The following is a 288358-nucleotide window of genomic DNA, read 5'->3' as shown; positions in this document are numbered from 1 at the left end:
TCTGTTCCCATGGCGACCTGGCACCCCTTTCCTAGCACTAACCCTACACTATTATAGCTGCCTCTTCATTTGCATGGTGGGAGAAAAACATTTTCCCTTTAAACAAGAACAAAAGAAAGCCACTGGGGAAATCAAACAATTCCTATCAGCCACGGTAGGACTTTGTTTAGGGCATAACTAACATCTCCTTGAACATACAAGGTGAGGCACTACAGAGCCTAAAGAGAGAGCAAGACTCTCCTACCTCCAGTCCTAACCCTGGCCTGCTTTTCCCAAGCCCCTACGGCGGCCCCTCCCCCCAGGCTGGAGAAACTGGAGACAGAAGAGCAGCTTGTAGGCTGCATCCCAGAGCCCTCCTCCAGGTGGCTCAGGGATTCGGAGCTTCCTGCTCCTGGAACAAGTGCTGCCCTGGGTGGGAAAGGGGGCCTCTAAATATGGGTGCTGCATGCTTGTCACAGCCTGTCATTTTCCAAAATTGTTACAGGGATCCTTATCCCCTTATTCTAAAGTCAAATTAGTAAGAATCTCCTATTTCTGCTTAATAAAAATCCCCTTTTCTATGGAAAGTGAGCAACACATTCCCCAGGTATATAACTGAATTGAATATGTGCTAGAATGCTGATTGCTATACTGTGAGCTGTAAAATGTAAGCTGGTCACAAAGAATGTGTCCAAAACGTTGCATTAAAGTGTCACTCCGTGAGCTCAAATAGACTTCTGATTACTGAATTTTGTTCTTGGTAAAGAAAAATTAAAAAGAAAAAAAAGACAACTGTGAAATCAAACAGTGGCTGACCCCTCCTATGGGGTGTGATGCCCTTCAGTTCAGCAAACACTGAGCTCTGTCCAGTGCCAGGCCCACGCCAGGCCCACGCCAGGCCCAAACCAGGCACAAGACAGGCATAGGACAGTCAAGTTCTCCATTCATTGAAGGAGCTCACGTTGTACTGAGTTACTAGTACACCATCCCAGAGGAATGTTAAAGAAATAGAATCCCCCCACCCCACCCCACCCCCCCCCCCCCCCCCCCGCCCCACAGTTCATATGTGGAAATAGCTAAGGGCCATTTAAGAGATAAGTGCAATCTCCCTCTCCTGGAAAATCTTAACGAAATATTTAGGACCATTAAGCCATCACGGTTCTGGCTCTGACTTCAAATAAACAGGATAAATAAACCCTCCCTTCTCTGCATTTTTAATTTAGCAAAGCCTTTATACACCCTCTCAGAGCAAGTGAATCTCACATTTGCATCTTATTTGAAATGTGCTGGCATTTTGCTTGATTTTTTAACTGCAGTTTGGCAGCCCTGAACCGTCTATTTGGAGATGGAAGCAGTATCTGCTCTGAGTTTCTAATTCCAGGCCCATATACACATGCATATGTATGCACACATGTAAAGTACCTCTGATGAATATATTATTGCTGGGATTAGTCAACGGTAGGGGCCCGAGACAACGGCAGGTCAGTATTCAGTAACATCACTAGGTCTCATTTACTGAGTGCTGTGTTTTAGACACTTGCATTTATTTTATTTTTTAAAATTAAATCTTTATTGTTCATATTATTACATTTGTTCCTCTTTTTTCCCCCCACAGCTTCCCTCCACCCAGTTCCCACCCTACCCTCTGCCCTTACCCGCCCCCCACTGTCTTCATCCATAGGTGCACGATTTTTGTCCAGTCTCTTCCCGCATCCCCACACCCCTTTCCCCCCCAAGAATAGTCAGTCCATTCCCTTTCTATGTCCCTGATTCTATTATAATCACCAGTTCATACTGTTCATCAGATTATTTATTCACTTGAATTTTAGATTCACTTGTTGATAGATGTGTATTTGTTGTTCATAATTTGTATCTTTACCTTTTTCTTCTTCTTCCTCTTCTTAAAGGATACCTTTCAGCATTTCATATAATACTGGTTTGGTGGTGATGAACTCCTTTAGCTTTTTCTTTTCTGTGAAGCTCTTTATCTGACCTTCAATTCTGAATGATAGCTTTGCTGGGTAAGGTAATCTAGGTTGTAGGTTCTTGCTATTCATCACTGAATATTTCTTGCCACTCCCTTCTGGCCTGCATAGTTTCTGTTGAGAAATCAGCTGACAGTTGTATGGGTACTCCCTTGTAGGTAACTGACTGTTTTTCTCTTGCTGCTTTTAAGATTCTCTCTTTGTCTTTTGCTCTTGGCATTTTAATTATGATGTGTCTTGGTGTGGTCCTCTTTGGATTCCTTTTGTTTGGGGTTCTCTGCACTTCCTGGACTTGGAAGTCTATTTCTTTCACCAGGTAGGGGAAGTTTTCTGTCATTATTTCTTCAAATAGGTTTTCAATATCTTGCTCTCTCTCTTCTTCTGGCACCCCTATAATTCGGATGTTGGTACACTTGAAGTTGTCCCAGAGGCTCCTTACACTATCTTCATATTTTTGGATTCTTTTTTCTTTTTGTTTTTCCAGTTGGGTGATTTTTGTTTCTTCGTATTTCAAATCTTTGACTTGATTCTTGCGATCCTCTAGTCTGCTGTTGGAACTCTGTATAATATTCTTTATTTCAGTCAGTGTATACTTAATTTCTAGTTGGTCCTTACTCATATCCTCAAGGGTCTCACTAGATTACTTGAGGGTCTCACTAAATTTATCGGCAGTTTCTAGAAAATTCTTGAAAAACCTTGTAAGTTTGGTTTTGAACTCTATATCCAGTAGTTTGCTTTCCTCCATTTCTGCATTTGTGACATGTTTCTTTGTCTCCGCATTTTTTATGCTTCCCTGTGTTGATAGAGTGGCTTTCTGTGCTAGGTGTCCTATAGGCCCAGTGGCTCAGCCTCCCCAATTACCTGAGGTGGACACTCTTGGTGCACCCCTTTGTGGGCTTTGTACACAGTCTTGTTGTAGTTAAGCCTTGATTGTTGTAGGTATCACTGGGAGGAATTGACCTCCAGGCCAATTGGCTGGGAGAATCAGCTGTGTCTGCAGTGGGAGAACTTCTGTGCTGGAGACACCCTTCTGGGGCAAGACTTGCTTCAGTGGGGCTTTGGTGCTCACTGAGTCTGCCCCCTGAGTGTGTCCCTTATGGATCTGAGGAGTTGTAATCTAGATGGCCCCACTCTGACCACTGAGTACACTGGCTCTTGGATCTCTAAGGAGGTGCTAATTTAGCCTCTGCCTGAGGCTACCCAGCAAGAGCTATGGAGAGATCTGCAGATTCCTCTTTGTTTGGGATTTGGAGGTGCCTAGATGAGTCCCAGCTGTGAAGCAATGCAAGCTGCTGTGGGGCCTTGGGCCTTCTTTTGGAAGTTCTGGGTCTCTCTGACTCAGCTGCAGTTTGTTAGGTAATTTTCAGATTGCAAAGGTCCAGGCCTTTCATATGCAAAAGCCTCTGCGCACAGCTTGGGTGGGGCGGGGTCTCAGGGAATCAACAGGGTGGAGCAAACAGCTATGGCAGATCCTCAGTCCTACCCTAAGAGACCCCGGGTCTCAGTGTCCCATGGTAATCACTGCAAGCACCTCTGAGAGAAAGCCGCCCTCGAGTTCCGACCAATGCCAGACAGTCCAGTTTTTCCCCGTATGAATCTGGGTCCCCAGAGACTCACCCGGAACTGGAGTTCAGAGCAGTCGGGAGCTTGAGACTCCCTCCCGATTGTGAAAGACAACCGTGTCCTCAGTTGCCAGCCCTTTCCACGTGTGCCTCTGTACCTCTGCACTTTACTTCCGTACCTCCTCTGAGTCTCAGTATGCTTTTCTCTTTCCTTCTAGTTGTAGAATTTCCACTCAGCCAGCCTTCCTGTGGTTCTGGATGATGTCCGTTTTGTCTTTTAGTTGTATTTTTGAAGTGGTTGTGCGAGGCAGCAATTTCCAGTGTTTACCTATGCCGCCATCTTGGTTTCTCGGAAAACACATATTTTTCTAGACACTTGCATTTATAGCATATTTAATTATCAGAGCACTAGTAACAATTGCTAACATCTACTTGGCACTTTCCCTGTGCCTGGCTTTATTTTCAGAATTGTTATACTGCATATTTCAAGTCATTTATACTCTCATAGCTTTTACGCTGTGGCAGCTCTGAAATTCATACCCAGGTAGTTGGGCACCAAAGTCTAGGCTTGTAACTGATACACTTAACTGCCCTTCTAAGAAGTGTGACTGTTACCCCAGGCACAGATGAGAACTAGGGGACTTGGAGAGACTGGCTAGCTGGCCCAAGTTCACACAGTGCACAATTGGCCAAGGTGGGCACAGACCCAGGTCATGTGGCTCCAGCTCCCAAACCTTTATGTCTCGTGGTATAATGGCCACTCTAGATGTATCTCCATGGCATATGTGAGAAAGGAAAGCTTGGTCTTAGAGAAGCGGAGGTGGAGAAAAGTGGGAAATGTTCAAAGTATGAGAATCATATTATCAAAGTCCTTACAGATTGACTGACCGGATAAGTTACTGCCCAAATTTTTCAAAGTGCAATGGGTGCTGTTAATACTAATGCCAAGATAACAGGAACAAAACAGAAGGTGTGATCACCCAACAGGGCTCTGAGAGAATCGTGCCTGTATTTCCATGAATCAACTTACTAGCTGAAATGAGCATAAAGACATATAAGGAAAAAATACCCACATGCCACATTCTATAAGTTAAGTGATTGATCCTTACAAGTAAGCAAAGTATATTATCTTGATAAGCAAACTATAGATCTTCCAAAATCTATTTCAAAATCATATCACAGAATAAGACTACATGACATTTTATTAAGGGAACTGAAATTATTGCCTGAAACCAATGTTATTTACATTGTATATTTATCCAAAATAATTGAAAAAAATTAGATACCTATCTATGTTCCAAGATCCTACCAAGATTTATTAATTAGCATATAATGATGCCTCTTAATAGATTAGGGAAATTTAAAGCAACTTGATTCTGGTCTTTGCTCCTCTTCTTCTATTTCCTCACATTATTGTTTATGTCACCTTAATTTCTTTGCTTCTGTTTATAAACCCTATAAGCCCAAGTACCTCCCATTGTAAGAAGTTTATAGAGACAGGTTTAAACTTAAAGAGTGGAAAGAGTAGACCCATAATTTACTTTGGAAAATACAAAGCTTCAAACTTTGAAAGTTTCCAGGTAGTAGAACTTCCTTCAGGGAAATGAAGCCTCAGGGTCCAGCTGTATTTGTTACTATAAAGTCAGAGGTAAAACAGAGGTGGGGGTAAGTTCTAGGAACTTAAAGAACAAAATAAGTAATTGCTCTGGTGCATGGGGAGGGGCAAACTATGTCAGGTAGTGGAAGGAAGGGCCAGAAGAGGAAAAGTTCTACCGAGTTTATAAAATGCTACCATAGAAAAAGTACTAACTGTACATTAAATTCAGTGGCCTGCAGATGTACCGCTGTTGGTATAGAAATATATTCATTATGACATGAGTGCCAACCATCTCCTAACTCAATTTATTTTATAAAATTTTAGATGTATTACACTGCACGATATTTTCCCAGAACAGCGTATCTTTAAGAGTTATTAAAAAATATTGTTAGCAAGAATTTGAGTTGCTGCATGAGCTGCAAAACACAGTGGTGAAAAAGACAGGAGCCTTACTTTTCTGAGGCTCACAGTCTAGCATGGAAGACAAGCATTAAACAAGTAAATGTACAAATAGATAAATACTCTAAAACTCCACGACTAAATCTAGTACAAGAATAACATTCATTTTTTATCAGCATTAACTTTACAATCTGCTTTGCAGGAAAGCAGTTATTCTCAAAGTTTACAATAACATATAAAGTGTAGGTGAAAAGCCATGGAATGTGTTAACAAAATTTATGTACTAATAATTGTTTATTAGTTCCCATCCTTTTGGATTTTTTTTCTTACAACCTATAAGGGAAAGGAAAAGACAAGGAGCAAGAAAAATGGCAGAATGCTTATGTATTTCTTCATTTTGGTTTTTATTTCGTTAGTTTTGTTGCTGTAGGTTTTTTTGTATACTCCCTGTATATTTATCTTATTTACCTACTTATGTTATTATAATATAAATTATAAAAGCTAATACTATATATTATATATATTAGTGGCCCAGTGCACAAAATTCATGCATGGAGGGGAAAGGTTCCCTCAGTGCAGCCTGCACCCACTCCAATTGGGGAACCCACAGGGATCAGGCCTAAACTGGCGGTAAGACACTCCTCTCACAATTTGGGACGGCTGGCTCCTAACCACTCACCTGCCTTCCTGCCTGATTGCCCCTAATCCCTCTGCCTGCCTGCTTGATCACCCCTAACCTGTCTGCCTGCCTGCCTGATTGCCCCTAACTGCCCTTCCCTGCCATCCTGATCTCACCCCTAACTGCTCTCCCCTGCTGGCCTGATCTCGCTCCCAACTGCCCTCCCCTGCAGGCCTGATCTGGCCCCCAACTGCCCTCCTCTGCCTGACAATTTGGTTCTGATTGGTCAATTGCTATGCCAGTCAGCACCAAAAGCTCCACCTCCTAGGCAGCCATTGGCTCCTCACAGTTGACCCAGATTTGGTTCTGATTGGTCTGTTTCTATGCCAGTCAGCGTCTCTGGGCCTATCAACGGGGCCTGATCAGAAAGGCAGGACTGATCAGCAGCCCAGGTGGAGGCCTGGAGAGAAATGGAGGCGTGGCTGTTGGCCAGGCTGGGAGAGAGAGGCAAGTTCTGATCAACGGCTGCCACAGAGGCTACGAATCAGACCCTGCCTCTCTCTCTACAGGCCTCTCTCCAGGCCTGATCTGCAGCCTTCTAGACAGTCAGTGCTGGGTCAGGGATCTTGAAGAGGCCCCTGTCAGTGCTGGGTCACCATGGCAACCCAGCACTGACTTCCGGTCTGGTGGAGACTTCGGTGGTTAGGACCCTGGCTCTTTATTATATAGATATATATTATTGATTTCAGAGAGGAAGGGAGAGGGAGAGATAGAAACATCAATGATGAGAGAGGTTCATTGATTGGTTGCCTCCAGCATGCCCCCTACTAGGGATCAGGCCCCTGTCATGTGCCCTGACCAGGAATGGAACCATGACCTCCTGGTTCATAGGTCGATGCTCAACCACTGAGCCACAGGCCAGGCTAATAGCTAATACTTTAGCCATCATTATTATCAGAGTATGGAGGAAATTACTTTTTAGAAATCAGGCAGAAATATTTAGCATCTCCATTCCTCAATCTCTCTGTAAACAGTCACAGAACTATTTAACATCACCATTAACAAAGGTATTTCTTCTCTAGTTGGTTTCCCTTGCGAAAGGCATGAGAATTTTTATTAAATATTTATGTACAGGGAAATTTCATAAGATTTGATCATTTCAAATGTATGTCCACAAGAGTTTTCCTCCACTCTTTTACGATAAGTAAAATATTTTTGTTTCCAAAGCTTTCCAAATACACACATGCTGACAAGTTGGTTTGTGATGAGATGAGACTAGGCAGTTTGCCCGTAATTGAAGACAGTTTGCCAACAAGTCAGAGGCTGCCAGAAGAAGCGGTGACAGTGCTCTGAGTATGAGCGCATAATCCCTATGTAAATATCGCTGCTTTCTGCCCTTTCCAAGGCGTGATGCAAGCCCACATGACTGGCAGATACCTTAATTAATCCTGGCGCCCCGCGATGGCCGTCCTTAAGGACCACTGCGATCTCAGCTCTGAGCTAATCTCTTCCCACCAGGTTCTCTGAGGTGACCCATTTCTTTTTGTCATGAACACATTGTTCAGAATTGAGACGGCAAGAAAATTTGATTTAAATTACCTTTCTTTTCATAGACCTTTGACAGGATTTATTTTAACACTGAATTGTTACCTTTTCATTAGCTGTTTTTAGCATCCATGGTGTGAACATATATTTGTATATGTTCAAACTGAGATAGCATTAGGATTTAAGAAAATCAAAGTTCTTAAGGGAAACAGAAGAAAAATAAACAAATTGGTCTACATCAAACTAAAAAGTTGTTACACAGCAAAGGGAACCATCAACAAAATAAAAGACAACCCACTGAACAGGAGAACATATTAGCCAATGATACATCTGATAAAGGGTTAATCCCCAAGATTTATAAATAACTTACACAACTCAACAACAAAAAAGCAAACAATCCAATTAAAAAATGGGCAAAGGACCTGAGTGACACTTCTCCAAAGAGGACATACAGACAGACAATAGACATATAAAAAGATGTTCATTGTCACTAATCATCAGAGAAATGCAAATTAAAGCCAAAATGAGATATCACATCACACCTGTCAGAATGGCTGTCATCAGTTAATCAACAAATATCTGTTGGAGAGAATGTGGAGAAAAGGGAAACTTCCTGTACTGCTGGTACAGCCGATTGGTGCAGCCACTATGGAAAACAGTCTGGAGGCTCCTCAAAAAAATTTTAAAAAGGAACTGCTGTTATAACCCAGCAATTCCACTTGTGGGAATATATCCTAAAAATCCTGAAACACTAATTCGAATGAATATATGCATCCCTATGTTCACTGAAGCATTATTTAGCCCAAATGTGGAAGCAGCCCAAGTACCCATCAGTAGATGAGCGAATAAAAACGCTGTGGTACATTTACACAATGGACTACTACTTGGCCATAAAAAAGAAGGATCTCTTACCTTTTGGGACAACATGGATGGACCTGGAGAGTATTATGCTAAGTGAAATAAGCCAGTCAGAGAAAGACAAGTATCACATGATCTCACTCATATGTGGAATCTAATGAACAAAATAAACTGATGAACAAAATAGATCCAGAGACATAAAAGCATAGAACAGACTGGAATCTCAGAGGGAAGGCAGTGAAGGGAGGTGGGTGAGAAGTGATCAACCAAAGAACTTGTATGCATATATGCATAACCCATGGACACAGACAATAGGGTGGTGAAGGCATGTGGCGAGGGGCAGGGGCAGGGGCAGGCCAGAAGGTGTCAATGGGGGAAAGAGGGAGACATATGCAATACTTTGAACAATAAAGATTTTTTTAAAAAGATAACACACAAGTTACATTTTGCTAGGCCCTAACACGGCTAATCTAATTAGATGTCTGAAACACTCCAAAGGAAAATATGTGTCCTCATTTACTTATTCCAAGAAGGTATATTGCACTAACATACTATGTATATAATTGTAATGCAGGTAGTAATTCATCAGTGATAAGATTCTGTGTAGAATCAGGGGAACAAATGCCAGACAAAGATATTCTCACATTGCCTGGCACAGTCCTCATTAGCCAGCAATAAGCCTCATTGCCCAGCAATAAGGAGAAGGAGTGTGGGCCAGGAACTGGCCAGGGCAGGGCCTGTGAGGCTGGGTCAGGCCCCTGGAAAAGCAGGTGGAGGAGAAGGGCTCAGGCAGCTTCTGTCTAGGTGACCACTGTCTAAGACTAGTGCATCTTTGGATAAGAAACATGAGCTGTGAAGAGTTAAAGAAGCAGTGGATCAAATTACATAGTTTAAAGAATTCCTTTATCAATATAATATAACTTAAAGACAAAGAACGGTTCTTGGATAAACAAAAGGACTTACTCAGCAATGTCTGAATGATGCCTATGAATCCTCCATAAAAGTGTGCTGAAACACCTCAGGGGTTTGGGGTGGGTTGTGTCTCAGTAATCATGGAAGTAATACATGCTCAGTACTAACATGCATTAATAAAAGAAAAATAATAAAAATGCCTATAATCAAACCAAAAAGAATTTCCCTACATGAATACACTATATATATTTGCACTAACATTATTTACTCCTTGAAGTATTTTAGAATATTTTGAAGATTTTTTTTTAACTTTGGAAAATTATTGAACATAAAAGAGGCTTATTTTTCATTTGTCAAAAAAAATCAACTAGTCTTTTTTCTAATAAATTTCTTTCTGGTAAATTGCCAATGTTCTGTGGGTTTTTTTAAATTCCACTTTCTTACATAATTATCAGGTAGCTCATGCTAGAGCAATGGAATCCTTCCATAAATTTCTCCTGCTCTTCATTTTACCACTCTGCGGTGCAGAATGGCAATAGGTTATGAACTATTTTATGAACAGGTTTTTATTTCAGTATAGAGCTGATGGTTCCTGCATAAAAATGACCTGTGACCTTCAGGACCTATCTTCCAAGTCATTATGCATATGATTTAATGTGCTGGCCCAGGCATATTAGACTCAGCTAAATACATGCACTGTGTGTGTCAGCTCTTTCTCATAAATACTAATGTTGGACTTTCTCTTTCAATACAATTGGCCCACAATGACAACTGATTGTAGGAAAAACAAAGAGGGGTTTCTTGTGATGGATCCTTAATAGGTTTTAAATAATAAAAATCAGAATGGGAGAAGCGCAAAAGCATAGCAATTACATTTCCCTTGTTTAGAACGTAATCCGAATTCTCACATTAATTCCATGCTCTGTGTTTAAATTTTAGTTCATTGAGCCTTACTGATTAAGACCAGAGACGTGTTGTAGTATTTCTTTCAATATCTAGCTAACTATGGCATTGGATGTGGAAACTATTCCTTTCAGAGCCCTGTTGAGGCATCTGGAGAAACAGCTGCTCGACTTCACGTTGGAGAAATATTCATGTAATGAAATGTTTATGTTTAAAACTAGATATCAATTTTATACATCCTGTTTTTATTTAATGAATGGGTATGTTACTTTAAGAAATCATTAAGTATTTTAATGTTTACTCATATTTTCATTTTGCATAACAAGATTTTCTCTGAGGCGGGTACCACCCAGATCCCAGCGCACCCCATACGCCTGCAGCAACTGGGTTTTCTAGCACCTGCCACAGTAGCAGTGCAGCTGCGCACACCGCTGCCCAGGCAGCCGGCACCAGGACCCGTTTCACACAAACAGGTGCTGCTGACACTGGGCCCCTGGACGAAGCGCTGATCCAATCCAAAGCCTCACTCCCAGCTTAGGGCTCTGCACCTTAGACATTCGAGGGTGCACATTCATAGAGTTTTAAAAATTAAAACCATACACTTGCAATACCAACTGCAGCGAGGAGAAGCCAGAGCAGTCACTGTGCTCACTCCTGCTTTTAGTTTAGTCCAGGGGGATACCTATGGCCCCTCTTCTTTTTATTTATTATTTTTTAAATATATTTTTATTGATTTCAGAGATGAAGGGAGAGGGAGAGAGAGATAGAAACATCAATGATGAGAGAGAATCATTGATCGGCTATCTCTTACACGTCCACACTGGGGATCAAGCCTGCAACCCAGGCATGTGCCCTGACTGGGAATTGAACTGTGACCTCCTGGTTCCTAAGTTGATGCTCAACCACTGAGCCACACCAGCCAGGCCCCTCTTCTTTGTAGAGCATCGCAGCTGCTTGCTGCTGAGAAGTCCTGGGGAGGACAGAGGACCAGGCACTTTCCTAAAGCCCTATACCACCTTCAGAAACACAGCTGATTGCGCTTGTGATGATTTTGTGGGCACATTTATATGCGCTCAGTGCTTATATAATGGTCACTTTAGAATCTTAGACATAAAACTAATTTTGGCCAACCCAGCACTCAGACAGGACCTCTCTCAACTGCCACCTACTGAGTCTATTCACTTAGCTGCGACCACACGGCTCCTTTCCTTAAACTAAAAGTCATCTTTCATTCTGCCTAAGGTTGATGTCTCTCCCTCCACCTGTTCTTGGACTCCATCTACCCCCCCTCCCCCTTTTTAGAAGCCCCCTCTCTGGACAATCTATCTATCTGCTCATTCCCTCTCCCACATCGTATCTTCAACCATTCTCTATGACCCCTCTACTTGATCCAACCCTAACCTGCCTTCAAAAGAAAACAAGACACCCCGCCCCTGCAAACTTCTCCACTCATCTCTCACCCTCTCAAGTGATAGCTAACCCAGTTCCCCCATCCTCACAGCCAATCATCTTTTAAGAAGTTGACTACTCTTGGCTGCCCTGGTTCCTCACTTCCCACTCTTCCTTCAAAGCCATGCTACTTGTTCTCACTGAAGTTTTCCTTTGGATATTAGCTCCAAATTTTCTGAAAGTATTTTAAACTACAGAGTGTGGGCCATAACCTATGTATACAGGGTATGGCAAAGGTAGGTTTACAGTTTGGAGTATGTGAAACACAGAGTTTATTCTTATATTCTTATTTATTAATTATTGTATTATTTTCCAGATGAACAACTGTAAACTTACTTTTGCCCGACCCTGTATTTATCATTCTCCATGTCTACTATAACCAACTTTACCATCAAGCAGGAAATTAGGCTTAAGCTTTTTCTATAAATAGATAATGCCTTAGAATTACTTTTGAATCATGCAAAGAATGAACTCATCCTTACAAAGGACATACTTATTCTCATATAGTGTCTTATAACTAATGTGATTTAAAAGCTCCTCAGTGTCTCCAAGGTGAGCAGAGAGGAGCATTACTCAGAGCAGGTTACCCTCCTAACTTAAGGGCACTCTTCTTTGGGGAGGTGGGAATGAAAAGAGCATCATACTTTAGTTGCTCCTTATCATTTACTATTTATGAAGCCAAGTAAATTATATATAAACTAGAGGCTTGGTGCACGAAATTCATGCACTTGGGCGGGGGGGGGGGGGGGGGTGTCCCTCAGCCTGACCTGCGCACTCTCACAGTCTGGGAGCCCTCAGGAGATGTCCTACTGCCAGCTTAGGAGCGGGCCAAAGCTAGCAGTCAGACATCCTTAGTGCTGCCGTGGAGGCGAGAGAGGCTTCCACCACTATCGCTGCGCTCACCAGCCGTGAGCACAGCTTCTGGCTGAGCGGCACTCCCCTTGTGGTCAGTGCACATCATAGTGACTGGTCATTCAGCTGTTCAGTCTATTTGCATATTAGCCTTTTATTATATAGGACTTGAGGCCTGGTACACGAATTTGTGCATGGGTGGGGTCCCTAGGCCTGGCTGGCGATCAGGCCAGGCTGATTGGGGCCTGCCAGCCAGGGGGAGGGATTGGAGGAGGGACTGCGGGCCTATTGGGGCCTGCCGGCTGGGGGGAGGAACAAGGCGTGGGAAGTTGGCTCCCGGCCCCCCGGCCCCTCTGGGAAAGGGGCCATGTCTGCCACCACCCACCCTTGGTTCCCTGTCCCAGCCCAGGGCACGAAGGCCCCGGGAGAGGAGGCAATGGCCAATGGGCCGGGTGTGGAAGGAACAGGCACCGGATGTAGACCCTGCAGGCCGACCGTGGGATGTTGGCTGTGGGAGCGCACTGACCATCAGAGGGCAACTCCTGCATTGAGTGTCTGCCCCCTGGTGGTCAGTGCGCATCATAGTGACTGGTCAACCAATCGTCTGGTCATTTAAGTCGTTCAGCCATAACAATTGCTTAGGCTTTTATATATATGTACTAGAGGCCTGGTGCACAAAAATTTGTGCGCTCGGGGAGGTCCCTCAGCCTGGCCTGTGCCCTCTCGCAGTCTGGGACCCCTCGGGGGATGACCACCTGCTGGCTTAGGCCCACTCCCCAGGGGATTGGGCCTAAGCTGGCAGTCAGACATCCTTAGCGCTGCTGAGGAGGCAGGAGAGGCTCCTACCACCACCACTGTACTGGCAGCCGTCAGCCTGGCTTGTAGCTGAGCAGAACTCCCCCTGTGGGAGTGCACTGACCACCAGGGGGCAGCTCCTGCATTGAGCATCTGGCCCCTGGTGGTCAGTGTGTGGCATAGTGACCAGTCATTCCCAGTCTTTCTGCTGTTAGGGTCAGTTTGCATATTACCCTTTTATTATATAGGATAGAGGCCTGGTGCATGGGTGGGGGCTGGCTGGTTTGCCCTGAAGGGTGTCTTGGATCAGGGCGGGTGTCCTGCTGGGGTGCCTGGCCAGCCTGGGTGAGAGGCTGATGGCTGTTTGCAGGCTGGTCAAGCACCCCCCAGTGGGGACCCTCACCCCATGGAGGTTTGGCCAGCCTGGGTGAGGGGCTGAGGGCTGTTTTCAGGCTGGCCAAGCCCCCCTAGCGACAGAAGCTCCCAACCTCTCCTTTTTTTCTTTTCTTTTTTTATTCTGGGATTTATTTACCTTCTATAATTGAAACTTTGTAGCTTTGAGAGAAGCTCAGAGCCAGCCAGGGCGGGTGGAGGGAAGCTTGGCTTCCTCCATCGCAAGGGGCAACCCAAGCCTCCCGCTCGCTCCAGCTCTGTGGCCACGGCCGGTTGAAAGCAGGTACGTGGGGTTTATTTATCTTCTATAATTGAAACTTTGTTGCTTTGAGTGGAGCTCAGAGCTGGCCGTGGCAGGCTGGAAGCTTGGCTTCCTCCATCATTGGGGCAACCAAGCCTCCTGCTTGCTCCAGCTCCGTGGCTGCCGGCCGCCAATTTGGTTGGGTTAATTTGCATATAGTCGCTCTGATTGGCTGGTGGGCGTGGCTTAAGGCGTAGGGAAGGTCAATTTGCATGTTTGTCTTTTATTAGTCTAGATAGATAAAACCATAACATCCTACTAATACCACATCTAAGCAGCAGAGTAACAAAATAATTAAACCTTAAGTAACTGTTATTAGAGTCAAAAGATCCAAAGGTAAGATTCAAAAATTTATAAAACAGCCTGGCTGTGTGGCTCAATGGTTGAACGTCGACCCAGGAACCAAGAGGTCATGGTTGGATTCCCAGTCAGGCCACACACCAGGATTGTGGGCACGATCCCCAGTAGGGGGCATGCAGGAAGCAGCCAATCAATGATTCTCATCATTGATATTTCTATCTCTCTATCCTCCTCCCTTCCTCTCTCTCTAAAAATCAATTTTAAAAAATTTATAAAGCAGAGGAGCAACAAACTTCTTCTTATGTGCAATAAACTAAGTGCACAGCACTCTCCTGTCCTTCCTTATTCTCTCAGCTGTACACGACTCCATGAAACAGGCTTTGTCAATGTCTTCCAACTGCTCTCCGTAGTATGACACAGTAGGAGGCATTGCCTTACATTGCATTTAACAGAGCTATTATTCTGCTAGATTGGACTTCTGCCATAGTGTATGTGATGCCAGAATAGAACCCTCATCCATTTATTCTTTCCCTATTATTGGTTAAGATTACACTATGGCTCTTGCTATAAAAATATTAAGTACTAGATACTAGATTTACATATATATTCAGTTACTACATGCTTTTTAAAAAATAATTCATCAAGATCAAATACAACCTTCCTATTTTCCTTACTGAAAATGACTACTGTGACTCATATTAATGATGTCTCTGGAGATTTCAAATGTAAATATAGACTTAATTTTTCAGTCAAAATCACTTTTTTGTCAACCCTTTACTTATACCTCCAAAATCCAGGAAATGTGCCAAGATTTTCATAACACATATTTACTTATTCTTCAAATGTACTTGGAAGAAGATTAAAGCCTAGAAAAATAAAAGCAGATGAGTAGGACTTGTGGGCTAAAAGAGATATATATTCAATTCATTTTGTTGTCAGTTCCAAGAAAGGGAGAGAGAAAAAGAAAGGGAGGGATGCAGGAGGGAGGGAAGAAGAGAGGAAGGGAAAGATAGAAGATCAATAATTTGAGGCAATGATTTTAATGTTTCTCAAAACTATGCCATAATCAATTATATCTGTCAAATTATTGAATGACCTTCTCTTAGCATGTATATAAACACTACCTTGTTTTGCATTTGGTAGGGACAATGAAATAATTTTCTACAGGGAATATTTCTAATAAAGACATTGGGATTTTATCAAGATAAGAACTATTGAAAATTATAGTTCGTTATGTATCTGACTTTGGTTATTGATTCATTAAATGTATACATGACACTAGGTTGTCTCACCCAAATGTCCATTATAAAAGATACTTTGTCCCTGAATTCCCCAACTTAGGTGTTATGGAGAATATTCATAGTCAATAGGAAGCCCTGGACATGAATATGATGCTGCCTACTGGATTTTCTAATTTTAAAAATTTTAAGTTCATCAATAACTTAAGACAAAATGAGTCATAATTTGTGCAATAGAAAATTATTTTTATTGGGTTCAAAATCTCAAAATGTTAATTTTTCTCTCAGAATCTATAAGGTAATTTCAAATGACAATTTAATACTCTTTATAGAACAAAAGCAATTAAAATCAGTGTAATAAAATGTTTGCAGTTAAGCACCTAATATCTGCAGTGTGCTTAAATGTGGTACTGCTAAGACTCACAACAAATCAACATTTTATAAATCTAAGGACACCCAGGATAATAGAGGTGAAGTGAATGTCTAAGGTACTTAAATTCCCTGAGCCTTGCTTTCCTTGCCTATGAAATGGATCAGCAACAGCAATTACTTTATTGGGTTATGATAAGGATGAAATGGAATTTGCATATAATGTGCTCCCACCCTTGGTATTTTTTTTTTTACCAAGCCCATCTAGTAATGAGGAGTTTGGGGTTCCCTTCTCCCTAGCCCCAAGGTCACCCTCTTTCTGATATACCACACATACTTGGATCACAAGAAATAGAAGCCTTAAAGCCCCCAAAGACATTTAGAAACTTCAAATACTGTAACAGAGTTCTAATATTTAAAGGCCAATTAGAAAATTTTGAACTGACACTTGGAATTCTAATTACAATATGTAATATTTCTTATGCTGAAGCGTCAGTGAGAACAAACACTTGCTTCCAAGACTAGGCAGATGTATTGGTACTTTTTAATTGGAAAAATTATTAAAAATTAAAATACCCAGCCCTGTCTGATGTGGCTCAGTTAGTTGAGCATCGTCCAGTGGACCAAGAGGTTGCTAGTTCAATTCCAGGTCAAGGCACATGCCTGGGTTTCGGGCTTGATTCCCAGTAGGCAGCTGATGTTTCTCTCTCCCTCTCCTTTCCTCTCTCTCTCTAAAATCAATAAAAAACATATATTTAAAAGTTCAAATACCCAAGTAAATTATTATCATTCCATGAGGGAAAGTGTTAAGTAATATTTAAATCATTTCAATAGTATTTTATAGAATTAATTCAGTCTTCATGAGTCAGAAATCTCCTTGAAACAGAAAACAGTAAGCCAAACATAAGCAATTTGTATTATATGTCTATGGGGAAAATTATGTCAGAGACTACTCTCCAGTGGAGAATGATGATGTCACAGACTTAACTAGAAGGAGAATCAAAAGGAACTGAGTCCAAGGCAGCTACAGGTAAAATTACTAATACATAATTATCAACAAAATAGAGGACAGAAGATGAAGTGAGATGGGCTGTTGAAACTTCCTTGTAATTTCATAGACAAGCATATTTCATGGAATCAAATGCACGCATTTTCATATTCAATCATGTGTGAAATCAGGGTGGAGGACCACAGATGGAGAACTATAGTCAATTCTGATTGGCAGCTAGTGGTGCCATTGCCACCGTGTGCAAATGCGTTAGTGTGGTGCTCATTCCTGGTGGCACACCTGCAGAGTGTAAGCCCAGGACATTTCAGCTAACAAACCACTTAAGAAGCCTTCAAAGAAAAAATGAGCCACCTTCTGCAGACAACCTCAGGTAAGATCAAGAAAACCTTCTGCAGACAACGGCAAGTAAGATCAGAAAAATACCAGCATCTAAATGTGTAGAACAGTTTGGGTGAAACCCAGAGATGAGCAAGGTACTCTCAGGTGTGCTACTTTTTAATGGTGAGGATGATGGGCACTGGAGGATCCAAGTTGAGAATTAATTCAGAAAAGTCTGCCTAGACAACTACAGTAGAGAGAAGGGGTGTTGGGGATTTTGGGGGTGTTGAGCAAAAAAAGGGAAAAAGAGAGAGAGAACTCATGGACATGGACAACAGCGTGGTGATTGCTGGGGTTGGGGGTGGGGTGGAGGTGGAAGAAGGCATAGAGGGAATGTGATGGGTAAAGTAAAATAATAAAATAAAATAAAAATGTCTGCCTAAAAAAAGTTGAAGGGTTACCTCATGTTTACTTAGTTTTAGTTTTATTTTTATGTGTAAAAATAAATCATGAATATCTATGTATAAAAAGTCTAAGATAGCTGTCAATAAGTTGAAAATAAACATCTTCGTTAAAAAGCAGTGTTGTGCAATAGTCGCACTGGACACATACTGGTGTCTTGCCCAAGGGTATCTTAGACTGATGGAAAGCCATATGCTTAATACCTTTTTTGCCTAGTCTCCTGACCCCTCAAGTATCCCCTCTTTTATTATAAACCCCACTCTCATTAACCTACTTCTCTCATTTCTTAAGTTATGCCCATTTTATTTGGTCCTGTGTTAAACTTGCCCCCATAAAATATAAAGGTTAAAAGGACTGTTAAAAGACATACTGTTGAGATTCAAATTCCAGCTTTTCTGGTTACTAGTTGTGTGGCTTGGGGTAAATTACCAAAAATCTGTCTTTACCTCAGTGTCCTCATCTGTAGAATGGGCACAATGATCACATCTACCTCACAGGGTTGTTGTGAAGATTAAATACACGTAATGTGCTTTCAACAGTACTGGGCACGTATTGCTATACTTTTTAGTGTTGTTCTATAATCAATTCAAGGATGTAAGCTTTTTTCTTAACATATCTTGAAAACAATTTTAGTTCATGAGTCACAAATCTCTCTTCACGTCCCATCCCTACCTACCAATACTGCCTAACTGATATGCAGTAAGAACTCATGTTCCTCCAACACAAGACCCTCCTCTAGGGTTATCATACATGTTATTTTGTTCAATTCCCACAAGACCTCTGGAAGGGGGTATTACTCACCTGAATTTTCAGGTGGCAAAACAAACAAAGAATTTTTTAACCAGCCTAGAGTCATTCAGCCAGGTGTGGGGAGCTGAGATTTGCATCTAGGTTTTTGTTACTCCTAAATTTAAATGTTCTTCTCTCCTATTAACATAATTCACACATATCAGGGGATAAAAATCATATAAATCAAATAATCACTGTACAGTTGCAAGTTTCCTCTTAGGTCAAGCAATTATAATTCTCAGCAGCTCTGTGGGATTCAAATCTGGGTCTGAACAACCCTGGACTGAAACTTTTTAACTACTCTCCTTTTTTTTTTTTTTTGCCTTCCTATTGCTAGAAGGTAGAAATAAACTTCAGGGAAGAAGTAATTATTTCCAGGGACAAAATCATGGGCCACATATTTATTTTAATATATCTAAAAGGAATTGTGTGTAAAATACAATCTAAGAGGAAAATTAATGTTTGTGTAGGGCAGATTATCAAAATATCTTTGAATTTCATCTAGCAGCACCCTATATGCTAGCATCTAGTGTGATAAATACTTTAATCACAATTTGATTAGTTTTAATTGCAGAAATAGATCGATCTTTTCTTAACTTTATCACAGGAATAGATGATATGCCTCTTACAATTCAGATTAAGAAAATGTGACCAAAATAAAATCGCAATTCAAATAGCGTGTCATTTGAGTATTTTCATGTGCCTTCACAAATTACAATGTTCAATACATTTATGCCAAAGAAAACCTAAAGGAATATGTAAATTTATTTTATAAATTATTTACATTTCTGGTTTTATACAAAAGAAAACAGCAGAGGACCTAAATAACAAAGAAAACCGCACTCCAAGGTTAACTTCTGATAAAGAAAAGCTTGGTTTCCCGGGTCCTGGGGTGAAAGGCCTGCTCTCTCCTTCAAACACAAGGTCACACGGTCCTGCAAGTCCCCTGAAACCAGAAAATAACCTGGTAGAACCAACTCTTACGCTGAGCCTTCAGCGTGTAGTTTCCTTCGGAGTGTGAGAACGTCTATCCAGTCCTTCAAGCAACAACACAAGGGGAGGCAAAGGTAGGTTTACAGTTGTTCATATGGAAAATAACACAATAAATAATAATATAAGAAAAATAGTGTTTTGCATACTCACAACTGTAAATCTACTTTTGCCTCACCCTGTACTATTGAGCACCCACAAAGTGTCAGAAAATACACAAGGAACCATAGAAGACATCGTGGGGACCAATACCAGTGGGGGGAGGGGGGGACGGCAAACCAGGTGGATTCATAGTTTCTGCAGCTCACAGTAAAAAAAAACTAGACCATGCCACTGACTTTCTTCTAAACAACATGAGGTTATCCAAATACTGCCTGTTTCCCAGGGTGTGTTCGGTCATGTTTATAGAGGAGAGAGTAAAGGTGTAAAACAGGAGTGGCTTAGCTACTCACCAGGAAAGCCAAGGCTGGATTCAGGGCTTCTGATTGAGAGGTCAGGATTTAGAAAAAGTCAAATGCATATTCTTCACTCAAAATGGCTATTTTTGCAAATGCTGTTATGTAGATTAATTTCTAAAATAAAGTTAAATTGCGCACAATGGATGTAAAAAAAAAAGCACACTGAATATATACAATTCACAATCGGCACTCATTATTCAAACAAGAAACAGATGAGATTCCACAGACATCCTGTTAAAGATACATGGATATATTTTAAAGTAGAGGAGGTTGGCCAAAAAAGTGTCCATAATTACATGAATGCACTCTGTCCTCAGGGTAACTCTAGGAGAGGAAAGAGTAATTTTTTTCATTTAAACTTGTTCAAGATTCCTCTTTTAAATTAAAAAAATCCTCAGTGGGAAAGCATATGGCCTGGAATGAGACTAGAAGGTATTCATTTTCCAGGTTCAGATGAAAGACTTTTCAAAAGCTGCCTTATGTGATTTTACTAATGATATTTTATCATCCTATTCTTTATCAAACTAACACTCCTTAGTTGGAATCTCTACTACATCCATTGTATTTCACCATTTTAAAAAATACATTTCAGCCCTGGCCAGGTGGCTCAGCTGATTGGAGCATCATCCCGTATACCAAAAGGGTTCGATCCCCAGTAGAGGTGCATATGGGAGGCAACAAATCTATGTTTCTCTCTCTCCCCGCCCTTCCTCTCTCTAAAATCAATAAAAACATATCCTCCAGTGAGGATTAAAAAAAAAATGTTAGTGCTACTCATCAATCACTGACTTTTCTAAATATGCTTGACAGATCAAGGAAGACTTTAAAATGTTTTTATTCAGTATAGTTGGTATACAATATTATATTAGTTTCAGCTGTACAATATAATGATTTGACATTTATATACCATACAATGTGATCATCACACTAAGTCTATTAATCATCTGTCACCATGCAAACTTCTAACAATGTTATTTCCTATATTCACCTTTAGCACCCATCCTCCAACCCCTTTCCTCTGGGAACCATGAGTTTAATCTGTTTCTATGAGTCTGTTTTTATTTTGTTTGTTCATTAGTTTCTTCTTTTAGATTCCACATATAAATTAAACCATACAGTATTTGTCTTCCTGTCTTATTTCATTTAGCATAATACCATTTAGATCCATCCATGTTGTTGCAAAGTAATATTCCATTGTATATATGCACCACATCTTCTTCATCCATCTATTGATGGACACGAGTTGCTTCCATATCTCGGCTATTGTAAATAATGGTGAAATGAACATAGGAACACATAGTCTTTTCAAATTAGTGTTTTTCATTCTCTTTGGATATATGCCCAGGAGTGGAATTGCTGGATGGTATGGCAGTTCTATTTTTAGTTCTTTTAGGAATCTCCATTGTTTTCCATAGTAGCAGTCCCACCAGTGGAGCATAAGGGTTCCCTTTTCTCCACATCCTGATCAACACTTAGTTCTTGTCTTTTTTGTAACAGCCGTTCTGACTGGTATGAGGTGGTATCTCATCTTAGTTTTGATTTGCATTTCTCTGATGATTAGTAATGGGGAACATCTTTTCATTTGTCTATTGACCATTTGTATGACTTCTTTGGAGAAATGTCTCTTCATGTCCTCGGCCCATTTTTTGCAGATCAAGGAAGACTTGAAGCCTAAGATTTTAGAGCTGAAAGATTGGGTTTTCAGCTCCTTCAGAGCCCTGCTGTTGCTGGGGGCTTTAGTTTATGACAAAGTGTTCTAACACTCCATCGAGAAAAATCATGGAGCTAAGGTGAAATTAAGGCCAGTCTAGAAGATATGTGTTTTTTGAAGATGCCACAGATACCTTTAGGTATACTTCTAGGATCTGATATCAGACAAAAATCTCAATTGTCTACCACCAAACCCGTGTTATCGTGAGCATGTCACAAACTCTTGGCTCCTTGGTGCCTTACCTACATAATTTCTGAATCAGATTTGCTTATTCTAAGGTCCCTTTTCATGTCTAAAATTCAAATTTTTGCATATTTCTTTCTAATATTTACCCGACATCTCCTTGCTTTAAATTTACTTTCCTCTCATATTCAGTGGGAATAAAATCAGCCATTCATAATCACTGAAACATATCACAATGCCATTTTTACATCACCCAAAACACTACTATAAAACTTCTTTAGCCGAAACCGGTTTGGCTCAGTGGATAGAGCGTTGGCCTGCGGACTGAAAGGTCCCAGGTTCGATTCTGGTCAAGGGCATGTACCTGGGTTGCGGGCACATCCCCAGTGGGAGATGTGCAGGAGGCAGCTGACCGATGTTTCTCTCTCATCGATGTTTCTAACTCTCTATCTCTCTCCCTTCCTCTCTGTAAAAAATCAATAAAATATTTTTTTAAAAAAACTTCTTTAAAGTAATGTTTTTGGGCTGCTTATCATGTGCTAATTATTTTGCTAAGCACTTACAATAATTATTCCATTTGCTGAAGGTCCTGAAGCAAGAAAGTGGTAAGGCTGGGACTGACTCTAGTAGACCCTGGATCTAATGACCCCTGAGATGGAGAATCGGGGGCTGGAGAACCACAGCAGGACTGCATGTGGAGAAACTCCGCATATGACCCTGCCTTCCACCTAATACTAGTAAATCCCACGCCCTCCCTCCCACTGTGGTGGGCTACGATTAATGGTTCAGAATCTCAAACTAACACCCTCAAATACTGTTTTAGTCGGAAGTGGGGTGGAGGGAATAGGGAGAAAGCCACAACATATACATATGTAACAATCACATAAAAGCATCTAAGTACACGTCATAATGATTTATTTGAATTGTGCAGGCAGTGTGGGAAGCCTTGTTTTTTCCTTTCTTTTGAATTAGAACTCTAATTTCCCAGGCTAACCATAATGCTACAGTGCTGTAAAAATTTATATATCATCAATTTAAACAACGCACAGGCTGTATTCCATTCATCCAACGTAAATGATCACAAAAGAGGCCAAGGCGGAACCGCTGTGAACGCCGTAACATTTATTGAAGAATGAACATATGTCTGCAAATCACAGGGCTGCATGGGCATACATTCCATGGTTCATAATGCTGTTCCAATTAGGCTTTTCATAGTGCCTGCTCATACAATCCCTTCTCAAAACAATAACCGACAGGGGGGAGAGTGTCAATTGTAGTGGCATTTACAAAACCAAACCTGCAGTTTTCACTAGGAATGACTCTGTGCTTGGCTACTTGGATGTACACGTGTTGATTATACAGGGCCATCCACACATTTCTGTATAAGCAGAAATGTTCAATGAGTAATGGCTTTACAAACCCAAAAAGGATCTGAAAATACTGTCAAGCTTGGGGAACAGGGTGACAACTGCAATGAACAATAGAATTTCTAACATTTGCCCCAATCAAATACTACCTTTCCCATAACACATGCAACACAGCATTTCATTTTTGGAATAATAAGGGAAAATTTGTCTGACAAAGGGCATGTTACAGAATACATCTAGAAAAGACATTTGTCATCTTAAGTAACACTTAAAAAGTGCCTTCTTTTTGTTCCAATGAAAGAAATGTTGGTCAAGTTGTGAAAAACATACCACCCAGCTCATACTGTGCAATTTAACCCCCCATTTTCCTCTGAAAGTTATCTTTTAACAACGACAAATAAAACTTTATTTTTAGGAATTTAAAAATCTTAAAAGAAACATCTATTTTGATAAGTAAAAATGTTACGTTGTTCATGTTTCTAAACTACTTTTTTTTTGCCTTTTAAGGAAATATCTACTATAGTGATCATGGAGTAGAAAGTTATTTTATTAGTTAATAGAAGTTAATATAAAGCTGAACAGAATTTTTTAATCAAAGAATCTGAACAGTGTAAAATATCTATGTAGGAATGTCTAATTGATGATCATCAAGGCTGCATAGAGTAAAATTAGAAATTCTAAAAGAGAAAGAAAGCCTAGTTGATTTGCTCTGCTCTGCATAATCTATTGTGTGTAATTTAATACAGCAACTCTATGGCTCTATTCTAAGCACAAGGTGTCAGCTAATCTCTTCTAAGAGTTCCCTGTTACTTGGCCCTTGGCCTGAATGGATAACTGGCGATGTAAGGTCAGGCTCTAGCTCATTGCTTGTGTATATCTCTGGATATTATATTCAACTCTTTATTCCTTATTTATTTCAAAATTCAGAACTCTTCCACTGACATGGTGTTTTGACACCTAATTAAGTATTACTTGTACAAAGTTACATAAACCAAATATTCTGTCCAAAAGTTTAATTTTCTTGAGTCTTTTTGTTATTCCTTAGCACCCAGGCAAGGGATGTGCTTCCAGCACTGAGACTCTTATGAGAACCATCTCGGTTTCTGGCAGGTGCTTCCCAGACCTTGGCACATCTGGTTTCTCTTCACATAGAAGGGTTTGCTGTTTACCGTCATCTGCTTCATATCTTGACGGAATTTAGCCCAGAAGCAGCCATTGGGGACTTGCTCCTTTGCACCCCTAATTTGTAAGTCAAGTCACAAGATTACAGGAAAATGCACATATACTACTCACTAATTTGCACACCAAACTTATAAGTCTAAAGCTGTTTTAAAAGGAGGAAAATCAGCGAGATACTTTCGTATGTGTCTATATGACTATTTCCCAGACTTGACAAGTGCTGGCTTCATGAATTTGTTCATTCTTTTATTCAATCAGTAAACATTTACACAACTCCTACTGCGAGGGGCCACTGTAACTTTTTCTTTTATCCTTCCTAAAAGAAAGCAAAGGGGCCTTATTCAGTGGGTTCAAGGCAGCAAGAAGAACAGGTCAATTTATGTTTGAGTTTTCTGGTCAGTTTTAAGGTAATCTCTTTCATAGAAGAGGAAATAAAGACGGTAACTGATAGCAAAGAAGGAAAGAGAGCGAGGCACTCAGCACCTACTATGTGCCACAAACTGATGCAAGGACTGTGTGGGTGTAGGCTGCAGGACTCTTAAGCCTCTTAAGCACTACAGGAGGTATTTATTTTTCCCATTTTATGGACAAGCATAAAAGTCTGTGATGAATTTAATAATTGTTCAAGATCATTCCCCATGCTATCTACAGTTTATGTTCTTAGATCCACCACAGACAAAAAAAAAAAAAAAAAGCTATGAATGTGATCTTGATTTTGAACTAAGACCTGAGGAACTCCAAAGTAAAAACCCAATTCTTATTGTTCTTGTTGCTTTCACAACACCAAGGTGCTGTGAATGTCTCTGGACTGAGAAACTGCTTGAGTGCATCTATTCTGCATTGCTGAAAAGTCCTTTGGTAATTATGCATTCCCTAGGCCAAGAAAAAAAATTTTTTGAATAAAATCTTTCTCCCCCCACCCCACAAACTTTGTTTTAAAATGAACTTGAAGTAAACTTTGCCATAATCCTCCAAATTCTTCAATATTATGAAGTAAATGTCAGTAATTAATCTCTCTTGATGTTCTAGGAAAAACAAATTAGGATAATCCTCTAGTTTTGATAACACTTGTCCCTCAGCTACTTCTTTTGCATAACAAAAATTTAAGGACATCACAAATGTTAGATTCAAAAGAAAAACACTGGGGAGAAAATGACTCCTTGTAAGAGCAATTATCACCAGATACAGTTCATGGCAAGGTGACTACCTTTCTCTTACATTCTAACTCTTAACTCATCTAGATTTAATGCAAAGGAATTAATGAAATACTTCTCTGCTTCTTTTAAAGTCTTAGGTAAAAAACTAGGTAAAAACTTAGGTAAAGTTTTAGGTAACAAATCTTTAAAATCCATCAGCTATTTCACCGTTCTAGGTTGTGACTCTTCAATTAGGTAGAGGACTGTTATTTTCAAACCCTAATAGCCAACCCACAGAGAAGACTTAAATTTGGCAAATTAACTGACGTTGGACATCACACAAATAGAAAAAAACCTAGAAATGACCAGAAAGTCCCATTTTTGGTGGCATTACATTGTACCATAACGCCCACCGTGAAAACAATAGGTTTTTCAGAAATCAGGTCCCTCTCTAGCAGCAGTTCAGCAAATGCATGTAAATGTCTGTCTGTGAAATAATCCGCCACAGGTGCTGCACCTGGAAATGAGGTCTCCAACAGGAAGCCATTTATTATCATAATAAATTATATCTGTGACCTACAGAGATCCCCTGACACACTCCTTTGAAAAGTATAGCTTGTTGCCCTGCCTGGTGCGGGTAGTCCCAGGGACCAAAAGGTCGCCAGTTCAAATCCTGATCAGGGCATACACCCAGTTGCAGGTTTGATCCCAGGTCGGGGTGTGTGTGGGAAGCAAATGATTGATGTTCCTCTCTCATATTGATATTTCTCTTTCCCTCTCTCTCTCCCCCTCTCCTTTCTTCTCTCTCTAAAAATCAATTTTAAAAATATATATAGCTTGTTAATTTTAAAGACTCTAGTTCACTTCAAGAACCATGATTGAAGTTTGGAGTATAATTCTTATAAAACTGCAAGCTATGTATGTTTAAAAGAAAACTTGTACAAACATTTAGAGCTTAATTTCCTAGAATTTATAGTGAAGAATGAGACTGAATTTATCTAGTATCTAAGTTAATCTCTAGAAGTAGCTAAACCATGTAAACCTTAGATTTTTTAAAGCAGTATTGTGATAAAATCACCCTTCCCTGCCTAGCCATCCCTGGGGACCAGGTGTGTACCAAGAAGAAATGAATATAGGTTTCTTTCCCTTTGAGTGTTTCCAACTCTGGAGCATCACAACGCTGCTGTAAACCGGCATCTCTTACTTCTCAGTAGCACAGGGAAGATTCTGCCCAGCTCCTCTCAGGAGCTGCCTGACTCGAGAGCTTGTTGCATTTCTATATCTCTTTTGATTCTATATCTCTTTTGATGACCTCCTGTTAACTAAATTTTTGGTCCTATCAACATGTTTGCATTTTCTCAGCAGAAAATAAAACTGCCAATATCCAAAGGCAAGAACAACAGGAATCAGAAAAACTCCAGAGCCATCCTAATTTCCTCCTCCCACCTCATTCTGTTCTCCATCTTGGCTGCGGTTAGACCGGGTTCTGAACTCCCACCTCCCTGCCCCCACAGACCTGAGGTCAGGCACCTGAGGAGCAGGGTGGGGTGGGGTGAGGCGAGGCCCCGGTCGTGGCAGTGTCCACCGAATGAAGAAAACCAGCCACCAAGGCCCAGAGCTGGCTCTTGCTCAGTGTGTGTCAGAACAGGACAGTCTATGGGCCCTAACACTGAACTTCAGCCAGATTAATTTTTTTAAAAAAAGTTAGAAAAAATCGGCTTCCTTTGGTGATGTGCCTTAATTAATCAGCTTTATAAATGTACCTATATATATGAAATGAACATAGAAAGCACCTTAAAATAAGAATTCCCTCACCAAACTAGCCTATATAGAATTATATAAACATCCCAACCTATGAAAACATGGTGCCATATAAAGAGAGAAAAAAAGAGTATGTTAAAATACAAAATTAAAGCTACTATTCTCAAGTTACAGGTTAATTTCAAAATGATGTAATTACTAGCAAATGCCAGAAACCTGCTTCTTGTCTAGTGTTACACTTAAAATTAATTCCAAAAACCTTAGCCAAACTAATTTATTTTCATCAAGAGCTCATAGAATAGAGGGAAGAATCCCAAAATATGCATAAGACTGTATCTCGCAATGATGTGTCCTTTAAAAATGAACTCAGTACTTCTTAATGTGTGATCTTTCACTGCCTCATTTCTAGCTATGTGTAGGTTAGTTACCCAGTGTACTGATTATTCCAGAATTTTTCCAAGCAAAATTTAAGCTGATGAGTATTTCCAGGGTCACCATCCATTTCCCTTTTTGAAAGAAGGTGTCCTAAATATGCCCTTTTCCAGTCTTCAGGCACCTCATCAGTCCTCCACGAGTTCTCAAAAATGATATCTAGCGGTTCTGTGATGACTTCGGCCAATTCATTAAGTACTCTAGGATGCCAGCCAATGGGACCTGTGGATTTGAACATAGGGGGGTTATTGAAGTTCTCCTTTTCCCATTCTTCCCCTAGTTCAGCATGGATTCCTGCTCCTATTTTTAAGTCATATTTATCCCTTTCTGGTTACCACTTGGACTTTTGAAAAACAGCTTTAAAGTCTGCTTTTTATCTATGCATTTTCTCTTTGAAGCTAATCAACAAAAATATATTTTCTTTTTCTCAAGCCTATTTTTCTCAAGTTTTGTTTTCAAGAGGTCTGTTTCTTTTTCCTTTTATGTTGCTTGTCAGACAAGATAGTAACACAAAATTACATAAACTTGTAATTTGCCTTCCTAAACCACCACTCAATACTATACCTCAGCATCCTTACTAATAGAGTAACAGTCAACACACTGTGAAACCTTCTAAAGGCTACATGCCTCAGGCTCAGAGGGTGCATATCAATTAACCTGTATCTGCAAGTGCTAATTCAAAATGCACCTTCCAAAATGAAACTGATTCACAATCATCTTTTATCATAATCACACACATTATGCAGAAACAGTAACTTTTTCACATATGCATTTAAAAAATGCATGGTTCCACAAGTGCTGGGAAGAGATTGATAAGGATTTCTTCCGAAGCAGGATTTAGTAGAATCCATCGTTGTGTGGTCATCTGTGTCAGTGTTCTGGGATTGAGATTACACTAATTATCGGCAAACTCTGATAGGTGACCATTTTAACCCCTTCACTGTCACAGTGATTCCTCTGCAATCGAAAGACAGCAACAGATTACAGCTCCCTGCCCATCTGTCACAGACATGCCCCGTGCCAAGACTCCCCTGACAGCTCTGAAATGGACAAAGGAGAGGAAGGAAGGAGAGTACGAAGGAAGAGAGGACACCTGAGCCTTTCCCAAGATTCTGACAGGACAGGCAAATTGTGCTGGTAGATTCAACTGTTTGCTTGTTGGGTTTTTGTTTTTGTTTTTAATTGGAAAAGCTTTTGGGAAAGGTGGAACCAATTTTACTTTCTTTTGTTTTGTTTTTCTAGTCTGCATCTCTCCTACTTTGCCCCCATTTTTGTGCTTTACAAAAATAACTCATATTCCAGGCATCATCACAAAGATTCTTTTAAAAAACAATTGTATACATTTCTCGAGGGTACAACAATTTGCTTGAGCACATGCCATTTTCACCTCTGTTCAGAAAGCCACCTGCTGATGGCAATATGTTAACTAATATGTCATCATTAATTAGTTTGGATAACATTATCCAGCAATTGCATCTATATGGCAAGTATTACTAACCATGCACAGAAAGTTTCTTTCTCCAGAGAATCAAGCTATTTTCAGGTGTGTGTTTTTTCCTGTAATACTAAGTAATAATTTATTATTAACTAATATATTCAAGTAGTCACTCAAAGAAACCACAGCTAAGCCAATACATCTATTAAAATTACCTCTTTGTTACACACTTTGAAAAAGTGATGTTCAATCTTTCTTGACAAAACTAAGCGGGTTTTTTTTGGTGGGGAGTGAGGGCAAGTTCAGCTTACTATAAAGAAAGCAAAACTGTCTGGTTTTGAATGCTCTAATAATGAATAAATGAAAAGATATTACCAAACTCTATAGTTACTCTAGAGTGCAAGATAACTCGCTATTTCTATCAGAAAAAAAAAAAAAACAGCAACAGAAAGAGCCACTGTTTCCAACATCAGCAGTTACTAAGTGCAAGAACAGGATCACCAAGGGAGGAGGCAGAATCTTAAGGACATTCTTATTAACATAAAAGATGCTCAGATGTCACCATGCTAGATATAGCTCTGCCTGAAGCCAGGAAGATGGCCTCGCCTACCACTAAAGGTCACTTTATTCTAGGAACCTATAAAAATAAAGAAAAATGCCTTTGGACCGGTTATCAGCCAGCAAGTGTAGACACACCCTCCACACTGAACTTATCTGAAGATGAGGACCATGGAGTCCTTCACAAATCTAGCATCAAGTTTACAGCCGCAGAAACCTCACATCTTTGGCTCAACAAAAAAAAACTGCATTCATTAAACAAGCCCAGCCTTGCAAGTTGCTGTTTTTCATTCTTGGGGGAGAGGGTGGGAGGCAGACAAACAGGATTTCCACAGTTGGGCCATGGAGAGTTTCGAGAGGCGAGAGCAGTCACAGAGAACAGTAATTAGCCGGGCACATGTTGCTTCATGACCATAGAAACGCTGGTAATTTCCCTGTTACACACGGTCCCCCTTGCTCTGGCGGCTCACATGCACTGGGACAGCCCTGCTCCTACTAGGTCCCATTCCTGTCGAGTGGGATAGGAATGAGCAGATGCTTAAAATTCTGACCAACTTGAAGGAGATAACTGATGAAAATAAGTCTTCTGGGCACACAGGCACAGGTAGTCCAGCCTCGCTTCCCACAGCCGCTCCCCTCAGCACACATCATTCATATTTCAATCCCCCCTAAATTATCTGGCATACTCCCAGAAAAAAGTTCTCCCACAAAGAAAAAAGTTCTTTCTTCATGCCACAAACAGCAATAATAAGTCTATTTTTATGTGTGCATAGTCTTCTCTGGATGTAGTAGGAGGTTGACATAAAAATCATGAGAGCAATGGCCTCAAATCTGGTCCTTTCTCAAACTTCATGAAAGCCGACCTCTGGAACAATAAACAGCAAGTTCTACTTTTGGCTCTGTTAATGCTCCTGAAGTTTTGCTATTTTTATAGCCAGAGTTTGTAAATGAATGCCAGCAGTTTGTAATGTTATCTCCCTATTCTAGGAAACATTACTGAACGGTCTATACTCCAGCTGACCTAATTCTCCCCTTACCTGCCTTGGAGACTTCTCTCAATCACAGAGTTCTTGTGTTAGGGCCACACAAATCTAATACTTGAGCTGAACTGTGTGACTTTCTCAGTCTAAATTGTTTTGGGCTATTATGGGGGATGGGAAGGGTGGGAGGAAAGCTCTCATTTCATAGATATTTGGCAATTCTCCTAATCCATGTTACAGTTCCAAACAGAGAAACAGGACGGGGCAGGCAACGTTATTTAATGAATAAAGAAACTGCAATTCTATAGCTAAAAATTGAGATTTCTGAGGTTATATTTTTCTATCCATTTATTATTTTGATTTTTAACTGGTTTCAAATATGTAACTCTTTTTAGCTTGTGATTTGCCCCTAATTAAAGGCAATCAGAATTATATGTGGGCTAACCCATTTAGAAGTTATTTCTCTATTGTGATATTATTCTAAGGATGTAGCTCCATTGCAGATACAGAACCAACAAACCTAAATTCTCCACATTTGGTTGCTGGGATCAAAAATAAAACTGGTGCTTGGCAGGCCTGGCTCAGCTGTTGAGCGTCCACCTCTGAACCAGGACGTAACAGTTTGATTCCCGGTCAGGGCACGTGCCTGGGTTTAGAGCTCCATCCCCAGTGTGGGGCGTGCAGGAGGCAGTCTATCTATGATTCTCTCTCATCATTGATGTTTCTATCTCTCTCCTTCTCCCTTCCTCTCTGAAATCAATAAAAATATATTTTTTAAAAAGTAAAAAATAAATAAAACTGGTGACTATACAGTGACAGTCCATGCAATTTCTTTACAATTGGGGGCAAATGTCTTGTAGGAAAAAAATTAATTAGGAATGACAGCACAAATGTTCCCTCCTCACCTCCTAGATGGCAAAAAAAAGGGGCACTAAGCTGAACCTCTGGGTGCGTGGTGACAGGATATGTTTCCTCCTCATGACTTTCTCAAGTTGAGTTGACCAACATTCAGCACAAGGCCTGTCGTTATGGGACCAAGGAAGGTTGGGAATCTGCTTAGAGAGAGGGAGCTTCAATACAGCCTCATTTTAATTGTAAACTCCTCCAAGGGCAGAAACCACATTTTATACTTCTTTATGTCTCCCTCGGGGACATTATAGATAACGTCACACACTACTATTGCTGGTTGATTGATTTGTCCGCACTACAATTTTTACATAGAATTTCTCAGGAATCTAAGATCCTATTGGGACATTTAAGACAAGCAAGTCAGATAGACATATAAGTTCTTTTGCCTATACAACAGAGAAAAAGTTATCAATATATGTACACTAAACCCATATGTATCTTAATGGCCATCTTTCAATTCCATAAAGGCCTCTGAGGGCTTATGTATTACTTGGCCCAAGTAAAAACCCTCAGAGGGTTTTTTCTCAGCTGCTGTATTGGGGAGGTCCTGGCTGCCTCCCAGACCCCAACAGACTGGAGGATGCCTTATGTTAGACAGCTAGCTGGATGCAGGTCCTTTTTTCTGCTAGAGGAGTCTTAAGGGTAGATTTCTTAGGGACTCTATAGACTAGAAAAATGTTTAACTTCCTCCAGAATAATCTACATATATACCTTTATTTTTATCCTCACCCAAGGATATTTTTTTCCCATTGATATTTAGAGAGTGGAAGGGAAGAGGGAAGAGGAGAGCAAAAGGAAACAGAGAAATATCTATATGAAAGAGACACATCCATCGATTGGTTGCCTCTTGCATGAACTGACCAGGGACAGGGAATAAACCCAAAACCCAGGTACCTGCCCTGACCAGGCATCAAATCCAAGACCCTTCAGTGCTTGGGCTGATGTTCTAACCAGTTAGCAACCCAGGCCAGGGCTACATATATCCTTTTTTTTTTTTTTTTTTTTACTTTACACATGAATACCCAAATGCTATGCACATATTATGGACCAACATCCTGTCTTCATCTATGGTGTGTCCTTGGCAAATACTGACTTACTACCTACTTCCTGGAACAAAGTAAGTGGGTTTTAATAAAGGCACAGCTTCTCCCTATCTCCTTGCAACCCACATGGTTCTAATCTTCACTCAGGACTTATCCACAGGTTTTCAGCAAATGCAAAGTTTACCGGAGAAGCTGGAAATTTTCCTACCTGTTTATCATTCAGAAAATTCTCAGGAACAAATTCAGGGGTTCCAAGATAAAAGCACCTTTGCTTATGCTATCCTCAGGGCATTAACTGATTTTATAATTCTTCCCAACTAAACAGCTATGTAAATCCGCTTTCTTAAAAGCATTTTGTTATAATCATCACTGAGTACGCTGAACCTGCTAAATTCCCACACAGGGGTTGTGGCCTGCACGTAGTGGCAAGCTCTGGGAGACCGGGCTCTCAGAGGCCAGGACCTCCTCACTGCCGTGCAGGGACAGCCGTGTCTTATCTCTACCAGGAAGATTAACTGTTGGGATTTCTAGACTGTGCTTTCAATAATTTTTTAATAATTAACAGCTTGTTACAACATGAAGCTGGGGCTAGGTCACTACTCTTTCCAGAAGTTTAAAGTACAATTAAGGAGACAAAATGGTAGCTGGCGGGGCCAGTGATTGCGGGAACAAAGAGGGAATGTATAGAGGGAGCGGAAGGACTCTATGAAGAGAGACTAAGTGCAAGACAATAAAGGGATAATTATGAACATAATTATTACTTGGGCCAAGAGTAAATACGACGGGAGGGATTAGTAATTCCTCATCTGAAATAGAGGCAAAGAAGAACAGATGGGCGAAGATGCCAACACATTTTGAGATGAAGGAGAGAGGGAGGGAGGAAGGGGGGGAGCTCATTACAGGGGATTTCTGGTTCTCAGTAATGACAGAGCCAAGGCTATTTGAAGAAGAGTTGTTGAGAGGCGCAGGTTGGGAGTGGTGGACGGAGTCTGAAATAGCCACTAAGAGAAGTTGCATGGAGTCACTTTGACAGCTGCAAGAGGGCAGATTCAGCTGGATTGGACTGCATGGAATTACAGTGATATGGATTTTAGAATTCCCCTGTATTATGCTTCAGTGTCTCTAAATACCACCCAAATAGTGATTAAGACAGACATAGGCCTATAAAAGTGTAGCACAAATCCAGATCCAAGATAATGATAAATGCTAGAGCATTCTGAACACCAGGGTTCTGTACTCCATTGCAACTCTTTAGTAAAATATATTTTGATAAGTCTTTTGACGAAAAAGTCCTATTGATGACTGCTTGGGGTGCTATAACAGAATACCACAGACTGGGTGAAATATAAACAACAGAAACTCATTTCTCATATTTCTGGAGGCTGGAGAGTCCAAGATCAAAGTGTCCACAGATTCAGTGTCTGGGGAGGGCCTCTTCCTGGTTCATGAATACCATCTCTTTGAGGTGTCTTCACATGGCAGAAGGAAGCTCTCTGGGGCCTCTTTTCTAAGGGCACTAATCCCATTCATGAGGGCTCCACCCTCATGACCTAATCAATTCCCAAAGGCCCCACCTCCAAATACCATCACAATGAGGATTAGGTTTCACCCTAGGAATTTGGGGAGGACACAAACATTTAGTCTATAGCAATGTCTGTCTCTAAACATGGCTCATTGGCTGCTCACTTAAAGTTCTCATCTCTCTGTCCTTCCCTGTATCCCTCTGTCTCTCTCTCATCCCCCTACTCACAGTAAAACCATCCATTATTAGGTACTAGTGGACTTTGAAATCACCATTAACACTAACTCTTATTACAATTATCATCAATGAACTTGCCATTAACTGTATATTTATAGTGCGTATTGTGATTGTCATTACCTGCCTAACCTGGCAAGAGTAAAAACTACTAATATTTATTGAGTGATATTCCTCTGCATCAGGCACTGTGCTGAGAACATTGTATATTTTTATACATAATCCCCTTACTTCTCACAAGCCAATATAATGTCTATCATGAAACCCAGTTTTATAGATGAGAAATCTGAGACTTTCAAGTGCAGATAACCTGACAGAGTGCTTGTGTCCAACAGCAAAGTCCAACCTTATAAAAGTGTGTCTGCACTCCCAATCATTTTTGACTGGGAACATAGTACTTTTGTTATAGCAGCCCTCAGAAACTGATACAGATCTCTTTCATATAAATACATCATTTCTCAAATGCTCTTAGGAATATTTTTAATCACCTCATTTTGTTTTTATTCAGAATGTTAAATGTGCAAAATGATTACTTAGATATACTATGATATTTAATGTAATTCATAATGTATAAGAAAAATTTTGACTATCACCTATTAAATTAATGGTGCAAACTGTTTAATTATGTAAGAAAAATAGAACTTAAAAAATACATTAAAAACTATTCACTGTGTTTATACATGGACTCCATGTATATTAAAATGCAGATTGACATTTAACTATGTACCACAACATCAAAAATAGAAATCCTGTGAAAGGATTGTTTTTCTTTTGCTTAATATCCACTTTATTATTTATTATTTACTTAAGTATTTATAATTTGTTTTAAATTGCAAGACAAGAGAGGTTTCAGTGACTATTTACAAGCATTTTTCTACAAATAACACACTAGACATGTGGATATTTTTATTTCCAATAAATTAGGGATAAATATAACTGCCAGTATTTTCCTGTTTTGATATCAGTTACTGAAGAATGAGGAAGAGTTTAATATGCAGTGTAGGTGTATTTGAGCTCTGTGAGGGTTTTATTTTAAAGAACAAAATATTTAAATATTTTTTATTGAGTTATTTAAAGATATATAATTAAACAGTCACTATTCCCAACCTGGACAACTTTTTATTTTTTAATTTTTAGAAAAGAACATTTCTTTTTTTTTTTAATATATTTTATTGATTTTTTACAGAGAGGAAGGGAGTGGGATAGAGAGTTAGAAACATCGATGAGAGAGAAACATCGATCAGCTGCCTCCTGCACACTCCCTACTGGGGATGTGCCCACAACCAAGGGAATCGAACCTGGGACCCTTGAGTCTGCAGGCTGACACTCTATCCACTGAGCCAAACCGGTTAGGGCCCTGGACAACTTTTATAACTCCTCTGACAGCTCAGAAACCTCCAGCTGCAAACACTTCACTATTCTATTTTAGTGTTCTCAAACTTTCAGTTCCAGGAGCCATTTGCATTTTCTAAAAGCTTTAAGGATCCCAAAGAGCTTCTGTTTATGTGGGTTATAGCTATTGATATTTACTATATTTGAAATTACAACTACGAAAGGTTTAAAATATTAAATTCATTTAAAATATAAAATAGTAAATGCCTTATATGTTAACATAAATAACATATCTTTATGTAAAATAAATATATTCCCCTCCTAAAGAATTAATAAGAAGGATGGCATTGTTTTGCATTTTTGCATATCTCTTTACTTGATAGACAACTGGATTTTCACATCATTCACATTTGTTCTATGGCAATATGTTTTTTTAGATGAAATATATGAAAGAAATCTGTCCTCCATAGAGGTATCACTTTAAAAAAGAAAATATTTTAATAGCTTTTTTAAAGAGGTAATTGTAGATATGCTTTTTGATACCATGACAAAACTTGGCAACAGATAGTGTCTTGAAAGTCAGTTGCAATGTGAAATCTGAAACCATACCAATGAGCTTTTTATTCTCTGTCTACTACATAAAAACCATTGGTCCATCTTCCATTCTTAATGGATCTCTTCCCATCATGATTTGGTAACATCATGCATTGGTCATTTGAAAAATATCAGGTTCCTGAGTTATGTAGACCTTCCCAATGTTAATCCATTATTCAATGTAAAAAAGAATGTTTATTAATATCACCATCCCTCTGCTCAAAGAAAGCCTTCAAGTCTATTACTGAGTAACTGTCAAGCTCACTGTGGCAGATACAAATTTTCCAAAAATATAATTTTTACTTGAATATTTAAATTTTATTTTAACAAACATTGTCAATTGTTTTTCTTGAAATATTAGGTCCACTTTACTCATCTTTGAGAAATTATCTGCCAAATGCCCAAGTCAACTATGGCTTGTTCTTCAGTTGTTCTTTCAAGTGAAAATGATGTTCCATAAATAAAGCTGCTAATTCAGCTAGCAACTCAAACAATAGCAGAGGTGGTTTGCAAGGAGACAAGGTGCACACACACTTCCATTTGCAACAGAAGTCTTTATGAGTACAGTGGGGCCTTGACTTACGAGTTTAATTCGTTCGGAGACCTCATTAAGGAGCTCATTAACTCAAATTATTCTGTCAACTCAATGCAAAAAATCAGCCAAGAGACAGCTGGTATCTCAAAAAACTTGTTAGTCGGGACACTCGTAAGTCAAGGCCCCACTGTAGTTCCATTTTATGGCACAGAATATTTTTTTAAAAAACCTACGCAAAGGTTGAACTTTAATAAACTTACTAATTTCCACTACTTCATCAAGGATATTTTTAGGAAAGTGGCTCTTGTTGGCATGTGTACAGATGAAGACTACAATAGGTGCTAATATGGTTTGGTGCCACTGCCTTGATTGGCACTCATGTGCCAGCACTTTCAACCACTGTTGCTTTTGTGCTCCCAGTGCAAGTGCCCACAAGGTGAAAAGGACAAATAATGTCACAGCATTGCTATGAAACAATTATTACCACGCAGACCCCCTAAAAGGATCTCTGAGACCCCCAGTGATGTGAGGACCACACTTTGAGAACCCTTGCTCTACGTCACTTCTAGATGGAGAGTCAAGGTAGAGGTCTCAAAATCAGCACCAGCAAGCCTCAGATCAACTCATTAGTCTGCAATATAAGTATATGCTTTGAAATGAGAGCTCTTCCTAACAATTACTCTGTATTCACCCTCCTGCCCCCCTCCCATCTGGCTCTGCCCCATGCAAACTCTGGAGGCTTCCCGCCATGAAGGTGAGTTGATTTTCTTCACCTGTCTGGTGAGAGGGGTTGCAAAGACAGCTGAGCTGGCCAGGAAAAAATACTTCTCTAAGGGATTCTACTTGCCAACCTTGACAATAACAACAGCTTTTGAAATGACTCGGGCAATTCTGAGAACAGCCAGCCTGCAGCATCAATATAATCCTTGGTCCAGTCCCAGCTTCTCGATCACTGGAGCAGGGCCTCCACTGGGCCTTGACTTCACCTGCCAAATTAGAATGGGCAGGGAAGCAAAACTATGACCATATCCTCTTCAGCAATTCCTTGGAAAGCCCATTTGCATGTTTATTGGCAGCCAGAGTGAAGGACTATCTAGAGTGTCTATGTTGTTTTCTATCATTCCACTTCTTCTCTGGTTTTGGCAGGGGAAGGAGGGGCACTTTCAAATGTCTCAGGAAAGTATGTAACATGCTCTGACACCATCATTCTGGGATTCAAGGACCCATAGCTAATTCCTTTAAAGGCACAGTACCTATAAAGTCATCAGAATAATCCTCAAGATGCTGGCCTTGTCCAAATGAACTCTGAGGACATGTAAATTGATTACCTGAAGCAGAAAAATAGGCAAATAGGACTGAGACCCATTATACACTGGAGGTCTTTACCACACATACTTGCTACTATGAAGTGACAGTTCTACAAGGTTTGGGAGCAAAGCCAAGATCAAAGGGCACTGCAGTTACACCAGGGTAGCCTAATGTCACAGTGTCCAGAGTAAGCTCAGGGTAATGTGTGTGTGTGTGTGTGTGTGTGTGTGTGTGATGTTAGGGCAGGGTGGGGAGTGGAGGACATGTGGGGTATATACTATCTCAATCCAAACCAGCCTATCCTCCAGGTATTCCTCAGCAGTCACTGAATCCCTTCCTGCCAAGAGAGAAACAAAGTCCCCTGCACAAGCAGTACAGAGATCCCTGCTCAGACTGGAATGAAACCCAGGTTCCTTCTTCTTGGATGGGTAGCCTTGAGCACATTACTTAACCTAATGGCTCTATACTTCAGTTTCCCATCTAAAAAATGGAACCAGCAATTGTACCTACATCTCTCACAGGGTTGTTTTGAGGATTAAACCAGTTAATAGTCATAAAACTGTTTAGGACAGTATCTGGCACAGTGTACATCTATATATATAAGTATCCAAATGTTTGTTCTAAGCTCTTCCTCATAAAAGGCATGGAATTCTATTGCCTGGTTAAGTCACTGAGTGACATAAACCCACCGTGTAAGAGGCATGGATATGTAGTCGCATCTCCAGGACAAAACATAACAAATGTGTGGCAGCATTAGGTTAGTTTTCCACAAAAGTTATTAGAATAAATCATGAATGTGTATGCTTTAAGCACTGTCTAGCCATTAACTTTTAAAAACTTCATTTAGCTTTGTGAAGCATATCCTATAGAACATTACCACCCTAGTAGCAGTTCTCAGTTTGTTCAAGCATGAAAACCTCTTTAATTCTTTAAAAACATAGACCCTCCCCACATGTGCATGTGTGTGCATGCACACACATGTTAAAGAAAATGTAACTTTACTATTCTATTTTTCTTACTTTCCTGCTACCCTTGGATCGAGAAAAAGTATTGCTTTAAAAGTGACCAAGAACTTAAGAACACCTTCAAGTAAATGTAGACAAAACATTATCTATTAGATATCCACTCACAGTGGTTGGTACCAAATAGTTTCCAGGACCCTCCTATTAATTCCTTGAGGGTCCATGCCCCTCGAATTAGGAGCCACTTTTCCAGAGGAAGAGAATCATCAGAAGCTAAAATCGCATTCTTGAAGAAATTCAAAAACATTCAAATAAAGACTGGCTCACCAAGTGAAAAATCAGACCTCAGCGTCCCGACTTCAACAGAATACTGAGTGGTCATAGCTACATGCTTGCACTGGTTAGTGTATGCCAGCCAAGAAGACCTCAGAGCAGTACTTCAAGAAGCTAAAGGCTCACATTTTTTTTCTGTCTTCAATCAGAATAGCCGTCTTTCCTCTCCACACAATCTTCCAGTTGGGCCTTACAATGTGTCATTGTTTTCTCCTTCAGGAACCGACCCACTACAGCAATGATGTCAAACAGGGAAACTGATAATCCCATGCAGTTTCTGCGGGAACCACGCCTGGTTCCAGAGATACGAAGGACCCCAATTTCCTGGAACTAACACAGATCCATGGAAACATCCACAAGCAAAAACACAGAAGCTCAATGGATTGGATATTTTTCAGAAATTCAAAACCAGCATAACAAGGGATTTTAACCCCCCTTCCGTTGACAGGAGTGTCTCCTGTATGACATAGCAATTCCAATAGCTGACTTTTGTCTCTCAGATAAAATAGAATTTAAAATGGTACATACATCTGCTGAAATCACATTTAGAAACAAGTTCCTCAATTCTTTGCTTCTGTTTTTCTCATTCCCTTTGAGAACAAATGTAAAATAACCTTCCACATTATTGCATTTTACTATCACTTTAAAGGAGAAGTTGTTTTTATTTCAGGACATACGGTAATGTGCAAAGTCATGCTATTTAACACTACATTATATTCACAGATTATGCAAGTTAAATAAAGACACCTTGCTGATTTCTTAATATAGATTCAGCTAAGATTAGTTATGCATCTGCCACCTTAACATTCAGATTGGGGGTGGGGTGCGGGAAAAAGCCTTAGTTAAAAATCACACTTGCATTGTGAGTGCTTAGAATTTTGTGGCTTGTTTAAGAGCATCACAATCAAGAATATAATTATGTTAAAAAAAAACAAAACAAACACAATATCTTCTTATAAATTTCATCCCTTTCAATTTCTTTCCCAACCCGCCCCCCTGCCCCGCCCAAGTGGATCATTTTCCTTAACATCTGTGTACTTTTCTGACCTATGAAACAGGAGTTTGGTTAGATGATCTTAAGACACCCTCCAGTTCTATCATGCTGTGATTTTAAGATTTCTAGGGAATAGACTGACAAGGAGGCAGAGAAGAAACAGAGCCAAGATGCTATGGGAACTGAACCAATTCAGTTCCTAAACAAGGCATCTCCCATGATGCCTGACAAACGTCCCACATGGCACTGTCAGTGGACTGGCAGCTCAGAGCTCAAGGGCAACAAGGTGCCATAGAACTACAGGTCTACCACAACCTCAGTTGTGCTGTAACAAGGAACATTTGCTGAACAACATGCTCTCCAACACATCACTAAATCTTGAAAACATGAGCTCCTCCCAACCAACAACTGTGGACCAAAACTAATGACAGATTAATCTGTGTGCGTGGGAGGGGGGAGGCCTTATTTTTGGATCAGCAAATCTAACAATAACTTCCAGGCTGAGTGGCAAAGTGTTTATGCTTGCAAGTTTCTATAAATGCACAGTGTAATTCTTTTCGCTGCCGAATTATGTAAATAATTCATTCTGGTGGTGGATAATGCTCCGATTGGATCATTTAAATGAGGTTCCAACTGGTGACAGTCATGTTCCCCCACCAAGCAGAGCCTGAGACAAGGATTTATGTACAGGCGGATTATGTAGGGGTTGGGGAGAGTAAAATAAACCAGGGAAAGCCAACACGCGGATGTTTATGGAGTTTGCCACTTGGTGATATGCTGTTCAATTTTGCAAGACTTTCGTTGGAGCCTTAAGAAATTCATCTCAGAACTGCATGTAAGAGAAGAAAGAGGGAAACATTTATACCTCAGCATCTATTACCCATTTGTCAAGATATGCCTCCTGGGTGTCAATCTCCCTGCACTTCCTATTTACACATGTGTGAGTGTCTAGTCAGCTCCCACAGCAGTGCATGACAAAATCAGAGGTGTATTTGGACATAAAGCAAAAGGCAGGGGCTTCAGTCAATGAGCTGTCAGGCTATGAGTTGAAGCCTGTGCAGAATTGCTTGCTTATCAGTGGCTGGAATAGTTTAAGGCCAAGATGATTTAAACCGGTGCACACAAGTATCAGGCATGTGTATTAGTCAGGATGGGCCAGTTACACTGCAGTAACAAATGACCCCACCATTTCAATGCCTTACAACAACAAAGGTTTTATTTTTCTCTCGTGCTATAAATCCAATGTGGGTCTACTATAGTTCTGTGCCAGTTTATTCACTCCAGGACCAAAGGGGACAAAATAGTCTCAGTCAAGAACATTGCCAGTCATTGTGACTTCAGGGAAAGGATTAAATTTGTGAACCACTCACAATTTTGTAAAGCTTCTGCTTGGAAGATATCTACATCACCGTTTTCACCTTTCATTGACCAAAGCATGCCATGTGTCTACTAGTTCAAAGGGCAGGGACATAGAACCCCACAGGGAGGCGCCATGAGGACGAGTGATTTAGAGCCCATTAATCCAATCTATCATACCATGCCTTCATTTTCATGGGAGAAAAACCAAGGGTTACTGTATATTACAAAGCCTTTGAAAGAAAATTCATCCTCTCTCCTCACCAATCCCAGCCACCCTCTCTTCCCCTACCCATAACTAATTGTTGTTGTACAAAGAAATCTTTCCTTTCAAATGTGTATTTGGGCAAAATTACAGGTTCCACTAAACAAAATCTTCCTTTCTAACTTATCCTGAGCAGAAACACATACAGGAGGCAGAATTCTAAGAATGAGCCCAACCCCTTCTCTTTTGAGCATAGATGGAACCTGTTAATAATATGTGATGAGATGGCATTCTTGTGACTAGGTTAAATTATTTGACAAAAAAACAGATTCTTTGGGTTGGTCTAATCTAATTTAATCCTTTAAAAGCATAGTGTTTCTCGGGCTAGAAGACAGGTCAGTGAGATTGGGAGCATGAGAAGGACTTGACCCACATGTTCCTGGTTAGGAGATTGAAGGGCTACAGGAGAAGGAATTCAGTCAGCTTCGAGATGCAGGCAGTGGCCCACAGCTAACAGCCAACAAAGAAATGGGGGCCTCAGATCTACAGCTCTCAGGACCTGGATTCTCCCAAAGCTTATATGAGCTTTGAAGCAGATTCTTCCCCAAATCCTCCAGATCTGAAACCAGGCTGACTTTGGCCTTATAAGACCTTGAACAGAAAACCCAGTCCAGCTTGCCTACAATATTGACCTACTGAACTATGAGATAATAAATGGGTGTTATTTTTTGCCATTACATTCACGGTAATTTGTCATGCAGCAACAGAAAACGAATCCAACACGTAACCAGACTTATCAGCTGAAGTGTTCTGTTAAACAGCTAAATAATGACTCTTTCCAACCTTCAGAATGTGTGACATTAATTCTAATGAAAGGAAAGGACTTCCCAGGAGGAATAAGGGAGGAGGGTCAGTGATGGATAAGCAGGACCCAAGGTGGGACAGACTGACAGGAAACACTGTGGCGTTACCTGCCCAGTGGCTGTGTGATGCCTGCGTGTGGCCGCCAACCTCACTAAAGGAAAGAAAGAGGCAAAGTGACTAGGATAAACTAAGAGTTGCCAAGTCACAAGTGAGAGGAATTTGGGCACAACCAACTGATTTTCTTTCCAATTCTTGGTCTATAGGTTGGAACAGAGAGGGGAGATTATAAAATTGTTTAAAAGATGTCATGCCTCTTTGGCATTTTCCCAATTATAAATTCACATGATTACATGCAGAGTTCAGAAGCATTTATGTACTGCAGTAGAGGAAACACTGGGTGTTCACTAATTCCCTTTTATTTCCTTTTCCTTGATACCAAGGAAGACTGTAGTTCTCAAGCTCCCCTAGAAACTGGTTGGGGAGATTTGATGAAGTTCTGGCCAATGGAATGCAAGTAGAAATAACAGAAGTCATTTGCAGGCCACACTCTTAAAAAACGTCCTGAGCCGATCTGTGGTTCTCTTGTTCCGGAAGAGGCCATGTGATCAGGTGACAGGACCCTAGATGGAGGGAGCCTCGATCTCTGAGTCACTGGATGGAAGAAAGCCTCTACCGACATACACTGGACTTTGCAGGAGCCAGAAATAAGTATTTGTTTATTGAGGTTGTGAGATCAGAGTGGGGGGAGGGAGGTGTGTGTCGGGGGGGGGAGCAAGGGGGGTTGGTATATTCTTATTACAGCATAGCTTAATAATATTATCTTATCCTGAATAATGTACATATATTTTCTCATTTGATTTGATTTGACAGGTTTAGGCAGAATTTCTGTATCTGTGACTTTTTTGAATTTAGTATAACATTCAAGCATCACATAAGAACATTAACACAGCCCTGACTGGTTTGGCTCAGTGGACAGAGCATTGGCCTGCGGACTCAAGGGTCCCAGGTTCGATTCCGGTCAAGGGCATGTACCTTGGTTTCGGGCGCATCCCCAGTAGGGGGTGTGCGGGAGGCAGCTGATCGATGTTTCTCTCTCATCGATGTTTCTGGCTCTCTATCCCTCTCCCTTCCTCTCTGTAAAAAATCAATAAAATATATTTTTTAAAAAAAGAACATTAAACAGTAATTAAATTTGAATATCAAATTTAATTACTGTTACAGGAATTCACATTCTTACACATCTGATATTTACAGTGGATTTCTGTCTTACATAAAACAACGAGGAGCATATAAATCTTAAAATACACACATACACACCTATATCTATATAAATTTACACATACGTATATATTAATAATAGGAATAATGACAAACTAAAGTTACTGCAATGCCATTTTAAAGTGTACTTATCTTTAACTCCATCCCTGTCCCCCATCACCCTGACTTTCAAATCACAAAAAGGGTCTAACTCCCTGATCTTTTGAGCTTAATTTAAGCAATGTCAACCTGGAACAAGGACACATTTAAAATGAAAACTAGCATTTGTTTAACACAGAGAAGGACTCACAAAGAGAAGTAAAATTATTTTCCTGAATATTCAGAAAAGATGTTAACTATTTATAAACCAGGCTGTCTAACCCAATCACCCATTTTTCCATTTATCTGAAATGAATTTCCAAAGCCCTAAGAAGAGACAAAGGCTAATATGTATCTTTAATGTACAAGATTATAATTAACCTAATGTCTGTTTCAAATTTACTATTATCTATTAAAGAATAAATTATTTTACAGCCTTCTAATGTAGCTCTTAAGCTTTAAATCACTGACCATAACTAATAAGCAGCTTAATAGCAAGAATACCCTAAATAGAGCCACAGATCGCAATTTCCACTAAGCGTGAATCATCATCATTTTTAGCGCAAAGGCAATAGTGGATCTCTGTAATTATTGGCTGCATTTGGAATCACTTTTATTATTCCTGCACTGGCCCCATTTTAAAAAATCCAAAACAATGAACTGCATATAAAACTGGGCTTAGGATACCCTACAAAGTCTAATTGAAATCCATAAATTTTCTACTAGTATTCAGAATTATCTTGTTGCCAAAGAATTTCAGCTATTCAGAATTACCTTTGAAAGCACTTGCTTTGTCGAGAGCAATAAAGAGCATTTTACACTGCCAACTTTGGGGAGTGGATTCTGGAGCAAAATTATGTGGCTGGTTTCCTATTCATTCAGGATGTTACATCTCTACAGTAAACTGTTAATATGCAAAAAATAAATACAATGGAAAAGTCAAATTGAATATACCACCCATGAAGACTATTAAAATAGTACATATCTTTCCAAATCTCTCCCACACCCACCTGCACCCAGTGGATGTAATTCGGACCACAGCAGACCCTGCAACATCAGTATTAAATCTCCTTACTAAAAATGACAAAGGTGTGTCACCCAATTTACAAAAAAAGGAACCATGAAAACTTTCTTACTTGTGTCTATGAGAACTGAACACAGGATGAGCCCTCCAAGCCATTCTAAGGAATGGCAATGCTATGAGCATAACTTCCTGTGTACATTTAATAGTGAATGATTTAATAACTGCCTCTTAAAAATATTCTGTAATCACTGGAGTTCACATGAGCGTATCTATGTAAAGTATGTATTACATCACATGGCTGAGCATGCAGTGTAATCATCCTATTAAAATCAAAGTTTCTATATACTTACTATGACTAATTTGCCTGATGTCCACAACGGAGGCTACAACTGTGAAACCAACAATCTATAATAATAAAAGGGTAATATGCTAATTAGACCAGACAAAGCCGGGGCCAGAGGTAAGCTGGTGCCGGCAGCCAGGGGAAGGAAGGCCTACTCTTGCACAAATTTTCATACATCGGGCCTCTATTTTTCTTATAATAAGACTGTGCCACTATAAGAAGTCTTTTTATAAGTTAAATGCATTATAAATTTCTAGTCACTGTAAAATGGCACCTTAAGGGCATTAGTGTCCTGTGACTATCTTTATAATTTTAAATATATCTTTTCTACTATCTTTAAAAAGAGTGCCCTGCTCTCCTTGGAACTTGCTTTCCTACTCTACACGTCTGCTTGTGTTTTACAGTCTCCTGGAATGCCTCCACTTCTCCCAACCCAGATCCAGACCGGACTCAAATGCCATTCTTTAGGCTATAAATTCCCAGATCACCCCATCCTGAAGAAATCATTCTCCTTATTTTAAACTCTTGGTTCATTTAAAATCTATCGTGATTTTCCATCTTTGCTGCCTTAGTTGTCACTTACCTTATACATTTAATATTTCACAAATTTCTGTCTTTTCTTATCAACCACTAGAAGTTCATCAAGAGAGACCATAGATATGTATTGGAAGTATTAAAAAAAAAATTGACCATAATTCTAAATACTTAACATTTGCGTAATTTTAGAACTCAAGTTATTTAGACCTAAATATTGTATATTTTGATCATTATATCCAATGTGGCTCCAAGCAATTTAAGCACACAAACACCAACACAAAGACTCCATACATTCTTTAAAAATTAAATTTTTGTACGCCTGTAGAAGTTCAGTTAAATTATAGAATTCTGACTTTGTTACCATTAGAATTTTCCCCAGCAGCGGAGTCATATCTGCCATGGTGCTCTCATGTGGAATTGTCAAAACGTACATGCGTTTAAGCAAATCAATACTGGCAAAGGCCAAGTGGCACATCTTTCAACAGAGAAAAAGAATTTTGCAGCTAGAAGGAATGTGACTTCAAATCATGCTGTTGTCATTTTATGATCTTAGGACTTTGTGTTAGCGGTTTAAAAAACCAGAATGAGGAAGTAGGGTTAGAATGACACTGGATCAGTGATTCTCAATCCATGATCCTCAGAGTTACCCAGGCTTTGAGGGTGGGGGTTAGGGGGACTCCTGTTCCTTGCCCCAAGAACTCATACACACAAGCTACTTTTGACGATCTTTTTGGCTTTGGGATTTCTTATGAGATTTTGCCTCAAAAAGGGTTCTACAAGAAAAAACACACAAAACATTGCAAATCCCAGTCCTTTCACCTCTGATATGGCACATTTCTACAAATGCTCTCATTTCATAAAGCAGAAAACTCAGGCTGGAAAGGTGAAGGGCTTGCCTCCCTCAGAGCCCAAATCTAAAGTAGCCAATGGCAGAACAGGGATCTGATCACCCTATTCACTTACCACCATTCTCCCCAATCCTAGGTGCCGCAGGCCATCTCCACACTGTGGCCAGTGGAGATCTGCCCTCCTAGCCCACGTGCCTGTGCAGGCCAAGGACCTGCCCTGGGGAGTGTGATGGTTCATTTCATGTGTCTACTTGGCTTGGCTATGGTGCCTGGTCTAGATGCTGCTGCCAGGTATCTTTTAGATGTGATTAACATTTAAATCAGCAGACTTTGAATAAAGTGGATTACCCTGCATAATTATATGGGTGGGCCTCTTCCAACCTGTCAAAGACCCTAAGAGAAAAGACTAAAGCCTCCCCCTCCCACCCCCACCCCCAATAAGGAATCTGGCTCTGGGTCTCCAGCCTGCCCTGCAGATTTCAGACTCACCAGCCCCTACTATTGTGTGAGTCAATTTCTTAAAACCTCTCTCTCTCTCTCTCTCTCAATCTCTCTCACACACACACACACACACACACACACACACACACACACCCTTTTGTTCTGTTTCTCTCAGATAGGGCTCTTCCTGGTAGACCTGGAGTGACTCTGTCTTCTGCCACCCCTTCTGTTCTTGGGAATCCTGTAGTCTCCCTTCCCAATCTCAGCCTGAAAGCCTGCATTTGATCTCTTAAATGTTCCCTTTGCTTGATCAAAGGCAGGTCTACCATGAAGTTGAAGCCTCAGGGCTACTTACATGAGTTTTCTCAGGCCTTTTACCTAATTGTATATTCTGTTCCTTAAAAAAAGGTCCTCCTCAATTTTAAAAGCTTCATGCCTCATAAAACCTTACTCCACCCTTGGGCTCAGTGGATTCGCCTGGGCCCTGCATTGGAGTCTGAACTCTAAATGTGCTCACCTTGCCAATGACAGCGCTTCCAGACTCCTTCCCTACTCAATGCCTGACCATTCCTGGGCCATGCTGCACCGCACAGCTGTATACCATGGGAAGCCAAATATAACTGTTCTTCCACTCTCGGCCCAAGAGAACGTCAGTTAACCTTTACTACCCAAAATCATAGACGTTATCATAATAGGAAGGCCTCAGTGTGATGCTGCTAAACATTTAATAGCTGGCTCTCCAGGGGTCATGGGTTGGAAATATATGTAAACATACAAATTCATATATTCATTATAAATTTTACTGCCATGAAGAATATGTAGCATACCATTTACAAAAGGATAATAAACTCTATAATATGCCTTATTGTAAATTCCACTTTCCAATTGCCTCCCACAGAATGCTTCTGCTGACATGGACTAAATTCTTCTATATTATAATAATGAGTATAGTTCTGACATGAATGGTGGTTGATACGTATATGTATATGACTCACTAATGATATACATTAGTGAATAAGATGCAAATGGAGGCAAGTGTCCTTTTAGTGAGCATTCCATTCAGGGCAATATTGGCTGGGTGCGGGGCCTTGGGGCTAAAGAGCTGAGTATCACATGGGCCTGCCTTCACATCTTATGGCACTAAGCAGATAAAGCAGCAATTATCGTGCTAATAACATGAAATTATAATTAAATACTGCAATTTCAGGCAGAATATTTTAAATGCTTTGCCAAATTCACTCCTACAAGGTACATAATCATAACTGGCTATTATGACTTTAATGTAGATTTCCCATGTGGACTGGACTTTACTCACATAAACAAGATTGAAGTATTTTTCCAAAATATTAGGACAAAAATTAATTGAGCATTTTAGAGCCCAAAGAACCTCTCTAATCCCTAAATTTTTTAACACAGAAAAAAACTATTCTTTTTAAATCTTTGAAAGTTTAAATTTCCTGGGATAATTGCAATATATATTCTGGTTTTGTTATATAGACTTCTCAAGCCAGAAAGGATCCACAGTAGGAAAAAAAAAAAGGCAGACGTTTTATAAACAGAACACTCTTTAACAGGGCTGTAGTCAAAGATGGTAGTTTACAATTTTAAATAAGGCTAATTGTAAAGGAAAGTAGGTCAAGTTCAGACAGGGGTTAACTTGGAGATGTGTACTATGATTTTGTGGTTCTCAGAATAACACATCAAGACATTAAACAGCAGAAATTGCAAAGAAGTCTGATTATGCAAAACACTCAGAGCTCAGAACTCAGAGCATGGCTCTCCTTCCAGGATTTGGGAAGCACTGGCCGGGCTTCACATCTCACTAACTCTTCAACTCCAGCCCAAGCCACTTTCCACGCCCACTCTCTTCCTTTCAGTTGGGGATGCTTAGCATTTACAACAAATCCTTTGTCTGCAAGGTCTGCATCTCACAGGTTGCCCTGCTTATTAAATCAGTTACACAATCCTCAACACTAACCACAAAGATTTAAAAACCAAACGAAACAAAAACAAAACCACAAGCCAGTTGTGGCTAAGGAGGCAGGGGTTGAGGCTGCCTGGCATGTCTCCAAGATGCCAACTAAAGGAAGGAGTTGGATGGCTCCAGAGGGCACTGCGGGCTGCTTCACTTCGTACTTCTCTACAGAAAGGAAATGAGAACTGACATGTCTATCACTTAGGAAAAGCTGTCTGCACCTGCCTCCTGCACACTGCACACTGCACACAGGCCCTGCTCCAAGGTAAATGCCAACAAGTACAATGTACGTGTGTGCGCTCATATTAATGCGATTCCTGCCCAAGTCACCTCTCTGTGTGGTTAAAAATAGGAAAGCAATTATTACTAAAGTGAAATCTCAAACATAGACAACAATTTCCCTTCCTGTGGCAAAGACTCTTAATATGTTTGTTGGATGGTTCTGTTTGTCATTTTTTCTAAAGCAGAACCTAAATGTCAGAAAAATATCTTTCTGTATATGGTAAAGACTAACCCACTTTAAAGAAAAGACTGCCATAAGAAAAAATTCTGAAGAATCCCAACTGTATATAGTATTTTTACTTTTATTGATTTTTTTAGAGAGAGGAAGGGGGGGAGAGAGAGAGAAACATCAATCTGTTGCCTCCTGCATGCGCCCTGACTGGGAATCAAACCTGCCATCTCTTGGTATATAGACCAACAAACTGAGCCACCCGGCCAGGGCTGATATTTTTAAATGTCCTCTCAACCCATCTCTAAAACTAATAAACCTTTTTTACTAATGTTATTCTTTTAAACACGCAATATAAATCATAAGTATCTCTGTTACCATTTTCATTGTATAAACTGGAAAAACCCTGAAAGAATTATTTCATGATAATATTCAAAACAGCTTTACATTACAAAGCATTTATAAGTTCCCAACTTGTTTTTGTTGGATATTTTTAAATGTTCTAAGATGAGCAAAGTACCAGCAAAATAAGTGAAATGAAAAGCATTAATATACACTTTTACTCTGATGTGGAGACAAAGTAGGCAGGAAGTACAAAAGGTCCAATAAAGCCATGACTAATGAGTATATCCAGCATTTTTTGAGTACTACCTTTGCTTTACGCAAAACTCCTGGAACCTTCCCATGATGTTATCTACAATGAAGCAATAATGACATTCAATGTTTCTGTGTATCTTAACATCACACAGAAATAACTTGTTTGTGTGCATACGTCATAACTAAGACACTTAGAGTTTATACTACTAGCAGAATCAAATGTCCAATTCCAGAAGCTAAATCTACCTAAGTTAGATATAAATTGGTAGTCATCAAATTATTGGAATAAAGTCAAGAAAAGCTAGTCTTCAATAATAGTATAAAACAAGAATAAGTAGTCCACTTTATGTGATAAGGTTATAAAAATAATACTCATGATAGTTTTAAAACATATGAAACATATGACTGCCAACTAAAAAAACTGATTTATTCAATTTGCATAAACATGGCTGTAAAAACTAATATTTTGCTAACAATTCTATTGCTAACATGCCTGTGAATAGATCTATCATTTTCATCTTTAATAATCGCTAACATTGAATACATATTTGATTAACTTATTGAGTGCTTACTACATACATATCAAGGACTATGCTAAGTGCTTGATGTAAATTTTTCTCATTTAATCCTCAGAACAATCTTATGAGGAATGAAACATTATCTTCCCTTTAGAGATAAGGAAAGAGTGGCTGACAAAGGTTAAGCCATCTGCCTGAGGTCGTACAGATCAAAAGGGAGGGAGCCTCATGCATCTGACTTGAGAGCCTGGGATCCCATTAACTGAACGGTTTAGCACTTGTTTAGTTTGTTATTCTCTAGTAAATGCCATACAATGGTGCTATGGATTTATGGTCATGGTTTCCAAACTTACTTAAAATGACTAATATGGACTGCTCCTAGATTTGCTAGAAAGTGAACTCTTCACTAGGGATCACTGTCACTAGGCAACAATCTAGTTCCATCAGCTTCTGAGCAATTAGCCACCTCAAGTCTTAGACTGAAGCTCAGTTTCCAACCACACGTGATCCGGACTGACTTAAGCCCCAACCACACGACTTCATGTCAGGTGGTACAGCATGGATAAAGCTCCTTAGGTCAGTGTTATGGGCTGAATTCTGTCCCCCCCAAAATTACTATGTTGAAATCCTACCCTCCAGTGCCTTGGAAGGTGACTGTATTAAAGACAGGGTGTTTAGCTCAGACAGTGTGGCTCAGTGGTTGAGCACTGACCCATGAATCAGGAGGACAGGGTTGGATTCCAGATCAGGCACATGCCTGGGTTGCAGGCTCGATTCCCAGTTGGGGGCATGCAAGAGGCAGCTGCTCAATGATTCTCTCTCATCGTTGATGTTTCTATACCTCTTTCCATACTGTTTTTCACAGTGGCTGCACCAGTCTGCATTCCCACCAATATACACTAGGGTTCCCTTTCCTCCACATCCTCGCCAACACTTGTTGTTTGTTGACTTATTGATAGTGGCCTTTCTGACAGGTGTGAGGTGATAGCTCATGTACTTTTTATTTGTATCTCTCTGATGATTAGTGACATTGAACATTTTTTCATATGTGTATTGGCCATCTGTATGTCCTCTTTGAAGAAGTGTCTATTCAGGTCCTCTGCCCATTTTTTAATTGGATTGTGTGTCTTCCTGGTGTTGAGTCATATAACTTCTTTATATTTTTTGGAAATTAACCCCTTATTGTATGTATCACTGGTGAATATGCTCTCCCATTCAGTGCATTCTTTTTTTTCCAATTCTGGGAATATATCCTAAGAATCCCTAAACACCAATCAGAAAGAATATCTGCATCCCTATGTTTCTACTAGCACTAGAGGCCCGGTGCATGAAATTCGTGCACAGGTGCGTCCCTAGCCTGGCCAACGACCAAAGCGTGAGTGTTTGACATGAAAGGGCAGGTCCCAGCTGACCTCTGGGCCCTGGGCAGCACCTGAGCCCCCAGGCCCTAATGCACCCCCCTCCGCCTGAGTCATGACAGTGTGGCTCAGTGGTTGCAATCAGCAAAGTCCCCATGCGGAGGTGCGGTGAGCTCAGCCGGACACCATGGGCTGAGATGCAGTGTGGGCCTCTGGGCCGCTCAGTGGTGCCACATGGAAGCCAGGCAGGCATCGCACTCTCTCCTGGCCAGCCTCGCAGACCAGCTCCTGTGCGAACCCATGGGGAGCCCGACCAGCCCCTGCAGTCCCAGTGGAGAGGTTGCACAGGTGTTGTCCTGGGGGAGTGTAGCAGGGGGAGTGAGAGTAAGCTTGGCAGACACCCCGCATTCTCACCACACCTCCATCCCCATCACCCCCTCCCCCAGGTAGCCGGCGAGAGGTTGTAGTGCATCGCCGACGCCTGCCATGTTCAGCACCGCCCCCTAGTGGTCAGCACACGTCATAGTGAGCGGTTGAACTCCCACTTCAACTCCTGGTTGAGGGGACAATTTGCATATTAGGCTTTTATTATATAGGATTATTTACAAAAGCCAGGATCTGGAAACAACCCAAGTGATGTTTTTACCTCTATCTCTGTCTCTAGTGTTTTCTCTGTCTCCATATCCTGAGCATGTGTGTGTGCACACACACAAATACATCCACAGATTCATTTAAAATCTCTAGGAACTCACCCACTCCCTCCCCACAGCTATTTTTCATAACTGGAGGACAGACAAATCCCTTTACATAATGTTTTCAGGCAGAATTGCATCTGATGGGCTCCATGGGCTCTGGGGTCAGTACACCTGGATTCTAAAGGAGATCTGCTAACTGTGTGGCTTTGGACAAGCTACGTAAGCTCTTTGAGCTTCATTTTCCTACTTTATTCAACCAGGATGGCAAAAATAGCATCTCCCTCCGGGGCTGTTATGAGAATTGAGTGAAATAATGTGGTAAAGCAGTCAACAAATAATATAAACTATTGCCACTATTATTATTCTACATATTTCAAAGCCATTTTCTTAGGTTATATGTGAAGAGGCCTCCAACAGCAGGAAGCAAGTCTAACTAAAAATAAGTAAATCTGGGTGGGAATGGAAAATAATATTTTAGCTTTCAAAACTCTACAGGGAGAGCAAGGGAGATGGCGCAAGCAGGAAGAGAAGTCCCCTCCAGCTGTGAAGAGGAATATCAAACATTCCTAAGTAATTAGCATCTGGTTGAATTAAGAATAAGTGTAATTTTCACCATTAATGAAATCAAAGCACAACAAAAGGTTTTCAGAAAACAGGCTGAGCTCACTGTTCTAGGAGCCCTTGCTTTTTCAATCTGCCTGCTTTCAAAGGAACACCATCACTCTCCCCTTTTCCCCACAAATCACTTTTAAAATACATATTATTTAGCATGTGAATCTCAAAACAGTGATGTTGGGGGGGGGGGGGGTGGAGACAAAGATATCACACTTCCTGTGACAGAACAGGACTAATATGGTTCAGCAGTTCAAGCATGTTACTGTCAGTGTTTTAATAAACAACCAAGGGAAGATCAGAAGATTCCGTCCAACACTGTTTTCAAGGTAAGTATATCAACAGAAGGGATCAGATTAATACACTGGCTCAAGCTGCGATGCCAAGAAGTGGCAGTAAAATCTCTGATTTAAAATGACACAGCAATAAAACTCAAAGTGAATGGCACCAACCTAACTCCAGCTCTCCATCACCTCTCTGTAATGAAGTAGATCTCAAAAGAGTAATTACTTTGCATACCCTCTGGCTCAACTCTAATCTATAATGGATACAATATGCATATCCTGAGTTTTTTCCTACTGTACAAGCCTAAACAAGCCAGAGGTAGAGTGAGTTTGTGTGAGCCCCAAGAGCAACTAATTCCATCCTTTCTTTAGATGCCTTATAAACGACAGTGACTAGAGCACAGACCTTGGATGCAATGAACAACTCACCAAATTAATGACTTTTTCTCTCACATTTAGGCAGAGTGACTTTTCACCTTAACCAGACCCTGTAGAAAGCGAGTCCCAGAATGCTCGCTGGTTTTTTAACGTAAAATATATTTTCTCTTCATAAAGATTAACCACGGTTTTATTAAATCCTGGCTATGAAAATATTGCTGCTACTTAATGCAGTACGGACTTTTGTCAATCAGGAGTTTCCCAGAGGAGCGCTTCATAACCCAGCAATGCTCCGTTCCCGTTGATACATGGTTCCTTTAAAGTGGCTACATCTTTACTGCATGATTGATGGCTAGCTTGGGGAACTTGGGATGCCTCCATTTCTGCAAACTCAGCTGAATTCGGCACCTGCTGTGGGTATGTTCTCCAGCCATGTACCATTCCTGTACCCCATCTTTAATCCTTGCTTCAGTGACCTTTAAAAAAAACCGTTCCATTTGACCTATTAACAAATGTGTAAATGGAAAACAAAGATTTGTTATAATTATATTTCAACAGAGGCTTTCAGTTTTATGTGTGTTACACATTGGGCTGTTGTTTCTATGCAAAGCCAAACCTTCAAATTAAGATGAATGCCACTTCCATTTCTTTTATACGGGTTTTGAACTCAGCATGGCATCTGGCCCCATCTGTATTTTCCACTGAAAGGCCTGGGAAGGGGCAGGGGCGGGAGGGAGCAGAGGAGCTGATGGGGAGTGGGGGGCAGAGGGCAGTGTGTGGAAGAGTGGGAGGACGCTGTGAAAACAGTAAGATCAATAGGGACTCAAACTAACCCCTCACCCCCTTCAGAGTCTCTGCCCTCTGGTTCAAAACCAAAATGTCTGCACGAACCAGAAAACCAAACTGTGACCCACAACTATGTGACTGTTGCCTTTTGAGCAGCAAGGGTGTGATGCTAGTCCCCACATACCACAGCGGCCACTGCCTCTGTGCTTATAGTGACAGAGTGCAACTTCCAAAAAGCTGTCCACAGGGAGTCAACTGTAATACACAGGGGTGGGCAAAAGTAGGTAAATTAGCAGCCATCATTGCCTAAAAGATAAATCATACTGAAGAATACAAAATAATAAGGAGATAAATAATATAGGTAAAAATACAATCATTAATAAACAAATAACATAAGAAGAAACTGTTTTGCGTAGTCGCAACTGTAAACCTACTTTTGCCATGTGTCATGGCAATTGTCAAAGTGGTTATCAAACATAATGCCAAACATTATTCATGAAAGAAAGAACATGGAATGTAAAAGAATGTCAGGATGATCTGGGAGCAAGATTACGAAATTCCTCCTTTCACTTCTCAAGACATCATTTCATTGTTTACTTCACCTCAGCTATGTAAGGATGGTTTACTAGTAGAAAATCTCTTAATGTAAAACGTAACAATGCAATGCCCAGTAAGAAGAAGACTCAATTATTTTTAGTTGCTAAAAAGACATTTAGTAGCATCAACTATTCCCAATAAAAATGCCTAAAAATTAGGAAATCAAAGATGCCATTTTAACATCATGAATATCTTAAGATGGCAGCCAATAGCAGAATAACAACAAACCACCTGAGCATTGCCATTAGAATTTGGAATAAAACAAGGCTATGTCATTACTATTATTATTTAACACTGCTATATAAAATTCCAGCCAAAGCAATAAGACTAGAACACAGAAATAAAAGCTACAATTCCTGTAAAGTAGGTGATAAAATTATGTTGTCCATATGATTCTGTATATCATCAGAGCTTTCCCTTCTATCATGTGCCAAAATAAATTTGAAATGGATTAGAGTTAAAATAAAAAAATAATAGGAGATATAAGTAAGTAGTAACTGATTTTGGACTAGAGAAAGGATTTAAAAGGATAAAAGTAATCACAAAAATATAGGTTGATTACCTCTGTTTCTCTACTAAGAACAAAAAAGAAAAACATAGGATGCAAATGACAAACTCAGCAAAATATTTTCTTTTCTTTTTTTAAAATATTTTTATTGATTTTTTATAGAGAGGAAGGGAGAAGGATAGAGAGTTAGAAACATCAATGAGAGAGAAACATCGATCAGCTGCCTCTTACCTACCCCCTACTGGGGATGTGCCTGCAACCAAGGTACATGCCCTTGACTGGAATCGAACCTGGGACCCTTCAGTCCACAGGCCGACACTCTATCCACTGAGCCAAACCAGTTAGGGCAGCAAAATATTTTCAATGGTTATACCAGGAAAAAAATTATATGTTGTTATTTAAAGAGCTTTTTGAAATTATGAAAAAATAATATCAACAGAATGGCAAGGACATGAACTAACAATTTAAGACGATGTGTTTGCATTGTGAATAACTTCACAATCATTAGTTATATATAATGCTACAAGTATTAGCAAGAAGTTTTGAGTGACTACTTTGTGTCAGATAGTCTATGCATCCCTTTACATACACTGCCTCACTGATTCATCACAATAGCCTTCAGAAGTAGATAATGTTATACCCATTTAATAGATGAGGCAACTCTGATTTAGTAAGATTAAATAACCTGTCCAAGTAATTGATAAAAAGGAATTCATGCTCAATTCTATCTGAGACTGTACCTTCTATATTCCTTCAGTTTGGAGGAAATAACTAAGATTATTGATAAGGTGGAATATGTAAGAGTGTTTAAATTTTGGACATCCTCCCTCCCCCCTAAAATCTCACAAAACTCTTAAGGTATACCCACATTCCCTGGAAAAAACATCTCTACAACCTCTGTGCGATAAAGATTATTTTCCTTAACATGTAAAGAACTCTTGCTAAGCAACTGAAAGAAGCCTGACACCAATAGAAAAAACACAGGCAAGCAGCATGAACAGACAATACATAAATATAAAAAGCCACTAATATGAAATTATCTCAACTGGTACTCTAAGAAAACTAATTTGAAGAATGATGAAATACTATTTCTCAAACACATTTTCAAATATAAAGTATAATCTATATATATAAAAGGCTAATATGCAAACTGTCCCCTCGGGAGTTTGACCAGGAGACCGGGAGTTCGATCGCTTGCTATGACATGTGCTGACCACCAGAGGGCAGCATGGAATGAAGGAAGGCACCAGCCAGTAGCCGGCAGCCAGAGAAGGAAGGCCCCAGACAGCAGCCTGAAGGCCCAGATCAGCCTTGATCACCAGCCAGGCCTAGGGACCCTACCCGTGCATGAATTTCGTGCACTGGGCCTCTAGTAATCAATAATAGCATGGGTAAGGTTTCAACCCAATAAAATAATTAAATTAATTATGGCACTAAACTAAGAATATGTCTTAGTATTAAAATCATTTTAAGTGATATCTGCCAATCTGCCAGCATAGGAATAACCTTCCCTTATCCACTTACAATGTAATACCAGATCTGTGTAAATGTACAAGACAGATATTTGTACATATAAGTGATTTTAAAGAAATACAGTGTAGTGTTAGAAATTATGATACAGACTTTTAAAATTCCTAATTGATCTGCTTCATTGTTCTCCAAATTTTCTCAACTAAGTGTTACTTTTCAATCAGAAATATTTTCAATTTTTTATTACAAACATAATGATTTGCTCATTCAATAAGAACACCTTAAATCAAAATTCTTTTAGAATTTACAAAGCAACTTCATAAACATTATTCCATTTAATTCATACTATAACACTTTGAGATAGATACTGGCACCATTTCACAGAAGAAATAACTTCTCTTAAACTAATATGATCACACTTCTTAAGTCTTCCAAAGACAAGACAAAGGAAAGAGTTCACAGATAGGAAAGGGGTCCTTACATCTAAAATAAAACTTTAAGTCATAAGCATGGCTGACAGACAACTCTAAACAATGTCAGTAATAAAATACTCCTCCCTGAAAACAATCTTTCGCTGGCTTAAATTCTCATTGCCACAGTTACAGTTGAGTTTTGATGGTATGTGTGTGTATTTGCATCAAATTAGCATCTTTTTATAGCCTGTCCTTGAGTAAACACTGAGATCTACAGGGGAATTAATTCAGGAAACTCCTAAGTTATACACTTGGATCAACCCATAGACTTGGTGACAACAGTCCTTTTCAAGAACAAGTTTGTAAAAGTGGTCATGTCTCCCCCACGGTTCTACATATTCCTAAATTTAACTACAGACGTGAAGTAAACAATACCAGCACCATGATTTAACAAAGCAACGAAACAAAACTCCAGTTACTTAAATTCTATTATTCTTATGCGACCACTTGGAGTTTTATTTGTGTTGAAAATTCAAGACAGTGAAATAATACAAAGTGAAAGGTGTACTGCTTTACTTTGATTAAATGCAAAGTCTATTTCATAGATGAAATATTTTTACTTAATTTAAATGCTTTAAACTTGAAATATATTCTTTATTTTAATTGTTCATTGCTTTAAAACTAAAGAAGATATCAAGAAAATAATTACTGTGTATTATTCCTTGACTATTATTTAAAATAATTTTGTCAAGTAGAGGTGAATGTTATTAAAGGATACACTTTTGGTGTGAGATACAGTAGATACACTTCTAAACTTATTATAAAGTTATCCTATGTGGAACTGGAGAGCATTATGCTAAGTGAAATAAGCCAGTCAATGAAGGAAAAATACCACATGATCTCACTCATTCATGGATAATAAAGACCATGACAAACTTTTGAACAATAATAGACACAGAGGCAGAGCTGCCTCAAACTGATTGTCAAACTGCAGTGGGAAGGCCAGAGAGGGTTGGGGGGCAGAAGGGAGGGAAGTAAGAGATCAACCGAAGGACTTGTATGCATGCATATAAGCATAACTAATGGACGTAAGACACTGGGGGGTAAGGGAGGGCAGGGGCTTGTTAAGGGCGGGCTGGGGGGGGGGGGGGTGGTAAGTGAAAGGGCCGGCGGGGCACATGGCCCCGCAGGCATCCGGCAGGGAGGATGACGGGCAGCCATGGCCGAGGCAGTGCCTGACCAGATAGGCGCAGGCCCGCGGACGCCCAAGAGGACCCGGGCCGCCCTCCTCGGCCTCCGAGTCACTTTCGGGCCGAGCAGCGGGCGACCCAAGGGCCAGGCGGGGTGGTGGGCGGCCCGCCTCCCGGTGATGCCCACGGCGGCAGGCCTTGCATGGGAGCCGAGTGGCTGGCTTCCCATCCATTAAGGGACCTCCATTTTGTATGGAACCATGTGCTCAGCGAAGGCTCCTTCCCCCTCGGAAGGAGCCTCTGCTAGCCACACCCACCATTTCTCTGGACTAACCAATGGTAATCAAGGGAAGTGCACGCCATCGCTATGACCACATCCTGTGTAATGGATCACCAGCTCGCACCTGGCCAATCGGCGGGGGGCACAGCCCCCTCTCCCGCCCCTACTCCAACCCTCTATGAAACCCCTGGTTCGAGCAGACTGCTCTCTCTTTGCCACCTGCTGCTGTGTCAGTAAGGAAGGTAGAAGAGCTAAGCCCGGGCTTAAAATAAAAGACTCTTTGCTTTTGCATCGGATTGGATGGCTCCCTGGTGGCTTCTTGGGAATCTTGAAATCTGGGCATAACAGTAAGGACACATATGTAATACCCTTTGTAATACTTATTATAATTTTTTTTTAAAAAAGAATAAAAAATAAATAAATAAAAAATAAAGTTATCCTATGTTCTAAGGAAAACACCTTATAACTTGAAAAATCTGCTCATATGATTTCGGTAAACAAAGACTATATATAAATTATTTTCATTATCTTTTTGACATGTTCCAAATGAAATGTATCTATTTTTTATATTTATAACTTTACAGAAACAAAACAGTAAGGTTATTAGAACTCATTAGACCATTTATTTCAATTAGAAGCAGTAATGAAAACTCTTTAAACTATTAGATGTCACTTAGTCTCAATATAAGAGAGATTGTATGTGAAATTCCTCTTGGCATGATCCACAGTTATTTGCCCTTAATCATTTTTATATTGATTGAAAACAAGGATTCCCTTCCTCCACTTCCCAGGCCTCTCCAAGTCCAAATTAGTGGTTGATCTGAAATAGCATTTTTTTTTCCATAGCACTTAGAAAATAGCTGTTAAAAGCCTTTCAACAAAAGTGCTAAGAGTAGTAATAATAAGCCTCAGTTATACCCAATGACTTGATGGTGTTTCTGCAAACGTCATGACCTTGAGAAGCTATGACGATCATGGTTCCCGGTGAACTTCCCCTCACCACAAGCAATGTTCTTCCACATATCTTAGGATACTCCTTATTTATGTCAAGGACCAGCCCTGGCTGAGTCCATGTCATCTGAGTCACCTTACTTCAAGAAAATTCATTTCAGAACGTATTTCTGGCCAACCAGGATCTGAGCACTTACATCATCTAAAAAAATTTTTTTACAAAAATCGCCGGCTAGCGTGGCCCAATGCTTGAGCATCAACCTATAACCAGGAGGTCAGGGATTGATTCCCAGTCGGGGCTCATGCCCGGGTTGCAGTTTCGAGCTTGATCCCCAATAGGGGGCATGCAGGAGGCAGCCAATCAATGATTCTCTCTCATCATTGATATTTCTCCCTCTCTCTCCCTCTCTCTTCCTCTTTGAAATCAATAAAAGTATATTTTAAACAATGTTATCTCTTATTTTTCATGGTATACTTTAGACAGCTACCTAAGAGCTGACAAGGGTAATGAGGGCATCCTTAATACTGCTACCTCTGTTTTTAGAATTTTTTTTCTCACTCAAAAGTAAGGATGAAAGAATGAGCACAACTATGACTTCATTAAGACCTGAGATGGAAATGTAGGAAATAGAGCTTTCAAAGCTCAGGGCAAGCCAATGAAAAGCCAAAGAACACCATGAGACTCCCCAAATCAGATTAACCCATCAAGTGCTGCAGCTTACTAATAGCTGGGCACAATTTACCTAATTCATCTCCTTTAGGGCCACAGTCACCTTTACACTAATAATCTATTCGGAGAGTCCAAGATTAGTGCCTTGCTCTTTACAAATACATAAGGAATTGCCTTTTTTGTTTTGAAAAGCCTGTTGAGGAATTCCATATTAGCAACATGGATACACACCAAGAGCATATTTTTAAGGGTTCATAAGTATGAAAAGGATTAAAAATATCATAAAATCTAAAACCAGTTTGTCAAACCAGAAAAAAATACTCATTTTATTGTCAGATTCTGTTTTCCATTTCACATATTATTGAATGTCATTACTCTTAATTGTCTGATTTGATTCCAAATTACTTAAGCTGTTTACCCCAAACAGGATCCACCTTAGAAGAAGGAAGGCTTGCCACTAATCAAGATGCTCTAAAGAGTGTCCTGCAGGTGTCAGTTTCAGAAATGTTTTGAGTAACTGAAACACTATCATTGACCCAGTGAGCTAATTTTGAATATCTAGATTCTGAAATTTTTATATATTTTTTAATTTAATCTTCACCCAATGATATATTTTTATTGATTTTTTAGAAAGAGAGGAAGGGAGATAGAAACATTGTTCAGTTGCCTCCCAGACATGCCCCGACATATTCCAGTTTCTCTTATCCTTAAAAAAAAAAAAAAAAAAATACAAATCCACAAAACTCTTCCCTCCTTTCTCCAGCTGTAGCCTCAGTTCTACCTTCTCAGCCCAATTTTGTTTAAAAAATTGTCTGATGCATACAGCAAATGGAATATTATTCAATGCTCAAAAAAATGAGTTTTTCAACTGTAATTGAAAAAAATAAAATGAGTTATCAAGCTATGGAAATACATGGAGGAAACTTAAGTGCATATTACTAAGAAAATTAGCCAATCTGAAAAGGCTACATACTGTGTGATTCCAACTATATATCATTCTGGAAAAGGTAAAACTATGGAGAGAATAAATAAATAATTTGTGGGGAGGGGGAGGGCAGAGCAAAGAGGATTTTAGGGTGAAAATACTGTGTGATGACATAACGGTAGAAACATGTCATTATACATTTTTCCAAATCCACAGAATGCACAATCCCAAGAGTGAGCCCTAATGTAAGCTATGGACTTTATAGATGATTATCATCCGATAATGTAGGTTTGATGGGGGAACTCAAGAAATTAAAAATGTTTAGCTGGGGTATATAGTTAAATGTGCCCTCTTAAGCTGGCAGTCAGACATTCCTCTGGCAGCCTGGGAGCCCTCGGGGGATGTCCACCTGCCAGCTTAAGCCTGCTCCCCAGGAGATCGGGCCTAAGCTGGCAGTCAAACATCCCTCTGACAGCCCAGGAGCCCTAAGATGCAGTCGGTCATCCTTAGCGCTGTCGAGAAGGCAGGAGAGGCTCTCGCCACCACCGTTGTCAGCCCGGCTTGTGGCTGAGCAGAGCTCCCTCTGTGGGAGTGCACTGAACACCAGGGGGCAGCTCTTGTGTTGAGCGTCTGCCCCCTGGTGGTCAGTGTGCATTAGGGTCAATTGGCATATTACCCTTTTATTGTATAGGATAGGCTTGGCAATTAATGCAGGTAGAAAGGTATTGTTTCAGGAACTGGAATGTATGTGACTGGACCTGCCCTGACTTCAGGAGACACGATGCAATTCAACTTTTGTGCCCCAGGAGGACTGTAAGCAACCATGACAGTATCTGAGTCATTTTGCTCCAAAGAGAGGACATCCACCACCCAGGATGCATAGAAAGAACCCAAGTTCCTTGAGGGCAAGGCTTCACCGTCAGCAAGTGAATGGGGTGCTCAGAAATTCATAGGACTGCAGCTTTTATCTGATTAACCTTTTCCCTGAAATCCAAATCTCTTACCTACTTTTTGCTGAATTCCATACCCTTTACCTACACTTTTCTTCTCCTTATAAGGAGTTGGCTTGAGATAAGATGTAAGATGGTTTTTTTAAGGGTATGTAACGTGCTGTCCTCTCAGATTGCCGGCCATCTGAATGAAGTGCCCATAAAGATTCAATCCTTATCTCTACTTATTGGTTCTGGTAGTGACAGCACGAAAACTGGCTTTTCTGGTTTCAGGCTGATCCATTGTCATAAATGTACCACTCTGATGGGGGATGCTGATAATGGGGGAGACTATGCATGTGTGGGGCAGACCGTATATAGTAACTCTCTGTACCTTCCTCTCAATTTGCTGTGAACCTAAAACTGCTCTAAAAAAAAAAAAGTCTTACAAGCACCAAAAGAGATTGTGTTCCCTGTTCATCACCTAAACCTGCTCTTTCAGAGGTCCCCAATAGTTTGCTACTTCCTATGAGTGCACTTTAGTTCTTGTCCTACTGGACCACTAGGTGCCCTCCTGACCAGTCCCTTCTCCTTATAGCCTCACTGTTTGCACCGGCTCCCAGAACACCACTTTTACCTACCTCTACCCTACCTCTCCACTCCCTTTTGCGCCCCACTGGGTTCTTCTTCATCAGCTTCATCTCCTAAATCCTGGTGTTCCCCAGCATCCTGTCCTGGTCCTTTCTCTCTTCTCCCTCAACAGCCCATTCATATTCATGGTTGCAATGTGCTGATGTCTCCCAAATCTAGACCTTCTGCCCCAAAATCTCTCCTCTGCTCCACTGCCAAATTTCCAACTGCCACCTACACAACTATGTTCCTCTATTCCACGGGCAGAGAGTATATGTTTAAAACTAAAAGCAACATCTTTCTTCTATCTGTTCTTCTCCTGGTCCCCTACCTCAGGGAATGGCATTGCAATCCTAAACCAGAAATCTGCAAGTCATCCTCACCTCTCTCCCCTCTGACCTCTGTCATCTAAACAATCATCAGGTTCTGTCCATTCTGTCATTCAATCACCTCCATTGTTCCTCTCCCATTGTTACCACACAGTCCAGGCTGTGGGCAAATTTCTCCTGACACTTCAGTGATTTCCTAATTGTTTACCCTGCCTCTGGCCAGGATCCATCAATAGCTCCCCTTCTTGGATACACTCCAAACTCCTAACTAGGACAGGGCCATCCAAGATCAGCCACTGTCTTTCTATCCATCTCTTGCCACTTCCTCCCAGCATTCTGTGCTCCAGCCAGGCTAAATTTCTTTAAATTCCTGTTGCATGCTAAACTCCCTCCCTCTCTGGCTTTTGCACACACTGTCCCTTCCGTCTAGATAGAACATCTGTCTTCTAGGACCCTCTTCTTCTTCAGGCTAAACCCACACAACCTTCAGTTCTCAGATGAAGTACCAGTTCTGGAAAGTCTGCCTTGACCTCACCTTCCTGCAAATTAGGCTGGATGCACGTGTCCATGGTAGCATGTTCCCCATCAAAGCAGTCATCACACAATCATTATCGTTCATTCCCTTTAGGTCTTTCCTGCTAGAACCCAAGTCCCTCGAGGGCAAGGTATCTGCATCCCGCCAACCACAGTAAGCTGGAGCCTAGCAGAAGGCTTTGGCAAAGAGAAGCTTGGTAAAGTAATTCAATGATGTATGGAAAGCTTTGCCTAATCCCTGCACTAGGAAAACACTTTATCCTCATCTCACTAAGGTAGCAATCACAAGAGGGAGAGCAGCTAAATACAGAGCAGGAGAGGGAAGAGAGTCCAGGTGCTATTTCCCAGCTTCTGGTTTTCAGACTTCCTTTGTGTAACAAAGCGAAACTTACTTTTAATTTACATTTTAACTCACCCCAGGAGGGGGAAGTGGCAATTGATGATAAGATTTAAGAAACATACCACTGTAGCACAGGAATGTCACCGTAGCAAATCCTAAATCCTACAGTCTTGGGAAAATCTCTCAACTTCCTTTCCTCTGAGAGATTCCCTATTCCTGCCTTGATTGCCCTTTGTATAACCCACTTTCAAGCCATCTAATATTCTCATCAAAGTGCAAAAAATCACAGGGACCAAGATGCAAATGCCCATAAAGGAAAGAAAGGAAAGGTGAGGCCTCTCTAACAAGTAGAATTCCAAATGCGTATAATGAACTCTACACATTCAGATCATGACAGAGCCAAGGAACCTGGAGAAATTAAAACATAGATCACATTTTAAAGAAGAAGTTCTAGCATTGTTTGAAAAAACATAAGCTGCATCAGAAAACAAATTCTGAAAGAATTAAAAATGCAAAATTTATTAAGCCAACTCAGAATGACCAATACGATCTGATACTATACACGTGTGTGCTCAGTTTGGGTACATTAATCATATTTTAGTTTCAATTTCAGTGTTTGTTTTTCTTGTAACAAATATGTAAACATGCACTAACAGAATATTCTTACAATAAAATTTGTCAGCTCCATTTTTTTTTTTTTGGCCCCCATTACATATGCACAGAACGTGAATGGGAGTCTATCTTTATTTTTCAAACATTATTGTTAGGGGATTTATATAGACGCTGACTGAAACAATTATTTACATGGAAAATAAATGGCATCACAATGCGAGGTGAAGTTTTCTTCTATAAATTGCACTCACTCAAATGCATGGCCATATTATGCATTGATCTGGGCAGGAATCCACAGTCCACAGCCTATGCCCAGATATTTCATGTCCTCGGAATCAACCTTCTTCCACTGAGGAATCTTCTTCAGTTTCTATGTTTGATATCTAGGCTTGTCTTTTTAAGTATCATTATCCAAATTTGTTATTTCCAATACACCACTCTCACTTCCAACACTACCGCCCCCAGACTTTGCCTTCCCAGTCCCATTACATATTTCTTTTCCTGAAGAATAAGCAAGTCCTAATGACACCCCTTGTTCTCTGCCTCCCTTTCTGGCCAGGATTTGAACTTACCATGAGCCCAGGCACTCACATTCTCTCAACCTAAGCCTACCTCACATCCTGGGCTCGAAGTCAAAATAGTCTGACCTTGAACTCCTTTGACCTGCTGACTCCAGAAATGAGCTGTTACACTGATGGTCAAGTCCCTCTATCCACATTTAGACGTAACTCTAACTCTACCAGTCTGGAAAGTTATGCTCTCCTCTCCATTCCCCTGCTTTGCGCACACATCAGTAACACAGTCAGAGTGGGTAACTGGAACATGTGTCTAATTTGAGGCAAACTGTCCTCCAAACCTGTCTTCTATATAGTTTTTATAAAACAAATTTAGACACAAGCAGGTTATGTGAATTGCCTATCCGTTTTGCAAAATAACACATGGATAATGTTAAACCCTTTATTCTAGTCCACTCTAGATACTGTTACCTACTTTTTACTTGAACTTCCTTAAATCCCAGACATTATGACCTGTACTCATGACTATAAAAAAGCAATGTGTGTGCCCAGGATGAGCACACATTTGGATGATTGGCATTTCCCTGGGAGGGTGCTGTGTAAGAGCCCTCCAGAGGGGGGAGGGGGGCTCTCTCTGCCTTGATTTTCCAGCTGAGGTGCCCTTATCCTGGGTAACACCTGGCATGCTGGATCACCTGTGCTGCCTCCTCTGCTCTACCTTTTAAGTCAGGACCCTCTACCTAGAGGGCTGGAGAAACCTAAATGGAACAGATTCCGCTGGAGGCAGAACTCTGGTGTGAAATAAGACCTTCTGTTACTTAACTATTCAATACCCAAATCCACATTTCTGCCTTCCGCACAGAGCAGCTGCCAATACTTCTGGCTCCTTCCCTGAGGCTCCCTGCCCAGGGAATTCCTCACTGGGTCCTGAAAATCACACCTCCTTGTGCTGTGTCCTTCTCTCGCAAACGCAAGGCCACTCAGACTTTCTACAAGTGGCAGTCGGACCTTCTTCACCTTTTCAGGATTGCTGCTACACCAAACTGGTGATTCAGCACAGTTGTCACAGCACAGCCTCGTGGCCCCATGCCACCCAGTCTTCAGCACCTAGTACCTCCCTACGCTTAAACTGAAGAAATGTATCCCAAGTGGACTCACATGTGTTCTGCTAACTTTTCCACCAGAATATCCAGGTCCCTGTTCACTTTTCAAATGTGCAGCAGTGCTGGGGTTTGGTTTTACGGGATTGAGGACAACAGAGCATGAATTCTCACTCTTCCAAGAAAAGAGTGCGCCAATTTGCCTTGGGAGTGTCTCCAAAAGGTAAGGAAAAGAAAGAGGAAACGGAAGGCGGGAAATAATGTAGTCGTCAACCATTCTCCGGTACCCTTCAGACGCCAACTCTACGACAGGGTATCAGGATTGCCTGTGTTTTTGGAGAAGCACCATGAGTCCAGTTCCTGACAGGTGAGCACGGGAGACCGCACGGAGACTTGGCCCTCGTTTAGAATTAACACCTGGGTCCAAGATCTAGTTAAACCGCTAGACACCAGGAAGGAAGGAATAAAGAGTGAATATAGAAAGAACGTAGAAGAGAACCTCAGATACCCAAAGCATCCCTGCCTCCCCATAGTCACCTGGAGTGGGCTGACAAGCCTGGGCTGAAGCGGCTGGGCCGCGCCCCCTCCCGCTGCGCGCCCAGAGCCACCCGGGCGGCGCCTCCTTACCTTGCGGGAGTAGGGAGGCTTGCTCAGGTGGATGCTGTCACGGACCAGCTTATCCCTGATCATGATCTTCAGCTTCAGCTTGGGGTAGCTCACCAGCTCCCTGCCGAGGGGGGCGGTCGTCTGGCTGCGCGGGTCCCCGCGGGTGCCCTGGGCCGGGCCGCCGTACGGCTCCCCCCGGCGGCCGGTGGAGAAGGCAGCCGCGGGCGGCCCGGGCGGCGCGGGCTGAGGCTGCGGCTGCGGCTCCAACGTGAAGTAGAGGCCGGCGGCGGCGGCGTCCTGCTCCCGCAGCCGGCGCACGGCCTCCAGGATGCGGCGGCGGTGCGCGGGCGCCAGCACCCCGATGGCGTCCAGGTCCGGGTCCCCGATCTGCTTGCACACCTCCAGGTCATCGTAGCCGTTATCCACGAAGGACTCCGCGTACTGCGGGAGCTGCAGCGCTTTCAGCCACTCGTAAACTATGTTGGTGCACATGATGGGACGAGACCCCCGCCGGCACACACCGTCCCGGCGCCCGCGCGGCACGGGCGGACCAGTTCTTGGAACTTTTAATCCTCTCCTCCAAGGGGAGAGGGAGATGGCAGTAAAGTTTTCCTTTTAAAACGAAGAACCGGGCCGGAGACAGAAAGCCATCAGAAGAATCCTGAGGACCCAGAAGCGTACACGCGGCAAAGTGAATTCCCCAAGCAGCCTGAAACGCGCAGGCACCGGCGGTCGGCAAGCCGCTCCGCGCCGCCCCAGCAAGCGCCGCTGCCGCCACCGCCGCCGCGGGGAGGGGCGCGCGGCGGACGCGGGAGTGGGCGGAGGCGGGCGGGGCCGCGGCACACCCCTCGGACCCGCGCGGGGTCAGCAGTCCGCGGTGCCGCCCTGGAGTTTCCCCAGCAGGGGCCGTCCCGGGGCTGCGCGGCGCATCTCTGTTTCTGGCCGTTGCTGTCGGCGTCTGAACGCACGCCCCAGGCTGGGGAGGAGGCTCCTCCGCGCAGACCCACGGCCGCCCAGGCGCGCTTCGTCTTCGCGAGTGCGTGTCACTGTCGTCCTCCTGGTGGGGAGGGGTGTCTTCTAAACTGCTGGGCTCCCGCGGCTGCTTGCATTGCTTTTCATATTTCTTTTTAATCCGATGTCTCCAGCCGGTGGAGATCTCTGCGCTCACTTCCTCCGGAGCCTCCCTGACTCCAGCCCGCGCGCCCTCCGGCTGCCCAAGGGCACGTCCTGTCCGCCCCACCTGGCTGGGCGCGGCTGTGAGGTCAAGTTCCCTTCTCCTTTCCCAGTCCGCGTCGGATCCCCCTTCCTCGCAGCCTGCGTGCAGATTGGAGCCCCGAGATCTGGCTGCTCCCGTGGATGGCGCTCAGTGCCCTTTGGCGGCCCTTTGGCCCCGCGGGTGGGAGCGAAGCGGGGACCGCAGGCGTCCAGCCGGCGCTGCGTGCGGCCCCTCCTCGCTGCTGCTGGACGCGCGGGGCTGCGGGTGTGGCAGGTGCTTCTGCCTGGCTCTCCCTTCCTAGGTCCCCGGGTCTGTGAAAGTTTGGGATGGGTGGTACTGTCCTCTCCGTTGACATTACGCACGGCTCTCCACCAGCCTTTCTGCCGGGTCCTCTTACCCTCGTCTCCGCGGTGCTTCATCTCCAGTCCCCCCACCCTGCATTCTGTCCGAGCGCCCCGGGTGGCTCTGCCCCCAGGGCACTTTCAGGCGTTCAGTCCTGCAGCCCGGGCGCAGATGTCTCTCTTCCTGCCCCGGAGGTGTGTGAACATGGATACCCCACCGCCCAGCTTGCGTTACCGGGGCGCTCAGCCGCCCCCGCCCGCTGCACTTTTCCTCTCTAGAGAATAACAAAATCATCGAGTGCAATGCCTGAGCAAGCGCCTGGGGGTGGGGACAGGAGCTGCAGATGGAACAGACCCAGTAGCTCCTATAAATTTCCCCGAACATCTGACCTCTTTGGGGGGCAAAGAGAATTTTGGTCTAGGTACTCGGTTGGGCAGGTTCACTGTCTCCTCCCTTTTCGCAGAAGGGCTGTTCAACTTCTCACCTGAGCTATCCCAGGACCTGAAATGGACTTTTCTGGAAGGAGTCTGCGTGGGATGTGCCAGCAGCCAGCTAGCCGTGACCTTGAGCATTTTCTAGGCCTGAGCATTTGGCCCTTGGCAGGGAGGTCCCTCTTTCCCTAAATCTGTGCCTTTGGGCACAGATACCCTAAAGATCAGATGACAGCTTCTTTTCCTTTTACCCGGGACCACACCAGATATAAACGCACCAAAAATATTCCCTACAGTTCCGGTGGCATGGAGTGGGCAGGGGGTAGGGGAGGGGGGAGGCTGTCTGGGTTCCCAAATCCGGGACTCACGGATCCCAAATTAAGAACAGCTGGCAGAAGGAGCCTGGTGATGAGGGGGGGCGGGGGGGATGAGGGCAAAAAGGTGTGGGGCTACCATGGCCTTCCCTCTCTCCTCTCCCCCAGTCACCCAGACCACCCTTTGGGAACCCGAGCTAGGGTCGCTGCCCCCGCAGGCAGGTGGGCAGGTAAGTGCTCGGAGGCTGGAAGCACACAGCCACCTCCTCCCTCGCAGCTCCCAATCTCTGACTGGCCAAAGCAGACTCACAGTGCCCCCTGGCGGTCGATCGTGCGAGCACATTTTAAAAGGCGGTGCCCAAGTACCACGGACTCTACTCAGCCCCAGGAAGTGAGCTTCAAGACATCACATTAATTTACCCCCGGCCTTTCTTCTTCTTTAGTGTTTTTATGGAATTCATTGGGGTGACATTGATTTTCAAAACCATGAGGTTTCAAGTGTACAACTCCATTAAATTTCATCTGCACCCTGTATGTATAGTACATATAATATATATGGCATGGACTATTATTATCCAGTATCTTGCAGAATAAGAAATTAAGGCACCAAAACACTAATTTGCCCCCAAGTATCACTGTACAAGGTGAAGCCAGGGTTAGAACTCGAGGAATAAATGCAGTGCCTGTCTTGCAGCTCCTAACCTCCCAGTCTCCATCGTGTGCTGTGGAGCAAATGCCAGAGAAATTGGGCTGGTTGTAAGAAGGTGCTCTTTTTTTTTTTTTTTTTTTTTTAAGACTAGGAAACCTAAAGCTCCAGGTTTTATTATTGTGTTGTTTTCTTTCCCAAGTTGTACGAAAAGTCCAACAGTGCTACTTCACAGTTCCTAGCTTGCTTTTGTACAAGCTTTTCCCCTTCGGGAGCTTACACATTCACCTTGTCTCATTAATCCTCAGTCAAGGCAGCAAGTATTTTTATTTCCATTTTATAATTAGGGGAACTGGTTTGGGGGAAGATGAATGACTTGCCCAAGGTCATTCAGTAAATCAAGACAGAGAGGAGAACTAGCCTGCCATATCCAAGTGTCGCCCCACCAGGCAGCACTGATTCTACTTTATTTATGTGCAATGTCACTGTCCAATTAGGAAATAAAGCATCCTGGTGCTCTCTTCGGAAGCCTTTTATAAATTCATCAGTTGTTAATCAGTCATAAATAAAACTTAGTCTCTGCAACATCCTGCTATCCAGAGGCTTCCCTAGTGTGAACTCTGGAAACACTGTCTACCAGCTATCCCTCTGCTTCTCTCTCTCCTACACTTGTGCAAACCCTCAGGCTTCTGTCTCTCCACTGCTTGCCTTTGTATATTGAACCTTTTAATAGGTTTAGTTCTAGAGGCTACACCATGCAATCATTTGAGAATGTAGAAGTTTTATAGCCTAAATGTGTCTCTCTCCATGGCTCAAATCCAAAGTAAAACTGGCAAGGACACTTGGCTAATTTTAAGCTTCAGAGCTAGAGTCTCAGAGCCAGAAGGCCATTCGAGATCATCTCAAGCATCCGTCTTACGTGGAAGATGTCAAGGCTCAGAAAGGTGGGTATTTACCTGAGGTCACACGGCCAGTTCATGGCAGAACTGGGACAGAACCAGGTCTGCTTCCTCATAGGCTCTTCACAATGCACTGCACTGCCTCATTTTTGCTATAAGTGCCCGGCTGCTGTCAAAATCATTCATTTACTCATCAAATGTTTATTAAGTAGGCACTTCAGTGCCAGGCACTGAAGCAAAAAGAGTTTTTCTGCATTAATTGGAACTGGAAAAATCTCAGCATGTTAAATAAGTAGAGAATAAACTGATGGCTTTATATATTAGTTCATGAAGTAGAAAGGTTACAAAGGTGATATTTTCTTCTATCTTTAATTAGTTATCCAAATTTTGTGAACCATAACATTAGGCAAAATTTATAATGAGACTATATTTTACATCCAGACAAAGTGTACTTTAAGAAACCAAGTTGCTATTATACTCCTAGGCACAGCCTTAAAACACAAATTAATTTACTCAACACACATTGTCAAGTACCTATACTATTACAAGTATGTTTTAGTTGTATTGCTTTATTAGAGTTGTTTCTTTTTATACAAATATTCAGAACATGTATCCTGCTGATTATTATTTAATATGTTTGGGGCCAGATATTTTTTCTGAGAGAGGACTTCCTGCCTATTGAAAATTAATGAGAATGTGGATTGTGGAGAAAGACTTTTTTCAGGCATCATTTTAGAACTATTTCATAGTGGTACTAACTCTGGCAAAATGCCTGTTGATACTTTCAGTGTAATACATTAATGATAAGTACGTTCAGGTTTTAAAATCTAAATATCAAAAAAACAGCTTTTCTACTTTGCTCAAATTCTGTAACTTGATTTAAGGATATAAAGTGGAAAATAATTTGTTTTGAAATTTTCTTGGTGCCATTTTATTCATAACATAAATGTTCGCACATAGGGTGTATAAAAATTAAGTTCCATTAACATCTATTAAACATCAGTTTCCAGAGTGCCTAGTTTTGTAAAAATCAAAGATATACAATATTAATCCTAAAGTGCAGAATATGTCTTGCTTCTGTTTACCATGAGCTACAAAAAGCATTGAGAAGGAACATATGCCACAGGGAGAAGTGAGAATAATGGACTTGAGTGATGGAACAGGCATTCTGTTCTCCAGTGACTGGGCAGGAGGCATTGGGTTGGGTTGGCAACGTGATTGGGAGCAGGCTGGGTGGGGGTGTCTGTTAATATGTCTGAGCTGTATACATTATACTTGTGTGTGAAACACGAATATGAAAGGAGAGAAAAGGAACAGTAGGGAGTAGCCGCAGGATGCCAATAGATTATTCATTGCTATTATAATAGGCCAGTTCTTTAAGGAAGAAAAGAAAAAAAAATGTTCAAAAAGTCAGAGACCTGAAGGTCACTAAAAGAAAGAGAGCGAAGCCCTGGCTGGGTAGCTCCTTTGGTTGGCATGTTATCCTGTACACCAGGAGGTTGCAGGGTTGATTCCCTGTCAAGGCACACACTGGGTTTGATCCCCATATATGAGAGGCAACCGATAGTTGTTTCTCTATATCTATCTATCTCCCTTTCTCTCTCTAAAAACCACTAATAAAAAAATATCCTCGAGTGAGGAATAAAAACAGAATCTGAGAGGGAGAGAGAGAGAGCGAGCGCTAAGCAAGAGCCTAATAGTGACAGAAAATAAAATTCTTATCCTCTTATCTCTGGTAACCCCCAAACATTCTATATTCTAAAATGCACTCATAAAGAGGAGTTAAGGATTAGTTCAGTGCTTCCTAAGATAAAAATAATAGATGGAGGGCTTATTTTTGTTTGTTTGTTTTTTCTTTTAAATATTCACCTAAGGATACTTTTCCATTGATATTTAGAGAGGTGGAAGGGAGGGGGAGAGACAGAGAGAGAGAAACATCGATGTGAGAGAGACACATTGATTGCTTGCCTCCTGCATGCGCCCCTCCTGCAGGGCCAGGGATTGAGCCTACAATTGAGGTATGTGCTCTAGACTATAATCAAACCTTCAGTCTGCAGGCCGATGTTCTATCCAGTAAGCCAAACTGGGCTAGGGCAGGTGGAGTATTTTGTTAAATAATAATAAGTAGTTCTTAGAAGTATCACGTGTGTGTGTGTGTGTGTGTGTAGAGAGAGAGAGAGAGAGAGGAAGAGAGAGAGAACCTGAAGGACAGATTATGTAACCTCATACAAGTAAAGTGATATTGACAAAAGCTATTTCAGGCAAGTGCAAGTTATTTGCATAATCACAACCATGAAATCATTCAATTTATGACCAAGTATCCAAATTGAATAATAAATGTTCATTGTTCCCATCTAACAGTTTGTCTCCATTTTGGTGTTAGGATAAATTATTCCTGAGATCTATTTGGCTTTTGATGGCCAAGAGGTTGAAGGTTGTTACTTTTGAATTAAGGCAATCTTATGTGTTTATTAAAATGTTTTCATTCCTTCTTATTTGGGTTAAATTTGCTATTGAAATATTTACTCTATAACTCTTCAACCCTTAACTGATAAGAAACCTGAGTGCCATTAGAGGTCTTATGAAAGCCCAAGGTCTTGTCCCCTTTCCAGCTTTGGAGAGAGGCAAATGAAGTGTATCACAGTTTTGCAAATTCCTGTGACCTTTGAGTTTACTTTTGATATATGTATGAAATCTCAGACCTTTATAGATGTCAACCCAAGACCTGAGTAGAGCATCAGATCTTTAGACCAACAAACTCCCATTCCCAGAAGTATGGTTGATAAACCCAGGAATAGTCTATGTTTTTTGTTTTTTCTTTTTTTAAAATATATTTTCATATATTTCAGAGAGAGAGATAGAAACATCAATGATGGGAGGGAATCATTGATGGGCTGCCTCCTGCTCAGCCTCCACTGGGGATCAGCCCACAACTAGAGCATGTACTCTGGCCTGGTATCGAACTGTGAGAGCCTGGTTCATAGGTCGATGCTCCACCACGACGGCTGGGCAAGTGGTAAATGTTTTGAATAAATCTTTAAAACTTCTCATAAGTTTCACCCAAGACAATATCTCCTTGAAAACAACTGTGTGTTGAGTTGCATGCTAAACTAGCCATTCTTCATGGAACACAGTTTTCACTTTAGGGAATGACTGACAGAAAAATTATGGTTGTTCTGAGTTGGGTATTTGGCAAGTATTTTCTTTAAAACGAATGAAGTAAACCTGAAACTTCAAGTAAACACCTGACAGTATCTGTTGCCAGTGGTAAGATTCAAATTTTCAAACAAAAATTTGAATTTTTGAATATTTGAACTTGCCATCATGAGCTAGACAGTTTCCCAATACTTGAAGGCTTTTAAAAAATAGTATAAATAGTTATTAATGAACTAGAGGCCCGGTGCACAAAAATTTGTGCACTCGGGCCGGGGCGGGGGGCCCTCAGCCCGGCCTGTGCCCTCTCGCAGTCTGGGACCCCTCAGGGGATGACCACCGGCTGGCTTAGGCCCACTCCCCGGGGGATTGGACCTAAGCTGGCAGTCAGACATCCCTCTGGCAGCCTGGGAGCCCTCGGGGGATGTCCACTTGTCAGTGGGGAGCAGGCCTAAGCTGCAGTTGGACATCCTTAGCACTGCTGAGGAGCCAGGAGAGGCTCCCACCACCACAGCTGTACTGGCAGCCATCAGCCTTGCTTGTGGCTCAGCTGAGCTCCCCCTGTGGGAGCGCACTGACCACCAGGGGGCAGCTCCTGCATTGAGCGTCTGCCCCCTGGTGGTCAGTGTGTGTCATAGTTACCAGTCATTCCCAGTCTTTCTGCTGTTAGGGTCAGTTTGCATATTACCCTTTTATTATATAGGATAGAGTCCTGGTGCACGGGTGGGGGCCGGTTTGTTTGCCCTAAAGGGTGTCCTGGATGAGGGTGGGGGTTCTGCTGGGGTGCCTGGCCAGCCTGGGTGAGGGGCTGATGGCTGTTTGCATCTGGTCACACCCCCTTTAGGGTGGGGGTCCCTACTGGGGTGTCTGGCCAGCCTGGCTGGTCAAGCCCCCCCCCAGTGGGGACCCTCACCCCATGGAGGTTTGGCCAGCCTGGGTGAGGGGCTGATGGCTGTTTTCAGGCTGGCCACACACCCTTTAGGGTGGGGGGGTCCCCACTGGGGTGCCTGGCCAGTCTGGGTGAGGGGCTGAGGGCCATATTCAGGCTGGCCAAGCCCCCCGGCGACAGAAGCTCCCAGCCTCTCCCTTTTTTCTTTCTTTTTTTTAATTCTGGGATTTATTTACCTTCTATAATTGAAACTTTGTTGCTTTGAGTGGAGCTTGGCTTCCTCCATCATTGGGGCAACCAAGCCTCCTGCTTGCTCCAGCTCCGTGGCTGCTGACTGCCATTGTGGTTGGGTTAATTTGCATATAGTTGCTCTGATTGGCTGGTGGGCATGGCTTAAGGCATAGTGAAGGTACAGTCAATTTGCATGTTTGTCTTTTATTAGTGTAGATGTGTTTTTTTAAGTTGAATAATGAAATTGTCCACATGTGAAAGATCTACATATATCAGTAACCCAATATTTTCCAAATAATATCACAAATTCATACATAGATAAGAGATCTATTAGAACAGTAAGATAAGCCAATGGAATTTAATGTAGCATAATAGAAAAAGTTCATTAACATGGTTTTAGATTTCACACTGCAACTAACTTTTAAGAAACTATCATATGTCAAGTTTTGATATAGTATCAAATAAGTTTATCTACAATTATCTTAAAAGGGTATTAAAATAATCCTTCTACACCCTGACTGGTTTTGCTCAGTGGATAGAGCATTGGCCCATGGACTGAAGGGTCCTGGGTTTGATTCCAGTCAAGGACACTTACCTCAGTTGCAGGCTCGATCCCTGGCCCTGGTCAGGGCCTGTGTGGGAGGCAACCAATTAATGTGTCTCTCTCACATCGATGTTTCTCTCTCTCTCTGTCTCCCCCCTTCCTTCCACTATCTCTAAAATAAAATTAATGGAAAAATATCCTCAGGTGAGTAGTAACAAAATAATAATAATAATAATAATAATAATAATAATAATAAAAGAAATAATCCTTCCACCTCCAATTAACATCTTTGCGATATTGGATTTCTTGATGCACTTCAGCTAAAGCAACTGATTTAATACAGAAGCAGAAAGAAGAATCTAGCTGTCTTATAGTCGATTAAACCAGACATTAAAGAGATTTGTAAAACAATGCTTCTATTCTTTTTTTTTAAATATATATTTTTTATTGTTTAAGATATTACATATGTGTCCTTATACCCACGTTACCCCCTATCCCCCCTGCTCATGCCCCCACCCCCCTGTTGTCCGTGTCCATTGGTTAAGCCTATATGCCCAGTGCCTCTATTCTTATGAATTTTTATTTTGAAAATATAGTTATTTCATAAAATATGTTATTTTTGTCAACATGTAAAATTTTGTTATTGTTATTTTGAAAAAATATTTTAAAATTGTCACAGTTTTAATATTTAATATAATAAATATCAATAGAGAAATTGCACACAACAAATGCTCTGCAGGATCCTCAATAATTTTTCAGAGTATAATATCTTTGTAAGACAAAAAGCTTGATAACTGCTGATCTCATTAATATCAATGAGTGACAATATCATAAAAATGAGCAACATTCAGACATTATTACCTCCTGTTGAAACTAGGCACTACCTATGAAGCAGTTTTGGCAAAAATTATATTGAGCCTCATAATGAATCTGGTCAAAGCTCCACATCTTACTACTAATTTATAAGAAATACAACAATAAACATGTGGGAGATGCAATCAGCAAAATCTAGACTGAGGAATATTATGCAGAAAAAAATGACCTGTTTCTTTTTTTAAAAAAATATATTTTATTGATTTTTTACAGAGAGGAAGGGAGAGGGATAGAGAGTTAGAAACATCGATGAGAGAGAAACATTGATCAGCTGCCTCCTGCACACCTCCTACTGGGGATGTGCCCGCAACCCAGGTACATGCCCTTGACCGGAATCGAACCTGGGACCTTTCAGTCCGCAGGCCGATGCTCTATCCACTGAGCCAAACCTGTCAGGGCAATGACCTGTTTCTTGAACAAAAATGGTGAAGGTTGGGAAGAAAAAGAGAGAGAGAGAGAACTTTGACAAAAGACATAAAGGTCAGAGCAACCAATTTTAAAATATAGATCTTATCTGAAACCTGATTCAAGCAAACACTGTTAAAAACTGTTATAAGAAAATTAGAAAATATGAATAATGAGAAGAAATGTTAGGTGTTGATATTATAAAATTATCAATAATTTTAGGTGTGGTATTGTAGTTATGAGTGTTTTTCTTTTTTAATGTTAATATTTGGTTCATAGGTCAACGCTCAACCACTGGAGCCACGCTAGCTGGGCTATATTCTATATTTTAGAGATGAAATTTTTACAGATGAAATAATATCATGGCCAGAAATTTGCTTCACAATAATCTGTGAAAGTAAGAAGTGGGAATGAGTGAAACAAGACTAGCCGGGTGTTAAATGTTAAAGCTGAGTGATATTAAATTGGGTTTATTATACTATTCTCTTTACTATTTTATGTTTGCAAATTTCCATCTTAACAAGTTAAACAAATATATAGGTGATACAAACACCACATTGTTCTGTAGATGGACACAGGATGGCCCATTGTAATTAAAACAGAATGCTTATGTCTCCGGGAATGAGCTTGACAATGGCATAGATTAGAGATAATATGTAGAGGTCACAGAGGGCTGCTAGAACTAGAACTGTGAATGGAGCTCTAGATCAAAATATCAAAGAACATGATCACTGTCCAGTGCACAGTAGGATGAAACTAGAATCAAGTAATTGGGAAATGCTTTATATCATTGATTTTGTTTTGTTTTGTTTTTGTCATTCAATATCTATTGAGTGTGGTTATGTTTCAGGCCCTGTTCAAAGAATGGAGATGCAACAGTGCCCCAGAGAGACAAAGTTTCTGTCCTCATGGAGCTTAAATAAATAATTATTTTATGAGATGATAAAAAAATATATGAAGAAAAAGAAAGTAATGAAAAATGTCATGAAATACCTGGGAGAAGGAGTGAGAAAAGAGAACAGCAAGTGCAAAGGTTCTGAGGCAGCACCTAGTGTGGCATGTTTGGGGAGAAGCAAGAAGGCCTGTGTGCTAGAGCCAAGTGAGAGTCAGCAAAGTGGTAGCAATTAGAATTAGGGAGAGAGGCTGGGCCAAATTGCCATAGGAACACTGGAGCTTGTTCCTCATGTGACAGAAAGCCATTGAAGGGTTCTGAGCAGGGAACATGAGCGGATTCATAATTTAACAGGACTATGCTGGCTGCTTCATGGAGTGGAGACCAAGGACCAAGAGTAGAACCAGTGAGACCACTTAGGAAGCTACTTCAATAGGCCTTGCACTTGGACTTGGACACTATATTTGCCAAAGTGGTGAGAAGAATTCAGAATGTATGATGTACTAGCAATACTTGCTGGATGAGGACTGAGAGGAAGGGAGAAACCAACTCTTAAATTCTTGGCATGAGCAATTGAGTGAACAAGTTGCCACATTCTCAAATGAAGAAGAAAGGAGAAGAGTAAGTTTGGCCATGGTACTGGGGAGAAAGCAGGAGCCTTCATTTGGACATACCAAGTTCCAGGTGCCTAACAGTTATCTACGTGGGTTGTCGAGACGAGTCTGTAACTAGGGGAGAGCAGTACGGCAGAAATATGAACTTGGGCCATTTCTGCATATAGTTGGTATTGAAAGTTATAGGATAAAATCTGAGATTAAAGAAGGCCAAGAATGAAAACGCAGGGCACCCCAATGTGGAGAACCTGGAAGGGACTCTGAGCAGCCATAGGAGGAAATGAGGAGCAGCAGCCAGTGAGTAGGGATCCGGGAGCTGAGGATAAGCTGTTTTAGGAAGGGAATGAGCATCGCTGCTGAGGGGTCCAGAGAGATGAGGACTGAAACTCACTTTGGACTGGGCAGCAGGGAGGTCAGTTTCTGGCTCTTCAGGAGCAGTGTGAGCTGTGGTGGGCTCAGGAGAGAATGAGGGGAGAAATTGGAGGTGACAATTCAAGCAATTGCTTTAAGGAGTGTAACTCTAAGGAATGAGAAAAATGGGGCATGGGCTAGAGATGGATAAGTGGTAAAAGGAAGGGTGTTTTTTAATGATGGGAGAAATTACTGTATGTGGGGCTATAGAGGAGAATGATCCAGGAAGAGTGAGCAACAGGTGTTAAGGAGCAGAGTCCTTGGGTGGCCTGAAGGGGATGGAATCCAGGTATGAGTAAAGGGTCTGGTCTTTGTTAGAAGCCCAGTGGGGTTAATTTCATTTGTAAGTGGTGAGTCTGTGGGTAGATTTGTGGATGTGGTGATGGGAGGATGTGGAAGTTCTATTCTGATTGATAACCAAAGGGGGGGGTCATCAATCAGAAAGAGGAGGAGAGAGCAAGGGAGCTATGAGATGGTGCAGAAACAATCACCCTAGAGAGTGGGAGACTGAATTGACTAGAGAAATAGATCAGGGATGCCAGGAATCCCGGGGTCACATTGGAGGCTTATGGCCATAAATTTAATAAGATGTCAGCAGGATTGTTCTCCGTCAGTAGCAATGAGATGCTCAGGTACAGGTGCAGAGTTGGCTAAGGGTTTTACTTTAACTAAATTTTGACTTAGAAAAAAAGCCAGAGTAAGATGCAAGAGAGGATTGACATATAAGAAATGAGAAACTGAAACAATCAAACAAACTTAGAAGTTTGACAGCCTTTCTGTTATCCACAGAAAGAATTGACCTAGTTAATCAAATAATCTAATAAAAACTTCTTTTTATAGGATTACACATTTTTAAAGGATTATTATAAATAAAATACCTACTAAAACCATACTGGCAATCTTCTTGATTCAGAAGACAATGTGGTAGCTTGGGGTTATAATTATGAGCCTCAATGACTGCACTAGTGAAAGAAGTACCAGGCTTGATAATAGGGAGATGAAGAAAGGACGACTGTATTTGATAGAATTCCAGATAACCCAATTTATATTCTAATTGAAATTGCCTTACTATAACCTGCCACCTTGAAAATGCTGCAGGAAAAGAAATCACAGGACTCCAAAATCTTTTTCCACGGTCTGAGACCAGTGGTGGAGATAGGGAAGTGTGATTTACAAGTCAGCGAGAGCACAGGGGGATATAAATTTCAAGTTCAAAGGAAATAAAATAAATGAGTACAAAAGCTACATGGAAGGAAGAGTTTCTTTGAATTTTATAGCATTAATTCTATACCTAGAAATAATGGAAAATAGTTTATGGCAATTTTTTTTTCTTTTCAGAAAATTCTGAAATACTGTGCTTTGGATTGGTAGAAGGAAGGCAGATATAACTTAGAAAGATCACCATGAAATATTTATAAAATAGAAAAGCTATAAAGTAGACTGTTTCTAAAAGGTCTAAATTTAAGATCTTTGAAAAGACTATGTTTTCCACAAAATTCTATCAGATTAATGGTGAACATGTTTAAATTTTTTGACAAAAAAATCTTAAGGTGTCCATTAAAATGGAAACTCTCTGAAGAAAATACTAGATGATAAATAAGACTGCAATGATAAATTCTGTGACCTTACAAAACTTATGTCCATACATCTTTAGTTCCTTTTGAAATTTCTAGGTAAGGGTGTATTTCTCAGACACAAATCATATCAATGTTAGTATGTGGTAGTAACGTTGCACCTTTCTTTAAAATACAGAGCTCCAACACGTTCAAATGCACTTTTATGTGATATCATGAACCAAGGGAATTCCCTAATGGTTAAAAACTAAAGTGCCTTACACAGTCCAGAGTAATCTATAAGCAAAATATTTTAACATTACTTCTTTTAATAAAATTCAATATTTTCCTGTAATAATATATTACATTGCGAATTTCCCTTTCATGGAGATATTTCAAGTGTCCTACAATCAAGACAAAAAGAATTTAAAAATATTCTCTATAGATATATAGGGAAAAAAGGCCATTTATTTCTTAATATTAACACAAATTATTGGGTTCTATCAAAGACCATCTCTATTAATAAAAGGTCCGTGGCCTTGATGCCATAACTCCGTCACGACCAAATGAGCAGTGGCTCTTATGGCGGGCCAAACTAGACTTTTATAGCTTTTGCATACATAGCACAAGCCAAATTCACTTAATATCAATTGATGAAGTTGAAACTTATTTGTGTATATAGGATTTATGCTTATTTTTTTATCACAATGTAGTTCCAGTGTAGGAACTAATGAGGCCTTAAGAATAAGTTAAACAACAGGCCACATGCTTTCTACTAAAGTCATTTTTTTTTATATACCACTGGAGGCCTGGTGCATGAATCCGTGCACGGGTGGGGTCCCTGGGCCTGGCCGGCAACTGAGGCCTATCAGGGGGCTGGCCGGCCATGGGGAGGGGAGGCAGGAGGTTGGCTGTGGGAGTGAACTGACCACCAGGGGGCAGCTCCTGTATTAAGCATCTGCCCCCTGGTGGTCAGTGCACATCATAGCGACTGGTTGACTGGTCGTTCTAGTCATTTGGTCATAACAATCTCTTAGGCTTTTATATATATAGATGTGATTCCATTGCTTTGTTCCAAAATACTTCCATTCTTAGACTTTCTTACAATGGTTATAACCTCATTATTTCTTGAGTCACTAACTACTGATAATTTACTTTTAAATTAATCCATGTAATTTATAATGCCATATTAACTACCGATGTTTAATACATTTTGGCATAAATAATTCTCTCTGTGTGAACATGGGCAACTGAGACAGGGAACACCGAACTTTTGCTGTGAAGGGCCAGATGGGAAATGTTTTAATCTTTGTGTTCTGGATAAATATCTGAAAATACTCTGCTTGATGATTCCACAAAACAGAGTCTAAACTAGATTTCTGCCCATTAATCTGCACACACTGGTATTATATGCTTCACACAAATGTTTCTACTGTCAATGAAGTGAAAATACAGGGCAGGGCAAAGGTAGGTTTACAGTTGTTCCTATGGAAAATAATACAATAATTAATAAATAATAATACAAGACTAAATTCTGTGTTTCCTGTACTCACAACTGTAAACCTAACTTTGCCCCACCCTGTATGTGAACCTGATCCAAAGCCAGCCTTCTTTCCACAAGCCATAAGAGGATTGTTCTGAGGACTACCTTGAGAACTAAGGCCAGTCAAGGTCCTTGCACATCTGTTTTTATTTGCAAAGCCCAAGGCCATGATCATCACCTTTGCCTTAGGACAGAGCTGACTTTGTTTCATCATTGACTATGTGGGTTGATAATCACTAACAGGATGCAGCAAAATAGATATGATAGGAAGAATAGGTGACAGGTAGCATTTGACAGAGAATTCTTTTTCCTATTTGCCCCTGAGTGTTGGCAATGAAAAATAATTTGAATGATAGAAGTGAGGCATTTGAAAAGGTGCGAGTTATAGGAATAAAGAAAACCCACTCTGTCTTTAAAAGCATCATTGTCAACCCTCCTCAATATTTTTTAAACATAAAAAAGGTGTGCTTGTCCCTTTGAATTTGACAAGTTCTTTAAGCACCTGAAAGATGAAGTGGTAAAAGAACATGGATTTCCAAATGTACATTGTATTCTTTGTAGAGCCAGGTAGAGCTGTTTGGTCCTTTGGCGATTCTTAGCTGTACTGAAGGGATTGAAAGGGAAAGGTCAAGTTTGAATTCAAACAGTTTCTTGACAGCAAGATGAATAACACTTCCCTAACACAAAAAAAATATATAGATTTGCAAACTTCATAAAAGTATAGCAGTTTCAGTTCTGCCATGTTTAAAAAAACTTCACTGCACCAGAGATGATAAGTAAAACTGAATAGAAGTGTTAATTTTTCTATACAAAAAGCTGGAAAATAACAAGTATATCAAGATTTCATTGAGAAAAAGGTAAATGTACTGAAGAATACAGTAGAAAAAAATCCTGTTATTATTTTGATAATTTGTTTTTTCTAATTATCAAACAAACCTAGACAGGAAGGAACTGTACAAAAATGTTAACCAAGGTTATCTTTGGATGGTGAGGTTATGAATAAATTTTAATTTCTGTTTTATAGTTTTCTGTATATTTTTAATTTGGGGCATCCTATCTAATAATAGACAAACATGGTAATTGGCCATACCTTTGCTACACCTCCCATTGGCTAATCAGTGAGATATGCAAATTAACCACCAACAAAGGTGGCGGTTAATTTGCATACGTAGGCACGAAGCAGCGGAGCGAAAACTGAAGGTGGCTCCAGCCAGGGCAGCGAAGGCTTGAAGGTGGCTCCGGCCGAAACGAAGGCCTGGGTCCCGGGTGCCGGAGGAAAACCGGTGCCGGCAGCCAGGCCTACTGCACGAATCTTTTCGTGCAACAGGCCTCTAGAATATATATATATATATATATATATATATATATATATATATATATAGTTTTATTTATTTCAGAGAGGAAAAGAAAGGGAGAGAGATAGAAACATCAATGATGAGAGAGAATCATTGATCGGCTGCCTCCTGCATGCCCCCTACTGGGAATTGAGCCAGCAACCTGGGCATATGCTCTGATCAGGAATTGAACCATGACCTCCTGATTCATAGGTCAGTGTCAACCACTGAACCACACAGGCCAGGTTAGCACTTATATTTATGGCAAACACAGACAATAAATAAGAAATGAATAAATAAATATTCCTTTCTTAATATTCATATTATCTCAGGCATTACCTTTGGCTCTAAAACTCAGTTGGGAACTATAATAGAGAGTCAGTCTCCAGGTTTGATGTTTTATTGTCCACAGCTTTTAAGCCTCACCCCTCCTTTCCTTGTGCACCACATCCCGGCAAGTTGATAAAAAAGAGCAGGTGCTCCTTCCTTTGGATCTAACGGGGGATTCAAACCACAGCAGCCCCTTCCCACTGGCAAGAATTCTCCCAAAAGGACCATCCGGTTGGGTTCCCTCCCTGCAACGAGGAGTTTCGTGGCAATAAAACTTTACTTTCCACTCAAAAAAAAAAAAAAAAAAGGAATCCTCCCATGGCCCCACCCCTCAACCACAATGAAAACCTGAGCCAGACTCCTCTCCTTGTTCTCTCAAGTTATTCTCCAAGAGACCTTAATTTTGGAAGTAAGAAACTTTTTCAAATACTATTGGGGTATGTGTGTGATGGAGGATATTATCAGTCTTGATATATAAACAAAAATTCGGGACAGGAGTCCCTCCTGCTTTTTTGAGTAGCCACAACACGAGCCCTTCTTATTTTGAATTCCCGTAATACCCTACCTTTTCATTTCCTTCACACTGTTTTGGGGAGGACATAAATTATTAAATTTTGTCCCATTTATCTATTTGTTCTTTTAGAGTTCATACTGTTTGTATCTTTTTAAGACTTTTTGCAAGATTCAGTCACTAAGGTTTTCTCCTGTGTTTTCTTCTAGAAGTTTTGTGGCTGTTGCTTTTATACTTACATCTATGGTTCATTTTAAAGTCATTGTATATAGTAAAGTAAAGGTCAAAGTTTATATGTAATTATTCTTATGTTTTTGTCCACCACCCAAAGGCAAATAATCTTCCACAACATTTATATTTGTACATATGTATATTCAATTTTTCCAATACCATTTATTGAAAATATTGTATTTTCCCCATTGAATTGCCATGACATCTTTGTTGGAAATCAATTGGTCATGTATGTGTGGGTCTACTTCTAAACTACCTTTTCTATTCCATTGATTGATATGTCTATATCTAGACCAATTGCAAACTGTCTTGATTACTATTGCTTTAATAATCAATCTTGATGTCAGATAGTATAAACCTCACAATTTTGTTCTTTTTCAAAGTTGATATGGGTATTCTAGATCTTCTACAATTCCATTTAAATGTTAGAATAAGCTTGTTAGTTCCTTCAAAATAATAATAGTAATAATAATAAAGCTTGCTGAATTGCATTGAATCTATAGATTAAAACTGGGGAAAGTTGACATTTTAACAATTTTGACCATTTTAACAATTCATGATCAGGATATTTATTTATATTTTCTTTAATCTTCATTATCAATGTTTGTGTAATTTTCAATGGGCAGGTCTTACAAATTTTTGTAAAAATTTGTTCCTAAGTATTCCATATTTTGTGTTGCTATTGTAAATGCTGTTTTTAAAATTCTAATTTCTAATCATTCACTGACATTATAAAGAAATACAATTGATTTGTTTTTACACAGACTTTATATCCTGTAACCTTGCTAAACTCATTAGTTCTAATAGACTTTTTCTGTATGTTCTCAAGGATCTTTACATAAATGACCACTTTATTTCTGAATAAGCAAAGCTTTCCTTTTCCTTTTCCAAACCATGTCTTTTGTTTCTTTTTTCTGATGTTGCTACTCTGGGTAGGGCATGCAGTACAATGTTGAACACATGTGCTGAGAAGAGATATCCCTGCCTTGCTGCCTCACGAGGATGTAACAACCTCTTAGCATTCTCCCTGCTTTAGAAGTCTACAGAGACACAGATCACCTAGACCCTGAAACTATCTTTTTTGTTTGTTTGATTATTTGTTTACAGGTTTCTCTTTCTCTTTCAACCTTACAAAGATAGGCATTTCTGAATGTATGTTTACGCTCCTTTCTGTGGACCATTTCTTTTGATCATGATGATCATACCTTAAGCACAGTTTTTCACACTCTAAAGTGATCTCAGAATCACGACCATCTTTCCATCATCTCTCGCCAGGTTGACTGCAGTAGCCTCTTAGGGGGTCCCTTTGCTTCTGTCCTTGATCCCTTCCCATCTGCTCCCACACAGCAGCCAGAGGGATCCCGTTAAGATGTAAGCCAGGCCATGCCACTCCTCTGCTCAGTGCCCTCCATTTCTGCTCCGAGGAGAAGCCAGGGCCTTAGTCTGTAAGCCTACAGGATACTACCATACCTGCAGCTCCACAACCTTCCCACTTCCTCACTTCAGTCCAGGGACACTGGTCTCCTTGCTGATCCTCTGGTGTGACAGGTGCACACACTCTCCCCTCAGAACCTGCACACTTGCTGCTCCCTCTGCCTGGAATGCTCTTCCCTACGGTATCTGTAGGCCTGCTCCTCACCACCTCATTCGTGTCTTTTCTCAGATGAGCTTTCTCTGGACACACTAATTACAGCACCAAACCAGGTGTGCTCTCCTTTCAGGGAGCATGCTCATGCCATGCCACTTCCTCCCGCTCTTCCTCCTCCACTGGAAAGTATCCCCTAGCCTCTAAGGGACCCCATGAGACTTGCAGCCAGGGGGGCAATGGGCAGCAGCTAACCCCCTGCACCTGCCTCCTAGGCCCCCTTTTCTCTGACTTCCCAGTGAGCCAAAGCAGCCCAGCCTATGTTTTCCTGTTACGTCTTCTATGCCTTTTCTTATTTCACTAAAGTCAATAAATTCTTGCTTGCTTTTACACACACAAAAAGTACCAAACAAACAAGCCAATAAAAAAATAAAAATAAAAAAACTCTTCCTCCTGCACACAGCTTGCTCCATTCCCTGATTGTATTTTTCTTCCTTGAACTTACTATGATCTCACATAGTATTTAATGTAGGTTCAATGAGAGCAGACATTTGGGGACAGGGGTAGTGGCTGTTGTGTGTACTGCTCATACCCATTGCTTGGAATGCTGCTTGGCATATGGTAGGCGTTTAATGAATATTTTGGAATGAATGAAAACATGATAAACAGTGGTAGATATTCTTGAAAAGATCAGTAAAGACATCCTTGGAAGAAAAATCCACAGGGCACTTTTAGACCTAGCAAGCTTGTTTTAAAGAGTTTGCCTAATTTCTACAAAGTATTGGGAAGGATAATAGTATCGTTATGTACATTAATTGGAGTAAACATATATTATTGGAGTAATGTACATGATTTGAAAACAGACACATAGTAGAATTCAAAGACACTTATTAGGAGTTTTAATGGCATCTAAGTTATCTGGCTCTCTTGGCCTGTTCCTCTGAACTATTTTATTTCGTAACTCAGTGTCTATTGTGTTTATAGATGTATAGCAGAATGATTATAGCAGCCTCAAAGAACTTCCAATAAAATGAAAGTCAGTCTCCTTCTTACTAGCTCTTCCTGACATTTTTCTAATTTATCTCTGTCATTCCATTGTTAGAGTTGAGTGCTACACTGCATGCTCCCCTGCCTAGCACCATGCCTGCGCCCTGTAGATAAACTGGGAAAGAATAAGGGACTGATGTGTGGGCTCCCGAGCATGGTGGCACTCAGTTTTAGCATAAACTTAGAATATTAACAAAGTGAAAATAGCAGATTCAATTATAGATGTGGAAAACCTCAGGGACACTAGGAGGAGGGGAAGACCAAGTCAGGAACATTCCCGTTTAAAATAATAGTGTTAGTATTTCACTGTACAAAGCACCTCTGAGAACTTTATCTTTTGTGCACCTCATTCACTATAGGCCTTGTAATAAGTATTTTTATCATTCTAAGATGTGGAGACCAGAGCTCAGAGAGGGTGTGGGTCATTTACAGTCACATGCCTATTAAATGAATGACAAAGGATTATTGACCCCATATCCCACAGCTCTAAAATTATATGTTCTTTTCACTGCATTAGGTTAACATACTATTTGATCCCTGATCACAAATTACCAAAGCCCCTGAAATAAACTGATTTTTCAAAGCATTCCAAAGGCATGGGTGTTAAATAGATTCAATATTTTACATTCACCATTTTAAGGAAATAATATTTAGTCCAATACCTAGTATATAATTTTAAAGATTGAAAAATAACATTTGCAGGTCATACTTATTTTTGTAAAAATTAAAATGTAACTGCTTACCTTAGTACTAGACCTACAAGCATGACATATAAATATATAATCCAATCAAATGGATTTATGTATATTTACATTAGGTGTATAAATTATAATAAGATCAAACGCCTCATGGTAATTTAACTGTGTAAACCAAATGTTTAAGAAACACTTTTCCTTTTTAAATATATTTTTATTAAGTTTTAGAGAGGAGGGAAGAAAGGAGAGAGAGAGAGAGAGATCAATGATAAGAGAGAATCATTGATTGGTACCTCCTGCACGCTCCACACTGGGGATCGAACGACAACCCAAGCATGTACCCTGATTGGGAATTGAACCATGACCTCCTGGTTCATAAGTCTATGCTCAACCCCTGAGCTACACTGACCAGGCAAGAAATACTTTTCTTAATATCTGAAATGTAATAGTTCTACCATATGCAGGCTGTCCAGCTTAAAACTCATAATTAGAATCTAGTCAAGTAGATGACAAAATAGATGGGTAGAATACAAATGTGTAATTTATCCTTGTATATAATTAATTTATGATATAGTCTGTTTTGAAAAATTTAAAATAAGCCCAGAACATCTAAAAGACTTATTTCTATTATAAATGGTTTCACAAACAACACAAAAATTTAATTTATTTTTCATTATTATTTTCTAGAATAACTGTTTTTTCCTTGAAATATTAAAGAAGGAAAATGTCATATTGGGTACATAACTTACTACAACAACAGGATCTGTTACTTTATTTCCTCATAAGATATTTATTCTCTTGCACTTCAAAAGATTCACAAGGCATTCATTAATGGAATTTTTTTTATATCTTCAAAGCAGGAGCTGTATTTTTAAAATTCTAGTTATGTCCAAATTTATAACATGTGTTTATTATTTTTCTGAGCATTGATTTCCAGTGTGGTAGCCAAAAACCAAGCAAATATCTTTATAATGTCAGAGAGAAATCTAAAATATTTCATAAGACTTCTATAAAAAAAATAGTACAATAGATTGTGACATTATTAAGACTGCTTGCCCAGCCCACATCAGTGGTTGAGTGTTGACCTATGAACCAGGAGGTCATGGTTTGAGTCCTGGTCAGGGCACATGCCTGGGTTGTGGGCTTGATCCCCAGCAGGGGGAGTGCAGGAGGCAGCTGATCAATGATTCTCATCATTGATGTTTCTATCTCTTTCACCCTCTCCCTTCCTCTCTGAAATTAATAAAAATGTATTTAAAATATATTTTTTTAAAAAGACTGCTTAACAACCAAACACATTGAGGGTCTCATTGAACTTGAAGCTCCTTCTTATGCATTTGATAGTAATTATAATCACTTTTTGAGTGTTCAGAGGATTCTTTAGTCCAATAGAACTTCCTGTTCACAGTGGCTCCACAGAAATACTGACAGTACACACAGAGGCCATTTATCTCCACTAATACTCTGTTTTTTGTGTGTGATTTCTCTAGTTTTTACTCTATTTTGATATTTCTTTTGATTTTGGCACTGGCCATTAGTTTACTTTCTGCATCTCAACCTCCTTCTTTAATTAAAATAATTATGGAGACACTCTTTGCAAGGTTTTATGCCTTTTCTTCCTTATGATTTTATCTCAAATTCATTTCTTTGTTCCCCTCAATCATTTGCATATAGAAATGAGTTATTTGCCATCATAGTAACCATATTACTTAATATTTTTAATTCTCCCAGTTCAATATTGTCTCACTCCACCCTTTTTAAGTAGAAGTTTATTTTTCTGTTATAAACATCAAGTACCAACAATAAGGTACGTGTCTTCTTTGTTTCCCTTAATTCCTGGTGAAAATATACAATTAGCTGACAAATCCCATACAATAAAATTTATAACCCTGCCTGTTTGCCCTTCAATTTCAGTAGAAGTTTTCATGTCCAGAGCTCCACCCACCTCTTCCCCAGAGCAATGGAGTCCTTCTTGAGACAGGCAGTAAGCCAGGACAAGTGGAATAGGGAAACTGAGACAGATAGTTAAATGGCTAAGCAGTTTACACCATCTAGTAAATCGAAAAATCCTATCTTCTGTAACTAAGGACATTGATGAATCTCAGAGGGAAAGGGGTGGGGGGGGGGGGGGCGGGGAGAGGGGGGCCGGGGAGGGCAGGAAGAGATTAACCAAAGAATTTATATGCATACTAGTGTCCCAGTACACAGATTCATGCACATTGAAAGGAAATTAATTAGAAGAAATATTTAATATTGCTATTCGCATCTTGCTAATGAAAAGAAAATAGGATTCTACCGAGTCTCCTATCTACCTACTCCAGAACTTCCGTGAGGATCAAATGAGATGAGGCATGGGAAAATGCTTCACAGACATTTGGTTAAACTGTAAAATATTTGCACCTGGCTATAAAGCAAGTCGGGTTCCTGGGCTGAAGAAACTCCAAGGAGGCTAGTCATTAGGGAGAGGAAGCCGGGTATTGCTATGTGACATCATTACCTGGTGCTCACAGCCACCGTTTCTGGGCTGGGCTGGGCTGGGCTGGGCTGGGCTGTGGGCTGCATTTTGCGCCATGGGGTCTTGGCAGTGTTGGCTGCGATTTGGTGGGGCGTTGCTCTAGGGTGGTGGCAGGGCCTGTGTCCCACTTGGGGGAAGCCAAGTGTTGGTTTGTCAGCTCCAGGTCCATGGTGCCATTTATTTTTAAATGGCCAGTGTGCATCATGGCAGCTCCTGCGTTGAGTGTCTGCTCCCTGGTGATCAGTGCGTGTCATAGCTACCAGTTGGGCGGATGGACATTTAGCCTTATATATATATAGATATGCATAACAGACAATAATGCAGTGAAGGCGTGGGGGGGGGGGCGGGCAGAAATGGGATAGAAGGGATCGATGGGGGAGAGAAAGAGTGACTCCTATAATATTTTCAACAATAAAAATATTTTTTTTAAAAGAGAGAGTAAATGGTTCACACTTCTCCTCAACTAGAGGGTAGATAGCTTAAATGACCCCACTCAGAGCTAGATAGTAGAAATCTAATTAGTGCCATTTCCCAATCACACCCCAAAACAGATGAAGTTAAGGGAATAAATCTCATTTTGTCACATCAGCATAAAACTGATGACTATTCTATTAAGATCCTTCCCTGGGTCCTAGTCTTTAAACTCCCAGCCTTAAAAACCTTTCAGCCTTGACCGGTTTGGCTCAGTGGATAGAGCGTCGGCCTGCGGACTCAAGGGTCCCGGGTTCGATTCCGGTCAAGGGCGTGTACCTTGGTTGCGGGCACATACCCAGTGGGGAGTGTGCAGGAGGCAGCTGATCAATGTTTCTTTCTCATCGATGTTTCTGACTCTCTATCCCTATCCCTTCCTCTCTGTAAAAATATATATATAACCTTCCAAAGGAAAGTCTGGAGCATTCTCAAGCCTTTCCCTTCCTCTTCTCTCCCTCTTCTTCCCCCACAGGCACATCTCCTATGACACTTGTAACCAGGCAGCAATGGGCAGTGGCAGCTTACGAAGTTAATCCCCTAAATCTGTCCCCAAGGCCCCCTTTCCTCTGATTTCTTAGTGAACCAAAGCAGTCCAGCCTAGGCTCATTTCCCCTTGCCTAATCTCTCTGCTGTTGCTCCTTCTATCCTAGGCCCTTCCTTAAACATCTTCTAAAAATGATCTGGACTCCTATTGTGAAATCTTTCCTGCATGAAGTCAGAAAGCTACACACTACCGGCCAGCCCCACGCAGACCCGCTCTGGACCAGGTCCCCTTTCCGGTAACACCTCTCCTCCACTTTCTTCATGACTCTGCTCCTCCAATCCCCACTGTGTCAGTTTCTCCATCTCCACTGGATTATTCTCATCTGCACACAAACTTCTCTGGGATTTCTCTTCTTAAGAACCCCTATGACCCTCTCTAGGTACATTACCAATTATCTTTATCCACAGTCTCTGTTTCCTCATTTCTCCTTAGTCCCTCCCAGTCAAACCTCTTTCCTCTCTACCCTCTTGAAAGGTCACTGATAACTTTCAGATTTCAAATCCCAAGGCTCGTCTGTTCTTTGGTATCACTCAATGCAGTGAAACACTCCCTTCTCTGGAAATACTTCCTTTCCTGGTTTCTGAATCACTAAAGCATCCTGGGAAACACATAGCAGGACCTATATCCTTTTCCTAAACCTGGGCAAAGAGGGATGGCATTTAGGAAATGCCCACGGGTTTCCCCCAAGCTACCATGTGTTGTAGGAACAAGAACACATCAACATTCTGAAAGTCAGAGCCACCTGTATCTCATTCTCACACTTTGAAGGTTGGGCCAGCTCTTGAGTAGCTCAGTGAGCTGGGGTATGGGGTCCTCAGTGCCTGGAGTGCTGGGTGTGGGCATGTTGCAGGCATGGGAGGAGAAGATAAATCACTTTCCTTCCAGAGTCCCTCACATCTGTTTAGAATAACCACCGTGGAGAAAAGAACTTTCAAACTTTTACTTTTGTCAAGGAGACATTACCACACTGAACATGGCAAAGTGGGCCCTTTAAGGCTTTATAATGGGTGACAATCTTACAAACGTACGACAGAGTCAGAGACTTGGTCCAGGATGTCCTTTAGGCATTGACCATAACTGAACCCACATACTCTTAGACCGTCATGTTAGACTGTTTACATTAGACGCTTTTATCCTAATAGTATATCCTAAAAGCACACTAATTAAGTGGCTTTTGATTTCAGCAACGTGAGAATAGTTAAGGAGAACAGTTTCCAATTTGCTTTTAAAGTTGATGGAGTCATAGGCTTGTGGGAAGCAGAAGTGTGGAAGGGAAGGCTATGTGGACAGAGCAAAGCCTCCCATCCTCCAGCCCTTCCCCCCAAATTAGGTTCCTTCCATTGTGACAGAGGAACACTTGTCAATTATGAAATACTCATACATCTGCCTCAACTTAAGTGCCCAAGAGCTGAGGACAATGGAACAAAAGACAAATTAAATCACATTCAGTAGCAAGGAACTGAATAATGTATTTTTTGTACTGTCTCCTTGCATTTAATTACTCCAAGGCCACAGATTCACTCCTGCAACTTTTTTTTTCTTTTTTTGTTAATCCTCACCCAAGGATAGTTTTCCATTGATTTTTAGAGCAAGTGGAAGGGATGGGGAAGGACAGGGAGAGTGAGAAACATCCATGAGAGACACATCTATTGGCTGCCTCCCACTATCGCCTGCAACCGAGGTACATGACCTTGACCAGAATCGAACCCAGGACCCTTCAGTCCAGAGGGCCACCACTCTATCCATTGAGCCAAACTGGCTAGGGTACTCCTGCAACTTTAAATCGCAGAAGGAAAACACACTTTAGGGGTATGTTGTTCCCTATGATTCATGGTTCTCAGCAGTGAACAGAGCATTTGCTTCAAGAGGATTTTTTTCTTTGCAAAGCCAGCTGCCGATTTATGGTTTGTTTTTTGAAGGGCTTTAGAAGTGTTGAACCTGCTAAAAATATAGTTATCTCTGAATGTCATCAGAAATTTTAGGAGAATTTTTATGACCAAAAGAAATCCAAACTCATGGACAGCAGTGTGGTGATGACAGGGGAGAGGTGGAGATGGAAGAGAGCTTGGAGGTGATAAATGGTGTGGGGAAAAATAATATTAAATTAAATTAAAACAAAAATAAAAGAAATCCAAACTATATCTTAAAACAAAAAAGACATTAGTAGTAGTTATGGAATATCTTTCAAGGATGCAACATTGTTATTTTACTTTGGGGGGATGCTATTAAAATCTATGTGAAGAAAGAACTTTTACTTTGGGATATTTTGTGTTACTCTTATAGCATTTTGAAGTGGAATAATAATAGCCATCAATCAGGTATACAGGTTACAAAATAAGAAGAACTCCCACTATCTGAGAGAAAATAAATGAGCCACTTCAGTCAGAGGAAAGCTATACTTTTCAGTAGAAATATCTCAACCTGACAATATAAAACAACTCCCTGAATGTGATTAATAACCATCAAAGTTCCTGCTCAGTTAGGAATTATTGCATCTAAGAGTCATGAACATTTACAGCTGAAAGGGTCCATAAAGATAATTTAGTCCAATCTCCTCATTTTTCACAGATGGAGTTACTAGGCACAGAGAGAGAATCAAAGACTTGCCAAAGGTCGTGCTGCTAGAACCAGAATCAAATTCCACACCTTCTAACTTCAATTGGAGTGAAATTAAAAAGACATTAATTAGGTTCCACTGCAGGCAACATTTTAGATTACATGTTCGAGAGAAAGGAAAAATGCAGTATAATTTTGTCTTAAGTACTTTATAATGCATGGTTGAGGTGGCAGACAAGTACAAATTATAAAGGCAAAAATGATAATAAAGTACAAATATAGAGTAGCACATAAGTGCTGTAGTGGTGTTTGTCTATGGTATTTGCCAATCCCGGGAGGCCACAAATTTTGGATTTAAAGAGTTACATACAAAATCTGACACTTGAGCAGAGTGGGGATTTGAAGAGTTGAACCCCACATAAAGCTGGAACTTACAAAGGATGATAAATTCAGCCATAGGGTGATATAGAAAACTAGAGGCCCAGTGCATGAAATTTGTGCATGGGTAGGGTCCCTAGGCCAGGCCAGTGATCAGGGCCAATTAGGTTCTCCACCTCCCCGCCTCCCCTCCTCCTCCTTCCCTTGTCCCTCAGCACCCCACCACCACCGCTGGTCACCTGCCATGTTCTGTGCTTCCCCCTGGTGGTCAGTGCACATCATAGCGAGCGGTTGAACTCCCGGTCTCATGGTCGAACTCCCGAGGGGACACTTTGCATATTAGCCTTTTATATATATAGACTAGAGGCCCAGTGCACCAAAAATTTGTGCACTCGGGGGGAAGGGGGGGTCCCTCAGCCCGTCCTGTGCCCTCTCGCAGTCTGGGATCCCTCAGGAGATAATGACCTGCTGGCTTAGGCCCGCTCCCGGGTGGCAGAGGGCAGGCCCAATCCCTAGGTGCAGCCCCTGGTCGGGCTCAGAGCAGGGCCCATCAGGGGGGTTGGGGTTCCGTACCCTGTCACACACAAAGCAGGGCCGATCAGGGGGTAGGGGAGCTCCCCCCTGTCACGCACAGAGCAGGGCCGATCAGGGGGTTGAGGAGCTCCCCCCTGTCACTCACAGAGTAGGGCCAATAGGGGAGTTGGGGCACTGCCCCCTGCCACACACAGAGCAGGGCAGATCAGGGGGTTGGGGCGCTGCCCCCTGTCATGCACAGAGCAGGGCCCATCAGGGGGGTTGGGGCTCTGTACCCTGTCACACACAGAGCAGGGCCCATCAGGGGGTTGGGGAGCTCCCCCCTGTCACGCACAGAGTAGGGCCCATCAGGGGGTTGAGGAGCTCCCCCCTGTCACTCACAGAGTAGGGCCAATAGGGGAGTTGGGGCACCGCCCCCTGTCACACACAGAGCAGGGCAGATCAGGGGGTTGGGGCGCCGCCCTCTATCACCCACAGAGCAGGGCCGATCAGGGGGTTGGGGCACCGCCACTGTCACACTCAGGGCAAAGCCGATGGGGAGGTTATGGCTCTACCCCATCACACACAGAGCAGGGCCCGTGGGGGAGGGGGGGGGGGGTTGGGGCGCCACCCTCTATCACCCACAGAGCAGGGCCGATCAGGGGGTTGGGGCGCTGCACCCTGTCACACACAGAGCCGCAGGGCGATTAGGGAGTTGGGGAGCTCCCCCCTATCAGGCACAGAGCAGGGCTGATCAGGGGGTTGGGGCACCTTCCCCTGTCACGAACAGAGCAGGGCGGATAGGGAGGTTGTGGCCCTGCCCCCTGTCATACACAGAGCCGCAGGGCGATCAGGGGGTTTGGGCGCTGCCCCCTGTCACGCTGATCCCGGTGCCGGGAGGCCTCGCGGCTCCACTATCCCGGGGCTGGGAGGCATATTACCCTTTTACTATATAGAATAGAGGCCTGGTGCATGGGTGGGGGCCGGCTGGTTTGCCCTGAAGGGTGTCCTGAATCAGGGTGGGGGTCCCCACTGGGGTGCCTGGCCAGTCTGGGTGAGGGGCTGAGGGCCGTTTTCAGGCTGGCGGGTGACTGAAGCTCCCAACCGCTCCTTTTTTTGTTTTCTTTTTTTTTTATTCTGGGCCAGCTTTAGCTCTGAGGCCTCGGCTGCTGAAAGCAGGTTTCTGGCCTTTGTTTACCTTCTGTATTTGATACAATGTTGCGGTCCGGCTGGCTGAAGCCCGGCTGACTAAAGCAGGTTTCTGGGGTTTTGTTTAGCTTCTATATTTGCAACATAGTTGCTTAGAGTTGCATCTGAGAGGCCGGCAAGTCAGGCGGGGAACGTTGGAGTCCACCATCACTGGAGCAAGCAAGCCTCCTGTTCGCTTTAAGCTGCCTGGCTGCCGGCCGCCATCTTGGCTGGCAGTTAATTTGCATATCGCCCTGATTAGCCAATGGGAAGGGTAGCGGCCGTATGGCTAATTACCATGTTTCTCTTTTATTAGATAGGATTAGTGCCACCCCAAGAGAGTTAGCGAACATCTCAAATTTGGCTCTGAGTGGTAAAAGAAATACAGGTTTCCCAGAAGATTCCTAACACTCAGGTATTTTAGGAACATAAATACATACCTCCTGTGTGGTGAAACTCCACCTGAGAATTTAGTTCCAAGGGATCATGGGTTGGCAGTCTCTGCAAGGATCTGGCAGAAGCAAACCCACATGCCTTCTGATCACCTTCAAACTAAGCCTTATGTCCTTTCTACAATTCCAAGGAAGCAAGCAAAGGAGGAAAGACATCTCCACAAGAGAGGCATGGAAGGGAACAAGTGAGAAAAACATACCTTTGGAGACTTTGGATATTGAAATAATAATAGAAAAAATAAGTTCTGTATCTGATGGTTCTGGATCAGATTTTTTTTTTATGTTAAAAGAATATTAAAGCATGAATGACTAGTTCAATATGAAAAAAGATACAAACAGGACTTCCAGGAAATAAAAATATAGTGTTTAACATTAAAATTCAACGGATTCAATGAACAATGCAGAAAGGTTCCATTTCTAATAGCATAAAAAATAAAATACTTTGTAATAAATTTAATGAAAGAAGTGTAAAACATATACACTGAAGAGTATAGAACATTGGTAAAAGTAATTAAAGAATATCTAAATAAGTGGTTCAGAAGACTTAATGTTGGTAAGACAGCAATATTTCCCAAATTGATCTACAGATTCAACACAATCAAAATTATGGCTCCCGTCTTTGAATGAATTAATAAGATGACCCTATAATTCATACATAAATTCAGGGAGCCTAGAATAGAACAAAAATATATTTTAAAAAATTGGAGAACTCTCATTTTCTGATTCCAAAAGTTATTACAAACTCCAATAGTAAAGACAGGGCGGTACTGGGATAAAGGTAAATATGCAATAGAATTGAGAGTCCAGAAATAAACCCTCACACTAAAGGTTAACTGATCTCTGACAAGGATGCAAAGACCATCAAAGGAAAAAGAAAGTCTTTTCAACAAATAGTACCAGAACAACTGGATATCCGATGCAAAGGAATGAAACAGTCTCCTATTTTATACCATATACAGAAATTAATTCAAAATGGTCAAATACCTCAATATAAGAGCTACAGAATGACTTGTATAGAATGACTATATAAGTCTTAGAATGACTTTTATATAGTTACAGTGCTTCATGGCCTTCATTTAGGTAATGGTTTCTTAGATATGATATTAAAAGTATAAGCAACCAAAGGGGGGGAAAATAGATAAGTTAAAGAAGTTAAAAAAAATAGATAAGTTCATCAAAATTTAAAAAATTTTTGTTTCAAAGGCCACTACAAAAATGAAAAGACAACCTGCAGAATTTGGGAAAAAATGCTAATCACTTATCTAATAACGGACTTGTATCAAGAATATATAAAGAACACTTACAGCTCAATAACAAAAAGACAAGTGACAATGGGCTAACGATTTGAATAGACCTTTCTTCAAAGAAGGCTTATGATAGCCAACAGCACATGAAAATATTCTTAACAAAAATCATTAGTCACTATAGATTTTGGAAAATGGAAATCAAAACAGTAATGATATACAACTTCATACTCAATATGATGGCTATTTTTAATATATTTTTATTGATTTCAGAGAGGAAGGGAGGAGAGATAGAAACATCAATGATGAGAGAGAATCATTGATTGGCTGTTTCCAGCACAGTCCCTTACTGGGGATTGAGCCCACAACCCAGGCATGTGCCCTTGACTGGAATCAAACCCGGGACCCTTCAGTCCGCAGTCTGATGCTCTATCCACTGAGCCAAACCAGCTATGGCTCTCCCAGACATTTTGATCTTGAAAGTCTTGAGTTAAACCCATGAATTGCACTTGATGCAAACATGCCAACTAATTTTTAGTAGAAAATTGTTTTGAAATATGCTAAGCTATCAAGGTTAATAATACCACGAATTTACTGTATTAATGTATATTGCTGAAGAGCCATGTATCACTGCATCCTGCCCTTTGTTTTGGAAACAAACAATCAAAACAAACATTTATGCAAGAATCTTTGTGTATGTTAAGTTCCATTACAAAAGGAGTTTCAAAGGAAGGAGTTGGATAAAGAAAAGGCTTTTCTGTCAAAATAGATTTTTCTGAACTTGTTTAATTTTCTATGAGGGCTTCTCAAACTAGATGTGCATCCCAGGCTGAAATTTCCTAAATTAAGCCTACTACTCTATTTGATGAGATGCTTTTACTGCTATGGAGATGAGATGAAAAGCAGAAGTAGTCACGAAAATGCCAGAGAAAATAACATGATTCAAAAGAAAGAAGAAACAGAAAGAATTAGGGAGAAGATAATGGGTTTGAGCCTAATTCAGAGGTTAGAAACAGTTCCCATTCTGTGAGTCAAAGTGGATCGGCCTTATTCAGAATGCAGGCTTTGTCATTTATTTTGAGATGAAGCATTCGGGGGCAATGGTGACGTCATGAGAAGAGGACTGAACACAAATCCCTGGGTGCCAGTCTCGCTCTGACATTTCCAGACTAATCTGGGGCAAAGTGCTCAACCTGTCTGAGCTTCCTTTTTCTCAGCCTTAAAATGGCAGAAAGTGAAAAAACACATGTAAAAATCCACTGTAATATTTGAGGCTTATCAAAATCAGGGAATCATTACCTTTATGAAGTAATTCGAATCTTACCCCAGATAAAATAATTAGATTACGTCTCCTTATAAGTATGGCACAAAGAGCACTGGAACGTGAAATTAGAAGCTCTGGAACGTATGGGGCTTTGCTCCCCAGAAACCTGAGCTTTTAGGCAGCTAACAATAGAGGAGATAAAATGAGAACTTCTTAGGAAATGAGCTTTTGTTGTTTGGGAAAAAGAACTGAAAAATTCTTTGGGAAGCAATATCGAAGGCATGCCAAAGCCAAGTCCCACTTATTCTATAACTAAATAAGTGCCAAGAGTTTCTGAAAAGCAATCAAACAAAGCCATGCCTTCCGAGTCCACTGAGCCAAAGGAGATTGGGTCAATTTAATGAGTTTCTGAGTTGGTCCAACATTCCAGTCACCTTTCTCAGCCCGAATCCCAGGGCAGAGATGTCCACGCGCTTATTCCAGAGAACACAATGTCTATTTGACCTCAGAATGTCTTCATGTTACGCGGCCTATTCTCTGAGCAGCATTTTTATTATTAAGAGAAAGGCTTTTGGTTTCACTACATCTCATACCACGTTTCCTTGGGGAAAGCTGACTTCATCCACTGGGATGGACCCAATTGGTCTAAGAACAATCCATCCCCCATGATAAACTTTAGCTTGGGAACAGGCATGACTTAATGAGATGTGATGAGGTGTTTGCTGAGAATAAGGACCTCATTCCCTCTTCTTGAGAGGGCCTCCTGAAGCCCCTGTGAATAGATACGAGCCCGGGAAATGCTGAGGTCATCTGGCTCCCAGCTGGATGACCAAATACATGGACTTGGAGAAAGCCAAGGAAATTATGAGACATGGAGCTGGAACCACTTGGTTAAGTCAACATCTGTAGTATACTCCAACCCTGGGCGTCTAATTATGTGAATCAATTAATTTGCTTCTCCATCAAGACAGCGAGTCAATCCTAGGTCGTCTCAGAATCTGGCCTGCGCGCAATGGGCTTGTCACTCTCTTGGTCCTACGGCAGGTGCTCTTCTGTCTGTCTATTGGTTGCAAGGACATGAGCCATACTGATGTCTCTATGGAGGCACAGCCATGAGTATGCAGCACATATGAGGAGCTCACTGCTGTGGTTCCAAACCAGGCTCTGTGCGTCAGCCCGTGTCATTCCTCTTATAAAGATACCATGTATCTGTGTAGGACATCCTCCACAATTCATTGTGATTTACACTTACGTGTGGGAAAAGTTGTAATAGGTTTTTAAAAAATTAACACACAACAATCTAATTTAAACATGAGCTTTGAAGGAGCTAATTTGTCAGCTTTAGAAAGTGAGGCTTTTAAATTTTTTTTCCTTACTTTTTGAATGCTTGTTTGGGGTTGACAAATTCTATCAGATGGTTTGATTTTTATTAAAGCCAAATGGTAAATAGAGATCACACCAGGGGGAAATAAGCTAGTTTTAATTAACAATTTTCATTTCTACTAATTATAGGTCCATCAGTGTCATTCTAATTTAAACCAGCAATCCCTCCTCACTAATGATTGTCTAATGATCCTGAAACCATGAGGCTGTGTCAGGGCTTTAGAGTTGCTTCTGGATGCAAGAGGGTGGGGGGGTGCAGGGGTACACGAGATGGCATGGTGAGCCTAGAAACTGCCAAAGGGTGGGAGTCTGAAAACAGTTCAGAATGTGGTCAGGTTTTGGATTTTATTTAGTCGTGTTTTGTTGTTGTTTTGAAGAACCTATACAAACCCTATTTCTAGACACCTATTGTCTTTTTTGTTTTAATGGCAAGTTGACTGTGTGTAATATTATTGGATCACCCTTTTCTTTCTCTTAGAACCTTTCATTTTCCAGGAATGCTATGGAGAAGTCAGGCTCACCATCTGACACCCACCATAACAAAAAATGGATCTGGGTTAAAGCATCAGTGGATGTTCAACATGGTGGGTGAAAGTTTGATGAGGAACAGAACATGCCCATAGAGAAGAAAAATATTAGAGTTCCAGTTTCTTCCAAATTCCCCAACAACTTTCCCGGAGACGCGAACCAGAAAGGTCTAAATGGGGCTGCGGCAGAGGCAGAGGCGGCAGAGGCCCCTGGCCACCATGGCAGCAGGGGTCGAGGCCCTTGCACGGATTTTGTGCATCAGGCCTCTAGTATATATATATATATATATATATATATATATATATATATTTAGTATATATTTATTATATATATATATATATATATATCTAGTATATATTTATATATATATATATAAATTTTTTTTACCTTTTGGTCTGGTTCATCCAGTTCTATATGAAATGTGTTCTCCTTATGACTGCTGTTAGTAGCACCAGATCCTGCACCTTTATTTTTAGTCTGATTAAAGATTAATTTTCTAGTTCCAAAAGTGGAACTAAGTACAGATCTTTTTAAAAAATCAGACATAATGGGACTTTCAGTGAGAAGGTTGACTCACAGGCGTGCACAAAACCAAGGAGACCTGGAAGGCCACATCCCACTCTCCCCAGGCTTGGTGGGGTGGAGGGAAGTAAAGCTTCATTTCTCGGCTCTCAGGTGGGCCTGACGCTTACGGGCAATGGTGACAGGAGTACTGCCAGGAGCCTGCAGGGCCTAACCTTGGGCATCGAACAGGTGATGGTACAAGTAGTTGAGTTTCTCTGTCTGGTCTAGGAGGCCCAGGAATCCCTCCGCTGCTTCCAGGAGCAGCCACAGTGTAGACCAGGGCCCATCTGCTCCCTCAGGCTGCCCCAGGAAGGAGGTGGGAGGGGATGGCCACAGGCTCTCCCTCTTTTGAAACTACTTAGGTATTCTCACTGAGAGCAGCCCCAAACCAGATTAAACAACCTCTCCCTGCAAATATCCATCCAGCCTGGTAACCGCTATTCCCCAGAGCAGTTATCAGTAACTTTAAGCTACTTAAGTTAGGGTACAGATTGCTTGGCATTATCTCATATCTAGACTTACATGTATATTATTTTATGTATAAACATTTTTTATGTTATTCATTTTTCACTATATTTGTCTTACTTTTATTTTCCCTTTTAAAAATTTATCTTAGTTTTAAATTCCTTATCTTTTTTAAAAAATATGTTTTTATGGATTTGAGAAAGAAGGAGAGAGAAACATCAGTGAGAACTACTGGGGATCAAGCCGGCAACCCTGGGCATCGAACAGGTGATGATGCATGGGACGAAGCATAACCAACCAACTAAACTACACTGGCCAGGGCTAAATCCCTTATTAAATGGCAAGTTGGTGTAAATGAAACAATCTCCAAATACAGTCTATGTGTCCTTTCCCAGTCCCCCTCAGCTCCACCTACACCCTTTCCAGATCCCAAAAGAAATTACACAACCCTGCCCTGAATTATTCTGTTGACCTTAAAGTAGTCTCTATGGGAGAGTCCCAGCCTCTAACCCAGTGGTTCTCAACCTTCCTAATGCCGTGATCCTTCAATACAGTTCCTCATGTTGTGGTGACCCCCAACCATAAAATTATTTTCATTGCTACTTCATAACTGTAATTTTGCTACTGTTATGAATCGTAATGTAAACATCTGATATGCAGGATGTATTTTCATTGTTACACATTGAACATAATTAAAGCATAGTGATTAATCACAAAAACAATATCCTATCTAATAATAGACAAACATGGTAATTAACTGTACCTTCGCTATGCCTCCCATTGGCTAATCAGTGTGATATGCTAATTAACCACCAACAAAGATGGCGGCTAATTTGTATACTGCAGGCAGGGTGGGACAGCACCATCCCGCCTGCCCCGCCACCATCCGGGCCTGCTATTTGCGACCTGGGGTGGTGGGCCTCTGTGTGTGACCCGACCCGGGGCGGCTGGGCGGTGCAGCCGCGATCAGCCAGCCCATCTGGCCTCCATCCGGGCATCCCATGTGCAACCCGACCCGGGGCGGCCAGGCGTGGCAGCAGCGATTGGCCGGCCTGCCTGGGCATCCTGTGTGCGACCCGACCAGGGGTGGCGCCCCAACCCCCGCATCGGCCCTGCCGTGTGCACGACCTAGGGAGGCGGGGCAGGCACCGAGGGATTGGGCCTGCCATCTGCCACCCGGGGAGCGGGCCTAAGCCAGCAGGTGGTTATCTCCCGAGGGGTCCCAGACTGTGAGAGGGCACAAGTGGGGCTGAGGGACACCCCCACCACCCTCCCCTGCCCTGCCAGTGCACAAATTTTTGTGCACCAGGCCTCTAGTGTAATTATATATTCAATATGTGTTTTCCGATGGTCTTAGGTGACCCCTGTGAAATGGTCATTCGACCCCAAAAGGGGTCGTGACCCACAGGTTGAGAACTGCTGCTCTGACCCATCAGTTTTCCTGAAAACCTTCGGTATAGCAGCAAGCCCATCCCTAGAGCCTGAACTTTATTGATTTGTGGGAGGGCTGGAGAGGAGGGCTGTGAGAATGAGCACCAGCCCAGGACGACATGCAGACTCTGCTCTACGCTACTATTCCATGGAACAGAATGCCCTCCACAAACTGGGACCCAGAGGTATGGAAGGCCTGCCTCTTGCCAGGGAATTCCTTGTGTGAGTGTGTGCTAGTATTTACCCCTTGTTGAGGGGATGGGGTTACAGGGAAGAGTGTGGGCTGGAGTAACAGGGATCTTGTTCTGAATTCCTGAGATGAGGTGGAGCTTTTCCAACCCCACTTGCTCTGCCTTGGGACACATCTTTTTGATCATTTTCACTGAAAATGTGTGGCTGTTATTAGCAAGAGTACATGTTTTCCCTTAGGTGTGTTGGAATATGAAACCTATTGAAAATCTTTGCTGTGGAGATTGAGAATTTGGTTTTTGAGATGATTTTAAGGAAGGACTAGCCTACATAGAAGATGCTAGATCACTTTGGATATTAAATACAGGATGGCTAGAGATAACAAGATATTAGAAAGCTGTCATTATAAGCCAGGTGGGGTGTCTGAAGCAAGCCAGACGCATTGGGAAAGGAGATGAAAGGATGAATTCTAAGGATATTTAAGAAGTAACCAATAAAACAGAACCCAAAGAAACAGTGCAATGAAAATTCCTAAGACTCAGAGAAACTGTTTTGCTTATAAGCCAATGGGTAGATTGAAGTTCCAGCCTAATTGATAGTTATTAGAGGAACAGTTTCTGAAAGATAAACCTTTGATTTTGGAAGGGGGATTAGAAGGACTGAGAGGTTTGATCCAGCTAAATTGGCCTATTATAAATAATTTTTACAACACATGACTCATTGTATTTGAAGAGATTAAATCCCTGGTGCCCTTTAAGCCACTAACTCAGATAATTGTTTTGAAATAATAGGTAATGTGGAGGGGGCATACCTTCTTGAGAAAAAAATAAAAAACACATCTTTTGGGGAAAATTTTTTGCTTTTGGGCAGTGACTATTTTTTCTGGGAGAAAGTTATCTAAGAGGTGGTGAATTTGCTGAGTATGCACATTTAGTCCTAATCCCCAAAGCCACACTTCCACACCTGAGGTTCTTTCTTAAAGATTCTTTTTTTGGGTGGTGTAATAATTTGGCTAAATTTCACTTCATCCAACATTTTTGAGGTCTTGAAATAGACAACAGAAACATATACAATAGAAAACATTGACTCCATCCTCCTCTTTCCATTTATTTAGAGTTTCATTTTAAATAAAGACTAATCATTACTTGGTTTGAGTAAAATCCCCATGTCTGGTTTCATAAAAATATACACGAGCACACTAACAGTCTAAATTTTGCTGTGAACAGCATGAGTTCGAACATGGCCATCTTTCGTTAGTTACTGATAAATTAGGCAGGATGGCAAAAATGTGAATTTCACGGTAAGATGGATGTTAAGAACCCATTGCCGAAGCAGTTCCAAGCCTGTCCTCCAGGGGTCCTCTAGCCCGGCCAGACATCAGGAGATTTACTTAAAAATCAGATGCAGTGGGTTTGGGGTGGGACTCAGATATCTGAATTTCTCAAAGGTGATTCTGTTCATCGTTAGAGGTTGGAAACTGCTGTTGTAGCAAATAAATTTGCTAGTTAAGTTCTGTCTTGCTGAAGAGATAAGCCCATGTATAGTTTCTAGTATCTATCAGAGAAAACACGTGGCATTTATCACAAACCCTACATGATTTGACAAGTGTGTCATGGACCAGAGAAAAAGCTTAAATAATTTCCCTGGGGTTATAAATATGTGGACAGCAAAGCTATAGCCAGAGTTCACAGTCTCTGAATTTCTAGCCAGTTTTATGAGTTGAGATTGCTGTCATCCTTCATCCCATCTCTGATACAGTCAAGTGAAGTTAGGGTGAAGAAAAACAAAGAACCTCTTGGATGTGCATGTTTTAAGACTTTAAGACTTCCTTGGTCAGTTTCAGGGTACAAGTTCAGAATCCTGAGCATGATGGTGCTTTTTAAATTTTGAGTCATATTGCAAATAATGGAACTGTGAATTAAAAATAATTACAAAACACAGAGGTCTAAAATCTGAAGACACCCAAGTTTGATGATAAAGCAGGAAAGACAATAAAGAATACATGACTTAAGTCTCATGACTGGATGCAATTACTGGCCCTCAAAGCAAATAGTTCTGTCAAGAAGGATGAAGTAAAGGAAAGAAGTTCACAAGTGAAGAAAATCCAATTCAATTAAAAAAATATGACCATATTCTATCTACTGCTAATATGGATAGCCAATGCACTGAACTCTTGACTGTTGGCTATACATATACATTGACATCTCTTCATATGTTGTATGTATACAAACACAGACTCTGCATTGAACTGTGTTGGTGAGATTAGAGCAAAACGATGTTAAAAGTAAAAATCTCTCTCTCTATATATATATATAAAAGCCTAAGCGACCAGCCGGCTGGCCAGTAGCTATGATGTGCACTGACCACCAAGGGGCAGATGCTCAACACAGGAGCAGAAACCACAGGCATGGAAACATGGAACAGACTGATGAATCCCTGAGGGCAGGGGGAATGGGGGAGGGCGTGAAGAGATTAACCAAAGATCTTATATGCACACTAGAAGTCCAGTGCATGAATTTGTGCACTGGTGGGGTCCCTCAGCCTGACCTGTGGGATTGAGCCAAAACCCGCTCTCTGACATTCCCTGAGGGGTCCCAGATTGGGGTCCCGGATTGCGAGAGGGCACGGGCCAGGCGGAGGGACCCCACCAGTGCATAAATCCATAAACCAGGTCTCTAGTTAAAGTTATAAAAGTCTTTGAACTTGGTGGCGAGGGGCACAAGCGGACAGAGCTGACTCTTGGCTTGGGGATTTGGGGGTTCTGACCCAACAGAAATGAATGCCCCAGTAGTTATGGGCCCAAAAAGGGGTCTGAAGGGTGTATGGATGGCAAAACATCTATCTGGTTCAGAGTGAAGGCTCTGCCTCCAGAGGCTGGAAACTGTCAAGGGGAGCCCAGGAGAGTGCCTGAGGCAGTAGTGACGTGAGAGAGGGAGAATCTCCCCAACTTCCTCCAAGTCTCTGTGTTTCAGGCTTAGTCCACAGACATGGGGTGCAGGGGTAGATAGGGGAGAAGGGGAGGGGCTGCCCCTAGGCCAGGGACCAGCCCAGCTCAGCCTCTGTTGGGTGAGGAGGGAGGGGCATAGGAACTGGTCTGGATCAATGGGCTCCCAGCAGGGAGTAGGGGGTGATGGGGGCAGGGTTAGGGTGGGTAAAAACCAGGTGCTAGAAGAGCCCCTAAACTCCCCTCTGGTGGTTCCTGATGGGAAGAAAGAGAAACTTACAACCAAGGAGCTGAAATCTACTGGGGGTGGGCTGGGGATGGGGGAGACAGGTGCTTAAAGAGGAGGAGTGGAACAGTACAAAGTGTATTTTTGAGGGGGAGGGGCCTGGATGGAAGGTATTGGGGGAGGTTGCTGGTGATAAGTTGGGGATGTGTGCTGAGGTCATCACATGTATTTTAACACAGCTCTAGGCATTGTGGGCTAAATGTAAGCAGCGAAAAGTTTATCCTATAAGGAATAATCCTTGACTTTAAGAAGTTTTCCTTTTACAATACTATTAAGTATTACATGTGCGGGTTCAGTCCCACTGTGAGCTTAATTAAGCTGCACTCCTCTCAGCTTCAAACACAGCTGGGAATTTGGAGGACGAGGAGGGTGTTTCTGACAGGGGTTCTGCAGGCAGGAGGACCAAGGAGCCTGCAAGAATAAACTCCTGCTGAATGAAGAAGCAGTCACAGCCTAAAAACTCGGGGCTGAGGGTCACAGGGCTCAAGTTCTACCCACTCACCGGACCAGCAGAAGCCTCACCTGGGAACTTGTTAGGAATGCAGACTATTGGATCCTCCCCCAAATCTACTGAATTAGAAACACTGCGGTGGGGGCCAGCAGCCTCAGCCTGCCCTCCAGGTACTTCTGGTGGACGCTAATGTTTGAGCTTCACTGGCTCACCAGAAGGCCCTTAGTCCCAAATACCCACCTGGGCTTTGACCCACTAGAATCACCTGGACACTTTAAAAGGCAGATTCCTCAACCACACCATGGAGCACCTATAGCTCAGAAGGTTACAACTGAGCAATTTAGATTTTTTTTAAATTGCTAGGTGATTCTGTTATGCATTAAAGTTTAACAATGATCATCTTTCTAAGACAACAGGCCAAAATGAATGGAAAGATGTGGCCTCCTTGTAGAAAGGTTCCTTTAACAAGTTGTGGAGATAGCGTACACCCACCTAAGAATGTGGATTTCAGAGTCAGACTGACTTGGGCTGAATCCCCAGAATTATCGTGAATCTAAGTATCCTTATCGTAAAACGAAAATAAAAAGAGTCCTACCTTCAGACATTGTTATAAAGATTGAGGTGATGCATATAAAGCGCTTAGCACAGTGCTTGACATGCTGTCATTATGGTAATATAGTAGCCTTCTGAAATGAGACTGGAGGTTAAGGTGGGGTCAAATTAAGAAAAACATTGAAAGCTAGATCTTTTGGGTTGTATTAGTCAGGGTACTCCAGAGAAACAGAACCAATAAGATATATCTTTAAATAAATAAGAAATACATATATATTACTATATATTATAAGGAATTGGCTCACGTAATTATGGAGGCTGAGACGTCCCAAGATCTGAGGTTGGCTAGCTGGAGACCCAAGAGGGCTGATGGTTTAAACTCCAGTCTGAGGACAACTCAGCTCACACAGCCAGGCAGGCAAAGTTTCCTCTTACTCAGCCTTTCTGTTCTACTCACGTCTTCAATTGACCAAATGAGGCCCACCCACATTAGGGAGGGCGCTCTGCTTCCCTCAGCTGACCAACTTAAATGTTAACCTCAACCAGAACATCCTCACACACACCGAGAATAATGTTTGACCATATACCCGGACACCCCATGGACCCATGAAGTTGACACATAGAATTTACCATCACAGAGGTCTGTGATCTGAGCCATTGGATATTTTGGGCTGATGAATGATAAATAGAAACCTGTGTCAAGAAAGATGTTGAGATGGATAAACACAAAACAAAAAACTCAAACGTTAGCTAGAATGCAAGTATATTTTACTTATATTCATTTAAAAACACACTATTAATTGTAAATATCATGCATTTCTGTGAGTAGAGGCAGAAGTGCAATAGAGTATTTGACAAGAATTCTGTTGGGCCTTAATCATAATAGGGGCAAAGGACTATTCGTGCATTTTGTTCTGTGGGCGGCTCCATTAGAAAGAGGCCCATCCATCAGCAGGAGGAGTGCAGGAAGCCAGCAGAAGCGTCTCGGCTGAGAGATTCGAAGGCTTGACAGTGTATAATAGATGTAAGAATCGTCAAGAGGCACCGTCAGACACTAAAATGCATCTAATAAAGGAAATATTTTTAAAGGAACAGATGTCACCCCTGAAGATAAATGAAGATTGTGTACTTTTATGAAAGAGGTTTTGTCTTCATTCGTTATCTGGACCTTGTAAAATACATTTCATTATCATTTAGTACAAAAGAAATAGTCTTGGTGCCTTAATGTGCAGGAAACACATTCAGTTAAAATGATACTTAGATTTGCGGGGATAGCTAGAGAATTTAGGAATTCTTCTCTTCACCTGAAGAAATATATACATATAAATTTGTAAAAAAAAAAAAAAATCTAAACTTGTAAATTTGAGAATTGGATTTTTTTATAAATATTAAAAATAAAGCACTAGAAAAGATCATCAGATCTTATCATCAGCTTATTTGCTGGCTGGGGAAATTCAGTCCACGGGCAGTGACCTGGAGTGGTCACAGTCGCCCAGCTAGACAGTGACAGAAGAAACCCTTGGTTTCTGATGCTCCCTCCTTTTCTCCTTCCACAGTATCTTCCACAAGACCCTTAGAATCTAGCAAGTACACTCATGTGGCAGACATAGGCTAGATGTGTCCACACACATTTTCTCATTTAGTCATTGAAATAGGTGTGGTTAGGATTTTGGATCCTCTTTTATAAATGAGCAAAACTGAGCCTCAGAGAGAGAAATGATTTGTTCATGGGCACACATAGCTAGAAAGACATTCAAGTCAAATTCAGTCAGTTCTCTTGACTCTCGTTCTAGTCTTTTGGTTACCTCCCAAGAGTGAAAGAAAAATATTAAGTTGCACTTGGGGACAGATTTAGTTTTCTTTACCTTTTCTTAATGGTAACATGCATTTATTTTTTTCAAGGTTAAGCTATGAATAAAGCCTTTAATTTTTTTGCATAATCAATGGTGGATTTTAAAAAATACTTGAACTAAGAAATTATGGTGACAAGAATGTTGACAATAGACTGGGACACTCAAAACATGTGGTCTGCCTGGCTGACCCAGAGATGGAAATGATAGTAATAATGGTTATTGACAAGGATACTTGAAATATAAATGAAAGTACCAAATTTATTTTTAACTACATGGCATAGTTTTTCCCCTCAATTTTGTCCATTTTAATTTTATTGATTTTTAAAAATATCACAATATAAAAATGCTTTCCACAAATGGAACAATTATCTATATATATAAAAGCCTAATATGCAAATTGTCCCTGGGGGAGTTTGACTGGGAGACTGATCGCTCGCTATGACATGCACTGACTACCAGGGGTGGCACATAATGAAGGAAGGCCCAGGTCAGCAGCCAGACGGCTCCGATCAGCCCTGATCGCCAGCCAGGCCTAGGGACCTTACCCAGGCACTAATTTTGTGCACTGGGCCTCTAGTATAAAGAATAAACACATCCAATCTGGAGTCTCCACAACCTTCTCCAGGCCCATACCTGTAGGCACACATGCAGGTGTTTTGTTTTTGCTCAGATAGAATCATGCAATGCCAGTTACTCTATCATTTGCTTTTTGTTATTGACAGTTTTCCATGGGCATTTCCACAAGTTAATCTTAGATATAGATATCTTTTTCTGTCTAGTTGCTTTGTAAACACACATTTTATATAAATGGAATATTACCATGTGGGTGTTTTTAAAGTTAAGCCTTTTTTATTTTCTCCCTCCTCCTTTTGTTACCCTTTACTCCAAACACAAAGACTCCAGGCCGTGTTCCCAAACTAGGGTCTCTTTCTATTGTATTCAGTCTATGTACTTCCTACACACACTGTATCACATCGGATTTGAAATGCACCCTTTTTTCACAACTTAACATCTCTGAAACTGCGAAGTGTCTTATGGTCTTATATTTAATAAAACATATACATGGGGCCTTTTTCCTCATTCTTTACAAAAAAACAAGATTATCTTTTACATTTTCTTTTTCTATATTTTTTTCCTCTTTTACTTTGTGGAAATCCCTCTAAGAAACTCTAATACTTTTAAAACATGAATTATTATACATTCAGTATCTCTCTACTGATGGTTATCTGTCTTTTTTATAACATTAAAAAAAATTCGACAACAAAAATACTGGAATAAGCATTCTTGCTCATATATTCCATGTACCTGTGCTTTTATTCCCCCCAGGATAGATTCCAAGGAGTGGTATTTCTAGCTTAAAAGGTGATAGATTTTTACTTGAGTAGTGTTATCAGATTCCTTTACATAATGGTAGTAGCAATTTACTGCTGTTCTGGATCCTCACTCCTGCACAACCACCAGCCCAAATCTTAGTGGCTAAAGACAACACCAATCTATTACTTTACTCACGAGTCTGCAGTTGGAGTGGAATTCAGTGAGGGGATAATTTGGCTTTTGGATCTACATGTATATGAGACCACAGCTAAGGTCTGGGGGGCTAAACAGCTGAGGGCTAGCCAGACAGCTCTCTCTTTCTCCATATATCCTCAGGGCTCCCCATATCATCTCCAAAATTGAGGCCTCTCCCACAGGGCCATCTCAGGGCTCAGGCGGAACTGCAAGGCTCTTTACAGCCCAGCACCGAGAATCCCTTACAGTCACCCGCTCCGTATTCTATTTGTCAAGCAACTCACTGAGCCCAGTCAAGAGGAGGAGGAAATCATTCATACATCTTCGGGGCAGGAAACAGGTAACTTGTTTCTGAATCTTTCTCAGCTTAGATCTTTTCATTCTTTAAAAGTTCTGTCAATTTGACAAGTAAAAACTGGCAAGTCATTCTTACTTTTATATTGTCCTTGAGGATAGGTGAAGATAGACATCTTATGTGGCTGTTGGCCACCTGAGTCACCTCTTCTAGGAAATGCCTATTCATAGATTTTTTTTATCTTCTTAATAATTACTAGGAATCTATTGTATATTAAAAATGTCACTTTTCATCTTGTCATACATGTTACAAATATATACATATATATGTAATTTTGACTTTGTTTTATGGTGTCTTTGCTGTATAATAAAATTTTGTGTGCGTAATACAATTTTGTCTGTCTATTCTTTCATGGCCTTAATTTTCTTTGTTGATTAGGAAAATATTAATAACCCTGTAATTGTACACTTTTTAAATCTTCTTCTAATATATTTATTTATCTTTATCTGTTTATTATTTTAGATTTAACTCAAATCTACCTCGAAATTAAGTTTTGTGTTAGTAGGGTATACAGCTTTGTTATCTTATAGTCCCTGCAAGACTGTGAAGCCATTGTGAAAAAGCAAAGCCAGAAAGAACTGTGGACTTTATTCAGTTATTTAACACATTAATTTAGTAACCACTGTGTGTCTGGGACTTTTTAGTTACTGAGATGCAGGGTTACGCAAAACCAGTAAGTCCTGCTTCCAGTTTACTGCTATGGTTTGAAGGTTTGTATTCCCCCAAAATCCATATGCTGAAATGCTAATGCCCAATATAATGGTATTAGGTGGTGGGTCCTTTGGGAGGTGACTAGGTATTGAAGATGGAGCCACTATGAGCGGGGTTAATGTTCTTCTAAATGAGACTCCACATTGCTCCCTAGCCCCTTCCACCATGTGAAGACACAGCGAGGAGTAGACAGTGTACCTACTCACCCAGAAGAGGGCCATGCTGGTGTCTTGATGTTGGATTTCCCAGCCTCCAGAAGTGTAAGAAACAAATATCTGTTGCTTATAAGCCACTCTGTCTGTGCTATTTTTGTTATAGCAGCCCAAACAGACTAATACACTTACTTACCTTCTACCAGGAGAAAGACAAACCAGTTGACAATGAAGCAGAATGAACTTGGCATTTTCAAGAAAAAGAAGAGAGAGAATCTGGTGCACAAGTGGGAGGTGGCCCAGTGAGAGCCTGTGGCTTCTATTGTGAGCCAGGGGACAACAGGGAACATGAGTGAGATGCAGGTCAGTTTGTGGAGGAACAAAGAGGGAGTTCTGATCTACTAGTTTCTTATTTTCAAGGAAGTAAGGAGAGCCAGCAGGATGCCCACTCCATTTGGAGGCTCTCGGGTACTTGAAATAATGAGGGGGAAAAGTAGCTTCTACTTAAGAGGGTTTCAGTGAGAAATGTCATCAGGGCACAGTTAGGGCCACAAAATGGACATGAACCCATTGGAGAGCAGTGGCATTTGCTAATAATTGTGAGATTTAGGGACACTGAGGAAGGGGTTGGGAAGGTGAGTGTGTGTTGGGGAGGGGGGCGGAGTGTATATGGGAGAAGTGGGGGAGGAACTGTGGAAATAAAGTCCTGGTGATATGGTGCTCTGACTCTGTCATCATGTGGCCACAGAGGGAGGAGAGGAAGGCTGGAGCGATGGATTCACCTGAGAGTCTCAGGAAGACAGGCCACCGGCCCAGCTCCACTCCAAGTATGGGGCTACTGGACCGAATTCTCCCTCCAGAGCTGCGGCCTGCCTGGTGCTCACAGACCACAGAATCATTCTCATTCTCAGGATGCCTGGCTGCCATTCAGTCCCCTGGGGATTCCCAGTGTCTCACAAATAAAGAGATGGAATGCTCTCTCCATTCCTTCCCACTTCTACACTTTTGGACTCTAAGCAATTGGTTGCTAAGGGGTCACCTGTGTGCAGTTTGAAAAACTGCACAAGTGGTGTAGAGGACTACCAATAGCATTTAAACACAGCCACATCTTGAAATACTTTCACTTAAAATTCAATTTGTTAATATAAAAATATTATTTATATGGAGGCAGGGTTGTATGATGGAAAGACCACAGGAGTTGTGGAATCATATAAATTCTGTGCTTAAATCTAAATTCTGTCCCGTACTAGCTAGGCAACCCTGGACACTTTAATAAATCTCTTTCCTTCAACCTCAAGGCTCCTCATCCATTCAATATTTTTCTGTCTTGCAAGAGAGTGAAGAGTATTAGACGAGGACATTGGAAAGCATCTGGCACATAATAAAGGGGAGCTGGCTTCTCGTCTCTGTTCTGAACATGAAAGTTTCAGGAAACACTTACTACAAACAGGAAAGAAAGAATGGGTCCTACAGAAGGAATAACGTTAGAAAAAGCCACTGAATGCTCTGAGATGAGTTTGAAAGGGGGACAGTGGAGCTCTCAGGGCCTCTGGCAGGACAGGGGTGGGAGGATGAGTGATAGGCCCAGGGAAGCATGAAAGAAGAGGCATGGGAGAGGTAATTGTGCAGAGGAAGCTAAACATACACCTCTATTTCAAACCAGGGCAATTCATTTGGGAAAGTGAAATTGAAGCAGCACCCACACCAGATATTAAGGCTGGAGTGACCCATGCGAGAAGGGGAAGGCTGATCAGGGCAAAGTCAGAGTGACCACTGTGAGGGGGGAGGGTTAGGAGGGTGGCTGGGCACAGAGCTCCCAGAAGTGTCTGAAGATACATGTGGCTCCTCAGTCAGAGGAGAGAAAGGCCAGGGGGCTTCAGGTGGGTTCCAAGGGCACTGCTACAATGAACTGAATGGATGGTGTTGTCGAAGCCTAATTAAATATATTGGTAATTGATCTGAATATTAGGATTGGGGAATGATTTCTAGTTTATCTTTTAAAAATGAGAGATAAACCTGATCACTATTGCTCTTGGATTTCCCCAGTCATAGCTGCATGATCGGCTGTCGGTCATAGTGTGGGAATTCAAAAGAGGAGCACACATGGAGCAGAGACTTCACTCCCATCCTGAAGAAGGACCTTCATCCTGGTCCCGAGGACTGTACCGGAACCTGCCTTCAGGACTGCACAAAGAAAAGGAAGGAGCCATTGTTACCGCAAACTCTGTGTCTTTGGGGCACAAGCGCATTTGGCCCCCTTTTGAGTATTAGTACCAATGGGAGCAGCAAAAGCAGCAGCGCCTCCTCTGCACAGAGATCACTGCACAGCTCCCACGTCAGGAGGAGGCCTGCAGGCAGTTTTTGAATGGTTTCTCGTGTCATCAAATTGACCCAAGTTGGAAGGAAAGAAAACAAAAGGGCAGGTGTATTAAGGAGGCAATGTGACCTGCTTTTATTTCCTTCTTGTTAATCTCTTTTTCTTTTCTTTTCTCTTCTTTTTTCTTTTCTTTTCTTTTTTCTTCTTCCTTCCTTCCTTAAATTCTTTATTGTTAAAAAATATTACATATGTCTCCTGCTTTTGAGAAAGCCCTGGTCAGGGTGTGATGTCTTCTTGGAGAATTAACTTCTTGATTATGGAATACCCCTCTTGAACCTTGATTATCTTTGCTCCAGGTCTTTAAACCAGCACACAATACCCATTTCCTATTAGTTTACTCAATTGCAATTTCCACCTTTCTCTCGACAAGAGTTTCAAGTACGGATTTCAAGTCTTAACATGTGAAACTATTTCACAGACTAATGAGGAAATAAGACAAGAAACATAAGACTAAAATGATCACCTGTGGATTATAATACTCCAGTTTTTCATCTAAAAAGCTGAATTTAAATGTTCTCCTCTGAGTAATTAATTGGTGATCATGAACTAGAATGAGAATCTGATGACTTATTTCAAACTATCATTGTACTTGACCTCCTTCCATTGGCCCGATCCTTCCCTCTGACTCACACATATGACTGTGTCTTGTTTACCACTCAGGCAATCTTATTTAAATTAAACAGAGTATTAAATGTAGATACACAGTACAGAGTGTAAAGTCTTACACAGTTAATAATAAGCTTTCAGAAACCAGTCAAGTTTTCAGTACTGTCAGAAATATAAAAGGACAAATAAAATATTAGTCCCTTTAAAATAAAAAAAGAATTTTATATTTTATATTTATGGAGAAATTTCAAAAGAAATATCAGCAACTACTGAATAGGTATGACAGAAATATAGAGATATTAAAATTTAGACAAAATATGAAATATATAAAAATATATGTATGTGCATGTGGGTATATATGAAAGCCTATGCACATGTATAAACACATGATATATTTCATATTATACTCCTAACTGGTCTCACAAATATTAATTAGCATCTCCTACTTGACAGGTATTATGCCAGACACTGGAATTACAAAGATGGATAAGACAATCTCTTTTCTCAAAGAGCTCTTCGTCTGGAGAGGAAATGGATGCTGGACCACATTGTGCTGAAGATGCAACTAGGGGCATGAGGAAATGATTGTTGTAGCAGAGAGGAGGAAGCAATGAATTATTCCTGAGGGCAAGGAAGGCCTCCAAGAGAAACATGGCATTTCAGCTTGGCCATAAAGCTTCCGTGGGATTTTTCTCGGCTAAGAGCGCAATGAAGGGCACTCCAAACAGGAACAAGAGCAGGGAGAATCGACAGCAGGCATTGTTAGGGCAAGGAGGGACGTGAGGGGAATGGGTTTGGAATGGTTCATGGTGCCAGAATAAAGGAATGTGGAAGGTGGATGGTTAAGGAGCCATATTCAAGTTAACACACTGAACTTTAGTATAGGTTATTGGGGGAGCCTTTGAAAAGTTTAAAGAGCAGCTTATTTGGAGCTGGAATAAAATATATTGGGGAGGGAGGCAACTGAAAATGGGAGGCAATTAGGAGTGTTATCAGTAATAAGGCACCGAAGCAGAGGCAGTCCCTGAGCAGGGAGAAGGAAAGGATTCATTTGAGAATCAGCCCTGGCCGGGTGGCCCAGTGGGTTGGAGCATTGTCCCGTACACCAAACAGTTGTGGGTTCGATCCCAGTCAGGGGGCTACTGTTCGATGTTTCTCACATTGATGTTCCCATTCTCTCTCTAGAATCAATACACATATCTCAGGTGAGGATTCAAACACACTTGAGTATCATTTGTGAGGTAAAAAGGATGCATTGGTGACGTATGAGATGTGACGCTGAGGAAGAAGGCGCTTCATAAATGCCCAAGGTGGGGAAATGGTTTGATGTGGTCAATGGAATATTTCCTCTCCCCACATACATCACGTTTCCTGCTCGGGTAGCAAAGGCGCATCACTGACCCTCCTTGTCCTTACATCAGTGTTGTTACTGAAGAAACAAAGAAAACGTCACTGCTGCTGGGTGTGACGCCAGGGCAGGGGCATGGCCATGCTCACTTTTCTATCCCCAATATTCAGAATGCAATCAGACACATCCTGGTGTCCAATAAAGACCTGCTGAATGAAAAACAAGCTGACATTGAATTTCAAAGCGGAATTTTGGAGCGCATGGCATAGATCAGGTGTCCTCAAACTACGGCCCCTGGGCCACATGCAAATACAAATATTGTATTTGTTCCCGTTTTGTTTTTTTACTTCAAAATAAGATATGTGCAGTGTGTATAGGAATTTGTTCATAGTTTTTTTAAACTATAGTCCGGCCCTCCAATGGTCTGAGGGACAGTGAACTGGCCCCCTGTTTAAAAAGTTTGAGGACCTCTGGCATAGATGACAGCTTTGAGGCCAAAAAGGGTTTCTGATTAAATGGCAGCTTAGGTTGCATCATCAAGAGATGCAGCAGTTCAGGCCTAAACAGAAAGCATATAGAATGATCTCCTCTCTGCACACAGCAGATGAAACTCTTACAGGCTGGGGTGGAGAAAGATGACCGGGCTCTGAGCCTGACACCTGCAGGGATTAGCTCCAAGGAGGGTGGTGGACTGATGGAGCTCACTGAAGTGTGGCGGCCGAGAGGGGGGAGAAGTGAGGCTCCCCTTTCCTTCGGCGTTCAGAGGAGTTTCCCACACGGTGATGGCGTGACAGCAGAGATGCCCGGATGGCCTGGCCTGTCAGGGGCCTGAGAGAGCTCCTCAAGTGTCCAGCAACCCAGTGACACAGGACAGCATCTTACCTGAGACTCAGGAATGAGAGAGCTTAGGTCATTCCTTCTTACTGCCTATCTGGGAACCAGTGCCTAAGGGAAGAGAGGGGAGAGAGCATACTGAAGGTTTGGGCATCTTCAAGTCTTCAGAGACTATGCAGTGATTAAAAATTCAAAAGCAAAAGATCTATGAGAAGTGTTTGGGGTTATGAGTTTGATTCCTAAGTTCAGACAATTTTTATATTTATTTATAGAGATATTTTATAAATGATTCATGAAAAATATGTTAACTACACTATGACTGAACAGCAGAAAGTATTTACTCTCTTCACCAGAGAGAAAACATTAACATTTATAAATTTGAATGTATTTACTTAAAAATAATTGGCAGGCACTGGGATTCTGGTTGTTCTATTTTGAAAGGTAACTACATATTCATTTTAATAAGATCTTATATCTTGATGATAGTTGGCAATAAATGCATCCTGAGTTAGCTCCCTGGAGTAATACATCAGAGATAAAATTCACTTGAAACCAAAGATGCTCGTTACATTCAAACACATTTAAGTTCATTGATCTCCATTAATTACTTTACTAAAGACAATATACCAATTTTTTAAATCCTGATTACAGCAGTTTTAAAACTCCCGGATTTGCTGATCCTGATACACGATCTGTTACTTGTTCTTCCCTATTCTATTTCTGACCCGGTCTCTAAGGGACCAACATTTTTAAGGTCATAAAGCCTTGTGTTTGTGTGCTAATTTTGTTTTCTAATGATTTTCAGAGGTTATTTTATTATAACCCTACTAGTACTGTGAGGTAGGTAAGGCCAATATTTAGATCCTAGTTTTAAACATAAGCTAATAGGCAAACAGAAGTGAGTGCCTTGGGAAGGTCACCAGCATGGCTACCACTAAAAGACAGAATACTGGCCTTGCAACTCAGGCCAATGTGCTTGGCATTTAAAAGGAGCTACAGATGATGCCTACTTACAATAAAATTAGAAAAGGCAAATACAATTGCCTAACAATTAACCAATAGTCCCTCACTGAGTTTTGGTTATCAGAGGGAGTAAACTTTCCAATATACTAACCTCTGTCTGCTTCTTATCTAAGGCTTTATCCATCACGAAAATGAACCTTTGCAAGACCTTAAGTTTTCCCTTCTTACAGCGCGCTCAGACAATGTGGTGAGACGTGACTGCCACCATGTGGGCAGAACTAGTATATAGACTTCCATAATTACCATATTCTTTATTCTGAAATGCAATGAAAACAATGATTAAAAAATGAAAATCTGCTTTAAGTTTTATTATTTTAGATCCAGTAACATGATGTTCATTTTTGGTACAAGTTGTTGGACACTGATACATATTAACTAGCAAAAGCCTTGCTACTCCAAGTACCAGTATGTCCCACAGACCAGCAGAATCTGTATTATCTGGGAGCTTACTAGGGATGCAGAGCCAGACCCCACCCTGCATGCCCTGAATCCGAATCGGCATCCCCGAAGATGCCCAGGGGTTACCTGTACACACCACTGGCCGGTAAGTGTCATCTACAGCTGGCGTCTGCCCCCTTGACACTCATCCCCTATTGTGTCCCCACCCAATGTAGGGGCAGGTGACTTATTAAAAAGTTCAGATAGTTAAGAAAAATGCAGCTCGTCTTACTTGAATTACTTTATTAACTTGATGTTCCCTTTGCTTAGGTCAAATTAATGGATTAACTCCACAATTCAGAGAAAAAAAATTAAAACAAATTTTCCAGAAAAAAAGGGCTTATTTAGTTTCAGGAGAGATGAGAGTATTTTATTTTGCCCAATCAGAGCCCTTCAGCATAAAGAGACATTCATATACATATATATGAACATTTTCCAGAAACAGTAATTTATAATACATTTTTAAAATACCAGTTTAATGGTATTTATTTACAAAAATATCCCATTACCTAATTTTAAACCTTTTGCTGTGATGACAGTTTGTAAAGTACAGGAATGCAAAATAACTACAAAGTTTACCACACTTTTAGTGTTTGCAATAGTGCTTTTTTTGACTTTTTCAAATGAAATAGTACACAGAGATGGGTTGTTTTTTAATCGTATTTCAAATGCATATTCCAGCAATCACCTCTGAGATAGTTACTGGACTGAGCAAGATATAAAAAAAAGAAAAAGAAAGTGCAGCAACTGAACACTACCTGCATGTACAGTTTACGGTCGACACAAGCTAGAGCTCCACACAAGCATGCTGGCCCCTGAATGAGAGAAAAACTTCATCTTGCTCTTATAATAATTTTTGGTGATGCATTCATTTACAATGAACCAACAGTTTAACTAGAAAGCAAAATATTTTTCTGGTTCTAACTACCATGTAAAGCAGAGGTCACACCTAAAGTATCACGGTACTGTTTATTTACAAAAAAAAGTAATTAAAAAAACACGATTACCCTCTTTGCATTGCTTCCTATTAATATCAGTCTGCTGTCAACTCCTTACATTGTTTTAAGTTGAAGCAAAGTTTAAACAACACAAAATACATAGCAAAAATATTAAAAAAAAAAAAACTCGCAAATAGGATTCCATTGCCATTAGCCTATATCCATTTTAAATGCCTGAGCAAAATAACCTACAATAAATACTGATTTATTTACATCTCACACTATAAAATTTTAGTTTAAACTATGAGCCTCATTGCGAAATACTGGCAAAACTGATAATCATGATTTTTCTGATGTAAAGAGTGTAATAAAAAGAGCAATTAAATGTAGCCCTAAACTATTGTACTCAATGTGTAAATGAATTGTGCTCAATAATTTAAGACTATTAATAACCAAAGAAAGCAACGTGATAACCCTGATAATTGGGGAGTTATTAAAACCCATTTAATTCAGCTGAGAAAGGTAAGCTAAGGTTTCCCCTTTAATTTTTGTTGTTGTCACAACTATTTTTGCCCACAGAACCTTTCAAACTTGTTACAGTCATAAGATCATTAATATTCACAGGAAAAATAATCCCCATGGTACTTTATAAGAAATTGATCAGAGTGATGAAACTGTAATTACAGTATAATTAACAAAAGCTATAAACAGTATCTTCACATTCATTTTTAAATGAGAAAAAAAGATGGGCATAAATATCAATCCAAGAGACCAGAGACTTTAAAAGGGAAAAGGAAAAAACAGAGGACACTTAAGATAGAGGAGTGCTCTTTTTCAAACTAAATACAGATTAAAAATTCTAGGAATATTGATCAACAAATTCTATAAACTACAAAATAAAAACCTTCATTGACAAAAATACATAAACTCTGTTTTTATTTTTTGGAAATTTATTTTTAAAAAAGGTAGAAGAAAATACCTGGAAAACTATTTTAAATATATATATATTTTAAAACAATAGTTAAGGTAGGCATCCAACTTAGCAAGCTGCAGCTATTGAGAAAGATCTTGCAAAGATTGTTGTGGGCATTTTCTCCAAAATAAAGTTAATATTTGAAAATGCTCAATAGAGGGTTTTACATAGAAATAATCTCTTTCCTGTCATGTGTGAAGACTTTTGAATGATGTATGATTCTTTAAAATTAATTGTATCTCGATATGAGATACCAGTATTTCTTATTATAAGCGTGAAACATAACTTTTTTGTATGGAAAATATACATACTTTTTAAGTACTTTGACTTAAACTTAACAAGTTCACCATTTTTAAAATTAAAGAGTACATTTATAAAAATTCCATTTTAAAACTAAAAGTATATTCTCTAGCAGTATGTATAAATATAGCATGTTACTGGATGATCTTAAAACAAATCTGAAAGTGTTGCAGTAATTTTAAACCTAGAACACTGAAACGCACAGCAAATAATTTTACTTTTTATTCTTGAAAACTCTATTAAAGGTTTTAAAACTATGATCAGTTTAATTGTTTAAGATGCAGCTAGCAGCATACTCATGATTTTGGTATGTTTTTATACATATGTATCACTTGATTTGAACTGAGAAATGTGGATTAAATGATAAAAATTTTCATTACCTAAAAAAGTGCAGAAAAATTCAAGTTTAAAGTTCAGTGCTCTTTATTTTGAAAGAAAAAATAAACAAAATCCCAAAAGTTAAAACGTAAAATAAATCTTTGACACAAAAAAGTTACCTTTGGATATAGCTTTTCTAATGTCACATGAGAAAATGCCTTAAGCAAAATGTATATGGAATATAAAACTCAGGGTGAACTTTAAACTCCGTGGTGTCTTCCACATATTTTTCCTTTCCTCAGCTGTCTTCCCACCGCCCCCTATAACCCAAAAGTATGTAACACTTTCAGACTTGTTTGAAACACTTATCTACATGAAATAACTTCAGAGGTACCTACAATTAAGTTCTAAGCAAAAGAAACACTTTTCTTTAAAGTACTGTACTTAATTAAACTGTAATATACTACAGAGAACATAGACAAGTAGCAGCATTTTTTCACATCCATATAAAAATCAAATTAAGTTAGCAATAGTTCGGTTTTATATCTATAACCATTTTTGGAAACACTCTGTACAATTGAAATGCAAACCGAAGGGATTAAGATGATGCAAAACTTTAAATGGCTATAATACACAGAATTTGTCAGAATATAAGATTTCGAGTAACTTTCTAAGCAAATGTATTTGGATTTTAGTCTGAAGAGTGAAATGAACTAGATATATGGTACATACAGGGAAACCACTTCCTATTCACAGACTGCTAATCAATGAATACTTCAACGCTTTAGAGCCAAGGACAAATGCAACAAAGAATAATGTTTGAGGATATGAAGGAAGCACACGTAATCTTTCATTTTTCTAACATTTTCTACTTTGACTTTATTTTTTTTTGGTTTGTTTTCCTGAATTCTTGGCTTGCTGGTGACTATTTCTGCATTTAAAAAGAAAAAAATAGAGATGTTATCTCTCAAATTACAATAAATTCCCTGGGTTAGTTATTCCTGCAGACTGTCTCTTATCTACAGACTGAGTCAAGTATAACTTCGAGAAGCTTATTTCCTATTTTCAAAAATACTTCAAGCTTTCTAATCCTAAGTTTCTAGTGTGCTGTGCATAATTTGTAAATTTAAAAATGAAATAAAGTAACCCAAAATATTGGTTTAAAATTTTCTTATAAAATCCATCTCAGGTAAACGTATCTACTTCTCTATTTGAAAATAATTACAAGATTGGTTCATTTTATATACAACAGTAAAAATGAAGTGGATATACAATTAACACAATACAGCAAATTAGAGTTAATATGCCCTTCCACATGAATGGGTAATCGACCATTATATTACTTATTTAGTGCTTCTCAACTTCAAAATCTGTAACTATACCTTTAAAAAAGGGCCTAATACTTCCTGTGACATATGGAACAATGGGTTTATTAGATAATGTACAAAAATTAAACAATTTGTAAACGGCTGAATGTTCATCATACAGCTGACATTAACAAAACAGAAATATGTTATCAATAGATACTTTCTACAAATTCAAAAACTTTTGAAAAGTATTGTATCTTTAAAACATTTCTTTTGGCTTGATCAATTATCTCTATCACATATATTTAGTCCCTCTCCAATGATATTTAAAGTAAATTTTAATGTAAACTTTTGTATCCTGTAGTGCACATTATAAAAATGTAAACAAAAGGCATTATTAATGAAAAGAGTAAGAGGAAATGATGCATAACAGACTGCATGAAATTAGGGTGTTCTACATTACCTTTAATGATCACATGGAATAGAAAAACAACCATCATGTTTGCTATCAATTTGTGCTCTGATTATCTCAATGAAAAAAAGAAACTGGTTTTTAAACAAATTTTTATAGAAAAAAATATTTAAATTTCATTAAGTGTAATGCTTCTATTTTGCTTTTCCTTGATTGCTTTAGTAACAATCAATAATAATCTCAGATGCCGGCGTATGAGCTTACTTACTTCCAAGGTCTACTGAGTTGTCTCCTTTTTGTCTGCAATGCATTTTAGGAACCAATCTTTTACTGTCCACTGATGGTCTCATTGGCATTACATTCCAATACAGATATAATTTAGTTATAAAAAATGCACATATTTTCCTTTCCTTGGGCTTTTTAAAACCTTGAAAGGACATGTACAGATGTATAGTATACGTCTACAGAAAATATTTCGTAGGTCATCAGACTAGACTCTTATATAGATAATTATTGACAACAGATGCTTGTAGTTTTCCATGCGACAGCATGTGCACTAAGATTTAATTGGCTCATCACCTGAGTGTACTGGAACTATTAGCAAATCAGGGGCATTTAAAAAAGGGAGCTGAGCACTTTATTGAAATAATGAAACGTTTTTTTTTAAGCAATTTTAATTAAATAATGCAAAGGTACATTTGGTTAAACATTTTATAAAAATTCAAGCAAAATTAAAAACTTAGCCAATTTCAACGTTTCTACAAATTTAACCAGTAACTCTTTTGGTCAAATCCACCTTTAGCTGAATTAATGAGAATGAGGACAAAGGACACTGAAGTATTCTCCTCACCACAATGGAGGTTTTTCTCACTTTCCGCTCTGCGTAGCCACTACATGGAAACTCCCAGGATGATGAGCAGTCAGTCATGCTCTACACTTTTCTTTTCAACGAAAAGTGATGTATCACCTTGTTTTGCTTTTGACAAAATATGGACTAAACACAAGTATACAATGACAAGAATCCAAGAGTGGCCCATACACAAGTCAACCATGTGTATGTCTTTATTATTTAAAGCCCGCCATTCAGCTTATCTGCCTAAAGTTATGGTAACACACATTTTGTTTCTTTTTCACTAATGATACCGAGGACCAGTCTGTTTAAGGGAGGGAAAGTCCCAGATAGCTGTTTATAATTCAGTCAGTGAGACCAAACATAACCATTTCTGCTTCAGAGCTTTAACTTATTGCCTCTCCCTCAGAGGTGAAACACTGATGGCAGATGCAACAGCACAAATCTTTTGGCATATGACAGTTTAATACAGGAATGATCCAGGAATAGCCACGGCTCCTCAACATCCCCCTTGGTTTCTTCCTTTGTAATGTGCGACCTGCTTAGTTCCCAAATGGTCATCTCACAGTTGGCACAGACCATACACTCCACACTGAGTATGTGGACACTCCTCAGTAAAGCCACATGACTGAGGTAAAACAGTGCATAATTGTGCTAGGAAAGAACAGTATCCAGTGATGAACATCCTTTAATGTTAACTTTCCTAAAGTAAAATCAATGAAATGAAAAAGGAAAATTCTTTTTCCTTTTGGCTGAAGTTGAACTTAGTTGGATTTCTGGTGGTCAGAACTGGTACCACTTCTTATCTTTGTATTTCAACATCATCTAAAGGGGAGAAAACATAAAAAACATGTTTAAAAAATGCCAGAACAACAATATTTGTAAGTTATAACTGATTACTGTATTTTGCCAAAACTTACCATTCTGAAACATTCTCTAGTGTCACTGTATTATTTACTTCAAATTAACTTATAATGAAAGCAATAAGTAAGAACTGTTTCACTTAGAGAAAAAAGTCCATAACTATTAAGAACCAGACTAGAAGACCTTCACATTTCTTAGACACATGACATAATAAAATTTTGGCTCAGTGTTCTCTTTGGTGACCTAAGATAATACAAATAAGTTAATTTTCAGTTCTCTAATTTTAACTAGAAATAATGCTTAACCTGGAATGGCCCGGCTGGCGTGGCTCAGTGGTTGAGCGTTGACCTATGAACTAGGAGGTCATGGTTTGATTCCTAATCAGTGCACATGCCCGAGTTGCAGACTTGATCCCCAGTGTGGGGCACACAGGAGGCGGCTGATCAATGTTTCTCTCTCATTATTGATATTTCTAGCTTTCTCTCCCTCTCCCTTCCTCTCTGAAATCAGTAAGAATATATTAAAAACAAACAAACCTGGGAACAAAAGGTTAGAAATTCTACCATTACTGTCATCTAAAATTTCCTGAGCCAGCACTGCATGACACATTTTCCTTATATGATTTCATCTGGTTCTCAAAATAACTCCATGCATTAAGCATTATTATTCTCCCACTTTATAAATGAAGAAACTGAAGCTTAAAGGGATTACCCAAACAACACAATGGTGAAACTGGGGTTCGAGCCCACATAGTCTGATTCAAGAATCTATGATCTTAGCCACCTCAATGTATTTTCTTCCTTAGACTCTAAAATATGACTCAAGAATATTTGGCAGGAGGAAAAAGCTACCAGCTTGAGCTCTTTGCTAAATATTTAGTGTAGATATATTCTGAAATTGACTGAAATGTTATATGCTTTAGAGATCACAGTCAGGTGCAGGGTTATGTCAACAAAATTCTTGCCCTAGATCAAAGGCTGCTAGACTATCTCTGAGGTGTGTGGGCCTAGTACAAGGACTGACAAAGGACCTCTGATTCTCTTTGAAGCCCCGAAAAAATCTTTTCCAGGTCAAGTTACCTCTTTTATATATTCTAGGTGACAACATTCTTGAGCAAAAAAGAGATGATTTTTGATTGAAAAATTTATAGATCTCTTGCCGGCAGATTGGGTATTCAAACATAAAACCTTAATATGGATTTTTCAGACAACAAACTGAAAATGTCCTCAAGGTATAGGCAAGGAAGTGAATGTGTGAAGTAACCCAGTGTACAGCATCAAGGAACGGCAGACTTGTGTGTCAAGATGAAAAAAGTGTATTGTACCTAAAGGCCTACATTCAGTTTTTAAAGTGTACTGTGCTGGCCAATAAAGCCTATTTCTAAGAGGACCAGCTAGGAAGCGTACTTTATAGATTCCCTTTCTAAGCTCCACCATGACATCCTAGCTCTTCAAGATGAATTCACTGCAAAAATGCTTCTTACTACTCCTCCTGTCTGAATTGGTCTACAGACAGATTTAGTATTGTCTATTGAATAAAAGTGCTTGCCAGTACAAGTCATTTAAATTTACCTAAAGAATTAAGAGAGGAAAATTATTTCCTTCTCTAGGAGAAACTGGTAGTAGAATCTGAGGCATTTAGGAAAGTTAGCTATGTTACTGCATTCCGTAAGAAATAGTTGCAAAGAAAAGGTCTGCAGGTCCCTCAGATTTATAAACTTCAGTAAAAGACCAAAAGCTACTGAGACATATTCTTATAATAGTTCCCTCTAGTGGCAAAAATCAGGGATTTGCCATTGTACAGAGGATACACAAAAATTCATGTGCAGATATAAAATAGCTATAAAAATACAGTAATTTTCATACTTGTTTTACTGAGGTGTTTTGGGTTTTTTTTGTTTAAATATTTGCTAGACATACCTCATGAGCATGTTTAGAAAATGAATCTGCACTGGACAACATAGCTGTGGTTCTTTCTTCCAGGTCACCCAGTTTCTGCCCTCTTTCATCCAGTGCCAACCTGGCTCGTGCTAATTCACCAACGACTCCAGATGCTGCTCCTTTCACACCTTCAATGCCACCAGGACCAGGGATATGTTGTGCAAGACTTCTCGAAGCCTTTCCTGAGGACGATTCTCCAACTGAACAAATTGGTAAATGAAAGAGTAACTCAAAAAATGAAAATTTTACTAATGTAAAATCCTAACCCTAGCAGTTTGGCTCAGTGGATAGAGCATCAGCCTGTGGACTGAAGGGTCCTGGGTTCGATTCTAGTCAAGGGCACATGCCCAAGTTGTGGTCAAGGGCACATGCCCAAGGGGGCATGCAGGAGGCAGCCTATCAATAATTCTCTCTCATCATTGATGTTTCTATCTCTCTCTCTCTCTCTCTCCCTTCCTCTCTGAAATCAATAAAAACATATTTAAAAATGTTCTGAAAAAGTCCTACTACCTGATAGCACTAAAATAATTTTTAGATTGAATGACAATATAATTGCAATATTTATATATTTCACTTCATAGTTAATAGATGTTTTCCTTTTATTATGATGGTTTTAATTTTTAGATATTTTTTGAAACATGCAAAAAACAAATGTACATTTAAATACTGTACTCTATACATAACAGGATTTGTGCAAAGAAGGGACTGGCAAATTTTTGTTGAAATGAATAATGGGTATGCTGACACCAATTTATATAATAGTAAAAATTACCCTTAAGTGTGAAAAAAACTGAATATAAATTAATTTAAAGATATCTAAATTCAAATACATGGTTTTATTTATTTCATTTATTTATTTTAAATATACTTTATTGAATTTTTACAGAGAGGAAGGGAGAGAGATAGAGAGTTAGAAACATCGATGAGAGAGAAACATCGATCAGCTGCCTCCTGCACATCTCCCACTGGGGATGTGCCCGCAACCCAGGTACATGCCCTTGACCGGAATCGAACCTGGGACCTTTCAGTCCGCAGGCCGACGCTCTATCCCAGCTGTGGGCAAACTACGGCCTGCGGGCCAGATTCGGCCCGTTTGAAATGAATAAAACTAAAAAAAAAAAGAAAGACCGTACCCTTTTATGTAATGATGTTTACTTTGAATTTATATTAGTTCACACAAACACTCCATCCATGCTTTTGTTCTGGCCCTCCGGTCCAGTTTAAGAATCCATTGTGGCCCTCGAGTCAAAAAGTTTGCCCACCCCTGCTCTATCCACTGAGCCAAACCAGTTTCGGCTCAAATACATGGTTTTAAATATACAGATTTAATTTAGTTTATTTACTCCATGCTTTGTCTTAAAATACTATGCTTAAGGGCTTAGAAGTAAAGAAAAATAAAGAATTTATTCAGTATTCTATTTTAGGCTTCAAAAGTTATAGATATGTTACATCCCTTTCTTCCTCTCCACTTATATTGTCATTTACCAAATAGATCAAATTTTTCCTTCAAAAGATCTCAGGCATTCATTGTTTTGTTTCCCTTCCTTAGCCAGACCCTAACTACCTAGATTATTGAAAGTCTTAAATTCTGTTAAAATCTGCTATCATAGTCCCTATTCCCTCAGCATACATTTCTTTCTTTAGCAATATAATTCACATCCCATAAAAATCACCCCTTTTAGTTAATTCAAAAGGCTTTGCAAACATCATCACTATCTATTCCTGAGCATTTTCATCACTACAAAAAAAAAAACCATAACAAAACCAAAAAAAACCCACCCCAACTTTATCAGCAACCAATTTCCACTTTCCTCTCTTCTCAGCCCTTGATAATCAATTCTCTACATATTTTCATATTCTGAATACTTCATATGAATGGATTCATACAATATGTAGTCTGTTAGATCTGGCTTCTTTCACTAAAAAAAAAATGTTGTCAAGGTTCAAACATGCTATGGCATGTATCAGTACTTCATCCTTTTAAATGATTGAATAATATTCTACTGTATGGATTGATGACATTTTGGTTATCTACTCATCAGTTGATGGGCATTTTGAGTAGTTTCAGCTATTCTAAATAATGCTGATATGAACATTCCCACAAGATTTTGTGTGAACATGTGTTTTCAATTCTCTTGGGTATATATCTAGGAGCGTAATTTTGGGTCACATGATAACTAACTTTTTGGGGAACTACCAGAATTTTTCAGAGTTTATAGCATTTTACATTTTCACTGGCAATGTATGAGGGTTTCAACTTTTCTGCATTCTTAAGAACATTTATTATTGTATGTCTTTTTGGTTAAAGCTACCCTAGTAAGTGTGAAGTGGCAGTTCATTGTGGCTTTGATTTGCATTTCCCTAATGACAAGTGAAGTTCAGCATCTTTTCATGTGTATAATGGCCATCTCTATATTTTCTTTGGAAAAAATATCTATTCAAACCCTTTGTACACTTAAAATGAGCTACATATTTGTCTTTTTATTGTTGAGTTGTAAGAGTTCCTTATATATTCTGTATAGTAGATTCTTATCACATATATCAGATATATGATTTGCAAATATTTTATCACATTCTGTGGGTTGTCTTTTTACTTTCTTGATAGTGTTCTTAGGCTTTTAATTTTGATGAAATCCAATTTATCTATTTTTTCTTCAGTTGCTGTGATTAAGGTGTTATATCTGAGAAACCATCACCTAATCTAAGAAAAATATTTATACTTATGTTTTCATAAGTATAAATCTTATGAAAGATTTATACTTACGTTTTCTTCTAAGAGTTTTATAGTTTTAACTCTTTACATTGAGGTCTTTGATCCATTTTGAGTTAATTTTTGTGTATGATATGAGGTTGGGGTCCAACTTTGTTATTTTATTTTTTATATATATACTAGAGGCCTGGTGCACATAATTCGTGCACGGGTGGGGTCCCTAGGCCTGGCGGGAGATCAGGCTGATCAGGGCCCAAAGGCCCCAGCAGGGTCAGGAGAGGAGGTGATGGTGGCTGAGCCAGGTGCGGAAGGAACAGACACCAGACGCCAACACTGCCCTCAGCGCCCTGCCACTCCACGGTTCCCCGCCTCCCCCCACCCTTCCCTCAGTGCCCTGCCGCCACCGCAGGCCAGCTGGCCGGGGGAGTGATGGGGAGAGGGGCCAGGGGAGGTTTCGATCCCCAGTTTGGAACCTGCAGGAGGCAGCCAATCAATGGTTCTCTATCATTATTGATGTTTCTATCTCTATTTCCCTCTCCGAAATCAATCAAATATATATTTTTAAAATGCAAGGTAGGGCAAGTGAGCTACTGACGGGGGCGTGGGGGGGGGGGGGGGGCGGCATTTGAGATCTTGCTCACATTTCAGATAGGATAACATAAGGTGGTCCTCAGGGGGTGACAGGTGAGGAGTGAAAGTGGGTGGAGCAGGGCACTGCGGGGTGAGGAACAGGCTGTAATGACTGGGCATATCTGTGACAGTGACGCCAAGCATGTGTTGGGGCTATCGCTGACATCATTCATCCCCAAGAGGTTTTGATTCCGGATGGGAGGAGAAACACGAAGATCAGCAGGCCTCTCTTAGCCTAGAAGGTGACACGGATGGCTAGAAGGTGACGCGGATGGCTAGAAGGTGACGCAGGCGGCAGGAGCAGGCTGCCCTGCTTCCCTACAAATGTAAACATGCAGTATAACTGCACATGGACGTCAGTCACATGACCAAATCAATGCCCAACCAGCGCTGGTGGCTATGTCCTGCCACTCTCTGGCTGTGCTGCGGCGCTATTTGCTGGGGGGTCTGAAGCCATGCCCCTAAGCACAGGTAGTATGCAAAGGGGCAGGCAGGAAGCCAGAAGCTGGAAGCCAGAGCTGACCTGGTGCTATTGGCCAGGGAGGCCATGCCCCTAAGCACAGGTAGTATGCAAAGGGGCAGGCAGGAAGCCAGAAGCTGGAAGCCAGAGCTGACCTGGCGCTATTGGCCAGGGAGGCCGATGCCACACCCCCAAGCACATGTAGTGTAGGAAGGGGTGGGCAGAAAGCCAGAAGCTGTAAGTCCGAGCTGAGGCTGTCGAACAGCGCTACTTCTGCCATGGAGCTGTATGGAGAGCAGCTGTCAGTGCGACCGGCTTTGGAGTCAGAGGGGTTGCACTTCCTGCATGTCACTGGTGAGTCCCTATGAGCCCGCAGTGTGCCAGCCAGGCCATGTGGGGCCTGGGGAGGCCTTTCCCTCCTGGAGATGTTCTTCCTAGGGTTGCAGCATCAGCCGCTTTTTCCCCCAATTTATTTATTTTTATTGGAAAGCAAGCTCTGGGCTTGCGGTTCCTGGGATCCCTGGGCCATAGCATGCACCTCCAGGCCTCACTGCACCCACATCCCCCTCCTCCTTCGTTGAAGGCCAGGGCCCCTGGTGGTCAGTGCGCATCATAGTGACTGGTCTACCGGTTGTTCTGGTCGTTATACCATTATGGTCGCTGGGCTTTTATTATATAGGACTAGAGGCCTGGTGCACAAAAATTTGTGCACTGGGGGGGGGGGGGGGTCCCTCAGCCCAACCTGTGCCCTCTCGCAGTCTGGGACCCCTCGGGGGATGACCACCTGCTGGCTTAGACCTGATCCCCGGGGTATCGGGCCTAAGCTGGCAGTCAGACATCTCTCTGGCAGCCCTCGGGAGATGTCCACTTGCCAGCAGGGAGCAGACCGAAGCTGCAGTCGGACATCCTTAGCGCTGCTGAGGAGGCAGGAGAGGCTCCCACCACCATCGCTGTGCTGGCAGCCATCAGCCTGGCTTGTGGCTGAGCAGAGCTCCCCCATGTGGGAGTGCACTGACCACCAGAGGGCAGCTTCTGTATTGAGCGTCTGCCCCCTGGTGGTCAGTGTGTGTCATAGTGACCAGTCATTCCCAGCCTTTCTGCTGTTAGGGTCAGTTTGCATATTACCCTTTTACTATATACGATAGAGGCCTGGTGCATGGGTGGGGGCCAGCTGGTTTGCCCTGAAGGGTGTCCCGGATCAGGGTGGGGGTCCTGCTGGGGTGCCTGGCCAGCCTGGGTGAGGGGCTGATGGCTGTTTGCATCTGGTCACACCCCCTTCAGGGTGGGGGTCCCCACTGGAGTGCCTGGCCAGCCTGGATGAGGGGCTGATGGCTGTCTGCAGCTGGTCACACCCGCTTTAGGGTGGGGGTCCCCATTGGGGTGCCTGGCCAGTCTGGGTGAGGGGCTGAGGGCCATTTTCAGGCTGGCCAGCCACTGAAGCTCCCAGCCTCTCCTTTTTTTCTTTTATTTTATTCTGGGATTTATTTACCTTCTATAATTGAAACTTTGTTGCTGTCACTGCTCTGAGGCCACGGCCTGCTGAAAGCAGGTATCTGGGGTTTGTTTAGCTTCTATAATTGAAACTTAGTTGCTTTCAGAGCTCAGAGCCGGGCCGCGACAGGTGGGGAACCTTGGTTTCCTCCATCACTGGAGCAAGCAAACCTCCTGCTCACTTCAGCTGTGTGGCTGCCGGCTGCCATCTTGGTTGGCAGTTAATCTGCATATCGCCCTGATTAGCCAATGGGAAGCGTAGCGGAGGAATGGTTAATTACCCTTTTTGTCTTTTATTAAATAGGATTTTTATTGATTTCAGAGAGGAAGAAAGAGGAAGAGAGAGATAGAAACATCAATGATGAGAGAGAATTACTGATCACTGTCTCCTGCACACCCCCTACTGGGGATTGAGCCTGCAACATGGGCATATGCCCTGACTGGGAATCAAATTGGCAACTTTTCAGTGCATGGGATTATGCCCAACCAACTGAGCCATAGCAGCCAGGGCTGTTTCATACTTCTTGTGCTAAATTATTCCTAAGTATTTTACCTTTTGATGCTATTAAAAATAAAATTGTCTTCTTAATTTAATTTTTGGTTTGTTACTGCTAGCATATACAAATGCAATTTATTATGTTGATCTGTATCCTGCAATCTTGCTAAACTTGTATATTAGGTATAATTTTTTTGTGCATGTATCCCTGAAGATTTTCTATATGCAAGAACATGTCATTTGTGAATAGAGATAGTTATACTTCTTGCACTCAAATCTTCATACCTTTTATTTCCTTTTCTTGCCTAATGCTCTGGTTAAAGTCTCTAGTACAATGTTAAATAGAAGTAGTGAGACCCTTTGAATTCCTATGTAAAATTTAGAATAATTTACAAAATTTTACTTGGGCGGGGGGGGAGTGTGCATATATGTATATATACACATACATATATATGCATGTATATATGTATGCATGCATATATGTATGTATATATACATACATCAGTTTTGGGAGAACTGATGTCGTATAGTGAATCTCCTACTGTATAAATATGATGTATCTCTCCATTTATTTTGCTCTTTCACTTCCCAAGAGTTTTATAATTTTCTATTTTCCTCATGGAGGTCCTGTACATCTTTTGTTAAGATTTACTTCAAGGTATTGTTTTTAATACTATTGTGGTTGGCAGAATAATAGTCCCCTCCCACTCATCCAAAGATAATCATTCTCTAATTCCTAGAAATTATAAGATGCATTCTTATTAATGCCAATGGGTAATTTTTACAAGTCTCTCAAAAAATCCAGGGATCTTTGATCAACTTAAATCTACTCACCCTTTCCAATTCCCTTGATTTCATGCAATTTTGGGGTCATATTATTTATTTATATGTGTATGTGTATATACACTTTATAAATATTATATAATAATATTTATGTATTTATTACTTTCTTTCCAAAGCAGTGTTTCCTGTATTTATCACATTCCATAAAGGATTATTTTTTTCTCTAAAGTACATCCTTTAGAGTTGCCCTGAGTGTGGTGGCAAGGTTTACTTATCTGTCCATTTATCTAAAAATGTCTCATTCTTGAAGGATACTTTGAGTATAGAATTCTAGATTAAGTCTTCTGTCAATGTATAGAATAACATTGATAATTGAGAAGTTAGTCTCCAGCTTGTTAAAAGGTATCTATTATTTTTCTTTAGCTATCTTACAGATGTTCTCTTTGTCGTTGACATACTATATGTTCATTTGATATAACAAGCTTTGAATTTATAACAAAATATCCTTCTTGGAATTCATTAGGTTTCTTGAATGTGTGAAAAATTTCCAAGTATATCTCTTTAAATATAATTCTTTACATTCTTTCCTATTTACTTCTTGAGGAGGTCTAAACATGTGTCAGATCTTCCCCTACAACTTCTATTTCTTTCATCTTCTCCTTTGTTTTTCACATCTTTTTGTTTTTCTGTGCTACAACCTGGATGCTTTATTTTGACCAATCTTTAATTTATGTAATTCTCCTTTAGTTTGTCTAATTTGTGGTTATATGCATCAGCTAAGTTTTTAATTTTGTTTTTCTTAATATTTCAGTTCTCCAATTTCATTTGAGTTTTTTACACATTTATTGTATTGATTTTTAAAGTTTTCAGTTACTTGATAAATTGTTCAGGCATAGCCAAAACCGGTTTGGCTCAGTGGATAGAGCGTCGGCCTGTGGACTGAAGGGTCCCAGGTTCGACTCTGGTCAAGGGCATGTACCTGGGTTGTGGGCACATCCCCAGTGGGAGATGGGCAGGAGGCAGCTGATCGATGTTTCTCTCCCATCGATGTTTCTAACTATCTATCTCTCTCCCTTCCTCTCTGTAAAAAATCAATAAAATATATAAAAATAAATAAATAAATAAATAAATTGTTCAGGCATAATACTTATCCTCTTGAACATAACATGCATAATTATTTCACTGTCAATATTTAATTATCCCAATATTTAAAGTACCTGTGATCCTCATTTTTTTTTTTATTGATCATGGTTCTGATTTCTAGGGGTCTTGGTTATTTATGACTACATATTTGAAAAATTATTTCTAGAATTTATTTGAGGACTTGGATATGTCACCTTCCTTAGCAGACCATTCTCATTTGCTTCTGCCAGGTGCTAGAGACTTTATCAGTCTGTAAAAATCTTAACTAAAGTTGAAAGTTTTTGGCCACTCTGACAATTTGAAGCTGGGCTAAAAGTGTGTGTGTGTGTGGGGGGGGTGGTTGGGGGACCTGATTTAATTCCAGTTCATCTTGAATCTTCAGGTGCAGTCCTTTGGCATCCTTGCAAACAGGGAGATTTGTTTATCAGTGTCCCACCCTTGTCAGCACTGGGATCCCTCCATGCTAGTCCTAACACAGTTTACTCTCAGCCTCCTACTTCAGATCTCAAAATATTTCTGGGTAAAATTGGCCTCAGGTTTCCAAGCTTACTACTCTAGGTTCACATCCTTCTCCATGGATATTGTCCTTACTTTATTGTTAGCTCTTTGATGTTTAATAAAATTTAAAAAATATTGTTTTTAAAATCTGTATAATTATTCTTGGTGAGACGGTTATTCTAAATTAGCAATCCTAAATGACTTGAAGTAGAGTCTTCCTCTTTTTAAAAAAAATGAATTTAAAATGAACTAATCCTCATTTATCTGGTAAATTTTTAAATGTAAAATTGCACTGCACTGCTACTTACTGGTTTTTAATCTTACAGACTTTCTAATTAAACACAAAAGCAAAATTCTAAAATATTTTAGGAAAATAAGGAGAACAAAAGAAATGAAATTTGAGGGTAGATAATAGTTCCTACTACTTGAAAGATATGATAAAAAAATTCATTGATTCATTAGTTCATTCAAGGACCAATTTCTAATTTGTTCCCAATTATGTGGAAGGCAGTAAAAAAATCAGATCTTGCTATCTTAAATAACCTAAGAAGAATAGTTCTGGAGATTTTGTAAGATAAATGTTTAAGTTAAAACTTTTTCAAAATTAAGGTCATCAATTAAAGTCAATTATAGAATTAAAATAATAATGAAGATCACATTTAATAAGACTACTTTCTAAATTATTCATATCAAGTTGTGAATACTCATTTTAGCTACCAGAAGCTATTCTGATTTTGGTTCCCTGAGTAAAATAGTTCCTGGTTTGGGTTAGAGCAACAGAAAATAATTTCATGTATATTGCTAAAACATGAATATGTTAATTGTTGTGACCAAGACAAAAAAGGTGAATATAATACATACATGTAAAAAAATTTATATGGCTTGAATGTTTATGCTTTAAGATATATTACCCAAATTAAATAAATCAACTTACATAGTTCTTCTCTATCAAGAGACTGTGCACCACCTCCAAATAAGCCTTTAAAGAATCCCCTGTTTGGTGCTTCAGGTGTTTCTACAGGAGTGAAGAGTTCACCCAACATTTCCTTTAAAATCCAAACAAATTGTAATTGTTAAAGTTTCAGGGAAACTAAACTACATTTCATGAAATTATCACTGTAATCTCTTTAACTTAATATTATAACATTATCTGCTGAGATTTAAAAACAAGAGCACATTTCAAATGATCAGACCCAATACATACCAACTTAGTCAAACAGTAAGTTATTAAAACTAAATTGACTAAGACTGACTTGCTATTTTGGCTAGATTACTTTCCTTATATTTCAAGCAAAGATGATATTCCTGCTTAAACTGGAAGATTCCAACCTTTGACAAAATTTTCACATAACTTTTATAATTAAGAATTGGTAACTGTATACTTAGTTTTTCTTCCATTAGAAAAAAGAAAAGCGACTAACAAGTTAAAAGCCTAGTGTAACGATGATGAAATGCAGTTTTGGAATTACTACCTTCAGCTGAGTCAGAAAATTAGTAATTCAGAAAGATACACCAACTTATTTTTTATAAACATATGCTAGGAAGAGAATTATGCCAACACACACATGGAATTTCAGAAATATGGCTGGGAGATGGAAAAGCTTCCTATATTGTCAGTTTTTGAAATTACTATCAATGTTCTTCTGAGCACAGAAACGGCAAAAGCCAGAGACAAAGGTTACTAACATGTTACTGACTTTGTAGATAACACAGAGGAAGAGGAGTTTCTGTAAGAGAAGGGTAGTAACAACATTATTTACGAGGCAGCTTTGAAAAGCTCCAGAAGCAAAATAAAAGTATAGTGAGGCTGTGGGATTGCAATGAAGAGAAAAAACAAACACAGTATTGGTTCCTGGTACCAGTCCTGCTGTACTCTGGTATTACATTATTATAGCTGGAGCTAAAGTATTTATTTTTTTTAGAGTTTCTTTCTGAGTGAAATCATATGGTTTTTAGCTTTTTCTAACTGACTTATTTCACTCAGCATAATATTCTCAAGGTCGATCCATACTGTCGCAAATGGAAGTATTTCATCTTTCCTTATGATTGAGTACTATTCCATAGTATATATGCACCACATCTTCTTTATCCAATCGCCTATCAAAGGACACTTTGGTTGTGTCCATGTCTTGGCCACCTTGAATAATGCTGCAATGAATGTAGGGGTGCATATATCTTGTGAATAAGTGTTTTTAAGTTTTCTGGGTAAATACCCAGAAGAGGGGGATTGATGGGTCATATGGTAACTCTAATTCTAATTTTTTGAGGAACCACCAAACTGTTTTCCACAGTGATGTACCAGTTTACATTCCCACAAGCAGTGAACAAGAGTTCCCTTTTCTCCACAACCTCTCCAACACTTATTACTTGTCTTGTTGATAATAGCCATTCTAACAGGTGGTATCTCATTGTAGTATTGATTTGCATTTCCATAATAGCTAGTGAAGTTGAGCATCTTTCTATATATCTGTTGAACATTTGTATTTCTTTTTGGGAGAAGTGTCCGCTCAGGTCCTCTGCACATTTTTTAATTGGATTATTTGTTTGGTGTTGAGTTGTATGAGTTTTTCAGTTTGGATATTAACCCTTTGTAGGAGCTGTTGTTCGCACATTTCATTTCCCATTTGGTTGGTTGCCTTTTTGTTTTGCTGGCAGTTTCTTTTGCTGTGCAGACTGATATTATTTTTATCCTAATTTTAAAGATGATGAAACTCAGAGCCAGTTAAGTTACTTGTCTAAGGTCACATAATTCAGTAATTAGCAAGGCTGGGACTTAGATTCAGTTTTCTTGACTCTAAAGCTCATGTTCTAAAAATAAGCTACAAATTCCAATTTACCAACAAGTAAAATAGGGCTAATTAATTGCAAAAACTTTCACGATAAATGTTTTTTTTCCTAAATATCAAATATCAATTAATATTGTAGCTCAGTATTTCAAGAGCAATTATATTTTAAATGGTGAAACTAAAATAATCATTTCTAATATATAAGCAAGCACACAGGAACTTAAATAATTGAAAAAGACATGGTTTATATTTAAAGAATTTATTTGTAGTCTCTCACTACAGGGTGTCCCAAAAAAATGTATATACACTTTAATAGCTGGTTTCTATTACATTTTGAAAATGAAATATATTTTAATAAACACTGCCTTTGTAATTATTCAAAGTGTGTATACATTTTTGGGGGGACACCCTATAGATCAGCAACAATATTCAGAGGAAAACTATCAAACCTTATTTTTCACATCCTTGCAACTACAGAGAAGGGATGACACAATTTGCCCTAAAACAGAATTATTTTCACATTAGCAATACCTCTTTAAAAAGAACTTTTTTTTGGTACATGTGAATAATAGATATTTATCCTATTTAGAGAGTAGACATAAAATGTATGTAACATTTCATATATATCTTTGCCATCACAGGAGAGAAAAAATATGGACCAATGAGATGAAGTCCCTCTTATAACAAGAGCCTGATGAAGACACTTGATCACATGTGCTCTGAAAGTCTTGATAAAGGCTTTGGATGTTCCCACACAGGCTCATATGTACATTCCTTTGAGTGTAAGGGATATTATAAAGGCCCTTAGAGAATATTTCACCCTGGAATGCTATAGTAATAGCATTCCAGTAATGCTATAGTAATATTTTTGTTACTTACCTGAAGATTTTCACAGGTCTCTTGGCTGTAAGTGAGCCTCTGGATTTCTGTAGGTGAAACAAGATATAATGCTTGTCCATTGTTGGTGAAGCAGAACGTTCTGGCTATCCGCATATTGGTAAGGGGCAAGTAATACACATCCAATAGAGGCCTTAAACTTGGCAAACTTGAGAAAAAAAGTAAAAGCTAGTTAATAATAAACAAGGTTAGGTTTTAGTTTTAAACAAAGTATTATAGAAGGAAAAAGTGGCAGGGACACTATAAACCTTATGATTTAGTGCACTTGAGTGGGAGATAAAACAAAACTGATTTGTATTCCTCATATACTTGCTCACTATTAACTGAATGGAATTAAATTCTCAGTTTATAAGACTTTACTGGTAAATAAATAAAACAATTTCTTTCACACTGAATATCATTCTGTAATGCTATCTTTAGAGAGAGAAAATATGGTGTGTTTAAAAAATAACCTAACTCCTACCTAAAAGTCATAATATGTCCGTTGGCACAGAAGCAGGCAAGGCAGATACTGTTACTCAATGCCACAATATCTCCCCGAAGAACAAACGAGGTCTCTGTAATGTTTTGCTTATAAGCACAGTTCTGAGTTGGCAGTGAGATTACTTTTGCTTGCTTTTCAGAACATATCACTGCATACTGGTTTTCACTAATTTCCTGAGAGGAGGAAGGGGATACAGAGACTGGCCGCTTTTTTTTCAATTTCTCCTTTTCATCTTTTTCTTCAGGAACGTTGTGTTCTCTCCAGGATTCATAGGCAGGTGGCACTAAGCAACCTGTGGTGTCCAGGAATGCCATTCTCAGGATCCCTCCTTTTAACCTCAATATAGTACCTAAAATACATAATTTTAGTAGATAACAAATATTTCAATCCACACAGTAAATATGTTTATTCCAACACTGATACATAATAGACACTAAACATATAGAATATACTAGAGGCCCGATGCACGAAATTCGTGCAAGGGCCTTGGCTCTGGCCCCCACCCGCTGCCGCTGCGGCCAGGGGCCTCTGCCACCTCTGCCTTGGCCCCCATCCGCTGTGGCTTTGTCTGCAAGGAAGGACTTCTGGAACGACGTCCAGTCTAATTAGCATATTATGCTTTTATTATTATAGATACTAAACTGAAATTGGATCCAAAATTAAGATATTTGAATCTGGAAAAGGTATCAATATTACATGCCCCAAACAGATAAGTGCCACCAAACAGATAAATGTTGGGATGTCTGGACCTATGTCTTCTCTCATACCTGACAAATATACTACCAATGAATGTGAGAGCAAGTAGATGGCATGTAGAGCTACACTGTCCAATGTGGCAGCTACTAGCCACATGCAGCTATAGGGCACTTAAAATGTGGCATGTCCAAATGATGGCATGCTGTGAGTGTCAAATACATGCCCATTTGAAGTCTTAGTACAAAAACAAATTAAAAGTAAAATATCTCTATAATTAAAAAATACTGATTACATGCTGAAATGAAAATATGTTGGATATATAGAATTACATAAGATGTCATTAAAATTAATTTCACCTGTTTTCCACTTTTTTATATGACTACTAGACAACTGAAAATTCTGTATGTTGCTCATATTGAATAGACAGTGGTAATCGACAGAGCCAATGAAAAAAAATTTTGCACATATTTCTAAACATTACTTCACAAAATCAGAATTACCTTTAAAACTATTTAGCAGTAAATGTCAAATACATTCAAGGTATTATTTTTGTCAATTATAGTCTTAATTTAGGAATATTTCTTTACTTGTTTTAATTAATGGGATTCCCTTTCCCCTATATACTTGGAAATGAAAATGTGCTTTATGCCCATTCCTAAGTAAGCTAAAAGATAGCATTGATATTAATGATTTAGAAACCAATGGAAGGGAAGGTGTTGAATTGACTTAGCATTCCAGTTCTTATTTTAAAAGATTTTTCATATTATATTACTTTATACTTATACAAAATTTTCATAAAAAATTTTTCACAAAATCCTTATAAGACAAATATTGTTTCCTTTCTTCTTTACATATACTATATATACATATATAGTATCCCAAAAAAATGTATACACACATTTTGAATAGTTATAAAGGCAGTGTTTATTAAAACACATTTCATTTTCAAAATTGAGCTATGACTTGTTAAAGTTATGTAAAGTCCCATTTTGGAGAATACCTAATTAAATTTGAATTTCAGATATATAATGAGTACTTTTAGTATAAGTATGTCCCAAATACTGCATTATATTTCCAAATTCTGCATGGGGCATACTTATATTAAAAAGCTTTGGTTCTCTGAAATTCAAATTTAAATCTTTTTTTTTTTTTTTTAATATATTTTATTGATGTTTTACAGAGAGGAAGGGAGAGAGATAGAGAGTTAGAAACATCGATGAGAGAGAAACATCGATCAGCTGCCTCCTGCACATCTCCCACTGGGGATGTGCCCGCAACCCAGGTACATGCCCTTGACCGGAATCGAACCTGGGACCTTTCAGTCCGCAGGCCGACGCTCTATCCACCGAGCCAAACCGGTTTTGGCTGAAATTCAAATTTAAATGGGCATCCTGCATTTTATTTGCTAAATCTGGTAATCTTAGTCTGTAGTCCAGATTTGGCAAGTAGACAATTTAACTATTTTAAACAGTGTGCTAATTTGGGAATTGCTTATAATACATATGGGAATATTTATATCTTATTATAAACTAATGCATGCTTGTTGTAGAAAATTTAGACTAATCAGTAAAAAGAAAATAAAAATTACCCACAATCCCACTATTCAGTGATAATTACTATTAACATTTTTATTTTCATCTCTTAATTTTTTTTCCTATACACTTAGCTGTTGCTTACTAATAAAAATGAGATTAGCAAGAATATTATCATTATGTAACCTTTTATAACTAGGCATAGAGTAGTATACACTCAAATATTTATTGAGCTGAATAACTAAATCAAACTTCCTTTAATGTAAAGATAGTTCGAAAATGAACATTAATACATAATTACATTTTAATTCTAAATTCCAAATATTATTAAAGTCCACCCTATAAATAAGAGATAAGAGCACAATCATGTTTTTTCCTATCTAGATCATCATTAACTAGCAATGGAAACCAGAATTCTGTTATTTCCAGACCTGTCAGATTCCACATACATTTGGTAACATTTAATCTCATTTTTAATATATGAAGACTACATTTTTTTCTTCTTAAAATTTGCTATTGTCACATTTCCCTAATACTTTAAAGAAGAAAAATAATATACTTTAAAACTTTATACTTAGAGGTTAAAAATAGTCAGATTTATGCCTGGCTAGCATGGCTCAGTGGTTGAGTATGGACCTATGAACCAGGAGGTCACGGTTTGATTCTAGGTCAGGATACATGCCATGGTTGTAGGCTCAATCCCCAGTAGGGGGCATGTAGGAGGTAGCCGATCAATGATTCTCTCTCATCACTGATGTTTCTATCTCTCCCTTTCTCTTCCTACCTCTCTGAAATCAATAAAAATATATTAAAAAATAGATTTATAATATCTAAAAATGTTTATATAATATTTTTCTCCTAAATATGTAACAACCTTTTGCTTATAGAATATATATTTTGAAATATTCTGGATGTGTCAGAATAAGCCCCCCCCGCCTCCCCCCCATATTCTTTTCAGAGAGGAAGGGAGAGCGAGATAGAAACATCATGCCCCCCCCCACCCCCCCGCCCCCATAGGGGATAGAGCCCACAATCCGGGCATGTGCCCTGACCAGGAATCAAACAGGTGACCTCTTGGTTGCTGGGCTGACACTCAAACACTGAACCACACCTGGCCGGGCTCCCCATTTTCTTAGCTAGAAATAATTTTAGATAAGGTCCTAGAGTTTAAAAAGTGCAAAACCTGAACAGCTGTAGTATTAAATGATAGTCTTCAATCTTATTCCATGTATTCCTTTATTAAAAGTATAAGACTGTAACTATCCCCATTTAGTTTATATTTTAGAATTATTAGGTTCATTCAAAAATGAAAAACAAAGGCATCATTTATATCATAGTAAATCAAATGTTCAATATCAGTGCAGCACTGGAACAGACTTACCACTTGGAGACACAATTACTGGCTGAAGAAGTCTTTGCTCTCCTCCTGGGGGGAGGTTCAGTGCAATGACAAGCACTGTCCCCAAGGTAGTACCAACCCATAAGCAGGGGGAAGGAGACGAGTCTGCCTTTCGAGTGAAAGTCTCACAGAAATGGAGAGCAGAGATGGCTTCTCGAGATTCCTTATCAATGCTGGTTACACTCGAACTCCGGGACCGGCTGAAGGAATTGTCTTTCACATCTAAAGTGATTTGAAATGTGAGAGTGCTCAAATTATAAAATAGCACATTTTTTATTTGGTATAAATTCGGCTAGTTAATCTGCAAAAAGACAACACATTTAATTTTAATATTTTAACTGAAAAGAAAAACTATTTACTTTTATGCTACTAATTTTTTTTATTTGCTCAAATATAAAATGGCAAATGGACAAACCCCACAGTTCATTGAGAATCACTGATCGGCTGCCTCCTGCACGCTCCCCACTGGGGATGAGCCTGCAGTCCCTGGCATGTGCCCTTGACTGGAATTGAACCTGGGACCCTTCCTTCCGCAGGCCAAGGCTCTATCCACTGAGCCAAACCGGCTAGGGCGGTATTTTTAATTTTCTACATTTAAAAATACATTTAGAAGTACTCTAATTCTACCTTCAAATTTATTATATGATGCATTTTCCCCCAAATCTGTCCCAATGAAAGCCTTTAACGCATAAAATTTGGCTTTCATTTTTCTTCAATGCCATTTTAAATGTACTTCACATTCATCTAAGGCATTTTTCATCACAATGTGTAAGTGGTATCAGGTATATTCCCTGTTCCCAGCTGTCTGTAATGACAGGGATACTTGTAAATTATACTAATACACCTTCTCTTGTCTTTAGCCACCTTCTTCTTTGTGGCCAATCTCGTCTGTCTCAAGCCCTGGACTCTTATTTCTAGGAAATGCATTTTGAAATGCTTATGGGGATTTTTTTCTATGTCTCACTATGCAAAATCAAAACACATCACTTCCCTAAAGCTCTAAATTCTTCTTTGTATTAACGACACACCAGTCTTCATAGGGAACAACACTTACATGAGTTGCAGTTTTGGTTCTTCCTTTTCACTTTACCTATTTATCCCTGGGATGCTAACTCCTATGTTGTTTTTATTCCAATGTTGTTTTTACTCTTTCTATAATCAATCAACTCCCATTACCTGAAGTTCAGGCCTTCATGATCATTCATATAGACTACTGCACAATTTCCAATAATCTCCTCACCTTCACTATCACTGTTCCAACACAATCCAATTAAATAATATGAATGTACAGTTGCAATTCTATCATTTCTATTTTTAAAATCTTCAGTGGTTCCTCTTTACTGATCACGCCTATAATCTTATTCAAGTTTTTAAGACTCTCCACAAAATACCTCCAACCTACCCTCCCAGCCCTATCTTCCAATGCTGCCCTGCTCCAGGTTACTGTGGGAAACAAACGGAATCATTCAGTGTTCTCCAAACACACTCTGCACTCACTTTTACACTTTTGCTGGTGATAGTGCCCTTGCCTCACCATTTCTTTACCTTTCAAGATTGTGCTTATTCTCCTTCTCAGGTAACATAATCTTCATGAAGTTTATCCTGATTCTTAAAACCATAAAGTTTTCCTTCTGAATCTTGGTATCTTTTTATCTCTTCTGTGGCACTAACAGTACATTTTTCTGTAGTTACTTCTGACTTATCTCAGGCCTCACTCTAAAGTGACCGTAAGTTTCCTGATATAAGTAAGGGCTGTGATGTTTTGATATCTTGCATATGAAAATAATAAATACTTGTTGAACACACATCTATAGTTGAAAATATCTAAACCAATGCATTTCTGCTGCACACTGGGATATGTTAAAATTTCTAGTAGTGCCTACATATAATAAACCATTCCTCAAATCACATGCTTTCAATACTATCATGAAGTAAATGACTTCATCATGTCATGAAAAAAAAAAAAATGTTGGTCTTCTAAGTTGTATTTTATGAAATAAAAAAGGTATCATTGAATCCTATTTATGCCAAGAGCTTTTTATAATCAAATTTAGATTCACATATTAAAAAATATTCCCCAAATAATAATGATATTCAACAATTTTTATTATGGCTAGCCTCTGAAAACAATAAAGCTACTAGTAATGACAACAGTATAGAACATTTCTAAATATAGTTTCTAAAAATATCTTTCTTTTGCCTGAGATTATATTTCCTGTTACAGACTATGACACAGTAGAAAATAACTACTTACTGTAAATGAAACAACTTTCCATAAACAATAGCTCATTGGGAATTTGTAATATAATACTGATTCAAATGTTAACTCTTAATAGTTTCCAAAGTTATTTTGATAAAATAACAAAATTTAAATTTATTTTGCACTAATAAAAGTATTTAATTTGTTGCTTTAATGAAAATATACATACAAAATGAATGAACATATATTTTCAGTTGTGATCCAGTGATAAAATTGGAAATGAATGATACAAGAAAATTTGATAATATAAATTTCAATGTAAATTAAGCTATGTGAAAACCCTTATTGATATTTATTAAAATTACATAATGATTTGCAACAATCTATAATTCAAATGTTAATTTGTAGGCCAAATAAACAGTGTTTTAATTAATAAACTAACCATATAAATTTCATAAACTACAAATTCACATGTATTATGACGTCACTTTAAAAATTAGATTACCAAAGGAATTCCTAAGGCTAGATCAAACAGGAAAACAACGTGAATCAGGATCAACTTTGAACTTACAGAATTAGACTGTTTATTTAATCTTCCTAGAACTGTTTGGATATAAGAATTTCTAGCAGTTTATGAATTACAACAAACTTCTGACTGCTATTAAGTTACATGTTGTGAGTCTTTGTGGCTTGAATTTTAGAAATTGGGCAAGATAAACACATGGAATATAAATTTAAATTTTAGTAACAAGAGCAGAAATGAAAATAACTACCAGTAAACAAGGCTACCAGGTGCTATATGTCATCATGGCACTTTACATTTTATTGAATCCACATAACCACCCTGAAAAGTATTATCATCACAATTTAACAAATAATAAAACAGAGGTTCAGAAAGATTAAATGACTTGCCCAGCATGACAAAGCTAGTTAATAGAAGAGTTCGGATTTGTGCCCATGTCCAAAACTTTCTACTAGACAACTCCAGATAGACATGGGTTAGTTATATCACCAACAGTATACAAGTGGAAGATTTGGTTACTATTGAGTATTAAAGTTTAGTCTTTAGACACACACACAGACACAAAACACCTTGATGACGTGGTCTTTCTGGCAGATCTAAACTCGGATAATATTTGTCTTTAACATCTTGACCCAGGGCTAGCTGATAACAACCGTGTCATAAAATTGTTTCTCTCATGTTTCTCCAGATGCCCAGAACATTACTTATACATAGCATCCTCTCCTCACCACAAAGCCTAATGCAAAAAAAAAAAAAAAAAAAATCTATATCCCCAAATCAAAACATAAAGCCAAGAGGTGAATTTGGTCAGAGTAAAAATTAGGACAAAAACTAATTCATAATTAAGGTATATAACAATTTGATGTTTTGCCTCCTGTGGCTGACACTTGAAAGTGACATCAGAACTCTAACAATATCACGCATGGTTCCTGAGTTGTGGGCCAGGGAATCTGGAATGATGAGGCTATAGTGAAAGTGTAGTGTCACACAATTTCCCCATAAGCCAAAGTGGATTCTACTCACAGAAGCTTCCAGAGCTGCAGGACATCCCACAGCCTGGGCTGCTTCAGCAATATCTGGTAGTTTGAGCCTATCAATTACAGCTGTTTTCCCTCAATGACTCCCCAGCTAATGTAAACAATTACCAGCTAAGAATCTTTACCAAAAAACAGTTCAGCAGCACAAAGACTTGAAGGGAAATTACCTAGGCAACCTGGAGACTGTTTCAAGGCATATATCAACCAAAATTATAATTGGCTTAGGGAATTTAAATATATGGGCACACAAGCTAAAACAAACTAAAGATGACTTATAAAAGTATGGAGTAAACACTTTGATTAACTTATTTACATAAGTTATAACAATGTTCCAAAAATAATTGATTATGATATTTTTACTTATTTAAAAGTATTTGCACATGTCTTTTCTCAGTTTTTAAGAAACTGAAAGATATTTTAACTAGTGGTATTTCATGTTATTGAAATCATGGACCTCTTTGAGAGTCTGATGAAAACTCTGGATCCTCTTGTTGAAAAAAAAAGTATATTATAAGCCTCAGATACAATTGGGTTCAAATTACATCCTTCATTTTTATAGTGAAGGGAACTGTGCCCTTCTCAAAACATGTTAGCATACATTCTAGGATTAATTCATGTTTCCCTAAACATCAGTGATACTACAGGTTTCTACTAAATTGTTTTTCCTATGTTCAGGCATGGAACCCTTTACTAACAACAGCAGAAGATCTATGCCCACTCACTCATAATCACATACTTCCTATCAGTGTAACTGATATAAGACTATGATTAGAAAATATTAAATTAGTATGGTAAAACTGACCAATACCTAAGTCTGTATTATGCATGAAAAGATAGTCAAGGAATCTAGAGAATAGTGAGAAGATGAGATGGATGAGCAAATTTAAAGGAGAAAAGCCTAGTTATTTCCACGACAAAGATGGGTGAGACCATCCTTATACAGTCATACTTATTCAATTAAAGGCAATACAAATTTCTGAAATTAAAAAATGTGTTTAAAAAGAAACCATGCTTTATATTTACTACATAAAATCTTACTTTTATCTTTATTGAAATCTTATTTGTCCCTACTGTGGGAAATCAGGGAGCTGTTTTTAAGTGGCATATAAAGCAAAAGGAATTTTCACTCTGCTTTCCTAATGGACTAGCTGCATAGAAAGTGCTCTAGAAGAAGATAGATTTCCCAACTTATTATCAACAAAACGTTCTTCATATGAGAGTTATTATAATACAAAAAACTTATGATTTATTTTGAAAATATTAAATTCGTATAAAATTTAGAAATTGTAGAATTCAAATTAAGTTTTCAGGTGGATAAATGTGATGTAACAACTTTTAACAGAAATTAATCTGAAATTGCACAAATCTTAATTTTATACTAAATTTTGTTTAGATATAAAGTATGACAGGGCTAAGGAAATGTATTATTCTATTTTACTTGATTTCATAATTATCTTTCATAATTTACTGATGGCTTTTAAAGGCCATTAATTCTTTACTATCTTAGTCATTTTAAACTTGATTTCTTATGAAAATGTAATTTATGGTAATTTTAAATTTTCTGATTTCCTTGTCTTCCCATTAAAGGGAGTTTAACTACTATGGATTTTTATTTATTTTACTTACCTAAGTCAGGCTTTAGGTCAGTAGGCAAGCTTAACTTCCTTGACATCTTTGCTGAAAAATAAAATGCATTTTTAAACTTCTGAAGAATCTTTGATACTTAGTAATACCAACTGCTCTTGAAGATTGAAGCAAATGTTTATTAATTAATCTAGATGCTAAGATAATTGGAATGATTAATAATAATATGGGTGGAAAGTAAATCTTATTTTCAACTTTTTAAAAAGTATGTACTTACTTGCTGTAATATTTTTTCAGGGTTGAAGCTCTTACTTCAACAAGGAAGCCTTTTATATTCTGTTAATTATTCCTTAGGCTCAAAGGAAAGAGTTAGGCTTTTCTAAGAGAAGCAAGGTCATTTCTCAGAAGGAAGGTATTGTAGATAAGGACAATAGAGGCATAAGACTGAGTTTGGGTAAGTGATGTAATAAAATTGCTGTAGCTCATCTTCATAGCTATTGAATTAATTATTTTTAAGTTAATTTCTAGAACCTAGGACAAATCTGTATGTATAACCAAATGAAGGCATTTGATTACATTATAAAATGTTCGGCTCAACCATTTGTTGATGTAAATTAACACCTCTATTTACATTTCAGCAAAAAAGAACAAACACAAAAAATTAAAAAAACCCCAAAACAAAACAAAGTCATGCTCAGTCTAAAATTACAGTATTTACAAAAATGTAAACTACAGATATTTTGACTTCTACTTAGTATTAGAATAATAGAAAAGCCTGCATATAAACTTATTGGAATTCACTTTCCATCCTCAAAATTAGTTATTGCATTCATCTAGGAAGTGATTTAAAGTTAGGAGCTGTTTAACTGTATCTATTATGTTAGTGCCAGTGCATGCGAAACAGAATAGTGCTTCCTACGTGAAATTTTAAAAAAGCATGTTTGTTAATACATGAGTGCGTATATCAGGTTAAATTTTGGACTGTTAGAAGATATTTAAAGCACAGACCCTGCTAGTCCATAAGGGCGCCAGTAAACAAAGAGAAATCCAGTCATAGAACATACTTCCACATCTAAAAAAATGACAAATCCAGTGTTAGGAAAGAGGCATTAGGGAAACTGGGAAAGGATTGGGGGTGGGGGTGGGGGGGGAGTGGGGAGGGGTATGGAATAGTTTTCACTTCTAAGCTTCATAATCTAATCAGCATCCTTTAAAAAACAACAATGGGTCAAATATATGAATCAGTCTTTTCCCACATTCATCCCGACTTAATTTCATTTAAAAAATAAAATGCCATAGAAAACTAAAATAGCCAAATGAAATCTATGGTTACTTGACCTCATATAAATGGTTGCTATTGTATTTAATATCCAATTCCATTAAAATTAGAAGACATTATACCCCAAAACCATCTTCTAAAATGCAATATTAAACATTATGAATGAATGTCAATGTTTTCACTTAATACCATCCACATATTACGTGAAGCAGAAAAATAAGTCTGGTACAGTCTAAAGATGCTCTTGTTAGAATCAGATGATGTGGATGCCTCTCTCGACCCCACCATCCTGATCTGATCAAGTTATTCTAAGTCTCTGGACTAGTGCTGATCAAACTTGAAAGTGAACAAGAATCAGCTGGGGGTCTTGTTAAATCAGATTCTGATCCTGTACCTGGGCGAGGGCCTGGGGTTCTGCACTTCTATCAAACTCCCAGAAGATGCTGATGCTGATGCTGGTCTCTGAACCACACTTAGAGCAGCAAGGTCCCTAAATTGAAAGCACCTTCAGGATAGGAAACAGGACTAATTCATTAACTCAGAGGGTATGTACATTAAATCCACAACAAGCATTTCTTAAAAAAACTTCAATAACTAGTTTAAATAATGTGGAAGTGTAAAATGTAGCAGTTAGAACTAGATTTGGAATCAGAATAAATCTGAGTTTGAATCTACTTCAACCAATTAGTAGGTAGATGACCTTAAGCCAATCACTCTGCCTCTCTAAACCTTAAATTTCCTCCTCTGTAAAATGTAGATAACAAGGCTAATTTCATAGCTTTGAGGGTTACATAAGATAATGAAAGCAAAGCACTGAGCATAATATATTATATATAGTATGGATTTGATGTTAGTTATTTAATAATAAGCAAATTGAATATACTTTTTTCATAAACTATAAAATGCTATACAGATGAACAATTCATTTGACATTATAAATAACCCAATGTTACTTTATTCTAATTCTATGGTAATATTCCAAGCAACTAAGCATATGCTTTTAATCTCCTTTAGGATTTCTACTAGAAATTCTTCCATATAATTTTTCAGTTATTTTAAGAAGTTAACCCTTCCCATAAAAGTTTTTTTTTTTGCTATTTATTTATTTATTCATTTATTAGGTCTAGCACCACTTGGTTTCTCTAACATGTAAAGAATGGAATACAACTAACCAGCCTTCAAATGCTTCAGTTGGTCTTATTTTTCAACATTTTATATAGAGGTAAGACTACACACAAAAATGAGGCAGGTTTTCTGAATATAGTAACTTTACTATGTCACAAAATGATTGAACTATGAAGTCCATTATCTATATACTAGCGGCCCAGTGCGCGAAATCGCGCATGGTAGTCTGCTGCTGCTTGCACCCCCGCCTACCTGCCCGCACCGCCCCGCCCACCCACCTACCACGACTTGCCGTGCTTGCTGCCCCACCTGCCCACCACCCACCTTGCTGCGATCAGAGCCTGTGGGCCACGGGGGAGGGACTGAGAGGTGCTCAATGTACTTTATGGTAACCGGTCATTTGGTCGTCCTGACACTGGCTTTTTAAATACACACACACACACACACACACACATATATAGAAGCCTAAGTGACCTTCTGACCGTCCGGTAGCTCTGATGCATAATGACCACAAGGGGGCAGATGCTCTGACTGGTAGTTATGATGCACACTGACCACCAGGGGGCAGACGCTCAATGCAGAAGCTGCCAAGCTGTGGTGACTTGGCAGCTGTGGTTTTTCGGTGACGCACCCAGAACCAGAGAGGAGGGAGCCCGATTTCGGGGTGCATTACCCGAGAACTGCCCTCTCACAATCCGGGACCCTTCGGGGGATGTTGGAGAGTCAGTTTCAGCCCGATCCCTGCAGGCCAGGTCGAGGGAACTTCCACCCCCCAGTACACAAATCTGTGCACCGGGCCTCTAGTTTCTTCATAAAACGCTTTGCAACTGGAGACCCACAACCAGACCACCAACTCAATCATAGCATTCAATCAAAAGACATTTAAGCAACATTGCTATTATGTTTGCATATAATGTTAAGCAATCTCCTTGAATATAGAACTTGAAATTAAAAGATTAACCTATAGTGTTTAGTGTTAAGTATAGCAATTAATTAATATTATAAAAATAGATACAGAACTAAGAGTTTTGAGGAGCAGAGTGAAACTTATTGATCTATTAAATACTTACTGGGCACATGCCAGTAATTTGTCAGAAGGCAGGGGTTTCCTGGCCTCCAGGAGCTTACAGTTCCATTACAGGAAACAAGTAACTCCAAAGCAACGTAGCCAGTACTACTAACAGAGGCAAGCACAATGTACTAATTTATACCTATCTCTGGTTGGAATACTTATCCTAAGACTGTGGGTTATGAAGACAAAGCCAGCAAGGAATAGTTTAGACTTTCTACATTTTTACAAAACAGTATGTTTGCCAAACATATTTGTTGACAGTATTTTTCTTTTGATATAAAATTTACATGTAAGTGCACAAATCTTAAATGTATATTCACTAAGTTTTAACAATGTATACACCATGTAATTCAAAATCATAGCAGGATATATAACTTTATCACCACCCCAAAAAGGACACACATATTCCTTCCCAACCAATTTTTGCCCTCGTCCCCAGAAACAACCACTGTTCTGATGCTTTTTCCACCATTGGTCAGTTTTGCCTATTGTAGAACTCCATATACATGAAATCATGGTATAAACTCTTATGTAAGGCATCTTTCACTCAGGATAATGTTTTTAATCTTCTTTCCAAAATATTTTAAAGGTTAAATTCATTTTTCAATGCACAGAATGAGACTTTTTAGATGAAAAATGACAGTCTCAATTAAAAGATTCATAGGCAGTACCAGATTATAATTTTCTTTCTGTTGTCCTACACTCATGCATTTCATCTTTAAGCTTTTTTGAATTATGTGTTCCTTACAGAAATTTGGAAAATATAGAGAAACAGAAAATAAGGTCCTCATGAACGTCCATAATCAAGAAGCAACATTTTTTCCTGCCAGTTCCTTTTAAAATCCATTTTTATTTATACAGTTGAGATGAACTATAATATACAAATATTTCACAAACTTTTGTTTAGCTAAAAATAAAGAAAAACATGCATCAGAGAAAATCTAGTAATATGCAAAAGTCCCAGCTCACAACTCTATCTCCTCAAAACTCAAACTGTCCCATATTTTTATCATATTAAGTTTTGCCAAGAAATCTGAAGCCAGATTACCGCCTACCTTTTGAATATAACTTGTCTATTTTTCACAGATGCTTATGGGGAAGGAGGGGAAAGGATGATAGGTCGGGAGGGTTTAAATCCTTAGTATTTCACATTGTATAATTTGTATTTATCTGTCTTCAGGTTCCATAACCCTTTCTTCTGTAAATTTCCATCCAGTAAGTTTATCATTACGCATATTAAGCATTTCATTATGAACGTTATTTTTAAAAACGTTTACTGTTGAAACTAATACATATGTCCCCTTCTTTTTCCCCATTGACCTCTTCTAGTGTGCCCCCTACCCTTTTTTTACTTTATTCATTATAAAGTTTCTATTTTCTCCATCTGTTTAACCATTATGACTATTTTTTTTTCCCTTTCAGTATCTGAACATATTTGAACAGCTGCTTTAAAATCTTTGAATGCTAATTTCAACATTTAAGTCATCTTCAGGTCTGTTTCTACTGATTGATTTTTAAATTCTTGATTATGTGTCATATATTCCTACTTTTTATTGTGAATCTTTAGTTCACATGCCTAGGAACTTTTGACTAGATGCTGGACATAGTAGATATATTGAAGGGAGTCTGGATTACATTGTCAACCTTAATAGGTGTCGAGTGTTGTGCCATAAATTACGAGATCCTTTTGGTTTTATCAGGCTTGGTTTTTTCTTTGTTAGGGTGGGTCTATTTCAGTTTAAATTTAGTTTTAGGTTAGGGCTTTCAAGCTAAAAGTGATCCCTATTTTTAAGAAGAGATCTTTTTGTGACAACAACAGAATAACTGAGGTGCTCAGCAAAGTCTAATGGCAACAACTCCTAGCACAACCGAATGACTGCCGGTATTATAGGTCAACTGTCAGCCTCAAAGCAGGTGGTTGCCACCAGGCCTTGTAGAATCAGCTCTGAGGCAAGGACCTGCACTGAATCCCCACACAAGACTTCCAGGAATTCCCACCTGAGTAGTTCCTCTCTAGTACCCTCCTCGCAAATTCCAATCAATTCAGCAGCCTAGAACTTCAAACTCTGCCTGCTTAGCTTAATGAAACTGCAACTCCACTTGGGTTCTACCCATCCTGTACTGCAGGAAAGTATCTTGTGGCAGAAAGCTGGGGAAGACTGTGAGACTCACCTCATATTTTTCCTTTTTCTTAAGGATGATAGTCCAGGACTGCCTGTTGCTCAGTGCCTGGAAAGAGACTCATGTATTTTGACTAGTTTTATAGTAGGAGGCTAAGTTGCAAACCTAAGGTCTAACGTTGAAATTTAGACTAAATGTTCCTACCTTTCAATCTTTGTGACTACTTCTGGGGGATATACTTGTTTTCAGCTGTTTAGTCTACCTCTTTGAGGGCAGATCCACTTCTAGATAAGCTTTAGTCAGCCTGCTGAGACTATACCCTGTAATTTGCTCTTAATTTTATGATGAAGTGGTTGCAGACTTTATCCAGCAATTTTCTGATGCTCATATTTTTACTTCTCAGGAGTCTCAGAAGCACTTGCCAACCCAGATACCTTGTCAGCTGAGTTCACTGTACGAGGCTTCTGCTCATGCTGTGAAGTTATTCAAACTCCATCCAGGCTTTCAAACAGGAGACATATGACTTACAAGAGTTTTCTTAGAAGACAAATAGTCTTTTGTTCCCCCTCTTCTTCAACTGTGTATTCTTTAACTCCTGTCCCTTGCACTTAGTATCTTCCTTGTTTTAAAATCCTTTGTCAGTAGAGAAAATGAACTAGCTCTCTTTTTTCTATGCCTTTGTCCACAGCAGAAACAAAGGGAATAGCAGTAAAGAAGTTTCTTCAATTTGAGGAAAACTGATAATCACAGATATACCTCAGAAGTCTGTTAACTTGAGCCTTTGCTCTCTCTTCTTCTAAACCTGAATGAGGATATCAAGCAGGCTGGCTGAGTTAAGCAGTAAAGAGTTGCATTTGCTTGGCAGAAATAATGAAGTTATATCTGATCACAACAATCAGTCTGCAGTGGTAGTTTCAATACCAATGAAAAATGCGTGATGTTCAAGAAAAGCAAATCTCAAGGCAAGAGGATTACTTGGACCATTATGCCATAAGTGACAGTTTCATCACGATTGATTATTTTTAGTTCTTTGCAACTGTAGAAATCTCTGTAAAATTCCTCAATTATTGAGATTCTCATTGTTTCTTTGAAATTAAACAGATGCTTTGTAATTTTATTTTAGTTTTCCACCCTCTATGTTCCACATTCTATTTTTATGAGGAGGGTTTTTTAAAAGAAAACAGAATCATAACTTCTGTTTAGAATGTGACTTTAACAGTAAACAGCATACCACTTCTAAAATGTAAAAGAACATTATTATGAGAGTGTGAAGAAAATGCTGAAAAAAAACCCCACAAGTTGAATTTTGTTTATACTGAGAGATGTTCAATAATTAGAATAAAGTGACAATATCACTTTTCTCACCACCTACAGAGACCTAATACTACTTTCAAGGATAATGTTGAAATATATGACATTAAACAAAACAATCAGAGTAATAAAACAACTAAAAGTCAGCATGTAGGAAAGGGTAAAAATCCAAGGGGCAAAGTGGAACCAGGATGTAGAAATTCTCTTATCAGTTATAACACATATTTTAATAGCCATTTGAATTAATAACGCAAATAGTATTAGTTCAATATATCTAAATTCCATTAGTTTGGAAACAGAATATATCTTACAAATTATTATATCTATATATGTATCTAGCATTTAATATGTGTTCAATAAACACGGTGATGAATAAATTAAAACCGTCACTGGAATTTTGCTTCTATAAAAAAATGCTAAATTTCTTCATAAGTGAAATGAAGAGAAAAAGAGGGCAACTTAAGTACAATCCTATTAATCATAAAGATAAGTTTTGGAAATACAAAGCACTTATCTATTACCTGAAATGAAGGGCAATCTTTAAAGGGATACTAATACCTGTCTGGCAAATATTTGACAATAACAAGTTCTTTTAATTATTGAATTTCTAGAGCTTTTGTCTACATTATTTTTCTATCCTGTTTGTTTTCCATAAATTCATAAAACTTAGTGTCTAGGATATCACCAGTTAAACTCTGCAACATCTCAAACTTCATTTTCTACAGAATAAATGGTATTATATACACTTAATACAATAAGTATTATAGGCTGAACACTGCCCCCAAAATTCTTATTGAAACTGTAATCTCCAGCACCTCAAAATGTGACTTTATTTGGAAATAGGGCCTTTAAAGAGGTGATTACATTGAAGTGAGGCCATTATGAGTGGGCCCTAATCCGTATAAGTAGAGGAAATTTGGACACACAGAAACACCAGGGGTGCAGCTATACAGAAGAAAGATTATGTGAGGACACTTTGAGGAAGCAGCCATCAGCAAGGAGAGAGGCCTCGGAAGAAACCAAATCTGTCGACACCTAGATCTTGGACTTCTAGCCTCCAGGACTATTTTAAAGAAAATAAATTTCTGCTGTTTAAGCAACCTAGTATATATTATTTCTGTTATGGCAGCCATAGCAAACTAATGGCAGAACATAAATTGCCACATTAATAGTTCTGTTCAAACAATAGTTGAAAAAATTATTTCAATAATCTTACTTTATCTGGAACTAATTTTCTTTATGTTAGAAAACAAATAGCAAGTTATTTTTAAAAAGATCATTGTACATCCTTCTGATATAAGAAAAGGATGATTTTCTATAAAGAGAGAAACAATAAAGTTAAGTACTAGGATATAAAGCACATTGCTGAGCAGATTTTATTATAAAATTTGTCAGAAAATACATCAGAAATACAACTAAAATGTGAATACAAAATATGCCATACTCTTCAGATTTTAGTCATCCTGAAAAAAAAAAAGAATTCATTAGAGGGACTCAGTTTTATATAATGGTTTTAAAGTATATGGCTGTGAAATTTAGTTCTTGACCAACTAAGGGTAACTAATAATCTTTCAAAGTAGAAAATATTGAGGTTACCTGTAAAATGGCATTATTGCACATTTGACTTGTCTTCTCTTTCAAGATGAGCTTTTATTCTTTCAATGGCCATATTGTGGATTAAATATAATCTTCTATACATTAACAGCCACATTTCAGATTAAATATTGGGGAATATGAAGTAGAAATGTCAGTACTAATTTGAGTTTTTAAATGAACTGGAATGATTTTATAACTTAAAATTCTAAATTAATTTGATACATAGTTTTCATTCATATAGCAAACTGCAAATGGGCTTCTAAGAATTTGTTTTTCAACTTTTAAATATAAAAGAATTGGGAAGACCGCACAAGAAAGACTCCATGAGAGGGGAGACAGCTATAATAAAACAACTGTCAAGAGTCCTGTATTCTGGTCCTGAGTAAGTCATTACTATGGGACATTACTTTGGATATGCCATTTAACTTCTTTGAGACTCAATTTCTTTCATGAAAATTAAAGGCGCTTGAGCTGCTTTAAAATTATAATATTAATGAGTTAGTGGTTTAGAATATAATGACAAAGAGCAGATTTAACTTAAGTTAGAACACTTTAATTTAAAAAAGAAATCATTGGGATTCATGTATAAGAGAACTACTAAAAATAGCACTTGGATTAATGAAAATTATCTTCATTTTATGAACTTCAAAATTTTTTCTAAGAAAGAAAATCCAGTATTACCCAATTAATTGCTAACTCGAAATTTGAAAGATAAAAGGGCCTTGGAGGTATATAATGCTGCCTATATTATATTAACAACTACCATATTAAAAATATATAGTATAGTGTAACTTAGAAGCCTTTCCTTAAATAGAGCTATTATTTCTATTTGTTTTATCACAGCACTCAATTCACTATACTTTTGAGTCTTTATTCTTTAACCTCTAGTATTATTTCCCCCTCATAGCATCATGTAATCAATTTGGTAATCATTTCTTCTATATGAAAATTAGTAATAAAATTAGACATGAGCAGGGTTGTAGCCTACAGAATCCAGCCGGAAATCTTTCAGAATAAAACAGAATCATCATGAAATAGAATTAATAAGTTTTAGGAAAGGTTAATCATGCAGTCAAAATCTAGCAAACATCTAGATCATATTTTATGCATAAGAATGTCATGATAAACTGGATTAATACTTTAACAAAGATAAATATTTTAGGACTATTTTTATATGAATTTAAATAACAAAAAGTTTTACAAACTTTCATACTTCCAAAGTTTTATAAAATTTAAATAACGAGCAGATAAAAAATTGGTAACAAATCTTATTTTCTAAATGACTTACAGACATTTCTAACACTATAGGAAAGTTATTGACTTTGGAAATGTTCTTTAAAATTTTACTGACAAAAATTAATCATAAGATATGAATAGGCCAAACAAATCACTGGATATGTATTACATGCATGTACCTTTCTTTAGGAATGCTGCAACTGCATTACATTCTGCTATATTTTTGCTGTTAAAGTCACAAGACTAAAGTTATGTCTTCTTAGGCTGCTCTTATGCACGAACAACAAAGTCATTGTCAGTATCATTTACCTGAGGTAGCTATCAGTCAAGAAACGAACAATGAAGCTAGGCTATGGGTTAGGGGACTGTACTGTTTGCTCTACTTTCCTTTGAGTCTGGTCTTCGAGGAAAGTAGACTTCCAGACACTGTACATTATGTTTGGGTGATGGGTACCAAGATGGCCTCCATAATCTGGTGCTAGGACAGAATCTAATACGAGCCATGCAGATAGAACAGGGCCATAACCAGAAGATCTAGTTGCAAATTACACAATAGATTTGTTTTTGAATCGTTCAATTAATTGTCTTAAGAAGTAAGGTTGTATAGTGTCGAAGAGGACAAAAAGTAGAGTCAGACTACTTGGGTGTAAATCCTGGCTAGCTGTGTAACAATAGATACATTACTTAAGCTCTACCTCTCAAGTTTCCTCATTTGTCAAACAGGGTGAAAAAAACAAGTTACAGAGTAAATTAAATTAATTGCTAAGTATATTTTTTAAAAAATTATTGTTGTCATCTCAGCTACCTCAGCTGAATGTCGGGCAGTAAAAACAGGGTTCATTTTCCATGCTTGAGTTAGACTGTTAAAGCGAGAATGGCATTCTGCAACCCACTCTTTTCTCCCTACCCTCTCCAGCATGACAGCAACTGCCGTTACTTTCAAAGAGTAGGTGAAACTAAGGGACAAATTTTCAGAGCCAAGATATTCTGTCAGCCTTTTGCACAGAGTGGTTCTCTTACCAGTGTCAACCTCGGGTGTTCTTGGCTTAATTCTTATGCCTTACTTTATTAGGCCACTGCATAATTGCCTAAAGCTGAAGCTATAAATGTTTGTAGATTGAGAAAGAGAGAGGTGATCATTTTATGAGATTCAAGATACTACAGATCAAGTATGAAATTGGATGATAGGACAGTGAGTTCAGAATGCCCAAGGAGTCTTAACACTTCTGACACCATAAGATTCTCATGGAAAACACATTTCCATAGAGAGGTCTTCAGGCAATCCTATGAATTTTTTCCCAATGTTTCATTGACATGTTATGTGTTTCTTCAATAGTATATCTTACGCTAAGTCTTATTACAAAACTTGACGTTAAAGTAGGGAGATAAATTGTGTCATTTTTTTAAATGGCAAAACTTTATAGTATAAAATAGGCAGGCTCCATTTGAATGAAGAACAAATTTAGAAGTGAGCTTTTCTTCTATATACCTTGGGATATATCTTGGGATTAAAAAGACACTGAGAGATTCCAACCAAAACCAAAATTATATGTAAAATAGAAGATTTAACAGTGGTTTCTGAAGGTAAAAAAATAACTTATGTATAACTGCATAACCAACAAAGCTTGAAAAGATAAATAAGGTTAACATTTCCCAATGAATATAACTATAAAAACTGGCATGACAAAAAGAAAAACTTGCTAATAACATAAAAATAAAGTGAAACCATTATCAAAGAAGTATCCTTTCAATAATGTTCTCAGTCCTAATAAATTTGTTAAATGATGTCTTTCAAATATTCAAGCTCAGATATTCCATGATACATATTCCATTCAAAATATGGGGGAAAATGAAAGGCAGTCATTATATTTAACAAAGGAAATATAACCCCAGAATAAAAAATCAGACATAGAAATTATTCCAAAAATTTAATTATGTACAGTCACTATCATGCAAGGTAAAATTTCTAGGTAACAAAATTTTAAAAGTTCTTTGGTAAATTATATGTAGCAAAGTCCCTTGTAACTATTTACATTATATAACAGTAAATAAGCTCTAAAATATTAAGATAGAACATATTATAAAGAAAATTTGCTGAAAAGTATTACGCTGTAGTGTTAGTACATAATTTAAATGATTTAACTATTACCCATTGATTCACTAAAATCCCAGAAATACAAAGAGGTAAAATAATTGATTCTCCACAAATGAAGAGTCCTTTGCCCAAGAATAAACCACTTTATTTAAAAAATGACCAGAGGTGCTAAATCAGCCAACGTTAATACGACTAAACAGGGTTCAATTTACAAAATGCTGACAATATGGACTCTACTTCTAAGAATGTTTACAACTTAACTTCACTATATAGTAAACTTTATCAGTTGGGAAAAAGTAAATCTATTTCAGTTGCCTAGAAATTCATCCAACTTAATACAATTCAAGAACTATATGATGGAAATTTTGGAGGAAATAAGTAATATAGTAACAGTATAATAAAAATTTTGGATTTAATTAAAAAATTAAATTTATTCTCTTTTCAAAAAATGGTGTTCCTTAAGTCTTTAAAAAATTTCAGAGAATATTCAAATTTTTATGACCAAAAACCCTAGTTTGATTATGTCCCCAAGGTTTAGTTATATATCTGTCTATCATTTTTAAACTTTGAAAATCTTAGAGTGAGCAATTCATTTCAAAGGACATTCATGAAGACAAAATGATTAATATAAATACTCTCCATCACTCATTTTTACTGGGGACGGGGGGGGGGGGGTCCTAGAAAATTCTCATTAACTCAAGGATAGTGAAGATTACAGATTAAAAGAGTCAGTTTTTTAGAGAAGCATTTCCTTGAAATTTAAGGTCTTGATAATATGAGGAAAATGAAATAAAGGTAGAAAAATATAAATAAAACTCTAAGATATTTAAAACTTGAGGGTATAAAATTGTACTACTTATGTCATAAATTGAACCCTGCTTATTTTAAAGTAGAGCAAAAATGAAAATTAATAGAAAAATTCACACAAGTCAGAGGAAGAACTGCAACCCAATTTAACTGATTTTTAATAATTACTGCCCTGAATTTAGAAGAAACACAGCCCAAGAGATTGTTTAGCACAGGAATAACAAATTAATATATACAAATGCAATGCATTAGATAATTTTTCGGTATTGAGTTAACATTGCATATAGCAAGAATTAGAAACAAAACAGAAATTTCTATTTCCTACCTATATCACTGGCTACCATCTTGGAAAACTTTCTGCTTTTGGTCTTCACTGAAAATAATATTTTGATATAAAATGTCAAAATCTAGTCAACATAAACTAAATAAATGAAACATAATTAAAATAAATACTTTAAAATAAAGATACTATACCCTTTTCTATAAAATTATTCATTTTTTGTTCATCATCTGAATTGTGTGGTGATGAAGAACCTACACAATGAAGACAATAGAAGGAACAGGCAAACAGTCAGTCACAAACACTGAGTTGTCACAGGGAAAAATACAAACAAAATAGTCTGGTAACCTCTAAAACAAGTTTCTATATGATTGGCCACAAAGAAATATCATGTATATAGTTAACAAGAATTCTTATAATATTACAGTAAGAATGGAAATCAATATTGCATTATCTTTCATGGTAGACCAATCCCTAGTATATATAAATAACAACTCTAATTTATAATATTTTTATAAGTTACATCAATTGGGAAAAATTTTGGTAACTACTGTATGTTAGAGAACAGAAAAAGAAAAATATAAAGTAGAGGTTAACTGTTTCTGAAAGAAAATGTAAAGTTCTTGATATTAGTTAACTGAATAAAGTTTATCTAGTAGAACTCAGAATCCTGTACAAGTACTATATTGGTAAAATTGAGAGTTAGCTTTCTAGATACAAACTTCAAAAGAATATACAAATTCAATTATTACCATAAAGGCCTTTAAAATACTGAGGGTAGTACTTATAAGTTTAGCTATGTTCAAATATTTATTTAAATTTATAAGGTTAAGAAATATAAAATTTTATTTCATCTGTGACTTTTAATATATATATATATCTATATATATATATAGATTTTTTTTTTTTTTTAAGAGAGAGAGGAAGGAGAGAGAGAAAGAAAGAGAAACATCCATGCCTCCTGTCTGAGCTCTGACTGGGGATTGAACCTGCAACCCAGGTATGTGCCCTGACTCGGAATCAAACCTGCAACCTTTTGGTGTATAGGATGATTGTCCAACCAACTGAGCCATCTGGTCAGGTCTAATAATTTTTATAATTATGATTTTATTTGTCATTTTCTTTAAAAAAGTGTTTCTAATTTTTCATAGTATTTCTTTAATTTTGAACACACATCTTTTATTATAAATGCATTCCTAAGTAGTATTCTAGTTGACTCATTAGAATTAAACAATTCTTTATAAAACAGTTAAAATGATCTCATCCATTAAATTTTTCAATCCCCTCAGCTGTAAATAAATCACTCCTATTCCTCTGAATTCCCATAACACTTTATCTAATGTTAATCAATTAATACCTTATATTTTATGTTTACACACATATGACCTTCCCCCTGGACTGAATTTCTAAAAAACTGGTCCCCCAACTGATTTATCTTTGCATCCCCTTTGCACTCAGTGCAAACTTTACCTCTAGAAACCATTAAGTAAACATTTGCTGAAAGAATAAAGCTTTTCTATTAGAAGCAAAGATCTCAAATAGAACTGGCAATAAATAAAAACGTTTTTCTGTTTTTATTTCCTTTTTTATCCCAGTGAAAGTACTGAACCTTAATAAATAAGGTCAAAATTTCCCTTGTGACAAAAACTTGTGAGGTGGCTTTTCACAGACCAAGTAAAACCTGCCAACAATGGCAGGATCCAATCACTTTTAAGAGTCTTAAAAGATTACTCTTTAAAAACCACATACTTTTGCTAAACAGCATTTATAGGTCCTCATAAATCCTATATAAAAAAATCACAGAAGTAACATTGAGCTCAGTAACATTTTCAGGAGTAGAAATAACACACTTATTTTTCATATAAATATAATTCAGATGTAAAGAAAAATATGGTTATGATATGATATAAAATATATAATATATAAGATATTATATATTTTATAATATCACTGTCATTTCTGATACTAACTACAGCCACACGAATGTACAAAAGTTATTAATACTTGTTTTTTTATATATTGTAAAGTAGAGAAGTAACAAGATAATATATCTAAACATAATTATAAAACTATGTCTAGTATTTCCATAACTGTAAATTTAAAAGGCAGATTTATAGATTTTTCCCCTAACTAAAAATGCCCACCACTGCTTATCATACTTCTGTGCTATCTCATGAAAAAGTTCCAAAATTGTTTTGAGCGTGTCCTACTTGAATACATTTACCAAATTACTATGATTAAATAAACATAGAAAATATACACAGCTTTTTGTTTTTTTTCTAGGGTACATGGCAATTCATGAAGGCACCATTTATATCATGGTATGTGTGGCTTTTGCAATTTGAAGTAATCTGACAAATGTGTTTTTTTTTAAATCATTTTATCATAAATACACACACAAATTTTGAATGCAGTGCTAAAATAAAAATTCCAACCCTACTAAAGTGTTCAGTGAAGCAATGTGAGTTTTTAAAAATAAAGATCAAAGAGATGGAAGTAATAATTTTCAATGTTAATTAAGGAAGGCAGAATTAATTTTATATCTCAGAGAGACTGATTATTTAAAAATAAATGGGGAAAGGCAAACTATTTTTAATATAACTTTGACACTGACTAAACTGTTCAGATCACAAAACTTGACCAAGAGATTTAAAACCTTTTCAAAAAAGTTCCTCTTTATATGTATTCTTTTGAGTAAATACACTGGTTTTGAAAAAGGGCATATCCTATCTAATAATAGACAAACATGGTAATTGACCGTACTTTCGCTACACCTCCCATCGGCTAATCAGCGTGATATGCAAATTAACTGCCAACAAAGATGGCGGCTAATTTGCATACTGCAGGCAGGGTGGGACAGCGCCATCCCACTAGCCCCACTGCCATCTGGGCCTGCTACTTGTGACCCAGGGCGGTGGAGCGGGACAGCGCCATCCTGCCTGCCCTGCCATCTGCGACCCTGGCCTCCATCTGGGCATCCCGTGTGCGACCTCACCCGGGGTGGCCGTGCGGGGCAGCAGCGATCCGCCGGCCCGCCCAGGCGTCCCATGTGCGATCCCACCCGGGGCGGTGCCCCACGCCCTGGATCAGCCCTGCCGTATGCGTGCCCTGGGAAGGTGGGGCAGGCACCGAGGGATCGGGCCTGCCATCTGCCACCCGGGGAGCGGGCCTAAGCCAGCAGGTGGTTATCTCCCGAGGGGTCCCAGACTGTGAGAGGGCACACACCGGGCCTCTAGTTCATTTCTATAATATTGGTCCTTTTTAGTATTTAAGGAACTCATTTTAACTTCCAACCCACTGTTACACATTTCCTCTTCTCTCATTGATACAAAGAGTTTTCTATTAACTATATTGGTTTTAATAATCTATACTGTATCATTTAACTATTTATTTGTCTTATTTATTTTCTACTGCACTACAGAAAGTATTTGAAGCTAGTAATTTAATTACTACTTTCCAGGGTTTTAATAACATGATCCTCTTGTGGTTCTTCACATTCACCTCAAACTCACTCTAGCCATTTTTCTTTTCTGACCATCCTAAAGTAGCAGGATTGTGTTCATATAAATTATCCCTTTATTTCCTTATTAGAATGCTAATAGAAATGAAGGCAAACGTTACAAATAGTAAGACAACTGGCCTATGATAGGTAGCAAAGACTGCTATTAACTATTTAAAAACAGACAAGCAGTGGAAGATACAAGCTATTAACAATATAGTGTCAAAGGGGTAGGTTTACAGAATTTTATTCTGAAATAACTCTAGTCCTGTAAGGTGGAAAATACAGTTACTCTACTCCATATCATTCACTCAAATTTTATTCTACCAATGCTCAGACTTAATATTAGGTGCTAATTATGTGAATGATTTCTATGGCTCAATATATTTCATTAGTTTGATAAGTGAATTTAAATATAAAATTTAAAGATTCAAGAAAACCAGAAGTTAGATATATTTTAAGGAATGGTTCACTTGTGCAATATCAGGAAAATGTAATTAAAAAGAAAACCTTTTTAAGTCTTGTAACTAATAAAATGCTAAACTGAAGTATTAGAGAGTAAAGTAAAATATACTTCTCAATATTTCCCATTCTTAGAATTCTGATGTAGTAGAACCAGCTAAGGATCAGAATCTAAGAACAATTTACCTTATGTTAAGAACAATCTTTCTAGTAGAAAGTTGATGAAAATTTCCAACCAGAATGATTTAATAAATATGGTAGCTAAAATTATGAAGTCAACTTTATTAAAGATTAGCGAAGTTTCAATCCACTGAAAACATAATAAATTCAGGATCCTCTTAATCTTATGAAGACTGAAAAGCTACTAAAAGTTCCTCTAAAATACCAATATATAAATAGGTTACATAAAGACCTATATATAAATAAAAAGGACAACTGCTTTAATATAGCTATAAAATTATATTAAATATTACTTTTATAAAAAAAAGAATAAATATAAATAGTCTTCAATTATTCTAATTGTCGACAGTCACCAGTAGAGTACAAATGTTAAAAATCTTTCATATTTAAATGGACATTACTGGAGGATTAGAGTATTCTTCTACCAAATGATGACAGGCATGCCTAAAGCAAAGACAAGGTTAGATAACTAAACCATCTGATCCACTGGTAAAAAGTAAAATCTATTATCTCTAAAAAATGTATAACTAGTACAAACCTAAGTAAATAGCTATATGACTCTTAATAGGTAATAGCTGTAGATTTTTATCTAGGGCATTTCTTTTCATTTAATGAAAAAGCAAAAAATACTGAAATGATTTTTAAGAATAAATATTCGACACCAAAGCTTCTTACAGTTGTATTTTAAATCCGTACCTATAAAATGGAATACTGACATGCTATGTTGATTTTTGTAGAATTATAATTGTTAATGAAATAAAACTCAAATTACCAGAAGTTGGAGATTTGCAGCGATCCTCTGGGACTACAGTCCCTTCATTAATATCACACAGACCTGCTAAAAAACAAAACCAAAAACAAAGTCACATCACAAATTTATATAAACGCAGTTTTATCTACTATTTGTAGTACACATTAAATGACTGTCCATTTAAAAAACCCAGAAGATTAATAAACACCTGCTACTATGCTCAATAGTTTTGAGATAGAAACATAAGAAAATCTTGATATTAAAACACCTCAAACTAATACAGCAATCATCAGTTAAACAAATAAAAAACAGAATTTTCAAGAGATAACTTGCTATTCTTCAAGAAACATTAGACATAATGCAAGACTTTGTTTAAAATCAGTAATTTGAGAGGCATATGATATAATTATTATTGGATTTCTCTTGAAGAATAAATACTGGTAATAAGTCTGGTGATTGTTACATCATAGGGACCCTCAACTCAAAGTGGTTTCCCCTATGTATAGTTCTAACATCTCCCTTACATATTTTTGAATAGTAATTAAACATATATTTTGTACCTCCAAATCATTAATTTTAAAATACTGCACATTACTTATCTTGCAAGGTGGCACCTCTTAAAAACTATGCCATCACCTTTTTAAAAAGCTCTAGAGAACTACTTTCTTTTTACAGGAATAAGTGAATTATATGAAACTAATCTATCTATAGCATGGCCTAAATTCAGAGGAGAAAACACAGCAAGACAAGAAGTAAAAGACATTGCAAATGCAAAGTAAACAATTAGTATGGATATTAATTTGGTGATTCAAATGAAAAGAATTTCTGCATATTCTTTAAAAATTACAAATAAGCCCATCAAAAGTTTGGCACAGTTGGGCAATAGAGAAGAGGTTACACATCTGGGCTTTTCAAAAAATTAGGTATCATATAGACCAGTGATTTTCAATCTTTTTCATCTATTGGCACACATAAACTAATTACTAATATTTTGTGGCACACCAAAATATGTATTTTTGTGGATCTGACAAAAAAATAGGTATAATTTGGATTCATTCACACCCGATGGCTATTGTTGTGTTAGCTGTTGTCATTTTATTATTTTACAATCTAAGGGGAAAGAGGTCAGTGACCCTAACTAAACAGTCAGGTATTGCATGTTTTAAAAATTCTTGCCCTAACCGGTTTGGCTCAGTGGATAGAGCGTCGGCCTGCAGACTGAGGGGTCCCGTGTTCGATTCCGGTCAAGGGCATGTACCTTGGTTGCAGGCACATCCCCAGTAGGGGGTGTGCAGGAGGCAGCTGATCAATGTTTCTCTCTCATCAATGTTTCTAACTCTCTATCCCTCTCCCTTCCTCTCTGTAAAAAATCAATAAAATATATTTTAAAAAAAAATTCTTGCGGCACACTGGTTGAAAATCGCTGACGTAGATACACGACAAGTATCTGCTTTTCCATTCCTTTGGTAAAAGACATGATGTCACAATGTCTACAGTCACCAAGAAAGCTAAGACTTACAGTAATATTTTCAGAAAACACTGAGTACTGAATTGGTTTATTAGAAGTGTTTTCTATTTTGAACATTATATTATTTGTCTTCATTGGGTAGAAAGTTTTTGAATGACAATCAGTAAGCTTTTCAAAGTTCATCAAACTAGTGTTTCTGGAAAATCTAGTTTCTATAGTTCTAAAGTGATAGATGAAATTATAGGTATGCATTTAATTTCTGACAAAATATTTGCTTATATATAAATGATGGTAGGTCTTTAAATAATAGTGATATATGGTAACAACCTAAGTATCCGTTGATGAATGCATAGGATAAGAAAATGAAATATCACTAAAAAGAATGAAATTTTGCCATCTGCAACTACATGGATGGACCTCAAGGGCATTATGCTAAGTGAAATAAGTTAGAAAGAGGAAGACAAAATATTTTATGATCTCACTTATATGTGAACCAAAAAAACAAAAACTAAAACAAAACAAAAAAAATCTCCATAAGCTCATAGATAGAAAAAACAGATTGGTGATTGCCAGAGGTGAGGGGACGTGGAGATGGGACAAATGTGTGAATGGGTCATAGGTACAAATTTCCTGTTTAAAAAATAGGCCATGGGGATGTAATATATAACACAGTGACTATCCTATATAATAAAAACCGAGTATGCTAAGTGTCCGGTCTTCCAGTCGTCTGTTCAACTAATCAAAGCATAATATGCAAATGATAGGCTAAGGCTGCTCAACTGCTTGCTATGATGTGCACTGACCACTGGGGCAGACGTGCCGACTGGTAGGTTAGCTTGCTGCTGGGGTCCGGCCAATCGGACCCTGGAGCCCTCCATGGTCCCTCCCTGGCTGGAAACCTCCCACATCCCTCCCTTGCCCCAATCGTGCACCAGTGGGGTCCCTTGGCCTGGCCTGCGCCCTCTCACAATCCAGGATCCCTTGGGGGCTTGTTGGAGAGTCTGTTTCAGCTCAATCCCGCAGGCCAGGCTGAGGGACGCCACTGGTGCACGAATTCGTACACCAGGCCTCCAGTAGTTAATAATACTGTATTGCATATTTGAAAGTTGCTCAGAGAGCAGATCTTTTTCTATCTTATTGAAAATATTGAACCTACCTGAAAGTACTTGCAATTGTATAGTCAAAAACTTCATTTTTAGAGCTTCCTCTCATATATTTTGAAAATATCTTTTCTAAAGTTTAGACCTTCTTTATAATTATCAACTTCCAAGACCAAGTAAGCACATTTACTCATAAGTCTATTGCTTTCACATTACTAATTCGATATATTTGGAGTTTAGAATATATTCAGAATAGAAATTTTTCTTTTGTGTCCTTCATGGAGTGAAAAAGTGGGCAGCAAAATTAGACACATATTATCACATTTCACTTTTAGTAGAATTAAAACTAGCAAATATATGTGTAGTTGAAATACTTCAACAGGACTTGTCCCTGTGACAGTTTCATAAATTTTATTATAAAAACACTGTAAATTTTAGTCAATGGTTCAATTATATTTAATATAGCTATGAAATACTTAAACAGTAATGTTTTATCTTATAAAATAATTTCATAAGTGACATCTTATTATTTATGAAAATAGATTAGCATCTATTGATAGCAAAAATTTCTCTATTCAAACTGATCTATTAAAAAGACAGAAGAATAGTTTGATAATATTTGGGCTACACTTCAAGAAAATATTATAAAATATATACTATCATTTTTATATTATTGCAATTAAAGAATTTATATTATTGCAATTACTCTCCATTTAATTTTAAAATTAAGACAAACATACTCTTAATGTTAAGGCATATTTTAAAATAACTTTAATTTAAAATATCCTAAATATTATTAAAGCAAGCATAGTGACAATAATTAAATATCTGAAACTGATAAAGAAAAACTCAGATGTTTAGGCACAGGAGGACTAACTCTTCACCATAAAGTGAATCCAAGAATAATACGAATAATATAGGGTTTACTAGAGAATAAAGTAGAATGCTATGAAATTTAAGAAAAAATATTTTTTAAAGTACAATGTAAAATTGGTCTTTATCCCTGGATACATTTAAGTATTTGGTTTCTAGCAATTTTATGTAAACTACAATGAGCTATCAAGGAAAATAGAAATTAATTTTAGGAGTAATAAAACTTTTCTATGGATTTGTGGTAAAATTGTTAAACGTATTGGATCACTCCAAAAAACTTCTCTCAAAATAATGTTTTAACTTTGTAACACTAAATATTAGTTTCTGCATAAAGAATCAGGACTGGGATACAAACATTTCAATAGCCATTTTCATATACATACTATGAGATGAATTTAAGTAATGATATATTATTTAATAAGCTTTTCAAAAAATAAATGGGGGAAAAAAACAACAATTTTATAGACAAAAGTAAATATGCCATGATTTCACTTAAAAAAGAATAATGGAGTTTTTTCAGAGAGTCAGAATAAAAGCTAGAAAGGCCGCACATGCAAAAAGTCACAATCAGCACACCTTAGTGAAGCAATGAAAAGCAAGAGGGAAACAAGGAAACAAAGATACTAGAATGGTATGTCTGGGACAATTTCTGCTGAAGACAACACATGACAAAAGGATTACACACACAAACAAAAATGGGGGGAAAAATTCAACAAGATACTAAGGTCTACATGCCATCACCTTTTTTTCTTCTCTCATGAATTGTGACACAGGTAGCATTAGCCAATAATGTCCTGAGAGCAACTGAGAAATGAATCTCAGAGAGAATTTGACTTCAGCAGAACTGAGTTGGGGAGTGTAAACCAGAGCTTTCCAGTGTGTACTGGCATTCTACACATGGGTTAAACCTGTCCAATACAGAGTTCCCTTCAATCCTTGGTACAGGAGGGCAGTTCCTGGGGTGACTGGAGCCTGCAGGCCAGTTACTGCTGGAGACCTCATTAACATACCCTTAATGCAGTGGTTCTCAACCTTCTGGCCCTTTAAATACAGTTCCTCATGTTGTGACCCAACCATAAAATTATTTTCGTTGCTACTTCATAACTGTAATGTTGCTACTGTTATGAATCGTAATGTAAATATCTGATATGCAGGATGGTCTTAGGCAATCCCTGTGAAAGGGTCGTTCAACCAACAAAGGGGTAGCGACCCACAGGTTGAGAACCACTGCCTTAATGTGACAAAGATCCAATGCAATTTTCTGTGTGTGCAGTGAGGTTAAAGAAAAACAAAGTGAGGAGTACTGGTACGGACAGCTAACTATCTATGTGTTCCATAGTTACTGCTATTAAAACACTTAAAATGAAAACTATCTAGCAAATACAAAACAATGCTATAAAGAAAATTCTTAATGGATCTGGGTTTGCACTGAATCAAGGCTATCTGAGAACACTAGACTGAAGATCTGAAATTCACTTTTGCATATACTTTTTCACATGGGAAATAATTCGTTTTAATTAAATAGTTGAAAAAATTAATTGTTGCCCTCACAATGACAAACAATAAAAGGGGGAAAACTTTGAAGTACACTTTTGGTCTATAATAATGAGACAAAATGTCCTGTCATTGCAATTTAGCTAAAGAAGTTTGATACTGGGGTTCTTCCCCAATGTTAAATAAAATCCTAGAATATTAAAAACAAAAGTAAAATCTAATAATACAAAACAAAACAAAAAAAGAGGCTCAAACCTTTATTAGTTTTTGACAGTTTAGTACTACAGACTAAATCAGACAAGCTATTTACTTAACGGAAGTACTTATATTCACTGAAGAAGCTCAGCATTTATAGAAATCTTAAAACTTAGGATTTTTTTCTTTTACCTCCTGAAGGTTGTCGAGATTTACGAGGAGACCGGGGTTCTCTCCTATAAGGATCATTGGAGCCGTATAATTCAATAGTGCCCAGATTGAGGAGTACTGCCTTCTGGAGGTAGTCAACGATCGCAATGCCATTACAGTTGCCAAAAACAACCCTGGAACAGGAAAAGAGCAAATACTTTAGCACAAATAAGAATTACAAGAATATGTAGTCTATAATGCTAAGAAGATAGCATGAAGGGTCTTAGAGAAAATTCCTCTTTAAACAAAAGCTTTTCAGAGACAAAAAAAAAAATACAGGTGATATACAGCTTCTCATGGAACTGTGTAGATCTTTTGCAGACATTAATGATTACAAATAAATATCATTAAAAATTTTTAACAAAAAATAATTTGGCACTTGAGCAGAGACATAAATCCCTATGCTAGGCAATGTGACATCTATTTTTGAGCCTCTCAGGGGAAGACACTCCCTTCCAATGAGAAAGTAGGGGACTGTATCTTTGAAAAAGTTTTGGTAATCAACAATGAATAAATAAATTTTATTCCTTTAAGATCCTTAAGCCAGGAGTTGAAAACTGAAATGTACAGAAGGGCTATATAAGTAAGTACAACAAGCAGGTAAGGACGGTGATGAACTGGATAGTATACTACTACCTCCCATCTGAAGAGGAAAAACTTCAACTCAGTTCCAAATGACTTTTGCCAAGCAACAATGGAGAAATGGTTCAGATAATCATATTTTTTTTCAGTGGAAACTCTAAATATAGATTTTTAGAGTAAATAACCTTGGCAACAAGTTCAAATTTTAAAAATACACAAAAAAAAGGCTAAATAAAATACAACTGTGCGTCAAATGAGGCCTATGATCAACTGATTGCAACTTCTTTTGAAACTTCCCATTGTTTCTTTTTCTTATTCTTTGTTTCCTTTATGGTTGTGGGCAGTAAAATATTAAAAAGGAGAAGGTTTGTGTTCTTACATTGTGGAACAGCAAATAAAAGACATGAAAGAAAACTATTTCAGACTATAGCCAGTCTTAGTTGGGTGCACAACTGCAAGAGATAGAGTCGGTGTAACAGCTACAAGGAGGAAGAGGGAGGAGGAATAAGTCCGTAGGGCTAGCATCAAGGAAGGAGACAGTGACCTACACATGATAAATAGCCCCGGGACTGAACAGTTAGCATGTGGTTTCTCATATCACAATGTTGCTTTTAAAACAAACATTATAAAGTATGTACAATTAACATTATATACTTGAAGGCATGAATTAATAAGTATACTTATACTATAGATGAATACTTTGTTAAAATATTACTACTATGCTTTTATAGTCTATGCAAGTTAACTATGGAAATAGAACAAATTATATAGCTGTGGTTGACTATTTATAGATTTAGCTTATAATACACAGTCTTCTGGGTCGATGCTTTTAGACCTCTACTATACCGATTAATGATAAGAAATTTCTGAGAGTATATCCAGGTGAGGATATAGTGACTTTAAACCTTTATCTCAAATAATTCACAGGTCCATGAGTCATTTAATTTGATATCAGGAAGCAATATAACCATACCAGGAATAACTAATTCAGAACAGAATTATGTTCCAAATAAATACTGAATTTGGTCTAAAAGTAGTTATACAATAACTTTTTAAGTGACACGATAATAAAGGTCATCATGTCTATTAAAAATATATGAAATACTATGGAGAGACTGAGAAACACATAAATTGTACTTACAATCCATAGGAAGAGTTGACCGCCAGGCTGGTTATTTGTTGTGGTGGCTCTCCACCCACCCACACCAACTGGATAACTAGTTCTGCCTGATAACCTGGAGACTGCTTAAGTGGTGAATTTTTAACTCTGGAATAAGGAAAAACATGTTACATTTTATATCTTATTAGCCTATGTAATTAGAGAGTCATGCAAAAACACCAACACAAAATAACTTGTACTAGAATATTTTTAAAAGTAAAAATCAGAATTCTATCCTCTAAAAGCATTTAATCTAGTTAGAGATCAAACAAGTACATAAGAAAAGAAAATAAGAAATCATATGTAAGTTACAAATATAAAGTTGGGGAGGTAGCAAGGGGGGCGGTGAGGAAAGGGAGAAGTGGGCGGAAGGGGAGGGAGGGATGAAAGGAGGACAGGAAGGGCTGGGGAGATGAATGAGGAGAAGCAGCAGCCCAGGCATTAAGAAGAAAAATGCAAATTACAAAAGCAGACTTAAAACTTAAAATATGGTTTAACTAAACGAAAACTGGCCCAAAACATAAATTAAAGAATGAAGGGGGAAAAAACATGAGCAATTTATTTTTGTATGTGACTTTTTCTACCAAAAAATATATACTTTGATTATTTGAGTACGTTTTTTATTGATTTTAGAGAGGGAGGAAGAGAGAGGGAGAGAGAGAGAGCTAGAAATGGATGAGAGAGAAATATTAATCGGCTGCCCCCTGCACACCCCATACTGGGGATTGAGCCCTGCAACCAGGGCACGTGCCCCTGACCAGGAATTGAACAGGCAACCTCTCGGTGCACAGGATGATGCCCAACCGAGCCATACCAGCCAGGGCTAAGTGAGAACATTTTTGATGACCCAAATTTTTTCTTCAATATCTGCTCTTTTAAAACATATGCAAAGCGTGGTTGCTTCAACAATTTTGAGGATTCTATCTTGGAATAACAGTGTATAAAAGAAGAACAGCAGGCTACTCAATATTGAACCTCCTGACACCAAACTCCGAGGTAAGAACCTTTTTGAATCATTTAGTTGGTACTTCTAGTAAAGAAGACCATGACACTGGAACTTTTACTGTGATATTTGCTAGACTCACTCTGGACAAGAAAAGGGTCAGTATGTTCTCCCAATTTCAGAGTAAAGGTGAATCACTAAGGGTACTCCTAATAATTGAGTTAGTCATTACCTATGCAAAGTCTGCAAGGCAATACACTCAGGACTGTGCACTGGCAGAGGCAGAAATTCTGATTTTTTTCCAGGGAAAACCCACTATTCTGCAGCTGTCCATCTCATGACACACAGAAATTAAGACTGAGCAGCATTTCATCTCCAGCAACAACAGCTTCAGTTGACATGAGTGTAAGCTGAAGAGTCTGAGTGTACGATTTTCTCATTGGTTGAATTAGGTGAGGTTCAAGAAAGTGTCCACCTTCCCTCTGGCTTATTTAATGTGTGCATCACAACAGATTCTCAAGAGCAGTAATAGCCATTAGGGATAATTTTAGAAGTACATAAATGGGCACATCGAAGACTTACGTGATGAAGATACAAAACTCATGAAATTCTTATTTTACCCAGTATGAAGAAACAAAAAATTTTTAAACAAAAATAAGACAGCCAAACCTGCTGCACAATCTACAACTGGTAAAAACTTAGAAACCAGATCAAGAAATTACAGAATATGTAAGATTTAAAAAAATACAAAATGGGGAGAGGGTAGCTGTTATGTTTTATGTCTACAATGATTACATGCAAGTTATCACTTTAATGCTTTGATACATGTAAATCAATCTGTTTACTTTTTAAGACAAGAGGTTGAACTTTTATAAAAAGTTCCTTAATTTAAACAAATATATTTTAAATGTTAAAATAATGTTTGGACGCTTTGCGGTTGCAAAACAATGATCTCTGGACAAATGCCCTGCAAAAGCAAAATTAAAATACTTAAGTAATAACATAAAACATTATAAGCGAAATAGCTGTTTTTAAAAGTTTTCTTCTAAAAAACACAATTAGGTACAAAGATACTTTGTATTAAAAAAAATCCCATATTAGTTATTGTAACATCAATTTGGTTATATTTCTGACTTAAAAATTGACTTAAAACAATGTATTCAAATCTGAAATGCTACAATAAAGGCATTTAAATAATATTGTGGTACTGAAAAAGATTCAGAAAAAGACAAGAAAATTATTACAAAACAACTGAATCTCAAAAGACTAAATAAACAGAATGGCAGAAAGCTGTCTAAACATAGGTTTCATCCACATATAAATCCAAATGGTTTAGAAGATTAAGCTATAGACAGAGAGGAAAGAACCATACTAGTGCATTATTTAAAGATAAAATCTTAAGATTCCAAAATGGTGGCAGTGTAAGTGAAAGATATACTGATACTCTCCCAGGACCAAACTGGAAATACAATTAAAATACAGAAAAACCACCATGAAAAATCAACTGAAGACGAGCTGAGAGAACCCTGATAACCAAGGGTGAAAACTAGAGACTGCATAGAGACTGGTAGGAGGGATGGAGGAGCAAAAGGGCTGGCCAGGCTGCCACAGACAACAGCTGAAGTTTTGGACAGATATCTCAGCTGTGGGAAGTTCCCACTGAGAACTCTGGGGTCTAATCCCCAAGCTGGGCTTCCCAGCCCAGAACACTAGAAATGAGAAAGGTGCCCACATAACATCTGGCTGTGAAAAGCAACAGGGTTGCTGTCTGCCAGGTAGAGATGGCTAGAAATGCAGACACCCTCTTAAAGGGCCAATGCACAAAATTTCGTGTGCAGCCACTCACATTGGGCTCCAAAAGAGGGAGGTCAGGGTGAATTGGAGCTGTGTAAGCAGCAGTCAGCATTGGGGGCCCTGGGGTTGGAGATTGGAGGGCAGCCACCCCGATTTCCTACGCTGAGTCATTCCCTCACACTGTGGAGGAAATCTTTCTCCAGCGAACCTTTGCTATCCACGTGGTTTTTGCTGGGGGTTGGGGGGAGGCAGTTGCCCCACCCTGTTGGAAGATATCTCACCCCACCCTGTGGCCAACAGCCTGAGGCTAATCAAGACTGAGGGTCAATGGGGCTGTAGGTAGAGGTGGGTCTCTAGAGGCTTTGAGTCTTTGCCTGATATAATCTGGGGCCTGAGGCTAGGGAAAGCAGACCCTAGTGCACATCTTGGTCTGTTCCAAAGGTCCCAGTCCCAGAAAAGGGAGCCACAAGCTATGGTATACTGATAGCTATAAACAGGGTACTCAGGGCTAGTCACAGAGTGTGACATTGTCCTGGATTAGAGATTGGGAGTAGTAGCAGATCTACCTAATACCCAGACAAACCCAAACAGGCAGCCAAAATGGGGAGACAAAAAAACAAGCCCCAAACGAAAGAACAAGAGAATTCTCCAGAAGAAGAGCTAAATGAAATGGAGATAAGAAATTTATCAGACATCGAGTTCAGAATAATGATGGCAAAGATGTCAACAGCATGAGTAAAGATATAGTGACTATGAAAAAAGAATAGTCGAAAATAAAGAATGACACAGCACTAATAAAGAACACAGCGGAAAGAAAACACAACAGATTTGAGGAAGCTGAAGATCAGATCAGTGAATTAGAAGACAGGGTTGAAAAAAAAATCACTCAGAAAACCAAAAGAAAAAGCAATTAAAAAACAGGAGGACAGCTTACAGGAGCTGTGGGACAACATGAAATGTAATAATATTCGCATAATAGGAGTTCCAGAAGGGGAAGTATCACATGAAAGAGTAGTCTCACATGATTTTACTCATATCTGTAATCTAATAAACAAAATAAATTGATGAACAAAATAGACCAGAGACATAGAAGCATGGAATAGACGGTGGAATTTCAGAGGGAAGGTGGAGGAGACTGGGTGGGTAGAAAGAGATCAATCAAAGAACTTGTATGCATATATGCATAACCCATGGACACAGACAATAGTATGGTGAAGGCCTGGGGTGGGTGGGTTAGAAGAGGTCAATGAGGGGAAAAAGGGGACATATATGTAATACTTTCAACAATAAAGATTTAAAAAAAAAAGAAAATGGCAAAAAAAGATAAAATCTTAGTACTTTTAAGGATAAAATCATGCTATACAATCATATTCTTCTTGAAGTAACAGAAAAATAAGTTGGATCAATCAAAATAAAGCACAGATAGACCTGTTCTTATGCCATTTTACTCCAGCACAGGAAAATGTCACCATAGTTTTGCTAATGCATATAACTTATCTAAATTAAAAGATAATTTCCAAAACATCTGAATTTTTTTAGAACTTACTTTAAACAAGGGACATTGTCTCGAAGGCCATCAGAGGAACTGCTACTGGTGGAAGGATGAGACTGAGGTGGGATGGGCTGAGGACTGACAGCCCCCACTGGTGTTGACAGAGGTGGTGCCTGTTCACTCTCCGGGGATTCCACATCATTTATCTCATATAACAATCGAACTTCAAGCATCTGTTGTAAAAGTGAGGTAGCTTACTTACTCCCAATAAATATGGTTCATTTTATTACAGTTTATACACACAGATACACTTTAGTGGAAAGAACATTTTTAGAAGTAAAAATTAGCAAGATTTCTAAAAAGAAGGATTTAGCCAAAAAAAGTGTTGTTTCTAACTCAGCTTCTTAAAAATGGTGTGTATGTATGCAAGTATACACATACACACATACACATGCATTATGATTTTAGAATTTATGGCAATATGTTAATACCAAATTAGAGTATACTCATACAAAGATTAGCTTTCTTCAAGTGAAACATATAATGTATTTAAGGATTTAAATGTTCAGTAAGAAGATATGCATAAAAATATACTACTTTTCAAAAGAAAAGGAAGAGGGCAATATAAACAGTGAGGTGTTTTTAAAAATTCTAGACAAAGTTGACTGTAAATAATCTTCTAAATAATTCAAAAATTTTAAAACGTCAGACATCTGACAATGAAAATAACTCTGAGAGCATTACCGGAATGACTTCTATAATAACTTCTTGTTTGCTGAATCTATAAATAATGACATGAGCTGAAACTCCGGCTATGCATAGCATTCTACTTTCGGGACACCAGGAGATGATTTGAATGGCATACGGATCTTCATCTACAATGTCTGTATTTGGCTTGTCATCTTTATTTCTTGACTTTTCAAATACTTTAGCTGTCTTTAGTTTATATAATACTTGTAGAGTTACTAAATAAAAGATAATATATGTTAGATAATTTAATACAAAAAGAACAAATATAAGGTAATATTTACTCAGTTATACTATGTAAGGAAATAGTATATATTTATTTGAACCATATTTTTATTCCAGGTCTATATTTCTCTGTTATACGTTTAGATAATGCATTCCTGTACTCATTGACATACAAAAAAAGTGTACTCATTGTATTCATTGAATAAAAAATCAACATCATGATGAATTTAGATAACCTGAAAAAAAATGAGTAACGAAAGGATTTTGTAAAACATGAATAAAAACAATAAAGAACATTTTGCTTCCTAAAATGATTTTATAATATTTTCTCTACAAAAGATAAATATAATCTAATGTTACTATAAAATGAAGCATAATATATCTGGAGTTAATTGGATTATGAGTGCTTGCTATGTATATTTTATAAACATCAGCCATTCAAAGCATCGTTTCCTTTTTTGCCATTATATAACCACCATAAATATCTCAAAAAGACAATGCAAATTTTGTGGCATAAGTTCAGGATCAGGCATTAAAATTATTCTACAATTTTCTCCTGATTTAAAACATATGCCTGCTTCTCCTATCTCTGAGTTAGGAAGAGATGGTTTAAAGAAATGTTGAAGAAAGAATGTGAGTACTTCTGTTAAGAAGTGCTAATTAATATCCTCTAGAATATCTTCAGTCTATTAAAAATCCTAAATTCAAATATTTAATAAATAGGCATTAAATTTATAGTCTTCAAATTTCAAATTAAATGTTGGTTATGTAATTACTACAATACAGGTTGTATACAAGCAAAGACTGTATAACATATAATATTAAAATAATATTTATCAATAATATTCAAAATACTTACTTGCAGAAGCATCCCAGAACTTAATGGACCCATCAGCATGCCTATGAAAAGCAAATGAGTTAAGAATGTGATGGGGAAAAAAATTAAAGTTTTACTTTCTTTGATATTTACTGTTATTTTAAAGGTAGTTACCAATATGAGAAAAAAGATAAACTTTAGGGTAAATTGTCAGGTTATAGACAATAACTTATTTCTTACTATGTTACAATATAAAGGAAAGCACTTTTAGTCATGCTCATTTAGTCTTAATTATATTTAGCTATTACTGTTTTATTTGGTGAAACAGACTTTAACTTACCCTGTAATTATTATTTCTGGGTAACTCTGAGCACCCAAACCCCAATTACCTCCATTGATGGGCCACTCCTGAAAAAAAAAGATTATTATATAAAGCAACTTCCAAGCATACCATACATCTTCATATATATCTATGACAATAGTAAACATACTTTGTTTCCAAGAAGGATTTTCTTTATATTTTCTCTAGGAAAGGATTCAGTGTTACCAAACACTTCAAGGTGATAAGTATAAAATACTGATGCATTAATGTAACATTAAACACTAAAATTCATGTTCAGTACCTTTTTGCTGTAACCTTGACGTTTCTGTCTAGCTCCAACAGAATAAAGTGCAGGAATAAGGTCCACAGGACAATCAGCAAAATATTCACAACATGTAACAGGGGATTCATGTATACTCAAAGGGTAGGGATTTTCAAATATAGGATATCTTTAACAACAGGAAAAGAAAAATATTTATTAATAAATTATTACTTATGATTAATATGACAATGAAAAACAAATATTTACAGCTTTAGAATGGAAAATAATTTTAGTTTGATTAAAGTTAACATCCTATGAAGGTCCACATAACATGTTATCTGAATTTATATTTTATCTATTAGGATAGGATGGTTAGTCTATAGAATTTGAAATTAACCACATTTAGTAGATTTAACAGATTTACTATATGCATATATGTAAAAAAATCTTTTATAATGACAGTTGCTCAAAGAGAATGGTAAACAGAAAAGCTACAGTTGGTACTACATACCACACATATACACACACTGGACTAAGTGATTTATATACATTTATCTTATTTATTCTTGCACCAAACTGATTTGACTGAAGAACAAAGACTTAGGAAGAGTAATGTGCCAAAGGCAAGCCAACTAGCAAGAAGCAGCAGAATTTAAAGTGCTCTTAACTATTAAGCCATAGGTTCTCAATGAAGACATGCTTCATTCTTATATCAGTAGAGCTAATACAAATTTTCAATTCTCCTTTTTTCTCCATCAATGTAATTTCCAGTGCAATATTTAATTTAGAAATGTTCTCTAGTTTTAGTGGTAATCTAAATAATTTATATATTTAATTTTTTCTAGATATAAAAATTATATTAAATAGAGCAAAAAATGCTATAAAAGTCATAAAATTAAAGTAAAATCCTATCTAAAATAAAAAAAATTTTCATTACTGATCTTAAAGTCCTTAGAAATGAGAATGATTACTTAAATATCTGGAAAACCAGAAACCAGCTTTTAAAAGTCTAAAAAGTTCAGAGTGGCTATTACCATTATCTTTGAGCAACTGCAAAAATCAATGTATTGATCAGTCTACTACTGACAAAAATTAAAAAGTTAAAGGAAAAAAATTTCAGAAAATTCCTTTCTAGACTTCAAAATGAAACTAACTGTCATCACTCCTTCCTCAACCATACATTAAAAAAATAGAAGACAAAACTCAAACAAACCAACAGATGCATTTAAAAATTGACAGGCAACTTTTATCTTTATAAACACACTATATAATCCTTAATAATTCTCTTATCACTACACATTTAACTAATACATTTGCTCAATAAAATGCCTATTCACAGGTTACTTGCACAATGTATTCTTTAACAAATATATATCAGTATAGAGCATGTGTTTTAAAACTTACCTAACTAAAAAAAATAAAAACATATTAAGAAAAAGTTATTCTAGGGCTGTCATTTACAGAGAGGAAGGGAGCGTGATAGAGAGTTAGAAACATCAATGAGAGAGAAACACCAATGAGAGAGAAACATCGATCAGCTGCCTCCTGCACACCTCCTACTGGGGATGTGCCTGCAACCAAGGTACATGCCCTTGACCGGAATCGAACCTGGGACCCTTCAGAATGCAGGCCGACACTCTATCCACTGAGCCAAACCGGTCAGGGCTAGGGCTGTCATTTAGAAATAATGTTTTAAAAGTCCTTTATTCCACAAAAGTAGTATTACTTTCAGAAAAGAAAAACACACACACACACACAATTGATTATTACAGGTAGCATGTAATTAAGTTGATATGAATTTAGGGATGCCTTAAAATAAGAGGAATAATACACTTCACTTTTATACTTCAGGGTTTCCCAATATCAATATTAGTCACATTTTGGATCAGATAATTCTTTATTGTGGAAGACTGTCTTGTGCATTGTGGATGTTTAACAGCATTCCTATCCTCTACCACTAGATGGCAGTAGGATCCTCTACCCTTAATAAAAGTGTCTATGTAGACTGCCAAGTATTTCCTGGGGGACAAAACTGTCCCCAGTTGTGAAATATGGACATAATGAATGGGTAAACTTAATTAAAACCATATTTAATGGTTATTTCTCAAGAGGCATAAGTAGTACAATGTTCTTCTAGTCAAAGAACATAACTAAACATAGTATTATCTAAGTTGGAAAAAGCAGAATAAGGTAAATAACCACAAAAAGTTGCAAAGGAGCTATGATGAGAATTCACAGATCAGACATGAAATGTCTGGTAAAGAGAGAACAGGAAATAATTTAAGAGGAAAGTAAGCCTGACTTTAAAAGTTACATGGATTTTTGATGTTGAAACAAGCCGAGTGTTTCAACAGCTGGAAACTATCTAAGAAGGACAGGGGCGTGTGGTATTTGTTTAACACCCAGTTCAGAGTTCTAGGAATAAGGCACCTGCAGGAAGACAGTAAAAAATCAGGTTGGAATGGTATCCTGAATTCCAACTGTGTATAGTAGCAGGCCGAGAAGGTGTTTTTAAATTAAAAAAGACACAATGGTTTAAAGAGAAGAGTAAAAAAATTGGTGCTGCATGTAAAATTAATCTGATGATGGCATTCATGACACACTGCAACAGAGAGTGAATACGGCTGGAGAAACAACAAGAGCTTATCTGGAAGTAAAGTGTGTGATGGGATCAATTTTGGACGTGGTGATTTTATGTTGCCCCAGGGCACAAGTATTAGATTGAATCATATGAAATTTCAGAAATACAACAAATTTTGACTTAAAAAAACTCTATATAACCAATATACTAAAGAAATTTTGTATGCAATTAGAAATGTGCATCTGGAGTGCTAAGAAGAAGTCAAGCTTATGGATATAAATGTGATTTCAAAGAAATGCATGCTAAAAAGAATCTTTTTCACCACATACAAATATAATTGCTCGTAAAATTTAATTTCTTACCCATTTTGTGCAAGGTCTATAAGTACTAAATCCTTTTCTAGAAGAACAACAACAGCATATGGTTCCTGAAAATCTGGAATAGGAAAATAATGCATGAATAGTAAACATGCAAGACGACGACAAATTACATCATGAGTATTTTTGCTTGGATTTTATTTTGTTCTATTTTGTCAAGTATTTAACATTCTCATCTTGTACTTAATACAGTTTAAGGCTAGTATTTTCTAAATGAAATAAATCTGTATCATAACCAATACAAAATTATTTCAGTTTGTGCCGAAACCGGTTTGGCTCAGTGGATAGAGCGTCGGCCTGCGGACTGAAAGGTCCCAGGTTCGATTCCGGTCAAGGGCATGTACCTGGGTTGCGGGCACATCCCCAGTAGGAGATGTGCAGGAGGCAGCTGATCGATGTTTCTCTGTCATCGATGTTTCTAACTCTCTATCTCTCTCCCTTCCTCTCTGTAAAAAATCAATAAAATATATTTAAAAAAAAAATTATTTCAGTTTGTAATGGTAAGACAAAGAAGCTCACAGTAATTTCTATGGTATTGCAAATTACAAGGCAGGACAATGGCCAAGAAACTCAAGATTTAAATCTGAATACCCCTAAGAACTCTCATTACTGGATATCTTAGGAACTCAATAGAGTGCTATTATAATCCTATATAATAAAAGCATAATATGCAAACTGACCCTAACAGCAGAATGACTGGGAATGACTGGTCACTATGACACACACTGACCACCAGGGGGCAGACGCTCAATGCAGGAGCTGCCCCCTGGTGGTCAGTATGCTCCCACAGGGGGAGCTCTGCTCAGCCACAAGCCAGGCTGATGGCTGCCAGTACAGCAGTGGTGGCAGGAGCCTCTCCCGCCTCCTCAGCAGTGCTAATGATGTCCGACTGCAGCTTAGGCCTGCTCCCTGCTGGCAAGTGGACATTCCTCGAGGGCTCCTGGGCTGCCAGAGGGATGTCTGACTGCTAGCTTAGGCCCAATCCCCCTGGATGAGCAGGTGGTCATCCCCCGAAGGGTCCCAGACTGCAAGAGGGCACAGGCCGGGCTGAAGGACCCCCCCCAAGTGCACAAATTTTTGTGCACCGGGCCTCTAGTATTATAATCCTTAACTTAAATATTTTATTGTGCCTGCTGACTGCAAAATGCATTACATCTTTACATCTCAATTAGCTTCACATATAGTAAAAAATATCCAGATTTAAATTCCTATTGAAATTTATACAAGTTGTGATGGTTAATTTTATTTGTCAACTAGAGGCCTGATGCACGAAATTCGTGCATGGGTGGGGTCCCTAGGCCTGGCCAGTGATCAGAGCCGTCTTGCCCAGTCCTGATCGGGGCCAGGCCAGCCTGGGCCTGCCAGCTGCCGGACGGGGCCTGCCGGACAGGGGGAGGGACCGTGGGAGGTTTGCCAGCTGGCACAAGGGACCAGGGTAGGTTGGCTGGCCGTGGGAGCGCACTGACCACCAGGAGGCAGCTCCTGCATTGAGAATCTGGCCCCAGGTGGTCAGTGCATGTCAGGGTACGGTCATTTGGTCGTAATGATCGCTTAGGCTTTTACATATATACTAGAGGCCCAATGCCCGAAATTCATGCAAGGGGCTCGGCCCTCGCAGCCAGGGCGGCTTGCCTCGGCCCTCGAAGCTACGGCGGCTTGCCTTGGCCCTCGCAGCCCTGGCTTCATCCAGAAGGTCATTCTACTGTCCGGTCTAATGAGCATATTAGGCTTTTATTATTATAGATTATTATTATAGACTAGAGGCCCAGTGCACGGATTCGTGCACTGGTGGGGTCCCTCAGCCTGGCCTGTGCCCTCTCACAATCTAAGACCCCTCGGGGGATGTAAGACTGCCAGTTTCGGCCTGATCCCTGCAGGCCAGGCCGAGGGACCCCGCCGGTGCACAAATCTGTGCACTGAGCCTCTAGTATGCATATAATATCTTTGGTTAATCTCTTCCTGCTCTCCTCCCACCTCCCTTCCCTCTGAGTATCATCAGTCTGTTCCACGTTTCCATGCCTCTGCGTTGAGCGTATGCCCCCTGGTGGTCATTACGCGTCACAGCTACCGGTTGGACAGTCGCTTAGGCTCTTATATAGATAGATAGATATGTCTTCATGTGGTGCTCAATTATTTGGTCAAACATCAGTCTGATGTTGCTATGAAGGTATTTTTTCAGATGTGATTAAAATTAAATCAGTAGACTCTGAGCAAAGCAGATTATCTTACATAATGTGGGTGGGCCACATCCTATCAGTTAAAGGCCTGAAGAACAAAGACAGGTTTTCTGGGTAAAAAAGCAATTCTGCCTCAAGACAGTAATTCTTCTTTAAGAATTCGGACTCAAGATTGTACTCAACTTTGTCCTGAATTTTCAGGCTGCAGGCCTGCTCTATAAATTTTACACTTATCAGATTACACAAATGAATGAACCAATTCCTTAAATTCTCTCTATCTGTATTCATATCTGCTTCTAATGGTTTGTGTTTTTCTGGAGAAGCTTGTACAATAGTATTTTACAGATTATTAAAATGTTTCTTTTTTAAAAATTATTTATTTATTTATTTTGGCGAAAGAGAGAGAGAGATCAATTTGCTGTTCCATAATGTTTCTTAATGTGTACAGTTTTGTTTATCCTATAAAGACACTTACTAATAATATGTAATACTAAACAGATAAAGCTTATTAAACAGAATTAACTTCTGAAATAAAATTTTCAAAGTTATGAAGGCAGCATCTTTTCCCAGAAGAATGAACACAATAAAGAAACTAATAAGATAATACATAGGTCTTTGTTCTGAATGTAGAGAATGAGCTTTAAAGTTGCAAAACTTACCATTTGCGTACGGTGTTTCACACAGTGTTAGGAAATCAACAATTGAATAGTCCATTTCTAGCACTGCAGTACTTTTCCCATGCATAACTGTTAAGCAAGGTCTTCTTCCTACAGTATCATATGATAAACCTCCTGATAAAATAATAAAAGGCTCCCTGGAAATAAAATACATAGTTAGGATTATAAATAGCATGGTAGAGTCTAATTATGTTGCTATATCATAAATGTTTACTTAGTGAAATAATCAAATCTTAAATTCCAACATTTTTATGCATCAGTTAATTGAATATTTGCATGTGGATTTTTAATTGTACTAAGTAAGACCCAGGTGGATTCCTGAAAAGTAACCTACAGTAAGAATGAACACTTATCACATTTGATTCTCAAACCTCCTTTTGGCCCATAAAATATTTTCCATTATCTTTTTATAGTATAGTTGTCAAAATTTTTTCTCTGGGTTTCTGCTAAGTCTCTTGAATGGACTTCCATTATTTCCAATCCTAATAGCCAGGCCTTTCAAGAGAGAATGTTAATGCCCTAAGGCACCCATGATACATAATTAATTAACTTACCATTGATGCATCAAGAGTGTAGTAGCTACAAATCACCCTTGAGGAAGCTGAGAAAACAGTCACTCAAATCATTTCTGCAGGGCTTAATTCTCTCCTGGAACCTTGGCTGGTTTGCTCTCAAACCACAGCTCCAATGCACATCATTCAACTGCCAGCTCGCCACTTCTAATCAGCCCTAAAACTCTGTCTCCCTACTAGTCATTATATTTAATGACTTTTTTTACACCCACTTTAAGAAACTGCACATCTAAATATGAAAAACAGGAAAAAACTGTCTTTTCATATTTTCATCTGTGTGCATTTCTTTATCTTTGACTTGCCTATTCATGTTTTTTGCTCATGTCTTGGGAAGGGGATTAGTAATCCTTTTCTAATTGGTTTGTAGAGGTCTTTGCATTGTAAGGAAATTAGCACTTGCTCTGCTGAATGTGTTTTGTTTTGTTTTTTGTTAGTGGGGAAGTTACTTATAGTACACTAGAGGGCCAGTGCACGATATTCATGCATGAGGAAGGTCCCTAGGCCTGGCTGGCGTTCAGGACCAATCAGGGCCTTCCGGCTTCTGGCTGGGTCCTTCCTTCCCCAGCTGCTGGCTGCCGACCGGGGCCTTCCTTTGTTCCGCACCGCCCCCTGGTGGTCAGCACAAGTCATAGCAAGTGGTCGAACTCCCCGTCAGTCGAACTCTCATGGGGACAATTTGCATATTAGCCTTTTATTATATAGGATTATATAGATGATTAAAAATGTTCTGAATATGATTATCTTAAATCTCTTAATTTATAATTTCTAGGTAGTTTCTTAATGCTTACTCTATGGCCAGTATGTCTATCTGCTTCCTCTTCACATCCAGTGCAGTATGTAATAATATGCAATAGTTATAAGAGCTGATTCTGGAACTAATGTGCCTGCATTTTTTATCTCAACTCTGGTTTACTTTCTGTATGATCTTGGACAGGATACTTACCTTCTCTGTGCCTAGCTTCTGCATTTATAAAATAGAGACAGAGTGATAAGTATCCTCAGACAATTACTGAATTAATTAGTATATGTAAAGCATTGGGATCAATGCCTGGCACACACTACGCCCTTAGTAAGAATTTAACTAATGTTATTGTCATTATCCAATAATCATTATAACTCACTATCAAAGGTTCTCTTCTTGTGATATGTGGAGGGGAAAAAATAAACTTTCTAAATTATATTTATTTTTATCTAAAACAATAAATAAAATCCACTAACATTTACTTAAGAATAGCAGTAGTGCAGGTGTGTAATTTATAAGTAAATATAAATATTAGGTCAAATAACTCAATTGTTTTTTATAATTAAGCATTTTACCCATTTAAACTATATAAATGTATCGTGCATATGCGTTTGTACATATTTTTTAAATTTAAACCTGTACCCCCCTGTCCCTGCTATCCTTCCTTGCTTTATTATTTTTTTCACAGTACTCATTGCTAAGACTAAATTACTTTGCTAACTGTTCACTGCATGAAAAATGTAAGCTCCATGAGGGCAAGATGTTTTGCCTGTTTTGTTCCTTGCTGTATCCAAAATAGTGCCTCACAGGTAAATGAATGAATTAATAGACATATATGTTACCCATACCACTGTGTAGCTTACTATCATTTAGATTTTTCACCATTAACCTAATTTGGGTGATCTTATTTTTTTCAGCTAAATGACAGTAACCAGAGCTTAAAATTTTGTACTGAACAGAACTACACCCCTTTATCTATCATTTCAATATCTTAGCATATGTGATCATGACAACTGTGGTCAGGAAAGAATATTTAATTTTCTTCCACTTTTTATCACATATAGAATATATCTTCTCTCTTCTGTATTTTGAAATGCAGCATACAAGTGAATATAAAATACTATGAAGAAGGGTGAAGAGTCCAACAATTTAAACTTTTATACAGTGGAAAACCTGGGCAAGTTATTGCATACATAATCTTTCAAGAATAATCTGATAAGTGTGTTTTTACATATAGATAACTTAAAAAAATAAGTATTATGAATATAAGAATCATGAATAGGGAGATGCTGAGTTAAACGTAAAAAAATACATTTTTCTTGGGGATATTGGGTAGGGATTGCCAGGTAGATGACCAGTTAGTTACTAGGCAGTTAAACTATTAACAAGGTATCAAATAACACCATAGCAATTAGATTAAGTTTACTCTCAAAAGGCAACTAAGTGTTCAATGGCTTTGTAAACTGGCTGAACTCCTTTACTAAATTTAGGAGAAAAAAATACAAAATAAAAAAGACAGGGATGAGAAGTAGCTTGAAAGGTATACCAAGGGAACATTCTTCTTCTTTTTTTTCTAGGGGAACATTCTTTTTCATAATAATAAGTTTCCCCAATCCAGCAATAAATGCATATATGTATATATTTTTCTTTTTCTTGTTTTATGTGCTGTTTTTAAAAAATCATCTAAGGTTTGCAAGACAGAAATCACCTATCCTATGAATGCCTGAGGTTTTATTTATTTTTTTCATTTTAATGCCCAAAACCTGAAGAGTAAATATTCATAAAGTAAACATTTTATAAGAAACTAGAGGCCCAGTGCACAAAATTCGTGCATGGGAGGGGGGGTGTCCCTCAGCCCAGCCTGCACCCTCTCTAATCTGGGACCCCTCGGGGGATGTCCAACTGCTGGTTTAGGGGGATCGGGCCTAAACTGGCAGTTGGACATTCCTCTCACAATCTGGGACTGCTGGCTCCCAACCACTCGCCTGCCTGCCTGCCTGCCTGCCTGATTGCCCCTAACCACTTCTGCCTGCCAGCCTGATCACCCCCTAACCACTACCCTGCCAGCCTGATTGATGCCTAACTGCTCCCCTGCTGGCCTGATCGCCCCCCAACTGCCCTCCCCTGTAGGCCTGGTCCCCCACAACTGCCCTCCCCTGCAGGCCTGGTAGCCCCCAATTGCCCTCCCCTGCTGGCCCAGTCACCCCTAACTGCCCTCCTCTGCTGGCCTGGTCGCCCCTAACTGCCCTCCACTGCCGGCCATCTTGTGACCACATGGGGGCAGCCATGTTGTGCAAGGGTGTGACGGTCAATTTGCATATTACCTCTTTATTATATAGGATTAGTCATAAGTAAAATAAAGTTAAATATTTTAACACTAAACAGTGGAATTATATAATTCAAAGTCTTTGTTGGCATTTGGAATCACATTAAATGTTCAAGGGATCTAGATTATTTCTAGGGTAATATGTGAATTATGGAAGTGAAGAATCTATTTTCTTTTTTTAAGTGAAAGGTTAGCCTTTTTGATGTTAAAATAAAGTCTAGAGGTAATATAATTTTATTCCACTATTTTAAATATAATTTAAGTAAAAGTCCTTCATTTTTTAAGACATCCAGGTTAGAAAGTTGTTTAGTTTGGACATTTTATAATTTTAATTGCAAGTTTTAAGAGGCTAAACATTTCATATATATTCCTTCTTCTGATTAACTTCCCCAAGCTGACTTTGACAATAGCTTTAGCTGAAGCTGTGTTTCTATAAGAAGCATTTTTTACTTAAAGGAGGCACTTTTACCCAAAAAGCCATTTGTATAACCAATTTGCCAAAAAGCCGTTTGTATAATCCATTTGCTCAACTCAGCTCCATAACACTACCCATTCATTCACTCAAATATTTTTCTTGAGCACCTCTATTCCCTGAGAACAATACTCTCATGTCTAGTCTAAACAAACAGTGAATGTATTATGATAAGTGTTATGAATAAAATAAGATAGAGTCATAAGATGAATGTGAAGGAGAGGCTAGAGAGGTTACTATAAGAGTGGTCAAGAAAGGCCCCTGTAGTAATGACAGATGAGCTGGGACCAGAATAAAGAGGAGCCAGCCACTCAAAGATCTTGGGGTTGGGGGAAAAGGATGTACATTCTAGGCAGCAGGAATAACCACTACAAAGATCCCAAGTTAGAAATGAGCTTGGTGTACGGAGGAACTAAAAGGCCATCGTGCCTGCAACATAGTGAGTAAAGTAATACATAGTAATATATGACACGACCCCAAATCTTATAAACACATCCTATTTACTCTATTAGGGTCTCAAAAACCTGTCTCCTCAATTTCATCTCCACAATTACTTTAGTTCTGACCTTAATAACCTGCAGCTTGTATTATTACAATAGCATTTGTACAAGTTATGCATTGTCTGAAATAAACTTCCCCTCATTCTGTTTGGGTAATTCCTATTTCTCCTTTAAAACTCAGTCCATCTATTACCTCTTCAGAAAAACCTTTTCTGACCCATCCACCGTGAAGGAGTTGGGTGCCTTTCCTATGTTCCTAAGCACCTTCTGTATACCTCTTTCCAGCATTTACCGTAACTAGTAGTCATTGTATATCTACACCTCCTTTGTATGAGAGCTCCTTCAGGACACAGAATGTATATTTTACCTCTGCACTCCCTGTCTTAGCTAGGTATCCCTAAAAGTGATGGTCGATATATATTTTAAGTACCACTAAATCTACTGCTCACTGGTAAGATAAAAGAGTTTGGTAAGCCTATCCTAACCATAACAATTCCACAAAAAAATATGCTTTTGGATATCGATGCATTATAGTGTTAATATACAGGCTGTTTAGGATACATAAGATTTATAAAAACAAAACAGTAATTCATATTAGTCCATTACTGTGGGTTCTTTCAAGTATCAATAAAAATAAGAGAATTTAAATATGTAACAATCAGGCATTGTTTCAAAAGAAATCTAAAATCTCAATATTGTCAATGCCATGTGGGATTAATTTGTAATTAAATAGACTGCAAATGAGGTTTGTGTGTTACAAGTATAATTTCAAAGTTTACCTATGAGAGAACATTGCACAGTTTCAAGCTCATTTACTACAGCCAAGGCCTTGCAGGATATTTGGTCCTGTCAAAAACATCCATGGAGACATGTGATCCACACCAAAACAAAAAGGTCCTTGATATCTGATCCTGTCAAAAACATCCACACTAAGAAAATCCAAAATCCCTCTGGGTTCAAATAGTCTGCAATGTTTACTTACACTTTTGGCTTACAGAACTAATATATAAAAAATACTATCATGTTTTATTGGTCCAACAGTTGTGTTGTGGCTATGTTACCAATAATAACCCTTCTTTATGCTAAGTGAAATAAGCCAGTCAGAGAAAGACAAGTATCACATGATCTCACTCATATGTGGACTCTAATAAAAAAAATAAACTTATGAACAAAATAGATCTAGAGACACAGAAGCATGGAACAGACTGTGGAATCTCAGAGAGAAGCGGGGCGGGGGTGGGGGGGGATCAGCCAAAGAACTTGTATGCATATATGCAAAACCCATGGACACAGACAATAGGGTGGTAAAGGCCTGGGGCGGGGATGGGGGTGGGCCTGAAGGGATCAAGCGGGGGGGGGGGGGGGGGGGGGGGGGGGGGGACATATCATAGCAGCACAATTTACCATAGCTAAGATTTGGAAACAGCCTAAGTACCCATCAGCAGATGAATGGATTAGAAAACCGTGGTACATCTACACAGTGGAATACTATGCTGCTGTGAAAAAGAAGGAATTCTTACCATTTGCAACAGCATGGATGGAACTGGAGAGCATTATGCTAAGCAAAGTAAGCCAATCAGAGAAAGATAAATATTACATGATCTCACTCATTGGTGGAATATAATGAGCAACATAAACTGATGAACAAAAACAGAACCAGAGTCACAGAAGCATAGAATAAACTGTCCAACCTATGAGGGAAGGCGGGGGTGAGGGGGTAAGAGATCAACCAAAGGACTTGTATGCACGCATATGAGCATAACCAATAGACACAGACAAGGGTGGGGGTGGGGAGGTTGAGGGCATGTGCTGGGGGTTGGGGGCGGCGGGGGAGAGGTCAATGGGGGGAAAAGGAGACTTACGTAATACATTAAACAATAAAAAAGGGACATATGTAATACTTTCAACAATAAAGATTTAATTAAAGAAACAACAACCCTTCTTAACAAATCATGGACCAAATGTCTCAATGGACATTTTACATGGGAGCAGATATGACCAAATTTCAAGGACTTTTAAAAAATATATTTTTTATTGATTTCAGAGAGGAAGGAGAGAGAGAGAGAGAGAGAGAGAGAGAGAGAGAGAAAGAAACATCAATAATAAGAGAGAATCACTGATGGCCTGCCTCCTGCATGTCCCCTACTGGGGATTGGTCCCACAACCTGGGCATGATCTGATAACCTGGGCATGCCCTGACCGAGAATTGAACCTTGACCTCCTGGTTCATAGGTTGATGCTCAACCACTGAGCCACACCAGCTGGGCTAGCAAGGACTTTTTAGCAATGACCTAATGTCTCCAGGGATGTTTTGGACAAAACTAAATGTCTGCTAATCCAGACAAGTTCTTACATGGATTTGATCCCTATCCTCTAGAAAGATATAATCTAAATCATACTAGATACTAACATATATTATAAACAGCCAAGTAAAGGTACTAAACAATCAGTGAATCATAACTAAGATATTCAGTCTATGTAAAAATCATAAGCAAAAGCATTTTTAGGGATGAAAAAAAATGTAGATTAGGATGAATAATGATGAGAAATCTAGATTAGCTGAACAATCCATAAAGCTTTAAGGATGTGCCAGAGAACCAATTCAGATGATGAAGAGGCATGACTCTAAAAGAAGAAATTGTAGGAAAGCTAAGGATAAACTTCAGTAGTAGGATGAATAAACTAGAGGTGGTATAAGAAAGGCATATTTGAATAGCCTTATCAAATAAGTAACAATTTGAAAACAATTAGCTTTGAAATAAAATGTGCCCTTTTACAAATAATACACATTAAAAAAAACTATAAGGCTTTTAATTCTATTCTAGGATTTTAGAAATGAAAGCATTGTTATCAAGTGAATATCAACCATTAACACTAATTTTGTTAAAACTCATGCGTCAGTTTCTAGATAGAGGGGTAAAGAAAAACATACACATAATTTCTGGTCCAGCCAAAACATCAATACTTAGTTGGATGAATGATTGCATAAAATTAAATTGGGAAGTTTCTATAAATCACTGCGGCTTTGTATGCAGATACAAAAAAAAAAAATTAAAACTTCAACCCCCTATTATCACAGCAGGTTGCGCCCTTTCCAGTAAGCGTAATCATTTAGAGGTTCACATTGTGGCTATAGAATTTAAGATAATTCTAAAGCATGAGTGCTGATTTCTAAGGTTAGTAAATAAAATTAAAATCATCCCACACTGATAAGACTGGTGAAAATGTTTTATTTTATACTCAGTTATTTAAAATGTCCACAGATGTTTTTAAAAAGTAAATGTGGCAATTTGTCAAGATTCATAAAAATCTTTTATCTTAAAAATTTCACAGCTGGAAATTTCTTATAAAGAAATAATTGAACAGAAGATTTGTACTACTGTTCTACCTACACTACAAAAAGAATTTGTTCACTACTGTGTATTTTTATTTATATTAAAGTACTCAGCCCTAAAAACTATTGGGGGAAAAAACTGGTAAAAACTAGTAATACTTTAAAAATGTAATGGAGAAAAAAATACCAAACTGAATGTGCTCTAGGAATATAATCAAGTGAAAAAGGATGTGTAGCTAAAAAACAAAAAAACAACAACAAAAAAAACTTAGGGAAAATGAACAAATGATAAAAATTATTTTAGAATAGTGGAATTACAGGTAATATGCTTCTCTTATGAGAATTTTATTAAATTAAATTAAACTTAAAAAACACTAAGAAAACACCTGGATACTTCCAAAAACACTCTAGAGAATACAATATTAATGCTGGTTACACATGAGATAAATTATACATATTTAAAATAATACATTTTTCCTCTGAAATACCATGAAAATAGTTTTCCAGTTTTAAAGATATTTCTGTATTTGTCATTACATTCTATTCAAGCACTGCTAAAATGTACTTTATTCTGAAGAACTTTCTGCTTCATAGGCCACTCAAGAATAACTATTTAGCCCTAACCGGTTTGGCTCAGTGGATAGAGTGTCGGCCTGCGGACTAAAGGGTCCCGAGTTGGATTCCGGTCAAGGGCATGTACCTTGGTTGCGGGCACATCCCCAGTAGGAGTTGTGCAAGAGGCAGCTGATCGATGTTTCTCTCTCATCGATGTTTCTAACTCTCTATCCCTCTCCCTTCCTCTCTGTAAAAAAATCAATAAAACATATTTTAAAAAATAACTATTTAAATTAAGTGACTCACCTGTTCAACAAGCATTTATACGAAGTGCTGCTCATTGCAGCAGAGTCCAAAGTCTCATTTTCCATCATTTAATTCTCCCACTTCACTCCATCCTATAGCCAGCATGCTCCCCTCTGTGACATTTTTTATTCTTGCATCTTCTTCCCCTACTTCAGTGTTCCATATCAGTACCCCAATGTTATCTTAATCCTAAGACTTTTGGTTCTGTGGCCAAAAATGTTTCTAGAAGGATGTATCTGGACCATATAATCATATGACAATACCTTTGGTATTTAAAAAATAAAGTTATTTTCTCTGTCAGTACTCTATACTCATTGTAAAAATTCACTCAAAGACTTTCTCACAAAATTATTCCCTTTTCATTTCCAGTGACTCTGATGCCAACGGCCTTTCTTTTCTGACATTAGTCATATAGAGGTCTTCCTTAAAGTAAAAACAAAAATCTTAGTCTTACTCTTCCTGTGACACATAATTGCTACTTAACATCTATTGCTGAATTCACTGAATACATGTTTTAAACTAATAATTTCTATTGTGAAACGACCATTTCTTTTCCTGGAATGCCCCTACATCCTGGCTTATGTTTGAAATGAGGTTAATAAGTACACTTACAAATTAATTCTTCCTACAATATATATATATATCTTCTAATCTTTCTTCTATTATAATTCTAATCATCTTTCTATAGCAATGCTTAACTTAGAGTCTCTCTAAACACTTTGGGACATGATATCCTATGATCCCCCCCCCCCCCCCCTTTTTTTCCTGTTCAGAATCTACTAGTCCTCCTTTCTAACTCGTTATTTTGGTATCTTTCATGATAAAATAACAGTCCTGGGAGCCTTGGCTCTAAAGCGTTCTGAACTATCAGGGAATGATTCTGCATGTGCTCCTTTTTCTTACACTTAAGCCACATCACCTCCATTGTAGCAATCACCAATGGCTGAATGTACTTCGTGGGCTCAAACAAAGTTAACAAGTGAAACTTGCCAATGATCTTAAAAATAATTTTTATACCAGTATACTTAAAATGTAATAGCAGTTTTAACTTAGCAATATGAATTAAAAACTAATATAGGGAAAAGTTTTACAATAGAGGGATCTCAGCACTTTAAACTGATAAGCAGCAGTGGACAAAGCTCAGTAAATACCACATAACTTATATAGGTGTTAAGTGAGGTATTCTACTGTCAGAAGACAGAGCTCTCAATCTAGCAGTCTTAGTTTTCGAGTTATGTGAATTATACCATAAAAATGTTATGTTATTTTAAGTCAAATATTATCTTACGATTAAGAAAGTGAATAACTTATCCTAAATAGGTGTAAGGTTTGAAGAATAAGAGTGGGAGAAACTGTTCTAGTTTTGAGAGAATGAAATAATAAAGATAAATCTGGGAGAATCTTAAGAATAACTGTCTCTGAAGACAGTGGTAAAATGAGAATTAGGTAATTTAAGATAGAAACTTTCTAACATAGTAAAATTAATATGAAAACAGGGAAGGTTATCTCATGAGGCCTTTGAAATTTTAAGTCTATGGACTCAAAGAGGTCTTCCCCCATTAGGGGCAATTATTTATAAATCTTCCTGTAGATTTTTCCTGAACAATTGCTAAGACCAAGTATCATGATCCAAGGAGATATTGTAAAATCTAATCTAGACTTCATCAATTTAGAATTAAATTTGTATCCTAGAAATGATCTATGAAGCTCTCCTCTGAGTAGGTAGGGTTACTTGCATTTAATTATCCAGCCTCATAGAGGCATAAATAGGCTCTCAGTTCACAATAGTGGGAATACATGTACTGAGTATGACTTAATTAATGTTAAATTAAAGACGTTCTGATAAACTAGGAAATTTAAAAGCGAGTCCAGTTCTCGGCAAAACTGAGTGACTTGTGAATTGTTAGGACAGTTCTATCCTAGCCCACACTATCTGTGAGAATACTGTGTCCTGATTAAGAACTCCAGCTCCAGAGACAGCCTGGGCTCAAATTCCAGCTCTGTAACTTCTCAGGGCAAGCTAATTTAACTTAAGCGCTCTATGACTCAGTATCTATATGGAGACAATAAAAGTACCCATTCCATAGTGCAGTTATGAGAATTACGAAAGACAACCAATGCAAACTGCATAGCAGAATACCTGGCATATAGTAAGCAAATAATGGATATTCACTTCACCTACGAATATTTTTCTTCTTGGTGCTTAGAAGCCAAGCCATTTAAGTAAGGGTCTTGAGTTCAAGATGTAAAATGCTATTTTTGTCTCAAGTAAGGACATAAGCATTGCTAAGACAATGCAAAAGAAAACTGCTTTTGCTTCAGAAAGCAGGCATGGTGTCCAAATGAGTTTCTCTTCTTGCTGCTATGGCTTAATCTTGAGGATTGGTGGTAAATGTAAACAGAGAGTAGGTTTCATTAAAAAGGAAGTGTAGCGTGGTTAAGAGCACAGACTTAATTAAATCTGGGCTCTTCAGCTTATGAGCTGCATGTCCCTAGACAAGTTGCTCAACCTCTCTGCTTCAATGTCCTCATCTGCTACAACAATCTTTGTACAGAAGGGTGTTTGCGTTGGGGCTTCAGAAAGTTAGGATTCTTTCATTGGAAACAAGTCCCTAGGAACAGTAGAGAAAGTTTGTAGCAAGTTTGAGAATGTTATTAAAATAGACTTAGATATTTTCAGAACTAGAATATCACAAATGTACCCTGAGCTTTTAGTCTGTGTTTTTTCATATTCTTATACAGGAATCCACCTACAGCTTTTAGCTCACATGTAAAATTAAAACTTAAGAAAAGAGTGTTGTGAGTGCGAGGGGAAGGGGGTATAGCTGGAAAAGGGCATAGAGGGGAGAAAGATGACAGAAAACATAAAATAAAATAAATCACCTTATCTTCTAAACCACGTTCTGGCACCAGAGAGGGTAGGGGAAATACAAAAACCCCAAAAGTTTTCCTTAAAGATAAACTTAAATACATATACCATGTGTGTGTATGTGTGTGCATATAAAGGCTCAGCAGATTGTGGCCTATTGCCTATTTCTGTATGGTCTGAAAACTAAGAATGGTTTTTACATTTTTAAATAGTTGAGAAAATACACAAATGAAAAGTATTTAATGACACATGAAAACTATATCAAATTCAAATTTCACTGTCCGTAAATAAAGTTTTATTGGAACACAGTTGCATTCATTCATTTATGAACTGCCTATGTCTGCTATTGCACTACAATGGCAGAGTTGAATAGTTGTAACAGACACCCATATGGCCTTCAAGGCCTAAATATATATACTCTCTGGCTCCATACAGAAAAAGTTTGCCACAGCAAGTGTTATGATAAAAGGGGATAAATCTTTTAGTTGTGATTCTCCAAATGTAACTAAATTGCCAAATTATATTATGATTATATATACTTTAAGGTTCCCTAACAGAGATGCTTCCCTCAAAACTGTTGAATCTCTAATGGTGGTCCATTTCCTAAGAGAAACTCACTCTTCTAATGATCTAATGATGTGCATGTAGTGCAGAACTCCCAGAAGTTCAATGGAGTACCTGTTTGGAAACTTGAACCCATCCAGAGTTGCTTCTTATTGAAAATCTGGCCTTGCCTACAACTTCTTGTGTTGTCCACAAGTGAAAAGAAAGTGTAGAATTAGAGGAGAAAAGGAACTAGAATTTAATCAAACACCTACCATGTGCCAAACACACTGTATTTCTTTTAGTTCTTCACAGCAATGTTATGAAGCTAGAATTACTGTCCCTATATCACTGAGGTAAGAAGAGACAGTCAAGGAGGTTAAGCAACTTGCTGAATACAGTAAGTGGCAGAACTGGGATTTGGACCCCAAACATGAGTTATTTCTACTAATCAGGGGTTTTCAAATATTATGATTATGATGCATTATAAGAAGTGCATTTTACTTCATAACACAATATACAGATACATAAATGTATACAACTGAACAAAAGTTTCATGACCAATACTTACCCTTAAAATGTACAGTGCACTCTATTTCCTATTCTAGTCTGTAAGTTAACAATCAATGGTCACAATCAACTAAATTATTTTCACAACCCACTAACTGAACACCATTACCTGATGTCTAAAAATAAATAAATAAATAAATAAATAAATAAATAAATCACTGCCCTAAATCACAGTGTTTCTCAAGCTTGGGAAGAATATTAATGAGGTTCTTTAACTATTATAAAGGCTGGTCAACCTTGCCACTCAGACACCTGCTTTGTGAATGCAAAATCAGAGAATAATTACATTTTATAGGTTTTTTAGAGGTTATCAAATGCTATTTGAGACAACTGATATGTGAGACAACTGGTTTAAAGAGTATGTTCCAAATAATTTATATAAATTTGTTTAATCTTCATAACCATTCTGTGAGATAGATATTACTGTTCTCAGAGGCACAGAAAACTCAGTTAATTTCCCAAGACTGCACAATGAGTGAAGAGCTGTTGAGACCCAGGTGGTTCAGTTCGAGTTCACTCTCTTAATCACTCCTCTCCAGCACCATTCCCTGCGGCACTTCACACCCAAGTCACATTCATTTTTTAAAGAAACAACCTTTAAAGAATCAACATTATACTTTAGACTTTTTAAAAAGCACTGGCCATGTAAAGAATATAGCCATATCTTTGATAACAAGAGTATTAAAATGCTATATTAATGATATTGTCACTGTTCCCTATGTCTGATTTGTCCTGGTATAATATATATACTTTATTTTATTAGAAAGTAAAAATTGCCCATCTTGATTACCTATGCTGCAGAGTTAAACTACGCTTTATCATGAACAGGTAAAAGCTAATTCTTTATGGATATATTTTTCTAAACACCAGCCTATCATTTTCTTCCTCACTTTCAGTAACACTATGCTAGGAGCTGGACAATTACAAATGAGACAATTATGTCCCATGCTTTCACTGAGCTCAAGACATACATTGAACAAATACTCACATTATTAATCACCAGAATAAGTTCTAGAAAGGAAAGATAAAGCGAGGCTTGAGAGTATACTACTGGGGTACCCAACCTAGTCAACATGGCCAAAACATCTTTAAAAGTAGTGACATTTATGCTGAGCTATAAAGGATGGGAGGGAATTGTGCCTAAAATGATTTCCAGGTAAAGAGAAGAAAATGTAGAAGTTCCTAGGAGGGAAGGATGGCTCTTCTAATAAACTTTGGTCATTTGTCAACAGGAACTAATAGAACACACATTCTGTTGGCATCTGCCCAAGACACTTGCTAGGAACAGGAAAAAAGTGAGAGCTGTCTAGCTTACTCAACTGAGGGTGATTCTGCTCTAGGTGGGAGGGGGTAGTGCAGTAATTGTCAACATGGGCTACACATTCGAATTCTAAGGACCTATGTCAAGGAAAGAGGCCATGGAATAAGAAAAAATAATTCGTTTAACTTGTGAATGTCCTAACATGGAAAAAGAAATTGGAAAGCTGGAGAAGACTGTTATAAGGGGATGATCATATTGATTTGTTTTATAGAATCTACAAATGCACACAAAACAGCTAGACTTTTTTTTTTCATTCTAGATCCTATAAAAGGAAAAGTATTGCTAACATCCTGGAAGAAACTGGGAACTCATATATATTACCATTATACAGGAGCAAAAATGGGAACAAAGAGAGAGAAAAAAAATCTTCCCTGAACTTTTGCCTTTGTTGTTGCCAATCAATATCTGTTAAAATGAACAGGTAATTTAGAAGATAATTAGGACTGTTGGTTTAAATGTTTAGACAATTCATTTTATGTTGTATTATAAATACAGGGATTTTTTTCTGTCTCATTCCCCCCTCACTTCCTTTTCTGCCATACTTTTACTATTTATGTTCCTTTGCCAGTGGACAAATGTAGCAAATAAAAGAAACAATTGATAGTAGGAAGTTTCCTAATAAAAATAAGGGCAACCATTTATAGAAAGTTTATTATGTGCTAGGTAGGCACTGTGTGAAATGTTTTAAATACACAATTATCTCAAGTTATCACAACAACCATTTGACCTATTATCACATTTATGTCATCAATGAGGAAACTAAAGCACAAAGTCAAATAGCTCTGTGCCAAAGGTCACACAGTAAGGGACGCCATAGTCAATTAAGCCCATGCTGCTTCTCTTAAAGTACATTCAACCTATTGTCAGAACACAGTATATCTGCTGGATTCCAGAGGAAGGCTAAAGAGGATCGGGGGCAGGGGGGTGGGGGAATATCAATCTAAGAATGAAAATTTGAGAGCTGCTGGACTATATATACTACATAAGTTCACTCTGTTACATGGCTATAGAAGTAAAACCACATGCTTTTTCTGGGAAACTAGAACATAAGTAAAAGAACTGCTTTAAAGTGTAAAGAGATGTGGAATTAAAAAAATAAATTAAATTTTTTTTCCTAAATTATATTTTAAAATATAACATTTGGTGCAAACAAAAAATATATGTGAGATATATAAAGTGTAAAAACCATTTAATTCTTATATTTAATTTATATATAGAGGCAATCAATGTCTTCAAATTCAACTAATTTCCTTTAATATTAAACTGTACTTATTTTTGGAACTGCCAAATATTCTTATGAGATTTAAGTTTTGAAGAATACATATAAAATTTCACAGTTAACCCTTTGCACTCCGAACCATTCGGGACATTGGCTACCAGCTACTCGACGCTACTTTGCGGCGGAAAGGTGCATTTACAGACCCTCGTATTATTTAGTATAATTTTGGAACCAAGTAACGTATTATAATGATATTGGACTTATATGAATTGGGTGACATCGAGGAATGTATATTTGCAAAAAAAACAATATTTTATTGTTTATAATTTTGTACAGTATGATAAGTTTTGTAACACTCCCCAATATGCATTGCAGGCTGATTAGTGCATGTTTGACGGTTTGACGCCTGCCACCAGGTGTTTTCCTGTTAGAACACACAATGCAGTCCCATTTTCTTTGTCCCACATCGGGAATATGTAGTTTATTGTTTAATCCGACACAAAACCCGCTGATATTTCTTGTATATATCTTAGTAATTTTACGATATTTTGATTTAATTTCTTGTGCCATTTCAAGATAAAACTTCAGGGAAACATGCATGTCTCAAAAAGTTGCGTTGAAATAACTCAATTCCCCATAATCACTAATAAACTGCAATGTCCCCTGAGAGGGGACATCCGAGTGATATGCTAGAATTCCGATGTCCCCTGAGAGGGGACAGCGGAGTGCAAAGGGTTAATATATATAATATCAATAGGTTAATTTTAAATCATTTTTCCTCATTGCTATTTCGCAATTTTCAGTAGTGAATAAACTCTATGTTAACTGAAGACTAATCTAACAGAATGTATGAAGTTTGATAAGAAAAATAATTCATACCTTCCAGGATATATAGCAAAACTGCTAAAGACAGAGAAAACACAAAAATGGATTTTATCCTAAATTTACCAATTTTAGTTATTTTGTGAAATAAAGAAAGTGTAAAATTTAAGAGATAGACCATTCTAAAGTAGGTCTTTAGCCTTCAGTGCTATTTGAGCAATTATATACAATGAATATTGGCAATGAAATAAAATCTTACCCAGATCTAGACGTTTTGAATTCCACCTTGAGGATAGGTTTGCATGGTTCTGGCTTCTTCCCATCCTTTAACTGTTTTCCTAAAATATATTTTCCTGTATTAAATTCTAAAATTCTAAGTTACTCTAAATTCTTACATCAATAGCTTATAAAATGCAAGTGAAATATAATGAAATCCATCATGAAACATTAAAAAGTGTTTCTGGTTTAAGTATTTAATACAAAATATTTTAAATAACCAAGTAAATTTACTGCTTGAAATTCAGTGCTAAAAAGTAAATAAAATGAATAATTTTGTAACAACATTTATGCAATATAATTCGAGTAAGAGAAATTGATAGTCTTCTCAATGTTCTTAATTTCAGAAAAGAAAAATAAAATTTCAATTTGCTCAATGAATTCAAGTTTAAGATAGCCAAATTTGAGGAAAAGAAATATAAATCAGATTTTTACCCAAGTGTGACAGGCTAAACCCTATGCTAATAAATCCATTTATATTTATTCTCCTGAAATAAAATCCATCTGTTGTAATATCTAGAAGGCTGCTTTAAAATGTGTCAGGGACTCATACTGTCCAAAACTTTTGAGTATTTAAAAAATATATTTGTTGATTTCTGTTATCTATTTCCACAAGTTCATTACAGAAACAATTTAGAAACATATAAAGAAAATATGACATCTGTGCCCATTTCTTAGAGATTAATCATTTTAAGCAATATTTTTCTTAGATCCCAAACACACACTCCTACCCCAACATTTATCTTTCTTCTCAGTTTCCCCATCCCCATAGTACCTATCTTATTCTAATAGACTTTTATATTTCATTTGTTTGTTTGCCTCACCAACAAGAATATAAATTACATGAAGGCAAAGGTTTCTGTGCTTTCTGCTGATGTATATACCTGGTGACAAACATTGTTTGGCATACAGTGGGTGTTTAGTAACTATTTAATAAATGAATAATTAATAATTTTCACTTTGGATTAATTCCTAAAAAAGGGACATCTGAGTAGAACTGTATTCCAGAAATACTGTACCAATTTACACTTCCATCAGCAATGTAGTATTTTGCCACACCTTATCCAAACATTATTTTTTTCTGACTTGGTAGGTGAAAAGGGTATCTCATTTTAATTTGTATTTTTAATCCCTAAATATTCTTAGGCTTATTGGTCATCTGTATTTCTTCTTTTAAAAATAAGCTTATATCTTTTACCCATGTTTGTATGTAATTTCCATATTTAAAAATAAATTTAATACTCAAAGGTCATTAACATTGTATCTATCATATATTGCTAATATTTTCCCTAGTGTCATTTGTAACTGAATTCTTAGCAGTTTTAAGAAATTGAATATTTTAAAATGTACACATTTAAATAATGAAATCTATCAGTCTTGTCATGTTTCCAGTTAAGAAAACTTAAAATCCCAAAATATCAATTCTTCAGAATTAATTCATAAATGTAATGTAATTAGGATCCCCAAAGCCTTTCTTGAATTTGAATAAAATGACCTTGAAGTTCACATTGTGGACTCAATGCCTATGAACAGCTAAGGAAACAAGGAAATGAGAATAACTTCCAGAATGACAGTACAGACCTCCGTGATCTCGCTTCCCACAGAAATTGAAATACTAGCAAAACAACTAAAGTTAAATTCTTCAAAACTCTGGAAATTAACCAAAGCCACAAAACGAGTGGAACATTGTCTACTCAATAAAAACAACTGCACCTCAGAGACAAGGAGGACTGAAACATTTTGACGGAATGCTATTCCCAGCCCATTCACTCCTAGCTAGGTGGCCAGGTAAAGATAGGAAAAGGTATCAGCAAACACTGAGGACTTGTTTTTTGTTGCTGTTGTTTTCTTTTGCAGTTCCAATAAAACCAGCTTCCCTGGAGCACAATCAACATTTTGTCCCAACTTGCAGCTGCTTGGAAAACTATACTCCCAAGGTGCTGTGCAATTTTACTTGATACAGACATCAGCTCAGAGAGACAAAATACCCTACCCTGCAGGGCATCACAGAAATAATAGCAATCTGCTGGCAATATCCAGCTGCCTAAGGCTGTAGTTTCAATTGAAATACATAAGAAAGAGTGTGGGTAGGAATGTAAAAGAAAATGCTCCAAAACTAGACATATTCCTGGGGATCATAAAGGCTGCATACATGTGCAAGGCTGTGTTCATGCCCAGGAAAACCTGGGAAAGGAGAAGGCCAAGGTCCCTGTCACTCATCTCTCTCTGGACAACTTTGAGACATTGAGCAAACAGGAAGTTACAAAATTAAATGGGAGCTACTGCTGTCAGGAACCCTAGAGAAGAGAAACTCATGGCTAGTAGAAATATAGAGGGCACAGCCTTTTTTGAAAGCAGTCTGAGAACACTGATTAGGAATTGAGAACAATTTCTATAAAATGTGTATTGGATAGTAATGGCAGCATAATCAGTAGGGATCAAGAACTGAAAACAGAGAAAACCAAGATGGCGGCATAGGTTAACGCCAGAGTTTGCTGCCTCGAACAACCACTTCAAAAATACAACTAAAAGACGGAACGGACATCATCCAGAACCACAGGAAGGCTGGCTGAGTGGAAGTTCTACAACTAAGAGGAAAAAGAAAAGCATACCGAGACTCAGAGGAGGCGCAGTGCTGAAGTAAAATACTAAGGTGTGGAGTGCATGCGAAGCGGGCTGGCGGCTGAGGGCTCGGTTGTCTGTTTCAATCGGGAGGGAGTCTCAGACTCTGAGCTCCAGATCTGGGCGAGTCTCTAGGGACCCAGACTCATACGGGAGAAGCGGGACTGTCTGGCTTCGGTCAGAACTCGAAGGCAGCTTTCTCTCCAAGGTTTGCAACGTTTGCTGGGACTCTGAGAGGCAGATCCCCTGGGGACAGGACTGAGAGCAGCCATAACTGCTCGCTCCGCCCGCTCTGTAGATCCCCTGGGACCCGCCCCGCCCAAGCCCTGCACAGAGACATTTGCCGGATAGCCTCAGGCAAAGGCTAGATTAGCACCTCCCTAGAGGACAGTAGTTCTCCCACTGCAGACACAGCTGATTCGCACAGCCAGTTGGCCTGGAGGTCAAGTAGTAATTACCTACAATAATCAAGGCTTAACTACAACAAGACTGCGCACAAAGACCACTAGGGGGTGCACCAAGAAAGCATAAAAAATGCGGAGACAAAGAAACAGGACACAGATGTCAGAATTGGAGGATATGGAGCTCAAAGCCACACTTTTAAGGTCTTTCAATAATTTTCTAGAAACTGCCGATAAACTTAATGAGATCTATAAGAAATCTAATGAGACCCTTGATGTTGTGATAAAGAACCAACTAGAAATTAAGCATACACTGACTGAAATAAAGAATATTATACAGACACCCAACAACAGACCAGAAGAGCGCAAGAATCAAGTCAAAGATTTGAAATGCGAAGAAGCAAAAAACACCCAACCGGAAAAGCAAAATGAAAAAAGAACCCGAAAATAGAAAGATAGTGTAAGGAGCCTCTGGGACAGCTTCAAACGTACCAACATCAGAATTATAGGGGTGCCAGAAGATGAGAGAGAGCAAGATATTGAAAACCTATTTGAAGAAATAATGACAGAAAACTTCCCCCACCTGGTGAAAGAAATGGACTTACAGGTCCAGGAAGCACAGAGAACCCCAAACAAAAGGAATCCAAAGAGGACCACACCAAGACACATCATCATTAAAATGGCAAGAGCAAAAGACAAAGAGAGAATCTTAAAAGCAGCAAGAGAAGGAAACTCAGTTACCTAGAAAGGACTACCCATAGGACTGTCAGCGGATTTCTCAACAGAAACTTTGCAGGCCAGAAGGGAGTGGCAAGAAATATTCAAAGTGATGAATAGCAAGAACCTACAACCAAGATTACTTTATCCAGCAAAGCTATCATTCAGAATTGAAGGTCAGATAAAGAGCTTCACAGATAAGGAAAAGCTAAAGGAGTTCATCACCACCAAACCAGTATTGTATGAAATGCTGAAAGGTATCCTTTAAGAAGAGGAAGAAGAAGAAAAAGGTAAAGATACAAATTATGAACAACAAATATGCATCTATCAACAAGTGAATCTAAGAATCAAGTGAATAAATAATCTGATGTACAGAATGAACTGGTGATTATAATAGAATCAGGGACATAGAAAGGGAATGGACTGACTATTCTTGGGGGGGAAAGGGGTGTGGGAGATGCGGGAAGAGACTGGACAAAAATCGTGCACCAATGGATGAGGACAGTCGGTGGGGAGTGAGGGCGGAGGGTGAGGTGGGAACTGGGAGGAGGGGAGTTATGGGGGGAAAAAAGAGGAACAAATGTAATAATCTGAACAATATTTAATTTAAAAAACAAATAAAAAAAAATAAAAAAAGAACAAAAAAAAAAAGAACTGAAAACAAAGTGAATGACCATTAATTTGGAATTGCCATTAAAATGAAGAAACTAAGAGTTATGCCAGATGACATGGGAGAGATTCCTAAAGTACAGTGGATTAAGAAAAACAAGATGCAAAAGAATCCCAATATAATTCTACTTTATGTAAGACAATAACAAAAAAATCATGCTTATAAATTATTAATATGTGTGATTTTAGAAATATATATAGTTTAGAAGAACACCTGTACAATTTTTAACATAACAGCTTAGCTGTTAGGGCAGGAAAGGGGATTGGGCTGCTAATGTGGTTAAAGGTTGAGGGAGAAGGGACTGGTATGGTATGATCCCATTTGTGTATGAGGTACGCATGTATGTCTACATGTCTAGAAAAACCTATCAGACTTTTTGTCTTTCCCATCTTTGGTTTCTTGCTTAGGAAGTCCTTCTCCACATAAAAATCATATACATTTTCTTTGCAATTTCTTGTAATTGCTTTATATTTCATTTATTATATGTAATTATTGATTTCCGAAGTATGTTTTAGTATAGGGAAGTTACTTTTCCTCTGTTTAATTAATACATTATCAGTCATCTCAGTGCAAATTTAATATTTTGAGCTATAACTGCCAGAGAATCAAGTGTACATATCTAAAGTGTAGCATTATAGCTTTCCCTATTAATATAAAATGTCACCTTTATTACATGAAATTTTTATAAACACGTGCATGCCAACTGGTATTGGAGCATCTAATCTTGCCTTAAGATCCTAGGGGATCACTTCTTCATTACATAGAAATGATGGTGCAGTGGAATCTTAAACCTCTGGCACCCCAACATATAAGAACCAAGAAGTGACTAGTGATGGAGGTAAGTAGAACACCAGACTTAGGGACTGAAAAGGACTGCTGGAAGAGAAGACTAGATTGTTGAGGTGGAAGAGGGAATTGAGGAAAAAAGAAAGGTATGAAGGCAAAAAGGAGGTTTAAATATGAAAAGAAGTCCCTTGTGCTGTATAAGAAATGTAAGAACATCAACCTCTATTTCAATCTGTTGAGAAACATAGGACCTTCCAGTAAAGCATTTAAATGTTTGCTCTGAAGAAGGCCAGCATCAGACTTTTATCTTCTACCACCCAAAGCTCTAATGGGAGTGTAAGACTGATATAATTTGGAATTACAGATTCAATTTTACATTTGCTTTCAAAAATTATTGTAACATACTTTTAATAAAGTAAAACAGTGATTCAGATATAACTCAATTTAACTTATTTCAATATTCGCTGGTAACCTTTCAGTGGCTAGAACAATTTTTAAAGAAGGATATTGGGTGTTTTATTTGCTGAAACCTTTTCAAGTCTGAGCTTATATATCTTGCATAAAACTTGGCTAGGTACAAAATTCTTAACTTTTTGTTTGCTTAATAGTCTTTTGACATTGCTCTTATAATAAACTTATAATAAAGTTTAAAGCAGTCTAATTTTTATTTCTTTATAAGTAAACTTTTTTCCATCCCCTGCTAGAATACTAACAGCATAGTTTCATTATCTCTGTAAATCAAAAATGTTACAGTTTTTATAGTGATCTTCATTAATCCTGCTTAGTAGTTAGTCCTTTTGATGTGTATACTGTTTTTCCAACCCCACCCCCCCAATACTATTGGTATTTCACCAATTATTGCTTATGTTTCAGAAAGGTTAATTTATTTATCAGTAATCCAAGATTAACCATTTTCTAAGTCAAATCAAGTAATAAGGCACTAGCTAATCTATAATAATAAAAGCATAATATGCTAATTAGACCAGACGTCCTTCCTGACGACCTTCCGGATGAAGCTGGGGCTACGAGGGAAGCCTGGGTCCCAGGTCCCAGGTGCCTGCTGGTGGCCAGAGGGAAGCCCGGGTCCCAGGTGCTGGAGGGAAGCCGGTGCTGGCAGCCGGAGGAAGGAAGGCCTACTCTTGCACAAATTTTGTGCATTGGGCCTCTAGTATTTTATAAAGCATATGTCAATTAAAGGATGCTTACAAGATCACCAGATTTCACCACTAGGTGTCATTTTACTTCTTACTTGCTATGCCACCTGAGTAGCAAAAATCTGTGCTTGTTCTTTCAACTGCCTGTGAATTACCTTAGTAAATTGTTAAAAATATCTAGTTAATTATAAAACTTCACTGGATAAATCACATAAACCTCAACATCACATATGATTTCTTCTCATCTCTTACTATGCCCTGCTTCCCACTCCCGTAAGCCACTCAGCCACAATGAATTAATTGGTCCAAGTCCTGTTGATTCTAATTCCAACATTTTATTTAGGTATGTCTAGTTCTTCCTATTTGCTATCACAAATGAACTCTTCATTATTTATTATTTACTAATGCAATGGTTCCCTAATTGGCCTCCCACTTCTGCCCTTAGCTCAAGTAATATTGCCAAAATGTAAATGTCACATTTGTCATGGTAAAATCATTTACCAGGTCACCATCATGAAAGCCAAACTCGCTAGCATATTATGACATATATTCATGTTTTGATATGTGTCTCTCTCTGTGTTTCCTGCTACTTTCCCAAAGGAAGTTTAAACTCTGGTCATACTAAACTATTCGCAATTTTCCAAGAACACTGTGTTTTTTATTATGTCTTTGTACCGCCTGACTAAAATGACAATTTATGTTCTTTTTTTATCTTATAACACCCACTCATCCTTTATGATCAAGCTCATATAATCTGAATTTGTGAAATCTTCCTACATATGCTTTATCCAAAAACTTACTACTTCTGTTTCCACATCATATTACGCATGCTTTTTTCAGCATTTATTATAATGTAATAGTTATCAGTTTTATAGATCATTTTTATTCACTGGTCTATGAGTTGTTCAAGGGCAACATATACCCAGTATTTAATCTCTGGTACAGAGCAAGTGATCAATAAATGTCTATTGAATGAATGAATGAAGATGTATTAAAAATGATGCTTTCTAAGTTTTTAATTTTTCATTTAGAATGCAGAGCACATTTTCTAACTGATACAGTTGTGTGCAGCAATTATGCTCTCAGGCTACAGCTGATGTCCACCACTCACACGTAACTACTGAGACTGAAATGTAGTCTAAGTTAAGATGTGTTATAAGTATAAAATACATACTAGATTTCAAAGAGTACACAAAAAAGGTAAAATATTTCAGTTTTGTATGTTGATTACATGTTGAAATTATAATATTTTGCATATTTTGGGTTAAATAATAATTTTATTATTAAAATTAATTCTGTCCAGCCTGTGTTGCTCAGTGGATTGAGCATCATGCCATGCACCAAGAGGTCGCCGGTTTGATTCTGGTCACGGCACATGCCCAGGCTCAATCCCCAGTGGGTGGTGGGGGGGGGGGGCAGGAGGCAGCCAATTGATGTTCCTCAGCAATGTTTCTATCTCTTTCTCTCTCTCTCTCTCTCTCTCTCTAAAATCAATAAACACATTTAAAAATAAATAAAATTAATTTTACCTTTTTTTTGTAAGAGGACATTTAAAAAATCACAGAGGTAGAAGAAGTAATTCATAGAAGAAATTGGTTTAGGAAACAAGTTATAGAGGCAAAGGAAGGGCTCTTGGAGCTTAGAAGTGAGGAAGGTAAGGGTGATGTGCCTGGAGGGGAGGAGGAAATGGTGAGGAGGAAGGAGAGTGCAGTGAGTTTCAAGGGTGGAGATTTTAGGAGAGGTCCCAGAGGGAGACCTCAATAGAATATTCAGAAGCTTTCCAGATGTGTCCTTTAAGGGCCAGGGTCTCCGCTGACTGATTGGTTGGTTGGCACCAGGGCAGGGGTTATATCCAATGCAGCTGGACCTGAGATTTTGCTGCTTTTCTGGGCCTGAAGATGAAATACAACTGAGCCTACATATTATCTCTAGGGAGGAAAGGTCAAAGGGTGGGTCTAAACTAAAAAACCTGTTTGTTTTTACTATTAGTATGATTACTAGTAAATTTAAAAATTATACATACAGCTCACAATATATTTCTATTGAACAGCGATGTTCTAAGAAAAAAAAATGACTCAAACTGGAGAATGACAGTTACTAACACTAGTCTGAAATGAGGAGGATATTTTTTCCTTAATTCATGTAATGACAGAATTGATGTACAGTTGGATTAGATACACATACATAACTGGTTGCCTTTTTGTTTGTTTTGTTTATCATCACCTGAGGTTATTTTTTGCATTGTTTTTTAAGAGAGAGTGGAAGAGAGGGAAAAAGGGGGAGAAAGAAACACGGATGTGAGAGAGACACATAAATTGGTTGCTTCATGTAGGTGCCTTGACCAGGCCTGGGATGGAACCTGCAACCCAGGTATGTGCCCTTTGACCGGAATTGAACCCATGATCCTTCAGTGTACAGATTGACGCTCTAAGCACTGGGCCACACCGGCCAGGGTACATATCTGGTTTTTGACTCTTGGCTAAAGGCAGTGGGATTTATGATGTGCTTGTTTAAGGTCCAAAACTCCCCAAACTTCCCTTGTGACCCAGTGTAATTGCTTTACTGAAGATTGGCAATTGGTTTAACTGGTTTGGCAAGAATGGCTTTATTATTTAAGGGCTTCCTTAAGAGTTTCTCTTTGCTTTCCTAGAAGTCAGGTCTTTGTGATTGGAGCTAGGAGTCTCAGCACAATCCATATGTGCACATATGGCTTGCATATGGGCATCTGTCAGAAGTCTTGCCTGCCTTATTTGTCCCACTACACCACATCCTTTGACTTTAAATAAAAGCCTTACTTTGAGATTGCTCTGTGGAGTTTGGTGAGTCCTTTCAAATATATAAACTGCGGTAAACTTTGCAGTGAAATATACAAGGAACTAAAGTTTTTTTGTGTTTTGTGTTGTTGTTTTTAAAATGTTTTTAGTGATTAGAGAGAGGAAGGGTGAGACAGAGAGAGAGAAACATTGATTGGCTGCCTCCTGCATGCCTCTTACTGGGGATCAAGCCTGCAACCCAGGCATGTGTCCTGATAGGGAATCAAATCTGCAACCTCTTGGTTCATGGGTGATGTTTGACTGCTGAGCCGCTGATCTACACTGGCCCGGTTGGTTTTATTATTTATTGCATTTTTATGCTTTAGGTAATCTTAAGAGATTAATAGAATTATTTGTATGTCACATCCTTAAAATATTAAAATGTTTATTTTAAAATAAAAATTGATTTTATTTTTCCTTCAGCAACCCTTAATAGAAAAGTTCCCCAATCACAGCTTATTCCTTTGTATGTTTATTGACTGTACTGATGAATAAGCTCCAGAAACTAAATTTTAAAATGTCATTACCTAAAATGGACAAATATTAGTTTTGACCGTCTAGCACAGTGGTTCTCAACCTTCTGGCCCTTTAAACACAGTTCCACATGATATGACCCAACCATAAAATTATTTTTGTTGCTACTTCATAACTGTAATGTTGATACTGTTATGAATCGTAATGTAAATATCTGATATGCAGGATGGTCTTAGGTGACCCCTGTGAAAGGGTCGTTCGACCGGCAAAGGGGTCACGACCCACAGGTTGAGAACCGCTGGCATCTCCATTTCCTTTCTGATTCTGGTAAAGATAATCACAGAAAATCTACTCTGCAACACATCATGTATACATGCACACACACAAGATTACAGGGGAGATTCTCTGGGCCCAGCCCTGCAATATATACCTCTCTTCCCCCCCCCCCCCCCTTTCTCAAACACACACACACACACACACACACACACACACACACACACACACACAGTTACAGAGCAGATGCTGTGGGGCCTTCAGCCAGCAAACCACTTGACCATGATGACTGCATGTGAGCCATGACTATCAAATTTCTTCCCTCTTAAACAATGAAAGCCCATCTGTCATAGGAGAGAAACAGGCCAAAAGAGAGAGCTCATTCCCTCGACTCCCAATACAGAAATACAGATTTACAAACCACCAAGATGAAATGACTTTGCAGAGTCAATAGATGGACCCAGATCTGGCTTAATTTCCATATATGCACAAAACTTTATATCTCATTTAATCCTGCCATTTTACATATCATGAAATTAAGTCCCAGAGATCAGTAATGATCTCCACAAGGTTTTTCACATAAAGCAAAACTAGAATTACATTCTAGGTTGTATGATTGCCAGGGAAATATCCTCTGATACTTATAAAAACTGGATTCAAGGGAACTATCACTTTTTTGTCTGTTTTAACAAAATATCACATGTTGAGTAATTTCAGACATAAAAATTGACACCTTCAAAAATATTACTATAAGCCATCTTGATATATATAGCAAAATTACCCTACATTATCAGAAAATTCTTAAATGAATTCAAATTACTCTCCTTTGCTGGCTATTTTATCACTATCTAAATAACTATGTCCCTCAGAATGAGTCAACTATCAAACAACTTTAGCAATGATGGTTGTCATTCAAGGCTAAAGACTGAATACAACTAGCAAATCTGGAGAACTGTTTCATAATTCAATTATAGTTCCAGTACTAGGCCATCATTTAGCAAAGTGTATTTCATGGAACATGAGAAAACCAAAACATGTTCTATGAATAAAAGATAGTAAAGTCAAATACGTTTGGGAAAAGCCACATAAAATAAATGAATATAAAAACTAATATAAATAATAAATTTAATATTAGTAATAGTGAAATATATTTTGGGGAATACTACCTTAATCTAACTTACGGTCCAACCTTACTAAGTAAATACCATATCTAGATTTATATTTACTATAATCACATGTGTATAGCACATCATAATTTCAAGGTACTTTCATTTCAATTATTATCTCTATGTATAGATGAGAATGCTGAGATTCAGAAATGTTAACTGACTTCCCAAAGTCACAGAATCAGAAACTATGGAATCAGGGCTTGATCACAAGTCTACTGGCTTCAAAACTCCATGTCAGGTTGGTATAACATTATGTCTTCTAAACAGAGTCTTCAGAACATCATAAGGTAATCTAAACATTGAATATCATACTGGTAGTAGTCATAAAGTACAATCAGTTACTGGCTATCAAGGTAACGCTTATCAATGTTTTATAAGAATAAGATACTTAATCATTGAATGGGTTTAAACATGAAAAAACCCAAATTGGACAAAATTTTTAAAGTCTAGGACATTTAAAGTAACTTACCATAACGGTTTGCTAGATAATAAGAGCAAGAGACCACAATACTTTAATTACTAAGGAAAACCCCTAAATTTAGGAATAATAATGAGAAAAAAACCTAAGTTTTGATCCATCAAATCAGATATTTAGTATACTGAAAATTATACACAACAAATATGGTATACATATAATATGTGATACTTTATGATATAAAAATATTTTTTTTACTTTAATGTATACAAATGCACTTAGTTTTGCCACTAAACTCAGCCATCAACACAATTTAACTTTGGTAGATTACCTACCACTACCAGTAAACATTACTAACTGTTAGAAATAATTCATATTTTATAAATAAAGAATACTTCTGATCACCTACATTTTTAGACTGCTATACTTTTAGACACGTGTCAAAGAAAAAATTTTCTTACATTTTTTTTCTAATATTGAAAAACATTAAACCAAATATTCTTTGTCTTGTTTGTTTAAAAATGATTTTAGCTTGTGATCCTCTTTTACAAAGAGACTACAAACTCTGTAGAAACTTTATGCCACTTCTAAAAGTTAGCTTTCAAGTAAACAAGTTTTTAGTATAAAATGGGATCAAGATTAAATAGAAAAACCACCATCTGGCAACCATCACAGTAATAATTCAGCCAAGAAATATCATCAGATGCTAAAATCAGAGGATAAAGTTTGATGAGAAGCAGTATGTTTATAGTCTTCAAGTACTCTTTCAAATCAGACTACTTATTGATTATAAATACAAATAAAAAACACTTACTATTAATTTCAAAGGGACAAAGAATAATGTTATAACGGAGAGACCTAGCAGACAGAAACTTAATGAAGAGATCACACCAATAGGGACAAATCAAATCAAATCAAGGGCAATATATATCCAGTATTTAATCTCTGGTACAGGATACAAAAAGAACACATCAATCCTTCTGGGATAGTCCTACTGAAAATGTACTACTTGAATCCAATCATGAAGAAACATAAAAAAAAACACACACAACAAATTGAAGTATATTCTACACAATAACTTATCCATGTAATATTTAAAATTTATCAATCATGAAAGTCAAGAAAAGGCTCAAAAACGGTTCCAGATTGAAGAAGATCAAAGAAACATGACAACTAAATCTAATTTACATATAGATCCATTTGATAAAAGGCAAACCTTGGTGATACAGGAAAATGCAGTAGTGTAAGAAATACATATTGGAATATTTGGGGACGAATGGGCAGTAATTTAACAATTTCCTCTGGAATGGTTCAAAAAATATGTTTGTACTATTCTTACCAAACTGAAAAACTAATATTAATTATTTTTACCATTTTCAATACTAGTCCCATTTTCCTCTGGATCTGACAGGTTTCTAAAATAATCATCTACTTTTGGGGTTGTTTTTTTTTTTTGTAGAACAAGGTTCCAGTGGGCTTGGGAGAGCACAAGATTTATGAGAATTTACAGAAGTACTACCAAGATTAGAGACTAGGCACTAACAGAAGAAAGAAAATATATTAAGGAAAAATGGAACCTATTACCATTCAGGCTATCCTCTGGATACATGTACAAATAGATCTGTAGCAAGTTTAAAATATGTGCTTTTCCAGAAAGATGCCTGCTACCACAAAGCAGTGGTAAAGTATATCACAATATGTAGCTTCAAGAATTCTGCCACAGCTAGATAAAATGTTTTAAATTTTACTGTTTAATTTCTACATTGTAATATTTCAGAATGTACCAATTTTTTAAAAAGTAGGTATTCCTATTTTAAAGCAAGCAATTAAATATTGGCAATATCTACAAATATATTTTTCAATATACTACAATTTTTAAAAAGCAGTTTCTTTAATATGATTTCCCTGAATTTGCTGGGTAAGAATTTCTTAAGATGGGGTTAAAGAATGCAGAAAAATAAAGACATACAAATTCCTCTGCTCCACCCAAAACTCAAATCAGTTTTTAACAAACCCTGCAATAAAATCTACTTTTAGGTTTTGTAAATACTATTTGTGCAGAAAAGAGTTAATATAGTAGGCCTGAGTCGGTTATCTCTAGATGTGTTGGCTTGTTGGCATCTGATCACTAAGCTTTTGAGTCAGCTCTTAACCACTTCCCAGACTGAAGAGTGGCACACTGTGCCTGAGTTTCTGTACAGATAATGTAGTTTATGATGAATCCCTGCTTTTCTCGTGGGAGTCCGTAATTTTGGTATGTGCTAAAGTAGAAGGTGCCTATGAACTGACTCCAATAAAAACTCTGGGCAACTGAACGCTGGAGCCTCGCTGGTAGAAAACATTTCAGACTTGTGATAACTCTTTGCTAGGGGAATAAACCATGTCGCATGTGACCCCACTGGACCTTCAGATTTCACCCCATGTGCCTTTTGTTTACTTATTTTGCTTTGCATCATTTTGCTGAGTTCTGTGAGTTTTCCTAGTGAATCATCAAACCTGGGGTAATCTCCGGGTACCTCTACACTACTTTAATGTATAAAATTCCTTCTGCAAAGTTCCAAGTATTTCAATGAATTGTTATATATACATTAACAACTTGTAAATTGATTACTTTAAGATGACAGAAGCTTAAAGTAAGCCCTATATGACTCACAAAATTATTTACTTTTTGAACTCTATTAAAACAATATTCAAAAGATAATTTAACATTCATTTTCTCAAAGTTCAAATTAGCTATTTTAACTATAAGTATAGTTAATTTGAGATTTTATTACATGGTTGCTATATATTTTTCTGTATGTCTAATTATTTCTAATTCCAGCCAAATTAAACCCATCCTTTTCCTCATAAAGAAACAGAAAAACAAACCAAATTCATACACAAAACAGTTTATTGTCCATCACAATTTAGGTAGTGTTTAAAGTGATACATTCTTACCATGTGGAGTGATTGTCTGTACAGGTTTAGTAGGGGACCTCACATTCCATATAGTCAAGGTGCCATCAGAATGACTGCATATAAATTGTTTTCCTTCATGATGCCAAGCCACAGAGTGGATAGCCTATAGAAAAGGGATGCACAATTCCATTTTTAAAAACAAAAATTTATTTAAACATCAAGCTACTCATAATTGGTATTGTAATTAATTTTCGAATCTCAGAGGGAAGGCGGGGTTGGGCGGGTGGGAAGAGATAAATTAAAGAACTTAGTCAATGGGGATCAATGGGGGATTACATATGTAATACTTTCAACAATGAAAATTAAAAAAATAAAGCAAATGTAGAACAAAAATTTTTTTTTTATATTTCCAAAACTGAAGACAATATGTTAACTTTACATTCCCACAGTAATTTAATTTTCTAGCAATACAAATGAGAATTTAGTATTGACACTATTTGACTGTTTTTACTTTATTTACTCCCTAAACCAGCATAAGGAAGCTATAATAGTTATATAAATGTAAAAATAAAATTTTAAGTTCAGAAAAACAAAATGTATTTTTATACTTTATCTTTTTTTAAATATATTTTATTGATTTTTTACAGAGAGGGAGAGGGATAGAGAGTCAGAAACATCGAAGAGAGAGAAACATCGATCAGCTGCCTCCTGCACACTCCCTACTGGGTATGTGCCTGCAACCAAGATACATGCCCTTGACCGGAACTGAACCTGGGACCCTTGAGTCCACAGGCTCAAACCGGTTAGGGCTATTTTTATACTTTCTTAGAATAAACTATACCTAAACAAATGACCAAGTAAGTAATTAGAACCAATATTTCATGGACTAACTAGTTGTACTGACATAGAACAAATTTTTTAAATTAACTAAATTTCTAAGAAAATAAATTTCTAGGTTTTATAATTAAGATCAATTAAAAATACTCAAGTTGACCTTTTAAACATGTTATTCATTTCTCACAGTAAGTACTGAAGCAATTTTTAAAATCTGAAGAGACCCCCTTTTGACTAGAAATTTATTTTATAACTTTAAGGCACTTAAAAATTATCATTAAAATATTTTTATATAACCAAATATGTTTCCCTTCCATTTTTTTGTCCTAATATTATTTAATTTTTGCCTGTAAAAAATATTTTTATCACTCTTCTAGGTTCTTTAAATTACTTCTGTTCAGCTCAAGTTGATACACTACTGTTCTTAATATTCAATTGACTTTAAAAGCTACCCTACTAGCCCTAGCTGGTTTGGCTCAGTGGATAGAGCGTTGGCCTGCGGACTGAGAGGTCCTGGGTTCAATTCCAGTCAAGTGCACATGCCCAGGCTGCGGGCTCAATCCCCAGTAGGGGGTGTGCAGGAGGCAGTCAATCAGTGATTCTCTCTCATCATTGATGTCTCTCTCTCCCTTTCTCTCTGCAATCAATAAAAATATATTTCTTTAAAAGTAAAGTATCTCTAAAAAATTCTAAATAAAAACTTAAAACAGTGATAAATTCATTCCAAAATACATATGAAATTCCACAAACCAAATCTTAAGATAAGCAATCTCTTAAAAATAAATCATTTCTGCAACATATGAGTAGTGGTAAGAAGCTATTCACAAAGCTATTTAAATTTATTTTTTAAAGTTATAAGGGAAATACAAGATAGACCTACAGTGATGTCTGCAACCAATAAATTAAATAAAAATTCTAATTATGTATATCCCATATATTAAAAGGCTAATATGCAAATTGACTGAACAGCAGAACAACGGGTCAGTATGATGTGCACTGACCACCAGGGGGCAGGCGCTCAATGCAGGAGCTGCCCCATGGTGGTCAGTGCACCCCCACAAGGGGAGCACTGCTCAGCCAGAAGCCAGGCTTATGGGGAGAAGGCCTAAGCCGTCAGTTGGACATCCCCTGAGGGCTCCCAGACTGCGAGAAGGCACAGGCTGGGCTGAGGGACCTCCACCCCAAGTGCACTAATTTTGTGCAATGGGCCTCTAGTATGTTAATATGTACATTTTCATAAACATATTATGTATAGAGGCCCGGTGCACCAAATTCATGCATGGGTGGGGTCCCTAGGCCTGGCTGGCGATCGTGGCCAATCGGGTTCCCTGCCTCTCGGCCTCCCTCTTCCCTCGCTGCCCCGCACGCCGCCACCGCACAGTTCCTCGCTTCGCTGCCTCCTCCTTTCCTCGCCACTCCATCTCCTCCTTCCCTCGCTGCCTACGTCGCTGCCACCCACCTCTGGTTCTCCGTCCCAGCCCAGGGCCCAGCCCCAATTGGGCAACTGGGACCTGCCGGCCGGGGGCAGGGACCAGGAGGTTGGCTGGCAGGCCCGATCAGGTGATTGGGACCTGCTGGCTGGGAGAGGGGCCAACCACCACCACTGTAGCTGGGCGGGAGGGCTGCGGGCCGATCGTGGCCTGCCAGCTTGGGAAGGGTCAGAGGGAGGGACCTGGGAGGTTGGCCACTGGCCCCGAGGAGGGATTTGGCCGTTGGCCACCCTGGGAAAGGGGCCGTGTCCACCGCCACCCACTCCCAGTTCCTCATCCCATCCCAGGTGCTCAGCCAGGGGAAGGGACTGTAAGGTTTGCCAGCAGGCCCCATCGGCAATCGGGACCTGCGGGCTTGGGCAGCTCCAGTGTTGAGCATCTTCCCCCTGGTGGTCAGTGAGTGTCATAGTGACCGGTCATTCTGGTCGTCCATCATAACGGTCGCTTAGGCTTTTATATAAATAGATGGAAAACTAATACTTTTAACTTGCCAAAGAAAACAAAATACATCTTTATTAAAAAGTACTTTTTATTTATTAACACAGTAAATTATTAAACATTCCAAAATAAATACTAATTGCAGGGACAAGTGGTTCCCAATTATTCTGGATAACAATGAGAAAAATATTATAGAAAATACCTCACTAAAGAAAAAAACATAATGAACTTTATATGCAATAAACATGAACAAGTTTTTCTATTATTTCTGCAATTTTCTAAATACAAATCCAACTTATACATGAGCTAATTGTTTCTAATACTCTCCCTCTAGTGCCATTACATATAATACTACATGTTACATATGTATGTACATAAGTATATGTAGAAGTTTTTATTATATATTACTTTAATTTTTTTTTAATCCTCACTTTAGGATATTTTTCCATTTATTTTTAGAGAGAGTGGAAAAGAGAGGGAAAGAGAGAGAAAAATATCGATGAGAGAGAAACACAACGACTGGTTGCCTCCTGCACGTGCCCTGACCAGGGCCCGGGCCAGGCAGGAGCCTACAACTGAGGTGCATGCACTTGACCAAAATTGAACCTGGGACCCTTGGGTCTGCAGGCCAATACTCTATCCACTGAGCAACCAGCTAGGGTTCTTTTAAATTATTTTATTTTTTGCTAATCCTCAATCCAGGATATTTTTTCTGATTTTTTTAGAAAGAGAGAGAGGGAGGGAGGGCTGGAAAGAGAAGGGGGGGGGGGAGAGGGAGAGAGAGAGAGAGAGAGAGAGACATTGATGTGAGAGAGACTCATCAATTGGCTGCCTCCTGCATGGGCCCCTTACTGGGACTGGGGATCAAACCTGCAACCCAGGTACACGCCCTTGACCTGGAATCAAGCCCTCAACCCTTTGGTCTGGGAGCCGACACTCTAACCATTGCTAATAACCCACTGTCCAGGGGTTATTATATATTATATATTCTTATGTAGTATATATAGTATTTTATGTATGTATGTATGTTTATGTGTATAATAAATGCCACATAAATTATCTATATGTATAAAAGCTAAGCAACTGGACCGGTCACTATGACTCGCATTGCGGTGGCCAACCAGCCCGACGGGGACCCTGATCGCCCCCCAACCTCCTGCGGTCCCTCCCCCAGGCCGGCCCAGCCCTTGATCAACCCCCACAACCCCAATCAGGGGTGGGGCCGGCCAACCTCTCATGGCCCCTCCCCCTGGCCAGCCTGGCCCCAATCAGCTTTCCCACCCCGATCTGGGGCTGACCAGTCGGCCAACCTCCTGCATCCCCTCCCCCGTGCTGGCCCAGCCTCAATCGGCCCCCATTTGGGGTGGGCGGCCAGACCCCACCCATGCATGAATTCATGCACCGGGCCCTAGTATATGTATAAATCATACAATTATACCTTTTCATTAGTGTTCTTAGGAAAATGAAGTAGTAACTTATGTTAACAAAATAGAAGTAACAAATCTCATTAACCAAATCTGTCACATGCTCAGAATTAAAAGATTAATTTGGAGCAAATCTGAATAATTCATTGGAGAAGATATGAGATATAAAGTAAAAAGGATTACGTGGGGTTGAGAAATTTTGAGTGTAAGTTGGCTTTTTTTTTTCTCCAAGAGAATATAAAATTTTCAGGAGATTCTAAACAGGTAACTTGATTTTGAAAAGATAAAATAGAAAACTAGAGATAGAAATGATTAAGAGAAACGGATAAGGAAAGAGCTCAAGGGCAGAATAAATGGAAAGGAGAAAAGCAAATAAATGAGATGTTCAAAAGTTGTTGGAAAAGATGAATTCAGGGTAGAGGGCAAAAAATGGAGAGAAGGAGGTAAGATGATATAGCTATTGGAATAAGCCACAAAGGAGCAGTGTATAAAATTCCAAAAGTTCTTTAAAAGATGTACTGTCTAACAAAACAAAAATCTTAACTATAAAAACGCTCATGAAGCAGTGAATGAATTAAGAACCTCAGTTTTTTATACTTGATAATATTTAAAAAAAACAAAAGAACTGTCTACTCTGAGACATTCTTTAGAAAGTAATATCTAATTATTTGGCTTGATAAAAGTAGTACATATGATACTTTCTCCTATTCATATAAAATAAGAGGGCATCTTGAAAAATAATATTCTAGAAAGAGAACTGGCTATTTATCAAATTTTACACTCACTAACTCAAAATAAAGATAAATTAAATAAATTCCCTACCTGCTGGTTTTGAAAATTAATCAGTATTATTAGAATCACTTAACACTAAGTTTTATACATTGTGGTATAGCTGCTCTTACATTATATATATACTGATTAACATTTTAGCAGACTTACACAAAAAACAATTTCTGTTCTCCTAGAAAATAAATTTATTCAATATTCAATTCAAAAGCAACATTGATTCCTAGTGTTAATCATATACTATAGCTAAAACCCTTAGAAAAATATGAACAAAATGATAAAATAAAAAGAATTACTTTTATTATGTAGACTGATTTCAATACTGAAAAAGGTCTAGTTTTGTTTATTATTCTCACATAATCAAATAATAAGGTAAGTGCTTAGAGCACTGAATGAATTATTTCTTGAATCTATGAATAATCCATTAAATTGTAGTTTTGGCCCTAGCATCTTAACTTTTAAACATTTCAATAATAGTTCCACTACAGATGGGAGACAGCAGTAATACTGTATAATTGAACATGATAATTACTGAAAAATACATTTTGTAAGATAGTTGATAAATTACATATTGAATATTAAGTGATTTACAGTTTTTTTCTCTATTAAGATTTTAAACAGGCACGAATTACCACTCTGCAGTAATATATCTAGACCTTGAATGTCACTGACTTCTAATATCACACAAACTAACATTCCACCGGATAGAAGAGCAACAGCATTATCTATAAAGTAATCTTGCTAAAAGTGATAAATGAACCTGAGTTTAATCAAGTCTCAGTAAACTATCCAATTTATAGGATATATGAGGGTTAAAAATAGGTTAAACACAATAGCATGCAGCCAGAAAAATTCATTCTTTGGGAGACTATCTACAACAAATGGCAAAAAAAGAAGAAATGAGGTAAGGAAGTAAAAAAAGAGAAGAGAGCCCTAGCTGGTTTGGCTCAGTGGATAGAGCATCGGCCTGTGGACTGGAGGATCCCAGGTCCGATTCTAGTCAAGGGCACATGCCCGGGTTTTGGGCTCCATCCCCAGTAGGGGGCATGAAGGAGGCAGCGATCAATGATTCTCTCACATCATTGATGTTTCTATTTCTCTCTCCCTCTCCCTTCATCTCTGAAATCAATAAAAATATATTTAAAAAAAAAAAGAGGGAGGAGAGGTCTACAGTTTAAAAGAGACTTAAAAGAATTACTTTTATTATGTAGACTTTGTATCAATACTGAAAAAGTCTAGTTTTGTTTATTATTCTCACATAATCAAATAATAAGGTAAGTGCTTAGAGCACTGAATGAATTATCGATCTATATGTGGGTCTTAAAACAACCAACAATAAATGTCTACAGCAAGCATGTCAAACGGCCCAGCCAATGTAACAGTATATAAGAAAAGTTTTAATAAAAATTTCATAAGTTAGTTTTTACAATATTCTGTTATACATAATCTATATGTATAAAAGCCTAAGCAACTGTCCGACTGGTAACTATGATGTGCACTGACCACCAGGGGGCAGACGCTCAATGCAGGAGCTTCCAAGCTGCAGTTAATTGGTAGCTGTGGTTCTTGGTGACGCACCCGGAACCAGAGAGGAGGGAGCCCGATTCTGGGGTGCGTCACCAGTGAACTGCCCTCTCACAATCCAGGACCCCTCGGGGGATGTGGGAGAGAGCTGGTTTCGGCCCAATCCCCATAAGCCAGGCCGAGGGACCCCACCAGTGCACAAATCCATGCACCGGGCCTCTAGTATTAATAACAAACTACAAAGTTCACTAATGACTGATTACTATAATCGTATTGCATTCATTTCCCTTATGCGTCTTACACGCAGGCGCACCGTTTCTCTCCACTAATACTAGCAGCGAATATTTCTGCAGCTGATTCCCATGTCGTTCGTTAGTCTTGTACTGACTTGTTTGGTGTGCGCAACAGGAAATATTTTGCTTTTGGAGAACAAGAAAAATAGGTTTATTTGCATTACGCTTATTAATTTATGCAGTTATTCAATGTCTGGTAAGTTAATGTTCAAGAAAAAAATATTAATTTTTATTAAAATGTTCTATTATTTTACATGAACAATTACTCATTTATTTCAGCCCTTTGTATTCAGCATGTCTCTATCGAAATAAACCTACGTTTCTATGAAAATTGAAGCGTTTGCCCTAGCCAATTTGGCTCAATGGATAGTGTTGGCCTGCGGACTGAAAGGTTCCAGGTTCAATTCCGGTCAAGAGCACATGCCTGGGTTGCCGGCTTGATCCCTAGTGGAAGGCATGCAGGAGGCAGCTGATCAATGATTCTCTCTCATCATTAAAGATTCTCTCTCTCTCTCTTCCTCTCCCTTCCTCTCTGAAATCAATAAGAATGTATTTAAAACAAATTTGAAGCTTTTGTTTTTTTGCAACCCACATAAACATAAATCTTGTTTATTTGGCTGGTGTTAGCCTTTGAGTTTGACATGCTTGGTCTACAGCATATTACATTCATTTGTATAAGATAAAAATACAATGTTAATTAATTGGCTTGTAAATGTATAGAATAACTCTGCAAAAATACATGAAAAATTGGTAACACTAGTACCTGGGGTAAAAGAATTGAATGGCCAGATGACAGGGGTGAGAAAGAGATTTTTTTATATCTTTTGAGCTATGTGAATATATTATCTATTATAGAAAAAATGTGGTGTGTTTTATTGCAGTTATAAAGATTGCCTAAACTAAAATCAGCAAGTTCTTAGAAAAGCTGCTCTGAACTAGAGAAATGACATCTTTTGATTAACAAAAATGTTATTACCTCATCATATGTGTATCTGTAGTCGCCTTTTTTTGATTTGAGGTCCCATAAAACTACTGTTCCAGATTCAAAGCCAATCAAAAGCTGTAATAAAAGAAAACGCCACATTACCTAGGAATGGTAGTAATCATATGAAGCATTTATTTTCTGACAAGATAACAATTATCATTAATATGTATCCAATATAAAATTATAATATAATTAAACATCTGCATTGCTAATTACTAATCACAGAGATCACAAATGAGAATATTATATTTCATATTTATATGCATTTTATGATTAGGGACTCAATGTATAACATACAAGTTTTTTGAGAAAGAAAATTACCATTTTGAAGTCCTCAGTGTACATTTTAATTACTATAATAAATTAGCAATACAAGTTAACATTTGTATGTGCTTTAAAGTTCACAAACTTTCCTAATTCAACATATTATCGGGTAATCTCATTTATTTATCTACATATTAATTAGTTCTAAATTATATCCAGCCTAGATCCTTCTCATGAGATTTAGACTCATAATTCCAGTGGCCACATCTCCACTTATCTACTCAAGATGAACCTCAAAGTAAATGTGTCCAAAGTGAATTCATTATTTTCTTCCCTATCCTCCTCTGGTATTCTCTGGTTGCAGTGTCTCTCTCACCATTTTTATCTCAACATTCATTAAGTTGCTCAGACAAAACTCTGGGGGTCATGTTAACTCTGGTTCCCCCTACCCCCATCAGGTAAAATCATCAAATAATTTTAAAATTACATTCTATCATCTAACTTACTTTCCTCCACCTCCAACACCTTACTCCAAGACACAAAATCTCTGGGATGATCACTATATAATGTATATAAATGTCGAATTACTATGTTGTACACCTGAAACTAAGTGGATATAATACTGTATGTCAACTATAACTGGAAAATAAGACACAAAGATCTCTTTTCTGGTCTCTTACTCTACCTGATTCCAAGTCTTGCCCCCTTTTTTAACCCATTCCATATTGTAGTTAGAGTAATAATTCTAAAATGCAAACCTGATCATGTCATATGTGCTTTTATTTGAAACTTTTTTAGGATAAAGTCCAAACTAAATATGACTTACAAGATTCATCATGGTCTGTCTTCTGCTTACCTCTCCAGCTTTATCCATTACCACACACTTAGTTCCCAATACACTCCAGTCCATCTTTTAGCTCATGCTCTCTTACCTTGGAACCTTTGCACATGCTGTCTTTCTACCTGGGCCACTCTACTTGAATGTCATGTTCTGCCAGACTAATCCTACTAACTCTTCAGATATACTCTGAGCTATCACTCACTTCCTCTGTGAAGCCTTCCTTGACCTACCAAATATAAGTCAATGCCTTTCCTATGTGCTCCAACAGTACTCTGTACTATTTTTAATCTGAAGGGTCACCACACAGTATAATAATGGTCCTTGTCTTATCTGAATTCTCTTTCAGACAATGACACTGGTCTATTTAAGGAAGGATTGATTTTATCTTATTCACCACTGTACTTCTAATGTAAGACACAGGGACTAATCCATTGTAGATACTTAATAAATCTTTGTGAATGAATAAATTTCAGAATGGAATGCATGTTCTTGCCTTATAAACTGTCCGCTGCTTATCCAACTTCTGCTGTCCACCTAGTACAGTGATGGCGAACCTTTTGAGCTTGGCGTTTCAGCATTTTGAAAAATCCTAATTTAACTCTGGTGCCGTGTCACATATAGAAATTTTTTGATATTTGCAATCATAGTAAAACAAAGACTTATATTTTTGATATTTATTTTATATATTTAAATGCCATTTAACAAAGAAAAATCAACCAAAAAAATGAGTTGGCGTGTCACAGGTTTGCCATCACTGACCTAGTATTTTCCAAATTTCAGTATTCCCTCTGCTTAAAGCTCCTCCCCCTTTTATAGAATGTTCTACTCATTTTTAAGTATCAGTTTAGTTGCTTCCTTGGGTAAGCCTACCCAATTCCTCTAGAAAAGCAGAGATGCAACAACTCCTATACTAGTACATGCATTTCATCTATATGTCTCTAATAGCGGCCTAATACATGTTAGACACTCAACTAGTTGTTTAATGAATGCATAAGTAATTAGTAGGTAGTTGATAACCATTCATGTAATCTGAGATATGAACAAAGTTTGGGGAAGAACCAGTAATTTTAATGAAATAGCAATTTAGTAGATTTCAGACTACAGTGCATTTGTAGGAGCCAGTCATTGAGGCTTACAAAAGAGGTTTTCCCCTCATGGTAGGGAGTATAGTTAATTTCTGTAACCCAAACACTTTTTTCCCAGGCTATGTTATATATATATACACTTTCAAGGAAAAACTAGTATTTGTTTCCTTTACCTTTTCCTAGTCCTTCCAAATATCTTGGATATGTGATTATGTCACTTTCTGATGGGGGAAGAAAACTTCAGAAATAAAAAGAGACGAAAAAAGATAAAACTTAAGAATTGATGTACAGTGTAAACAGCACTAGATTGTTCAGCACTAAGCTCTCAGATGTGCCATTTAGTAGCCATGTAACTTTAATAATGTTACCCCTCCACATCTTAGAAGCATAAAAGGGTTATAATAAACTTTAGCCCTTCGAGTCAGATCTAACATCCTAAGAAACTAAGAAATCTGTGCCAACCGGTTAGACTTTAATCCCCATCATTTCCTAAATATTAAAAAATAGAGGGGCTAACTTAAAAGTATAGTACTTAACACGTTAGTCTGACACTATACTTTCTGTCCGGAAGACAATAAGGCTGGGCGCTTAACATGTTAAACTTGCTTAGAAGATTCTTTCAATGCTTATTCCTACTAAAATATTTTATAACTCAGAGATGTTAAGAAATTTATGTAGTGTTGACTAGTTTCCTTTTAATTATTCTATATAATAAAAGCCTAACAGGCTAAGTGTCCGGTTGACCGGTCAGCCATTCAACCAATCAAAGCGTAATAAGCTAATGATATGCTAAGGCCGCTCAACCGCTCACTATGATGTGCACTGACCACCACGGGGCAGACAGTAGACCGGTCGACCAGTTGCTATGACATGCACTGACCACCAGGGGGCAGACACTCCGACCGGTAGGTTAGCTCGATGCTGGGGTCTGGCTGATCAGGACTGAGCGAGACAGGCTGGACACGCCCTGGAGCACTCCCGTGGTCCCTCCCCAGCTGGCCAACCTCCCGCATCTCTACCCAGCCCCAATCGGCACTGGTGGGGTCCCTCGGCCTGGCCTCGCCCTCTCGCAATCAGGGACTCTTCGGGGGATGTCGGAGAGCAGTTTTTGGCCTGATCCCACAAGCCAGGCCAAGGGACCCCACTGGTGCACTAATTCATGCACCGGGCCTCTAGTTCTCTCATAAAAAGCATCAGTGCATATACTGACTATGCATACAGCTCTCTACATCAATAACTGATCTATATCTTACAGAGAAAATACAGTACAATGGAGAGGACTCTGGAGTTGAAATCAGAGAAATCAGTGTTCAAAATCCCAGCTCCACCAATATCTAACTTTGTATCTTTTGACCACATAATACCTTAAAATTTCTGCCTGATCATCTGTAAAACAAGGAAGATATCTCACTTAAATTTGCTGGGAGGATCAAATGAAACAGTGTATATAATGTGTCAGCATAGTGCCTGACACAAAGTAAAATTCAATAAATGGCAGTCAATATAATCTATTCTAGTATCTTAATATTTCAAAAATGTTGAATGAGATTAGCTCCAGGAATTAAGGAGAATTAATATAATGCAAGTTTCAAAAAGTGAGGATGATATACACAGTTATACATAATTTATTTTCGCAATGAATTAAGATTATATTGAGCAGTTACTATTTACACTATATTTTGAGCATATGTGAAATATAAATCCGCATAAATATTATCTCTGTGTTCACGAAGTTTTTTCGAGTTCACATATACACACATTTATAATCCAAGGCAATATGTGGTAAATACTGTAAAGCTTACACAAATAAGGTGCTAGCAAATTTAGAAGTGGGAGAAAGCATTTTCTTTCAGTATTATCTGAGAAAATATCATGAAAAAAATTACCTAATCTTAGTCTTAAAATGAGGGTAGGAACCAGCCAGTGTTGCTCAGTGGTTGAGCATTGATCCACGAACGGAGAGGTAGCCTGTTGGATTCCTAGTCAGGGCACATGCCTCAGTTGCAGGCTTGATCCTTAGAGGGGTATGTGCAGGAGGCAGCCAACTGATGATATCTCTCTCTTGTTGATGTTTCTGTCTCTCCCTCTCCCTTCCTCTCTCTCTAAAAATCATCGATAATAAAAAAAAATGTTTTTTAAATGAGGGTAGTAATTCATTGGAGAGAGAATATCATTAAATAGACCTACCTAAAAGAATTCCAAACAGAGGGACTCACATAAACAAAGCATGGAGGCAGCAAAGAGCACTCACAAATGAGAAACAATTATTTGCTTCAGTATAGCATTCCGGTAAAGATGTTCTGAAAGATAATGAAGCCCAAAGCTACCGTTAAAGAAACTCTTTTTGTTAGATTCTGTACAACCACTGAAAGCTTTTGATCAGGAGAGTAGTAAGATTAAAATGGCACTCTAGGAAGATTGATCACGAAATGATTCAAGAATGAGTTAGAATGCCTTTAACTACCTTGGCCCTAATGATATGTAATAAAAAAGAGACACTGCAAAAGAAGGATTTAGTGACCAATTCAAAGTAGAAGGAAGGAAAGTTTTCAATTCTCCCGCCCTGCCTCTCACCCAAAGGCTTGCCTTTCAAACAAGTATCTGTACCAAAGTAAAAAAAGTGAAGATACAGGTTACTGTAACGTGCTTCATGTAGTTTCTCTCAAAACATACAATTTTATATATAAATATAAGCTAACTCCAAATAGTACAGCTACCCTTTGTTTTCCCAGTGACAAATAAGAGAACAGTGTTAAACAACCTATAGGCTTGACCACTCCCACTAATTGAGGAAAGGAAAAACCTGGGAAAAGTTCTTCACAAAATTTCTAAATTTCATTTCACTGATTTCTGATAGTGACAAATTTCCTGGTATTTTACATAGGTTAACATCATAAATTTATATACAGACATTCTATCTTTAAATAGAACTACCTGAAAGATTGGTTGGATTAGGAAGTAGAAATTCATGGAAAAGGAATTTTTATTATCTTTAAATATATTTAACAAAAATAAATTAACAATAGCTAGATATTGCTTGCATAAAACTGGTTTCTGAGTATAAAAACTTAAATAAATTCTAAGCTATTTTTTTTCTTCTCACAATTTTTTTTCATTTGGAAAGTATAGTCAATTGAAATTTTTTTTTTTCTTTATTGATTAAGGTATTACATATGAGTCCTTATCCCCCATTGCCCACCCACCCCTCACTTGTGCCCTCACCCCAAAGCAATCTATAGATTCAATGCACTCCGCATTAAAATACCAATGGCATATTTCACAGACCTAGAACGAACTCTCCAAAAATTCATCTGGAATAAAAAAAGGCCCCGAATAGCTACAGCAATCCTGAGAAAGAAGAACAAAGTAGGAGGTATCTCATATACCAGATATCAAGCTGTATTACAAAGACACTGTTCTCAAAACTGCCTGGTACTGGCACAAGTACAGACATATAGACTAATGGAATCGACCCAAACCACTATGCTCAATTAATATTTGACAGAGGGAAGAGCATACAATGGAATCACGACAGTCTCTTCAATAAATGGTGTTGGGAAAATTGGACAGATACGTGCAAAAAAATGAAACTAGACCACCAACTTACACCATACACAAAAATAAACTCAAAATGTATAAAGGACTTAAACATAAGACGGGAAACCATAAAAATCTTAGAGGAATCCACAGGCAGCAAAATCTCAGACATATGCCGAAGCAATATCTTCACCAGTACAGCTCCTAGGGCAGTGATGGCGAACCTTTTGAGCTCAGTGTGTCAGCATTTTGAAAAACCCTAAACTTAACTCTGGTGCCGTGACACATATAGAAATTTTTTGATATTTGCAACCATAGTAAAACAAAGACTTATATTTTTGATATTTATTTTATATATTTAAATGCCATTTAACAAAGAAAAATCAACCAAAAAAATGAGTTCGCGTGTCACCTCTGACACGCATGTCATGGGTTCGCCATCACTGTCCTAGGGCAATGGAAACTAAAGAGAAAATAAACAAATGGGACTACATCAAAATAAAAAGCTTCTGCACAGCAAAAGAAACCATCAATAAAACAACAAGAAAGCCCAATGCATGGGAGAACATATTTACCAATGTTATCTCCAATAAGGGTTTAATCTCCCAAAATTACAGGGAATATGTACAACTTAACAAAAGGAAGATAAACAACCCAATCAAAAAATAGGCAACGGATACTTTTCTAAAGAAGACCAAGAAACATATGAAAACATGCTCAAAGTCACGAATCATACAAGAGATGCAAATCAAAACTACGAGGTACCATCTCACACCTGTCAGAATGGCTATCATCAACAAATCAAACAAGTGCTGGTGAGGGTGTGGAGAAAAAGGAACCCTCGTGCACTGCTGGTGGGAATGCAGACTGGTGCAGCCACTGTGGAGAACAGTATGGAGTTTCCTCAAAAAACTAAAAATGGAACTCCCATTTGACCCAGTGATCCCACTTCTAGGAATATATCCCAAGAAACTAGAAACACCAATCAGAAAGGATATATGCACCCCTATGATCATAGCAGCACAATTTACAATAGCTAAGATTTGGAAACAGCCTAAGTGCCCATCAGCAGAAGAGTAGATTAAACAACTGTGGTGCATCTACACAATGGAATACTATGCTGCTATAAAAAGGAACTCCTACCATTTCCAACAGCATGGATGGAACTGGAGAGCATTATGCTAAGCGAAATAAATCAGTTGGAGAAATATAAATATCACATGATCTTACTCATTTGTGGAATATAATGAACAACATAAACTGATGAACAAAAAGAGAACCAGAGACAGAGAATCATTGATCAGACCATCAAACCTCAGAGGGAAGGTAGAGGAGGGTGTGGGGAAGGGGGAGAGATCAACCACAGACAATCTATTTATAAAGAAAAATTTAGGGAAGATAAGATATAGAAACAACTCTAACATGTTATTTTATAGTAACTGCTACAAAAACTGTATAACTAAAGTGCTAAAAAGAATTCAAACCAAAAGAAAACAGTTTTTGTGAGGATTATGAGAAAATCTGGGAAAATATTTTAAATGAGCCAAAAATAAGTTAATAACCTTTAATTGCTTCTATTAAACTTAACTTGTTTTAGGGTTCTTTTGTTGTTGTTCTTTAAAATTGTAAATTATTCCAATTCTTTCACTTGTTGTTCATAATGTACAAACAAGGGATATAACGTTTGTTAGTAACCTCAATTTTGCAAGGTGTGTCTTGAATAGTTTGCATATTAAAAAAATACCAAAATTCATACATTTAGGTTAATAAATATATGTTTTAGAAAAAATTCTACCTTTCCTTCATCCATTGGATTATCACTTATATGGACAATAGGTCCTGGATGAGACTTAGATGACCTAAAAAAGAAAAAGTTAATAAGATTTTTTTGTGTCAGCTAAAATTTTCAATACAATTATATATTCATCACAATAAGAACAATGAATGAAAAATAAAGATATATTTATAAAAGATATAAATGTTTCAGTAAGTGATCAATAACAGATATTTAGCTCTTAATATGAATCGAAATAGAAGTCAGAAAAAACATAGTGACTGTTAAGTTGATATAAGTAAGCAAAATTTACAATTAATTAATTTGGATAAACGTAAGTACTTTGTGTATAGAAAAGAATCATCAATTTAGTATTATAGCACAGAAAATCTATTCTCATGGTAGAATTCTCAGAGTTAATATTTTTAAATAAAGCAGCATCTAAAATAATGCAATCTTATTTTACTTAAATCTAGCCTCCAATTAGGGCATCTTATCCAGTTCCATAGTTAGACAAAAAGTAGGAAAAATTATGTTATCTTAAAAAAGAAATCAACAAAAGTAATGCCACCTATACTTGCTCAGAAAAAATAAGTCATGCAGATAAAAATGTAGCTGAACTGAGGCCTATACTGCATGAATAAGCACTTCTCTATTCATAAACTCCAGGGTTGAAAGACCAGTCCACTTCATGAGAGCCATTTGTGAAACCACACAGACACCTACACCAGAACTACCCACCAGATGCTGTGGTCAACTCAAACAACAGACCATGAAAACCCACACCTTGTATCAAGGGACTGGTATCTATATATATAAAGGCTAATATGCAAAGTGTACCCTCGGGAGTTCGACCATAAGACCAGGAGTTCAATTGCTCGCTATGACATACACTGACCACCAGGGGGCGGCGCGGGACATGGAGGGTGAACAGCAGCGGTTGGTGGGGCGCTGAAGGAGCAAGGAAAGGAGGAGGTGGAGAGACAGGGAGGACCGTGCAGTGGTGGCACGAGTGGTGAGGGAAGGAGGAGGAGGGAGGCAAGGAGGCAGAGTGAACTGTGTGGTGGGGATACGCGAGTGGCGAGGGAAGTACGAGGCGGGGAGGCGGGGAGGCAGAGAACTGCGCAGTGGTGTGCAGGCAGCGAGGAAAGGAGGAAGTGCTGAGGTGGAGAGGCGGGGAATCTGATCGGCCCTGATTGCTGGCCAGGCCTAGGGACCCCATGCACAAATTTTGTGCAACGGGCCTCTAGTATGATAATAATGTTCCTGCCACAAGAAGGAAAACCAGGCTTGATACACTATTACAGCTACACACACTAGTTAAGAGAGATGCCACAAATTTATCACCATGTCAAAGTGATATAAAGTTGTAGAGTGTAAAAATTTAGATCTATTTGTTTAAAAAGAAAAACAAAACAAAACAAAATGAAAATTAATCTTGCTGATTTTTGTAAATTTTTATGTCTACATTAGGTAAGAAAAAAAAAACAGAGATAAGATGCAAAGATAAGATTCTAAGACAAGAGTGAAAAGTTAGAACTAAAAGTTAAAATCCTTAAGGCCTTTTAGCTCATCCAGTTTTTGTTGTTGTTATTGTAAAATGAAAACAATCATCACTATATCAAAATTAAGGAAAACTGTCAAATTAATTTTGCAATGTTACATGGCAAACATTTAGACTACATTTGCTAATTATTTAAATACTAGAGGCCCGGTGCACGAAATTTGTGTACAGGATGGGGGTTGTCCCTGAGCCCAGCGTGTACCCTCTCCAATCTGGGATATCCCTCTCACAATCCAGGACTGCTGGCTCCTAACCACTCGCCGGCCTGCCTGCCTGATTGCCCCTAACCCAGCCGTGGGCAAACTACAGCCCGTGGGCCAGATCCGGCCCGTTTGAAATGAATAAAACTAAAAAAAAAAGAAAGACCGTACCCTTTTATGTAATGATGTTTACTTTGAATTTATATTAGTTCACACAAACACTCCATCCATGCTTTTGTTCCGGCCCTCCGGTCCAGTTTAAGAACCCATTGTGGCCCTCGAGTCAAAAAGTTTGCCCACCCCTGCCCTAACCGCTTCTGCTTGCCAGCCTGATTGCACCCTAACCGCTCCCCTACTGGCCTGATTGATGCCTAACTGCTCCCCTGCCAGCCTGATTTCCCCCAACTACCCTCCCCTGCCAGCCCGATCACCCACAACTGTCCTCCCCTGCCAGCCCAATCACCCCCAACTGTCCTCTCCTGCCGGCCTGATCGCCCCCAACTGCCCTCCCCTGCTGCTCTAATCGCCCCCAACTGTCCTCTCCTGCCAGCCTGATTGCCCACAACTGCCCTCCCCTGCTGGCCTGATTGCCCCCAACTGCCCTCCCCTGCTGCTCTAATCGCCCCCAACTGCCCTCCCCTGCTGGCCTGATTGCCCCCAACTGCCCTCCCCTATGGCTCTAATCGCCCACAACTGCCCTCTCCTGCCTCGACCTGCCTCCTCCACTGGGACCCACCTCCTCTGCACAAGGCAGCGGAGATGCCGGGGACCGGCCTCCTCCGTGCAGCGCGGAGCCATGGGACTCCCAGGCCTCACCACACGGAGCAGCCACTGGGCCCCGCCTCGCTGTGCGTGCAGCCATCTTTGTGGCGGCCATCTTGTGACAACGTCACGCACGAGGGCTCGAGGACCACCTAGGCTTTTATTAGTATAGATATCAAGTAGTAGTTTAGATCAGTGTTTTACAAACATCTGTGGCAACACATTAGTGAGTCATAAAATCAATTTAGTGAGGCATGACAAGCATATAAAATAAAAAGAATTACAAGATTAAAAAAAATAGAGCACTCATGGACATGGACGTGGACATGATTGTGGGGGTGGGTAGAGATGCAAGAGGGCAGCGGAGATAAATGGTGATGAAAAAAAAGGATAAAAAGAATACTGTTTTCACCTAATAAGAATAATTTTTTATTAAACTTGTGCTACAGTTTATACATATGTGAACACATGCATATATAATAAGCGTGTATATATATCTACAATTGTTTGTATGAAAAATAATACAATAACTGATAAATAATAATAAAAGGAAATAATATTTTGTTTCATATACTCACAACTATAACCCTACTTTTGCCCACCCCTATATATAAAGTATTTAAATGTACAAAGTACCAACAGGATAATACTTACAAAAGACTAATCTATATTTAATATCAAGAATGTCTGACAGATATTTAATTCAATATGAACGTAATGACTAGCTATTATAAAATATCAGCTATGGTACTGATACTTTTAGATATATAAGATTTGCTCAAACTCACAGTTCAATGGCTTTATTCCACATAATGACGTAGCCTGAGAGTGTGAAGGACTCCACATTGACAATATGTATGTTACCTCGTTCAGTGCCCACATAGAGCCATTTACTCTGGAAAGGCAAATGGCAAAATGTAACCCTGCAAGAGAACATATATTTAAAAAAATTTTTAAAGATGCCTGGTATATTTTATTAATTGTATTAAAGAGTTAATCATGATATATGTAACTTACGAAAAGCAAAAAATGATATACAACCACTGTGATTAATATTTAATTATATTATAAGCCATCAAATTTATCTACTCATTATGATTCATATTTAATTATGCTAATCAAACTTACGCTTATTCAAAGGCCTTACAGTAAATAGACAGCATGGCATGATAGAAAGAAGACAAGTTTGAAGTTAGAGCAGTTATCCCTCAGTATCCTTGAGGGATCCTGCAACCAATTCCCTGAGGATACCAAAATCCATGGTTGACCTTATATAAAATGGCACATTTGTGTATAACCTACACAAATTATCTTGTATATTTCAAATCATCTCTAGATTACTTATAATACTTAACAATGCAATGCTATGTAAATGGCTATTATACTGTATTGTTTAGAGAATAACACGAAAAAAAGTCTGTACATGTTCAGTACTGATGCAACAACCACTGTAGGCCTTTTTCTTTCCCAAATATTTTAGATCTGCAGTTGGTTGAATCTGCAGATGTAAAACCTGTGGATACAGAGCCTATGGATACATAGTGCCAACTATATGTTTCAAATTTGTTTCACGTCATCCACTAACTGTGTTACTTTAGGCACATCCAGATTTAACCTTTAAGCAACAAACTATGAGTAGAATACCCACATCACCCCCAGGTACTACTATATTCCTCAGGAGTTATTAAACACTAGTATCTCTCAGGATCCATGCAAAATGGTCTTCCCATGTTTTTCTTCAGTTCAAATACCACCTTCACTCAAATTGATATCCCAGTATTTCCACTTGTCTATCAGGCTTGCCTTGTAAGAGAGGGTCTACTCTCTTCACTAATTTGTAAGCCCCTGGAAGGGCAGAGATCCTCTGTACTCAGGCTGAGACAATGCTATTAGAATATAACTGAACAATCACCCCTATGTCCTGATTATATGAAAGGACTTCATTGACAAATTATAATAATTTACATGCATGTATTAAATTTTATCATTATCCCAACAATTTCAAACATATTCTATATCAGCTCATTTGATTTCAAGGCAAAGAATGGAAACTATCTTGTCTTTTGAGTAGTACTTTTTAAAAAAGGTAGTATGTTATGAAAACATATAATCCTTATCTTTTCAGATTCTAATTGTGTCTCTCAAAATAGACTATTTAAATTTCGATGAAATAGCACTTAGAATAACACACTGATAATAATGACTGCTAAGCTGTTAATACTCAGACTAGGTATTAGGCAAGATATAGCATACAGAAGCTTTGCTGTTCCCATTAACACACAATTTCATTCCTGAGAATTTTCTAGGTGAAAACATTTATCAAATAAATGTACGTGCAACTCATGATCTCACTATTTTCTATAGGTAATGCTCATTTAAATAAATACTTAAGGTTAACTATTTTCTATTGGATGTTTTATAAGATAAAGCCATTTTTCTAAAGGATTTATGTATATTTAACAGAGCACAGAAATGCTGACTCAAAAAATAATTTTATAGTACCTTATTACCTCACAAAGTAGAAAGTTCACAGTGCCATTCTGAAAACTTTAGAACTATTTAGGTCTCAGAATTCAGAACTTTCTAGATTTTAGAAAGGTACATAATCCATATTTTATATATTACTGAATATGGGGCTAGCATCTCATAAACACTGAATATTTTTGAGATATAAATTCAGACAGTTTATTTTTTAATTGATATAATTTCCATATAACATTATATTAGTTTTAAATGTACAACATAATGATTCTATGTATGTGTATACTGTGAAATGATCACCACAATAAGTCTAGCTAACATCATCACCAAACATGCAGTTAGATATTTTCTTGGGATGAGTACTTTGAAGATTTATTCTCTTAGCAACTTTCATATATGCAATACAGTATTATTAACTACTAGAGGCCCAGTGCACAAAAATTTGTGCACTCTGGGGGGGGTCCCTCAGCCCGGCCTGTGCCCTCTCGCAGTCTGGGACCCCTCGGGAGATAACGACCTGCTGGCTTAGGCCTGCTCCTGCGCGGCAGAGGGCAGGCCCAATCCCTAGGTGCAGCCCCTGGTCGGGCTCAGAGCAGGGCTGACTGGGGAGTTGGGGTGCCGCCCCGTCATGCACAGAGCAGGGCGGATCGGAGGTTGCGATGCCACCCTCAGTCACGCTCAGGGTAGGGCTGATTGGGGGGTTGGGGCACCGCCCCCTATCACACTTAAGGCAGGGTCAATGGGGAGGTTGCGGCGCCACCCCGTGATGCACAGAGCAGGGCCAATCAGGGGGTTGGGGCACTGCCCCCTGTCACTCACAGAGCAGGGCCAATCAGGGGGTTGGGGCGCTGCACCCTGTCACACTCAGGGCAGGGCCAATGGGGAGTTTACGGCTCTACCTTGTCACACACAGAGCAAGGCCCGTGGAGGGGGGTTGGGGCGCCACCCTCTATCACCCACAGAGCAGGGCCGATCAGGGGGATGGGGCGCCACCGCTGTCACACTCGGGGCAGGGCCGATGGAGAGGTTATGGGTCTACCCTGTCACACACAGAGCAGGGCCCATGGGGGCGGGGGGGGGGGGGGGGAGGTTGGGGCGCCGCACCCTGTCACACACAGAGCAGGGCCGATCAGGGGTTTGGGGAGCTCCCCCCTATCAGGCACAGAGCAGGGCCCGTGGGGGGGGGGGGGGTGGGTTGGGGCGCCGCACCCTGTCAAGCACAGAGCCCCAGGGCAATCAGGGGATTGGGTAGCTCCCCCCTATCAGGCACAGAGCAGGGCTGATCAGGGGGTTGGGGCGCCTTTCCCTGTCACAAACAGAGCAGGGCGGATAGGGAGGTTGTGGCCCCGCCCCCTGTCACACACAGAGCCGCAGGGCAATCAGGGGTTTTGGGCGCTGCCCCCTGTCACACTGATCCCAGTGCCGGGAGGCATATTACCCTTTTACTATATAGAATAGAGGCCTGGTGCATGGGTGGGGGCCGGCTGGTTTGCTCTGAAGGGTGTCCTGGATCAGGGTGGGGTCCCCACTGGGGTGCCTGGCCAGTCTGGGTGAGGGGCTGAGGGCTGTTTTCCGGGTGGCGAGTGACTAAAGCTCCCAACCACTCCTTGTTTTCTTCTTTTTTTTTTTTTTTTTATTCTGGGCCAGCTTTAACTCTGAGGCCTCGCTGCTGAAAACACAGATACAATGTTTCGGTCCGGCTGGGTTTCAGTCTGCCGGTTTCTGGGGTTTTGTTTATCTTCTTATTTGCAACATAGTACATAGTTGCTTAGACTTGCAGTTGAGAGGCCGGCAAGTGAGGCGGGGAACGTTGGAGTCCGCAGCAAGCAAGCCTCATGCTCGCTTCAGTGCCTGGCTGCCGGCCGCCATCTTGGCTGACAGTTAATTTGCATATACTCACTGATTAGCCAATGAAAAGGGTAGCGGTCGTATGCTAATTACCATGTTTCTCTTTTATTAGTGTAGATAGTCACTGGAAGTTTCTTAAAAAATTAAACATACATCCACAATATGATCAGCCCGCTCCATTCCTATGTCTTTACTTAAAGAAAGGAAAGCATATGCCTATAACAAGACTTATAAAAATATTTATGGCAGCTTTGTAATAGCCAAAAACTGGAAACAATCCCAAATGTCCATGTCCATCAACAAGCAAATGGGTGAACAAACTGTGTTATGTACTTAGAATACTATTCACAGGTAAAAAAACAAAACAACAACAACAACAAAACACTACTGATACATGCAACAACATTGATGAATTTCCAAATTCTTAGGATGATTAAAAAAAGCCAGAAAAACAAGGATGTGTTGTATGATTCCATTTACATATTATTTATATGCAATAGAAAATGCAAACTTATCTGTTGTAACAGGAAACAGATAGTTGGTTTCCTGGTGATTACAGGGGTAGAGGCTCATAACGGACAGAGAAGGGAAATTCCTGTTCAAAATGGTGAAAAGTGGAACGTAAAAAGAAGTCACTGGTCCATAACGGTTTTGAAATCAAATTGGGAAATGTTGGATTTTTCTTAATTAGGTTTCAAGACCTGGGAATAGTCCTGTGTGGCTCTCAGCTCCACACTCTTAATCATCCTTCCTTTTTCATAAAAGGCGGCATTTGTTTGTAGCTGAGGACTTTTATCAGCCTGCGCCTGGCAGCAGCCTCCTTTCATTTTGTTCTCTCTCTGGCTCTTTCAACCCTAGCTAGCAATGTTTCTGCTATAAAATTTTCTGAAGAAACTTGTGAGTCTTAAATTTCACTGGGTTCTACTCTATTAGACAAAAATCACACCCACAAATCTTTCTGAGATAATCTCTTATGTATGTTGGCTCCTATTGAGAGACCTGAAGGTTGAGATTCTTAAGCTTCCTAGAGGCTCTCTGGTTTGGTTGAGAGGATCTGTGGAGGCACACACATAACCTCTTAAAAGAGTCCTTTTGTGTGACTAAACACTCTGACCTTTTGGTCTTTAGATTTTTAGTAAAACACTGTACAGCCACACCCTCATGTTTTTCTCTATGCCACATTTTCCGAAGCAATCTTTTAGCTAGATATATCAGGGTGATAATTTCCTAAATTATCAAAAGTCTTGGATCCTTTAATAATTCTTCCCTCAATTTTTTCTCTTTTAGTATCCTATATTCCTATATAATAAAAACATAGGTGGAGTCACATGTGACGCCACCACAAGATGGCCATCACAAGATGGCCACCACAAGATGGCTGGAAGGGGAGGGCATTTGTGGGCGATCAGGCCGGCAGGGGAGGGCAGTTGGGGGCAAACAGGCCAGCAGGGGAGGGCACTTGTGGGCGACCAGGCCTGAAGGGGAGGGCAGTTAGGGGCAATCAGGCCTGCAGGGGAGGGCAGTTGGAAGCAACCAGGCTGGCAGGGGAGGGCAGTTGGGGGCGACCAGGCCTGAAGGGGTGGGCAGTTGGGAGCGACCAGGCCAGCAGGGTAGGGCAGTTGGGGGCAACCACGCCGGCAGGGGAGGGCAGTTTGGGGTGATCAGGCCGGCAGGGGAGCGGTTAGGGAGCAATCAGGCTGGCAGGCAGGCGAGCAGCTAGGAGCTAGTAGTCCTGGATTGTGGGATCGGGCCTAAACCAACAGACGGATATCCCCCAAGGGGTCCCAGATTGGAAAAGGTGCAGGCCGGGCTGAGGACAACCACCCCTCCCCCCGCCCCATGCATGAATTTCGTGCACCGGGCCTCTAGTTTTATTATAAAGTAAAAAAAAAAAAATTCAGATTGTACCTTCAACCCTCTCCTTGGAAATCTCAATATGTTAATCACTTACATATTGCGCAGGAAATGCTTCTGATAAACTTTCTGCCACTACATAACAAGGAACCAATTCCTCCAGTTTCCAAAAACATGTTCCTTTCTCCCTTTGAGCTCTCACTGGCAGCAATCTCCATGTCAAGTGTCCTACAAACACTTGTTCAAATTTAGGGCAATTTAGGCTTTTCTGTAATACTCCTCAAAAATTCTTCCAACCTCCAGCCATGACCTGGTTGCAGAGATTTCCACATTCAGGTATTCCATACAGCAGCATCCCACTTCTGGGTACCAAAATCTGTATTAGATTTTTACTGCTGAGTAACCAATTACCACTAACTTAAAAGCTTAGGACAACACCCCCTTTTCAATCTCAGTTTCTGTAGGTCAGAAGTTCAAGCACTGCATGACTGGGTTTTCTACTCAGGGTCATAAAAGGCTGAAATCCAGGTTATTAACCAGCCTTGAAGATCTGGGGAAGAACAGCTCTCAAACTTATCCAGGCTTCTAATCAAATTCAGTTTCTTGAGATTGTAAGACTGAATTTCCCTTGCTATAAATCCCTCTCATGCTCTGAATCTTTGTCATGAAGAGAGCAGGACCTTTTAATTGATTAAGTCAGGCCCACTAAGGACAATCTCCTAATCTTAAAGTCAACTAATACAGACCTCAATTAATCTACAAAATGTCTTTAGACTAGTGTTTGTTTGAATAACCAGAAGCAGAAATTTTGGGACCCATTTTACAATTCTGCCTACCACACATACATAGTTAGGAATAGATGTGTTGAGTTATAATGATATATGTAAACGCTACCAAAAATTTTTCCAAAGTGATTGTAATGCTTAAAACTTCCACTAGTAGGTTATGAAAAGTTACAGTGGTGTCACATTCAAGCCAACATTTTTGCCATTCTGATGGATGTTAGTGTATCTAGTAGTTTGCATTTTCCTGATGACTATTGTCTTCTTTTTAAAGAAGCAAGGATATTAAAAAATAAAAAGTTGAAAAAGATGGGGTTAATTATTCTATCATGTGTTTTTAACATAAATTTCTAAAATGCCATCCATCCATATTGTTTATAGTTACTATATGTCTGGGTCTTTGCTTTAACATAAATTATTCAAGCATTTTATTCATCTTTGTTATCTCAACCCCTATCATAATCCCTGGTACACAGAAGTTATCTCATATTTGGTGAACTGAACTTAATTTACCTTCTAAATTTTTTTTCATTTCCAAATGTGAAGCACTGCTTCCATTCTATATTCCTCCTAAGCCAACCAATGATTTTATAGTCCTTTCAGCAGTCTAAGACATAATTTGCCTGAGCCAGCATTGCATTAATACTTACAGGAACAAAATACAGGAGTGGGCAAAAGTAGGCTTACAGTTGTGTGTACATGCAACAGTTTATTCTTGTATTATCATTAATTATTATATGATTTATTTGTATTACAATTCTAAACTTACTTCTGTCCACCCCTGTATGCCCTACCTCTATTTAAAATTAACCTACCTAGTTTTCCTACCCAAAACAAAGTGTTTCCATGCATTACTTTGTCTTTAGTGTTTTTCACAAGACTTAGCTTCTGTTGATAGGCAGAGCTAAATTGCTCTTATATTCCTCTTTGGTTATATAACCCCTCCTTCCATATAACCCTTTCATACCCGAGTACATTTTAAGGCCCTTGTGCAACCAGACTAATCTTTTTCAATGTCTCTCCCAATTTCCTTGCCAGAATTGCTTAGTTGTTATATATAATTTTTTTCTAGGAAGTTATTAAACATTTCCTAACCATCTTTCCTTTTACAGAATCAAGGTCATCAAATCACAATTATCTTTCCTCAAACACAGATTTTTTTTGTTCCTAAATTTTGTCTCGGTGCATGGTTCTCTACACCTAGAATTCCCAAGGTGACTCATCATTTCCATATCACCAACAAATTATCTTTGTAGATTAGAATTAGGTCCAGAGAAATAGATCCCTCTATCTACCTTCCTACCAGGCCTGGAAACCATTCCATTCCTGTGCTCCAGACTTGAATCTCATCCCACCAAATTGCTCTCATGTCTAATGCTTGTACACTTTTCATTACGCTGCTTTCAAGGAAAAATATTTTGCTGATGTGACTCAATTAGCACAAAAACTGTAATTCTAGGTCTTTGATTTGTTTCAATATTATGATTAATTTTTTTCTTGCACAGAAGTATGTGCAGTGAATTAATTCAAAATCTTGGGAAGACCTGTATACATTTTCTAAGGGTTGGTATCTAGCCAAATATTCTTTTACAGCTATGCTCTATTCATGTGCACTGTGCAAATTATAAGCTTCATACATATGCAAAGTACAATATTTAGGTAGTATTATAATGAGAGTATAATGGAATAAATTAGTTTCTGTTCCTACATTAACTTATTTATGCTACTTAGAAAATCTGATGCCAGGGAAGCAGTCAGTTCCTGAAGTGCCTTATACTAGTAGGCACCAACTCTCCCACTGCTGTGTAAGTATCTGAATGAAGTGCTCCACTTGCCAAACAGTTTTGTTCTTAAGAGGACTTTGGACATTAATGCTTCATTAATTAGGATATAATTTTGATTACTAATGTATTCCATGTAATACTGTATTTTCCTAATCATAAGTACACGGTGCTTGCATGCTCATTTTATTATATAATAAAATAGTTATATCTATTATCAAATAAAAAGAACTGTGAATCAGAGTACTATAAATGAACTGTAAATCAGGGTTAGAATAAAGGAAAAATATTTATCTTTAAAATGAGTATATTAATTTCAATATAGACTCAGATGTTAAGGTGTCTAACATATTTATGGTGAAAAAATTATAATCTCTGAAATTGCACAAAGAAATTTTTCTGGCCCTCTGAGAATAAATAATTTATGTGAAAGTGCTTTATAATCAATAAGGAATTACATAATTAAGAGATATAATTATTAGAGAATAGTAGTGAGATTTAAATGAGAAAGCCCACATCTACACTAATAAAAGAGAAACATGGTAATTAGCGTACGACCGCTACCCTTTTCACTGGCTAATCAGTGAGTATATGCAAATTAACTGTCAGCCAAGATGGCGGCCGGCAGCCAGGCAGCTGAGAACAGGATGCTTGGTTGCCCCAGCGATTGAGAAAACCAAGGTTCCCACCTGCAGCTGCGGGGCTCTGAGCTCCTGAAGCAACAGCTCCAAAAGATACAATGTTTCAAGTAGAAGCTAAAAGATGGCGGTTAATCTGCATACTCAGGCTCCAAGCGGTAGAGTGAAGCCAAACAGCCCTGAAGCTGCAGAGCAGAGAGGCCTCACTGCCCAGGGATCAGCGGAGCCGAGAAGCCTCCCGGCCCCGATATCAGCGGAGCTGAGAGGCCTCCTGGCCCCGACATCAGCGGAGCCGCGAGGCCTCCCGGCCCCGATATCAGCAGATCCTGATTCAAGCCCTGCGTGTTTATGCACCCTGGGGGTGCAGAGGTCGTGTCCTAGGCAGAGGCCTATGGCGAAATTTTCGACTCTGAGAAGCAGCCTATGGGCTGGAAGGCAGCTCCTCTGACCTCAGTGCTGGAGAAGACGATTAAGCAGAAAACTAAAGAAACCGATTTTACATCATTTCCCAGGTGGAGAACAGTTGGCATGTAAGCCCCTGACCAATGCCCAGCCTCTCCTCTGTCAGTCTATCTCACTCTTAGGTACCATGTTCTTTGTTCTGTCTTAACTGCAACTCATTTTTAAACTAGATTGCTTTTAAAAGAAGACTAAATAAAGTTTCCCTTAAGTTATTTAGGTGGTGCTGGGGCTGCTGGGGCTGCTGGGGGCCTGATAGAAGACACAAACACGCAACGGGGGGCCTGTACCCAGCAGCTCCAAGGCCCGCCACCTTGGTGCTGGGGCTGCTGGGGGTATCAGAGACACAAACTGGCAGGCATGGCACCCAGCAGACCCGAGGCCTTTGTGGCAGCACTAAGAAGCAGCAAGCCAAGTGGTAGGAAGCAGCAAGCAGCTGGGCAGTAACAAGGGAGGGGTCCCGGACTGCAAGAGGGCACATGCTGGGCTAAGGGACCCCCCACCCATCCCCAGTGCACGAATTTCGTGTACCGGGCCTCTAGTATATAATAAAGTCTTCAGCTCTAACCGGTTTGGCTCAGTGCATAGAGCATCGGCCTGTGGACTGAAAGGTCCCAGGTTCGATTCTGGTCAAGGGCATGTACCTTGGTTGCGGGCACATCCCCAGTAGGGAGTGTGCAGGAGGCAGATGATTGATGTTTCTCTCTCATCAATGTTCCTAACTCTCTATCCCTCTCCCTTCCTCTCTGTAAAAAATCAATAAAATATATTTAAAAAAATAATAATAACGTCTTCAGCCTTCAAATGCTTCATATATTGTTATTTAAAAACTGTTATACAAAAATTTAACATTCTAACTCAAGGTAACGGAAAAAAAACTAGCAGATAGTTGTAGTTGCTTATAAACCCATGACTTCCTCCCAAATAAACTTCCTTTAAAGGGAAAAATAAAGTAGTAGCCAAATGAAACATGATCTAATAAGGCAATTACCAGAAAGAATTTGCTTGCCAAACTCTAAATTTCGACATAAACAAACAACTTCTCCTTTACAGATATAAACCCAAAGTGCATAATAACAAGGTTCCCCAATATCAAGCAAAAAGGAAGGAGATCATATTAGTTTCCTAGGGATGCTATATCAAATTACCACAAATTAAGTGGCTTAAAACAATAGAAATTTGTTCTCTTTGAGTTCCAGAGACTAGCCACCAGAAATCAAGATGTCAGCAGGCCATGCTTGCTTTGAAGGCTGAGAGAGAATGTGTTCCATGCTTCTCTCCTAGCTTCTGGTATTGCCTTGGCTTGTAGATGCATCACTTCAATCCTATCCCTGTCATGCTGCAGTGTTCTCCCTGTGTGTCTGTCTCTCTTCTCCTCCTCTTATAAGGCCACCACTCATAATAGATAAGGCCCACCTTAATAACTTCATATTAACTTGCTTATACCCACAAAGACCCTATTTCCAAGTAAGATTCCATTCACAAGTACTGGAGGTTCAGAATTCAATACATCTTTTGGGGGACACAATTCAATCTATAACAGGGGATGGGGCAGTAAAGGCCATGCCTCCAAGGTTGCAGAGGATTGAGATGATGTAGCTACTACTACTGGCAAATTATTTCTTATAGTTTAAATTGTATAACAAATAAATCCCTAATAAGAGATAAACCTAAAAAAAAAAAAAGAGATAAATCTGGCAATTGGCATAATAAGCTACATCCTAGTCAAAGCACAAACACACAAGTCATATGAGAGATTTCTGTGATCAAGTTGTTCCACTCTACACGTATCTCATAGATATATTCATATATGTGGATAAATACTTACATGTAACAATATTACAGCATAGCAAAATGAATAGCAGACAGAAAATGATATAAATCCACTAATAACAAAGATTGACTGAATAATTTATGGTACTTCCATACAATAGAGTATCATGCAGTTAGGAAATGACTAAGGGAGATTTAAAGGTGACAATATGAAACAATCTATCAGATAAAGTTACAGGAAGAATATACAATGTCTTCCCTCTTATGCAAAAACAGAAGCTGCACAGAGATCTCAGCTTATATAAACAGACTGCCAGTATTTCTAAAAGGACCCAAAAAAAATGTGTGTGGTTGCCTCTGGAGAGGAAGATGGGTCTGAAAAGGGGAAAAAAAACTTGTTTTCACTGGATATCCTCTGAAGTTTTTAATTATTTTTTAGATTGTGCGTAAAGTCCATCACAGAAAAATAAAATCAAAGAATAAAATTCAAAGAAAATAGCAAATATCCTATATAAAGGAAAACAGAGATTCTTACCTTTCTCTACAAAATTTAAGTGAATGGAGTATGGCAGGTCTCTTTTGACGTAAATTCCATAAATGTAAGGTATCATCAGCCAAGGCACTCACAAGAGCTCCCTTAAAAATAAAGTGTAATATATTTTATATAGAACACAATTTACAAATATTAAAGGTACTAAGGAGCTGCCAAAAAATATCCTTCCCAAATTTCTAAACTTTCTGCAAATAGATTTAGTTCTGACAAACATTTGCCTCACCCAAATTTTAAACAGCAGATGCAAAACTGTGTGTTGTGTACTTATGCACACAATATGTGTAAAAGAAGTTTCAACTTCTTCAATAAAGTATAACTTATTATCTTAAACTAAAAGTATAATAGGATCTACTTGGATATTATGGTTCATTACTAGCTATGTAAAATTAGAGGCCAGACTATATATAAGTTACTTGGTCACTACTATACATATCTCCTTAACTAAAAGAGCAAAATATGATATGAGGTAACCTTCCAGTTTTATTTGGCTTAAGACAAATCCTATAAATGTGCTATGCCTAGATCATAATTCTACTACTAGAATAAGGAAAATAAAGATTGCATTCAGCACACTGTAATTTCAATGTCAAAAGGGTTGAAAAAAAACAAACTAATTTAGAAAGTTGAAACATCTGGTACTATTAAATACTATTAAGTATGGAGAAAAAATTTGATGGCATTATATGAAGATCATGCAGGGCACTCAGTCTCATCCCAGATCTGACAAATCAGAATTTTCAGAACAAGTACCTATGCAGGTGTAGTTTTCTTAAAAATTTCCAGAAGTGATTCTGATGTGTGAATAGACTTAAGTCTCTAGACTAAGACTGATTAATTAAGACATATGTTTTTTCTCAAAAGAGTAAGATACTCTTCTACATTGAGAGAATAAGGCAAAAGATGCAACATGAAGAATTTATATTAATTTCAAAAAAGATTTGTAATTCCAATCCTTCAGATTATTATGAGAAATCTTAAAATCTTCTTCTTAAAATAAGAAGAGTTTCTCATTTATCTAAGAAAATTAAAATAGCTCTGAAGACAAACTTTACATTAAGTGATCTCTCCAAATCCTTTTACACATTTGGAATTTAAGAGGGCTACTCAGTTGTGTAACTCCTAGTGCTACAATGACTATTGGAAAGCAGAAATACGTAAAGTCCACATACTCTCACTTTCACCAAAAAGCATTCCCTTATCTAAATCACTATGAAGCAGAAAAACTCAAAGGATGCAAAGTATCAAATATTTGTATTCTTCATTCTTATTTCCACTGTAGTTTAAGACTATGTCATCTTCTTTCTCAAGATGTTAGTCCCATCTTAAAATCTCAAGGAAGAAGGGAAGATGTAGAGTCAAAATGGCAATAACAGCTGACCTCCTCCTATTGTGGCTCCTTTATCTATAATTTTTCCAAACTGAAAGCAAATAGCTACTCCCAATTGTCAGATTTCCATAGCCATACTCATTAAATATTCATGTTTTACTAAGCATTTTTTAAAACAATGTCATTTTAAGTACTTAAAGATAGCATTTAAGCATATAAACTAAAACAAAATAGTCATATCACAGAACTGTGATAAATCCTATTGATGAGAAAAGAATCTTTTAATATGAATAATGATAGCATAAACTACTTAAGATTTCTAAAATTTATGTGTATAGGTAATCAATTTGCAATGTTATTTAGATTGGCTCAGGTACTGCTTTAAAAATAATCAAATAATCTTAACACAAGTGTAAAGGTGGAAAATAGGTGAGAAGTTGTCAGGAATCAGGGACTGAGAGCAGGAGGGGAGGGAGTGTGATTATAAAGGAGGAACCTGAGGACATTCCTTTACAGTGGTGGAAATGATCTGTATCTTGTCAATAGTGGTCATTACATGAGTCTATTTGTGTGTTAAAACTGCAGGAAACCACACACACACACACACACACACACACACACACACACACACACCCCAAGTGCATGGAAATCTAAAGGTCTTCTGTAATCTCAATAGTACTGTTCTTATGTCACTTTTTGGCTTCATATTATACTACTGTTATATAAAACGTTACTATGGGGGAAGCAGGGAGGTGCACAGAGCCTCTCTATTTTGAATCAAAACCAGTCTAATTATTTCAAAACTAGAGGTCCAATGCACGAAATCCATGCAAGAGTAGGCCTTCCTTTCCCCGCCCCCTCCCCCCCACCCCGGCTGCCGGCACCAGCTTCCCTCTGGCACCCAGGATCCAGGCTTCCCTTGCAGACCCAGCTTCATCCGAAGGTTGTCTGGAAGGACATCCGGTCTAATTAGCATATTATGCTTTTATTATAGACTAGAGGCCCGGTGCACAAAAATTTGTGCACTCGGGGTGGGGGGTGGGGTCCCCCAGCCTGGCCTGTGCCCTCTCACAGTCTGGGACCCCTCGGGAGATAACCACCTGCTGGCTTAGGCCTGCTCCCGGGTGGCAGAGGGCAGGCCCAATCCCTAAGTGCAGCCCCTGGTCAGGCTCAGAGCAGGGCCGATTGGGGAGTTGGGGCGCTGCCCCGTCATGCACAGAGCAGGGCGGATCGGGAGGTTGCAATGCTACCCTCAGTCACGCTCAGGGTAGACTGACTGGGGGGATGGGGCACCGCCCCCTGTTACACTCAAGGCAGGGTCGATGGGGAGGTTGTGGTGCCACCCCCGTCACGCACAGAGCAGGGCCAATCAGGGGGTTGGGGCACTGTCCCCTGTCACTCACAGAGCAGGGCCAATCAGGGGGTTGGGGCGCTGCCCCCTGTCACTCACAGAGCAGGGCCGATCAGGGGGGTTGGGGCACTGCCCCCTGTCACTCACAGAGCAGGGCCCATCAGGGGGTTGAGGAGCTCCCCCCTGTCACTCACAGAGTAGGGCCGATAGGGGAGTTGGGGCACCGCCTCCTGTCACACACAGAGCAGGGCGGATCAGGGGGTTGGGGCGCTGCACCCTGTCACACTCAGGGCAGGGCCAATGGGGAGGTTATGGCTCTACCCTGTCACACACAGAGCAAGGCCCGTGGAGGGGGGTTGGGGCGCCACCCTCTATCACCCACAGAGCAGGGCCGATCAGGGGGTTGGGGCACGACCACTGTCACACTCAGGGCAGGGCCGATGGAGAGATTATGGTTCTACCTTGTCACACACAGAGCAGGGCCCGTGGGGGGGGGGGGGGGGGTTGGGGCGCCGCACCCTGTCACACACAGAGCAGGGCTGATCAGGGGGTTTGGGTGCTGCCCCCTGTCATGCTGATCCCGGTTCCGGGAGGCATTTTACCCTTTTACTATATAGGATAAGAGGCCTGGTGCACAGGTAGGGGCTGGCTAGTTTGCCCTGAAGGGTGTCCTGGATCAGGGTGGGGGTCCCCACTGGGGTGCCTGGCCAGGCTGGCTGAGGGGCTGAGGGCTGTTTTCCTGCTGGCAGGTGACTTAAAGCTCCCAACCGCTCCTTGTTTTCTTTCTTTTTTTTTTTTTATTCTGGGCCAGCTTTAGCTCTGAGGCCTCGCTGCTGAAAACATGGATACAATGTTGCGGTCCAGGGCTGACTGAAAGCCGGTTTTGTTTAGCTTCTTATTTGCAACATAGTAATAGTTGCTTAGAGTTGCAGTTGAGAGTCCGGCAAGTGAGGCAGGGAACGTTGGAGTCTGCAGTTCCTGGAGGAAGCAAGCCTCCCTGCTCACTTCAGTGCATGGCTGCCGGCCGCCATCTTGGCTGACAGTTAATTTGCATAAGGATATGCTGATTAGCCAATGGGAAGGGTAGCGGTCGTACGCCAATTACCATGTTTCTCTTTTATTAGTGTAGATAAGAAAATTTTTAAAAAGAAAAAGTAATCTGGGTCCTCAAAAAGAATATGGGTTCGACAACTTTCTATATTGTGATTATTTAAAACACTTTATAATGCTGATCTATGCAGAACCCTGAAGTTTAAGACAAACAAGCAAAAACATGCTTCCTTTGACCCTGAAAAACCTACACATTTGCATATTATTTGGATCATAATTTTGCTGTTTTCTATTGTCACCTTTAGATCTTTGCACCCATCGTGCCTTTTTAAATCCTCTGATATGAACAAAAACATTTATCAAAAGCCAGAGGTACTAAGTAATTTTTTTCTCTCATACACATTTAAGAATTTAGGGGCAAAAATAATGTTCACAAATTATCCTTCTATTTAAAGATAGAGCCTTCTGGAGTAATTTCTCTTTCGTCCTCTTATGACCAGCTTTTTCTGCCTGTCCCTACTTCCAAAAAACATCTATTCTCAGAGTCCAGCAAACATTAAAACCTGCAAACACATTGTTTACTCTGCTGATAAAATGGGGTTTGGTTTCTCTAGCTCCTTCTAAACTTCAAAGTCTATCAAAAAGAAAGATATCACCAATTACTTCAACCAATAAGTGACACAAGAACTTTGGACAATAACCAGTTTCTAATGTATTTTGGTTTCCTGGTTGTATTGTAAAACAACTCATTCAAGAAGTACATTTTGTTATTTATAATAAGCTACCATCTTTAAAAAATATTTCAATATAGATTTTTATATGTTCTATAACTTTCAATATCACTAAAATAAAATTTAAATGCAGCACGCTGTACCAAAATGATTTACTTTATACCATTCTATTTGCAACACTGTTTTGAGAAACATCTTACATTATTTATGTAACTATCCACAAAGATGCCTTAACACCAGAGTGGAGGACGTCCGGCCTGCAGGCCGTATTAAGACCCATGAAATCATTTGGCCTGGCCCTCCCAAAGCGTTAGGGTGAGTTAATTAAATGTTTGACCAAATACAGCAGGCTAATTTTTAAGTTGATAATTTTGTATGGCATGTGAATGATGTTATACATATCCAAATGGCCCTTGGCAGAAAAAAGGTTCCCCACCCCTGTCTTACAGTGAATTACTATTATCTCTAACCTATAAGAAATTAGTTTTTGTTCACATATGTCAATATCAATGAAGAAATCTGAAAGACAAGATGTGGCCCTATTTTGTACATAAGTAGGAGAAATTAAAGCAACTCACTAACCTCATTAATCAGGAACTGGAGCTGGATGACTGCAGCTCCACTGTCATGCTGGCAATAACATTCTACTCCTGGACGACCAAAGCTGTCATTAATTCCATTAAGGAGTTTATGCTGTGTGTGGGCTTTTTATAGAAATTAGCAAATTATATGATAGACTCATAAATATTCCAATGACCTGATATTCAATACACGCTAGTTACTGAGGTCGAGATTTAGTGTTAGGTTTACTATGCAACCTAATCAGGTAGTTTCTGCTAAAAATCAGAATGCTCAATGATTACAGGTCTAAAAGAAATAACAGTACTAATAAAACACAGCAATATACAGAACCAAGACAATATATACTTTCCTCTGGCCCAAGTTTTTTCTTTCACTTAAAAAGAAGAATAAAGGTAGAGCTTCCAATTTGCCTAAGTTAGCAAACAAATCTGAAAAGCAGACAAATGTCATTTTGGAATATTGTTCGTAAATAATCTTTTTACAGGCATTGTTCATTCCTGTAATGTCATTTTAAAATAGTTTACACTAAAAATATAATGAAGAACCACATAACTATATTTGTAATTGTGCCATGACATTATATCATTAATAAATGTATCAATTTTTACAACAGGCTTGAATATAGATTAAAATGCAAACTTCTATGAGTTTGCATACAGTAACTGCAGACACACAGCATTTTTGTGTCAGGCATTATATTAAACACGTTATATACTTTATATATAGTCTCACCCCATATAAACATATAAGAAACTGAAGCACAGAGAAATTAAGTAACTTGCCCCAAGTCACACAACTAGAAAGTAGCAGAGGTGGAATCTGAATAAGTACTCTGGCTCCAGTCTACACTCTTCATTAATAAGGTATGCTGTGTAGAGAACAAAACAAAAATCCCAAACACTTACAGAATGTACTACATGCCAGACATTGTTTTATGCTTTTAACCTTCATAACCTTGCAATAAGAAGGTAGACATTTTAATATGCTGCTATACTAATCTACTTTTTACTACTAAATAAATATTAATAGGACATAAAAAGGCAAATCTAAAAATAAAATTTGATAGGATTTAATAAAATTACAGCATTCTTTATACAAATTCACATTCAGGTGTATAGACTATTTATACATTCCACTGACACATGACCTAGAGTTCTTCTTAATTAGAAATAAGTGCAACAATTCCCATTTTCTATCCATTTTTTACTTTTGACTTCTAAAAATATTTCTAGGTAATATTTACATTCAATGGACTTTTCTGCATTTTATTACTAACAATTAACTTTCATTATTTTATAAATAGACTAATTGAGCCTGTTTAGCCAACAGTACCCTATTCTTTAACACCTTGAAATTATTACTGTCATCATCAACAGTAGTATTTTTGCTATACCAATTGCCCAAACGCGACTACAGAAAACTAGTCTACAAAGTGCTACCTACTTGGTGGTACCTAGTAGGCCAAGGAAAGAAATGTCTTCATCTCTGTTCATCCATTTCTTTTCTCAGATGACAGCAAGGACCTTGCCCTTTTGGTCAGTAAAGTGAGTCTAATTCAAATCTTCCCAGACAAATTATTCTTTCTGGTACCAATTACCACACTCTTTAATACCCATTTTATATGAATAGGTGTAAAGCTTCTCTTATATGACCAGATCAGGATTGATAACTAAGTTCATAAAAAATGTGAGCCACTGTGGAGAATCATAAAAATTCTACTTACCTTACATATTATTTTTACATAAAACGTAATTTTATATTAGCTAAAGACATTTTCTTTAAGTGTGTCTTAGTTAATAAACTAGAGTTCAGAACTGGGGGTTTTGTGTGTGTGTGTTTTTAATATATTTTGTATTGATTTCAGAAAGGAAGGGGGAGAGAGGGAGAAAGGGAGAAGAAGAGAGAAGGCGGGGGTGGGGGTGGGGGGGGGGAAACATCAATGATAAGAGATAATCATCGATCAGCTGCCTCCTGGATGTCAAACACTGGGGATCAAGCCTGCAACCTGGACATGTGCCCTGACTGGGAATCGAATCATGACCTCTTGGTTCATAGGTCAATGCTCAACCACTGAGCAATGCAGGCCAGGCCAGAACTGGTTTTCTTGAATAAAAAACATAACTATTACTAACCTGGTATAAGATTTGTATTTAATTTTTTAAATGGAACTTTAAAGATATTGGCAATGCAATCTAAGTATAGCATTCATGTAGTCTTATTATTTCTTTTCCAGCTGTCTACTGTTATTTTATCCACATAGCATCAGACAGGAAATTTTAGGTGACTGACTTTCGTGAAGTTTTTTCCAAAGTATTCATTGGAGATTTTTATATATTGAAACTCTCTCATTTTACATTCATATTTCATCAACTTATATACTATTAAAGTGAATTACTTGGTTATATCAAATATACTAAACACAAACAGATTTGGAAATACACAAAACTAATTATTGGTAAATAAAGAATAAGCAAACAACTGTACTAATATGGGTCTCCTGGAAAACAGCCTACCATTCTTAAAACTTCAGTATGTTATGGGCATCAATCAACATTTTATTCAGAGAATGAAAAGTGTCTGTAAAATCCAGAAATCAGTTACACTGACGGTCAAGAAAAGTTTTATTCTTACTCTATGTATGGCATTATTCCAGACAAAACTGTACTTTTTTATGACATTAATAGTAATAGAGTCTTTTATTTCTACTAAGATGATGTATTTTCTTAATATAAGAACTACTTACTGAATATCTACTAAGTATCAGACACTGTCTTAAATACATAACTGTACTTAATCCTGAGAGTAACTCTGAAAGGTAGTTATTACACATACAGGGTAGGGCAACTGTAGGTTTACAGATGTTCAAATTCACTACTTTAACAAAAATTAACATTACCATACAATGGATATATCATAACGTAAGAAAATAACAACTCTGAATATATTAGATTACAAAACAGTATATCATAGATGCAAATTTTCATATACTTTCATACCTACGATTATTGTTTCTTGCATATATATGATTCTTTCTGATACTGTCTTTACTGAGAGTTAACAGTTTTATTAGAAAACTAGAGGCTCGGTGCATGAAATTCATGCACGTGTATGGTCCCTAGGCCTGGCTGGCGAAGGGCTGATCTGTGGGGCAACTGGCGGGGTGATTGGGGGGACCCTGCTGGCACCCGCCATGGCTGGCCTGGGGCCTGCAGGCTGGGGGCAGCTCCTGCATTGAGTGTCTGCCCCCTGGTGGTCACTATGCATCATAGCAACCAGTCGTTCCGCTGTTCAGTCGATTTGAATATTAGGCTTTTATTATATAGGATGATCAAACACTAATAAAACTTTGCTTGGTAAGTTATTCCGATTTATTGTGGCCATGTTCACAATTAAATGAGAATACAAATTATCAGAAATTAAAATAAACAAAATCCAAAAGGAAAGATTACACATTGAGCAATTGTGCAAAGGTATTTGCTAAATGAAGAAATATTCATTTATTATTCTGATGTCTGTTCTTTTATATATGCATGAATCAATTACAAGGCAAAGCCAAAACTGTAAGGGTACACTGAATATTTCTTGCTTTCATTGTAACTTACTTTCTAATTCTGAACTCCAATAATGCATTCTTTCAAAAATGGTGCAATCTTTCTTAGATACCTTTACTCTGAATTTTTCTACTGCTAAACCTACAAGAGCTATGATATCTACCTATTCTTACTAGCCAATTTTGTCTCTGAAGTAATTAATTTATCTGACCCACGACATATGCCAGATATTTCCTACACAACTAACACTCATGGTGTTTGTCCAGACAATCACCATCGTAGCTTCTGAAGAGGAGCTGAAGAAGGCAAGGATAAAACAGATTAGGAATGAAGTCTCTGAATGCAAGTCTTTGAATTTAAACAGGATCCTCTAAGTAAGCAATACAGAGAAAAGAAATATTTAAGGGGGAAAAATAAGATAATGAAACTAGCAATCAAGAATAATCAGAAGAAGGTATGCAGGACAGATAAATAGGTGCAGGAGAAGGAGGAGAAAAAAAAGATAAAAAATATGAACACAAAAATGGCAATAAATACGTATCTATCAACAACTGAATCTAAAAATCAAAATAAATGAACAAGGAATCTAATGAACAAAATAAACTGATGCATAAAATAGAATCAGAGGTATAGAAACATGGAAAAGATTGACTGACAAAACTGATAGGGAAGTGGGGAGAGGGAGTGGGAAGAGATTAACCAAAGAACTTATATGTATACTAGAGGCCCGATGCATGAAATCTGTGCAGGAGGAGGGGGTTCCTCAGCCTGGCCTGTTGCAATCCGAGACACCTCGGGGGATGTCCACCTGCCGGTTTAGGCACAATCAGGCCTAAACCGGCAGTCAGACATCCCACTCGCAATCCGGGACTCCTCGCTCCTAACCACCCACCTGCTCACTCCTTACCGCTTGGCTTGCCGCTCCTTACCGCCCACCTGCTCGCTCCTTACCACTTGGCTCGCCACTCCTTAAGAGTTGCCATGGAGGTGGGAGAGGCTCCCGCCACCACTGCTACACTTGCCAGCAGTGAGCCCGGCTTCTGGCTGAGCGGCACGCCCGCTATGGGAAAACACTGACCACCAGTGGGCAGGCTCCTACATTGAGTGTCTGCCCCCTGGTGGTAAGTGTGCATCATAGTGACTGGTCATTCTGGTCATTCCGCCGTTACGGTAGCTGGGCTTTTATTATATAGACTAGCGGCCCGGTGCACAAAATTCGTGCGGGGGGAGAGGAGGCCCCTCAGCCCAATCTGTACTCTCTCTCATCCAGGACCCCTCGGGGGATGTCCAACTGCCAATTTAGGCCCAATTCCTGCAGGATCGGGCCTAAACCAGCAGTCAGACATCCCTCTCGCAATCCGGGACCATTGGCTCCTAACCGCTCCCCTGCCTGCCTGCCTGTTCGCCCCCTCACGGCTCCCCTGCCTGCCTGATCACCCCTAACCGCTTCTGCCTACCAACCTGTTCACTCCAAACTGCCTCTGCCTGCCAGCCTGATCACCCCCGAACTGCTCCCCCTTGCCGGCCTGATCGCCCCGAACCGACTCTGCCTCGGCCCCTGCCACCATGGCTTTGTCCAGAAGGATGTCCGGAAGATGTCCAGAAGATGTCTGGTCTAATTAGCATATACCCTTTTATTAGTATAGATATGCATTACCAATGGACACAGACTATAAGGTGGTGAAGACCTGGGACAGGGCAGGAACTGGGTGCAGGAGGGCAATGGGGTGAAAAATGGGGGACATCTGTAATACTCTCAACAATAAGGATTTAAAAAAAAAGAAAGACTATGAGTCTTCAGATGGAAGTACCCAGAATGATAAATGAAATAAGACCCACAGGTAAATTCAGCATTCTAAAATCTCATTACATGAACACTTAAAAAGAAGACCCCATAGACTACCAGGAACAAAACAAACAAGAGGTCACCAGCAAAGTAAGGATGATCAAAGAGAATAAAGCAATGCCCTCAGAGTTGAGGTAAAGCAGTATTCAATTTATAAGCATATATTCAATCAAACCACTAAAAAAGTTTAATAATAGAAGGACTTTTAGACATTCAAGGCTTCAGGCATCTTATCACTTCTTAGGAAGCCATGAAGACTGCAATAAATCAAAAGAGAAAACAAAAAAACAGTGACATAGGATCTAGAAATAATTAATCCAACCCAGAAAAAGATGAAGGAAAAGTTTAGTGTAGCAATGCAGCTGACATTAACAGCTAAACAGCCCTGGTCCAGATGGGAGAGGGAATCTGAGGAAGGACAGGTATATGAGAGCAAGAGGGCTCCAGAGACTGTGACTCTCTCCTTGAGAAGCCTGAGAAATTTAAGCAGGGGATGAAAGCAGCCAGTGAGTTCGGGTGGGGGAAGTGGGGTAGAGAAGACAACTGTATAAGGAAGAAAATGTACTCATATAGGATACTACTTGGGTGTGGAATGATAAAGAGTGATAATAGAAAAAATAAGTCCTAATGCATTTTCAATTTTTAGAATCAAACAAAAATTTTACATTAATATACAATTGGTGGGAAAGGAGAAAGGAAAAGGAAAAGTGACAGGCTAGTATGCATAGTTGATGGAGCAAGAAATAAAGAATTAACTAAAATAGTTTTTGGAAGTTACAAGTTACAAAAGCAGCCAAGAGAAAAAGTAAAAATAGTGACATGACTATATTAGGAGGGGAGATATGAATCAAATACTCATTTATCAAGGCAGGAAATCAACAAGTAATTTCTAAGGTTGATGAATTTAAAAAAAACAAACAATGGCAGAGTTCTGTCTTTCCTCAAATTCCCTCTCCCATCTGGACCAGGAGTCAGCAACATGAGTAGGAACAGTTAAATGGTTCCCTCTTGGGAGCAGGGGAAGGCATGGGCACAACAGGGCACATGTTGTTACTTTTCATCATAATCCCTTCTGAATTATTTGATCTTTAAACCATGTATCTTTACAAATTAAGTTCACTTTAATGAATTTCTAAAGTGAAGAGTAATGGTACAAATCAGACTATTAGAACACTGTTACTGGGTTTACTTCTTTAAGTTACTATATTCATCTAACTGACTTATGCTAACAGTACTACTAGAAACAGTGAGTCAAGAGCCTCTCTCTAGATCCACATGATAAGTGAACCTTGTTTTCAACTTACCTCAGATAAGGCTCATGGTTTACCGTGTATCTCCATTTCTTTTAGGACATTCTTATACTTTCAGCAAACAGGATAATTCACATCTAAGTATACTAGTAAACCTTCAAGGTGTTGCTACTCTGAACTGGCTTATGACTCTGAATAAAAGGTCCGTGAATGATTTTTATTTTTAACTAGAGGCCCAGTGCATGAAATTTGTGCAGGGGGGCGGGGAGGGGGTCCCTAGGCCTGGCCAGAGATCAGGGACGATCAGGTTCCCCAACTCCCCGCCTCCTCCTTCCCTCACCGCCCGCATCCACTGCCACCCACCCCGGGGTTCCCTGTCCCAGCCTGGGGCCCAGCCCTGATCAGACTTTCTTCAAACAGAATCATCATGAATCTCCTTGATATCATAGCTCTTATTTTCCAAACTTCTAATAATTTGCTGCTTCTATCTGAACTAGCTTCTAATTAACTTGATAGAAATGTGCTCAAAACAAGATCTTAAGTCATTACCAAAATTTCACATAGTGAAGAATATTTCATTTTGTATTTTATAACTTATGAATGTATTTGCAATACAAACCCTTTAACAATTATTTACACTTTTATAGTTTAGTACCCCTATTCTATAGTTTCACCTACTTGACAATTATCAACTTTTAAGTCTCATTTTAAAGATTTTTTCAGCATAAAAATTAATTAGATTTCTAGTTTCTGGTCAAGAAATTTGGAAGTTGTCATTCTATTCTAACAGTAAGGAAAAAGTTGAACAAACTAAAAATCAGCAACTCTTCTTAATCCATAGTGAGGTCACAAAGCAAATCATTGCCCCCCCAAATTGCAAAGACAGACAGGCCAATACAGAGACTCATAGCTTACCAAAATAAACCAACCAGCAGATACCGCTACAGGAATCAATGCCTGGGTAGGAAAATCTAAACTGTAAATTAATGAATTGCTGGAGGTTTAAAGAAGAGAAATCTGAAAGTTAGAAACTCCAAGGGGACCCACACTTTACTGAGTTTTACAGCATGAGCTCCACCAGGTTCTCACAGTGTTATCTGAGAAAAATCCCCTCCTGCTTCCAGCAGGGGGAGGAGTAAAACAAACATTTTTAAATACAAGAGCATTCTGTTATTAACAAGATCTGCCCTCAGGAGAAACTAACCACAGTCTAAATTGCTAGGGATTTATCAGAACCTAAACTAACCTGGTGGAAAGAAAATATCCAATTCCAACCTACTCTAGCCATCTAACTCACCTGGAGGGAGGGATAGGAAAGGACTGAGAAACAGTTGTGAAATTCACAGGCTCATTACAAGAATAAAACCTAGTTATAGGACAATAGAACACTGACCCTCCACCCATACTTTACCACCAAAAATGAATCTGGACACAGATCTTACACCCTTCAAAAAATTATCTCAAAATGGGATCTTGGACCTAAATGTCAAACATAAGACTTTAAAACTCCTACAAGATAATATGGGAGAAAACCTAAATGACCTTGTATATGGCGATAACCTTTTAGATACTACACCAAAGGTACCATCCCTGAAAAAATTCATTGATAAGCTGGACTTCATTAATATTTAAAACTTCTGTTCTGCAAAACACAGTACTAAGAGAATGAGAAGATTATAGACTTTGAAAAATATTTGCAAAAGACACATCTAATAAAGGACTGTCATCCAAAATATACAAAGAACTCTTAAAACTCAACAATGAGAAAACAAACCAAAAATTAAAAAATGGGCCACAGACCTTAACAGACAACTCACCGAAGATGATATACAAATGGCAAATAAGCATATGAAAAGATGTTCTACATCATATGTCATTGAGAAAATACAAATTAAAACAAGGAGATACCACTACAAACCTATTAGAATAGTCAAAATCCAGAACTGACAACACCAAATGCTGCTGATGATGTGGAGCAACAGGAACTCTTGTTCATTGCTCATGAAATGCAAAATGGTATGGCTACTTTAGAAGACAATTTGGCAGTTTTTTAAATAAAACTAAACATACTTTTACTATCTGATCTAGTAATAACACTACTTGGAATTTACCTAAAGGAGTTGAAGACTTATATCCACACAAAAACCTTCACATAGATATTTATAGTCACATTTTTCATAAATGTCAAAAATTGGAAACAACCCACATGTCCTTCAGTAGGTGAATGGACAAATAAATTGTGGTACATTCAAACAACAGAATATTTTTTAGCACTAAAAAGAAATGAACTATCAGTCATGGAAAAACCCAGAGGTTTTTAAATGCATATTACTATGTCAAAGAAGTCAATTTGAAAAGGCTAAACACTATTATGATTTCAACTATATGACTTTGTAAAAAAGACAAAATTATGAAGACAGTAAAACAATCAGTGGTTACTTCGAGTTAAGGAGGAGTGAATAGGTGGAACAGTAGAGGTTTTTTAAGACAATGAAACTATACTGTATGATACTACATTGGTGGATACCTGTTATTATACATTTTTCAAAACTCACAGAATGTATACCAAGAGTGAACCCTAATGTAAATGATGAGCTTTGAATGAATATGACTTGCCAATGTAGTTTCATCAATTGTAACAAAGGCACTGCTCTGGTGGGAAATGATAATAATAGGAGAGGCTATGACAAGTGGGGACAAGGATATATGGGTAATCTCTGCAGCTTCTGCTCAACAGTGCTGTGAACCCCAAACTGTCTAAAGAATAAAGTCCATTAAAAATTAATATATTAAGAAATGAATCTAGCTGTGGACATACTTAATTTTTAGTGCTGACTCACAATTTTAACATTCTACCAGTCTGCTATTTAAGCAAAACTATAACATGCACTATTTCTGCAGTAAAAATTTAACAAAATGTTAAAATTAACCGTGAAAGATGCATACGTCAACATTTAAAACTTCCTTAATGCAACACAATTTTAACATTCAAGAGTAAATGCCCAATGGTATCTAAAAAATTAGGTCAATCAACTGCTCTCTTTGCATATGAAATGAATATGGAAACAAAAAAGTAATTGCAGCATGTAGACTGATACATCATTATAATATTAACGGGGTTGAAACAGGCCTGTAGTTACCTCTTCCACTATTATTTTGAATAGGATTTTTTAATTATTTATAAACAAATTAAGAGTGGTTGATGCCGAAACCGGTTTGGCTCAGTGGATAGAGCGTCGGCCTGCGGACTGAAAGGTCCCAGGTTCGATTCCAGTCAAGGGCATGTACCTGGGTTGCGGGCACATCCCCAGTGGGAGATGTGCAGGAGGCAGCTAGCTGGTCGATGTTTCTCTCTCATCGATGTTTCTAACTCTCTATCTCTCTCCTTTCCTCTCTGTAAAAAATCAATAAAATATATTTAAAAAAAAAAAAAAAAAGAGTGGTTGAAAAACATTATTTACAGTTTTGGAGTTAGGACTAAAGGGATCAAAATGAATTATATTTATTGCTGGCAATTCTTTAGAATGGCTTTTGATATATAAATATAGTTTTAAATAAACCACTTGCTCAGTCTCCTATGAAATACAGTAATAAACAACAGTGGTCTGGGTTAAAGATACAAGAAGGAACATACTCACATGTCAAGTAAAAACAATCTTTTACCCCAGCGTCCACTCTCAGATGCTTAATGGCTAAGCTCTTTTCTCAAGAATGATAAAGTGAATTATAAAAGAAAAATACAACACTTCATAAAAAATAAGAGTACAAAGACTGAATAAATGAAAAAAAATCTGTTCCAACACTTTTTCTCCTTTTCAAAAGACAAAAAGGAAAAATATACAAAAGGAAAGCAATTTAGCAGAAGTACTGCAATAGCTGATGCCACTAGATTTATAGTCACCTTTGGCAGGGTACTGCCGTGAAAAAGCAGAGGTATTGCTATTACAAGAAAAGATTATGTACTTTCAAGAAAAGGTAGGATTAATCACTCTTCAACAGACAACCTCACCAGGAAAAGTGTCACAGTTCTAGATAGCATTTGCTGAAAGAAAAACATGAGCAGAAAGTACTATAAAAAAATCCCTAATTTAAAAATCAAAACCTTGGTATGTAACAAGAACTACCATATAATTTCTAAAACTACATATTTTGCCAATAACATCGTATTTTTATTTATTTTTATTTTTTTTATATATTTTATTGATTTTTTACAGAGAGGAAAGGAGAGAGATAGAGAGTTAGAAACATGGATGAGAGAGAAACATCGACCAGCTGCCTCCTGCACATCTCCCACTGGGGATGTGCCCACAACCCAGGTACATGCCCTTGACTGGAATCGAACCTGGGACCTTTCAGTCCTCAGGCCGACGCTCTATCCACTGAGCCAAACCGGTTTTGGCTAACATCGTATTTTTAAGTATATCTTAATTTTTAAGTGAAGATGATTATAAGAAAAATATCAGCTATTCTTAAAAACCTTTATATTCACCCCTATTTTCAGTGAATCTAAGTTATTGTAGAACAATGCTTATTTTTAAATCATAGCACCAATAAATATAAACAGATATGCTCAGCATGTCATCTTTCATTTATTTATCTTATATAACTTCCATAAGGACTAATACCAGTTGGCGAAATGGAATCAAGCAGAAATTAGCCTTACCTAAGTGAATAAAATTATATCTATACTTATTGCTACTGGAAAATGATGCAAACAGTGAACAACTATAAAAATTTTTCAAAAACTGGATATAATTTGTTTCCAATTAAAGTACCATACACATTCTTTCCAAAGGGGAAATGCAATATCTGACTCTAAAGAAGGTAATCATGTGCCTGAATTTGTTTCTAGGAGCTTTATGTGTTTTTAAAAAATATATTATTTACTTTTCAGGTCAATTTCTTTCACAAATGAAAATGAATTATTTTATCAACATGTGCAAACATCTAAAAAATCACAATGTTTTAAAAAAAATACTTCTAAAGATGAAAGTGAATTCTAACTAGATCAACATATCTTTATGTAATATTAATGAAAATATTAGGAATAATCTACAAATGCAAATATATTTTTAATTAAAACTAGGAAGTAAAGGTCACAAACAAACTGAATAATTCAATAGGATTAATCACTGAACTGCTTCCAAAGAATGCCTAATTAACCAAATTTATTATCAAACTAATTAGAATTCACACACAAAAAATAATGCCTTTCACAGGATCAAAAAACACTTAGGAAATTTTGACTTGGTATACAGTGGTACTATGTGGCATGAAGAATTCCTGACTTTGCCCTGGCTGGTGTGGCTCACTGGTTAGTTGGTCCTTGATGGTACCTGGGTTGCAGGTTCGATCTCAGGCCCCGGTCAGGGCTGGAGCAGGAGGCAATCAGTCAATGTGTCTCTCTCACATCGATGTTTCTCTCTCTCTCCCCTCCTTTCTCCCTCCCTTCCACTCTCTGTAAAAGCAATGGGAAAAAAAAAATCCTCCAGTGAGGATTAACCAAAAAAATAAAAATTACTAATTCTATGTTAAAATATTTTTCTATTTATGAGAAAAGTTAAATTTATACTAACATGTAAGTGTAATTTATGAAACTAAAAATATATCAGTAGTAATTCCTTTCTAAGCTTTCTTCTCCACACATAATTAAAAAAAATATATGTATTTTTATTGATTTCAAAGAAGGGAGGGGGAGAGAGAGAAAAAAACATCAATGATGAGAGAATCATTGATCGGCTGCCTCCTGCACACCCCCCACTGAGGATCGAGCCTGCAACCTGGGCACGTGCCCTGGCCTGGAATCGAACCTGGGACTCTTCAACCTGGAACCTTTCAGTCCGCAGGCCGAGGCTCTATCCACTGAGCCAAACCAGCAAGGACTCCACATATAATTTAAAAGCAACACAGACTGGTAAACTAAAGCAGGGACTGACAAATTTAGGCTTGAGAGTGAAATCCAGTCCACTGTCTAAATTTATAAATAAAGCTTTATTGAAATATCTGCATTCCTTCCTTCATATTATTGTCTATGACTGCTTTTGTGGTACACTGGCAGAGTTCAATAGTTGTAGCAAAAACTATAAAGCCAAACTATATACTATCTAGGCCTTTACAGAAAAAGTTGCTGACTACTGAACTATAGATTTAGATCTCCATTATTTTAAATGCATGGCCACACCCACCCTTCTATAGGATCTTTAGTAGAGGGCATATTTAATTGATCATTTAAGAATCTGTAGTCATTAGTTTTGATTTTGTAATTATACACTGACTACTGTCCGGGTTCTGGACTCTTGATAAGGCAGAGGATACTAGTTGATTCTGAAATTGCATTGCATCTTCTCATGTGCTGTAATGTTTCTAACAGTTCATCTTAAAATACCACTCAATATTATAGCTATAATTTCTAAAAGATCTAATTTTAGCTATTTAATATCTGTGTGATATTATTTATAAAGAATGATAACATTAGATTTTAAAAGCTAAATTAAGAAAAAAATGGTTATATGGGTAGAAGTAGGGATGGAATTCAAATAAAAATGTATCACAAAGACAAAGGCACTGGGATTTAGATGAGAATTATTTTAACAGGGAAAAATGTATTCTAGACTTAAGAAAATCTCTAAAGACATGGCCCACTGTGGGACACTGAGTAGTGAGGAGAAACTATGTCAACAATTTCTTCCCCTACCAACTCCCTCAGTCTACCTTCCCTACGCACTCCATAAAGAAAAAGAAAAAGAAAGAGGAAGAGAAAGAGAAAGAGGAAGAGGAAGAAAAAGAGAAAAAGAAAAAGGCTACACAGAAAATAGAACTATTATCCAAATTTTCTTTCAAATGAAACACAAGAAAATGATTTGGGTGTGGAGAGAGCAGAGCGCCTGAAGAATGGCTTCTCTGTGTACAACACATCCAACAGCAACTTGGGCTTACTCCTCACCACGGGTGGCAGACTACTATGGCCTTCCTGTGACATTACGCCCTATACAAAAAAGAAAGAAAGAAACACAAGAAAATGAGATTAAAGCAAACAGGACTGCTAAATCCAAAAGTGGATAATTTCTTGATAGTAAATTCTTCAAAAATGTTACAAGTTATAATATGATATATTAAGGTCACTAACTGTCTTTATTGTGGCAAATAAAACTTAGAAATAGGTTCAAACCAACTTACAAAATGATCATAGAGAAACCTGAGTATCTTTATAGGAAGAAGTCTGAGTAATTAAATAGGAAGATACTATTTCTTCTCCTTAGAATGACCTATTTCACATGTGACTAAGGGAAGAGAGAAGTATCAAGTACCATTCAATCAAATCAAGAATCACTTTGTTTTGCTTCCCAAAAAGTTCTGTAGTACTAGGTTTTGTTTAAAACCTATCTTAACAAAAGGCATTCAAATATAAAAGGTAGTACATAGTAAAATGCTCCTTCCTCTATGTCATTTTGATATATTTTTAAAGAGACAGACATCTGTTTAGGTCAAACCAAATACATTTCATTAATCTGCAATCCTAAAATACTGACATTCTGATAGTAATGACATGCCAAATCAGGACAGGCAATTCTCATTTAAATATAACAAAACAAATCAACACTGACACTCCGGTTACTAATTTTCTTCTTGTAAACAATGTGTCACTTCCAATGTTTGAACTTAAGCTTTAGTTGTCTTTATTTGCCTTTATCTTTTTTTCAGTGATACTTACCCCTATAGACTAATTATTTACATGTGCATTGCCAGTTACTACTATTCCAATTACTATACAATTACCAAATTTAGCATGATATCACATACCGTCAATTCAAGGAAGAATGTTACAATACTAAATCTCTTACATCAAAATTAGTAAAATCAAGTGATTAGAAACCCAGTATTATTTGTAAGTAATTTCATTTTAATTTGATATTCTGACCATTAACACTCAAAAAAAGAAACTTTGGTTAATAGTATTTTTAAATGTCCCAAGTTTCCTGTCATAATGAGACCTTTTCTATTAAACAGGAGTACACCCTTATCCATGACTTCACTTTCCATGGTTTCAATTACCCATGGTCAACTGTGGTTCGAAAATATTAAACAGAAAATTCTAGAAATAATCAATTCATAAATTTTAAATAGTGCACTGTTCTGAGGAATGTGATAAAATTTTGCACCTATTGCTTAGGTCACAATGCCTATATCATTCACCTCACTTCATCTCATCACCTAGGCACTGTATCATCTCACATTATCATAAAAAGAAGGGTAAATACATAAGTACAGTACAATCAGATATTTTGAAAGACCACATTCACATTAACTTTTATTATAGTATATTGTTATAATTGTTCTGTTTTAATATTAGTTATTATTGTTAATCTCTTACTATACCTAATTTATAAATTAAATGTCATGATAGGTATGTATGGATAGGAAAAACATAGTAGATATCGTCTGGAATGATCTGCAGTTCTAGGCATCCACTATGGGTCTTGGAACGCATCCCCCATGGATAAGGGGGGACTACTGTGCAAAGAAAATGCAACAGCCCACAATCTTAGTATTCAACGTGCACTGCTATTTCAACAACAAAAAATGTGTTTTTCACATGCTTTTTCCTGTTCCCTTTTATAAGCCAAGGTTTACACTTGTGCACCTGACTTGGATTATGAATGCAGTCAACAGATACAAAGAAAAGGGACCCACAGTGGGAAGGAGTCCAATACTTCATCATCTTTAACAGGTACTCAGTACAACCAATCAAAAGACTACTCTAGACAGAGATGGTCCAGAGCATATCGAATCCTTCTCAGATAAAGAAATTCAAGGTTAGAGATGTCAGAACTCTTGGAAATCAGTCATCCCCATTTCTTCATTTTACAGGAAAGGAAACAAAAGCCCCGAGATTTTTCACTTATCCAAAATTAGTTTGAAGACGAGAACACAAATCATCTAATGTCAAAGTAATTCTTCCAAAATCTCTTTATCTTTTTCCTTCAGGATGGTAATGTTAGGTTATATAATTTTAAAAGCAAATTATACTGAAAAAACAAAAAGAATACCAACCAGAAATAAAAACTCATTTTGCTTAAAGCAGAAAGGCTTATCAAGCACAGACTTAATTCCCTAATAATTAACATATACTTTCTCAATTCCATTCAGATTCTATCACACATTGTTTCCCTCTACAATAAATTCAGTGCAAAATAACTGCTTCCACACAGACATTACTTCTGGTGGTTTTTTGAGTAACGGTGTCTAACCCTCACCTCCTGCTGCAGTAATCCATGCTAAGAATCACAACCTATAGCGACACAGTACTTACTCTTCCTTTTATACAAAGGCCTCTTAAATGAAGAACTAAGTAAGACTAGAGAAGTAAAAGTACTGCAAAGTCCTAGCTAGAATTCCAAATGACTAGAATTCTTCTCTGAACAAAAAGGATGGCGGGAAAGAAAACTAGATAAAAAGTTTGGCTAAATTCAAGCCACATTAATTGTTTCACTTTTAACTACTTTGAACAAGAATCATATTTCCAAATCTTTTTCCTATTTTAGTTTTCTAAAATAAAATAAGCAACATTCACACATTCTAATGCTATCTTACAACTGCAAAATCATTAAACAATCATTATTTCTCATCTACTATGTGTAACAAACTTTCACATATATGATTTTATTACACCTAAATAGAAATTTTGTAAACTTGTGGTTGAGAATGATACCATTTTTAAGACACATTTTAAGAGAAAAACAATACCTTTTAAGACCTTTTATTAAAAAATTGAATCAGCTACAAAAATAAAGTCTTCCTAAACATTGCCTCTCAGTAATTATTTGCTGATATAAATGAAGGACCTGAAAATTAAAACCACAGAAAAATCTCATTAGTAACAATATCATATATTGAATATTCACCAAAACTGTCCCTACGTGGTCTTACAAGTGACACACACACATTATTACATTTAATCCTGATGCTACTTCATGAGCTAGGTAGGGTTATTATTCCTTTTGAACTGAAGAACTTGGGCTAAGTGCAGTGGTTCTCAGCCAGGAGCTCCTGGAAGTCTTTGAGGAAGTTTGGGGTGCTACACTGACAGCTGAGACAATCCTGGCATTTAGTGGTGGGAGCCAGGGATACTACATAGCCTGCAATGTGCTGGACAAACCCACAGAATAATCTAGCCCAAAATGCTAGACCACTATTGAGAGACACTTACTGAGGATAAATGGACAGAGCCAAAGAGCTAATAGTGTCTTTGAACTAGCTGATTCAATAATAAAATCAAGGAAATCAGCAGGACGCACCCAAAAGAAAATCAAATATAAAAGCTTATCAAATTCTCATACTAACATAAGTAGTCTAGGTTACCTTCTCAAAATGGCAATATGACAAAAAAGATGACATACTTGCAAACATTACTCTGGCACCCTCTTTACCAAGTTTTCCATTTGTCTTATAATTGCCTCAATATATTTGCAAAACTTTATCATCACCTTTAGTTACTCCATGATGTTATAGAAAGGAGTCATCTCCAGTTCCCATTCTACTACCCCTGTTTTATATCCATTTTACTACCTATATGGGTTAATAGTTACATATGACGTTTCACTTAGTCTATTCTTTTCCTCCTTGGTACCACTGCCCCATTAATCATCCTAAAATCATGCTGTCTTCCTGTCAGCATCTCCTTATTTAAGTACAATGATTCCTCACTGAAAGACCTCAGATAATGCATGGTAACTTTCAAGGTTCTCCACCAACTGGCTCCTTTTTTCCCCCCCAACTCAATTAGAATCACTATTCCAAGGAGTCTCTTTAGTGCTCCTCTCAATTACCATGAAAATTCCCTTTTCTCTACTTTTGCCAACACAATTTGCTTAGAATAATTTTCCCATTCTTTCTTCTCTGCCATTCAAAATACTTATCTGTTAGTGTGTAGATGTCATCAAATACAATGAATTTACCTGTAATATAACTTTCTGTAATGTCAGTAGACCTCTAAATAACTCTTTAACGTCAATTATATTTATCTAGTTCTAGTTCTACAGTTAGGACTAGAAACTTCTTGAAGGTAAAAATCACATAATCTTTTCTTCTGAATATTCGACCAATATAATATAGCTACTTGGAATTACAGGATTATTTATTAAAGAAATCATGAACAGCACCTTCGTTTTACTTTATTTATTTTTGTGTGCGAGAAAAACACATAAATTGGTTGCCCCCTGCAGGAGCCCCGACCAGGGCCCAGGCTGGGGAGGAGCCTGCAACCAAGGTATGTGCCCTTGATCAGAATCGAATCTGGGACCCTTTGGTCCACAGGCCGATGTTCTATCCACTAAGCCAAACTGGCTAGGGCTGTACCTTCATTTTAAAAGTGGAAAAAAATAAAAAACTAATTCAAGAACACATAATTCTTTAGTAACAAGACGAGAACCAGAATTCAGACCACAATCTATAATCTAATGTTAACACTTAATATATGCTTGTTAAACAAACTCCAAGGAACATTACTAGAAATGCTTTCATTCTTCAGCTAGAACCTTTTTACCCTTTTACTTATTCATATGAGAATAGATAATTAGATTATTTTATCCCAATAGTTATTTTTTTTTTTTTTACTTTTCAATTACAGTTGACATATTATGTCAGGTATACAGTCTCAGGTATACAACTTATGAAGCGATCACCCCACAAGCCACATCTGACATCATACATAGTTATTACAATAATATTGGCTATATTCCCCATTATCCCAATAGTTTTGATCTCTAGATCACTCATAAAAATCAAACTGTACCTATTTCTATATGGCAAAAAGAGAATTAAATCACATCACTACTATATGATGTATTATATAAAATATGCTTTCCTGCTTCCTATCAATAAGTACATTCCAACCACATATTCTCTCCAGAAGCCAAGAAGGTTGAACATAAAGCATGTTTATAAGTGACATCATCAGTCATTTGCTATATATTAATGCAGCAAATACATTAAATTTATCTTGTCTCATTATTAGATATTATATAAGGATTCAGATTTTCACTAATTCTTGTCTATAAATATATGAGATATCAGATGTAACTTTCATCTGTTGTTTTTTTTTTAAGTTCAAGGTAGATTAATATAGTTTAGTCTCCCAACATTTAGGAATACCTTCTTTTACTCAAATCAGATATACATTTCAAAATTCCAATAGCCTAATTCTACTTCTGAATACATCTCCTACTTTGTGCTCCACAAGTAAAGAAAAGACTTTATCTAGAAATACATTTCTTCTCTAAAGATAACTTTTAATACAAATATACTGCAGGCTACCAGTGTCTAATATGAGGAGAAAATAAAGACAGGACTAAAAAAAAAAAACAAAAAAAAAAAACACACACACAATTTCAATGAAGAAAAATATAAAAGAGCAAGAGCAGCAGAATTGATTTGTAATAAGTCTGCATATTATCCTATATAATAAGAGCTAATATGCAAATGATCATCACGCCCTCACGCTGTAACGGCTCAGACACTCAAGACTGAGGAGAGAGAAATGGGGACCAGCCAGGAACAAATGGGCTCGCAAGAGAGGAATGGGGACCAGCCAGGAACAAATGGGCTCGCAAGAGAGGAATGGGGACCAGCCAGGAACAAATGAGCTCGCAAGAGAGAAATGGGGACCAGCCAGGCTGTGGCCTGGGAGAGGGACAAGCTGCCCGCCCTGCAGTCCTGGGCGACAGCAGCTGGGGCTGCAGCACGGGAGAGAGACAAGACACCCGCCCCACGGTCCCGGGCACCAGAGGCTGGGCCTGCAGCCCAGGAGAGGGACAAGCCAACCGCCCCATGGTCCTGGGCACCAATGCCTGCGGCTGCGGCCCAGGTGAACCGGCCCGCCCACGGTCCCCTGCAGCTGCGGCCAGCCCGGGCGAAGCCGGCCCGGGTCCCAGGTGCCTGCGACCAGCCGGAGGAGGGAATCCTGGGTACCAGGTGCGGGGCGAGGCAGAGGCTGTTAGGGGCGATCAGGCAGGCAGGGGCAGTTAGGGGCCATCAGGCTGGTAGGGCAGAAGTTAAGGGCGATCAGGCAGGCAGGCAGAGGTGGTTAGGGGCAATCAGGCAGGCAGAGGTGGTTAGGGGTGATCAGGCAGGCAGGCATAGGGGTTAGGGGCAATCAGGCAGACAGGCAGGTGAATGGTTAGGAGCCAGCAGTCCTGGGTTGCAAAAGGCAGTCAGACATCCCCCGAGAGGTCCTGGATTGGAGAAGGTGCAGGCCGGGCTGAGGGACACCCCCTTCCCGTGCACGAATTTCATGTACCAGGCCTCTAGTATCAATATAAAGCTGTAAAATTAGGAACTAAAATTTAACCTGTTTACTTTTGAAAATAAAGAACAGAGAAAATAACATCTTAAAACACATATGTAGAAATTAGATAAAAATAAAAAGGTCTTAGTCATTTCCTATAATTCAAAGCATAATAAAGAAAGCTCATAAGCTGATTTGCTATATAATCTTAACAGAAGAAATGACTAGGTGGTATTACTGGTAGACAAACCAATTTACCATACATATAAATCTTAAAAAGGAAAATAGAAATATATTTGGTAAACAGTTTTCCAGACTTCATTCTAAGTACAGTAAAACAGGTTCTTAAAAAAAATTTATAGTCTAATTGTAAACTATAATTACAGATTTATTTACACTCATACAGTATTTAACTATTAAAAATATGTATAAGCAAAAGTCATGCACAAGTAATGATTTTGGACACTTGATCCTTGCTTTTATTTGGCAATTAGCTGTAGGCCTAATATTTTTAATCTTCCCTTGTGTCAACTTGCTAATTACTCAAATTCATTAGGGGCAAAAGTCTTGTCTAAGAAAAATATTTGATTTTATAAAATTCAGCCTTGCTGGTGGTACCCACTTGTAATTATATTAAATTACAAAATGGAACAGATTGACTGTTAAAAAAATAACTTATTTACCATGAGAAAACTGAGAGTGCACTGGGAAAATCATTAAAATTCAACCCCTTTAAAAGAAAAGCAAAATAATCTAAAAATAACTGATTTAATTCAACTTTTTTTCTTTTAGTCCAGTGACAATATTCTTTTGAGAAAAAAAAAATCTGTTTCCAGTTCTAAACAATGCATCTAGATCCAACAAAGCACTATTCTTGTCACTACAGAGTTTTACTGAACACTTAGCACCCACACTGTCAGAAATTAATTATACTCCCATCAACCCTAAACTAGAAGGAATTGATCATTGGGTTTAGGAGTAAAAATCTCTTGACAACTGAAACCCAAAATATTCTAGATTGAACTATCCAGATATTTGGGCAAGAGCCCTTTATACAAAAAATTTAGAAATTCACAGATTTGGATCTTGGCTGGTCAGACTTTACCATTTTAATAGATGTATGAGTGCATTACTGATATTTACTATGAATGGTAGACTTCACTCAGTAAGAGTTCAATGGCCCATTTGAAAAAACTTTTATGATCACTTTAAAGATTACACACTAATATCAAATAAAACTTGAGGCATATCCTGATACCATATATAGTACTTCCTTGAAATGAAGATTTTAAAAAATGATAAGGAAAAAGCAAATGCAAGTTCCTCTCCCCCTTATCAGGAGCCAGATGTGAGGGGTAAAGCTCCCATTCCCCCGTTTGTTTGTTTGTTTGTTTTTTATGATAGTTATGTCTAGTGATTTTCTATCTACTTATTACCAATATATTACTTCAATAATATGTAGGAAGCAAGTATCCTACAGATGAACGAACACAGCATTTCTTTTAAAAATGTTACATTTAACTTTTAAAATAAGGGAATTTGGGTTACGATGGTTTAATGTCATAGTAAAAGCAAACAAAATTTTATTTTAAGTTAAATCACTTAAAAGAGGAAATGAGAGGTATTCTGTATTGTTCAACTAAAAAAAAAATTATCTTAAAGACTAAGTAGGTACTTAAAAAATATGCTATGACCAAACTTCTACTATAGTTTATACATAACCAGGAAAAATAATTCTCTATACAAATACTTCAGAATTCTGCTAACCTAACAGTTTTTACATAGATATAACAAATGCAGACTACAAAAGGAAAGCATCAAAAGAGTATACTTTTCTATTTGCATTATGTGAAGAAAATGCTCTAAGACTTCTGGAAATAGCAACCTTCTATAATCAGTTACATAAAATGAAGACATTTGTCTTCCAATGATTTTTCTAGATGGACAAGTCAGAAATAGCCAAATTTAAATTTAAACTCTAATTTGTTAGAATAATAGGTCAAAAGTTCAACATCAACCACGCACAATGTTGTTGAAAAGCCATCAAAAATGGACCCTGTGCTACTGTCTTTAAACCTGGTCTTTAACATGTTCCATTCAACAGACTAGTAGTATAAGTAAATATATGTCCCCTTAGAAACTTCTACCTCTTTGCAACAGTAAAACTTTAGGACTCTATATGGATGGTCACATGTTTAGCTACTATAAACTGAGAGCTGAGAAAAATCACAGCAACCTATTTCCTGAATATATGTATCATCTAGAGAAAAGCCAACACCACATGATTTCACATAATATCTACCAGATCATTTTTTTTTTTTTGGAATTAAACAGGAAGAAAAACTGATAGGTAACACAGCAAGACTGAGGAGAATACAATAAAAGTTTAAAAAATAAAATTAAGTGAAAGGATACAGCCTTAAAGCACCAGTCTGAGTTCCCACTGCCAGGATCTTCTGTACAGGATCAAAGGCCAGGGCTGAGGGTTGATAGGGAAATCCATGGCGAACAGTCTAGGGATGGGCAAGTGACATCACACCAACCAAAGCCGCAAGCAAAATTTTAAAACAGAAAAGTCAATAAAGACATTAGATTCTAAAACCAATTATAACTGATGCAAAAGCACATATACATGTAACTACTGCTTTTAAAAAAACCCCACTATGAAATGTATACTAAAAAACAACACTTATTCACATAGAACCTAAAACAAACAAAATCTACCCCAGTATTACACTTCAATTTCTGCTTTTCCATAATACTGATATTCTATTGACAAAAATGTCTCACTAATAGTCTACAGTATTATATCTGAGACCAAATTATTAAAATTCACAGTGGTCAAAAATTCTGTAAATTCATTTAAAAAGGCAATTCATGTTTTATTTCAAGTGTGATAACCTCATCATTAGTGTACTAGTATTTGGATGCTCATGCAAGTACTTCTAAGGAAAAGCTGTCATATAAGCTAGTCAAGGATTCAGTAACGCAATTCCCAAACATCTATCCCAACATTGTGCAATTGTAACAGAATACAGACTTGTGCATTTTGCTACTAAATTCTTAATCATTTCAGGGCAATATGGCCAAAAAGTGTTCCTACACACTTTTAAGGGACTCTAACATTTGAACGCACGGTATTTATAAGGAAGGCAGATGTTAACACCAAAACAAGTTTGTATTTCTCACTGAGCAGCTGCTGAATTAATTCGCTGCATCATTCTTTCTGAATTACCGACGGCTACGGCAACTGCCGTGCCATTAATCGGCAAAAATCACAGCACTAACTTTTTAACTAAACGTAAGAGGACCCTGTGATTTAAAGCCCATGTTTAAAGCCTCCTACCATAGTCCACGGGAAAAGTGATGAGCAAATATCTCGCTGAACAGGTCTGGCTTTTTGACAAGCAACGTTCATCAGACACTGCTTCCAAGGGAAACTTCAAAGTTGGTGAATGACATCAAAATGCCTCAATTTTCATTAAGATTGTGGATTAAGAATACGAATTCAAGATCAGTACCATAGGTTGGAAACCGCCCTGAATGATTGCTGCCTGGGACTTGGGGGGGGGGGGGGGGCGGGGGGGGTAGATATCAAGGAAAAGGTGTAAGATGATGTAAATCTCCAAAATAGCCCATCGGGCCAATGTTTGCTAGAGGAGGCGCGAGTGCTCTCCTCGCGGCAGGACTACCGCTGGCGCCCTGTCCCCCGGCACTGCCCCCCGGAGCTGCCCCCGAAGGCGCCCCCCGAGGCCGCGGGCGGCGCGCTCCGCTCACCTTGCAGAGCTGGAAGTGCTCGGACTGGAGCGTCTCCTGGACCTCGGGCTCCCGGCTCCCCGGCGTGTGCTGCTGCGGCTGCGGCTGCTGCGAGGCCGAGGACGAGCCGGCGGTCAGGCCGTCCAGCACCTTCCTGATGTTGAATTTCCTCATGGTCTCGGCGGGGCTGGCCCGCGGCCCGGGAGGGGCGGCCAGGGGCGTCCCTGAGCGGGAGGAGCGAGCCCGGGCGGAGGGCAGCTTCCCCGGGGGAGCCGGAGGCGCGGGGGTGAGTGCGAGTGCGAGGGGAAGAGGCGGCTGCGGAGAAGCAAGAGATAATCCAAACAGGAAATACGGCGACGGCGCGAGAGCCGCGGCCGCCGCGAGCCCTGGCGGCGACCCTCTTCCTCCGAGGCCGCCGCCGCCGCCTCGCCCCGCGGCCCGGCGGCTCCGCAGTGGCGGCGGCGCCCCGAGCGCTCTGCCGGCCTCACCTGGCCGCGGGCGGACCCTGCGCCGCGCCGCCGCCCCGGCTCGCCCCCGCCGCCGCCGCCGCGTCCATGGCCCGCGGCCCCCGCTCCTCGCCCGCCCCGGCCCGCGGTCCCTCGGCGCTGCCTCCCGCTCCGGCCGCCGCTCCGCCTCCCGGGGGTCGCCGGCTCTCCGTCCGCAGCAGCCGCTCGGCCTCCCCGCCGCTCAGCGCCGCTGCCCGCCCGGCATCGCCCGCAGGGCGCCCGGGGTGGGTCCCCGCGCTCTCCGCCTCGCTCCTCCTCGCCCGTCCGCCACTGGACCGTCCCGCCCTCGCTCCTTCGGAGCCCGGCTGCCGGCCTCCGGCGCCCGTGCCGCCCGCGCTCCCGCCCGGCCGCTCCCTCTCGCCCGACTGGGCGGCTAGGCACACGGCACCAACGCCCGCCGAGCAGCAGCGGCGCCGCGGGTACAGCGCCGGCGGTGGCGGCAGCTGGGCCTCCGCGGAGCAGGGCTGCTGAGCATGCGCACGCCCCCCGCACCCCCACCCCCGCGGGAGTGGAGCCGGGGCTTAAATTATCCTCCGCGAAAATCCCAGACCGCAGCTCAATCTCCCCGCCCCGGCCGCCCTGCCGGAGTACGCAGCTGCTGCCCCTGCAGCTGGGGTAGTAAAAATGTTGACGACTAAAAAGCAGCAGGAAACCTTTTTTCAAATTCGGTCTTTAAAAACGCGGGGTTTAAACTCTCACCCCTTAAAGAAGGTACACACTCCCGGCTGCTGGCCGCAATATTATTGTTGTTGCTTTATTGATGGTCTTTGTTTTGGATTGATTTGGATTTGGTATTTGAAACAGAGCGACTTGACAACGGCTATGTGGCAAGAGGATGACAGACTTTTAAATGTACTAGGAAAGAAGATAAACCTAAAGGGGGGGGGGGGGCGGGGGGATAAATTCTTCCCGAAATTGTTGGTGGGATTAAAGCGTGGCCATAGCAGGTAGAATGGAATAAGCTACCGAAGGGGAACCGCTCCAGGGCTGGGTGTCTGCCGCGACCTGTGACACGTCGCCACCCCTGGATCCAGTCTGCACGCAAGGGTGGGTGTGGATGGGGGCGGGAGTGAGGGTGCAAGTCAACAACGCGCTGTCACTCATTTCAGAACCTTCAGGCGCCTTTAACACTGATTAATCCCCAGCAGCTTCTCTCCTCACTCTTGCAAGGGCAAGGAGGGAAAGATGAAGTTTTCGCTCAGATGCTTCTGCTGCTTCTCACACACAATCTCGCCTGGATGCTTGGAGACAAATGTCTGGTTCGAGTTTGAAAACGTAGAGAGAGATTCAAGCTGCAAGTACCCTCCCAGAGAGTGCGTTCAACAAGAAAGGTAGATGGGAAGCAGAGGTATTTGATTAGGAAGAATGTAGAAGCTCATAGAGACTAATTCTATTTCGTGGGGTAGGGGTTGGGAGGAAGGACACTCTTCCGGATACCTGACTTCCACGCCCCTAAGGGTCCAGCGAGGAGCAACAGCAGAGCTACTTGGTTTTCCGAATCCAATTCAGAAGTGCCCGCCCTCTTCTTTCTGATTGGTCGAATTCTGCACCGTTCAGGGAAATTCTCATCCCAGTATTGGTTGATGCGGCAGGCTTTCAATAGCAGTCAGCAAAACAACTACGACTCGGGCTCAGGGATTTCGGGAAATGTAGTTTTCTTTGGGGCTTCCGCGTTCAAGGACGAAGTCTCACACTTGGGACCTATAAAAATTGTATTGTGGCTAAATATTTATTGAACTACTCAGTTAATTCACTGGGTGCAAAGAACAATAAAACAAACTTGATGATTTTTCTTAAACTACTTACAAGTGTTTCTGAATTTTTTATTTACTAGTTTAGTGCTCTGAAACATTTTATTGTATAAGACCTTGTGCTAGGTACTGAAGGCGGCGCAGAAGAATCCTTGCTTTTAACAAGCTCACCACAGTCTAAAAGGGGGGAAACCTCACATAAATAAGTAATCATAAAACAATGTGATGAATTCATTGATGGAATCATGCACGAGGAGGAGTGAAGAGGGTAATTTAACCAGCCAGAGAAGTCCTGGAAATGGTAATATTTACCATAGTTGTGTCCAGATGAGTAGGAGTTGACCAGGTGAAGAGGAGGGAGAAGAGCATTGGGAGGCAGGTGGGGAGGTTATCAGAAGTAGCTGAGAGTATTTTTTAAAATGCTAATGCCTCCATAGGGGAAAATCTCAAAACAGAGAGATCACTTACTTCCCCCACAGATTTTTATGATCCACCTTATCACCTAAGTTGAAAATAAATCTGTTGGGAAATTTGTCATCATTGGATTATAAAACTCTTTGGAGAAGGGACAGCTTCTTGCTGAGAGGCCTTGTGGTGGTGTAGTGGAAAATTCCGGGGCTCTGTTGTCTGCCAGACATGAATTTCAATCCAGGCCTTGGTAATACGTGCAACCTTGGGCAAATCCCTTACTTTTCTGAAGGGCTACGTTCCTCAAGTGTAAAATGAGATTAATACTATCTTCTTCCTAGACTCTAGGACCTAGAGTTTTGTGAAAATAAACTGGAAAACAATTATAAAGTTAGCACTACATTGGTTAGCACTCTGTAGATACCTAAAAATGTCAGTTTTTCCATTCTAATATCAGGGTACATGAGGTGAAAGGAACTTGAGGAGATCTTCTTTAAGCCAGTTCTCCATTTTTTACTTTATAATTTTTGTTTTTATTTCCATACCTCATCAGATTATAAACTCATTCTGACATTCCCAAAACTTTGGTTCCTAGAGGACACATGGAATTTAAGATGAGTATGGAGAATGTCTGCCAATGTAAATTAGCTTTGTGAATTTGCAATCCATCCTCTCCAAGAGACCAGAATTCTATCAGGTATAAAAATAACAATGCCCCAACCCATGGATTCAGACAATAGGGTGGTGAAGGCCTGGGGTTGAGGGTGGGGGTGGGGATGGGGGTCAATGGGGGGGAAAAGGGGAACATATGTAATACTTTCAATAAGAATTATTTTTTAAAAATTTAAAGAAAAGCCGAAACCGGTTTGGCTCAGTGGATAGAGCGTCGGCTTGCAGACTGAAAGGTCCCAGGTTCGATTCTGGTCAAGGGCATGTACCTGGGTTGCCGACACATCCCCAGTAGGAGATGTGCAGGAGGCAGCTGATCGATGTTTCTCTCTCATCGAAGTTTCTAACTCTCTATCTCTCTCCCTTCCTCTCTGTAAAAAATCAATAAAATATATTTTTTAAAAAAAATTTAAAGAAAAATAAAACAAAAAACCAACAATGACCCAAAATATCTGCTTTTATGATAGCAAAGATAAAATAATGAACCCTCAAATTCATTACATTTTTTGTAAGTCAATTTCAATTGGCCACTGATTTTTAAATTAAGATAAAAAAATTTAAGAATTTAAATAACAATTAGAAATTTTAAGCTTATAGTGGAATTATTAAAAATTTAACAATTTATATTACTCATTTTAAAATTGAGCACAAAGCAGAGAATTTTAACCTATAATAACCTCTCAACAACGTTTTACCTTTTTTGTTTGTTTGTTCTGTTTAATGAATGAATCAATCTGTTGATTCCTAGCAACACAATAGCTTTCTGCCTTTGAGCATGTGGCATTCTCCCAAATATAATTTTTTCTTACCTGCTAATTGATGAATGGATCAGTAGATGATTATATAAAATATACACTGGCAAATTATAGATATCTATATTACATTCAGCTCTAAACATTACTCAGTTAATACAATGAAAATTAACAAGCAAAAATAAAATAAAAGAATCAACATACAAATAGAAAGGCAGCTCATTAAATTATTTGACATTGGAAGGCCAAAATCCCAGGACAGAGAATTCATACATTTCTGAATCTGCCAATTCTCATTATCTCATTTAAAGGCTACCAGGCTTCCTAGGTATTTGCCTCAGTGGTTAGAATGCCATCCTGTGCACCGAAAAGTCACAGGTTCCATTCCTGGTCAGGGCACATACCTGGCTTGAGGGGTTTGATCCTCAGTCAGTGCTTGAGCATGAGGCAACAGATGGAAACGATGTTTCTCTCTCCCTCTCCCTCTCCCTCACCCTCTTCCCCTCCCTGTCTCTAGAATCAATGAAAACATATCCTTGAGTTAGAAATAAAGGCTACCAGTCAAACTAAGGCTCTATTATTGGTCTCAGGGGCAGCTGGATGCTGATTGAGAGGAGTAAAGTAGAAACTAAAAATACATATTTTAGTGAGAAATTATATTATTGGCCAAAATCTTTCTAGAAGGTAAATTATATTATTGGCAAAAAACTTTCTGAAAGGTAGACCAACTATCTCACTTACTAGCATTCATTTATATAGAATTAACTGTAGTTTATTGAATCCCGAAGGATGTCTACATAAAAATAATTGATTCACTACACCTTTTAACAGCATATTTAATTTAAATTATTTGTAAATTGCAGCAGAGGTATTAGTTAGTTTGCCTAGTTCAGGGTTGTTTTCTAAATGGGTATCCTAGGTCCTGCTGAAATGTTGGGGCCTGGGCAACCATATTTTTGAGCAGGTGACCATGTGTCCTTATCCAGACTGAATGGATCAGAGGCAGACACCTGAAGTAAGCCAAGGCAAGAGATCATATTCCTCTGGGGATATGGAATTGAATCATAAAGGTGATAATTTGTCTGAACCAGGAGATTATATGGAGCTGGGGCTGAAGCAGAGAGTGCTCATATTTTGATGGGTCACAGGAGAATGGAATAGACTCTAATTACAAAGAAGTGACTCTAAGGAGATGAAGAGTAGAGTATTCCTAATCTCCAGTTCCTAGTTCTTATTCTGTCTACACTTTTTCTCCTTCTTTGTGTAAACAAGTTTGAGTGGGTTCCTGATTCTTCCAATCAAATATTCTTATAAATTTAGTCACAGCCTGCCCCAGAATGTAAAGAAATGTAGAGATTTTGTAGCCATCTTTCATTGACATATTTATCTTCTACTCACAATTCTCCCCCAATGTTAAGTGGCTACTGCAACATCTAGCAAAGAATTTGTGGTTTAGCCTGGACTGATTAAAAGTAATTGTTGTGATGAGAAAAGGTCAGATTCTGGATTATATTCTAATGATAAAGCCAAAAGGATTTGCTGACCATTTGGGGCGTATGAGAGAAAGAGGTAAGATGAGGCCTCGGTTTTTGGCATGAGCACTTAGAAGGGTGGTGTTGCCATTTACTTTTCACATTTATGACTCCTGGATAATTTCCAGTTACCATTTGTACCTGAGTGGACTTGACAAATATCATCAGCTAAACAAACAAGCCTTGTCTGGGAACAAGCAGGATCCACTACATTGTGATCTTCTTTGTCAAGCTCTGGCCTTTCTAGAAAAACAGATTAGGCAGATATTAGTGAGCCTCTCTTATTCCATGGATTACATCTGTCACTCTTTAATAGTATGTGTAAAAGTATTATTAAACCGTATACAAAAATGTCTAGGCAAAAATCAGCACGTTCAAGTGAAGAGAAAATTCCAAAACTGCAAAAAAAAAAAAAAAATTAAGTAAACCAAATGAACACTTAAATGCAAAATATGAGGCATTAATGTTGAAAAATGAGAAAAATATTGTCAAATTCTTAAAAATTAGAAACTGGGCAATCAGGAGTTTCTAAATATATTCTCATATGTTTCAAAAGTCATTTCTACAATGGGAACAATATTTAGGGTAAGGAAAAATGTCCCCAGTATTTTTTTTAAATATATTTTATTGATTTTTTACAGAGAGGAGGGGAGAGGTATAGAGAGTTAGAAACATCAATGAGAGAGAAACATTGATCAGCTGCCTCTTGCATACCCCCTACTGGGGATGTGCCCGCAACCAAGGTACATGCCCTTGACCAGAATCAAACCTGGGAAACTTTCAGTCCGCAGGCCGATGCTCTATCCACTGAGCCAAACCGGTTAGGGCTCCAGTATTTTTAATTTAGGTATTCTATTTTAGAATTTAAATATTGTTGTAAATATTTTGAGAACTTTACCAAAAGTTCACCTTTTCTTTTCAAAAAACTTCTTATAATTCGATCTGTGAACTGAAGAGCTAGTGACAAAGTGTGTACTTTATCCAGTTACTCACAATTAATATTTTGTGATTAATGAATAAGCTTTGCAAAGCAGTTAAAGTTACTATTTTGTTTCAGTCTCTACCCTCTGAGCTTCTTTCTATTCTACCAGCCTGTTCTCTCCCTTCAACTAACTACCCATCCCTCTTCCTCAAAAAGAGAAAGAGAATAAATTTGGATCAGAATACTTCTAAAAAGTATTCCCTTAGGGCAGGTCAAGCATATTGAGTGTGTTTCTGAGCGAATTGCCAGGCCAAGCTTTTTTTTTTTTTTTTTTTTTTTAATTAAAACACACATCAATAACCAATAAAAACTGATTTTTTTTTCTCTCAGAGAGAGTTGCTTGACAAGGGAGTCCAGTGAGATAGTGTCAATCGCGGCTGACTAATAGGACACATTACCTTCCATCTGAGGCTCTGAGGTTTGACACAGACCTGGGCCACATCTCTAAGTCATCTGGTTGTAGAACGTTTTGATGCCAACTCTTCTTTTTTTTTTTTTTCTGGTCAACCTAAAGACTACTACCTGAGAAATTAAAAAGAATCAAAACAAAGACTTTAAGGTAAGGAGGGTGGGGAGTAATCCTCTCCCCAAGGACCCATCAGAGCCAAGATAATAATACTAACAATGAAAACATGCAAGGGATACTAATTAAGTCTCAGAGGTTTTATGTAGAAGGTAGGTAAGCATAGTCTCAATACAAGGATGGTGTTTCTCAAAATAGGACCAAGTATTTTGTTTTAAACTCAGAATGGGTTCTTTGGCTGTGTTTTAGCAAACATATACTTAGTCCAACAGCAACTTATAAACCTGTAATTGTAGTATCTCCTTCCTTCCCTCCAGCTCTGAGTCAAACATGTTCAACTCTCAGGGTAACCTCTGGCCTTGTCACCTGCTCTTTTTAAGTAACTCTGTTATTCTATTTTCACACACCCACAGTCTCAATTCTACCTACAGTGACCACTGCACTGTTTCTGGTTTTATGACCAATGGCACAAACTAAGTTCCTTTTGGTATGCAATTTTTAATGATAAAAATCTCTATTAAGGAACTTACCAACATGTTAGTAAACCAAAACGTTAGTAAAGCCAATATAACATATATGGACTATACCCCAATAAAACTGAGCCTTTCTATTCTCAACACAATTACACACACACACACACACACACACACACACACCCCTAGCTCTCAAAGCCTGGGAGATCAATTTAGATATTTTCTGAATTATTTTTAATATAATTTAAAGGAAGATAAAACACTGAGCATAGAAACTCTTCCCCATATTTCTCTTCACCTATTTAAAAATCCCCTCACTCCACTTTTCCCCACCTCTCATTAGTTTTTCCAATAACTCTATCACTCTCTTTAGAAAGCCCAGCCCTGATCACTGACTCCAAATCCCCCTTCCTTAAACCCCCCAGTCATTCTCTTATCTATATGCTTATATAACATGATTTACTCCGCTAATAAGATAAAAAGGGGATGAATATTTCGGAAGCACAAAGAATATTCTTCACAAAGAAGGGAAGAAGAATGTGACTATGTACATTATAGCAGTTACTTCCAGTTTTTCCTGGCCCATAAATACTCCCAGAGAGATAATAATCATGATGTTGGAGATGCAAAATGACTAAAGTCTATCAAGAAAGGGAGGGGAAAATGCCCTAGCCAGTTTTGCCCAGTGGATAGAACATTGGACCACAGACTGAAGTGCCCCGGGTTTAATTCCAGGCAAAGGCACATACCTTGGTTGCAGGCTTAATCCCTGGCCCTGGTCAGGTTTGCATGTGGGAGGCAACCAGTCGATGTCTCTCCCTCTCCCCTCCCCTCCGGCTGCTCCCCCCCCCCCCCCCCCGACCTCCATTCCACTCTCCCTAAAAATCAATGGAAAAATACCCTCCGGAAGGTATTAACAACAACAACAAAAAAGGGAGAAGCAGAAGAAAAGTGCAAGATTAGTGCAGTTTCCAAAACAGAGCATCAGAACCTGTGTCCTGGTGCTTTCGCTGATCGGCCAGCGGGGTGACCTTTAGCATTCCATTCCACAAACATTTGCTCTGTGCCCATAGTGTGGCACAGTGGGTGTTGTGGGGAATATAAACATGATACAACTTGGTTGTGGCACTTTAAAAGATGGCAATATAGTGATAAGGAAGCAAAATCCCTAAAAGGAGTGACCAGACTAATGCCAAGTGCATCCTTTTATTCTCCTAAGGATTATTATCATATTCCATTTCAAACTCTCCATAGCAACACTCTCCCATTGGGTATGTACTCATCATCATGGTACCTTGTCTCAGAGGATGAGCTTCCATGGAAGCAACCCCTGGGGTTGGGAAACATAGAAGGAGGATGAGGAAAGACCCTGGAATCACTCAATTCCCTATTATTCATCCAAAACCTCCAACCACTCCCACTAGGTTTCATCCAGACCAGCATGACCCAAATATTTCCACCAAGACAGTCTTGTTCAACAGGCCCCAAATACAACTTCCCTTCCTTGGTTTCCTCATAACCGTAATCAGGCTGTAACTTCAAGGCGTGGTTTCATGAATGGGGTAAGTGCAGTTTCTCACATCCAGGTGTAAGTTCCTACTCACTCTCCAGCATGGAGTGATGTGCCCCTTTGACTTTGTAGTGATAAAATAAGTGATTATTCCTTTCAGCTCAGGTCCATAGAAAGAAAGGGAAGGAAGCTACCAGACTTTTCCTTATCCTCATTGCTCTTTGGCAGTTGGAATGACTGCCTTTTTGAGAAGCCACTGGAAACAAGGTAATGTGAGACTATCAGTCAACCAAAACACTTACTTAGAACCAATACATTTATGAAGGTGAATGCGACACTAAATGGATTTTAGTGGCATTGTGGGTCCCATCTATTGCTGAGTAATGTTGTCTGTCTCTGTGCTGTTTGAAATGATTCATATTCAACTTTCAGTCATGAGGTTTGTTTCCTGTGATTTAATAAAGGGTTGTCCAGTGTCCTATAGGATCATCTACTCTTAGTAATCTTCATTGGCCTAAAATGCATGACATTGATGCATAAATTCCTCTGCAGTGGCTGCTTCTTCATCTGTTCTTCAACTATAAATGTTCTGCTTATTCATGATGAGAGAGTTTGTTAAATTCAGGAAATTGAGGAGGAAGTTCCATGATAGCATTATCATGGTTCACCAGCCTAGCGGTTTCCTTCAAGAGGCACCTCACTGTAGATGAAACTTAGAGCAGAGTTCCCCACCCGATGATCATGTTAGTGCTACCATGCAGCCTCCTGGGATAATTCTACTGCCTTCTTAATATTCAAATATGCAGAGCTGATGTTTATGTTTTTTGTAGTTCTACTTCTTTTGTCATGGCAGAACAGACAAACCTCAGACCACTGTGGCAGGCATACTTGCATTCTGTCACTAGCTAAGTAGCATCAGACAAGTCATTTAATGCTTAATTTTTTATTTCCTTACGTGTAAATTTGGTGAATAAATACCTTAAGTAGAATGTTGTAAGATTAGAATCAGAGTATAAAGTTCATTGTCCAAAATCTGTCATACACAGGGGTGGGTAAACGTAGATTTACAGTGTGAATACACAAAACAGAGTTTATTCTTGTATTATTAATTATTGTATTTTCCATACAAGTAACTATAAACCTAGTTTTTCCCTACCCCACATATATTGAAATTAAATGGTAGCTTTCAAATCATCGTTTCACGTCTATAGCCACTCTCTAGGTGATTTTATTCTGCTCTTGTGACTTAAGAGTTATCTAATCCTTGATGACTCCCAAATTTATATGTCTTTTCATACCTTTCAGGTTTTATTCATATACTAGAGGCCCAGTGCATGAATTTGGGCACGGGTGGGGTCCTTAGGCCTGTCCGGCCATCAGGGTGGATCAGGGCCAGGCTGATTGGGGCCTGTCAGCTGAGGGGAGGGACAGGACATGGGAGGTTGGCTGCTGGCCCCAAGGAGGGAGCCAGCCTTCGGACCCCCTGGGAAAGGGGCCACGTCTGCCACCACACACTCTGGTTCCCCATCCCATCCCAAGTCCGAAGGCCCCAGTGGGGTTGGGAGAGGAGGCTATGGTCGCTGGGCCAGGTGCAGAAGGAACGGCTGCCGACGCCACCAGCCAGCTGTGGAAGGGTGGCTGTGGGAGCACACTGACCACCAAGGGGCAGCTCAAGGGTCTTCCCCCTAGTGGTCAGTGTGTGTCATAGCAACTGGTCAACCAGTCGTTCCAGGCGTTCTGGTCGTTCTGGTCCTTCGGTCATAATGGTTGCTTAGGCTTCTATATATATATATATATATATATATATATATATATATATATATGCCTCTTTGACATCTCCACTTGGATATCCTAAAGGCATCTAAAATTTAATGTCTATAGTAAATTATTCACTTCCAATTGTAAACTATACCTCCTGGATAATTATTTGGCTGTCACTACAGCAGCAATCTGAGTTGTACAGCAGCCAGGAAAATCTCAGATCCTATGTTTGCTAATTGAACAAAACAATTCATGCTCAGGGGTAGCAGGCAAAATGGGCCTTACTCTGCTGGAATTGTTTTGGAGTTCATTTTTTGATTTGCCCCACTCCTTCATTCCAGGTTCTCTGACCCCTAAAGCTACTCTCCTGGCAAATAGTGCTCCAGTTCTCCACCCAGGTATAAGAAATGCTCATTCCACTATGTTTGGAGAGGCCACACTTTCTGTGGGAGATGAGGGTTTGCAGTTAATTAGAACTTTGTGCTTCTCTGAAACTTGATCACTTTAGAATTAATAAAAGCAAATATTGGAATTAATGCACAACGGAATAGAAGTTGAAAACATTAAATAATAATATTCTGGCCTCCAAGCTTTCCATTTTAAATGTCTTATAAATATAAGTCATAGCTTACAAATCAAATTATTGACAGAAACAGGTTGGTGGATGATACAACTCTAGATTTAATTAAATAAAATTTAACAACTTTTAGTTCTTAAATTATAAAATGGAAGCCCAAAGGATGGCCTCTATGTGATCTCTGCAGTGAATGCTTAGATTATTAAGGGATGGTTGGGAAAATGGAAAAATCAATTAGATTGAAACTTTAAATGATTCCTGAAATTTTCCATTTTTTTTCCTGTATATACAGTTTGAAATGGAGAAAGTTACCATAAAGAAGTCTTTGATTTATAAAGTACTTATGTTTTTCTAAAAGAGATTAGGGTACAACAAGATAAAAACAAAACTTATATTTCTATTTTTATAGGTTTTGTGGTTATTGTTATTTTACATTTACCATTTGATTTGCAATCTACGGCATATCTTATTTTTCCCCATTTTACAAAGAGACATTTATAATATTAGTGGTTAAGTGACTTGCTAACGGGTTAAACTGGCTTTTACTAGAAGCCAGAAGGACCTCTTGCCTTCTTGGCCCAGAGCCCGTTGATTCATTCAATCTGAATCATTGTTCTATGCCCCAGGGACACAGCAAAGAAGAAACAAAATCCCTTACAAATAAATGTATCATGTGTCAGGTAATGCTGCTGTGAAGAAAAATAAGGCTGAGTAGGGCACTGGAGTGGGGATGGGAAGTGACTGATTGTGAATATGTGGGGGGCAGGGATGAGGACGAGGAGAGGTTAAAATTGCTCTTATTTTATGGGGAAAGTCAAGGAAGGCCACATTGATAAGGTGATGTTTGTGACAATTAGGCAGGGACATGATTATATATGGGGATCAAATGTAAGGAAAGAGCAGTCTGGCCAGGGGTTGGCCAAATCCTGCTCACTGCTTGTTTTTTCTAAATAAAGTTTCAATGTAACACAGCCAAGCTCAGTCCATAACGTATTGTCTATGGTTGCTCTTGCACTACATTTTTTTTTAAGTTGATGTAGAAAATTGGTCTTGTTACATCAGATAGGCTAAGGGCTTTCTCAGGTTTTCACCTCAGTCCTTTCGAGATGTCCACATTCTGTCCCTTTTTCACAATGTGGGCAATCAGGAAGTATTAGCTTCTTAGCCTTGGTTGGACTTGCCAGGTCCTCAGCACAGGTCATAGATCAC

General features: G+C 38.6%; 2 protein-coding genes and 1 non-coding gene across 8 annotated transcripts; 1 reads left to right on the top strand and 2 right to left on the bottom strand.

The window, feature by feature from the left end:
* Window positions 1–23076: 23076 nt before the first annotated feature.
* On the bottom strand, window positions 23077–69466 carry SAMD5 (sterile alpha motif domain containing 5). The gene is made up of 2 exons (XM_070417868.1): window positions 67839–69466; window positions 23077–28073 (listed from the first exon to the last, which is right to left on the bottom strand). The coding sequence occupies exons 1-2, from the start codon at window positions 68307–68309 to the stop codon at window positions 28011–28013; spliced, it is 534 nt and encodes a 177-aa protein (XP_070273969.1). The 5' UTR covers window positions 68310–69466; the 3' UTR covers window positions 23077–28010.
* A 50392-nt stretch (window positions 69467–119858) lies between these two features.
* On the bottom strand, window positions 119859–276144 carry STXBP5 (syntaxin binding protein 5). Of its 6 annotated transcripts, none has more exons than XM_070417861.1 (28): window positions 275727–276144; window positions 274365–274462; window positions 252021–252102; window positions 246962–247062; window positions 235599–235733; window positions 232306–232369; window positions 224775–224858; window positions 217049–217172; window positions 202601–202679; window positions 186173–186327; window positions 183322–183394; window positions 180418–180565; window positions 180135–180202; window positions 179837–179877; window positions 178750–178970; window positions 178060–178238; window positions 173759–173884; window positions 172018–172169; window positions 166717–166782; window positions 161998–162057; window positions 161849–161896; window positions 148924–148974; window positions 143520–143759; window positions 139890–140259; window positions 139409–139574; window positions 136678–136789; window positions 127512–127732; window positions 119859–125553 (listed from the first exon to the last, which is right to left on the bottom strand). In XM_070417861.1, the coding sequence occupies exons 1-28, from the start codon at window positions 275877–275879 to the stop codon at window positions 125512–125514; spliced, it is 3459 nt and encodes a 1152-aa protein (XP_070273962.1). In that variant the 5' UTR covers window positions 275880–276144; the 3' UTR covers window positions 119859–125511. The 6 variants fall into 6 exon arrangements, with proteins under 6 accessions (XP_070273962.1, XP_070273964.1, XP_070273965.1 ...); XM_070417863.1 differs by having other exon boundaries at window positions 166717–166779; XM_070417864.1 differs by lacking the exon at window positions 161849–161896 and having other exon boundaries at window positions 275727–276143.
* On the top strand, window positions 265529–265660 carry LOC139013401 (small nucleolar RNA SNORA11). The gene has a single exon (XR_011472043.1). It is a non-coding gene; the product is annotated as a small nucleolar RNA SNORA11 (small nucleolar RNA).
* Window positions 276145–288358: the final 12214 nt, after the last annotated feature.

This window comes from Myotis yumanensis, unplaced genomic scaffold (genome assembly GCF_028538775.1).
Source record: "Myotis yumanensis isolate MYYU_CA2020_CCGP unplaced genomic scaffold, mMyoYum1.0.hap1 SCAF_6, whole genome shotgun sequence".
In the NCBI taxonomy this organism is placed as follows: domain Eukaryota; kingdom Metazoa; phylum Chordata; class Mammalia; order Chiroptera; family Vespertilionidae; genus Myotis; species Myotis yumanensis.
Note: the sequence above shows the minus strand (reverse complement) of the source record. Positions and strands in the feature narration are given on the sequence as shown.

Bases quoted from the DNA above. Each gene is read 5' to 3' on its own strand.
- SAMD5 (XM_070417868.1), bottom strand. From the start codon at position 68,309: ATGTGCACCAACATAGTTTACGAGTGGCTGAAAGCGCTGCAGCTCCCG. The intron at 28,074-67,838 runs GTAAGGAGGCGC...TCAAATCCACAG, and splicing joins AGCCTCCCTACTCCCGCAAG to GTCCCATTGGCTGGCATCCT.
- STXBP5 (XM_070417861.1), bottom strand. From the start codon at position 275,879: ATGAGGAAATTCAACATCAGGAAGGTGCTGGACGGCCTGACCGCCGGC. The intron at 148,975-161,848 runs GTAGGAAATAGA...TTTATTTTTCAG, and splicing joins GATGGTAGCCAGTGATATAG to CAAAGATGTCAAGGAAGTTA. The intron at 136,790-139,408 runs GTAAGTAACAAA...TGGATTTTAAAG, and splicing joins AGACCTGTGAAAATCTTCAG to GAAATGTTGGGTGAACTCTT.